The 232,431-nt window shown below is 38.4% G+C and overlaps 6 protein-coding genes and 2 long non-coding RNA genes across 12 annotated transcripts; 4 read left to right on the top strand and 4 right to left on the bottom strand.

Moving 5' to 3' along the window:
* The first annotated feature begins 26,952 nt into the window (after window positions 1-26,952).
* LOC127624325 (transcription regulator protein BACH2-like) lies at window positions 26,953-84,897 on the top strand. Its single transcript, XM_052099105.1, has 5 exons — window positions 26,953-27,096; window positions 47,744-47,998; window positions 65,179-66,672; window positions 77,461-77,667; window positions 79,548-84,897. Exons 2-5 carry the CDS (start codon window positions 47,756-47,758, stop codon window positions 80,013-80,015), a joined length of 2,412 nt encoding a protein of 803 aa, XP_051955065.1. The 5' UTR covers window positions 26,953-27,096; window positions 47,744-47,755; the 3' UTR covers window positions 80,016-84,897.
* Window positions 84,898-97,612: 12,715 nt separating this feature from the next.
* Window positions 97,613-107,222, bottom strand: LOC127623697 (CASP8-associated protein 2-like). Its single transcript, XM_052098151.1, has 10 exons — window positions 107,040-107,222; window positions 106,630-106,708; window positions 106,349-106,429; window positions 105,803-105,906; window positions 104,920-104,994; window positions 104,671-104,786; window positions 101,636-104,556; window positions 98,909-101,426; window positions 98,705-98,804; window positions 97,613-98,625 (listed from the first exon to the last, which is right to left on the bottom strand). The coding sequence occupies exons 2-10, from the start codon at window positions 106,682-106,684 to the stop codon at window positions 98,563-98,565; spliced, it is 6,033 nt and encodes a 2,010-aa protein (XP_051954111.1). The 5' UTR covers window positions 106,685-106,708; window positions 107,040-107,222; the 3' UTR covers window positions 97,613-98,562.
* A 707-nt stretch (window positions 107,223-107,929) lies between these two features.
* Window positions 107,930-114,125, top strand: LOC127624204 (uncharacterized). Of its 4 annotated transcripts, XR_007968129.1 has the most exons (10): window positions 107,930-108,171; window positions 108,533-108,764; window positions 110,229-110,454; window positions 110,740-110,826; window positions 110,944-111,134; window positions 111,266-111,452; window positions 111,643-111,764; window positions 111,936-112,033; window positions 112,146-112,232; window positions 112,370-114,125. It is a non-coding gene; the product is annotated as an uncharacterized LOC127624204 (long non-coding RNA). The 4 variants fall into 4 exon arrangements; XR_007968130.1 differs by having other exon boundaries at window positions 110,229-110,446; window positions 110,944-111,452; XR_007968128.1 differs by having other exon boundaries at window positions 110,944-111,452.
* Window positions 114,126-119,196: 5,071 nt separating this feature from the next.
* On the top strand, window positions 119,197-120,712 carry LOC127623713 (midasin-like). 2 transcript variants are annotated; one of them, XM_052098170.1, is made up of 4 exons: window positions 119,197-119,281; window positions 119,830-119,896; window positions 119,991-120,124; window positions 120,282-120,712. In XM_052098170.1, exons 2-4 carry the CDS (start codon window positions 119,851-119,853, stop codon window positions 120,450-120,452), a joined length of 351 nt encoding a protein of 116 aa, XP_051954130.1. In that variant the 5' UTR covers window positions 119,197-119,281; window positions 119,830-119,850; the 3' UTR covers window positions 120,453-120,712. The 2 variants fall into 2 exon arrangements, with proteins under 2 accessions (XP_051954130.1, XP_051954131.1); XM_052098171.1 differs by lacking the exon at window positions 119,197-119,281 and having other exon boundaries at window positions 119,777-119,896.
* Window positions 120,713-121,954: 1,242 nt separating this feature from the next.
* Window positions 121,955-130,752, top strand: LOC127624181 (katanin p60 ATPase-containing subunit A1-like). Its single transcript, XM_052098888.1, has 11 exons — window positions 121,955-122,151; window positions 122,516-122,678; window positions 122,834-122,976; window positions 125,174-125,360; window positions 126,646-126,761; window positions 126,879-126,984; window positions 128,500-128,658; window positions 128,798-128,924; window positions 129,067-129,198; window positions 129,643-129,769; window positions 130,066-130,752. Exons 2-11 carry the CDS (start codon window positions 122,517-122,519, stop codon window positions 130,262-130,264), a joined length of 1,458 nt encoding a protein of 485 aa, XP_051954848.1. The 5' UTR covers window positions 121,955-122,151; window position 122,516; the 3' UTR covers window positions 130,265-130,752.
* A 6-nt stretch (window positions 130,753-130,758) lies between these two features.
* Window positions 130,759-137,077, bottom strand: LOC127624179 (glycoprotein integral membrane protein 1-like). Its single transcript, XM_052098887.1, has 8 exons — window positions 136,867-137,077; window positions 136,505-136,567; window positions 136,285-136,384; window positions 135,979-136,136; window positions 134,651-134,810; window positions 133,849-134,057; window positions 131,872-132,035; window positions 130,759-131,740 (listed from the first exon to the last, which is right to left on the bottom strand). The coding sequence occupies exons 1-8, from the start codon at window positions 136,990-136,992 to the stop codon at window positions 131,623-131,625; spliced, it is 1,098 nt and encodes a 365-aa protein (XP_051954847.1). The 5' UTR covers window positions 136,993-137,077; the 3' UTR covers window positions 130,759-131,622.
* Window positions 137,078-137,752: 675 nt separating this feature from the next.
* Window positions 137,753-140,029, bottom strand: LOC127624180 (uncharacterized). The gene is made up of 5 exons (XR_007968124.1): window positions 139,644-140,029; window positions 139,314-139,361; window positions 138,931-139,125; window positions 138,661-138,738; window positions 137,753-138,378 (listed from the first exon to the last, which is right to left on the bottom strand). It is a non-coding gene; the product is annotated as an uncharacterized LOC127624180 (long non-coding RNA).
* Window positions 140,030-145,386: 5,357 nt separating this feature from the next.
* On the bottom strand, window positions 145,387-231,146 carry LOC127624434 (E3 ubiquitin-protein ligase SH3RF1-like). Its single transcript, XM_052099255.1, has 12 exons — window positions 230,859-231,146; window positions 225,674-226,233; window positions 183,594-183,869; window positions 183,017-183,112; window positions 178,153-178,464; window positions 159,438-159,548; window positions 156,550-156,680; window positions 155,515-155,685; window positions 151,155-151,438; window positions 150,406-150,734; window positions 148,221-148,573; window positions 145,387-147,842 (listed from the first exon to the last, which is right to left on the bottom strand). Exons 2-12 carry the CDS (start codon window positions 226,097-226,099, stop codon window positions 147,674-147,676), a joined length of 2,658 nt encoding a protein of 885 aa, XP_051955215.1. The 5' UTR covers window positions 226,100-226,233; window positions 230,859-231,146; the 3' UTR covers window positions 145,387-147,673.
* Window positions 231,147-232,431: the final 1,285 nt, after the last annotated feature.

Here is a 232,431-nt window from a genome sequence, read left to right as displayed (position 1 = left end):
CAGATTACGAGGGAGTGTGATCCATTTCAACACAGAGAATTGACAAGTTGAATTTATTGTGCACAAGATAAATGCGGGGTTCTAAGAACAAAATGTTTTTATACATGAGCTGTTTGTCTTCCACCAGCTGAGATCTCTTCTACCGACTTTAAGCAGAAGCTGTACCAAAGACTAGCGACCCGACCTGTAGCGTCAAATTCCACTCAAACCTGAAATCGCTCACTCTCTTTATAATTTCTTCTCCAAGCAAGTAAAATTGTTGCAATATGCAGTTTTTTTTATTTAAACATCGTAGGCAACATTCGTATCAGCATAGTAAGAGTAAACATGTAGTTTTAATAAAGTGTGTTGGCCCCTCAGTGCACCAGAGTAAAAAGGAGAAAAACATTAGCTTACTGTTTGTCAAGCACTGAAACGTTAATGGGTGAAAAACAATCTGGAATCATGTGGAACAGTGTAAAATATGAAGACCTCTTTGCTGCCTTAATTTCTTCAGTATATCAAATCTTTGTGACACAAAAATGTTACAGAAACTAGACGCAGTGCAACCAGTGTACAAAATTCTGGAAAACAGCGAGATGTGGAGCAATAGTTAAAGACTTCTGTCCATTCTCCTAACCTGTCTATTCGTGCCCGTCATTTATAACCCCAAACCCGCAGTTTTGCTTAGAAAAAACGTCAGTTTGTCGGGTTCTGTCAGACTAGAGTCAATTAGAAGACCTTTATCCAGGTCTGCTTCCTTCTGTTTTGTGGTCAGGCGCAACCCACATGCTGGTCTATACACTTCTTTACAAATAAAATGAGAGTTTGAAGCCTTCGCTGTTGGTAAATTCAGATTTGACAAATGATTTAGAATAAATACTGTTGTGTCATTTATAATAATTTCTGATGTTATGGGAAACAGCATATTTGATATTACATTTTGTTACTATGGTTATGCAACGTTTAGGCAGAGCAGGAGCAGGACAAGAACAACGAAAATGAAGTAAGAACCCAAGTGCAGTTTTATTGACAGTGCAATCCAACCGTGAAATACTAAAGTGAAAGTAACAGAAACCAAAACAGAATATAAAAATGGACTACGCTTGACTGAGACTACAATATTACACAAACAATACCTGACAAGGGCAAACATGAGGTTTTAAATGAACAGACATGAGGTAACAACATAACAAGACATCCAATGACAAGAAACAAGATGACAAGACTAATAAACCAAGAACCAATGTCAAATTAGAATCAGGAAAATCACATGACAGTGTGATACAGTGAATGTAGCAAGTTGTCAAATTTCAGTTCATTGTTGCTACTTCGCAAATAAATGCAAAATAAATCTAAATGGATGCAATATTTAGCATTACTCTCTCTAATAAATAAAAGTGCATCATCCACAAAAGCATAATTATTAGTCATAAATAGCACTGTAATTTCACTCCATTTATATCCTTTAGAACCTGGTAGAATAAGAGGTCAGCCTATTGAGACAGTGTTTTGATCAGTAACTAAAGTCCGTGAGAAGGTAACCTGATGTTTTGGCCTTTTGAGTGAGCCATGCAAAAGCATAAATTAATTCCTCTTGCAGACCTCATCGGGTTTCTGGTGACATTAAAGGTGTATCTTGGAGCTTTCTTGTCCCTCTCAGATCGCCTCGGATATGCATCTTATCTGTCTTTTTCCGTTATCAATACACAACGAAATCCTTCCCTTCTACTGTTTTTGGTGCTCCTACGCACGTGAGTCCAAGTGCACACAGGGGCATTTTTAGAAGCATAGATAATGTGTCCTACCTGACGGCAGAGGACCAATTAAACATGTAGTACACCTTCCATTACATGAAAGAGGAGCTAGAGGTGAATGGAGGATATGTGTAGCATGGATAGAGGTGGAAAGGTGAACCTTTGGTCTGGGTGATGTCATCGTATCATCTAAAAGTGGACAATGGAGGGAAAGGTGAATTAAGCCAGCTAAACAAGAGGAAAAGGACTAAAAACAGTTCAAGGAACAAAAACAAAAATGACCAAAAAACTTTCAGAACGGAACCGAAAACCGGAACAAAGGGATTTTCAATTGTTCCGGTGTGAAAATGTTATTTTAAAATGCTGGTAACCGGTTAATTTTGTTCTAATAATTTCTTTATGAAACTACAGTCCAAAGGGTTTATCACAGTACAGTTTTGGAACTACACCTCTTCATCTTGCCTGAAAAAATTCTACGTGCTTTGATCCTGAGGGAAACTGCTGCATCACACATTTCTTTGCCTAATTGCCCATTGTGGATGTCGCATACACTGAATTATGAGCTTTTTAACAACTATATATATATAATAACTACAGACAGTATATATGCACAGCTAATCCAGGTACAAGGAAAACATTATTAGAGGTAAAAAGTACATTACTTTGTTGTTTCAAAGTCTTCACTGATGTCTTCAATCTTCACTACACAGGAAAAAAATTGCTTATTATGCTCATTTTGGTGAGGCAAGTTGCTTATTTTGGGCTTGTTTTTCCAGACAATGTTGCTTGTTTTCTCTTGTGAGATCTGGCAACACTGCAATTAGTATATCACCCACCCCTTAGCACAGAATACTTACATTTTTAAAAGAACGTTATTAATATTTATTTTATTTTGTCTAACCGGTAACCTTTTGGAAAGGAGGCTGCAGAACTCCTGTACTGGAACCAAAAAATACAGTTTTGGCCCTGAACGAACCGAAATGAAAAATATTTAGTTTTTAGTCCCTGCTAGAGGAGCCAAAGGCTGGGCCAGATTCATGCATTTGCATACCTGGGCTTACGCTAGTGGACCAGTGAGCTGTAACAGCATTATTAGCTGTTTAGCTAGCAAAAAAGCCTAGTGGCGACATCCAAAATGCAACATATGCTGGTGACCTGCTTTGCAGTTTTTCAAAAGGGTAAATATTTCCAGGCATTTTATCATCTCTTAACTACTACTGATGATCAGCAAACTAAGACAAAATTAAGCTACAAAGGTGAATTGTGTAATTTATGCACCACTCGCAGCACCTTCCACCGCCATGTTCCATTGTTCAGAGTGTCAGTTAGTCCTGCCTTTAATTCAAGCCATTGATTGAGACAGTTGGCATATCACTGGCTCAGCCGGCTCAAACAAACAGAACAGTGTGGCTTACTTATTGTTGATGCTGCAGATTAAAGTGAGGTAGGAGAAGGTATTTTAACATTACAAAATGAACCACTTCAAGTTTTATTTGCACCCTCTTACCTGCTAGGACTTAACAAGTGATACTTCTATTTAAAACATAACCTGCCTTCGCTGGTGATCATACTTTATTTTTCCTGCATATACATTTCTGAATAACTTTTTTATTGATTCATATGATAACAAAGAAAAGCAAAACAAATAAACACAGAATCAACATTTAACCCCCACTATTATATATATTTATAATCACACACATTTAAAACTAAACTTCTTTCTCCACCGCCCCTCCCAAAAACGACAAATAGCTGACCCATTTCCCATCAAATTAATCCCAGTTCTCCAGCCCATTCTCCACCCTCCCCATCTCTGTGCACCATTCTTGAAATGAGGGTGCTCCAGCCGACTTCCATCCCCTTAAAAAAAAATTCTGCCATAACACTGGTTAGGACCAAATTTTGTATGTGTTTATCCCCTTTATTGATGACCGCCCATTGCCTAAAATGAAATTTGAGTGCCCAATACATCACACATAAATCTCTGAACCTTCAACCAAAATTATTAGATCTTAACACATGACAATAAAACATGGGTTGTGTCTCCATTTTCTGATTGCCATCGCCAGCAGGTGAGTGTGTCTTTAAGACCAAGCCTATACAACCTAGATGGGTCCAATAGAATCGATGCAAAATCTTGAATTGCATAAGGTGCACCCTTGCATCTCTAGATGCAGACTTGACATTTTTTAGAATCCTAGCCCACACTCCCTCCTCCAATACCAAGTATAAATATTTTCCTGAGACTCTGAATTAGCAGTGAGTAATTCTCTGATGCCTCTTGACTTTTTCCAAAAGCAGTAATCACCACTACAGAGTATCTGCCCCTTTAGGGGGGTGTATGCTACTCCCAAAAACAGTACTGAGCAGGTGGGGCAGCTGTAAATACCTAAAGAACTGAGATCTGGGAATCCCAAAATGTTGAACCAAATTTTCAAGGATCTCAACACTCCGTTCTCATATAGGTCACCGAGTGTATTAACCTCCCTAACAATCCACTCATACCAGCAGAAAGGGGACTTGTTAATACATAATTTTGGGGTCAGCCATATGCTAGTGGCAACATTTAAATAAATGTCCGAATTAAACACTCTGGACACTTTGCAAATGCGAGGGGTGTAACTTAACTTCTTCGATTAGTTTGATAGAAAGGCTTTGCAATGCAAAAAAAGGGCAAGAACATGCTGTTCAATACAAAATCAGGGAGGGGCTCTCTCAGGTGGAAGCAACCAATGAGCCAAATGTCTGAGACGAACGCATAATAATAAAACAAAATCTTGGGTAGGCCTAGCCCACTTTTGTCAATCGACCTGTGCAACTTACTGAAATGTTGTCTGGGACGTTTACCATTACAAATTAAGGACTTCGCTATGCTATCAAATTTCTTGAAATAAGAGAGGGGGATGTCTATATGGTGTGACTGTAGCAGGTAGTTTAATTTCTGAATACATTTAATTTTGATAACATTAACCTTCCCAATCATAGACAAAATGTAATGAAGTCCACTTGCCACATCGCTTGAAAATTTTTTTATTAATGGGTCAAAATTAACTCTAAATAAATCACACAAATTTGCAGGGATTAACATGCCCAAATACTTAATGCCTTGTTTGGGCCACTAGAAGGTGACCGACAGGTGCCATTACTGGGCAGTATGCTGTCAGATCCAAAGCTTCGGATTTAGACCAATTAAATCTGTATCCCGAGATCTTATATATAAGTAATAATGGGGAAAAGGGCAAACCTGCCAGGTGCCCCTATCCAGAGTAAAATAATCAGAAATTAATCCAATAGTTTGTACCGTCGCTACCAGGTGTCTGTAGAGTAACTTAATCCAACCAATAAAAGTATTCCCATACATTTCCAAAATCTTAAAAAGATAATCCCATTCTACCATATCAAATGCCTTTTTGGCATCAAGTGAGATGGCAGCGACCGGAGTCTGATCATTCGCCACTGACCACATGGTAATGATGAAAACATAATATTTTCAGAAGAGCTACAAGCCCCAATTAAACCCCACCTGATCTATATGTATAAGAGATGTCATAACTTTACTTAATCTGTTAGCTAAAATGTTTGACAATATTTTAACGTCTAGCTGGATCAGGAAAATTAGACTGTAACTCTTACACTCACTTTGATCTTTGTCCTTTTTAAGAATCAGACTGATTCGGGCTTGCGTCATTGTTGGAGGAAGCTTTAAATTCTTTAATGATTCTGTATAACCTTCTAGCAAAAGTGTAGCCAGTTCTGTAGAATAAGATCAAAAAAATTCAGCGGCAATGCCATCTGAAACTGGCACCTCTAAGTTTATCTCAGAATCAAGGGAATTGTTTTGCTCCGCCATCCATGTAGACAGTTCTAATGGTTCCACAAAGTTTCTAATATCCTTATCAGTAGAAGATGTGGAACAATAGAAATCAAGATTGAATTCTTTAAAAGCATTATTAAAATCAATGGCTGATGTAAATATTTCACCACCAGCATATTTCACTGAGGAAATGGTAGAAAAAGACACTCTCTGTTTTATATATCTAGCCAGAAGTTTTCCTGCCTCGTCCCCCAATTCAATGTATGACTCACTTGCCCTCAATAGCCAAAACTCCACCTTCCGCAACAAAATAGTATTATATCTGTATTTCAATCAGGTCAGTTCACTTCAGCTCTGCCTCAGCACTTTTAATATTCCCTTTCAACTCCAAGAGTTCTTATGCTTTGGATTTTTTGGTGAATCAGACATACTGTAAGATATTTCCTCGGACAGTCAAACGAATGTTCAGTGAGGTGGCCCATTCGGCTGCTACATGAGTGCAACAAAATAACTTACTCCATTGACTTTATGAAGAACATTGCTTGCTGGGGATATGTGAATGTTTTATGGTCATACTTAGCATCTATTCTCAATTTGGCCGGGAACATCAGTGCACAAGCGACCTTCCATTGATGTAAGACTTTCTTGCATTCCTTGAATAGATTCTTCTTGTCGAATTTGCAATGTCTGGGAACAAGAAAATGCTGTGTGTCTTCCAAGAAAGACTTCCTTTACTCCTCGCCTCTCATAACACTAGATCTTTGTCTGATGATCTCAGAAATTTGGCCAGAATTGATCGGGACCTGTCTCGCTCAGCGGATCGCCGAGCTGGATCCATGTGAGCTTGCTGTATTTCCAGCTTATGGCCTGTTATGTCGAGTAGATTCGGAAAGAGCTTGTCCAGGAATTTCACCATATCCTGACCATCTTCGTCTTCTGGAATTCCAACAATATGGATGTTATTCCGACGGCTACAGTTCTCCAAATCCATCTTCTCCCAGACACACTCCAAATCCACCTTAGTCGCTAGCAGATTAGCAGATAATTCCCTCTCCTATGACTCCCGATAATCTATCTGTTTCTTGACATCCCCCACTCTTTTAACAATCTCAGTGAATTTCGTCTCCATGGCAGTGATCAATAGACATATTACAGCAAGACCCTCCAAGTCAGCAACAACCTTTGTCAGCATTGCCGACATGTTCAACATTCCTCTCCGAATATCCCACACTTCCCCGACCAAACCGACTCCCTGGCTCAGGGCCTACTGCTCGGGGGTGTCAGCTTGAACACGTAAGTGCCTTTAATGTCTCCAGAGCCAGACGATTTTGAATTCTTTCCTCCTAGAACAGTTATGGACAGATTGTATCGAATCTCACTGGTTTATGGCATAAATAGTGTTAAAACTAGCAAAGTGCGCAGAGCTCACCGTTCACACGTCCGAACCTCGCATGGTATCCATGTTCCTCCTCCTGCATATATCTTAATGGCTGCATGCTAGATTCAGTTTGAGAAAAATCATCCTCTAGCAGGAAAGCCACTCCAGTCCACTCTAGTTACAGTTATATCTGTGTTTATTGGCTCTCTAATTGACAAGAGAGACAGAAAAAAGAAATACACCACCCAGTCATCAATACAAAATTTTAAACACAGTGAAGTCTAAATTACTCTCATGTTTAATCAGAGATTTTCCAACAAAGTTTTTCAAAGATAAAAGATCAGCAGTTATGAAGTTATGAAGCTTCCCTTCATGGAAACACTGAGGGAGAGACCCAACCCACGTTTCTTTGATATCTCTCCTGTTTTAATTTCATTAAATGTTACAGTGGGCGACTCAGAGTTTCCATAAAGGAGGCCCGCAGTGTATTCAGATAGCTTATACTCTGAGTCATTTTTGAATGCACAGTGGTAAAAAAACGCTTTCTATTGTGTTCATATTGCACATCCTATTATCATAGGAAGAATAGCTTACTGTATTGAGAGTCAATAACATTTTTGGCATCTTTAATATTGGGTGACTAATAGGTTTTTTTTTTAATGGCTGATGCCTATATTGGTATCTAGAGAGCAGGGTAACCATTGGGCAATATTATTCTGATACATGTATTAGACACTAGACAGAATGAACACTTTTGTTAATCATCCAATCAGGCACAGATATTAGCCAATATATTGGTATATCAATAGTTTCTAATTCATTAAGCGCAGTACATGATATTTACATGAACAAGTTGATGTTTTGTGCAGTTGTATATTTTCAGTTGTGTCATGGCCTTACAGTTGTTACCACTCTGCTTGAATTACATTTGCTTGAGTGGTCGAATCTGCACAGTTATTCACCAAGGCAAGTTCTATGGTGATGTAAGTCAAGAGTGATGTAAGTCAAAAGAGAGAGAGAGAGAGAGCGAGAGAGGGCACATGAATACTACACTTCTCTCATAGGCTGAGATCAGACTCCTCAATAGCAGGGATAATGTGGAGATGACACTATGACATCAATATCAGGCGCTGATATCTTGGTGCTCTATTGTGGTGCCAGCACCTTCCTTCCCCTCCTTGTTCAGACACTGAGGAACCCAGGGGACACAGACAGCCATTGATGGGCCCTACAGGCTTCCACGACTCTGTGCATTGTCTATGGGATTGCACACTTGCTGAAATGTGCACTTATTGTGTCAGAAGGGGTCTCCCCCGCCCCTGGCAGCGGTTCTCTCGCTCCAGGCGGTCGGCAGTGAGCCCCTCCCTGCTCGCGGTCGGCGGTCTTAAACCCCGCCGCGTTTTAGCGGCCGGTAGGGAACTCCTCCGCCCCTGGCAGGAGCCCTGACCGCTCCAGGCGGATGGCAGATGGCCGCGGCTGCTCCGTTGGGGTGGACGGTAGTGGCGAGAACTCTACTGCGGCGTATCCCTCCTCCTTCCCAGGCTTCGGCACCAGTGTAAAGGGATCAATGGAAAGGAGGAGGCGAGAACCGGCTTGACGATATAAATAATAGTTTTAATGATAAACTTAAAAGACAATAACACACACATGACGGACATGTCCGTTAACGATCTCTCTCTCCCGCACGATCCCCTGCAGTCGACCTTTATCCCTCACGGAGGCATAATTAGCCTAATACGGGACCGGGTGTGTAGGATCACGACCCGGCCCCGCCCTCCACCCTGCCACAACCTTATTGTCTATACTCCCACCTTTGGTGCACAGGTGGCACTTTTCCACCGACATGAAAAATAAAGACATGAATCTAATTACTAATATGTTCTGGAAGACTTGTTAGATTTAAACAGACAATGATGTGGCATGTTTTTTTGGTGGCAGGTTATGTATTAACTTAGTCAGTCATTACATTTACATGTGCAATTTTAATCAAGCTATAGCAGGTTTTTGCATAGACTTAATCTTTCAAAGTATATGATGCAATGCATAATCAAATATTTAAAGAAGGATTGTCAGCTGAGGAAGTGTTATATACACATTGCACGTCACCTCTGCCTAACGGACGCCGAGGACAATTGTGAGCCGATAAACATGTATACAGTACGTGCTGAACGAAGCCGAACTACACCACATTATGTAGCTCTATTAGTCTGTCTTTGCAAAAAATGGTACAATATCAGTCCGACTACAACGTTTACCTGAGATTTTAAAAAGATGTATGATTGTAATATTCAGACTAAAATTTTACTTTTAAAGGTTGTGTAAACATACTTAAGCCATATTTTGGCTCTCAGGTCAGTGGACCAGTTCGAAAAACCCTCGGCTGAGCACCGACTCTGGCATCAATTCAAAGAAAAAGAGGCAAAGGTGTTTTATAAGTCAGCACATGTTGGCGTATGGGAGGGGAGAGTGATTTGATTGCAGTTAAAGTATGATGATCTCTGAGCCTTTGCACACTGATTGATTGTGAGGCTTTTGATCAGCAATTTATTGAATCATAAAATAAACATTTTGACTTCCGCCTCCCCTAGCTGTTGTATGTGGTGAATTTATTGTAGCTCTTCATGGGTTCATTGACAGCCCCCTTCCTTTGGACATCCGAAAAAGGTGTATACCATCTCTTAGTGACAGTGCAGCATAAAGTCTCAAGTGCTATGACTGTAAATCAGTATTTATCACTGCAACAAGATAGCTTGCTGGAAGACTAGAGGAAAGATGCTGATGGCACCTTGTGCTGCAGGCTAAGCCAATAAAGGAAGCAGTAAATCAGACAGAGTCTGAATCATTCTTCTCCATCACAGAGATTACCACCTATTAATGCTGAAAACGGTACCTGGTCCTTCTCCATATAAGACAGCACTTAAAGGGATACTTCACCCCAAGATGAAAATTCTGTCATCATCAGACAATGACTAAAAAAATGCACTTTGAAGAACACCCCACACACACACACACACACACACACACACTATCTGCCTGTGGAAGAGAAGATCTTAATCTTTTTCCATGTTTTTAGTTTGGACTATTCCAGGAATGTGTTCTCGATTATAAGGTCTGCACAGTGAGCTTTCTCTTTTCAAGACGCTAAGAAAACAACCTCGTACACTGGGAGCACACTCTGTTGACAGAGTGATAATACACCAAACGTGAAAGCAGTCTTTTGTTCAAAGTGAGGAGCGATCCTCCATTTGTTTTGTGTATTATATTTTTTGTGGCTCCACGGTCCTGCAACAACCGAAATGCCTGGCAGAGTTGACCACGCTTCAAACGTCGTCGCATGGGTATTGGCTCTGGAGGTTTGATGAATGGCTCCAATTCCATTGAGGCTCACATGGTAACAATAAATGTGAAGGAAGAAGCACGAGCACGGGAACCCACACTTTGTGTCACAGGGCTTCAAACACTAATCTTTTCTTTTGCATTCTTCTGGCGTCGAGTGGCCCAACCTTTGCAGAGAAACTGTAATAATACCCAGGCAAATCCTCCTGACGCTGGGATGTCTTTGTTGGGGACAAAAGTGGAAGATCTTGATTTACTTTCAGTGCATTATCTGTAATTGAGCACTGTCCTTTTAAGAATAGGGCATGTTGGGCACTGTGATGTTCCTTAAAGACCCCATGAAATCATAATTGGTGTTTTTTGGCTTTTAGGGTACTTTCACACTCCGTTCGAATGCTTAGTCCGAACCAGAGTTCGATTCCACGCCCTCTCCCTACGGGGGAAAAGTAACATCACTGAAACAGGTCACTATAATGCTGCCATTAATTTTGCATTCCATGTGCAAAGATGTGAAGAATGTGAGCTGCTGTCTGAAGGCGAATTATCTGGAAATGAATAGGTATGAGAAATGCATTATACCATAACAGTTGCCAATATGATCATGGAAAAAGGAAACTATATTATGAATACTTTTTACACTTGTGTTCATATCGGCAAACCATACCAGACTCAACATGCACTACACATATTTTTGTCCATTAAAATGCTCTATAGAAACAGAAAATGACAGAATATATATATATATATATATATATATATATATATATATATACACGCTACCAGTCCAAATTTTTGAAACACAACTGAAATGTTTCTCATGATGTTAAAATCTTTTAATCTGAAGGTATATGCTTAAATGTTTGAAATTAGTTTTGTAGACAAATATATAATTGTACCACCATATTCATTTATTTCATTATAAAACAAAAATTTTATAAAAAAAAAAGTTTTTGAAATTGATGACTTGGACCAAATTATAAAGAAAAGCAGCAAATAAGTGCCCAACAGAGATGGGAACTCCTTCAATACTGTATAAAAAGCATCCCAGGGTGATTCCTCAAGAAGCTGGATGAGAAAATGTCAAGACTACATTTCTAGGCTACTTTTAAGATGCTAAAATATAACACAGTTTAGATTTAATTTTTATTTTGTTTAGTCCCAACATAATTCCCATAGTTACATTTATGTTATTCCATAGTTTTGAAGAATTTACTATTATTAAAAAATTAGAAGAAAAATAAATAAACAAATATAATAAAGGATAAGTGTTTCAAAACTTTTGACTGGTAGTGCATGTGTGTGTGTGTGTTTGTGTGTATATGTATATATATAATATAAACATATACAGTATATATATTATATACATATACAGTATTTACAGTATGATAGATAGATAGACCTCTGTGCCCCACTTCACCCAAGCTAAATGAGATCATGTTGTATATTATCAAATGCTTGTGTAACTGTGAGGATGGCTGCGGACTGGGCATATTTATGCACAGCTGTCTGGATTATCCATGCAATGATGTGGGTGCTCCCCCCCTCCCATGACTAGAGCCGTCTAGAAAGAGTACCTGAATACATAATCAGCAGGGACCCCTCTCAGCCACTCCTTTCTCATCAGTTACTCCCAAATATCTGTTACACAAGGGAGGCCCGCTCTAATTGGACTTCCTTTGATGTCATGCATGTTTGCTAAGCCTCCTTATTAAAGACCTAACATTTAACAATACATTTCTCGCTTTCATCTGTAAAGCCAATTAATTTTGTTAAGGGAATTGAATTGCATAGACCGCAGATGGAGGGAAATACAAAACTAATGTTGAATTTCTGCTTGAGCATCACCACATTAAGATCTTTTTTAATGCCAAGACTTGATGCATTGAATCTTGTAATTGTGTAGAGCAGTAAAGATATTTCTTGAGGTGGGAAAGACACACACGCAAGCAAGATCTCTATTGTTTCTCCTAAAAAGCACTGAGATGTAAGTGACTTACAGTTATTACAGGGACAATCCGCCTGGAGCAACCTGGAGTTAAGTGCTTTGCTCAAGGACACAATGGTGGCAGGGGCGAAAATTTCATCGAAATGTTGGGGGGGACAATTAACATAACAATTCTTAAGAGCAATTTTTGAAGGGGACACCAAGGTTTTTTTTGTTGTTGCCCCGTTTGCATTTGTATTATTTTATTTCTTATACAATTATTTTAAGAATATATCATTATATTATTTACAATACACATATTTGAATGATATTTTAGGGGGGACAACCCTCAGATGGGGGGGGGGGGTCCTGACCATACTAATATACACTCACCTAAAGGATTATTAGGAACACCATACTAATACTGTGTTTGACCCCCTTTTGCCTTCAGAACTGCCTTAATTCTACGTGGCATTGATTCAACAAGGTGCTGAAAGCATTCTTTAGAAATGTTGGCCCATATTGATAGGATAGCATCTTGCAGTTGATGGAGATTTGTGGGATGCACATCCAGGGCACGCAGCTCCGTTCCACCACATCCCAAATATGCTCTATTGGGTTGAGATCTGGTGACTGTGGGGGCCATTTTAGTACAGTGAACTCATTGTCATGTTCAAGAAACCAATTTGAAATGATTTGAGCTTTGTGACATGGTGCATTATCCTGCTGGAAGTAGCCATCAGAGGATGGGTACAGGTGGCCATAAAGGGATGGACATGGTCAGAAACAATGCCCAGGTAGGCCGTGGCATTTAAACGATGCCCAATTGGCACTAAGGGGCCTAAAGTGTGCCAAGAAAACATCCCCCACACCATTACACCACCACCACCACCAGCCTGCACAGTGGTAACAAGGCATGATGGATCCATGTTCTCATTCTGTTTACGCCAAATTCTGACTCTACCATCTGAATGTCTCAACAGAAATCGAGACTCATCAGACCAGGCAACATTTTTCCAGTCTTCAACTGTCCAATTTTGGTGAGCTCTTGCAAATTGTAACCTCTTTTTCCTATTTGTAGTGGAGATGAGTGGTACCGGTGGGGTCTTCTGCTGTTGTAGCCCATCCGCCTCAAGGTTGTGCGTGTTGTGGCTTCACAAATGCTTTGCTGCATACCTCGGTTGTAACGAGTGGTTATTTCAGGCAAAGTTGCTCTTCTATCAGCTTGAATCAGTCGGCCCATTCTCCTCTGACCTCTAGCATCAACAAGGCATTTTCAGCCCACAGGACTGCCACATACTGGATGTTTTTCCTTTTCACACCATTCTTTGTAAACCCTAGAAATGGTTGTGCGTGAAAATCCCAGTAACTGAGCAGATTGTGAAATACTCAGACCGGCCCGTCTGGCACCAACAACCATGCCACGCTCAAAATTGCTTAAATCACCTTTCTTTCCCATTCTGACATTCAGTTTGGAGTTCAGGAGATTCTTGACCAGGACCACACCCCTAAATGCACTGAAGCAACTGCCATGTGATTGGTTGATTAGATAATTGCATTAATGAGATATTGAACAGGTGTTCCTAATAATCCTTTAGGTGAGTGTATTTAAAAAATGTTATGTTGTATATTTTCACATACGTAAATGGATAATGAACTACCAATGAACAATTGTATTTTTTTAATATAAATTAACATTATAAAAAGATTTAAAAATGCTGAAATAATACAGTATATTGTTCATGATACCTAATACATTTTCTGTACTAATGTTAACAAATAGAATCTTATTTTAAAGTGTTAGCAAATATTTCAATTATTAATATTATTATTTGATACAACAATATTCTTCTCAGTGTGGATACAAACTATATTTATTTATTTATTTTTGTATATAATTTATTCATATGTAACATAAGTTAAAATTCTCCTGAGCAACGAAAGAGCAAACTCTGAGCAACAAAAAGTGTCACCTTCTGATTTTAGAGACACTTATGATATATCACATACAATGTTTATTTATTCAGTAAATAACAGCAGCATGAAAGTGGTTTGTTTACCAAAATGTGGACAGAATATTAATAGTGTATTTGGAAGTCATTCAGGCATTTTTATCATGTCTGTACTATTGGGCTTGTGGAACATTCTATGACTCATCTCTGGCACCCACTGAAAAATTATGACTCAGAGGAAGTCGCTCACATTTCAGAACATTCTTTGTGTTCTGCGATGTGCGTATGCGTTTAAAAGTGAGAGACTTTTTGTGCATGTGCATTATATGTGTCTTAAAAAAGAATAAATGAATCAGAACATTTATATTAGTGAAGCTGTTTGTTCTGTCTCTCTAGAATTTTAAGATTATGCGCATAAAAAAAAGTTTTTACGCCCCCTACACAAACACGTCAGCTCAGTAATTGTTGTTAGTGTGTCACATGTATTTGTGTGTGTTTTGCATGTGGGTGTGCATGCATGTGCGTATGTGGCATTATTTTTTTATGTACAAACTCTGCAGCATTTTTCCATGCTCACATGAGAGTGTGTTTACGAGACAGACTGTGTCTTTCCCCTCGGTGCAGTGGGTGTGCTTTGAGTTTATGAGGCTCTTTGAACGAGAGCTGTGGTCCCAAATATCTCACAGACCCCTCACCTGCTCTTGCACAATCTCTTTCCTCATCTTGTCTCTAATACTCAGACACTCTTCTACCTTCCATAACCTGTCATTTTCCCCTCTTAAAGGGGACAGCACCTCCCCGAGAGCTTAGGAAGAGGGGATTTCTCAGCATAAAGTTGAAAAGAGGATTATCATCCTGTAGACATTCCCCCTTACATTTAATGTCTTTGCTTGGGGTTTTGGTGCAAACTGCAAAAAACTTGCATATTTTGTTTTTCATGTGTCAAAGAAAGGTGCCTCCTTTCATCTCAGGTATGCACATGGGTTTGTGCAGGGACCACACACTGTACATGATAGCTACTTTAAATATACAGTATATGGACACTGAAGTTACACTTTCAAATTGCATAGAAAACTAAATATCAGACCATGTGGCATCTGAAAATCAAATGACGCTAATGATCTTTTCTGAGAACTAACTTTTTTGTAATTACTTATTAAACAACTGGTCCCAAGGTAGTTTATAGAGAATGAACTATATTAGTCCCCCACAGGTTCATACAGATGTCTTAGCAATGTAACCTCATTTATCACATTAACTACGGACAGGTTTCACTATAGTTTGACAACCAGAAAATGTCCAAATACTTCATTTTGAACAGGATATAGGCATGTATGGTTTAATCATTTAAAATACACAGTAAAAAGCTTATTTTGGTAAATATCTGGCTTAAAAAGTGTGCTATCTGTATTTAAAATAAACTTTCAAGTTATATAAAGAGTAATATTGTGGGTTTTCTTGTCATAATGTATGCCTGGTCCTTGACTAGTTTGCACAATCATTTTATTACTGCATTAAACAAAACTTGTTTAGTCAATCTCAGATATATCTGCATTTTTGGAATCTGTCCTTTTTTTCAACAGGTAATTCCTAAACATGCTACCTAAACCTTGTACCTTGCAAGCACATATGAAGTTATGCTGAGAGCACTTATGTAAACAGGAAACTTTAGGTCTGTGATTGAAGTGGAAAGGGTGGGTTTGGGTGCAAGTTCTACACAGGTGTTTTTAAGGCCAGGGGTTTGTCAGTTCTCTCCTTAAATGACCTGCAAGTATTCTGTAACTGACTCACTCTACAGAGAGGTGATGGGTGCCTGGTGATTCATCACACAAGACTGGCGGCTGTGAAAAGACTTATATCAGGCTCAATGATAACACTATGAAAGGCACAGCTTGAAGCATGGTGATTCATTCAGTGTTTGGTATGTATGTGCTGAGCATTCTTGTTCAGTTTGAGTGGAATCTGTACAAACCCACACATACAAATACTGCCACTCCTGCTGAAAAGACGAGAAAAGCTGGTCACCAGCACATGATGTGATTTGGGTGCTGGTTCCCAACATGGGGAGCTGGTGTTTCCAACAGGTTTAACCAACAATGATTCCACGGTCAACCAGTATCTCCATAAAGATCATGCTGGTCCACCAGCTTCTCCAGATCAAACCAGCATGATTAGAATGGATTCATGTTGTTTTAAAGGTGTGGTTACACTAGGCTTTGAGAATGCAAAATAACGTCAGACACCTCAAAACCATGCAGATTTTAAGTTTGTATTCTTTGTATTGAGCCAAGAGAGGTCAATCTCTGACTTTGAGATTCTGTATTGGTCAAACATCTTTTAGCTATATGAATTCGCAGGTAACTACTTTGCATGAACTTGAGTTTCAGCTCTCCCACGTTTGTATATAGAAAAATGTATGGAAATGGAGTGCATTCAACAGAACACTATTTCTATCAGGAAGACTCGCAGACTTGAGTGAAATTGAAGATGACATTTATTTGATGAATATAATAACATAAAAGTAATGTATCTCTTTGGAGTAGGCCCCATCTAGCGGTCCGAAGTTGTAGTACTCGGAACCGTCATATCCTGCCGGAGATAGGAGGTAGGGTCGAGGAGCCTACCCCCGTGCAGGACGGGAATCAACTGGTGGTGGTGGAGGTTACACACTGAAACAGCAATGTGATATGTGAGCAGACTTATAAAGCAATGGCTTACATGTGATTGGCTGGGAATTACCCAGCTAATGGTGCGATGATGTCATTGTCATTATCAGGTTCTGACCCCAATTGACAGTGTATCTGTAAATCAAACACTTGCTTTTTTCATGTTTTGCATGTAAATCTGTCAGTCTGGAATCATCTGTTTTGACCCTGAACATTTCACATATGGGCCTTTCATTCTGAACATGTTTTTGCATCCGTCAGTGCAGTTTTTCAATTGTTTTTCTATGTAGACATGCGATAGACAGATATCAATGGCCATACATTGCCCATTGCATACCATTGTTGCCCAGGAAGGCTAAAACTAAAAATTACTTTTCAAAACGCATCTCAAGACAAGCATTTTGTTCTGTTTGTGACACTGTTTAGCTTCTTTTTTCTTTTTTTTTTCAGTCTGAACACACCTAAAGAGAATTAGTTGTGTGTGTGTGTGTGTGTGTGTGTGTGTGTGTGTGTGTGTGTGTGTGTGTGTGTGTGTGTGTGTGTGTGTTTGCGTAATTTCATTTGGCAGCCCTGCTGAAAATACCAGTGTTGCTAGTCAGCAGTTTTGGTAATGTTTTAGCTTATTATCTTATTATAAGAAACTATGCTGGTGAACAAGCTTCACCTGCTAGGTTTTCCTGGTGAAAAGCATAGCTATGATGGTCCACCAGCATAAACCAGCGTAGACCATCATGCTCTTTGAAGCAGGGGGTGGCTGTTACGTGAATCACATTATGATTGTAACAGATTTGCCTCGTGCAGCTAATTAGTGTTGATTTCCCATCCCCTCTTTATCGCATGTGAGTCATAGCATGTTATTGCACACATACGACATAGAAAATCAATGACCAGGGTGCAGACGATGTCTGCAGAAGCAAACGTATTGAGCAGAGAGAGTGACACATCTGTTAGAGCTGGGAGAGAATGGAGCTGTGAAATGATTTTATTAGCTGTGTTGTGATGGCTGCAATCAGATGCAATCCTCAAATGAATGGTAAAGATAGACCAACAGTGCGATGACTGCGTATATGACTGTGAAAATTTGTTCAAATCGTTTCTTATTCTGTTATAAAGTTGCTACAGAGTAATGGACAACTGTTTACTCCATGGAGTGGTGGTGGCGTAGTCGGCTAAAGCACATAACTGTTAATCAAAAGGTCGCTGGTTCGATCCACACTGCCACCACCATTGTGTCCTTGAGCAAGGCACTTAACTCCAGGTTGCTCCGGGGGGATTGTCCCTGTAATAAGTGCACTGTATCATATATTTTCTCCTCATCAGGGTGAGCAGCATCCTATCAGAGAGAAACATTAACCAGCCTGCTGTCTGGCTAAGATCCTGTTATTGCTGTCTACTGCTGCTGGCTCAAGTCTAGAGAGAGCAGAGAGTAGCAGTCCACTAAGAGAGGAGACTCATCCATAATACCTCAATACCAGTGGTAATAGAGATAAGCCCTCAATAAAAATCTTCATGTATTTAAAACTTTTAGACTTCTTACAGCATACAGTGAGTGCAGTATACTATATACTGACCAGAGTCAGAAGGAGGGTTCAAGGCAAAAATGCAAATGAAAGTGACAAAAATGCCTCAGAATTTCAAAATATATGGGCAAAAAATACTCACCATTATGAACTCCTCTATTCGATCCTAAATATACATGTTATTGTATAAAGTATGAGTTGATGTTGATTGAGTTTATATGGATAAAAGTTAATAAATCCTCAGTCTAGATATATGTATTAAGAATTTGTTAATTTAATGTTTTTTTTTTATTAGGTATTAGACATCTTATTTTATATATATAAAAAAGAAAATGCCCAATAAAGGTGTAAAATGTCACTGAAAATCAAATCAAGGGGCAAATATCTGCCCCTAATACTGATCACTATTTTTTTTTTTTAAAAGAAAAGAGAGTAGCTCCTTTGCGAGAGGGGGGGTGTTGCCCTTCCGGCTGTGCTTGCCGGCAGGCTATCCACCCTCTGGCGGACGACAGCCACACCTCCCTGGGCGGACCGGAGCGAGTCCTCCGACCCCTGGTGGATGGAACAGCCCTCCGCTCCAGGCGGCCGGCAGTGACTCCTCCATCCCCTGGTGGATGGCCGTGACTGTTCCTTTTGGCATCCCTCCTCCTTCCCGGGCTTCGGCACTAATGTAACACGGTCTAAATTGGCAAGGAGGAGGCGGGAGCCGGCTGAACAGTCAAAGTAATATTTAATGAAACAAAAAGACACAAAACACGGCAGCTGCGTGTGACTCTCTCCCGAACTGGCACTTCTGGCTCGGCCTTATCACACTCCTGTGATAAGGCATTTATGAATCTTTGGCATTTATGAATGAGAAATATGAGTATGAGAAAGATTCCCTCACACAAAAATACAGATTTCATTAATGAAGGACACACCACTAATAATTCCACTAAAATAATTTAATTCAGCAAATTACATCCAGTTATCATCTCTCAAATAACTATTAATTTTGCCATTTTAAACTAAGTTTGTGTAAAGATGTGTTAACTTTTGTCATTCCTGTCAAATAATAAGAAAAATTACATTGAAAATTATGGCTGATTGTTTAAATATTGTTTCTCTCACAGACAGTATATCAATAAGAGAGTGTTCTCTTGCATCATAGAATGTTTGAGCATCATTTGAGAGTTGAGGTGGATTCATTTCCTTTCCTTCATCTAGGAAAAAAAAACTTGTTGATTTCTAGAGTGGGAATTCTTATTCCTGTTTAATAAAGAGAAAGCAGATTAGCCAGCTTTCACAGTCTGCTGTTTGTGTGTGTTCAGAGTAAGACAGGGTCACATGGGGTGGACAGACAGTATGCCACACAGATGGAGAAATTCTGTATTTTATTCTAAGTGGCTTACCATGTTCCCTATGTATGTAGTAATCATCCATTTATGTTAGATAATATAATGACGAATCGAAATATGACACAGTTATTAACCTAAACATGACACTGGAAAATACTGTAAAGCCATGTTTGTGAAAAAAACAGGTGGATATTTTTTGCTTAGAATATAATGAAAGATCAGACAAAAACCTCTTCGCCATTATCTTTATATTTTTCCTCATTCATTTTCCATGCCTGTTCCGTGTTATTTATGCTGTTTGGTCTATGCAGTCTGAGCCATTATAAATCCATTGTAGGATTAAAGCAGCTAAAAATAGCCACTTACGCAGAGCGGGACTTAGTGCGCTGCCTGCTTCATAAACAAACAAGCGTAGATGTGCGCTGCTGGCCTAGGCGGGCCCGTCTGCCCGGGGCTACAGGGAGTCATTTGTGGCCAGTGGGAGGTTGACCTCGGTCAGGCGCTGTTAGATACATGAGTCCCTCTCTCACTCGCAGACGTGGAGATCTGGGTTGGAGGCTGGTGTCCAGCGTGTGGGAGTTATAATGCCACAGACGAGCCAACGCGGATGCTAGACCGCATCCAAGGCTAGTGGCACTCACCAGCCCTCTAAGAACTAAACCAGGACCAGAACAGCCAGACTGGCAGCTCTCAGACGTGTCACTGGCTGTTTCTGTACTGGGTAAATAAGGGGTCTTGCTTTACTCTCTCTTTCTTTTGTGTCTGTCATTCCATGGGTATGTTCCAATCGACCTGATGGTGTCCTATAAAATTTACTTCTTGAAAGGATTTCTTCACTCAAATATAATTTACTTTCCCTCAAGTCATTCCAAACCCACATTACTTTTTTTTCTGTGGAATAGAAAATGAGATGTTAAGCAGCATGACAGCCTCGGTCACCATTCACTTTTATTGTATTAAAAAAAGATGCTATGAAAGTGAATGGTGACTGAGACTAACATATTATCTGATGTCTGCTGTTTCAGCAAAGAAAGTCATATGGGTGTGTTAATGTAATAAAATAATATATGGGTAGATAAAATAATATAAAATTGTATATACTGTAAGTAAGTCTGTGTGTGAATGTAACAAATATGAATGTATCATATACAATTAAATATATGAAAGTAGTTATATTACAGTGTATCTACCAGTGACGTAGCCAAGGGTATTTAGACCCGGTCCTACCCAGAATATTAGAGATTATTCTCTGACTTAAAATATAGATTTATAAAATAGTTTTAAAAATGCATAAATTCTGATTTCTGAAAGTGTGAACAAACTGTTGTAATGCGCCGCTTCTCTGTTGTTAAGGAAAATTTGGTTAAAAAATATAAATTGGGCAAAAATTTGGCCCATACATTTTTATTGAGGCACACCAAAAAGGAATTTCCAGGTTACGCTCTTGATATCAACTCAACTTTTGTCTGTCTGTATTTTATGTTTTTGTATGCCTTCCTAAATAAACACATTTCTTTTAAGTGAAGTGTAACTAATACAGATTTGCTCTGCTCAGTGTTAGGGAGCAGGGAATACTGGGTTTGGAACAGTTTCTCTCCTTCTTTCTTCCTCTAAGATAAAGACAAAGTGATGAGTAAGTATCTTACTGGCATTCTTCATAACACATCACTTGAAGAAGCACATCTTAAAAATGAAAAATGAAGAATGGGAAAGGCCTTTTTCATAATTAATCCTCTAGTCTAAATTTTTTTTTTCTAGTCTGAAAAAGTGAGTCCATGTTTGAGTTGTGGAGCCCAATTATGAACATATAGAGCAAACGGCACTCTATTAAAGGAATAGCTCACCCAAAAATGAAAATTTGCTGGTAATTTACTCACCCTCAGGCCATCCAAGAGTTTCTTTCTTCATTAAAACAGAATTTAAGATTTTTACGATTTAATTTCAGGCCTCCTCCTTTAAACAATGCAAGTGAATGTACTCCATTTTTTGATCTTGGGTGGTCTGAGGGTCAGTAAATTATCAGCAAATTTTCATTTTTGGGTGAACCATTCCTTTAAGTTCTATTTAAATGTTGTCAAACGACAGCTTGTTCTATTTTTTTGAAAGCTTCTCACCTACAGTGGAAAATGTGGCTTCCAAAGGGGTCTCATTTTTACCTGTCCTCACTGTAGCACTGAGTCATTATTAAGATTGACTTAAGACAGTAACAGATCAAGTTCAATCTACTCTAGTACTGAATGTGCCACTGAATGACTAAGCCATGCCTGACTCCTCACACCCGCTGAATAATTCTATTGAAACCATATGCTCTATCATGTGGAAACATGTACGATCACAGCTAATAACATGAGTGTTTTATGAATAAGATTAATTCTTATTTTAATTTCTTATAAATATGGCCCTTTCTTATAAGTCATAAATCTTTCTTCCACGCCAAGATGGTAATTTTCTTTTTGTCACAAAATGTAAATATATGAAGAGAACTTCAACCAAAAATGAAAATGATCTCATCATCTACTCACTCTCATGCCATTCCTGATGTGTTTGACACAGATTTTTAAGAGAATATCTCAGCACTATAGGGCCATTCAATGCAAGTAAATGGTGACCAAAACTTTGAAGCTCCAAAAAACACATCAAGGTAGCATAAAATTAATCCATTGGACTCTAGTGGTTAAATTCATGTCCTCAGATGTGATCTAATTGGTTTTTGGTGAGAACAAACCAAAATGTAACTCCTTTCTCACTGTACATTTTGCCATTGCCGTCTCTAGGCATGATCATGATTTCTAGCTTGATTGCACTTCCTAGTGCTTGACGCATGCACAGAGTGCTAGATAGAACTAGGAAGTGTAATCGAGCTTGAAATCATTATCGCCAAGGAGACTGCTGATGTCAAGGTTTATAGTGAAAAGGGAGTTACATTTGGTCTGTTCTCATCCCAAATTTATTTGATCACTTCAGAAGACATAGATTACATTTGTATTAATCTTTTATTTTTAAGTTGCACCCAGTAATTTTTTTCCCCATTAAAAAGGTTTTTCTCCTAAAGAAATTCATTTACATTTTGAAATGCATGTATACAATTATGAACACTCACATGAGATGAGGACCCTAGTTATATTAGGAACCTTATAAAAAGGGTTTTATTGTACATGGGTCAGGGGGGCTGCCATTTTAGAATCACATGACCTGCTGAATACTACTCGCCTAATCTCAGTAACCGTCTTGTTATTGGACACTGTCACTCTTGGATTAAATGAATCATGGCTGATTGTGAAAAGTGAATTTCTGAAAACTATTGATTTTGAATGATGCTGTATCCACCATTAGGTATCACTGTAAATCCAAGATGACACAAGCAAATATTTAATAAATGCACCTTTAAACTTTTAAAAGTGGATTCATTTTATTCTGCCTGTGCTTTATGGAGCTTCAATGTTCTGGCCATCATTTACTTGCATTGTATGGACCTACAGAGCTGAGATACTCTTCTAAAAATATTTTTTGTGTGTGTTCTGCAGATGAAAGAAAATCTATGATAGCATGAGGGTGAAAATGATGAGAGACTTTTCATTTTGGGGTGACCTATTCCTTTAATTTATTTTAGATAATAGTTTATGTTATTTAAGTGCCTCTAATGACATAAAAAGTTATTTGACTTCAAACACAATAGTCTACAACAGACAGTCTTGATTAAACTGAGCTTGTTACTCATTTAAATGCAGATTAACTTTGGCTTGTCAAATGTTTGTCATGCTAATTAGCATACACATGTCAAGCAACATACAGTATATTAAATGCATGTAAAGTCTATGTGGTGCAACCATAAGTGTCATGCTTAAGACACTTTAAGTCTTCAGATGCCCTTACCTACCTCCAACATTTTTACCAGTTCACCCTCAGAGGAGCCCCAGGGCCCCTCATTCATACAAATGTATGTGAGAACAGACTCTGCATCCCTGGAATGTATCAAAAGTGATGGAATTCAGAAAGATCTGCAGTGTTGTTTTCTTAGGCTACAGGCTGTGTTACAATAAGATTCATTGTTTTAATCATTTACTGAATTTACTGATACAAAACAGGCCTGGGCAAGTTTGTGTACGTATGTGTCATGTTGTTCCAAACCCATATCAATTTCTGGGCAGATGTTGGGCAGAATTGTAATCTCAGTCACCATTCACTTTCATTACATCTTCTTTTTTCAAACATTGAAAGTGAATGGTGACAGGCTGTCATGCTGCCGAACATCTCCTTTCTAATAGAAAGTCATATAAGTTTGTAACAACATGAGACAGATTCTTCATTTTCGGGTGAATTATCCCTTTAATGGTTAATATTTAAATAGGTCAGCAGCCAGTATCCCAAATGTCAGATGGTCGATAAAGGAAACCCTGTCACCAACATAAAGCAACCAGTGGGCAGGAACCTCCCACAGACTGACATCAGTTACACACTCTACGAGTTTAGGCTGATCTGAATATTTCCACCGTGTGTGTGCGTGTGTGTGTGTGTGTGTGTGTGTGTGTGTGTGTGTGTGTGTGTGTGTGTGTGTGTGTGTGTGTGTGTGTGTGTGTAGAGAGAGAGAGAGAGAGAGAGAGAAATATTTGTCCTCTCGTTCTGAGTCAGCTTCATATGTGTTTAACCCCAAACCAACAGCTAGCCTCAGATGCGCACACTTGGGATCATAACCTTTCAAACTACGATTTATCTGAAGAAGCATATACGCACTTGCACGCACACAGGCAAACACACAGATCGTTTAGAATGGAAAAAAATGAAGGTTGTGACTTCTTGTATTAGGGGTGGATGAACATGAATGTTACTTAAAATAATTTGTGTGTAGTATTGGCTGAAAGTGTTGCTTTCAATATGATTTCTCACAATGTCTCAAGACCTTTATTTTTGGGATTTTAGTATTTCTTTTGCTATATTTGTCACATCTCTCATGCAGCTGAGACCCATGAATGGAGAACTGCTGTTGTTTTGGAAACGTATGTGTGCCAATGACACACTCATATGCACCGCTTATATTAGCTCTTAGCATTTTGTCACCAGGGCTGCCAGCTAGTTATCTGATCCTGAGGGAGTCCATTCTCTATTTCTGTCATGTATCCTCTCTAAACCACTCTAAATACAAGCCAAAGACCCCACATTCGGCATTTTAATCAAGGGTAAACAGCTTGTAGTAGTATTTGTAGTAATATCAGAATCATCTTTATTGCCAAGTATGCTTACACATACAAGGAATTTGTCTTGGTGACAGTGGCTTACTATTCTATACTACTCTAATATACTACTCTGCTCTGCTTTAACACCTCAGAACCTCAGTGCAAAGCCATAGTTCCCCTTTTGTATGAATAGTGCTTTGAATGAATGCATAATTTCTTATGAACAGGTTTGCAGAACAGGAACTAGCTACTTTATCAATGAAACGGTCATTGTTGTGACCCCATGGTGATCTGAGAACACTGACCGACACTTGATGTCACCATTTTCATTATACATATAAAAGAGAAATGTATCCGTGACACAAGAGACACACTCTGAATGGACACAAGCACTCTTGCTTTCTATGTGTGCGAGATAAGAACAAGGGATATGAGTTCCCTGAGAGCAGTGCAAATGAGGAGCAACTAGCAGAGTAGACTAATCCCATCCCATTAGTACTATTTAGTACTTTTCGAATTGCATCGATATCAAGGACAAATGAATATATCACACAGTTTGGAGCACACATGCTGTGAGAGTGCAGACGTGGGTGGTGTTAAGTGTCACTTCTTTCTTATGGGGAGATTTTCCATCAGTCTGCATTTCCTTTGTTGGTTTGAGGTTTGTTGTGTGCAAAGTAAAATCCTGGCATCTTTAATATGAATTCTGTATGTGTAATTGAATTCTTCCAGTCATGCAGTGTATCCCACCTTCTGAAATAGTTATCAGTCCTTTAACAGGTCTAACCACCCATCAGTTTTCTGGGATTGGTAATTCAGCTGTGGTTACATCAGTTGTGTTTGATACTTGATCTGGCTGTGAATAGACACTCTGTGTGTGTGTGTGTGTGTGTGCGTGCGTGCGTGTGCGTATGTGTGTGAGCATACATGTATGATGTAAACATGTAAGTCAGAACTATGATGTCTCAAGCAAAAACCTTTTAATTGGTGGTAATTTGTTTGATGATTGGTGCAGACTGAACAGTTTATGAATGCATATGTGAGTGTCTGAAAACTTGAGAAATTTGCTCAAGGTGCTGGAGGATTATTGTTGCAGGATGTATTGATTCTCTTTGTGTTCAAGACATAGCGATATCAGTTTTATCTCTGTGGAAGCAATCACAGCCTGTCTGTCTCTGCTCAGATGTCGCACATGGAATGTCCTGTGAGAGGTTTTACAAGAAAACATTAAATCCTTTAAAGAATCGTTCAGCTAAAACTAAAAATGGACCAAAATGTAAGTAGTTATTTACTGAAAATCCTTGCATCCACCCTAGATCATTCATGAGTTCACGAGGAAATTATCACTGATCTTTCGGAAAGATTTGTTCAGAATCAGGACAATTCAGTTCTTCAGTTCAGTTCTTAATAATAAGATTATTAGTGAATAACAACTTAAATTTTGGTCTGTTCCACGCACATATCTATCAAATGACTTAAGAAGACATCTAATATAGCACAAAATTAATATGAACTATGTGTATAATACTTTTATGGTGATAATTTCATTCTTTCCAAGTCCTCATTCAATTCAAATGGGGGAAAAGTGGCCAGAATTTTCTTTAAAAGTTCATTTTTTATGTTTCACTTACAGTATAGAGAGCCTAACCCTAACAAAAATAAAGTAAAAAGGATAATGAATTAGGGTGAGTAAATTATGTCAGGATTTTCATTTTTGGTTGAACTAATCCTTTAATTGTTTGCATGTCAGTGTTACTTTTGAGCAGGTTGGGTATAAATTCTCTGATACAAAGAATGATGGTTGAAGTAGATTTACAAACATACATGCAACCGTTCAGTCATAACATGGTAAAGCGTGTGTGTGTGTGTGTGTGTGTGTGTGTGTGTGTGGCTGTCCATTGCCCTGTCTGTTACCATATAAGACTTGCTCATGACTCATGCTGCTTTGTAACCTGCAGTGTGGGAAGTCATGATTCATGCATGCTACATTTAATCAACCTCAGCTCAAAATACTCTGGCATGCATGACCCCCTCCCCTGCACACACACTCAGACACACACTTGCAAATGATCAGTTCCCCAGATGCCGACACACTTGTTTCATTGTGCTCTGCAATGGTCTGAGTTCAAAGTTAGGTTATGCAGATTTAAAACAACATGAATCTTTTATATTTCATTGGAATGCTTTTGTTTATCATTGGAATTTCCCGACTATCCCATCATCCTCTGCACTGACATGGTTCTGCTGTGACATCATTTAGAGGTAATGCTGCTTCAGTCAGTTCACGTGTTTGCTGTTGTCAGGGCATTTATGAGAGGAGTGATTGTCTGATTTAATGTCTGAGTGTGGATTTTCTGTTTTTATAGAATATCTATCATGTTCCTGAATGGAATCCTTACTTAAGGATGTAATATTTATTACCAATACCAATAATAATAATACTTTGTGAGTAATAGACTTTCAAGAATAATAGTACTCAAATGAGTTACTTTGCTATTTGTGACCATGAAAACTTTTATCAGAACACCATGACTTCTTATATTTTAGATGTAAATGCAAATACCTGCATATCTTGCCAAAATGAAAATTCTACCGCCATTTACTCACCCTAATGTCTTTGGAAAACTGTCTGACTTTCTGTCTTCCATAGAACACAAAAGAAGGTATATAGTCCAAGCTGCTCTTTTCCATACAATGCAAGTGAATAGTTACTACAGCTGTCAAGCAAGATTTTCAGTAAATAATGGCTTAAATTTCAGTCCCCAAATTAAGCTATCACGTGACATCAGAAGACTTGTAATATAGCGCATAAGTCACATGAACTACTTTTAAAATGCTTCTGTACAGTTTTATTTTTTGTCATTTTTGGAGCCTGACAGCACTTTCCAGTTTCATTTGTATGGAAGAGAGCAGTTTGGACATTCTGCTAAACCTGTCCTTTGCTTTTCCACGGAACAAGAAAAGTCATACAGGTTTGGAACAACATGATGGTGAGTTAATGATAACATAATTACATTTTTTGAGGAAAGTATCCCTTTAATCTAATATCACTAATAAATCTAGCATATGATCTGATCAGTGTTCTGAGTTATACTAGTAACAAGTAAACAATCTCATATTTCTGATATACTCTTAGCCTAAACAAAGTGACCTGCTGACCTATAGTAAAGATGTTGGAATAATAATGTGCTTGAATCAACCATTTACGATCAACACAAATAGTCTCTCAGCGCAATCTGAGTGTTTTACATTATAGTCGAGATAAACACTGCCTATTCAAAGCAGAAGCTGGCGCTGACATTGTGTTTCTTACTAATTGTTTTTCCTGGATGGCTTATCTCATGTGTGTTTAGTATTGATTTATTCAAGGAGGGTTTCAGTCTGTGCTTACCTCAGTGAGTACAGAATTCAAATAAAAATGTGAGCAAAAGAAAAATGTATCTACATGTCTCAGGTGCCATTCAAACTGCAAACACATCTGATGGTCAGTAATGTGTGCTGTTATGTATCTTTTTTTTTTTACTGTGCAATATGTCTGCAACACGCAGATCCTCGGGCAGTAGCAGGTGTCATAGATTGATGATTATGGGATCTCGGCTTCTGCCTAGCCCAGCTGTACAATAACTCAAGCAAAGCTGTGCCCCCTCTACATTTTCCATTATGAATAAGTCACACTCACACACACAGCTGGCAGTCCCAGTCATGAATAATTAACAACAACATCTCAGCGTACTCCAAGAAAGAGAGAGAGAAAGGGATGATGCATTGCTTTTTCTCTCCCTAGGGGGGTAGCACAGGCAGACAATACTATTGATTTCTGCCTGGGCAAGAGGCACTTAGATCCATTTTAGAGATTGAGCCCGGCTTAATGAACACAGACTGGGCTTGGTGCCTCTACCTTGAACTTACCCCACACAACTAAATCTTTGTCTTTATAATTTGTTGTATTCTTCCCATTTACCAAATATTTTAAAATTGCACAAAACGGGACTGTAATGATGGTGAAAGAGGATGATGTGATCTTGGTGTTAAAACCCTGCTGAAAAAAACCTGGTCTTAGCTGGTTTAAGGTGATAAAGCTGGTCTACCATCCTGTATAAGTTGGTCTAGATGGTCTCTCAAGCTCAACCAGCTGAAAAGTGCCTCAAACCTCTCTTAAACCATTAAACAGAGCAGGTTGGGAAACCAGTTAAGACCAGCAAACCAGCTTAGGGTGGTTTAAGATGTTTTTATGTTGGCTTGACTGATCTGACTTTTCTAACTGATTAAAATCATTAAAATCCCATAGACTGACAATGAGGGGATGTTCAAATGGGCGAAGACTATTCAAACTTCAAATGTCAGAAATGTAAAAAATTGCTCTGTCTGTCAGTCTGTATGACCATTTGACTGATTTAGCTAGCTAGCTTGATGTTTGTCTTTCTGTAATTTCTGTATTGCCACCAAACTTCAAAACTAGTTTAAACTTCCAGACAATGCTTTGTCAAGCCAACATCAAAGTCGACAAACTTTACCTATCTAGTTTGTCATTGAAACATAAAAGAAGAAAAAATATTACTTTAATCTGCAGTGAGGTCATATGGTGGCTGTCGTTATCTCTTAATATACAACAGTTAGTTCGGTCCTAGAATCTGATTGGAAGAGAGACGTTCCATGAGTACTGATGTCTCAGAACATCAGCACTCAGACGCTTCACTGTATGTATCACTCTGCTTGTGTTTGTGCCGTTCAAAACTGAAGCGTAAGATCAGTATAGATAAGTCAGCTGAGGTAACATGCTTCTCCAGTCAGTCAGTATTTTCATTCATCTGCACTGTGTGATTTTTGGGATTACTACTACACTACTAAAGCTGGGAAATAGCTTTAAACAGCTTTAAACTAACAACTTCAGTATTAAGGCTCGTCAGATCAGATTAATTACACAAAATCAAGGCGCTTACCTCTTACCGGAGTTTCCACATTGGTGAGGAAATACTGTTCAAAATGGCAGAGAAGATTGCTGTTTCTATACTGAATGACTCTTGCCTTCAGAAAAATGACATTATCTTCAGAAAGCTGACTAACTGTAACCCGGACACACACACACACAAGATGAGACAGTCACAATGTAAGTCAAAAAACTGCTTTTATTGATAACAATAAAAGCAGGCAAAAGTACAAACGGGCAAATCCAGTGAAGAGTTGTCGAGCGAAGCGTAGGGTCAAAAGCAGGGGAATCAAAGAGAGTAAAGGGGGCAAATCCGGGAGAGTAGTCGAGGGGAGCGAGGGTCAAAGCCGGGGTATACAGGATCGAGAGGCGGGTAAACTAACAAAGGGAGTAGACAGGGGTACTAGGGGAACGAGGAGCTGGCAAGCTAAGGGGGTAATCAAGAGGAGTTCAAGAGGAGATCAAAACTAGACGAGACTAGCGGGGGCAAAGACACGGGAAACTAAATACAATAACCAACACCCGTGAAACGGATGTGCTGTGGTATTTATAGGGGAAGGTGCAGGTGTAAACAATGAAAGGTGATGAGACGAGTGCAGGTGAAACGAAGAAAGGGGTGATTGAGACGCGAGTGCAGGTGGTCATAATGTTCCGGGGGATTGGAAACGCGTGAGAAACTCGAGGAAGGGAGATTGCCTACGAGCATGTGAGCGAGTAGGAGCAAAGTGGGCGTGAGGGCTCGAGCGAGCAAAAAGAGCGTGAAAAGCTCGAGGGAGCAAAACGAGCGTGAGCTCGAGGGGGGCGGAACGAGCGTGCGAGCTCGAGGGGGCGGAACGAGCGTGCGAGCTTGAGGAGTGAGTGTGTGTGCGACGAAGCGGGGATGGGGCAGAGGAGCGGGGTTCGTGACACTAACACAATACAGCATCTTTGCTTGGGAGTACTAACATAGACAGGTGAGATAGCACATGCTTCATCTCTCTCTCTCTCTCTCTCTCTCTCTCTCTCTCTCTCTCTCTCACACACACACACACACATACACATCCTTGTTTCTCCAATAACATGTTAGAAACAGCCCTAGCCATGATACTATTTCTAAAGTGACATTTGTGAGAGGCTTGGATGCATAATTTGCAGATTGAATAAAAAAGCAGACTCATTTAATGACATCAATGAGCTCATGTTTTCCATGACAGACTTCAATCCTTAACACAGATTTGAAGATGTTGACATTTACACTCATTTACATTTAGGAGACATTATGTAAAAAACATACTTCTTAGTGCACATACTTCTTTGTCAACACATTCAAGTGTCATGTATCAAGACATACAAAACATATATGATATTAAAATGAATAAATGTCTATTTCTTTAGCCTGTTGTATTAATATTTATTAATTACCCCTTATTCATTTTAGGTAAAGTTCCTGAATATTGTTATTTACATTGGCTAAATATATTATTAATTAAATCTGCTTTATTACGTTATGTATTTCAAAGAGCATATAATTTATTACAGCTGACATTTACGTGAGCAAACAAGGTTTGAACATGAACCATAACAATGTCAAACTGAAATTCACAACTTTTTAACAATTCTGTGTACAAATAAAGGCTGTTTATTGGATCAATGTAGGTAAGCATCATAATATGCAACTACGCATTACTTTATGGAGAGCTTACAACCTACTTGTTAAGTCTTGCTTTAAGAACAGGTGGTACAATCAAATTAAACACTGACTTAGTTACAAACTAATTGGTAGTTACTAAGCAATTAGTGTGAACTTTACATCCCAACTTAAAGGGAAAGTTCCCCCAAAAATGGAAAATTATCTCACCATTTACTCACCCTCATGCCATCCCAGATATGTATGACATTCTTCCTTCTGCTGAACAAACAAAGATTTATAGAAGAATATAATACAATGCAAGTGAATGGGTGCCAAAATTTCGATGCTACAAAAAGCAAATAAAGTCATCATAAAAGTAATCTATGCAACTCCAGTGTTTTAATCAGTTTCTTCACTGGAGTCTTATCGATTACTTTTATGTCATATTTGGAGCTAATTTTGGCACCCATTCACTTGTAATGTATGGATCAATGGAGCTGAGAAATTCTTCTAAAAATGTTCATTTGAGTTCATCAGATGAAAGAAAGTCATACACATCTGGGATGGCATGTGTGTGAGTAAATGATGAGATAATTTTCCTTTATGGGTGAACTATTCCTTTAAGTGAGACCTTACGCGCAGCTGGCGCAACCCTACCCAGGTGGTGCAACCAAATTATGTTCTGACTTAGTTACAAACTAACTAGTAGTTACTAAGATCTTAGTGTGAACTTTACGTCACAAATGAAGTAATGCTGGTGCAATGCTACCCATGTTAGTAAAGCAGGGGGGGGCGGCAATTATTTGATCTCAACTAAATTTTGATAAATAAAGACACAAAAGGACAAGTGTGACAGAATATTACACATCAATATTGATTATTGTAATGTCATTGCAATGTAAGCAAAATATATGCAAATAAATTATATGTAAATTAAATACACACACTAACCCTAGGCCAGGCTTCAAATGCAACCGTCAGCTTTATTCAAAGGTAACCATATGTAATGCTCTATCTCTCTATCTACCAAGGTCACATGAAAAAGTTTGAAGACATTGTCTGATGACATTTTAATTGAGCCTACAAAACTGTTCTTAGATCAATGTACAAGAACAGACAACACACACAGAGGTCACCAGTTCTTTATCTCTGTGTGGCTGAACTGGAAAGCCCCAATGAAAGAACAATGAAAAATCCCTACTTCCTGCACTCTCATACCTTTTTCTCTCTTTTTATCATTTTTCTCATTCTCTAGTCACCGGCTTTCCTCACGCACACAGTGTCTGTCTTTCTTGCTTTCCCTCTCTGTCTCTACTGACTCTCTAGTTGTCTCTCTGTCTGTCAGTACCTGTCATATTCATGTATATCACAGACCACCCGGTTAGTAATACTGAAAGAAGGGTGTTGTGTGGAGCGATATGGTTTCTTATACTTTACAATACGTAGTTCCTCTTGTCAAATGTTTGGGGAGGTGTGACTTTGACCTAAATCTGCACACAGGCCTGTGGTAATGCCACTGTGACCTTAATAGACCTCTTCCATAATGTAAAACATGAGCATCCTGTCCTTCACACTAGAACTCATTCACCTCTGCTTACAGGAGTTGCCCTGTGCTGTACGTGTGATGCTTAAATCCGTGATCATTCATGAAATTTTGTGTCAAGACCCAGCCAAATATAAAGAAGATTTAATTAGATTAGATTTTTTGGGGATGAAAGTCCCCCGTGGTGTCATACAAGGGCACGATAGGAGTTAAGTGTTCTGTGAAAGAGCTGTTAGATGTATAAAGATGAAAAGGGCTAAATAAATGTGGCGCATTGCTACACGTTGAAGACAGTGAGGGAGAACTGTGTGTTTGAACTGCAAAAAAAAGTTATGGATAGTGTTGAAAGCATTCAGGGTAGGCCGAGAAAATAGTGAAAGAGATGGGTCAGGGACAAAACACAGGGGTCTGGAGACATTTTATTTTCTCCAAAGTTTAAATACTTTTAACTTGACACAGTGTTGTAAATATGCATAACAGAGAGACACAATGCAATAGTTAAAGATGTTCATCTGACACATATAAGATTAAGATTCAACTTTTATTGTCATTGTGCAGAGCCAATGAAATGCAGTTGTTTTCACATATCCCAACTAAGCTGGGGTCAGATCGCAGGGCCAGGCATGAAACAGCACCTCTGGAGCAGATAGGGTCAAAGGCCTTGCTCAAAGGGCCAACAGTGGTATATTGCCGGTGCTGGGGCTTGAACCCCCGACCTTTCGGTCAGTAACCCAGAGCCTCAACCGCTGAGCCACCACTTCCCTGTAATAATATGAACAAAGACAAACAATTATTAATTATAAACAATCTTATTATCATTAAAATTGCATAGATGCACAGACAGAGGCAGAAGAACACAGAGCAATATCTTAGATACATGCTCAGACCATCACATATACAAATCTTGGCACCCACTCACTAAACCTTGACTTCAGCTTGTGCATAAATGATGAAATTGAAACAAATTTTGTGGGAAAGTGGAAATCTTCCGCTTTTGTCAGTAGTGTGAAGAGAGTTGGTAAAGTCTCTTGACCTTTAAGAAGGAAAAAGTTTCATTCCTCTTTACTGCGTGGGAGAGGCACATGATAGACTGATTATGTTTGTCAATAATGAAGCATGATTATGAATCATGGATATGCAGTTAGCATTGTAGTTGCTTTCCATTAAGAACATCTCACTGAAAGTATACTTAGGAAGCCAATTCATTCTTATCAAGAGCTTATTACTCATATGCTTGCCCGAGGGTAAGACTCTGCATATACAAATCAATAAAAAAAAAAAGGATCTGAGACTATATAGGAACTCAGTTTTAAATATAATAAGTAAAGGATAATTTACAATCAGTCATTATTGCTAAATGAAAATATAAAGGGGCCTATATTTTATTATGTGAGAAGAAAATAGGAAATGTGTTTCCTGGAACAGCGGTCAATCAGCGATCATTAAACACAAGTTTCTGACTGCAGAATGCTGTGATTGACTAATCAGAATGAAGTCATTACAAGAGCATTAAAGAGTTTTCCAACTTTTACATGAATCAAGCAATAAGTAGGCCCCAGTACCCTCTTTTTTACATCGTGTGTTGCTTTGCAATAATTCCTGGAGCCTACTATTAATAATTTAATTACTTTCACAACATCCCTTATTCAGTATGAGTATGATTAAAAACAGAAAAACAAAAATCCACATTCCACATTCCTTCAAAGCCTAATTAAATTATCCAGCAGAGCCTGAAACTGGTCTCCTGATGATGCATTTGTGAATGTGTTTCATTTTGTGAATGGCTGGCAACCCTACATTCTCATGCCATTTTTGGTTAAGAATTCAGATACAGTGCCTGGGTAGCTCAGCAGCTATTGACACTGACTACCACCCCTGGAGTCACATGTTCAAATCTAGGGTGTGCTGAGTGACTCCAGCCAGGTCTCCTAAGCAACTAAATTGGCCTGGTTGCTAGGGAGAGTGGAGTCACATGGGATAACCTCCTCGTGGTCACGATTAGTGGTTCTTACTCTCAATGGGGTGCGTGGTAAATTCACATTTATGCATTTGGCAGACGCTTTTATCCAAATCGACTTACAGTGCCCTTACTACAGGGACAATCCCCCCCCAGAGCAACCTGGAGTTAAGTGCCTTGCTCAAGGACACAATGGTGGTGGCTGTGGGGATCGAACCAACAACCTTCAGCTTAGCAGTGCAGTGCTTTAGCCCAGTACGCCACCACCACACCGTAGATCTGTGTCATTTGGATCCGTGGAAATTGTGCGTGGATCACAGAGATTAGCATGACCCACCACATGCAGAACCTCCATGGTGTCCTGCGTGACGAGCCATGTGATAAGATGCATGGATTGACGGTCTCAGAAGCGGAGGCAACTGAGACTTGACCTCCACCACCGAGATTGAGGTGAGTAACCGTGCCACCATGAAGACCTACTAAGTAGTGGGAATTGGGCAGTCCAAATTGGTACAAATTTAAAATATAATAAAAAATATATATAAAAAAAAGAATTCGGATAAATGAAAGAAGATATTGATATCTTTTTATTTTGATACCTGCATTGGTGTCAGTCCTTTAGGATATCCAATAATAAATAAATGTCACAAATATTCTTTTGGGACAGTTTAGACAAAACCACTTTAACAGAAGTGTGTTTTTTCCAACCATAATCTTTTATTTTTTCTCTGTGCTGAAATTAGTGCACTTTACTTTACACTGAATAAGCTTATTAGTCTATCATGTTCTCCATGAAGTATGGATGAAGAAGTATGGAAAAAAAGTGCATCAGCATATCCATAATTCACATACTGGGCACTCACATTTTGTGGCCAATGCACTTTTCCATTTTCCAGTCACTGCTGGATAAGGATGTTTTTAAATCATGCAAATTCAGGGGTGGTCTGGTAGCTCAGTGGTAAAAGACACTTGCTTCCACCTCTGGGGAACGCTAGTTTGCTAGCTTGAATCTCAGGGCATGCTGAGTGACTCCAGCCAGGTCTCCTAAGCAACCAAATTGGCCCGGTTGCTAGGGGTAACCTCCTCGTGGGCACTATATTGTGGTCCGTTCTCAGTGGGGCGCGTGGTGAGCTGAGCGTGGATGCAGCGGTGGATGGCGTGAAGCCTCTACATGCGATATGTGTCCGTGGCAACGCGCTCAACAAGCCACGTGATAAGATGCGCTGGTTGATGGTCTCAGATGCGAAGGCAACTGGGATTCTTTTCTCTTCCACCTTTCCCGGATTGAGGCGAATCACTACACGACCACGAGGACTTAAAAGCACATTTCAATGCAAGAAGCTCCAGAGAGGCTTGTTCCCACACTGCTTACTCATGAATCAGAATGAGAAGCTTGAACCTGAGGATAATTGTTCAAACAATGTGAAGGAAGGCATTATATTCATTTCAGGCCCTTGTCTTTACACATTACCCTCTGTAACAAGAGGTACAGTATGCTAAGCTTCCTAACTAAATAATTCAAAGTGGAGCATTTGATGAGTCCAGCATGGTAACAATTGGGTCTGTCCTCAAACACTCCAAAAAAAGTACATTATTGTCAGTCAAACCCACTGAGACAGAACCATTAAAAGGGCTCTGTTAGTTATTGTGCACTCTTGCTTGTGTGTGTGTGTGTGTGTGTGTGTGTGTGTGTGTGTGTGTGTGTGTGTGTGTGTGTGTGTGTGTGTGTGTGTGTGTGTGTGTGTGTGTGTGTGTGTAATGGTAGATTTAGTCATAGAGAGTGATGATTAATACCCAGCAGAGCTGGAATGTAATGACCCATTAAGTCTGTTTCAGTGTCAGAAGGCCAAAGGAAATATACTAGTGCACACTAGACTCAGTCACATCACAACACGCTCAAAAGCCGGTGTACTGTTAATAACCAATAATTACCGTTGGCAAGCAAACCTGTCAAACTGCAGGTTTTTTTTTGAGTGGTGTTATTGCACTCAAAATCATTACATAGTTCATTGTTTAATTTTCTAAAATATTTGAGTTGGATGTAAAGGGGTTTGCTATGTGGATTTAGCATGAGGATTAGCATAAAGCAAATCATTGGCTTTTAGCACTTCAACCGTATGGTAAATCAAGATTTGGTAAACTGGCTGTAATCTGCGATCCCAGTCACAGCCACTGACACTGACTGCAGTAGTGGTCAAAAAGACCAGTTTAAGAAGCCTCTTATCTTGGCATCTGAAATGGAGTGAGGCTGGTTAAGAAACAATATGACTTCCCTTAGATAAATGCACTATGGTAACAACAGCTTTCACTAACATACCATAATTACTACAGTAACTAGTGTAAAAGTGCAATAAATCAACATTGGATCTCCTTAAAACAGTGTAAAACATTTCAGAATATTCCTGGCATTTTCCAAGACTTATTACATCCACTTATTAACAGTGGTTCTCAACCAGGGGGCTGGGTCCCACTAGGGGTCCTCAGCACACATCCAAGGATGCCTCAAGAAGACTTAAAATTAAATCATTTTAATTTAAATAATTAAAATAATCCTAATAATAATAAAAAAACAATTAAAATGCTAAAAATGCTTTAAGATGTATGCCCACAAGTTATAAACAGAGTCTTTCTGAAACTAATTATTTTAATCAGACACTTCTAGTTTTGGGCAAGGGGCCTTCAAATATTACATATACTATACATATATTATATATACCACAGTTTACGTTTACTGTGGTACCAATAATTTTAGAAACTATGGTATTTGGGTGGAAACTTTGTTGCCGTGTGAGGAGGTGGTCACAGATGAGCTTTCAGTTTCTGTTTACGTAGCAACATAAGCGGCTTTGATCTGTCAGAAGTGCTCTCCTCAGCAGCGCAGAGTGTGTTTGTGAAGATGGGGGAGAGTGGACACACATCACAGAGCACATCATATGCTGTCATTAGCTCAGTATGTCCATAAAATGCAAGTGGATGGTGATCAGACCTTTGAAGCTCCAAAGAGAACAGACTGGCAGCATAAATGTCATCGATATATCTCCAGCAGTTAAATGAATCTTCTTTCTGCTTAACACATTTTTTATTGTTATTATTCATACAGATAACAAAGAAAAGAAAAACATATAAACAGAATCAACATTTAACCCCCACTATTACCCCTCCCCAATCCCCAACCCCACCCTCAACAAACATCCCTGGGTTACATATAAGTATATATATATATATATATATATATATATATATATATATATATATATATATATATATATATATATATTTATATATATATATATATATATATAAATCACACACACTTAAAACTATGCTTCTCTCTCCACTGCCCCTCCCCGAGAGCCCTCCAAAAACGCCAAATAGCTGCCCCATTTCCCATCAATCGAATCCCAGATCCCCAGCTTTCTACATGATGCTTCCTCGAAAGCCACCACCCACCACATCTCCATGCACTACTCTTGAAATGAGGGCACTCCAGCTGACTTCCATCCCCTTAAAACAATTTGTCTGCCAATCATAACACTGGTTAGGACCCAATTTTTTGCTGCTCCCTAAAATAGTACAGAGCAGGTGGCGCAGCTGTAAATACCTACTGAGATCTGGGAATCTCAAAGTGCTGAATCAAATTTTAAAAGGATCTCAACACTCCGCTCTCATATAGGTCACAGAGTTTAGTAATCCCCCTCACAATCCACTCTGACCAGCAGAAAGGGGACTTATTTTTACATAATTTTGGGTTCAGCCATATACTTGAGGCAACATTTAAATAAATGTCTGAATTAAACACTCCGGACACTTTTGTCCATACCGAGTGCAAATGCGAGATAACAGGTTGTAACATAACTTCTCCGATTAGTTTGATAGAAAGGCTTTGCAATGTCGAAATAGGGGCAAGAACTTCCTGTTCAATACAGAACCAGGGAGGGGCTCTCTCAGGTGGAAGAGACCAATGAGCCAAATGTCTGAGACCGAATGCATAATAATAAAAAAAATATTGTGTATGCCTAGCCCACGTTTGACAGTCGGCCTAAGCAACTTACTGAAATGTAATCTGGGACACTTACTATTCCAAATGAAGGACTTTGCTATGCTATAAACTTTTTTGAAATAAGAGAGGGGGACATCTATAGGGAGAGACTGTAGGTAGTTGAATTTGGAATTGTATTTTGGAATTAACCTTCCCAATCATATATAAATGTAATTAACCCGACTGCCCACATCGCTCGAATAACGTTTGAATTATACACGTTGAGCTAAGCAGGGTTGCAGGCTAAGCAGGGTTGAGCCTGGCCAGTACCTGGATGGGAGACTTCCTGGGGAAAACCAAGGTTGCTGCTGGAAATGGTATTAGGGAGGCCAGCAGGGGGTGCTCACCCTACGGTCTGTGTGGGTCCTAATGTCCCAGTATAGTGATGGGGACACTATACTGTAAAAAAAGCACCGTCTTTCGGATGGGACGTTAAACCAAGGTCCTGACTCTCTGTGGTCATTAAAAATCCCTAGGGCACTTTCTCGTAAAGAGTAGGGGTTTAACCCCGGTGTCCTGGCCAAATTCCCCCATTGGCCCCTATCTATCATGGCCTCCTAATAATCTCCATCCCTGAATTGGCTACATCACTCTACCATCTCCTGTCCACCAATAGCTGGTGTTTGGTGGGCGTTCTGGCGCACTATGGCTGCTGTCGCATCATCCAGGTGAATGCTGCACACTGGTGGTGGTTGAGGAGATTCCACCCTATACTATGTAAAGCGCTTTGAGTTTGAGAAAAGCGCTATATAAATGTAAGTTGTTGTTGTTGTTGTTAAGTGTCTACCAAGCCATGCCCACAGAGGATACCAAGGACCAATTGGTCTCCATATAAACACTCACCAGGGCATGATTTGAGACTAAAATGTTTCCAATTGAACTATCAACAGATGAAATGAGGCACTTTGATATATAACAAAAAAAATATCTATTCTAGAATACATCTTATGGACGGATGAAAAAATTGTATAGTCCCTACCAGATGGGTTCAAAAGTCTCCAAATATCTGTAAGACCAAAATTTTTACACACCCTGAGAAGTGTCAATGTTGCTCTTGGGAGCTTGCACACGTTTACTTCACTATCATCAAGGATCATCAGTCCATAAAAAGATTAAAGTCTCCTCCTGCAAGCAGCTTGCAACATCCCTTCAAGAGCTATAAAAAAGCCCTTATCATCAACTTTAGGTGTGTACATATTAGCCAAAATAAGACTTTGCCCCTGAATTTCTGCTGAAACAATAATACTCCTAATTTATCTATCTGTTTGAGACATTTGAATTGTAGATGCTTATTGATCAGTGTAATGACTCCCCTGCTCTTACTTGAGCGAGCACTAATGAAAACATGTCCCTTCCAAAGTTTTTCAGCTTCCTGTGGGGAAAGATGCATTTCTTGAAGACACACTATGTCATATTTCTGATGCTTAAGAAGAGAAATAACCTTCTTTTTATGGGATGCCCCAACCCATTCACATTCCATGTGGAGAGAGACAATTCGCTCATATTAACATTTTGACATATGAGAAAAAATATATTGTGTTTCAAAAACAAAATTATAAAGGCCACATTCCAACATTAGTGCAACAATCAAACCCCAAAATTCTCCCAGAACCAAACAAACAGAAAAAAGAAAATCGTGCGCATGAACCCCGCACACGACAGTGCCAACTGGTGTCCATCCATCTAAACTTAAACAGTCCATGTACGCCTACGAGAGCCCCCACGACAACTTTGCTGTCGGATTGCTCAAGTCCGGTGTTTCTGTAAAAAAAATTTGAGACAGAGTTACAAAACAAAAGATACTCTATAAAACACACTACAGCCTATAGGCATAATAAACACAAATAATTTGTAGATTCATCCACATAACTGTCCCGAAGGTGTGTTCTTCCACAAAACAAACTCCAGCCACTAGGCAGAACCAGCACAAAAAAATAAAATAAAATGCTCTCAGTTTCCTCGGTCAAATGAATGTTCAGTGAGCCGGCACATTCGTCTGCCACATGAGTGCAACAAATGACCTAATCACTCCAATGTCTTGCAAAAAATACTCCACAAAACAAACTCCAGCCAATAGGCGGCCCCAGCACAAAGAACATTCATCCACAAAACTGTCCCGAAGGATTGTTACTCCACAAAACAAATTCCAGAACCAGCACAAAAATAAATAAAAAGGTGCTCTGTTTCCTCGAACAGTCAAGTGAATGTTCAGTGAATTGGTCCATTCTGCTACAACGTGAGTACCACAAAATAACTCACTCCATTGACTTTATGAAGGACATCGCTTGCTGGGAACATGTGAATGTTTTATAGCCATGCTTAGCATCTATTCTCAATTTGGCCGGGAACGTAAGTGCGACCTTTCGTTAATGTAAGAGTTTCTTGCATTCCTTGAATCAATCACATTTCTCTCTTGTCGAATTTGCAATGTCTGGGAACAAGAAAATGCTGTGGTTCTTCCAAAAAAGCCTTCCTTTACTCCTCGCCTCGTGTAACAGCAGATATTTATTGGATGATCTCAGAAATTTAGCCAGAATTGATCGGGCCTGTCTCCCTCAGCGGATTGACGAGCCGGAACCCTGTGACCTCGCTCAATTTCCAGATTATGGCCTTTTATGTCAAGTAGATTCGGAAAGAGCCCTTCCTGGAATTTCACCATATCCTGACCCTCTTCGGCTTTGGAAATTCCGATGATTCAGGATTTATTCCACTGGCTACGGTTCTCCAAGTCCTCCAACTTCTCCCAGACACACTCCAAATCCACCTTGGTCACTAGCAGATTAGCGGCTCAGAGAACTTAGTCTCCATGGCAGAGATTGATCAACGTATTACAGCAAGATTTTCCAAGTCAGCAACGACCTTCGTCAGCATTGCCGACATGTTCAACATTACACACCGAATTTCCCTCATTTCTCCGACCAAATCGACTCCCGGGCTTGGGGCCTTCTCAGGGGTATCAGTTTGAGCACATAAGTGTCTTTCAATGTCTCCAGAGCTCGAGGATTTTGAATTTTTTTACATTTTGTCCTCCAAGAACAGTGTTTCGAATCTCACCGGTTTATGTCATTAATAGTGTTAAAACTAGCAAAGAGCACAGAGCTTGTCGTTCACACATCCGAACCTCGCATGGCATCACGTGACTCAATGAATGTCTTCTAAAAGCAATATGATCGCTTTTGCCATGAAAAAGATAAATATTTACTGTAACTATAAAGCATTGCTTCCGTTATCATGTTGCTATTTCAGAGTACATGAATTTTCAGAAGCAATGTTGATTTCCCATGTTGACCTGAATCAGCTCGACACAATGTGTCTGGATGTATGCCCAGTCATAACACTTCTCTATCATTTGATCATTGTTTGATGAAATGCTGCTGCCATGATTGCTAGAAAATGTGCACAGCTTTTCTGAATACGGCACTATGAAAGGCTAATTTACATAGGATGGAGGCGTGTTTACACTGAAAAGGATGACAACGACTTGATTGCAGGTGGTTAGTGAATAAGACGCAGGTTTTTGCGCTGCAATACAGCACCCAAAAGTGGTGCAACTGTTCAGTGAATTCGCCGTAGTGAAAAGGCCACACTGCTTCTTCAAAAATTGCTATTTTAATCCAATTTTCATAATAACCAATGAAGCAAGTCTGCATTGCTCATTAACAGGATAACATTTTAATAAGAAAAGTTGGATTCTGAATTTTTTGTCACACTATTAGGGGGTATTCATCTCTAAAGTGAGGCTCTGGTAGTCTTCCAGTCCCTTGAGCAGGAAAAAGTAGAATGCCAGCGACAAAGACATCACGGAGCTCTGCTTTTGATGTGTGTGGGAGTGTTCCTTACAAAACCAGTTAGCTGCCACGCTTAACAAGATTGAGAAAGGCCTACGGAATAAAAAAAAAGAAAGGAACGGAGAGAAACACATGGAGAAAGAGCAACAATCCATTGCATCCCTCAGTACTTAATCGGTAACGTGAACGAGAGTAGTAATTTGTGGTAAGTTTGTGTGCATATGCATCATACTTTTCTGAAAATCCCAGAATGGAAATAAAGCACATTCCAATTCTGAAATAGTGTGCTTGGATTCTTATGAACCTTGCAACCATATCTGGAAACATTATTCTTGGAAGACAGGTCATTATCCTTTGAAGAAAGCAATGAAAACATATTTAGAGTGAAATCAAAATGAAAAACAACAATTGGAGTGACCAGATCAACTTTTGCTGTGAAGTCTGGAACTGCACGGGACAAATGAGCTCTAACAGGGGAATAAAACTCGAAAGAAAATGCCCCAACAACTGGCTTTGATCACTTTTACTCAGGGACAGTCCAGAGTCATAAATTAACCAGGGCACAGATAAAAAATGCCACCAAAGTGGCATAAATTCCCTAGATATTTAAATTGTGGGGGCAAGAAATGCCCTTTTAATAAATTCCTTTAATAATCTGTTATCTACCATTTCACATTTCGTTGTATTGATCTGTAGCAGTCATGTCTGTATTTGCTCTCTGCACTGGCAAGTGTTGTTGAAAGGGTACTTTAATTGAAAGTACAATTTATGTACTATATTATATAATTACAAAAACTGCAGTAATAACTAGGTACTAATCCTAAACTTAACTCCAATTCAAACCTTAACCCAAATTAAGTACATGTAGTTACCTAATATTACTCAGTATTTTCTTAGATAAGTACACTGTAAGTATACTGAAAGTACACATAAAGTGCAACCCTTAATTGATGAGTTATTTGCCATAAATCGATGAAGTGTGATTTAATTTTTTTATGGTCCAACACCCCCCCCCCCCCCCCCTTCCATCTTCTTTCCATAAAATAAAAAGTAAATTATATAGTTTGATTCTGCCTAACATCTCCTAAAAAAGTAGTCATGAACACTATGACTGCTGTGTCATTCTCTCATTTTGAATCTCATAGCTACTTGTTGATTGATGCTGCAGTTGATCTTCATTATGAATATTGATATTGTCATGTTTAAAAAGAGTAGTGCTTGGCTTGATGAGGATGTGATTGCACCGATGCAATGCAGCCACTATTTACCTGTCTTTGTCTTTGTATTTGTCCTTTTCATGGTAACCACAGTCTCCTTCCACACGCATGCACATATGTGCACACACACTGCAGTGTATGATCTCTGAACCCACATGCCGTGTGGTTTGATTTTCTGATAGTGAGTGAGAGAGATAGAGAGAAAAAATAGAGAGAGGGAGGTGTCTGGCCCACTGCTTCCAGTCTCTTGGTTGAGGAGTTTCCATTTGCACACACAGCCATTTCCAATGACTGAGAATAACTTTCCATTTTCACGTTTTAATTTGGGCCACAATAAACTGTCAGCCTTCAGTCAAGGCTCACAGCTTTTACAGGCTGCTTGTTCTGATTGAAGTTGCCTACCTCAGCAACCACCGCATGCATCCTGCTTCAAATGGAGCTAAGCTGTGCAAGTCTACTGCCTGTCTGCATCGTCTGTACGGAGTACACAAACTACCCATTTTTCCCAGTCAGGAGTTAAATCAAGATGACAAGGGTAAGAAATTTGAGGCCAGTTTCTCTGTGGGTTAGAGTTTGCCTTAGGTGCAGTCGCTGGAGGTTGTGGGAGCAGGGAGGGGTGCTGGCTGCAGAACCCTCACCACAGGGAGGCAGACAGTGGCAGCCCTGGCTTCAAGAGGGATGGAAACAGCAGTGTTGGCTTGGACTGGAGCTCTGTAGGAATTGTTTAGTCATGCACTGATCATTCCGTGAGCAGAAGAGCACAACTTAAATAGCTTAGTGTGTTGTGGAAAAGACTGCTGGCAGAGGCTGAGGGTAGAGATTGTTTCGTTTAAAAAAACAATTGAAATTTGCCTGATTCAGAGCTTAAGAATCCTCTCTCTCTTACTCACACAAGTTCAAGTTCTTTTTTGGCATGAATGTTTTTACATACAATATGCAAGTTATCCAAAGTATCAATATGCATAAAAACAAAACAAACATATATAATATGAAAATAATAATAACTAGATGGGTAAAGTTTGTCAAGATAAACTTGGATGTTGGCTTGACAAAGCCTGACATGTACATCATGTACATTCATTTGCAATTAGTTTTATGCAAATAAATTAATAATATGCCAGATACCATACATAATTAAATCATGTGGGTAGTGTAAAAGTGTTACATGTATACCCTTACAAAAATTGAGAGTTCGTGGCAAATTCGCAACAAACTTGCTGCAAATTCGCAGCTGATAGTTTTCACATGCAAATGAGCTTTGCGGCAAACTTGCTGCAAATTGTCCATTGTTTCCAAAGGTTTTCTGCAAGTTTACCACTACTGTCGAAGAGCTGCAAACTTCTGGCAAACATTTGCAGTGAATCACAAGCTCATTTGCATGTAAAAATAATGAGTGACAAATTTGTGGCAAGGTTGAATGCATGCCATTTTGTTACGTTTACATTTATCCATTTAACTGATGCTTATTTCCAAAGCGACTTACAAATGAGGAGAACAACAGAAGCAAATTGTACTAGTGTGTACTAGTGCTGTAATACAAGTTTCAAAATTGTTTAGAGAAGTACCCCTAGCAGGACTTCATTTAAATAAGAAGACAGTGCACTAAAGGGATTGTGTCAAGTGCTTTTAGATGTGTCAAATGTCTTTAGATGCTTTCTGAATGATGTTAGAGAACCAGCTGCTCGGGTGTAGTTTGGCAGGTCATTCCACCATCGTTATAACAAATGTCCAACTCAGAGATAGGTGCTTCCAATGTGCACTTAAGGCAGCATAAGTGTCAAACTCTCTCTTCCTTCAGAAGCCATAGAAATTTTCTTGCTCTTTCCCTTCCTTCTAAATGAAAGGATTTGCATTGCCTGATAAGTGTTCAGAGAACATATGCGCACTTGTCAATATTGCAAATAAAAATCCTTAAGAGGATCTTAAGGTTGTGCTTTCAAGTCTTTATGCTGAGCTCTACTCCAGACCATCAGTCGTCATCATATTCACTCGGCATTTATTCAAATCATCAGGGATTGAATGCTAATTGAGATTAGTGATATTCAATTGGCAGCCAAAATGCAACCCAGCCATCTTCTTCAAAGAGAATCCCCTCTCCCAGTCAGCCCTTACTGATGAGATTAAACTTGTGTCGTTAAGTCATTGTGAGGTCTGATTGTCAAAGGGTCTTGATAGAGGGCCTGGGGTATGTGGGCAGAACAGGATTGTGTACAAAGAGTTGATTCAGAATTGCAGATGCACTTAAGCTAAGTCTCTAATCACACATGCACCTGGTGTACTGTTTGATGGGTGAAATTAGGGGAGAGAGAAAAGCTATGTCTTTGGAATTATGGTAATCTTTGTGACTGTATGTCTGGAGATCACTTGCTCCAGCATCTCTCCGCATTCCTCCTACATAAGAACCGATAGCAGAATCCCCACTGTTTCGACTGTTTCAACTAAATCACCCTCGCAAGCTTGCATGATGCACAGCTAATCTACCACTGCGTGTTTGCATAGGGTCATTGTTTAAAGTGTGAATCTGCACCTGCTTACGTGGGGGTGTATGTTCAACGAGAGAGTGTGAATGCTGCGACGGAAGCTGATCCCCACGTGGATTGTGTGGGAGGGTTTGGGGCTTTGTTTTTGCTTGTTGCTTTGCGGGAGTGTGGTTGTGTGTTTACTTGCTGTGGCTGAGATCTTTGAGGAGGTGGTCATGGTGAGATTACTGAACCTTGTAGCATAACAGGTTCAGGTGCATTTGTGTGTATGTGTTTTTGTAAACGGATAGATTACCCAAAAATAAAAATTCTGTCTTTTTATTCACCCTCATTTCATTCCGAACCCATGAGTTTATTTCTTCTGTGGAACACCAAAGGAAATCAGGAAATCATGGAAATTGCTCAGAAGAAAGAAAGTGATAGGGATTTGGAACAACATAATGGTGAATAATGAATGACCGAATTTTAAGAAGAAAAAAAACTGTATCAGGATATTTACAATCTCAAAGAATAAATAGCACTGGATACAGAGGATAGTTACCTACAATCAACTGAAACAAAAAGCTGTCTTTTTAAGAGGTAACTTCAGCTAGGGCTGTTCACACCAAAAGTGTTTTTGCATCCACTAGCACTGTTTTTCAATTGTTTTCCATGTTAACATTCACTAAATGGGTTGTTTTTTGACAACTGTGTCACGTTTCACTGTTTTTAGCATCTTTCATGGGAGCACTGCATTTTTAGTCCCTGTATCAATTTAAAAAGAATGAAACGACAAATACTAATCTCGAGACATCTGCATTCTGCTCTATTCGTTGTGATGCATTTAGTTTTTTTAGCGCTAGAACACATTTGTTCTGAACTGTTATGGTAGAAATGCTTTAGCCAATAGTTACATGAACACTACTCAAAAATGCTTCTCTCAGAGTCAACGGAATTTACATTTACATTTATGCATTTGGCAGACGCTTTTATCCAAAGCGACTTACAGAGCCCTTATTACAGGGACAATCCCCCCCGGAGCAACCTGGAGTTAAGTGCCTTGCTCAAGGACACAACGGTGGTGGATGTGGGACTTGAACCAGCGTCCTTCTGATTACCAGATTACCAGTTATGTGCTTAGACCACTACACCACCACCACTCCGGAATTGAATGCTATGTGTTGTTTTTGCAAAAAATGCCTCCCGGTGGAACACGCCACTGGACCCCCCTATGTATAAGGTTGTATTAGGCAGATTTCTGTGCGTACCCCTCTGATGAAATCCTGCAGGCACCCATGAATATAAGTTACATGCTCTTGGCATCTGGATGATGCAAATTGACCATTTGGTTTCTGTCTCTTTCTGTACAGGGTGTGAGCAGTATGTCCGTGGATGAGAAGTCTGAAGCTCCCATGTACGTGTATGAGTCGACAGTGCACTGTGCAAACATCCTGCTGGGTCTGAATGAGCAGCGGAAGCAAGGCCTGCTCTGTGATGTGACCGTGCTGGTGGAGGGAAAGGAGTTTCGCGCGCACAGGGCGGTCTTAGCAGCCTGCAGCGAGTACTTCCTACAGGGCTTCGTCACCCAAAGTGACAATGAACTGGTTCTCAGCATGCCAGAGGAGGTATGGATATGCACCTACACAGAAAACACATACATACTGTATACATGAACAAGACCTTTTTTTCCAAGTAATTTTTCAGTATGCCTGATATCAACATGTGTAGTGATTGATGTACGATTTGTCATCAATGGAATCAGAGACCCTCCCCTCGAAATCCAAACACAACTGGTCAAAAGAGACTACAAGCAGGAGATGTGCATTGCTATCAACTTGTGATCACATGCTGCTGTTCATCACTGATTATGACTCAATAATATAACTCAATGTCTCTGTTTATCTGTTCAAGTTAGACACTTATCTCTGAAAAGTATGTAGTGACAAACATTATGCTAGTTAGCAAACCTGTTAGCCTTAGCAAAACACATCACTGTCCTGACAGCCTTTTAAAAAAACCTAGAGTTGCCGCGAATTTGCCACTCATTATTTTCATATGCAAATGAGCTTTGCGTGAAACTCTTCATTGTCGCCAAAGATTTGCTTTAGGTTCTGGTGACTACTGGTGAAGAGCTGCACGTTTCTAGCAAACATTTGTGGTGAATAGCAAGATTATTTTCATGTGAAAATAATGAGTGGCAAGTTTGTGGCAAGTATGCCCGAACTGTTGATTTTTTGTAAGGATGGTGTGTAAATTTTGCACATTGCTGGTTAATAGCACATGCATATTATGCCTTTAGGTATGTTAAATTCATACAATTGCTGATTTCAATAGTTTTAATGGAATTTAAGTATTAAAACTGGCTTAAGGGTAGGCTGTGATTTTGCCTTTAGCGTACACAAATGCACACACACACACACACACACACACCTCTGCTTTCCAACCTCTGAAGTTTTCTACAGAGGCGTTTATGTCACATATGAACACCTGCAGTCATGTATTCACACCCCCACTCATACATCAAAATCTCATGTGAATGCACATGCTCAAAAGTGGGACACTTTTTACACAAGGGGGCATGTAGTTTTAGGTGGGCTATGACCACAACAGTGTTGAGGAGTACGTACATATGTATTATCTACAATATGCCTGTCAAATATATTAGCATTAAATTGCATTGTTATGATTGAGATATCGAGGAATGTTTGGGGATTGCTGAGGAAGGTTTTGCTGTAAACAAATTAAGTCTTATTTGCCTTAAAAGAGGTAAACAGCTTTAGAGACTTTAAACTACAAAATGGAATAATTATTTCATTCACTTCTTGCCTCCTTCATTAATTATTTATCAGTTTATGTCTCTCTCTGTCCCAAAGTTGTTGCATTTAATTGAAATATATAGTCAAAAAAAGAAATGAATAGATGCATATAAAAAGTTGTAAATTAAAGAGGTATAAAGGTATAAAAATACAACAAATAATAAATAAAATGAGGGTGCAATGTGCATGGAATGAGACAAAAAAATCAGTGCAATATATTAAAGGGGTAGTTTGCTCAAAAATGTTGTCATCATTTATTCACCCTCATGTTCTTTCAAACCAACATGACTTACTTTCTACTGTGGGACACACAAGGAGATGTTAGGCAGAATGTTATAGACTGATAGCCTCAGTCACCATTCACTTTCATTGTATGAAAAAAAAAATGAAAGTAATAGTTCACCCAGAAATTTACATTTACTCACCCTCATGCAATCCCAGATGTGTATGACTTTCTTTTTTCTGCAGAACAGAAATGAACATTATCTTAGCTCTGTAGGTCATTTCACTTTCACATGCATTGGAAGGAACTACAGAGCTGAGATATTCTTCTAAAAATCTTTGGTTGATGGCATGAGTGTGAGTAAATGATAAGAGAATTTTCTTTTTTGGGTGGACTATCCTTTGAATGTGAATGTTCAGTAAGACTAACATTCTGACTAACATCCCTTTTTGTGTCCCACATATGAAAATAGTCATATGAGTTTGAAACAACATGAGGGTGATTAAACGGCAACAGAATCTTTATTTTTGGGTGAATTATCCCTTTAAGATTGCATTTGTTTAGCCACCAAAATCTCGAAAGATTGAGGTAATGTATCTGTGTGTTAGAGACTTTGTGCTCTTTGTTTAGTGTCCACATATGCAGCAGTATCCTTTATGATTGCCTTAGTGATTGCAGCTCGACAGCCAAAGCCTGCCTCACTCCTGCTGAACATCGCCCCCTATATGTCAAATAAGGCAAGTGGAATGGGAAAGAATGGGGGGGTTTAAGCTGGGGTGGGGGTGATACTGGTATGTTGGTTAATTAATAAAAATCCACTGCAGATGAAATGTCAAACAAAGAGCACACCCACCTCCTGTTCTCCTCCGCACCCCCTCCCCACCCCCCCACTCACACCCACATTTACCCCACCACATCCACCCCTCCCAGATGACCTTGTTATTGTTGAGTCGTGGCGACTGCATGGGGTTAGTGACATCATCTGTGTTAGCCAGCGAATATCGAGCACAGAGAGAGAGAGGCCTTTAATCGGCTCTTTGTTGGGAATCATATCATGAAGAGTGACAAAAACAGCGTCCCCCACAGAAATGGAACCCCTGTATTAGACAGCCAGCATTTCGAAACTGAAGAATCTCATAATGAATCACTGTCCATACTTTGGTTTCTGAAATGTACCTTCTTATCCCTCATATTCTGTTGAGACTGATCCAAATTATTTGTGTAAAAAAGTAATATTCATTTCAAAATTATTTTTGCTATTTCATTATGTTCCTCTCGCTTAATTTTAAGTCCATTTGGCAGCTATCATTGAAGCTTTAACCCTTTGGTGTATAACAAAGTGGCCATGCTTTGTGGAAAAATACAATAAAACAAAACTACTCCATTACATTTATTCTCGGAGATGCCAAGCAGAAGTAAGGTAAAAAATTTAATAGAGGATATGTAATGTCATCAACTTTTTTTTTTAGCGCTACTTATAAGATTAGAAAAAGTTGTGAAGTATCACCCTGATTCTTGAATGTTAAAGGGTGTGTGTGTGTGTGTGTGTGTGTGTGTGTGTGTGTGTGTGTGTGTGTGTGTGTGTGTGTGTGTGTGTGTGTGTGTGTGTGTGTGTGTGTGTGAATATGTAGTTTTTTTATATATCTTTGGTGTGATATTAGGTTGATTTGCTTATTCTGTCAGTTGTGATTATTTTTTGACTCTCCCATCAGAGGGTTGGCTTTGATGGTGATTTTGGATCCCCTCCAGCCACAATAATTAGAAGACAACCTTCAAAACACACTATATACCCAGATTAAATGGCCTTATTAACTGTCAGCTCCAAATACTGTATGTATGGCCATTCGTCACATGATGAAACCATGTGTAAATGTTAGGGCTGTCAGCTTATATCTCCTCCCAGGTGTTGCCATTCTCTCTCTCTCTCTCTCTCTCTCTATCTCTATCTCTTTTTCAATTTTAAAGTACTTTATTGGCATGATTGTGTTTACATACAATATTGCCAAAGCATTAATACACAAAACAGATAATGACAAGACAAATAATAATAAGATCTCTCTCTGTCTCTGACACAGTTCAGCACAAACCGCATTGTGTGTGACTGTAATTTTCAAAGGAAGCTGATTCACCAGCTCTCTTGCTCTATTATAATTCCTTAATCACATAAATTGCAGTGCCATTTTAACCTCTGCTGATTTGGGTGATTCTCTTCTCTAATTCTTCTATCAGACCTCATGCTTTCAGACATATTTCTATTTGTAACACATACAAATTTTAATTCTTGTAATCAGATTACATTTACCGACTATCAATTAAATGTATTACTTTACGAATCAAGAAACACATGGTGCTGTAGGTATGACTTGAGTGTGACAATGAAAAAGAAGGAAATATAGACATACATTTTACTTAATTAAACAGATAAACAAAAACTTTTCTGTGAAGTGTTTTTAAAAAATAACTTAAAAGTAATTAGTAATGTGATTCATTTGATGAAGCCAACACTTCCAACACTGGCTGCTAATAAGGGACAATGGACGTGTCATAATTAATTATTCAATAATTATTCCAAACAAAACAATAACTCTGTATCTGGAGGAACAGTGTGTGCCGGGTTTCTGTAGAACATCTTCAGGCAGGAGGCTAATAGGAATCACTTTAACGTGACCTTCACAGATCCTGATTTAATATATTAATTTACTTCTAAAGGCAAAGCAAGTTTACTTATACTGCAAACTGCATATGCAATGGTAATTCAAATAACTTTAAATAGGCATGATAAAAGGAAAAGAAGTAAAGGCATGTAGAAGTCAATTTAAAGTGAAAAAGAAAAGATAAGATGAATTAAAGATATTTAAGGAGAAAGGGAAAAGCATAGATAAAAGAACATGCTTTGAAATTAAGTAAAGCAGTGCATTCAGTAAGGTAACGTACTGCACAGTGCTTAGTCAGAGAATGCATGTGTAAATATTTTCAGTCTAGTCACAATTGTCAAAATCAATTTCCAAATGGCTTACTTATAGTTGTCTGCATATTAAGCTAGGATTGGAGAAAGTATAATAATGATCAAAATGTGTCAATTTCTTTCTCCATTTCATTTCACTGTTATCTAGGACAAACAATTGAGATATTAAAGAAATCAGTAACACTTTAGTTTAGAGAAATTAGATCAGAAATTAGACAGTATTTCATGAATAATATTTCGACTTGTAGTGTAGTGTAAATAGAAACAATAAGCATCTTCATTGCACTAAGTTAAAATAGTGTTAATTAAATAATTAATTAAACACCACCCTACCGTATAGGGGCATCACTGCAGTATGTTTATTGTGTTTATTTAGAGTCCCACAAACACCCTACACTAACTATTACCCCTAAACCTAACCCTAACCTTAACCCTAAGCTTTGTTGAAATACTATATGCATTTTACACGTATTTCACGTGTTACACGTGTTTTTAGCTTTGAAATTCATTGTTATGACAAAAGCAATTATAAAGGTGCAATAAAGAAAGAATACGAAATCAGCCAGTAATGGCTTAATAAATACTTGATAATGCCAAACAAGTCCATAAATAGTGTAATTTTTAGTCATTAATTAGTGTCTAATCTCTGATCCCAAATCTAAAATGGTGCCAAGAAATCTTATTTGTGATCTTTCTTTCCTAGGGCATCTGTGTATGCTTGCTTGATTCCCTTTACAGCTGTGCACCCAGTATGTGTCACTGTGATTCAGCAGCACTTTTGATTGCCAGCATTGGTCTGTGTCTGTAAGTCTGAATATATATTTCTCTGTGAGACTGATTCAGCACTAGTCTGCACAGTGACCTCAAACCACCTCCTGTTATAAAGTGTATAGTCTTCCAAATGGAGACAGTTGTGAACAGCAACCACATGAAATTCAGCACCGTCGCAACACTCTCTCAAACCCCAACGTGCACACACATACAATGAAAAACATGCATTCATCAAAACATAAAAGTCTCAACACCTCCTACAGCGAATTGCAAAATAGTCTAATTTCTCAAAACGCTAAAGCTCTTTGAAACTGTACTTTTGAAAGGCCCGCTGGGAGGGTAGTTCCATTTCAGCTTGGTTTGGGCTGCTGAACGTTAAAGTGATTCCTATTAGCCTCCTGCCTGAAGATGTTCTACAGAAACCCGGCACACACTGTTCCTCCACATACAGAGTTATTGTTTTGTTTGGAATAACAATAAATTGTGAAAGTCCATTGTCCCTTATAAGCAGCCAGTGTTGGAAGTGTTGGCTTCATCAAATGAATCACATTACTAATTACTTTTAAGTTACTTTTTAAAACACTACACAGAAAAGTTTTTGTTTATCTGTTTAATTAATTCAAATTAATGTCTATATTTCCTTCTTTTTCATTATCGCACTCAAGTCATACCTTCAGCACCATGTGTTTCTTGAATTGTTAAGTAAAGTAATTAACTTAACTGATAAGTAAAGTAATTAACTTAACTGATAGTCAGTAACTGTAATCTGATTACAAGAATTTACATTTTAATGTGTTACATTAAATGATGATAAAATGTCTAAAAAAATGTCTAAAAAGTCCAAGAATTCATGCATCAGAAACTGTTTTAAATTAGCATTACTCATTTTGATCCTTTTTCTGACACTTAAGCTCAAAGTATACTTGAACGCATACATTTCAAAGTATACTGCATTTGAATGTGTGCACATACACAAGCTGATTGGCACGTGCACGACTGCTATGAGATACTGGACCATTTCTTTCAGATTCAAGTTATACAAATGCAAGTACAGTATGTCCTGACCTGCTCACACACACATTCTTGATGTGCACATCCACTGTTGTTGTTTCCACTTTTGTCTCCTGTTTTTAGTAGCGATTATGGTAAATGGTATATAGTACCTTTTTTTTTTTTACTTTAGCGGTTACCAAACCACTTTACACTGTGTCCCATTCACACACACATTCACACTCACATTCGCACACCAATGACGGCAGAGCTGCCATGCAAGGCACTAGCCTGCCATTGGAAGCAACTTGGGGTTCGGTGTCTTGCCCAAGGACACTTCGGCATGTGGAGTCATGTGGGCCGGCAATTGAACTGCCAACTTTGCGATTAGTGGCCGACCCGCTCTACCACCTGAGCCACAGCCGCTAATATATTCTTAGCACTTCTTCATGAAAGCAACGGCTCAACTGTGAGTGTTGCCATCTTGTGGACCCACTAATTTGTGCAAATAATTCCAGGCGCATGCGTATAGTGTACGTGCTGTTAGAAAAATACAGCCACACGCATTTAGTGCTCAAGCACTCTGCTGATGACGAAATTTGCCATAGGCGTCCTGTACGCTGGTGCATAGCATTCCCGTATAACCGAAGTATACTTTGGGCTTTAGAATTGAACAGGCTATTTTTGCCACTTTGGTACCTTTAAAGCTTCAGTAAGTAATTTTTCTGCCACCCGTGGAAATTGCTCAAAACATAACTGCAAAAATATTAACTTGTTCAAAACAGGTTGTCCAAAAACTTTCCTGGTCCACCATTGGTTGGATAAACATGTACTGCAGTCGCAATCTCATGCAATTAATGCCTACGAAATCACCCTAGGTTATACCTATCTCTACATATTAGGCTGGGATAGGAGAAAGTTAAAGTCAACACGTCAACTTTAAAACACTTGTGTTAAGAGTTTCATTAAATGGTGGTCTTGGAAAAGAGAATTGTGTTGTGAAAGTTTGAGTATGTTAAGCAGAGTAAGCAAAAGAAAAACCCTGTTTCCATTACATTATCTTTTTTGAAATAATTTATATGTCATCTTGACCACATCTACAGAAAATCTTACAGACTGTCACCTTTGAGGGAAAGGGTCAATGTGTAGCAGGTGTTACAGTTAATAGGTGATATACACAAACACATAGAGAGGCTTTGGAGCAAGTCAGGACCTGGCTGGGTCAGTCGAGGGGTAATCCTGTGGGATACAGCAGGTTAGGGAGGAAGTAACAGCACACTGACGTGCATGCTAACACTCAGAGGAGCACGAGACTATCACACATTATCAGCCTATCATGCAGATGGAGGGAGATCTGTCTTCTATCACAGTGTGGGGGCTGGGTGGAGAGTACGAGAGGGAAAGCCAGTGAGAGAGGAAGTCCCGCTGTTGAATGGAAACCTAAATGAGAAGAGAAATTACTCAAGAAGGGAGTGAAAGAGCGCAGTCCTTGTCCTAAAGGCCCTAAGACTAAGGCAGAATGCCTTAATGTAAGGATGGCGAGGTCATGTCCGCTTCTCTGCCTGGTTGTATACCGTAAACCTCACTTTGAGAGGATTAGCCAGTAGAGTAGCTGATTTAATCCATCGCACTAGGGAGGGTTGACTCTAAATCTGTCAAGTGTTTACACATCTGAGTGTCTGCATGTGTGATTGTGTGTGTACTGTAAGTCTGAGCCAGTGACCCCAAAATGTATTTCGACACACATATTAAACTGTCTGGATCTCATGGCATCAGATAACAACACATTAATTTTGTAGTCAGTTCCCCTCAAGTTCACCCAGGTGCACTAGCAAAGTAAGCACAGTTGTAGTTTATCACAAAAACTATTAACATGTTTCACTATGTTTGGCAACCAAAAAGTGTCCAAACACTTTGAACCATATACAGTAGTGTGCAAAAGTTTTTTTCATAAGATGATAATTTATATCTTCAGCTTTAGAGTGTCAATAGGAAATATAAATGTTAGACTCCCAAACATCACTTTTGCAAATAGAAAAGATTAGAATAGAAGAACAGGGAACCCTGCAACAGATGTCATGGACCCCCCCCCCCAACACACACACACACACACACAAATGGGCCACACCATCTGTTGCAGAACTCCTAGTTCTACTTCTGTTCTATTCTATTTGCAAAACGAATGTTTGAGAATCTAAAATTAATATATCCTATTGGCACTATAAAGCAGAAGATATAAATTAATGATCTTAAGACAAATGTTTTTGTGAAACATCTAATGTGCATAAGACTATTGCACAGTACTGTATATGTAGTGAAATGTTCACACTCTTAGCTATGTTTCCCTTAAAAGTATTAAAATTTTATTTTATTCTTATGCAATATTAAATAATTTAAAAAAAAAGCTTTAATTATCAACTGCCACTTTACCACTTTTATTTGTGATGGTGACAATGCCTTTGTTTCAAAACCTATTGAGCTGCCTTCCTGTAAAGCAATTTGTTGCCGTGTTCGAACATTCAAATTGCATATGATGCTCAAAAATGCTGTCTCAGTAAGTTTTGAAGCACAGCCAGTAAACACCCTTGCCAAATACTCCACATACTCTATATGTACACATACATTCAAAGTGAACTGTGACTTTGTGCTACACCGCAGCTCATTTGTCTTTGTCTGGGTGTGGAGTTTAATGTCAGGTTAGTCAGCAAATTTCATATTGCAGGCATCCTGTCTTCAGTTGAAGTTTTGTATTTTTCAGACACTCTGTAAAGCACTCGCTCCATTGTCATACGGATCTTTGCCTCATTAAAATTCATGACATGCAGGAATTTGCTGGAGCAAATTAACATAAATTAGCTGTCTCTGCTACTAAGAAGGGGAAGGCAGAAGATGAGAGAGAATGAATGAATGAGAGGGCAGGTATGTGGGCTTTATAGCATTCCATGACCTTTTTATGGAAGGAATCGCTTGGCAAAATTCCCAAAATGTCAGGAGTTGTCAAAATGCATGATGTACAATTCATGTAATTTCCTGCTCTGTAACAATATGACCCTTTTGAGGCCCATCGAGTGAGCGAACAGTCTGTAGTCAGAATTAGCATAAATGGCCCAGAACTGTCGTGGAGATAAATTTGTTCCTTTGTCTGCTTCCCACATAATAAACATTGCTAACAGGTCCAGTGCCTCGTATGTCAAAATCTGTCCCCTAATGAGCAGCAACAGTGCTATATTTTCCTTTTCTGTGCACCTTTTATCTTCTCTTTTGTTGTTTGTCTCTGTAGTGCAACATGGTTAAGCCAAGACGTGTATCCCAAACCACACACTTCTGCACTATTTTACGTCATTTTGAAGTGTAAATAGTGCAAGTAGTATGTTTACACTGTAAATGCAACAAAAAGAAGTGTACTAGGAGTACCAAGATGATGCACTTTTTCAACCGTCAAAACGGAATGTGGAATGTTGAACAATTCACGCAGTCAGTGCACGTGGCTTGCCCCAGGGGCGAAGTTACCGGCAGCAAGAGTGATGTGGCAAAACAGTAGTAAAAAATAGAGAATATGACAACTAGCGAAACTTCTGTGAAGACAGCACCTTACAAAAGTGAGTTAAACACTTTATCATCACACCATGCTGTGTAAGTATGTATATTATTGAGATATACGTGTTGAACTGAGGGTAGATATCACGCTATATCTAGCGGCAACACAATGCTTGGGTTTGAAACATAACTTCCTTAAGCTGTTAAACGGTGAATGCTTCCATGTAGTAAAAACAAATTTGGTGTTCCATTTGGGACAATACTACACTTTGAAAATCCATACAATACATATCTGAGTGCATAGTACATGTTGTAAGCGCATAGTGTATAGTGTGTTGTTTAAGACACAGTTTTTCTCTCTCACGCTTTAGCGCTCTAGCTCTATAGCTCTGTTCCAAAACCTAGAGAGCTGCCTCACTGCCTACTTACTGCCTACATAGGCAGTATCCTTACCATCGTGGAATCTGATTCAGAATGCTCTTCTTAGGGAGCAACTTCATACGCCACACAAGTAGCACTCAGAAGACTCGACTCGAAGAGTTTGCCATTAGCATGTTGCTAAGCTAATAGCATCATGCTCAAATAAGCATAAAATAGATAGATTGCACACACAAATATTGGGTAAAATATTTTAATTACACAGAACTACACTATCTCTCGCAACATATTTCCTTTACTGAGGTCGTTGCAATGCATTGTGGGATTTCTTTTAACACAAAAGATACAGGTACATGTGATGCTCCCTTAGAATTTGACTAAAACGAGGTATCTTATTAGTCAGTATAATAAAGACGCAAATATTTAGGAACAGACTTGGCATCTGGAGTGCGCCTTTGATACTTTAAAATGTTGCCTCTTGCTTGCTTTTGAAACAGAGCATGGATTTCCCCCTCTCTCTCCCCCAGTGGCTCTCTTTCTCTCCTCTCTGTTTTTACATTTCCACCTCTCCATCCTCTTTATTCTCTCACTCCTTTTTCTTCTTCCCTTCCTTTCTTCTTGCCTTTTGTCCACAAGGCTTGTCTCTCTGACTGTGTGTGTGTGTGTGTGTGTGTGTGTGTGTGTGTGTGTGTCTGTGTGTGTGTGTCATAGAGTAGTTGCAGTCACAGATGGCGCAAGCATTGATGCTGCCTCTGCAGCCTGTGTCTGCTGATGTCAGTTGAAAAGCACATTTCAGCACCTTTTTACCCAGCAGAGAGAGCTGTTTGTCAGGCATAGCCTCTCCATAAAGTGCCCTGCCTTCCTTCACACCCCTGTCATTACTGTCTCTTTCCAACCTTACGGCACAAGTCGACTTGCTTGGATGAAATCCACTCAGTTAGACTCCAAATGCTTTGGGGGGGTGTCTGTAAAATGTGCAGCAGTGTGGTTGTCTTTAGTATGGACTATGATTTCTTTCAGTGCTCAATCTATTAAGTCATCAGTACAGATGCACAATTATGAAAAATGTACACGTATTTCTGAATGGCAAAAGTGTACATACTTTTTGTTAACCCTGCCACAATGAAAGAGTGCAATCTAAATTTGAAATATTAATTAAATATTTAGTGACTATTTGCACCCAGGTGTAAATAGCAACTGCCATACTGCAGCACTCCAATAGTCTGATCGAAACATAGAAATGTATGCGCTTTAAGTGTTTCTGGAGTGCCGTGGATGTAAGGCTGGTGTAAATGTACTTTTTCATGTGACCCGGATTCAAATTTCCCCCAAATACTACCTATAATAATAAATACAATTGTATATAAAGGTATATCTCGCAGTGACTTGGTCACGGTGAAGGTTGGGGAGTTGTCCGGGACGAGAGGGGTGATGGTTCCCTTAGATCGGCATAGCACCATGTATGTCCAATGACAGACAAGTCACTGCAGTGACCAGGAAGCACCACCTTCCTGATATAAGCCACTGTCACCTGCCTTTATGTCATTTTCAGCATATCTCTTCCCCATGCTGCTCCAAGGAGGGAAGTGTGGTGAGATACCTGGGGTTACATAACCTTAAGTTCTCTTTCAATCATTTGGTATCTTACAATGGGATGTGGACAACTTAGGGATTGCAGATATGCTGTTTGAAGCAGACTGACTCAGAATATTGTATGAAACATATCCAAACTATATTGCCACTAGGGAAAAGTTATGGAATGAGATACTTTAAACCCTTTAAAACTGAGCCTGAATATGTGTGCTTATGCTTCAGTATCAGACCTATTCACGCTAAGGAATGTGTAAGCCAGCGAATGCTCGGTAAAATCCAGTCTGTAAAATCTCACAAATGTGTGAGGTGACCCCCAGCTTCCCCAACACTTTCTCAGCGTCTGTGTCCTTTCTACATACACATGCAAAGCGTGAACTAGGCACAACCAATGAAGCCTTTCTGGTGAGAAAAATGCCAGTGGGTCAAAAGTCAACAAGTCCACCGATTGACCATTAAACAGTGAATCGCTCACCTTTGCCACAAATGCAGGGTTTGCCATGAGGATTACTCTCGAAAACCCCATAGAGAAGAGCATACAAGTTTGATGAACCGACATAGCATGTAGTTCATTCACACACTTTGCATTAGCGAGAGCTAACAATAAAGTAGTATTTAGCGAAAGCTGCTTCATACTAATACTCTCTATGGGTTCAAACGGGGGCTGAGAGAGTGCGTTCAGAACCACGGACAGATCCCACAGCTGAAAAGTGATAGACAACTACGGCACTCACGTCCTGAAAGTGATAGACAACTGCGGCACTCACGTCCTGAAAGTGATAGACAACTGCGGGAACAATCTGATGTGTTCCACAGAAAAGTCTAAGATCCAGATAAATTATTTCCTGAGATGGCACAAGACAGCTCTTTGCCAGGTTTATCTTGAAACCCAAGATTTCCATATGAGACAATAACGTGTTTGTGTCTGTCTCTGCTTGTTTTTTTAATTGTTTTCTTTTGTGTTTATTTTGATAATTTTCTGTGCCCTTGGCTGACTGCCTGGATGCACAGGGAATACATTTATTTTTGCATTCAACACATTCGTGCTTGTGAATTCTCTGCCCCTCAGACTGAATCCCGTGGGTGGAGAGGGTAGGTTTAACACAGGGGGCACTAATTTAACTTGTGCCTCCACACTATTTAAACTGTGAAGTGGATGAATCAAACTCACCACTGAACAGTTCTATCTCAAATGGAGTGACTGCTCCATCCCCCTTCACTTCTTGTTTGGGGGGGGAGTAGTTCGCTTAATCCGTGAGGAGGGGAGGTGTACAGAAAACGCTGGGTTCACCGAGAGGCCCATGCTACGGCCGCATCTCTGAATTAGAGATCTTCACAGGTCTATTTGGATCCAAAAACCTGAGGTCCGACCCAAGACCCACGCGGGTTCGGGTCCGGGTCCAAAATGTTGACGAGTGCCTCGGACACGGGTCATTTTAATTAAATATGAATGTGCTTTTACCAACTGGACCCAAGAAGGCCTAAATTCTTTTAAAATATGCCAACTTTCCATTAATCATTTCTGGCTTTTTACAGTAATGAATTATTTAAAACAATGCATATCAAATAACAAGCGATGATTATACACCCAAAATCTCGCCGCAAGAGATAACAAATGTTTTATCTTTTTCTGCGGGGCCGCGGCAGTTGTGTCAGCTTAACCAATAATCTAAATGTTTTATTTACACAGCCAATCATACTAAATTTAACTGAGCACATAGCAGACTGCTGATAACATGAAAAGGAATTTCCTGAGTTATAATATGCCTAAAAAACCTCGCAGAGGTTTTAAAAAGCCAGCACTTGGGAGCTTGTGAATGCGTGTTAACTAAATACGTATTTTACTAAATACACATGAAATAAAAAATAACAACAAATAGTAAGTGTAAAGGATTGTGTATTGTGTATGTAAATGATGTGCAAAATAATGCATCAGGTTCTCTAGGAAGCAGATCAAAGACAGACCCATATCAACAATAAACACAAATGCCATTTTTACTTTATCTCTTATTTATCTTGTTTTATCTTGTGTTTCATGTTCTCAACTGATTATGACTTAACTACTGGGGCTCCGACATGCCCATCTCCTGCATATTATGTATGTCAAGTTGTCAGAAACCCTTGAAGGGCACCCTGTGTGAAAAGGGTTTATCTCAAAAACTTTTAATCTCTGCCATGCATGCCGGAACTGCAAGAATGGACTGTTTTGCGGGAGCGAGACATGACGGCAGCCTCTTCCCATCATACAAGTCCCTTTCCGTGCCCTGTTCCATCTGTTGAGATGGCCAGTCAATAGACAGGTTGGCTGCCTCCTGATGGCATATCTCGATCAGATCAAAATCCACGGGTGTCGGGGAAGGGGAGTCTCTGCTCTGCCTGCTCGGTGGCCTGGATGGTTGAGGTGGAAAGATCACATCCTCTTTCTCCTCCTCATCATCCTTATCACTCATATTGTCTTTGTCATTCTCCTCTTCTCATCTCTCCTTGGCGGAGACATCGAAAAGAGGATTGAGGTTGGCAAGGCCTCCTCCATAATGTCCCCCCAACTTCTGAAATCAGGTTTTGAGAGAATAAAGATACAAAACTTAATGGGAATCTGCACGTTTTATCCCCAGGCAAGCGATGCACAGGGGGTGCGAGTCCTTGGCCAAAATTATGGCCCTGCAAACACTCATGCTCAAGGTTCCTTCCCTTTTGATCCGCTTTGTTTTGCAGTGTTCCATGGTCCAGTGATTATCCTCCCAACTCATCACGACATGTTAGTTTGAGGCAGAAAATCTCTACCTCACTCTTATTTATCATAACTAAATGCAATAAATAACACCTCAAGAGTGCATCAATAATACCAACTATGACTGTCTGTAATGTGGAGAGAGATGATAAAGAGATTACCCACCATAATGTGTTGTAAATTGTCTGACAATTAAAATAATTGATTCCATGCTGTAAGGTTAGGGTTAGATTTAGAGGTAGGGGTTGGTGTTGGGTGTCTGTGGGACTCTAAATAAACATGCTGTAGTGATGGCCTATTACTGTATGTTAGTATTTAAATAGGAGTGCTAATAGCATTTACCATTATTTGCACCAGGGTGCAAATAGCATCCGCCAGTTACATTTTACCTTTAATGATTTTTCCTAAATGATGGTGCAATGACTGGTCTTGCTTAACAAATCCATTGTAAGATCGAATGTACCTCTCAATAAAATCTCACCCTCTTTTAAAAAGCCATGATTATCCCCTTCACACACATGCACATTCTTCATGCGATTCTCCCCCACTCCTGTACAATGTACACACATATTATGATACACACAAGCACACACACACCATCCCCCACAAAGATTACGAGCTGTTGTTGTATTGCCAGCGGGCAGATGAGCCTCACTCTGTCTCTCTCTCTCTATCTAGCTATCTGTTTCTATACTTAAATGCATCTACTGGACACAGACAGCCCCGGATGACCCAGACTGAGTAGTCATCAGTTTTGTTTGTGTGCATATTTGTGGATGCTATAGAATCTTTGTGTATTACTGGAAAGGAGTCTATGAGATTTCCATCTGAATAAAAATTTCTTTCTTTCTTTGCCAGACTTCACTATAATATAGGCAAAAAGTTTTAATGGTACTTAATAATTCTTTTTACTTTTCCGATAATCAAGGAGACCCCAGCCACAGTAGCTTAATCAGAGTCTTTACTGTATGTTTTTACACTCTTTCACTTTTCCTCACACTACAGCAATCAGCTGTGCTTTGAATCATGGTTACAGAAAAGGTTCATCATTTGACCTCAAGTGGGTTTTTCCTCCGGGCCTTTGCTCTGACTATAAACACAATCCCCATATTTTTTCCAAATGGAAAAATCTACAAAATAAATTCTATGGTTCTGGTGCCTGATTTTATGGTAGGAAAGAGATCCTAGGCAACAAGCAGATTGCATAATGTGAGTGTTGTGAATAGGACTCTGCACTGCTTTCTAACCACAAGAAATGTCTTGATGATGGAAACATTTATGGAGACTTGGATGATTTTGTTCCTTTCAAGAGAAGAAACAAACTCATTGTAAACAGTGAGTTGTCCCCATTTATTGAACATAGTGTTGATCTCATTCTCTCGCATCAATGAGCACATGTTCACTTGTGCTGTTGAGCACTTTACATCATTGAGGACGAAGACGGAGTGCTTTGTGGTCCAAACAATGCGGGCCCAGATCAAAGTCCAGCCATTGTAATGTGTCTGAGAACGAAGAGCACCTATGTACAACAAGGTTTGTTTGTGGCTCCAGCATAACACAAGTATAGTCTGATTCACTGTCAGAGAAAGGGAGATGTTAAAAGTGAGTGGATGTTGGAGGTCGGAATCAGCAGGGACCTGTCAATACTATAGTATATTATATCGATATATGGGTCATGAGACAATAATATTGTGATTATTTATGTTGTGTATTGCCATTCAAAACTGGTAAATTGCAGTCATTTATTCACTTGTTTCATTTGTCAATCAATCAATGGAAAATGAAGTATGAAATAAGTTACTGTATATACTTAAATTATTTGCTTGCACTGATTCAGAATTTTTGTAACTGTTTATTGACCTAATGCCACAGTATGTTTTGTTTTCTCACACACTTGCAGTCTTCTTTTTCCACAAAAATGTTAATGTAAAATATATAAGTAAAAATAAATTTGTGCCGTTAGAATATCAGTACAGTATTGTGAGGTAAAATCTTGTTATTTTTCCCCCCACCTCTAGCAGAAATATAGAGTTGAGCATGTACAAATCTTGAGAGTTGAGGATATTCAGATCTAATGAGGTACTTCACACTTCTTAGGAATTATAAAAAAATAAATAAAAAAATAACTGTGAGCCAGGGTCATTATTTTCTCCCCCCTTTAATGCACTTACTGTACTTACTCACTCTTACACACGCTAACAGCACAAAGGCCACAGTGGGCCAGCCAAGCTTTTGCAGGCATTGACCTCTGTCTCTCTCTCTCTCTGTTTGATCTGCTCGCCTCTCTCTCTCTCTCTCTCTCTCTCTCTCTCTCTCTCTCTCTCTCTCTCTCTCTCTCTCTCTCTCAGCAGGCTAAGGATGGCTGTAGCAGGGATAAGCCACAAGAGACCTAGAGCCCATTAAGATTAAAGATGCCTTACCTGAGGGATAGATGTGACATCACATTTACAAACCTATATGTTTGTACCTGTTTCTGTAATACCATTTGCAACAAACAGGGGCACTAGCTGAGCATTCTTACAGGGCTAACTTGGACAGGGAGTGGAATGTCAGATGGCATTTTGTTACTTAAATTAGGCTGGTCTCTTGACCTGCCGAAATCAGCCACCTTTTCACTTTTTATTTCATGACGAATAGTATGTTTGGTGCTGACCTGATAAAAGATTAAGTGGCACTTTACAGTGTTTGTTTACAGTCATTTGAGCTGTCCAGCTCTCTCAGCATACTCCAAGTGCACTGAACAATGTCAGTGCTGATGGTAACACTGGCAATTTCCCATGTTTTTTCTATGTGTGTGTCCACAGGTCAGTGCCCAGGGATTCGCTCCATTGTTGCAGTTTGCCTACACGGCTAAGCTGCTGCTCAGCAGAGAAAACATCCAGGAGGTCATTCGCTGTGCTGAATTCCTGCGTATGCACAACCTGGAGGACTCCTGCTTTCGCTTCCTGGAGGCCCAACTGCGCAGCGAGGAGGATGGCCTGCTTCTTTGTCGCAAGGTGGCATCTGAGATCAATCATGCAGAGGACGAGAGTATGCAGCCTGAGGTGTTGATGACATCGACAACTGCAGTGACACTGTCTGGTGCTCCACACACCAGTCATCGCACTGAGGCCCTGAACTCATTGCAACAACCAGACCATGAGCAGCTGGCAGCGGTAGAAGATTTTGCTGATGGGCAGATGGACTTTGAACGACATGGCACCTCGGACCTCCCACGATGCCCTAAATACAGGAAGTACCAATGGGCATGCAACAAGCACAATAACAACACCTCCTCACACACCAGTACCTCAGGTATTTCAAGCACATTCAAGGAGATGAGCAGGCCAGCTGTGATGCAAATCAAGCAGGAGCCACGCAGCGAGGAAGAGTTAATCTCGCTTTGCCTGTCAGGGGATGAGCAGGATGAAAGGGAAAAGGATGGTTTGGCTGAGATGGAGCTTGACGGATCTATCACAATGGACCAACCTAAAAGCAGCAGCAAGTCACCCAGCTGCCTACAAAATCTCTTTAAGACGAACCTGCCTAGCTCACCCCAGCAGATATTTGCAAACAGACTCGTCAATGCCCAGGACAAAGGAACTACTCAGGGAGACCACAAAAAAGACTACAGGCCTTTGCTCGGCAGCGAGCTTGGCATGCCTGTGGCATTCCCCAAAGATGCTGATGGTTTCCCGCCAGGGATCTCGCTGAAGTCAGCTTCATGTGATGGCGTTTGCAAACAAGAGGTGGAGCTGGACCGCCGCAGTGTCATCTTCTCCTCAGGGGCCTGTGACCGACTGGGTACACCCACTCACTCTCACCCCAGTGGGAACTCTTTGGAAAAAGATCTCTCAGAAAACATGCCAAAGGGACTGTGGGCTGGTGCTAGCCAGTCCCTCCCTAGCTCCCAGACCTACTCCCCCAGCACCACAGCCAGTGACCCACCCCTGCTCTGCCGCCAAAGACCCAAAACCAGCTGTCCAGTGCCAATCAAGGTATGCCCGCGTTCGCCCCCTTCAGAGACCAGAACCAGGACCTCCAGTTCGTGTTCCTCCTACTCTTATGCTGAAGACGGGAGTGGTGGTTCCCCCTGCAGCCTGCCACAGTTTGAGTTTTCTTCCTCACCGTGCCCCAACGTGACACGATGTCTCACTGCCGATCCACAGGAGTCAGGCGGTGGAACGGAGGCACTATTTGCACGGGTGCGGCCCAAGATAAAGTGTGAGCAGTCCTATGGAACCAATTCTAGTGATGAGTCAGGGTCCTTTTCAGAGGGTGACAGCGAATCATGTTCTGTTCGGGAACAAGGCCCTGAGGTGAGCCTGTTGTTTTTTCACTCTTGTGTTTATCACTTGTCAAACAGTCGCATCTGCAAGCATACTATGCATCTCATACCCCATTGTCCATTCATGGTTAAAGGCTAATAGAGTAGAGTACAGCAGAAAAAGTGGATTTGAAAACAATCAAGTGTGGATAACTGTAGGGTCAAGTACCGCTAAGTTCTGTTGAGTAGAGTGCAACAGAATAGACCAGTGCCTAGTAGCGAAGATTAATATAAAACAGAAAAAAATAGGGCATCTATCTATCTATTTATCTATCTGTCAGTCTGTCTGTCTGTGATGGATTCCTGTAGTGTTGCAGAACAAATTACTAAGGAGTAAAACAGAGTAAGACAGAGAACTAGGCAATAAAATCAACATGAAGATGAATCTTCATTCACATGTTGTCACGTGCCATTTAAGGGGGTGTTGGTGGTGCTCTGTGCTGTGCTTTGATAATACCAAGCTACGATTCACAGCCTCACCCTTAGAATATGGCAGAGTTAAAGAGAGATGGAGAGTAGAACATGTACTATTATTTAGTAATAAATAATGACTACATATTTAGTATCTTTCTAAAGAAACTGTGCCCTTCCTTAGACACTGGGTATTTATATTGTTTGTCAAGTTTGTAAAAAAAAACTTGGCCAGGCTAATGCCAATCAAGATACTTATTGACGTTCAAGCTTGTATATTTCATAAGAGTGAAGGGTGCATGGGTGTTATATCTAATTTATTGTGAAATAAGGTTGTTGAGAAGCCAGTCACATATATTTTATTTGTTCATGTTCATCATCTACTGTACATCTACAAGTGACATTAAGGATATAGGTTGGGTTGTGATACCATTGGCATTCTCTCTCTCTCTCTCTCTCTCTCTCTCTCTCTCTCTCTTTCTCTTTCTCTCAAGACAAATGATACAAGGTCAAATTAAATGTTTTATTCATCTAAAAACTAGAGCAAAGGATGTGTGTGTATCTGTTACAATAAAATATATCAAAGAAAATAAATTGAAACGGCATAACTGAATAGGATGAGATTTAGTATGAAGAGTGAAAAACACTTTTGTGAAGTTTGTTTGAATATGTGTTGTCTGATCTGACTGTGAGTTGAGTGTGATTGTATTAGAGGTGATGAAAAATAAAAAGAGATCTTCATCTTCAGTGACTGAGGATGAGACATTTTGGAACCCATGCAGATGGAGAAACTGGTCCGTTGCCATGGTAACATGAGCACTCAGGAAATTAATTGTCTAGTTTTCAGTAGTTTGCACATTTTCAGTTTCAGTGTTGTTTAGACTTGAGACGCACTGCACAGAACTGTTTCTGCTAGATAAAGCAGCCAGCCACTAATGTGTAATTATTGCCTCTCAAAGCATTTGCCCTCCCCTCAAACACATACACACACACAGCATCTTCTTTTGGCATCTGAATTGAGCCAGTTTACCTTTTTCTCTTCAGTTTTTATTCAGTAACAGACCCAAAATAACTTAAAGACTCCCAGATTCACTAAATAGCATCATTTAATTTTGAACTACAATGTAGTCCAAGACTGGATATGTATATAATGAGTCTTCTGCTGTAATCTCTACATGTTTTAAATCAGAGTCAAGATCTCAGATAGCTGCTGCCACCCTGTCAGTCCTTCTTGCAGATTTTAATTTTGTATTGGCTGGATGTATTAACTTTGCATTGGCTGTTTTTTCTGTTTGGAAGCTCATGACACCCCAGCCTCTCATACACTATCTCACTCTGACACTCATTACGCTCTCTCGATTGCTTTCACAGTGTCGCTCATGTTCTCACCTACCGCTAAACATTAGCAGTTCTGTGTAGCTGAGCTGATGAAAGTCTGATAAAATGATTGAAAGCCCACCTTGTTCCATTCAGACACTTTATCGAGAGAAAATGCTACCACACACTGTCACTTTTTTCTTTCAGTAATTCTCACTCTTAAAATGTAACTCTTCACTCTTGAGGGAAACATAGTATCAAAAATAGCTTCAGCTTGCTGCTGGAAACAATGTATTCAGTGAAGGAAGGAAGTCATTAAACTGTATGCTAATCATAGCACTAGTCTAGTTCTTCTAGGCCAGTCTAGATACTGAAGTCAAATCAGGTCTTTGAATTTCTCAGTCTTCTGCACAAGTCATAGACAGTATCACTTACCCTCCATGACTGGGACATATTCTAACAGGAAGCACTCAGATCCAAGAGCAACTGTATATTCCTGTATCATTTGATTTGGCCTTAATTAACCCATTTCCCACTCAAAACAAACTTTTGAGGCCAGTTCAACACCCCCTTGAACAGACTGGAGGAGTGAAACATTAGCACTGTTAATGCTCTTCATGTTCTGTTTGGGGACTAAGAAACCCAAAGGATGTTTTAATAGCTCAAAAAGCAAACTAAACATTCAAGTATCAGGTTGATACTTCATGCCTAAATACATGAAGGGGTCAGTTGAAGAGGTTTACATGCTAAGAGACCTGTTTACTTTGATTTGTTTTATTTTATTTTACTGTACTGGATGGCAATCACCTTGCCTACTCGAGATACAAGAAAAATATTGAGTGTTTTTGTCTTGATTGCCAGTAAAAATACCTGAACATTATTAAAGCAAGATACATTTACTTGGCAGAGAAATATAAAAACAAATTGTAACATTTATGGTTACAATGGTTATAAGGAAATGCTATTTGCCAATAGGGTTAAATTAAAGACCTTGATTCAAAGAGAAAACATTTTTTTTTTTTTTTACAAATTGGCAAACATTGTTTTCTTGTTTTAAGCATAAAACCCACTAAATTTGGTTATTTAATTTGGTTAATATTTTAAGTTATTCTGCTTTTCAAGGAATATTTTTTGTTGACAAAAATACACTGTAGGGTTTTTTTTATTTATTATTTATTTTTATTTGCAGTTTACTGGGCTTTGATTTAGACAGAGGAACTTATTAAAATATTTAAAGGGAAAGTAAAGGTTCATTTACAAACTGTTATTTTTAGTTGTACATAGCATTGGGGTCTGTGGAACCACAAATGTAAGGACCGTTTATTCAATAAAACCTGAATCAACTCACCCTGACATTTACCTTAACATTTTGCTGTAGACGAAAATCAGATTGACAGAAGGGATTTCATAAAAAGTGTCAAAGAAAAAGTCCTCAGGTGAAAAGCCCTACCGAAGGCCATCATCATAACTTGATATCTTTAAGAAGATTTATCCTCCATTTGCATGCCCTAGTCATTTAGTGACTTTGGATGAAGTATTGATCTCAGGGTGTGTGGGTGTGATTAGAAAAAGCTCTGAGATACAATTTCACTCTCACCACTTCATTTTCACTCTTCAAAATCACGGTGCAACAAACATTAACCCTTTAGAGAAGAAACGTGGGTCTCAGGAAGTCTGAGCCATTTCTGTTCCTCTCGTGCCGTCAGTAAAAGCTAAGCCACTCTCTCAATATGAGCCGACTGTGGTCTAAAAATTATTCGTCAGCCGTCGCATTGGTGAGCTGTAAAACCGCACGCTTGAAATATACACTAAAGTTCATTGTTTGTTTGTCGAAGTAGAGTTGGATATCACATGTTGTTATTTCATGAATGGAGAGCAATTTTTTAGGAAAGTTCAGTGCAATGTAGACTAATAACATCTGAAAGATATTTAATGATTCTCAACATGTTAGGATTCAAATCAAAGTTCTAGTTTTGGATGTAACGTTTTAGAGTGAGAGTGACAAATTGTATCCCAGTGACAAAGTGCTCAGAGGATGCTCTTTCAGAGTTCAACATTGTCTCAGATGTTTCACCTTAAATTAAACAATTGTTGACATACTGGAAGAGTATAGAGCTTTAACATTAGTGTTAGCTCAGATATTTTGGTCTTTGTGGAATTTTATGAGAAATGTTTGAGGGTCTATTTCTCAAGATACATTTTTGAAAAGCATGAGACTCCATTTGCTCGCCATTAATAGCTGTCTATGAGAAACAATTAAGATTTTAAAGAGATCATTTTTGTTATTTCATTTTTCGGGATTGCACATAGCGCTTTTCACTGCAGATATGTTACACTAGAAATTTACCACTGACCCAAAAAGACACCCATGCAGGCAATTTATCTTATCGGCATACATGCACATGAAGACACTTTGGTCCTGATGTGGGCCCCATGGTGACCACAGACAGGTCCATCACTCCATTAGACAGAGTGAGCATGTGTGCCTGTCCTGTTTCTTGGAGTGTGTGTGTGTGTGTGTGTGTGTGTGTGTGTGTGTGTGTGTGTGTGTGTGTGTGTGTGTGTGTGTGTGTGTGTGTGTGTGTGTGTGGCTTACCCCATTACTCAGCCCCTGTGGAGCATTCCAGTAATAGCAACAGGGCTGAGAGAAAAAAAAAGGGAAATAAGGAGAGGATAATCAAAAAAGAGGAATATCTTTGGGCTTGTTTTGAGACTGCTTTCTAATCTGTGTCACATGGAGTCACATTACCATAACATGTGAAACCGAGAGATTCATGGCTGCACAGCAATGTCTATGACAATGTCTGTAGGATGGTAATGACATTTAGCAAATAGATCATCTAATTATGGATAAAACCATCTTTAACTAAAAAGGGTAACTTCCCATCTATTGGCAGTTGTTGTGTACATTCAGTGTGCAAAAGCCAAGAAAACTAAATTCTTAATCATTTTTTTCACTTTGAATAAGAGAGAAAAATAAAAGGTCATAGAAACAGTGTGCCAATAATATAATTAAATCAGTTGTGTAGCAGTAATGGGTAGCAGGTCTGTTCTGAGAGGGTCACATCAAGGAACAACAATGCAAAATGGAAATAATATAATGCAACACATAATTTAGGATAGGAAGTAAATATGTTTATCAACTTTTTAAAAGGAGGATAAAATGGTTACCGTACTTTCTGACCTTAAAGGTTGTTCGTTCAATCAAACTCCACAAATTATAGTGCAGATTCATCTATCATTTTGTAGAAGCCATCTATTTTAGATAAAAGCTCAAATGGACATAAAATTCTTCTTGCAGCAAGAATGAATATGGTTTATGATGACCACAACATGTTTTGTGCGTGGAATTATTGGCTTAATAAATATAATAAGTAAATAATAAAAATACATTTCAATATTTGAATTTTATGGAAATTTTTCTTTTCTTTGCATGATACGATTTTGGAACAGTATTGGGCCACCACTTGATATCTAAATCAAATGTGTAAAATCTGGGGCCCAAAGCAAAACCAGTTGAGAACCACTGCCCTAAACCATATCTGTCTAAGATGTGACCTCAGGCACTCCCCCTCTTTCGGTCCAGTTTTCTCTTTTGTATGTCGCTGTTTCTCAATTCTTTGTTGCAGATGGCCATGCTTAGAGAGAGGGAGAGAAAGAAAGGGAGTGACAAAAATAGTTGGGCCACTTTGCTCCCAGTAACAGATGAGTCCTACTTTTCACTCCAGACCCATTTCAAGGATAATGACCTATAGAGAGAAAAGCACACACACACACACACACACACATACACACCTCTAACCAATATACCAGAGGGGAAGGAGGGAAGGAGGAAACATGAGAAGGTCATGGAGGAAAGGCATCTCCTTTCTCTCTGTCTAGTCCAGCTTATTAGCCTGATCATTAAAGGGATAGTTCAACCAAAAATGAAAAAATTGTCATTACTGACCCTCAAATTGTTCTGAACCTGTATGACTTTCTTTTTTTCTTTCGTGAAACACAAGGTGAGATGTTAGGCAGAATGTTAGCCTCGGTCACCATTCACTTTGATGCAATGAAAAAAAAAAAAGATACAATGAAAGTGAATTATGACTGACACTAACATTCTGCCTAACACCTATTCCATTGGGGGGGATCATACAGGTTTGGAATAATATGAGAGTGAGTAAATGATGACAGAATGTTAATTATTGGGTGAAATATTCCTTTAAGGCAACAAGAAAATCCCATTGAGTTTGTGTGCGTGTATGTGTAGAGCAATTCTCAGCATTGCCTGAGCAGTGAGAGCAGAAAAAGGTCTGTCTATCATTTATTAATGATGCCGTGGAGACAGAGCGGGTCGACCTGCTAGTGCTCCGGGCCCCCTGCTGCTCTGTGCGAGATGGGGTCAAATTTACACTTTCATCTTCTCTCAGTCCCAATCAGAGTCACCATGGGCATTATAGCAGAGTAGCAGACTTCACATGGAACTGTATTGCGGTGGTTCGGCACAGTTTATGCGGTCATAATAACCCTAAGACTAAATGATGAACCATATACACTGTAGAGGCAAAACTTGATATTTAGAAATTTTAAACATTGTTTTCTGTCCATGTGATCATAAATTAAATAACTCGTCAAACATCATAATCTCTCTATTGGTTGAATTTACCCCTACTGCACTTTTTTCTATACTGTTTACAGGGTTCGCACAAGGTCCTTGAAGTGCATAAAGCACTTGAATTTAGCTCTTAATAATTTAAGTACTGGAATACCTGGAAAATCGCCTTGTTCTGTTGAAAAGTGCTTGAGATATAAACAGTCCATTTCTTCTGTGTAATTTGTATCCAGTAAAGATGAGATCCTGCACTCCAGTTAAGTTGAATAATGTGTCTTTTAACAGCCTTTCTGTTCTTTACAGTCAGATAAAAAAGTAAAAATAAATATTAAATTTGATCACAAATAGCATGGATACGCTAAAAAAACAAGACTTCTCTCTCGTTAATAAATGAACCTGAACCGATGTACGAGTCTGTGAGATGCCAGTTAAACTCTTAAAATGACAGTACTATTATAGCGCTTGTTATACAAATGAATGTAAACTCAGTGTTGTTACTTGTAAATAGTACACATTATTTAAAACATTGACAACTCATACAATTATTATATATACAATTTCAAGATATAAAATGAATTAATATAAAGTTAAAGTTGCAGCATGTATTTTTGAAATACATGCTGCACGTCACCTTTTGCTCCGAAAAGGTGACGTATAGCATGTATTTCACACTTCCTCAGCTGACGTCGTTCCTATAAATATTCAATTACACATTGTGTCATGTATACTTGGACAGACAGATGAAGAATGTAGCTCAACTTTGAAAAACCTGCTGTAGCTCAATTATAATTGCAAGAACCAATGACATTTGTCAACATAGCACAAATTTTATTTCTGCTAGAAGCTATTTTTTTTTCCCTTTTCTCCCAATTTGGCATGCCCAATTCCCACTACTTAGTAGGTCCTCATGGTGGCACGGTTAATCACCTCAATCCGGGTGGTGGAGGACAAGTTTCAGTTGCCTCCGCTTCTGAGACCGTCAACCACGCATTTTATTATGTGGCTCATTGAGCATGACACTGCAGAGACTTCACATGTGAAGGCTCATGCTATTCTCCGCGATCCACACACAGCTTGCCATGCGCCCCATTGAGAGCGAGAACCACTTATTGTGACCACAGTGACTCTACCCTCCCTAGCAACCGGGCCAATTTGGTTGCTTAGGAGACCTGGCTGGAGTCACTCAGCACACCCTGGATTTGAACTCGCGACTCCAGGGGTGGTAGTCCGCGTCAATACTCACTGAGCTACCCAGACCCCCAGAAGCAATAGTCTTGGCATGTAAACAATAACAGAACATTATTCTTTGGATGCTGCAAGCAGTTCACCTCCTCGCTAATAAGTTTAAGTTTGAAAACACATTGATTTTGCTACGTTTACATTTCCCATCCACACTAGAACGCTGTTTTCCTCCACTGAAAAAGGAGACTGCCGAAAAATCTCTCCATAACCACAAACTTCGGGAAACAATGACATTAGGGAACTGAAAATAGAGTTTTCAAGTGCTAACGGATTAGTGTGGACGTGGCCGCAGAGTAGCTAGATGTGCAGGTGTCATAGCTGTTACTATATTTTATATTTGAGTGAAGCTTGAACACTGTTATACAATACCGAAATGAACAGTTTTATAAACAAGTTGCCTAGGACTGTAAGCATCATGCTTTATTCTTTATAGAGAAGAAACAGAGGTCACCAGAAAACATCACCTTGAGATCAGTAGTTAGAAAGACACTGAAGAACAGAGAACAAACCCTGAATGACTTTCCACCTCACCAGCTTCACATTCAGAAAACTGAATCCACCCCCTCCCACACTTGCTCCCTCTCTCTTTGTTAACCCGATTTTTCTCCTCATGACATTCATTCCTGTCTTTCTCCCTCGTGATACTTCTCTCAGACAGCAGCAGGGTGTAAGAGTGTGATGAGCCTTGTAGAATGCCCTCCAGAACATAAGAAGAAATAAATGTATAATTTATGTTGTCAAACAATCTGTGTAGCAAACTCATTTGACATAAAGGAGAGCTCATTTTCTACTCTGCTGAGTGTATGTACTGTAAGTGGCAATATGTTCAGGATGTGTTGACAGCTTAGTTTGGTACAGCTGTAATTTGCATACTCATGCCCTCTGGTAATCACCTGACAGGAATGTGAAATAGACCAAAGAAAAGACCAAACCGCCTGTGCTGTCACATTTTGCCATTTTCCACTTTATCTTCTGTTACTCTGACAGACAGAGAAATGTTTCCTCTTTTTTTTTATTATTATCAAACTTTTTGTCTGATGTCTTTTGTGCTTCTTTGATCTCTTTGTGAATAAGTGATGCTGGTAAGTGTCATAAGCTTTTGTTGTTAAACCTCACGAGAAAAGCACTATATCTTTGTGAGGAACTGTGTTCTGCATCCATCTAGTGGTGATAAAAGAAATTGCAAGTTTGCTATTATTACACAATCACAACAAAGTGTGTACTTAGATGTTTAAATTAGTTGTCAAAGATACAATTATTTTCCATATCCCATCGTAATATGCAGAAACAACTAAAGCCATAGTCCTTATTTAGACTAACGCCATCTTTGAATTGTAATGGAAATGACAATGAGGCTGTGAGGGACTAACAGGCTGTGTCTCGTTTGGAAGGATGTGTCTTCCGGAGGTTGCATTTGTTGGCTGCATATGTCATCAAGGCTTCTTCGTTTCAGAAAAGTGAATAGGACACTTGGAATGCAGCCTTCGAATGCGACCTTCCTTCACGGGAATTCGGAGGATGCATGAGGTGTATCCTTCGTGAGCACTCATAACCCACAATTCTTTGCTTCAACGGAAATGTCAAAAAAATAAATAACGCCAATTTGCCCGTAAATATGATGTTCAAATGCAAGGAATGTCAATTCCCAAGTTGAAGTACCTCAATAGATGGGTGCAGAGTATATAATATGTATAATTGTATTAATATATTATTAAAATAAAGTATTAGACTAAAAGTACACCTGTAAAATCAATTTTCTTTTCTCTTTACATCATTATAACTCTCCTAAAATGTTTGCAGCCTTACAAATGAGCCTCAGTTTCTTCCATGGGTTGTACTGCAGTTTAAAGTGTTTTTGGATCATTCCCTGGACAAAACATTTATAAAATATCATCGGCTCTTTGGTGTTATCAAAACATCAAAGCCCTGTTTGGTTCAGTATCCCAAGCAGCTCGACAAAGCAACATTAAGTTGACCAATAGTGTGAGTTTGGGGTGGGACTATGTGTTTTTACAAGCAATGGAAGACTGGAGAGTTTTCTGGAATCTGTTTGAAAACAGTGTTTTTAAAATTCCATTTTGGCGGCACTTATGACAGAAATGTCACACTTCAGCTTTAAAGGAATAGTTCACCCAAAATGTAAATTATCTCATCATTTACTCACCCTTATGCCATACCAGATGTGTGACTGACTTTCATTTGCTGAACTCAAATTAAGATTTGTAGAAGTATTTCTCAGCTCATTAGATCCATACTATGCAAGTGAATGGGTGCCAAAATTTTGAAAAATCACATAAATCAGCATAAAAGCAATCCAATTGGTTTTATCAATGTCTTCAGAAGTGATATGATAGGTGTGTGTGAGAAACAGACTGATATTTATGTCCATTTTTACTATAAATTGTTCTCCCTGCTCATTCAATCTCCACTTCAACTTTCACAATCTTCTTCTTGTGTCTTTAGTGATACACATTCTTCATGTATATCACCCACTAATGGGTAATGAGAAGAATTTCTAGCAAAACAGGAGTTAAATGTTGATCTGTTTCTCATTCACACCTGTCATATCACTTCTGAAGATATGGATTAAAACACTGGAGTTGTATGCGTTTGGCACCCATTCACTTGCATTGTATGGACCTACAGAGCTGAAATATTTTTTTCTAAAAATCACAATTATAGTTCTGCAGAAGGAAGAAAGTCATTCACATCTAGGATGGAATGAGGGTAAGAATTTTTATTTTTTTATGAACTATCCACTTAATAAAGTATAATGCAATCACAAGTTACTACTCTGTACTATTAAATTGCAAAATTTTAGCATTGTAGAAATCCACTATTCACAGTCAGCCATGATTCATTTATCCATGACTGAAAAAGTTCAATAACAGTGTCGTTACTCAGATTAAGCGAGTAGTATTCAGCTAGTCATATGAGCCCAACGTGGCAGCCCCCATAAGGGGACCCTCTCCATGTAGAATAAAACAGCTTTTATAAGGTTACTGAAGTCTTCATCACATGTGGGTGCTCATGATTTTATACACATATTTCAAAAGTACTATTAATTTCTTTATGAGTAAAATTTTTTTTAATGAGGAAAGAAAAATACTGAGTGCACCTTTAACTGCAAAAAACATTATTCATCACCTTTAAGGCCTCAAGCAGAGGCAAAAGGGTCATAGGATAACAATTTGCTTGTGTATGTCTTCACAGGTCAAGCTTCCTTTCCCTGTTGATCAAATCACAAATCTTCCACGCAATGACTTCCAAATGATGGTGAAAATGCACAAGCTGACCTCAGAGCAGCTGGAATTCATCCACGATGTGCGCCGACGCAGTAAAAACCGCATCGCAGCCCAGCGCTGCCGCAAAAGGAAATTGGACTGCATCCTCAACCTCGAGTGTGAAATTCGCAAACTGGTTAGTACACAAACATGCCTCCATGTATCTCTCGTGCCAAAACATTTTGATCGTACAAGTTGGCCTTCAGGCTTTTATGAGCAACTATAAGTGGCATGGGACCCCATCACCACCATAGTCCACCCTCCCATCTGTCACGTTACCATGGCACCACCGATACCTGTCAATCACAGCACCGGTCGCAGTGCTGTTTCCGTGACAGAGCCAGATGTCTTTGATGTGTGTTGTGGTGTATGTGCATGAATCCTGCCCTTTGATGCCACAAGCATCAGCCTGAAATCAGCACGAGATATGCCTCTGCTCCTCTTCTCCTAATCCTCTTCCAGCCACTTATCATCAGAGTTTGATGGCTATATTAAAGCACAACTCAAATGAAATTGTACCATGGATGCGTTTATGAAGGCAGAAGGTCTTTGTGTCAATGGGGATTAAGAGGGGTAACACAGTATTGGTTCTGCAGGGTGACCTACAGTACATATCTGAGCCAATCCCTATAGATCTCTGTACATGCATAACAAAGTGTGTATGCATGTGTGTGTGGGTGTTGATGTAGAGATCTACAGTAGAAGTAGAAGCAATGTGCAAAAGCTATCAATGCTGAACAAGGCTGATCCCACAGGTACAGTGTACGCTCAAAACAGATTTCCACAGTATAATACATGACAAAGTGTGTGGACACCCAAAAATCACACCCATATATGCTTGTTGAACATATTAATTTCCAAAACTATGGGCGTTAATAGGCAGCTGGTCCTCCTGAACAGCTTCCACTATTCTGGGAATACGTTCCACTAAATGTTACAACATGGCTGTGGAGATTTGCTCACATTCAGCTACAGTGAGGTCAGGTACGGGATGTTGCAGGATGGTCCTGCCTTGCAGTTCCAATTTATTCCAAAGGTTTTCAGTTGGTTTCATGTCTGGGCTTTGTTCAGGCCACTCAATTTCTTCCACACCAGACCCAGTAAATAATTTATTTGTGCACCTCACTTTTGTCAAAGTGGCATTGTCATGCTGAAACAGAGAAGGGCCTCTTATCACTGTTGCCACATAATTGGAAGCACACAGCTCTCTAGAATGTCCTTTTTACAGTAATATTAAGATTTGTCTTGAATTAAGAGACCTAGAGATGACATATCATTCTGGCCATTTAATTTGCATCATTGTTTCCCAACCCTGTTCATGAGGCATCTGTGATCAGCATATCTGACTTGGCACAGGTTTTAACTTCCTGATGTAACCCATAGTGGCTGGAAGACTCTCACTCACACCTATGGGGCAATTTAGAGTCTCCAATTCACTTTACCTGCAGGTTTTTAAACCTGCAGGAAACACACACAAACACAGGGAGAACATGAAAACTCCTTTAAGGTTAATGCTCTATTGAGTTTTAAATCAACAAAACTAACCTCCCTATCCTAAACCTTAATTCTAACCGATACGAAACAGCAAATGTGACATGAAAAACTCAATTGCTGAAGCAACCATGTCATTTTGTGGCGTCTCTATGACACCTCGCATGCTCTTCTGGAATCGTACCCTGCTCCTTTGTATTGCAAGTACTACGCTCTATCAGTTGAGATATAGTGCAATTTAATCACACTTGAACAAGATTGAAAACGTATTTGGCTATGTAAATGTCATAAGATAGCATTGAGTGAAGAGCAGAGCGAAAAGCAAGTCATATGATTTAATTATCTGCTAAATCGTTGTTGTAGTGCCTCTAGGTTCAACATGAAACTTCCACAATACAACGATCCATGTAAAACATATTTAGCAAAAATGTAGGTCAAGTAATGTGTTTCCATGAGACCAGGTTGACATTTTCACAAATGCAGGTCTAAAATCTATTGAGTGGCTGTGTTTTTATGTGTGCCCAGGTTTGTGAGAAGGAGAAGCTGTTGACGGAGCGTAATCAGTTGAAGTCATGTATGGGAGAGTTATGGGAGAACTTCTCCTGTCTGTCTGAGGAGGTGTGTCGAGATGTGCAGCTGAGCCCAGAACAGGTACATCACTACTGCCCCATACTGTGTCCCAGCAACGCCACTGGCAACCAGGCCCTGCCAACCGGCAGCATTGACCTCACCACTTGCTCCAACCCCGAACAGAGCTTCCTCAAATCGGCCACCACAACAGACAGGAAAAAGCGACCGGTGTCAGCCAAGTGGAAGACCGGAAACGGGCCAGAAAATGCAGGCAATGATGGGGAGGAGCAAGAAGCTGGCTCCGCCTACCTTGAGGCGGGGCTTTCCCTGGAACAGTCCAATCAGACAGTGACAGTAGACTTCTGTCAAGAGATGACAGATAAATGTACAACCGACGAACAGCCCAGAAAGGACTGTACCTAATGACAGTGGAATCTGTGTTTGTTTGTTTCTTTTATGATTTTTTTATTATTTAATTTAGTTATGTCTTCTGACATACCCTCAAGAGGGCTGTTGAGATGGCCAGCCTCTGCCAGTGTTTTTTATTTTATATATATTTATGTCTTGTATTGTCTTTTTTAAAACAAAGTTTGACACTACAGTTGTCTTAACAGCAGCAATACTGTTTTCCAGGTTCTCGCTCTTTCAGCCAGTGGCTGAGACCTTCTCACAGAACTTCAAATGGTGCTAAACCTTTCCATGATGGTGACTTCTTCTGTGGTCTCACTGTCTGTTTCCTATTACAGTCCATACAAATGGGATGAGGACTGACCACATCTCAAATTCAGACCTCTCCGGACCTAGCAGCAGCTTTTCACTCTACCCCCCTCCCACCCCCACCTCAATTCACTGTTCCTTCCCTCTACCTCCAAATCTCGCTTTCTCTCTTTACTCTCTTTGTGGCCCTTGTCACAGTAACTTCAAACTCAGGAAATATTCTGAATGTTCAGTATAATTCATAAAAAATAAGAATACAGATTCTGTATACTTAAAAGATTTTTTTTTCTACAGCAGCTAGACTGTAAATGTCCATATGCAAATATGTCTTCTGCATCATACGTTTGTAAAGGACTGTGTTACCACAACACTTAATTTGTACAGACAGTGGTATCTAAAAACATTCCTTCTTTGCCTTCCACAGCACTGATATGAAAGTAAGACGGATAGACAGATGAGTAAAGAATGATTCAAATAATGGTTTAGCCACCTTTTGCATCAGCAATACTGTACAATTTGGATGTTTTTGAGAATAATGTACTAAGTGCTTGCTTCGCAGAAAGTGTATTGTAAATACTATGGAGCATGAAGACAGTCTGAGTAATATTGTACAGGTAGAAACTTAGATGGTTTATTTGTTTGAATTTGTTTCTCTCTCTCTCTCTCTCTCTGGGGTTGGATCAAGCACGTTTTGTCACAAAGGGAAAATCGTCGCTGTTTCCTGTCTCATATGAATTCCCCACAACAATGGGCTTGCTTAAACTCAGGAAACGAGCATTGTTACACTCACTTATCCACATGCATGCACAGACACCCACACACTTGCTCACATATGAAAGGAACACAGTCCACACTGCAGTGCATAGAGCCCCATGCATGTAATTTGGATTTTAATGGTGTGGACGATGTCATGTGCGTATAGTGACCTCACCGCCACTGGTGAGCTATTCTTGATTAAATGTGAAAAGACTCCCAGCTTGATGTGCTTTTCCGAGAAAACCCTATTTGTTATCAGTATTTACAGCTGCTGCGCATGGGCTGCTGTGCTCACAGACACCTCTTGGAACAATTTCAGTGTTATGTTAGAAAACGTCTTCATAAAATTACACCCTTTCAGTCTCGGGCCGTCAGAGGTCAGATGAAGGACCCTGCCCTCACCTGCGGCACTTTCTCTCATTCCTCTCTCAGCACTCTTTGACCGTTTAGCACTTCTGAAAGGGTAGATTCATTTTCAGGACCCTGAAAAGTCTGAAATTGAAGCACTTAACACGGATGCTTAAAAGCGTCTCTCCAGGCAGATTATCTGATACGTTTTAGTGTTCATATACAACATTTATATGAATGACATAATGAGCATTTTCAGGAATTTGATTCATTTGCATCATTTAATAAAAATATTTAAAGTTTAATATCGCAATAGGAGGGTGTTCACAACATATATTTATGGAAGACACTAAAAAAGCTGAAAAATCTGACAATTGGATGGAATAAACCCATTCTTTAAAGATGTCCTATATAGTTCCCTTAATTGTACATTTGTTAGACAAGTATATCCATACTAATGAGATTGCATGCTGCCTGTATATTTTAAATAGTTTGTTTAGACTTTCTTTACCTCAAGATGTAGTCCTCATAAAAATGGTTTTAATCCAGACAAGTTTACTTTGGTTTCAGTGAGCAAAAAATGACTTGGAAAACTGAATAAAATGGTTTATTAATGGTTACAAAGACAATCCCAGCTATTTTTTAAAGATCTCCTAATGTGACAAAGTTGGGAATGCCATTTGTCCCCTAAAGCTATATGTGTGTGTGCTTGTGTATTTGTGAGTCTGATGGTTTGATATTGTTTGATATTCAGACGCATTGCAAGTTCTCAGACATACATACCTTACTTTCTCCCTCTCGTATGCAAGGCTCATGTACACACATGCATATATGTATTAACATACACAAGCACACTCACTCATGCTGGATGGGGTGTCCTCTCCTTGGGGTATAGAATCTAGAGGTGTTGTGATGGATAGTTGTGCTATTGTTTTTCTTGTGGATCTGTTCTTTCGCTCTTTATCTCTCACTCTGCCTTTCTCTCTTTTTCTAAAGAAATTTAAACAGTATTTGCCATTTCTAAATTGTAATCAGGTACAAGACTAGGACTAAAGATTTATGGGTCCAGGTGGACATTGGTGTACACATATGCAAATCATCCCTATAATCAGGGCCGTAGCAAGGTAATCTGGGCCCCCTGACTGTATATTGCTCTGGGCCCCTTTCCTATTAAAAAAATACAGTTTAGAATTTGTTTTGGGGGCCCCTGGACCTTTGGGCCCATAGAATCGTTACTACCTTTCACACCACTAGCTACGGCCCTGCCTATAATTATATTTTTGTTGCTAGTCTCATGTTGTATAAATAATGAATAATGAAACGTGGAAAGGATGAATTTCCATTTGACAAGCACACTGTCGTACACTCGAGAATCTACATCAGCCTTTGAGATGAATAAACAGTTTTGACATTTATAGAGGGGGAAAAAGTTTCCGCTCGCAACAACAGGCATTCAAAACATTTCTGGCAATTCTCCCAGATCCGCTCTCTATGATCTTAGCTGTTTGTTTTCCTCAGATAGCAGTGTATTTGTTGTGTATTTGTGGGCTGTACATGATACTGCTGACTCCTCACACTTGCACACTTGGCCTTAAGAGCCTGGGGAACTTTTGGTTCAGGCTGACATTTTGATGCAGATGTGGATGGATAGAAGAGATGGTTAGACTGGGAGTTTGATCACATGACAGTGGAATTCAGACCTCTGTTAGCCTCTGCTCCTAAACGCTGCGTCATGTTTGCCTCCACGGTGACTTCAAGGGTTCAGCTTGGTCACCTGGTTACAGGAAGCCTCACAGGTTTAAGTAAGCTTATTAGCTCTACTCTCAAAAACACTTTTGCTAGTTTTTGTTGTTTTATTGAGGTTTTTATTTTCTCATCAGACTTATGGTTGCTCTTGTGTCTTGTCTCAGGGTGTGTGCCAACAGTTTTTTATTCGGTTTTCAGATCTATTTAAACATTTCTGATGGTAGCTGGTAAGCTCAGCTTTCTTTCTCGTCATATTTTTTTTGTGTCTTGCTTATTTGTGTGTGTCTTTTGATTCTTATAAATCTAATGGGTGATTGGTATGATTTTTTTTTTTCATGTTTCTAAGCTAATAATTGATGCATAGAGAGAAAAAAAAAAAATATCGATTTGCACAAGTCTTTCGGATGAAAACCCAACAAGGGCTATGGGAAATCTCAAAATAAAATCCAGCAATTCGTTTTTGGTTTTAAATTGGCTGCTAGAGCTAATCTGTTTCTAAGCTAAACTTTCAATCTGCAGTTTGCAGTCAGCTAAGCAAATGCATATTCAAAGTATATTTTAAGCTGCAGTAAATGTAATTCAGTATCGATTATCAGTACTGTATAAGAAAATGCCCTCTTCTTCGTAAGCTGTTTTGAATTGAAATTGTTGTTTAAATTGTTCTTTTTGTTTCATTTGTGCTGCTTCTCTGAAATATTAACACTGGCGTTCCAAAGGTTGCTTTTTTGACAAGGATAAAAACTTGCCTTTTTCACAATTAGCTTAACTTTATAAAACATTTTGTATTCCAACTGAACACACAAGCTGAACTCATCCAAACAGCGAAACAAAAAGGCAAAATGTTTACAAAAAAAAAAAGTGTCATGTTTTTATGAGAATTTACCATGTACATAGAAATTGTGAGGATAATTTAAATGGGTAGTTTTAGTGTTCTCTCTTTGTTTTTGTATGTTTTTAAAAGATTAAAGAGAAATGGCATTTTGAGAACTATGCTCCTTTTCCTCAAGTTGTCTTTTCACCCGACGGGGATGCTCAAGTGTACCATGAATACAAAGTGCACCTCCAACTTTGCCTTAGAACTTACAGAGGTCATAGTTCACATTCAAGTGAAGTGTGTATGCAGGGGCAATGAGACCCCATATTTCGGCTAGCAGAGCGGACTCTTTCTCACAATTATCTACCTGTGAAATCCTTCATACCTCTCATAATTGGTCAATGACTGTATCAGCAAACTGCATCAGGTGTTTTTTCTACATACTTTTTACACAGATTATATGGATTATTGTATTGGTAGATTTTGGTGCATCATTTTGAATGGATTAGCTCATTGGCTTGTAGTCACAAACATTGTTTTTTCTCTCACTCTTTATCTGTCTTTCTGACTAATTTTTTTTTTCTAGGAAGAAATATTGTTAATATTTGAGGTAGCTGTTTCTTTGATTATTCTATACTAAGAGTTTTTCCTTTTTTTCATTTTTAAATGCTACATGACCCTAATGAATTTAATGACTTCAAAACCATTGTACATACGGTATTGTGCAGGACTCATTTTCATGCATTTCAATTGCTAGTGTTAAATAAATGACAAATTTTGTCTAGACACCATTTCTGTTTATGAAATAAAGAAACATATCATGTATGTTGTTTTATGGTTGTTTGATTCACCGTTTTGATGACACCATTTGCCAGATAGCAAATTAAAACTGTGGTTTAAGCGTAAGAATATTTGAAGTATTAAATCCAGAGCTTTTCTTATTCATTTTCTGTCTATTTTGTATGCTGATCAACCTAGTTTCTAACCAAACAAGTTCATTTATTTGGAAATAAACACTTGGAGTAAAAGGCTCCCTCGGGTTGAGTAAAAGGCCACTAGGCGATTTAAAGTGATATTGTTTAGATATAGGGGCAATAGCTATTGTGCAAAATTTGTCAATTGATGCAAATATATTTTTGAGACACCAAGATGCTTTTTTTGCTACAGGTACTGTAGGCGATTTTTTTAATGGAAATATATAATAAATATTTCTACTCCCTTAAAGATATTAATGAAATAATTCCCATTCTCTGTGACAGTTGTAGACTTTGTAAACAGCAAGAAAAATGTGTTTTGTGATGCTTTTCACTATGGAGGACGAGGACTGCCATTCCTAAAAATGTATAAATATAGAAATACATTTGAAATTAATGAAAAAGAGTACATATAAATACATACATAAGCATTTATACTTTTATTTCCTTGTGTATGTATAATTGTACTAATTTATTTCCATATTTATTACCTTAATAATTATTTACATATTTATATACTTCCACATTTATTTATTTCTACATTTATTTGTCCATATGGAAATGAGGGGGCGTGCTTTATCCCTGAGGCATAGCAGTTGAACTCAGAGTGATCCAGTGGAGCTTAGATGCCACAGTGACATCTTGTGGTTGACAAATTAAATACAACTGAAACATAGTCAAAGATGGGTATTAATGGGTTTGAAATGGGTACTGCAGTCCAAATTATCATACAATTATTATATTATTTAAAAATATTGGAGAGTTGTCTGCCCTGCCCCAGACTTGAAGCTCATGCGGGTTGCCAGAATGTTGACACACAAATTAGCCAAATGAGCATCTGTTTTAAAAGATTTCTGGGCTTTAAGCTGTCTTCATCTTCTAAAGTCATCTTCAATATTTATCCTTGTTTTACTACGCCTCTGGTCATTGTGGTTTTTAGACGGATGGTGAGGCTATTTAGGTCCGGTGGAATCTGTTATCTCTTATCCAGTTCGTTTGCTGTCTTCCATGGCTGCAGCACTCAGTGTTGTTTGCCTGCAATCTTGTTCAAATCTGGCAACCCAGTAGTGTCAAATACTGTTGGTGAGTGGGCAGTGGGCGGGATCACACAGGCCAAAACATAAACATAAATTCCTGGTGGGAATGGAAACTTCAAAGTAGAATATACTGGCTGTAGCATTGTTTTTGGAGAAGTATTTCAACTTGACATGTTTCTTAGTTCTTTAATTACATAGTATGGTCATTTTATGATTTAGTGCAGTAAAAATATTACATAGAGCACCTTTAAGAGATTGCAAAATGTAGGCTACCTGGCTGTGTGTTGAGCAAGTTTAATGGGAAATGTATATCTGTATTGAATGAATGACTTAGATACACAGTAGTGATTTAAAATTTTGATATAAGACCTTTGTGTCTTCCACTAGTGTGAAAGATAAAGTTCGCTCAATGTCCATGCAAAACTCTACACATCTGCTGCTTTGGGGTGCATCTGTATCATTTACAGCAAGTGTGTATTGTCTACCACATTGCTTCACAAATCATCATGTGCAGTTGAAGTCAGAAGTTTACATACACTTAGGTTCAAGTCATTAAAACACATTTTTTTAACCACTCCACAGATTTAATATTAGCAAACTATAGTTTTGGCAAGTCTTTAGGACATCTACTTTGTGCATGACACAAGTACATTTTCCAAATAAATTGTTTCCAGACAGATTGTTTCCAGAAAATGATGTCAAGCCTTTAGACACTTAGCCAATTAGCTTCTGAAAGGAGGTGTAATTAATTGGAGGTATACCTGTTGATGTATTTAAGGCCTACCTTCAAATTCAGTGCCTCTTTGCTTGACATCATGGGGAAATCAAAAGAAATCAGCCAAGACCTCAGAAAAAAAAAAATTGTGGACCTCCACAAGTCTGGTTCATCCTTGGGAGCAATTTCCAAATGCCTGAAGGTATCACTTTCATCTGTACATATAATAGTACGCAAGTATATACACTATGGTACCACACAGCCATCATACCACTCAGGAAGAAGACACATTCTGTCTCCTAGAGATGAACATAGGTTGGTGTGAAAAGTGCAAATCAATCCCAGAACAACAGCAAAGGACCTTGTGAAGATGCTGGAGGAAACAGGTTGACAAGTATCTATATCCACAGTAAAACGAGTCCTATATCGACATAACCCAAAAGGCTGCTCAGCAAGAAAAGAGCCAATGCTGCAAAACTGCCATTAAAAGCCAGACTACAGTTTGCAAGTGCACAAGGAGACAAAGATCTTACTTTTTGGAGAAATGTCCTCTAGTCTGATGAAACAAAATAGCCATAATGACCATAGTTATGTTTGTAGGAAAAATGGTGAGGCTTGCATGCCAAACAACAGCATGGTTGCTGGTGGAGAGACTGGTGCACTTCACAAAATAGATGGCATCATGAGGAAGGAAATGTATGTGGATATATTGAAGCAACATTTCAAGACATCCGCCAGGAAGTTAAAGCTCGGCCACAAATGGTCTTCCAAATGGACAATGACCCCAAGCATACCCCCAAAGATGTGGCAAAATGGCTTAGGGACAACAAAGTCAAGGTATTGGAGTGGCCATCACAAAGCCCTGACCTAAATCCCATAGAAAATGTGTGGGCAGAACTGTGTGTGAGCAAGGAGGCCTTCAAACCTGACTCAGTTACACCAGTTCTGTCTGGAGGAAAGGGCCAAAATTCCATCAATTATAGTGAGAAGCTTGTGGATACCCAAAATATTTGACCCAAGTTAAACAACATGAAGGCAATGCTACCAAATACTAACAAATTGTATGTCAACTTCTTACCCACTGGGAATGTGATGAAAGAAATAAAAGATGAAAGAAACAATTATTTCTACTATTATCCTATAAAAATAAATTAAAATAAAGTAGTGATACTAAATAACATAAGACAGGCAATGTTTTCTACAATTAAATGTCAAGACTTGTGAATTGTGAGTTTAAATGTATTTGGCTAAGGTGTATGCAATCTTCTGACTTAAACTGTATATGCAAACTTATGGGAAAGAATATCAATACATTTACACGGGAATGACTGGAATTAACGTATCACGCGGTGAAAAGATATTCAACAAAATGCACAATGTGACCGTCAAGGACATGCACCGTTAAGGGCAGAGATGCCCAAAGTTGGCATGGCCTTTGATTTGGCATGACCTTTGATTTGGCATGACCTTTGATTTGGCCCACCTTGAAGTATATGACAAGAATGAAAAAACATGCTATTGATGCAGCTTTTCATTGCATTAATTTAGCAGATTGCAGAGTAATGTTTTTTTTTTTTTTTTAGTATAGTGAAATTATAAAGGAGGGGAACCAGGGCAACATTAATATTTGAATATAAAACAGTTTGCAGAACCTGAAATTCATCGAAGCATTGCGGGAATTGTGCACAATTTTAATAATTCAAGCATAATGAGGGAAATTCCCACACACTTTGATTCACTTTACAGTGCAGCAGCAAATTAGTAAACCAATAGATACAGATGAACAAATCAAATCAATTAACTTGTTTTTGTATCAAATTGTGCAAATAAATCTGCTCTGTCTCACTCTCTCTCTCTCTCTTGGAGCTGTCAGCAGTGTGTATTAAAAATATTGCACACCCGCAACTGTCACTCCTCTGTTCATCGTGATCGCATTACCACCTCAGGTGTGCATTATTTTTTAAACAATTTAACGGGCCTTAACAACCGCTCTGCAATCGGTCGTTTCCATTTTACGACTCTTCACTTTCTGATGCAAATAGCTACAAAAGTTCAACACATAGAAGACTGAAGCCACTCTCATCTTGACCAGTCTAATTTGTAAAAAATGTTCACAGCAGTTTGTTTTCCTGTCAACCCTTTTTAAGTCCATGAGTCCAAACGGAGACAAATAAGTGCTTTTCACTTTTCACGTTCACATTTCCAGCAAACACGCAATCTGGTGTAACGGTGGCAGCTCCCAGAATAAACTATTTAAATCAATAATTAAATAAATTGTTCAGGTGCCAGACAGGAGTAGGCCTAAGCCTGTCAAAATTACAAAAATATACCACAGATAAGCTCTAAAAGCCACCAGTTACACACGTACTTTTTTTTACTTTTTAGTTATCTACACCAACATACCATAAAAATAAAAAGGTTGGTTTCTAGTTCAGTTTCCAGTTATATTTTCACAACAAAAAACATCAAAAACACCAGATTACATGTACCTTTTTATACCTTGAATAAAAAACAATTGAGGAAAGGGGAAAACAAAACAAATATCAATAAAAAAATATTGTGATATGGCCGAGGACCCACTCTAATCCCGCATTTAAAGTTCTCATCGCATAACCATATAAAAATAAATACTATAAAAGTGAAAATACAAACAATGGATGCAAATTTACTTGTTTAGGATAGAGCCTGATTTGTGAAAACTTTCACAATCACATTTGGTCGCGTTTGATCGCGTCTTACTGCTCTACCCCCATTGCCTTTAGTAATAATAGGAAATCATCTTATAATTCTAAAAACTGACCATCTTCACATGTCAAAGTAGGCTCCAAAACATTTGATGATGTGGGAATTTTTTTTACAGATCAGTGTTTGTCTCTTAACCATTATTATGGAGTCAACAGTTTACTTAAATAAATTGTGTTATAGGATTTGAGAGGTCTCATTCTTGAAACTTAATATTTATGGTGGGAAAACTCTAACAGATTGATTTTTGTCATTTTAATGGCTTTGTGCATATTGGCATTGTGAAAAATTAAGGATATATGCCAAATACGTAATAAAAAGGCCTATAAATCTAAAAACTGACAAATTCGATAGGTCATATTAGGCTCAAATTGAACTTCATGATTTGTGATTTTTTTTTTTTTCACAGATCAGTTTTTGTCTCTTAACCCCTTTTTTGAGTTCTAAAGTCTACAGTTTACCTGGAAAACCTGTGCTACAGACTTTGAGATGTCTCATTCTTGAAACACATGATAATTGTGATAGAAAACACTAGTTTCACACAAAACTGGGTTTTAATCATGTTGATGGCTTCATTCACATTGGCATTGTAAAAAAAATCTATTTCCTATGTCATAAAACCAATAAACATCTTATTATTTTACTAAATGAGCACCTAGATGGGTCACACTAGGCTTAAATAGAACATCCTAATTCGGGAATTGTTTTCACAGATCAGTTTTTGTCATTTAACCCTTTTTTGAATCCTTTAGTCAACAGTTTACCTGAAAAATCTGATTTTTAGGCTTAGTTTTATAATTGCTCTGTGTTTTAGTCTTTCCCATTAATTTCCTACGGTGGGTCAAAAATTACCTGGAACACCACAAGTGTTACTTTTTTGTCATGTGGCCTAAACTCATTGAATTTATTCCAGTCCAATTTTTTGGTGTGTTCAGATTGTGAATGTAGGACCAAATGAAGGATACAATTTTTATTAAAGAAACTAAACCAAAATGGGTCAAAAATTACCCAAGCACACCACAAGGGTTAAACAAAATGACTAGCTAGTTGACGTATCATCCATATCAAAATGGAATTTGTCAACAACAAACCAAAGTCATAAAACTGAGTAAAATCACCAGTGAAAGTTTTCACAACTCCAGTTTACTATTTTTTTTCCATCATAATTAAGATGTGTTTCAAGAATGTGACCCCGCCAAAGCCTATAACGCTGATTTTTCAGGAAATTTTTGACCCAAGACCTCAAAAAATTGGTTAATTGCCAAAAACTGATCTGTGTAAAAATTCCCATCATGAAGGTCAGTTTGAGTTTAGAATGGGAGTTGTGTGGTTCCATGAGAGGGTTGGACGTGTGAACGGCTGGCTCGGCGAACTTTGCAAGTTTTATTACTATTTGTGTCATAAACCAGTGAGATTCGATACATCTTGATTCTTAACTGTTCTATGAAGACAATATGTCAAAGAATTCAAAATCCATGGGCTCTGGCAACATTAAAAGACACTTACGTGTTCAAGCTGACACCTCTGACAGGGCCGCAGACCAGGGACTCAGTTTGGACGTTGTGGTGAGAGAAATCTTGCGTCAGCTGTCCAGTATGTCGGTGATGCTGGCGAAGGTTGTGGCAGACTTGGAGGATCTTGCTTTAATACGTTGATCGATTACGGCCATAGAGACGAAATTCACTGAGTTGTTTACAAGAAAAAGGGACGTCGATAAACGGATCGATTATATGGAATCATCGGAGAGGGAATTAGCTGCTAATCCGCTAGTGACCATTTTGGTGGATTTGCAGCGCGTTTAGGAAAAATGTAATCATTAAAACAATGTCCGAATTGTTGGAATTCTTGAGAATGAAGAAGGCCGAGATATGGTGAAATTCCTAGACGAGCTCTTCCTGAGTCTGCTCGACATAACAGGCCATAAACTGGAAATTGAGCGAGCTCACATGGTTCCGGCTCAGAGACCCGTGGAAGGAGAGAGGCCCGATCAATTCTGACCAAATTTATAAGATCATCTGATAAAGATCTTGTGTTACTTGAGGCGAGGATTAAAGTAAAGCTTTCTTGGAAGAACCACAGTATTTCCTTGTTCCCAGACTTTGCGAATTTGACCAGAGAAACGTGATCAAATCACGAAATGCAAGAAACTCTTACATCAACTGAAGGTTGCATTTGCTCTGACGTTTCTGACGTTTCTGAGAGGGGAGGAGGGAAGCGACTCCCCGACCGACTGGAGTGGTAGGGATGCTGTCAGTGGCGGAGGAGTGTCCCCACGGGTCGCCGGAAACATGGAGGGGTGTTCTGTCTGCTGGGGGTCAGAGGTCTGACTCCGGTCCACCTGTGAAGAAGCGGCTACCGTCAGCCTGAGAGGATGGAGGAGTGATCGAGGACCACGCGACAGGACATCAGAGAACCGGTGAGTGAGTTTCATTTTTATCTCTCCTCTCTCACTCCCTCGCCTATTTGTTTTTTTGTTGTTTTTCCCCTCCTGTCTCCTCCCAGGTCAAGGAAGGCAGGGATGACCTGCCGGCAGATGTGGCGCAAGGCACGCCCCCGCCCCCCCCCCCACACACACACACACCCCCCACCCCGGAGAGGAGGGGGGATGTACATCAGGCAATGCAGGGAGGAGTGTAGACCGGAGGAGGGCGGGGCCTGGCTGTAGCGACGTGCGCCCGGTCCCCAATCAGCCTAATGGGATAGGGATAAAGGCGGCCGGTGACGACAGTTCGAGAGAGAGAGAATTACAGGCAACTAACCTGTATGTGTTTATGTTTGGGTGTTTTTGTTTAAGTTTATCAGTAAACTTTATTTATATTGTTCTCACCTTCTCCTTGTCCATCTTAACCCTTTTACAATGAACATACTGGAAATGTGTTTATGACTTGATTTTATTAATGTATGAAGATGATCCAGTTTGCAGTTCTCAAGTCAACAATACACTGAGTCGTTCGCAGAAGTTCTCAAGTCACAAGTACACTGAACTGAGAATCGCCTCTTTTGGACATAATGCTGAGAACTGCTGATCAGTGAGCAGCTGATGGGCATGCATGAACCGAGGACTTGAATGAGGGGGCGAAATGTTTCAGTCGAGAGATGTAGATTTTGTTGAGTATTGTGCATGTAGATTATATCTGAAGTTGTTATGAGCTGGATCATGGTTTCTCTAAAAATGGGTTGATTAAGACTAGTTTAATCACTTTAAAAGCTTTAGATGTGTGGAATATCTGCATTTGTATATCAGTGTCAATATTACTTTATTAAACTTTAATGTAGGATGTGTTATAAGATCACTGAATCACTGCTGACAATAAACATCATTAATATTATAACCTAATTAAATAAAATGTAAAAATCAGCAATTTGTGCTTACATATGGCTTTATTGAATGAGTTTGTGTGTGTAATTTACGACGCTGGCGTAATAGCATAGTGACGTCATTACGTGATGATATAAATTAACTGGTGAATCGTTTTTTTTAACCAGTTCGTGGAAAAGAATCAGACTTCCCATCACTATTAGGCATCAAGTCGGGTGCCTACATTTTCAGATGCAGCCCAGATGTGGTAGATGAGTTGATAGTTGATGAGTGGGGAGAGACACAGAGAAAAGACAAGTTTGTTTGAATGGACTGGAGAAAAAAAGTTGTACTCAGTTGCAGCCTGAATCCGCCATGACAGTTGTTGATTGATAGAAGAAGTGCCACTTGCGGCATTGCTGAGAATGCAGCGCGTACTTGTTATGAATTGAACGCTGACACATTTCACAACGAAACCATGCTTGAAATCGAGTTTGCGTAGCAAGGTGCGTCTGAATTCACATACTTGCGTAGAGTATGTTTGGGCCTTTAGTCCTTCATTTAATACAGATATTAATTTCCCATTTAACTCACTTAACTCACACCCAGGTACATTTTACAATCTCTTAATGCCCATCTTTGACTATGTTTCAATTGTATTTAATTTGTCTACTACATGATGTCACTGTGGCATCTAAGCTCCACTCTGCTCACTCTGAGTTTGACTGCTATGCCTCAGGGATGAAGCACGCCCCCTCATTTACATATGGACAAAGAAATGTTGAAATGAATTAATGTATAAATAAATAAATGTGGAAATATATAAATATGGAAATAAAAAATTCTGGAAATATATACACAAAGAAATAAATAAGTGTAGAAATAAATATGTAAAAATAAACAAATGTTTTTTATATTTATTTATTTATTTTTAATAACGGCAGTCCTCGTCCTCCATATTTCCAGGCCCAGTTCTACGGGGATGCTTGAGGGTGCTTAGAGCTCCCTCAGTTGCAGACCAGGGTGCTACTGCCAGCAGATCGATTTATCATGAACGTTTTTTATTACATCTTTCATTTATCTGGCTTTGGGACCTATCGCGCATACACAAGTGTTTCTCAGGGTTGCCTGAAAATAGATGCAACACCCCAATCCGAGATTTACACTTGCACAAATTGGAAATATGTTCCCTTATGTCATACTTAATTTATGCAATTTGGCAACCATGTATGCAAGTGTGCGCTTTCTCCTCTTCAAAAAAAAATAAATAAATACTTAGCGCTCAATAGTGCAATATTATGCTCAAAGTAAAGTGTGACGTAGCTACTCTGCTTCCATTTGTGATGCTGCGTGTGCTGTTTAGTGACGAGTCTGCGAGCAAAACTTTTCAGTGATGATCTTTAGTAAAATCCCAACAGATCTTTGCATCATTCACACACGGCGTGTACACGCAAGCAAGTAAAAGAGGAAAAGGATTGTTCTTTGTAAAATGTCCCTCATACCTGTATGCGAATGTCTAGCAGTAATCAGAGGCGTTTCCAGCATTGAAGGACATCCGGGGCTTAACCCAGACAATTTTATTTTCACACTAGCAACCATTTCCCTGTAGTCCAAAGCTGGTGAGAAGGTATTCTTTGAGTTTTGCTCTGGCTGGGCCTGTTTCTACAGTTCCTAAATCTTCCACTCTAGTACTATCCTCAACATCCTCTCTCCTCCCTGAATCATCTGTGATGCAAAAGAACAGATACAGCACATAACTTATTGCAAATCAGCTTCAAACAACTAATTCATCAAGTGCTACATATGTCAAATTGTGGACCAATACCATTGAAGAAAATGTATTGGGAAGAGCAGATCAGTGGGATTGCCCTAAGATCTATCATGATTCTTGAATTTTCATGTACATTAACATAAAGTCATCACAAAAGTTATATTATAGTGAGTAAAGTGAAGTAAAAACATTTTTTTAATATAAATAATTTATATTTTTTGACATAAATAGTCAAAATGATGTATAAGATCCTAAGTTAAAGTAATACATGAATGACTTTATTCTAAGTTCATTGACACACCAGGGCATCGAACTGTATATAATTCTCAATGTTCATCTGTCAAAATCCTTTCATTAGGAGCATTGGGATAAACGATGTTTCACTTTTAACTTTCTCTAAAGTAAAGTGACTGATTAAATGTTACCAGTGTCCATGCCTGATTCTGGCACAGCTGCTGCTGCTGCTCCTCAGTCTGTTGCTCATCTTTGCTACACTCTACAAAACCATTTAATCACATCAAAGTGTATTTCCTACAAACTAATATCACAAAACAAGTCACACATACATTTTATGTTAATGCTTATTGGTTATCCTTAGCGAAAACAACACCTGATAAACAAGAAAAGTATACTTCGAAACGGGACTCGAACCGGCGTGAGAGACGGATGCGCTAACAAGGAGGCTAGAGGCTACAACATGTAATGACAGTCGCTAGTGGACCTCTTGAGGTTTAGCCTACTGTGGGTGAAAGCCAGCCAGATGATGATCTTCAGACTTTAAGGACAAAAACAAATGTGAATTCTTACCCACTGACTTATTTCAGAAAAATCCCCAAAGCCTCATTTGCTTCAATTTTGCTGTCTTTCCTACTAACTGCTGTTATCTCGCCACTAAGTAAAGTTAGTTGATGTCAACGACTGTGCAAGCTCCTCCCCTACCTGCTGCATATTCAACAGAGAGGAAGAAACGGAGTCGCCCATAGGCTACCGACAGCAAAGGAACTTATTCTATAGGCTAGATTATGCCTATGTCTATTTTTACAGGCTGTATGCAGTATGTGCAAAGCCAAAGCACAATGAAATAAGGCAACTTATGATTTTGGGGGTTTACATAGGCTATTGTCCGGTTTCATATTTGTCAGTCAACGTTTCAAAATACATTCGGGGCTACACTCAAAACATTCAGGGCTGAAGCCCCGGCAAAATCGGCTGCCGCTGCCTCTGGCAGTAATCCTTTATCAGTGTCATGCAGCCTGTTTTATTCAATTGTGTGCTGAATGGGATGCCAAACCATTGACGAGACCCACATCATGACCCATGAGCATGTAAACAGTGTTTTGAATGAAAAAAAAAAATCAGAATAAAACAACTTTGTCCACTTTACGGCAAACATTAAAATAAGATTTTAGGATCTATAATTTCAGAATATTTTATTTTACTATTAAACCAGACTCCTGATGAAGAGTTAAACTAATACTACATTACCACTGCAGTGAAGTATGGTAAAATAAACAATTAATTATTTTATTCAGCCTTTATTCAGTTTTACTAACATGATAGAAAAGTTGCAGCAAAAACTTCAAGCCATCACAGAATGGTCCCATCAGTACACATCAGAAAACTGTGCATCATTCATTAAGTACATGAGTGTACTTCTACTTCTGGGATTAAAAAATACAAATATGCAGAACTTTTTATCTTCTCTATTCCATGTTCTACTTAACGGCTGATGTGGCCCCTGTCCCAAAATAATCGCACACCTCTGCTCAACTGAATATGTAAGACTGGCAAGCAGATTTCCTTGAATCCCAGCAAACACACAAAATGCTGAATCAAACCTTATAAACGTGTTTGATTGTGCAAATCAGTATGTCAATATCTGCAGGCGCTGCATTTTGCGTCATGTGAAGAAGAAAATAACGAAGCAATAAATGTTTTGTACATAAAAAACAACCTTTCTTTACATTAGTAGCTTAGTATTTAAAAATGATTTAATGTATTAAAATAAATAGTCATTACGATACATAATTACATTTATACAGAGCACCATCATTAATTTCAGAAGCACCCTCAGTGATTTTGATCTGGAACTGTGCCTGCATATTTCACTTGTCATCAGTCATTTTGTTCGTTCTCATTTGATATGGATCATTGAGGCTATGATTCAAATTATATGAGCGCTATTGTGCCACTGTTGAATTTGACAGCCACAGGAACAAATAATGATGCTCTTTTGCTCAGGATTGGTCTCTGTGAATTACTTTGTCAATGTATTTACAGGACACTAACTTGCCCATAATGCACTAGTGTGAAGTAAAAGATCACGCTCTGCTTTGGGACCTCACTAAAGTTTTTCTTAAATGTTTAAAAAAATGATTTAAAAATAAAATATAAGTGATTAAAAACAAAATACTGGCTATTGCTTTCCATTAAATTAGCTGAATTTTGATTGTAATTGTTTTAAACCAAGGAGAGGAAGCCGTCAGCACCAAAACCAGAAACATTAGATGTCTAAAATCCCAGAATCACCAATTTTATATGCATAAAACAAATGTCTTCTATTAAGGAAAATGTAATTGCTGGGTCACAGCAGGACAGTTTAAAGAAAGATGGCACTAGCACACTATTGACAAATAATTTCACAAAATAAGGGTTTGTATAAGAGCACAACAGATCGTTTAAAATTAACCTAAAAAAAGCATTTGGACAATTCCTGGCTGTCAAACTTGGTGGAACATTTTCATTGTCCATGTCCTCACCTACTATTCTGTTTGGACATCTGTGTGGGATTTCACTTGAGGGGCACTGACATCACGCATACATTTCCTTGGGATCCGTTTGTTTAAGGACATTGCAAAACATTTCAATGAAAAAGCAGTTGTGAAAAAAAGTCCTGCTATCATTTGTTTCCAGTTTGACATTTTATATCTTATGCGATACAATTCGTACATTGAAAAAATAGAGACATAATTGAAAATGATTTTGCAAGTAAATGCAATTTAGAAAAATAATAATCAGGCTTACTGCGAAAATGTATCTTAAAAAGAACTTACTGCTTTAAATAAATATGATTTATTTAGAAAAATTGAAAAGTTTGTCAGAACTTACAATATTTACACACATACACAAAAAGAAATTCAAGATATTTTTTCCCACATCAAGGTTTGGGAAACAGTGAAAATGCGCAAAAACAAACAAACAAACATATATATATATAAACGTTGCAATTTGTCAAAACAATATCTTTCAGTTTAATTCAAATTTACACATATATATATATATACACACACACACACACAAGGGAACAATCCCTTCATCTGCTATAAAACAACAAAGCCATGTTACTCATAAGTTACCAATGTGGATATCAAATTGGATCTCTCAGGATGACTGATGGAACAAAGACTGTAAATTCAAATTCTGTCAACTACGAACTAAAGAAAATGGCACTTCCAGATGGTATAGTTTTCTGTCTCAACATCGACCTCATTTACATTACAAATGATTTAAATCCATTTATTTTTTATAACCATTTAGGTCAACATTTTAAAAGATGTTGTATTCTTCAGAGGTAGGTCTTAAAAAAGGCATTATGAACATTGCAAAACTTGTAATACAAGTTAACAATGTTCTTTAAATAAACTTTTTTGTTGATCATTTCATTTAATAAAACTTTTCAGCACCACCAAAAACAGCAACTGCAATCACAAACTTACCAAAATATACTACATGAAAATGGTATGGCATCATAAAAGTTTTTATCCACCTAAAACATTACAATCACTTCATATGCTTTGACTTGTATCTGTTTATATAATTAAGAAATGTAGGACCAAAGCTAATCTATGTCTGCGATGTAGTAATTTATTTGATATATTGATATAGATGTTACCCAAGGCCCCCCCAACATCTATATCAATATATCAGATAAATTACTACATCGCAGACATAGATTGGGGGGGTCCAAATTGTTACTGTCCAAACAAGATACTGTAATGTTTGTTCCTAAGAAGTCTATATCTGCATTAGCAAAAGTGTCCGACTCGGTTTTCTCAATTCTCCATTTTCTCTTTCTTCTTAAACAGCTTCATCAACTGGGTGAATCTCTCCTCAATCTGTCACAGAGCAACAATTATTAAGTTTGTCACAAAGGTGTTCGAGACATTTATGAAAAAACACAATAACAAGGTATACCTGTTCTGTTGACTTCTTTAACCTCTTTGACAGAGCAGCAAAAGTCTTGGGTGAAGCACCTTTCATTTTAAGCTCAATGAGAATGTCCCGGTCTTCATCCCTTCAAAATCATCAGCCAATAGTTGCTTGAAATGTATGCATATTAACTACCAAATTATACACATAGACTAAATGACACAAAGTGCAGACATTAAGTCAACTTACCTGGTCCATGTCACAACCACTTCCCCTTTCCTCTTTATTACATTCTTAGCTGACAGGCTGCTAGGGGACACCAGAGTTACTGCAGTTTTTGAGCCTTTTTCTTTGTGTGATTTTGACCTCTTTTTATGCTTGGACTTGTGATGTTTATCTTGGGATTTCTCAATTCTGCAACGCTTTGCCTTTGACTCCGAATTATGTCCCTTGCGTTTCCTTGACACCCTCTCGGTTTCTGTCTCTTGTGCACTTTGGCTCAGAGTGGTGCTCATTGCATTTCCTGACAACTTCTCTGTTGTTTTGGGCTCTGTTGCACTACTTCCCTCAGGAACACATGATTCTTTTGAAAAATGTTGCATGTTTTTGCTGGATAGACCAAACAAATTGTCATCACAAACCCCTTCGGATGGGGATTTTCGGCTTGAAGTCTGATCTTCTACTCCTTTATCTAAAATGTCACATGACACAGTTGTGGCTGGGCTTTTGTCTGAGGTCTCTCCAGAGGCAGGCCCTACGTCTTCATGAGTAGTAAGACAGAGGTTAGGCTTCAAATATGTTTCTAGATCTTCAGCTAATGCTGGCACTCTTTTGCCTTCATTTTGATTACATTCGCTTGGGCTAGTCGATGTATGTCTTATTCGTACAACGAAATGATCATTTGACCTCTCCATTACCACTGCCTGCATTGGTAAATTGGGTTTGAACTGGAAACCGCATGGATCAGAGCCCTCCCAAGTTCTGCTGGGACTTGACCCACAACTGGAGTTGTCCGTGTCCAAAGAAAGGTGGATGTCCTGCTCTGTGGCATCTTCTCCATCAAGAAGAGCATCTTCACTATAATGGGCACTAAGGACACTATTTGGGGCAGACAGTGGCTGACCAGTTCCAGGGTGCAAGAAACTCAAGTGACTATCTGACTTCAGAGGTGAGGGAATGGTAAGGGACACAGCTAGATCTTCTGCCAAAATAGAGAAGGAACTCTGAGAGATAATGGATGATTGAGAAGGAACCTGGCATAGTTCGGAATTAGATGGGACTTCTAACAAGCAGTTCTCATCGAGAATTGCTGGGTCTACCAACATTTTGCCATTAGAAGCAAACTTGTAGGGGGAAAAGGAAGACCAGGATGTTATGAATTTTGATGGGGTTGTTTTGTTGGGGGTCATAATCCCAATCAAACTCTCTCCTGGAAGTCCTTGCTTTCGGGGTGTACTGACTGGCCAGCTTTGATTGTCCCCTACTGGAACGCTGGGATCAAGCAAATCAGAACCTTGCAACAGACACTTGAATATCTCTCCCATTTGAGAGTCAGAGACCAAGTTAAAGGTTAAGCTTGATGCTTGCTGCTCTGTGAGAATTTCAAAGTCTGACCTTTCCTGTACTGATCCATTATGTGAGAGACGATGGACATAGGAAGAGATTTTATTCTCAGATCCAGAGGTACTTTCAGGGCCAGAATTTTGAGAAGATAAAGTGGGATGTTGGTGTGATGTAATCTTTCCCAGCTGATCGTCTTCCGCCATGCTTGCTTTAATGTTTTTACCCCTGCTACCAAGGCCCCTATGGAGAACATTATTTGGAGGGCCCTCTTTGCCACAATTTCCAGTGTCAACTTTTGCCTTCTTGGCATTGTGAACAGAGGCACTAAACATCTCTTTTTCAACCACCTCACTTTCTACCACTTTTCCCTTAAGAGTTTTACTTTTATTTTCAGATAAGCATGCATTCACAAATGGCTCATATCCACTTTTGATTGCAGTCTTCAATTCCTTGAATAAGAAATCAAACTGCCCATTCACAAATTTCCACAGCTTCTGCTTGAGATCTCCTGCTCTCTGCTCAAAGATACGGTTGACAATGCCATTTTTGGTGACCTTTTTTAAGATAGAAGATATGATCTTATTAAGTCTAACTTTGATGACATTACCCTGGCAACCCAATTTGTCCAAGTCAACAGCATTGATGAATTCTGTAAAAGAGGCATGAGACATATCCACAATACAGCAGAAGTCGGTCTTGGTGACACTTTTGTGAAGCTTCATGTACTTTTTCCTCAACTCAATACGAATTGTTGCTAACATGTCCATAAATTCATCTAAGGTATGGACTGCTGCATTTAATGGTGGGCTCACAGTTTTAAAGCGTCTCTTACTTGAGGTGGAACTGCCATCAGAAGCAGTAGTCTTCGGGCTCTTTGTTTGTGCAGGACATTTTGCAGAGACCTTAGATTGCTTTTGGGACACTCTTTTTCCACCTGCAGATAGCCCAGGACCTGGTTGAGTCACTGAGGTTGATTTGTCTTTTTCTCTTGGAGGAGTCTGGATGAAAAGAGGTCCCTCTTCTTCACTCTCACTCACAATCTCACCATCCTCCAGCTCTTCTTCCACTGTTTCATTAGCAGAGAGGCCATCTTTTGTCCCTTTTTGGGAAGTAGGTGTGACCGAAGAGGCAGGCGACTCATTCTCCTTGTTCATGTCAATATTCACTTCATCTTTATCACTTCCACTTGTTGCAACAGAGAGGTCTTTATAGGAAACATACAAATTAACATTCATAAGCTGTACGTGCATTAACTTGAATAATATTCATTGAACATTCATGTACCCCAGTATTTAAATAAAATGTTCATAAAACAGTGCTATTTTTGGCCTGGGTGCAATATTAAACCCTACTGTGAAATACAATCACTGTCCAAAAACAACAACATAAAACAAACAAACTTATCAAACTTACCTTTGATAAGACTCTTGACATGTGGTTGGTTCTCAGCATGATGAGGCTCTACTTTTTTCACCTGACGGACTGGGCTTGTGAGAGGGCTAATGGGTTTTGGAATAACTCTGATGTTCCTCAGGGTAAGCATCATGGAGTCTTCATCATGGACAAACACAACAGGGCTAGATGGCTTCAAGATCTGCTCGTTGTTTTCTGTTGAATCTGGCTCAGAGGAACCAGCTTGCACAGAAAACGTTGCCTCCTCTCTGACAGTGGTACCATTTGGAGCTGTAGTGTCCCAATCCCGTAACTTTTTTTCAGATGTTTTCAGACTTTCAGATGCCTGGGATATTTCAACACTTTTTAGACTTTCAAATGTATCACCTGCTCTATGATTGTCCTGTGTTGAAGTACCCACTTCAACATCACAAATAACTTTACTTTGGCAATCAAGATTGGCACTATAGGTGCTAGAGGATACTTCCATGGTTACAAAACTTTCAAAATTCCCAGAATTATTTTCAGGAATACCATTACTCTCAGGAATACAATGCTTCTTGCCAGAGGAGGACACATCTTCTTTACAAATCCCATTTTGTTCAGGGAGTAAATCCTGAGCCTTAGGCTGAGGATTCCATTGGATTTTCATCTGAGAAATCTCCTCAGACACAGTGGAGAAAGGATCTTTTTGCTGATGATCATCAACTAGTATTGAATCAGGAGTATTATAAGAAACTGTCAATTCTGATGTTTTAGTGGGCAAAGTATTAGAGACCACAGTATTATCTATAATTCCCAGAGAATCTTCTGTGCTGTTCTGAAAGATGCTACTTTGATATTCTCTTGCAAGGTTTAATTCTGAAAAGGAATCTTTGTCTGAGGCAATGAAGTCTAATGCCTTGTCTATTTCCTTCTCTGAGGTGGTAAAATTGGTTGGTTCTTTATCCACAGCCTGATGACTCTCAAGGGCATTCTCCTCCTGTACCTCCATATTGGTTTCTTCTTCTGATGGCTTTTCAGAGGCCACAGCTGTGAAGAGATAATCAACTTGTCCTGATTGTTTGCAAGAACTGGTAAGGTCATGCTGTTCATCTGCATTTGTCATCTCAGGTTCATTATCCATCTCCTCAACAATATGCTGGCTGTTCTTTAACTCCTCTATAACAAAGAATTCCTCTCCAAGGTCACATAACCTGCTATTATCAGTAGAGCCATCTTCAGATGTTGCTCTAATAGGTTCCATAGGTCCAGATGGTGGTTTCTGCTTTTTAAGAGGTGATAAGGTGAGGTTCAGTGTTTCCATGAAACTCAGTTTTCTGTTTGCACTATTATCCTCAGTTGTTTTGCCCACACCCCTACTGATAGATTTCGGATGTATATCCTGACCATTCTTACTATGTTGACTTTCTCTGACAATACTGTGCAGTTCAGAAAAAGGGTTCTTTCTATCACCTTTGGTAGGAACAACATTGTTTGATTTTCCATCCATAAGCTCCACACGACTGCTTCTCTTTCGTTCTCTGTCCTTGTCTACACCTTTTCCTCTACCATAATCCTTTTCAGTACTTGCATTTTTAACAGGACATACAGTATCTTCCATCTTTCTAGAATTATCATGGCTATGAGACTTTTTGTTGTTTAACAGTGGCTGATCAATACTGCTCGATGCTCTCCCCTTACAAACATCCTTTTTTTGAGAATCACATTTGGTAGAAGAAATAGCTTGCCTGCTGTCTGAGGAATCAACTAGTTTCCTATATCTCCGTTCTCTACATCTTTTATTGTCACTTTTATTTTCTGCCTCCTTTGCACTCCTTCGCTCATAATCTTTGCCGCTGTCTGACCTATTGCTTCTCCTTTCTCTACTGCTGCTGTTACCCTGATGTTTTTTCCTCTCTTTTTGCATCTTTTCCTCATGTTCTCTGCCGCTTTCAGTTCTGGTGCTCCTCCTCTCTGAACTGGAACTCTCCCGTTGGCTTTTCTCCTCTCTCCTTTGCTGGCCACTAGCATCTCTTTTTTCCATTTTGTGTTTTAGGGAAAGACTAGCATCATCCACCACAGAAGAAGCTGTACTCCTCCATCCAGAGTGTCTCCTTCCTCTGCTAGTTCTGTCTGGAACTGGATTGTGCATGTGCTCTTGATCCTGTGTCTCCACATCTGCAGCTGTCTTCACTGAACTTTTGGACAATTGGGAAGAAACATCAGATGGCAAGGATTTGTGCACCTGGGAGGAAGGGCTTTTTGATCGTTCTGAACTTCTAGGAATGACTGTAACCTCAGGTTGCTGATTCTTGTTTTCACTAGACACCGAGCTATCTTTTGTCAGCTGTCTTTCAGTTGATCCCAACTTTCTTGAATTTCCATCCACTATTCTCTGTGATGCATCCATCACCAGTGTGTAACACTCTTTGTCAAGGGTTTTGTGTTTCTGAGGCTCCACTAGCTTGACAACCCGTTTTGAAGAACAGTTCTTATTGACCTCCAATCTACTAAAACCATTGTCAGAATTTTTTTCAGAGTTATATGGTTGGTAAAAGTTTGAAACATCTGTTGCGGTGGACGTGGTGTGATCTTTTATGCTCCCTGATGTTCTGTTGGGATGGACATGTCTGATCTCTTGCTGTGGTTGAATAGTGAGAGTCTCACTGTCAGAGTTTTTATTCTGACAAGGCACAGGACTTTCAAGATCAGTTCTTGGGCACCTCTGGAATACCTCAAAAGGTTGTGGTGCTACAGCTGAAATTGTTGGTGGATAAGCAGATTGACCTGGCACAGTGTTTCTCTTGTGCTGATTTACTTCCTTCATAACCTTGTCTTGACCATAATCTCGAGATTCTGAAGCAGAACTGGTGGCATTGTTCAAACTGTGTCTTGAATTTGTCTGACCACTTTCCATTTGAGATCTGTGAAAATTTTGACCATAACTTCCTCGACTGGTCCTGCGATGACAACAAACAAAAATGGAAAAGTGATTATTTAATTATACAAATAAAACACTGATACCACCCAGGCTTCAGCCAATCTGTTTGCTGTTCTTAGAACCAGAGATGTACCTATTGCTGAGTCTGCTGATCTCCTCATCCTTACGCACAATCTCCATTCTAGCTGTCTTGATAAGAGAACAGATGTTCTTCTTCAGGAGTGTGTTTTCAGTGCTCAAACTTGAATTCTTCAAATAAAAATAAAAAAAGCACAAAAGTACATTCTTAATCTAATCAAAGCACTGTTCAACTAAAATAACATTTTGGGGTATTCATTCAGCTTTAACATAAGACAGGACAACAATTAAAACTTAAGCAAACCTTTGTCTGCAGCAGTTGTAACTTTGAGAGCAGTTCTTTAACCTGGTTTTGTGCAGCATCAAATTTTTGCTTCAACTGTAATGAAAGGCAGACATTACAATGAAAAATTTAAGTGGTGGTGGACAAAAAATTATTTGTTACAAATCATGATTTTTGAGAAAAACTATTTTAAAATAGTCTCCCGCGTGAAAATTGTATTATTCTTTTTTTTTAAATAACAAGATTAGCTTAATGTACTAATACAATGATAGATTGATACTATATATGAAGCTATGTTTGTGCAGAGTTTTGCAAGAACAGGTTTTCTCTAAAGTTTAATTCTTTGTTTAGTCCTTTAATGCACCACTGATACAGCCATCAAACCAAAGCTTGTTCACCACTGAAGTCAAGTCATTTGATATGGGTAATGTTCATATGCATAATCCACAGGTTTATTTGTGAGGTGTTGTGAAGAGTATTTTTCAGGAGTCATTCTGCAGATTCTTTCTGGCACTGCTTTAATAAATAATTTAGCAGTAAAAAGGCTCGTCAAACTGTTATCTTCCATGAACTACACAAACTAGATTTTTAATCGAACAGTTCTGCACTTTTGAATGTGGAGCAAGGATTGTTCTATATCCCTATGAAACATGTCTGATTGGGTCACATGGACAATGCAGCCACTGTCTTATGTCACATCAGACAAAACTGTTCTTCAATAGACCTTTCTTTCTTTAAAAACATCAAATCGCAATACATATAGAAATGTCAACTAAATATTTTTGTAATATCGAATCCGAAGGTCTGTGGCAATTCCCAGCCCAGGTACCTACTATGGTTATTTCTTAATCTGTAAGGCATTTTCTTTTTTTTACCACAAACCAACAGCATTTTAACTACAGACCTCATTGTGTGTTGCCTCCTTTTCTTCTTGTTCTTCCCTAATGATTTCTTCATAAATATCCATTGATTCCTTTGTCCGTGGAGAAAGAAAACGGTTGACTTTACCTAATATAAACAAATATTAATACAATAGTTATTACAATCTAAAGAGTATAATTCGCCTATTTTTCAGATATTTATACATTACACAGATTCTACCTGAATATATTTAAAGCACATCACTTCAGCTGTACATAGTATACATATACTCAACAAATATGGAAGCCAAAGAATTGGTGAAACTGGTGTTAATGTAAACACAATAAATAAATGCTCATAATTATGAGCAATAAGCACTAGAACAAGGCCAAGCAGGTAGAAACACAACAAAACCCTTGTCTAAACATTTGGTTTTGGGCTTTTGTTAAAATACAACTGGAAACGTGAATGTATCTTATAATATAAATAAGTGCTTATCAGCAAATACATAAAGTCTATATGAAATGTGATATATATTTATCTTCAGAGTACTGGGTCATCATTGCCATAATACATTAATGAAACTCACCTCTGTGTCCATTACCCTTAGGGCTGTTCTCCAGCCCAGAGTATATGTCCATTGAGTCCTCATCATGATGTTGAGACATACCTGTATCAAACAAAATCACTGATACAGAAAAAAACAATTCCAACATCCAAAACTGACCTTTGCATGTACATTATGTTTTCAGAGGTGAGGCTATGGCCCTGACAAACTCATTTACATTTTGGAAAAGAACTGAGAATGTATAATAAAAATGGTAAACATTGTCAGGATCAAATCATACATGAATTAAGAACGTATCTTACCAGATGGTTCGTCATCAAGATCACCATAGAGTTCATCCAATAAACTATCCTCCATTTTTCAATCAGCTTTTAAAATGACCTGAAACACAGGCATTAACAGCAACAGTGAGAGCAAAAGTGTCAGTTCATCTACATCCCTTCCTATGTCATATACTGAAGAAACAGTCCACGAAAATCATCTCAATGGAACATTATACTAAAGAACAAAAGACCTCACTAGCACCCTATTGAGCAAAAAAATAAAATAAAAACAAAACCACCCTTCAATTCCTATTATAATTTCTGCACTAACTACACATGCAATTTTAAAATGACAAACGCCGACGAAGTAAACGGAGCAAAAACACCTCTTATTTTAAGCGCACAAAGTAAAATATATTGAAAACAACTATATTGCTACTAAACAATACCTGTTTTTCTGGTAGCAAGCTAATGACAACAGGCGGTATAAAACTGTTAGATGAGCCAACACTGTAAAGCGAAGTTTAGGATACGACACCCATGCTGTCAGGCACGTACAATGACATTTGAAACCAAATGTGAAAATTCTATTTGTTTGTAGACAACGATTTAAACATTTCTTGAAGCATATTTCCACCAGCTCGGCGCCATCCTCAAAACTACGCAAAACAGGAAGTGACATCATTTTCCCGCGGTCTCTCTTCTTCTATTTAGAATGTCATTTGGGTTTAATGGGAGAAACAATACACACCACTGTTTACCTATGTAATAGGTATTATGAAATCAAATATTATATAGGCCCAGTCATTTATTTGACTAATAAACGCTTTGAGAAGCATGTCTCAATCTTTTATGATCACAGATATTGTCAGTTTATTAATTTTATATAACGTATAGTAGATAAACATTTATACAGATTGCTACACTATATTTATTTAAGCTAGCACCTTGTAATGTACTTTCCCATATTTTAAACTACAGTTAAGTAACAGACACATTTGCAATCGTATGCCTAAAATAAATGAATGCGACTAAAATATAACTACACAGCACTATATTGAAATTATGTTGAATTCTATGGTAAATATGGTGAAATTCGACTACTTTTTAACGTCGAAATTACAATTAAAGACAACTGAAGGAGTTACATAGACTGGGTAGCGCAGCTCCCAATAAAACTAACGCATATAAATAAAACAGGATAAAAGAGTCGACCATATTTTTTTTACTGTATTCTGAAAATCCCTTTATTAAAACAATCAAATATGTGTTTGCAACACAGGGACACAGTCAAACGACCCGGAAGTGCTCTTTATTTACTCACATGTGGACAGGGATTTTAACACTGACGGGAACGTGCTCGCTGTGTCGTGATACAACCTGGACAGCCAAGCGAGTGATGTGTCCTATGGTTCCCACCACGTAGAAACGTTTACCAGCAGCAGAGACAACGTCGAAAATCCCAAAATTCACGACAAATGATAGAATGGAAAATCTGGAGTTGAGCCTGACATCTCTGGGTGCAATCTCGAGACATATCGATAAAACCAAAACGAACTCCGCAAATATATGGCAAAACAGGTGAGACTAGTGAGCTTCTATTGACTTGGGCACTTTACAAGACCGTTATAAGAGGCATTCATATGTTATAGACATGAAGACTACCAGTCCAGACTACATAGACAAGCCGCATAGTCTCACGTTCCTGTAGTTAACATATTATTAATTTGATGTTTCTAAAGCTTGGAATGGATCATTTCGTTTCAGCTGCTGAAGCATTTTGCCTCCGAAATAAGTGTTCTGTTTATTATTTCGAGATATATGATATTATTACCTGTCTATTTATTGTTTCTATATTCCTGTTTATTGTTTATCTTCAAGAGACATTGGTTAGTTGACATCAGAATCTTGGCCATTTAGACTGGTGTTTCTCTGCTTGTAGATATGTAGTCATCAGGACAGGGGTCAGGACAGCCAATCTTCTTTTTGCACGCCACTTAAGGCCACTGGTCCTGGACCTGTTGGAGAGGAACGCAGAGAGGATCAAAGTAGACGCCAGGTTGAATCATGACCTCCACGAGCGATTGTGTGTGGCTCAAAGCAAAGTTCTCAACATCAGTCAAGATGCTCCAACTAAGTAACCTGACAGGCCCACATGTGTCATGACCATATAGGTAAAAAATATTAACGGTGTTAGGTCTGTGGCTGTTTTTGCCATCACCGCAACAAAAAAATATTTATCGTACAAAAGTAACAAACATTTTCTTATCCCTTAAATGCATACAGTGGGTCTTTAGTGACCCGGGACCTCATTCAACTCCCTGTACCTCATTCATGTACCTCATCCATTTTTTGGAGTTATGCCCACACCCACCTCTTAAGTATTCCTCAACCTTTCTCTTATAAATAGTGTAACACACAAAGGCAAAATTGCAAATATTACATTGTAACGGGTTCAGGATGGGCAAGGAGGGGACGGGAACTGGCAGAACAGTCACTGTCATTTTAATGACATAAATCAACTTAAAACACATAGACACACACACAAATATAATTTCTTAAGCATCAAAAGTGTATTTTGCGTCACAGGATATATACTGTATTTCTTTGTTTATTACAAGACAAATGAGTACAATATTCATGTAAATAAATGCTTTGTTATGGCAATTGTCTGTGCAACATTGGTGAATTATCAGAATCTCTTATATACATATTATACGTGGTTTTCTCACTGAAGGTGGTTCTGATGTTTCAGTGATTGACTTGATTTGCATTTGACACTTGGTATTTGATGAAGAAAAAACATAGAACTAAACTATAGCAAATTGCATCTATTTAGACTCAATGAGTAACTGAGAAAATACTTATGTGTATCTTATGTGTTATGTGCCACTCAACATCTGTTTGATTGCCAGTTGCAACTCATGAAAGTTCAGTGTGAAGGTAATGAATCCTGTTTGAGATTTTTGCATAATCTTTTTGAGATATATATATATAATTTAAACTTCAAAATATATCAGAATATATTCTATTCCATAATTTTCTAATTGTGTTGAAAATGCTTTGAAAATTGGACACCATCTGTGCATATTGTAGATCAGTTTGTGGTAGATATACTGTACATGCCAGGTCTCTAAAGACCAGAGTATGTAGTAATGTTTGGTGAAGTACCCATGCATTTAAGAGTTAAATTAATATATTGAAAGGTATTAATATGAACTGCTTAAACACACCAATATGCTAAATTAATAACATGACGTAGGCTAAAAAGTATCATTTACGATTTAGTATGGCCAAAAGTTCACTGTACATGTCAAGTGTTGGGCCGGACAAACCACATTGATTCCTTAGTCAAAGTGAACCAGTATTTATTGTGGTTTTGTTAGATGAGGGCATGTGAAGTAACCTGTTGGTATAGCCTAATTTGGCAAGCTTCTACCAAGCGATGAATGAATTTGCCCCAACATTCCTCCCTTGTAAATATAGATACAAATTTTGCTGTTGTTAAATCTTTTTATTATTATTTTCATTTAGCATTTTGTTCCTGCTGCCCCATCAGTTGTATGCAGATCCACAAGTTACCACCTCAGAACAAATGCTCTGAACCTCACAACCAAGTTTGGATTTTTCTCCCACAGGTTCATGACGAGGTATTTCAGCAGTGCTCCACCTGTATTTCCGAACCTCTTCTTCACCAGTGAAGAGGCTGCCTCCATCCAGGATGGACCCATGACGGATGAAGCTACAGGACCTGATGGGGGCTACCCTCCGCTTCCTTCAAAGTGACTGTGAGAAGTTCCATGTCCTGTGGGTCTGGAGTGCCTGTGTTTCACAGCTTCTCACCAGTGACATTGTGGTAAGAAGGTATGATGATGGGGTATTGCTAAAAAATGTATCAGATCAGACTCTGTGGTGTTGGTATACAAAATACACAATACACTTTGCATTTTTCCAGAAGTCCAGAATATTGCCAGATGTTTTGATAATACCTTAAGTCAACAGGATCATTTACACAGATTTGCTACTACTATGCATCTGTAGTCTAATGATAGATCCAGTTTTTACAGAATTTCTTTCTAGCTTTTGAGCAAGGTCCAAGTTTACATTGATTGTTTTGTTTGTGTGTATTTGTGTGGATGCTTTTTTTAGTTATACTGCCCATTGACTTAAACCCAAAAAAACAATATTTCTGAGGAAGGTTCTTTCGAGTGAAGAGATTTTACATCTGAAAATGAAGTAAGTTTGCTGAACTTTAGAATACCTGTTTGAGGAAAAACAGTGATGTACAATATAATTCTGTGGCTAATTTGAAAGTGGAATCTAATATAAAATTACATGATCATTTCATTTTAGATCACTTGAGGAAAGACTGCAACTGGAGGTAGAAAAGGCTTTAGTTTTGGCCAATCAGGGCTCGGTAATGTGGTGGAAAGAGAGGGAAAATAAGATCACCAATGGTCAGGTGGTGATGGAGGACTTGGCTTGAGTGTTACTGCAGTGTGTTTGGTGATTCTACTCAAACTGTCCCCTAGACATGAGGAACAGTTAAGATAATCATCCATAAACATACAAACTCTTTTTGTCTGAATCTGATGCTTTTAACTATTTTGACTCCTCGTTTAGTGTATTTTGGGTCAGTGTTTATGATGGCAACATCCTCTTCTGTTATTCTCAGACATGTTTAAGGACTTGTGATGGTGGATTCAACCTGTCAAAATCTATGACGGCTTGCCATGGCTGTGGCGTCCCAGAAACATGTTCTTTTGGAAAGGCGAATTGGATGTGGAAAAACTGCTCTCGTTGAATATCTAGCTGCTGTGACTGGACAGGTTAAAGCCCCTGACATCCTCAAAGTTCAACAAGTGAGATGAACATAAGTTTGTAATGTGCCAAGATGATTAGCATTGTTTTCACTTTGTAGCTTTTATTTTTTACTATTTTACCCATACCTTTCAACAAATAATGCATTTAAAAAATATTCTTCATGAATTATTGCAGATGAATGACATGCTCTTTTCTAAAGATAGCAATATTTTCTGTTGATGCTGCTAGGTATGTACCACTGCACAGATATTCCTGGAAAGTTTGTGTGGAAACCAGAATCCCTGACTCAGTCAGTCTCGAAAGGATACTGGATTCTGCTAGAAGACATTGATCATGCTCCTTTGGATGTGGTGGGTGTCAAATACACAAAACAAATCTCTCCTGTGTTTTGTTTTTCTTTTAATAGGAAAGCCCTCTAGCTATTTAATAAAACTTCTAACTTTTTGCATGGTTTAAATTTTCCATGATTATGAGATAAAGCTAGATATCAATAGTGTTGTTGAATTTTTTTTTCTCTATAGATATCTGTTCTACTCCCCCTTATGAAGAACAAAATGTTCCAGGATGCGAGAACTGCATTCAGATGGCCCCAGGATTCCAGTTCCTTGCAAAAATGAAGGTGTTTACATTAGAAATGGAATCCATCAGAATCCATTTAATCCTTTCTGTGCTATCAGATGTATTACATAAATAGGTTATTATTATTGTTAAGTTATTATCATTATTTTTAGAATGTTTTACACTGGACAAGCCTGGAATCGACCTCAGTGTACCCATGCAGCACGTTTAGATAAAATACTGGATCAAACTGCAGAAAGGTAACATGAGCAGAGAGGAACTCAAACAGGCAAGCTTCATTATCTTCGTCAGCTTCATTCATTTCACTTGAAGACTTTTTTTCTTTCCCATTGACATTAAATTTCACATTTTTGTGTCTCTCCCTCTCTCCATTCAGGTCCTGACAAAAAAGCACCCCAACCTGGCAGTGGTGGTGGAGCGTCTTTTGGACATATACTGCCAGCTAACAGGAGACAGACACCAGGTCAACTCTGGTCTGCAATGTTATATTGCAGGTCAAAGCATATTGGATGAACACATGCAAACACTGGAGGGCAGAGACTTTTATTTAGTGAAAACACTTTTTCAAAAGTGTTTTTCAAACTTTTTATTCACTAAATAAAAATCAATATTGTTTTAAATGAATTGAATTGTTCATTAGAGTTTTGTAGAATAGTTTTAGGATTCTTTCTTGTGCCTTTATTCTATATAAAGTCCACAGATTTTCTTTTAAGAATTGTAAAGCTAGAATTACAATTGCATAGTTTAGAAAAATAACAAAATACAACAAATAATGTATATCATAATGATATTTGTATCAGTATGTTAAATAATTAAGGGCAATGCTTTATCATAATTTTTGAATAGTTAATATTATCCGTGCTTTAGGGTCCCAAAACAAATCCCTTGTTAAACATCTGGGCAGAATTGTAGTTGTACATGTGATCTGAATGTTTAATGATGCACGTGGGCATTTACACATATCTCTGCATTGGAAAATGACACCATAGATTCATCAATAAATAATGAGTGTCAGCGCTCAACTTAAAACCGAACAGTTGCTTTCAGTTAAACAAGTGAGGCACAATGGTACTACAGTCAGACCCTTAATGTCCAGTGTTGCATTAGGGCAGATTTAAGATGTTTCAGTCCATGTCCACTCATCCATTGAGCAGTTGAGCCTGTGGCTGTTCATCAGCTTTCCGCTGGACCCTGCTGCAGTTGATGACACATCGATCTCTCTGTCTCCACTGTGTAAACCCAGCCAGAAATGCCGTTTGAGATTTGGGCCAGGGCTAATCATTTACGTAACTAGCTTTGTGCAATAGAGACCCTGCACTACTAATTTATATATAGTAACATACCTGCCATGTGGAGAGTTGAAAGCTTTTTTTTTTTTTTTCATTTGTTCGTTATTTTTGTAATGTTTGTATGCATTCAGAACATCGTACGGAATGAATTGTTGTTTGTTTTTGTGTTTTCCGCTGTGGTTTCAGATTTGTTGTTTTGTTTTGCACTTAAGGGGGCCTCTATAGTAATTACTTGTATAATAGGCGCAGCATTTATTAGTTGATTAAATTACATTTAGAGAAGCCAGGAATATGCCCCTATAGGCTTTTGAAGGTGTCGGGTAAGGTAGCTGTTGGATGGTGTGGAGACCCAACTGTTTCCAAAATAATCAATACACTTCCTCCCTCACACCCCTGCTGACATGAGGGCATTTGTAGAAACCCAGTCCAAAAACTGTTGAAGCCATCTACATATTTATTCAATTATCTATTCAGCCAATCGTGTGGTAGCAGTTTAATGTATATAATCATGCAAATATTGTAGCAAAAGTAGTGCAAATTACAGTTTGTTCCACCTAGCGGCATTTAGTCCCCACTGAGGTGGAAGGTCATGCCACTGAAACGGCACCCCAACCCACATCTGAACCAAACGTTCACTGTTTCTGATACTTATGAACACTTATGAATTATGAATTAAGTGATTATTGAAAGAGACCTTACCTGAGAGATGCACAGTATGAAGGATTTTTTTTTTATTATTATTTCTCTGCATTGTAAATGTTTTTGGAGCCATGGTTTACCACTATGTAACATTACCATTGCCTCTAATAAAGCTTATTAAACATTTGGACTCTAAAGACACAAGTTTGTTAAGTTTCAGTTTCAAACATTCAGAAGTGGTTTTCCAGTGGTGTAACACCAAACCAGATGCTGCTCAGATTACAAGTACAGGTTCATGGCTGCATAAGCAGAGAGTGCTGGTGCTAGATTGCTGGTGTCTCCCTGCACTCCAGACTTGTCTCCAGTTAGGAATGTGTGGTGCATTATGAAGAACAATATACGGCAACAAAGGCCCCATACAATTGTTCAGCTGAAGACCTGTATAAATGATGAATGGGGGAAATTCCGCTTGCTAAACTAATTTGTGTCTTCAGTGACCAAATGCTTAATTAGTGTCATTAGAAGAAATGGTGATGTTTGACAGTGGTAAACACTTCACTGTTCCAACCTTTTTAAAGCGTGTTGCAATCATCCGATTTGAAAAAAGTGTATATTTAAGTACATACTATATTAAGATGCAAGGGGATGTAAAGTTTTATACAGGAACATTTGTGTAAATTCAGTTATTATTTTGTATTGTGGAATATATATAAATATCTGTTATGTCAAAGAGTATAATCAACAGTGCTAAACAAAAATATAAATTAATTTCTGAAAATGGAAGGAATTCCCCCCTTATACAGCTCATATGGGGGTCATTTTTTTTACCTGTACAGAGATAATTTTTTCTAACCTTATAATATGACTATCATCGTTTTATGTCTTAACACTTTAATTTAAACAATTAATTCAATTTTAAAATGCCATGTCTCAATAATAACAAAACTGATTTTTTTTTCTCATTCACATATTTCCAAATATTTTGGCTATTAAATTAGCATTGCACTGACACAAAAGAGTAGATCAGGGCCGACCCAAGCCTTTATGGGGCCCTAAACAGAATTTGAGTTGGGGGGGCCCCTCGGTGTCACCAATACGATTGACTATAGTCAATGCTTGATTATTTGCACACTATACATCTAACACACCCATTATCAATTTTATTAGTTGTAGCTGTGTTGCTTACATCATATCAATGTCTGCCTGGCATGATTTTACCCATCTGTAGTTTTTAATTGCAACAGTAGCAAACCCACAAGAGTGGTCCGGTTTTAATTTGCACTTTAATATTCAAAGTCTTACAGTACTAAGTGGCATACTTAATGTGGTGTACTGAAAAGTAGCAAAATAAACTAGCAGACAATGCATTTACTGAAACAAGTTAACCACTTTAATTGCTTTTGGTAAAAAAAAAAAATTTGCAATGTGCAAATGTGCAAAACAATCAACTACAAATAAAATAACTTAAGATAAACAGCATTACATTAATAGAAATATTAATCTGAGGATATTCTACAGTAAATGGCAAATACAAAGTCTGCTGTTCTATTATTTTACCTGCCACATCCGCTGAGGTTCAAACAAGGACAGTAGGAACAGTAGTATCAGTGGATGCAGGTGCTGGTAAGAGCTCATTGCCTCCAGAGGATGGACCTGATGAAAGATTAAAATAATAATTCTTCTTATTATTATAAAAGCTAGCCATGTTAGATGTCATATTAGAAGGTAATGCAACTGTCGGTCAAAAACAAAAAAAGATTTCACAAAAGGTATGATTTATCAATACAATATTGATCTGTGATTGTTGAAAACGCACCTGCTGTATCTTCATCAGCTGTAGTACTGGCACTTGGGGCAGGTGGCATCAGTTATGCCCCACCTCCAAAATATTTCAACAGTGCTCCTATGGAAGTTTCATAAGAGTACATAATTGACGGAACAGAATGTTATTTTAACAACATACATTTTTATACACAGCAGCAAGCCATCTGTACACCTAAAACAACAACTCTTAATCTATAACTAGCTAACTGAGGCATATAAATAATGGTAAACGGTTATCAGTACCAATGGAACATCAGCTTATTTTTATTACAGAAATATATATACCCAGGAACAAGTTATTTTTACACAGAAGACAAAAACTTGAATCTAAAACTAGCTAAGTAATATGTTGTATTATAGTATATTAAGATACCAAGGCTATTTACGGATGTTTAATCAAACGTGATCTTTCCTAAAACTATGTTAACTAACTAGCCAGCTAACGTTAGCTCGCAACATAGCCTAGCTACTTCGCATACCTTTATCTTGCTGTTTTTTCTCGTCCTCGGTTTTTTTCTTTTTCTCTGCACCAGAGGGATATATCTTTTTTTTTGTGTCATTGCTGTTTTGCTGCAATGCTGCTGCCGCTTCAATCAACCAACTGTCTGAATGTGCTTGCATCCTGCAGCCCGTTAACATAATATTGCATTTATTGTTGCGTTTTTGTATAATTACCATTGTCCATTGACGTAATAAAAAACATGCTGCCATTTCATGTGCTCTTGGGGGCCCCCTGGTGGCCACGGGGGCCCTAAGCAGCCGCTTAGTTCGCTAAAGCCTGCACGCGCACAGTACCGCTGTGCTTCCATTAGATGGCAGTAAAATGTGGGAAATTCGTCTTCACCCAAGCCATCAGAAATTTCAGTTAGGATGCTAAGTTATACATTTTCCAGTAGATGCAGCACAGACTCTGAAATTGAATTCAAAGGATTTCAAATGTCATTGCCCTACATCCTTATGGAAACAGTTATCTGTGTTTCTACACAACTCGTGTAACAAGTCGATTCAAGGTCTCTTTTGTCTGCAATTTCAATGTTAAATCACTAGCCTACTGGTAGATTTTACACTAAGGTGTCACATGCTTTACAAAATAAAATTAGTTTGTCAATCTGACACACTCAACTCGTGTAATGTTACAATATTGTACAATTCAATTTATATTAAATATATTTGCATGATAATTAATAATGTTACGGGTATTATATCTAAAACACTTGTTAAAATTGTACATGTAGTACTAGTAGATGTAGTAAAGTTCTGTAATTGGCTCTTGGTGGAAATAAATATTATAGCCCAGCTTTATTTCTACTGCACCTTTCATAATTTAAGCAAAAGGTTTTTTTTTACAAATTAATATATATACTGTGTACTGACAAAAGCAACACTGTCCCATAACATATTCTATTTACTTAAACAGTTTTTCTTATTGGTTGTTTTGAAAATGTTTTAGCATACAGTAAGTGCACACACACAAACCATGCCAACCCACATCATAATGGCATTTCTTTGTTTGCCATAGAAACAAAACAAAAGGAAAAGAGAGCATTAAACATGCACAATTAGAAAACAAACATGACAGTAAAAAACATATATATACAGTGAGGAAAATAAGTATTTGAACGCCCTGCTATTTTGCAAGTTCTCCCACTTAGAAATCATGGAGGGGTCTGAAATTGTCATCGTAGGTGCATGTCCACTGTGAGAGACATAATCTAAAAAAAAAAATCCAGAAATCACAATGTATGATTTTTTAACTATTTATTTGTATGATACAGCTGCAAATAAGTATTTGAACACCTGAGAAAAGCAATGTTAATATTTGGTACAGTAGCCTTTGTTTGCAATTACAGAGGTCAAACGTTTGCACACACTGCAGGAGGGATTTTGGCCCACTCCTCCACACAGATCTTCTCTAGATCAGTCAGGTTTCTGGGCTGTCGCTGAGAAACACGGAGTTTGAGCTCCCTCCAAAGATTCTCTATTGGGTTTAGGTCTGGAGACTGGCTAGGCCACGCCAGAACCTTGATATGCTTCTTACAGAGCCACTCCTTGGTTATCCTGGCTGTGTGCTTCGGGTCATTGTCATGTTGGAAGACCCAGCCTCGACCCATCTTCAATGCTCTAACTGAGGGAAGGAGGTTGTTCCCCAAAATCTCGCAATACATGGCCCCGGTCATCCTCTCCTTAATACAGTGCAGTCGCCCTGTCCCATGTGCAGAAAAACACCCCCAAAGCATGATGCTACCACCCCTATGCTTAACAGTAGGGATGGTGTTCTTGGGATGTACTCATCATTCTTCTTCCTCCAAACACGGTTAGTGGAATTATGACCAAAAAGTTCTATTTTGGTCTCATCTGACCACATGACTTTCTCCCATGACTCCTCTGGATCATCCAAATGGTCATTGGCAAACTTAAGACGGGCCTTGACATGTGCTGGTTTAAGCAGGGGAACCTTCCGTGCCATGCATGATTTCAAACCATGATGTCTTAGTGTATTACCAACAGTAACCTTGGAAACGGTGGTCCCAGCTCTTTTCAGGTCATTGACCAGCTCCTCCCGTGTAGTTCTGGGCTGATTTCTCACCTTTCTTAGGATCATTGAGACCCCACGAGGTGAGATCTTGCATGGAGCCCCAGTCCAAGGGAGATTGACAGTCATGTTTAGCTTCTTCCATTTTCTAATGATTGCTCCAACAGTGGACCTTTTTTCACCAAGCTGCTTGGCAATTTCCCGTAGCCCTTTCCAGCCTTGTGGAGGTGTACAATTTTGTCTCTAGTGTCTTTGGACAGCTCTTTGGTCTTGGCCATGTTAGTAGTTGGATTCTTACTGATTGTATGGGGTGGACAGGTGTCTTTATGCAGCTATCGACCTCAAACAGGTGCATCTAATTTAGGATAATAAATGGAGTGGAGGTGGACATTTTAAAGGCAGACTAACAGGTCTTTGAGGGTCAGAATTCTAGCTGATAGACAGGTGTTCAAATACTTATTTGCAGCTGTATCATACAAATAAATAGTTAAAAAATCATACATTGTGATTTCTGGATTTTTTTTTTTAGATTATGTCTCTCACAGTGGACATGCACCTACGATGACAATTTCAGACCCCTCCATGATTTCTAAGTGGGAGAACTTGCAAAATAGCAGGGTGTTCAAATACTTATTTTCCTCACTGTATATATATATTAAGCCCCGCCTGGATTCCACCTCCCTCATTATTCTGCATGGATGGCCAAAAAGTCATACAAATAGGATTGTTGCATTGTCACAAGAAGCACTCTGTCTCATAACACTTTTGGTTGTACTGACTTAAACACTTATATTATTCAGGGGGATATTATCTAGGCTCTGGTTGTGAAAAGAGCTATACAAATAAAAATGACTTGACACTGTAGATGAACATCTACATCTTTTCCCATTCGCTGTTTTGCTTTCTGTGTTATAAAGTGTCCCATTACTGAGTGACAAACCAGTTATATAACCTGTTGAAATAATCACGCAAGTGGAAAGAGAACCAGTCCTGAGCCAAACAGGTGAGAAGCTATAGAACCTACCCTTTCCTTTTCGACTGAATTTCTGTTGTGTTTTCTAACTTGTTGTTTTGTTTCTAGATTTGGTGTTGTGTTTTTTTATTTGTTCTTTTGGTATCTGATTTGCTATTGTGTTTTTAGATTATTTTTTTGGTTTTGAACTTCACGGCCACCATAGATTTCTGCATTGTGGATGTTTTATAATATCATCAATAATTTATGTGTGGTTGTGTTCTGCATTGGTATTTTACAAATAAAACCAAACATTTTTATTTGTATTTTAGTATTTCCCATTCAGTTTCTATGATGACCGAATACAACAAGTGATGCTTTTTTTACGACACTTATCGAATCAAGTCCAGACATATATGTGTGTTCAGATAGCAAGTGGAGGAAAAGTCACTTTACCACTCATATAAAGGATACCATTTTTATTAAAGAAACAAAATTAAAATGGGTGTGTATATAAATATAAATTAAACTGATGTGGAATGTGATGACTGTCATGGTATATCCCACAGTAATTTAAAGTAACCTTTTTTATTTTTCAGTTTTTAGAGACTTCAACGAATATGTTTGTGGCAGCCAAACAGCACAACCCTGTCTCGACTAACACTGGTGAAAGCAAAGCAACCTAATTTCTGTACCTTATGAGTCTCATTTTCTTGGATCATAGTCTGGTCTAATATACTCTTTCTCCATTTCTGAACAGAGACATCTGATGGTAGGGGCTTGTTCTTGGAGGGGAAAGAGAGGGTCGCAGCTGCTGTTCAGGCTGCTCGCAGTGCAAACATCTTTGTCATATTTGTAGTTCTGGACAACCCCAACTCAAGGGTGAGGAATCAGGTAGATTCTCAAGGATCTATGTTTTTGAGTGCAGTTTTGCTGAAATGTATACTTTTTACATTATTAAAACCTATGCAATTACTAAAATAAGTAAATATATGTCTATATTTATATCTGTAGCACTTATAATATTATTTCATTAATCTCTCCTTGCCAGAACTCTATATTGGATATCAAAGTTCCCGGTGAGCTGCCAGATATTCGGTCCTACATGGAGGAATTCCCCTTCCCTTTCTACGTTAACTTGCGAAATGTGAATGCCCTCCCAGAGACACTGAGTGATGCATTGAGACGGTGGTTTGAGCTTGTCACCACCTCAGACCAATAGTGGACCACATCAAAGCCATTTTGTATGGGCCAGAAGACACAACTGTATGACAGAAGTTCCACTGCTGCTCATCCTCCCAAACATGGATGAACACACAAACACACACATATCAGACAGGCTGCTGTACATGTGCCTTTTTTTCTTAATCTTTGTATTATTTTATTGAATTTGTAGATTCAATCGATTTCTCTTTTTGATCGCCTCGATGAGTAGGAATTGTTTCTCTCTTTGCCATCAGTCAACTTTGCATGTCTTTTTATTTTTTGTTGGTTTTCTTCAAAACTGCAAGATAATGTGATGCCCTCACATGGATAAACGTGAACAGCTGAACAGTCAATGTTGCCCTGCAATATTGTCTGCTTTCTCTCTCTTGTCCTGTACAGATTTAGTTTCTAAATGTGAATAAGGTTAATTGAGTGTGAAAAGCACTGCCAGTATTCTTTGATCATAATATGTGCAAAAAGACATTCAACTGCATGACAATATTTACCTCCACACACATTCATGGTTATCCAGAAATATGTGCCTTTACAAAACCTACTTGTCATTGAATTCTGACTACTGTTGTGCCACTGGTCATCTCATCACACACCCAGGAGCACAATTGCTGCCAGTGAAGTAAACTTCTGAAAGATCTTCTGAACATTCTGCGATTTCAGTCAACACTGTTTTATATCCTTGAAACAGACTTGAGATATTTAAACTCACTGACAATATGTGCATATCTTGCCAGACATATCTAGTTTTAAACATTTCAATTAGGAGTGCTTTGATTCCGTTACAATTTGCACACAGCCTTTCTGCTCAGTCTCTATATTCTGTCCAAGAAGGCTGCATCAAAAAGAAGACAATTTCACCATTGTCTACATCCAGCATTTACATTTATGCATTTGGCAGACGCTTTTATCCAAGCGACTTACAGTGTACTTATTACAGGGACAATTCCCTGGAGCAACCTGGAGTTAAGTGCCTTGCTCAAGGACACAATGGTAGTGGCTGTGGGGATCGAACCAGCGACCTTCTGATTAACAGTTATGTGCATTAGCCCACTACGCCACCATCACTCCTAGCCCACTATGCCTCCTACGCCTACCAGCAGTATCCTGGTATACGTATTTGGTCTCATGTCAAATTCTTCATCTTGGTTGAGGAAATTATATTTGTTTATATCCATGGAAAAACAATTAAAAAAATTGGACATGTTTTGATTATGGTCTGAATGAATGGCAAACTGTGGTTTGGGACAAGGACACAGACAACTATTAATTTGCAAAGAGAGTGTAGTTTTTAGGACTTTTATTTTGAAAATAAAGATCTTAGATCACTGTGGGATTAAGGTCTAAAAATTGTATATGCTTTCTTATTTTATTGAACATTTCTTTAATGTGATTGATTGATTTTGTTTTTGTCAGTTTTAGATATTTGAAAAAGTTGTCCCTCGATAACGACTTTTATGTTGAAAAGCTGTAGCGCGGGTAATTTTCATATTGGTTTCCGCCTTCACAATCACTTCACAGGTGCCGTTCCCAAACGAGTGAACTGTAATGTGAAGTTATGAGCGTGAGTGTTGCGCTGAAGTAGTTGCAAATAAAATGATCCTCGTCTACAACAGCACACACGCGCACGCGAGTTCTTGTCGCCAGTAGTTGCTGAATGGTGTGCCTCTCCTTCCAAAGCCTCAAACCTCATTACTGTACAGGTTTGTAATTTAAACTCTTCCGATGCCTTACTCGATTAGTACACAACCCGTTACAACTGTAATAATGACCTGTGCTTGTTTTGTTTTGCTGTAAACTAATGTCAAATATTTGTCATAGTATCTTGACAATGCCTGTTGATGCATCTGTATAAAGATACATAAAGATGTGCCTCGTTAATTTTTTCCAGGTTTATGTGGTTTGTTATTCATTGGTATTGCTATTAACTGATATTAGTTGCTCTTTCTAAATAGATACTATTTCGATTAACACAAGTATAATTTTTTTTGTCTCCGTGTCCTTAATAATGCCATCTAAACATCCAAAAGGTCTTCAGGTGTCACTCGTGTGTTTGTACTGTTGCAGAATGAGTTTGGGGGAGATCAATGAGAATGTGAAGCTGGCCAGGGAATATGCCCTGCTGGGAAACTACAACTCTGCAGTGGTCTGTTATCAGGGGGTCCTGGAGCAGATCAGAAAATACATGTACTCCTTGAGAGACTCCTCTCTACAGCAGAAATGGCAACAGGTTAGAGTTTCTCCTTCTGGATACTGTACACTACCTGACACTACTGTGCTAATGTATGATTCAGACCATTTCAAGTTTTTACTTGTAATAATCATCCAGCATTGCAAAATAGCTGGCACATAATGGTACATGTGTGTTTTGGCTGTCTCATCCAGGTTTGGCAGGAGATAAATGAGGAAACGAAGCAAGTTCGGGAAATCATGGCAACACTTGAGAGCTTCCAGCTGGGGTCGACCCCATCCAAACCCAGCAGTTTTGGCCAGGAGAATGATATTATGCCTGTTCATGTGGAACACCGGTGTGTAGTTCATGTGCAGTCATCTTTGTTCTTGCACTTTTATTCCTTCCCAAGGATAACATGGATCTCACAAGCTCTTTTACGGTACTGTGCAAAAGTCTTGGGCACATGATGTTTCCCAAAAACAATTGCCTTTTAAATGGTTATTTTTGTCTTGTGTGTCAGTAGGAAATATCAATTTTAGATTCCCAAACATTCCTTTTGCGAATAGAATAGAAGTAGTTGAACAAGGAGTCCTGCAACAGATGGTATGTCCCTCACTGAACCTGGATCTGTACATCGTTGAGTCTGTCTGAGATTTCATGAAGAGTCAGAAGCAATTTTGACAGCCTAAATACATAGAAATGTGGCAAGTTCACCAAGATGCTTCAAACAAAAGATCTCCCCAACAACCTTGAGAAACTATTTTTTTGAAATATTTTTTTTTTTTGTTTATGTTTACTGCACTTTGGATGAAGTTAATTGACATAAAAAAATAACCCATGCCATTATATTTGAAAACATCCTCATTTTACTAAATAGTCTAAAACTTTTGCACAGTACTGTGTATGTGCCCATATTTTAATAGTTTTTAACAGTTTTTTTAAATGGTGTATATATGCATAAGCATGTTTCACAGAAAACAGACTGGTGTTTGTGTATATTTGTCCAAATCATTTGGGAGTTGTTTAATTTTACATGGTTAATATCAGAGAATTTTGTGATTTTGTTTAATTTTTGTATTTATCTTATTATTTAAGGCCTGGAAAAGTCATTAGAATCAACCTTCTATGACCCCCGTGTGACCGCTGTGTGCATTTTCCATTCCCTTTTTTGATTTAACTAGTAGCACCTAATAAACAAGCAAGACAAACAAAAACAGTCTAGAGCAAATAGTTTTCCTTAAAATTGATGACTGGTTGGGACTAAGTTGTGAAATTTTAAGTAATACCAAGTTTAGAAAGTCAGATTTTGTTTCTTCATCAAATAGTTTATGCATCCAGAAGTGTTGGGTATTCATGCTTTACAGACATTACAGCATATTTTCTATAAAGCTGAATAAATAATTGTAAATAAAAGTAATGGCCAGCATCATCAAATCACTGCTAACCATGTTGTATCTGTACTGATCACCATTGTCAGATGTCTGCCAAACATGTTGAGTGGTCCAAACATCATCTGCATCTTGAAACTGAACTTTTAGTCTGATTTTAGGAGTGAACATACTTTGCTGCATAGAAAGCTCTAGGATGTCCCCTTGTTCCCTATTTAGAGAATGACTTAACATCCAGTGTGCTGTCTGTCTGGACTGGTCTCAGAACAGCTCCAACTGTACCTTATTTTCATCCTAACTCCATTTAAAACCTCTGAATGCATTTATTAATGTAAAGTAATAGAACCGTATTGTACAGTGATAACAAAATAAAATATAACAATTTATATTAAAATGAAGTTAAATGACCCACAGATATGTTAACGTTGATAATTATTCAAAATAACACTTTTATTTTTTTTTTACTTTTGAGGGAACGTGGTCCTAATTTCCACATATGTGGACTTCAACTTTATCAGCGCATGGGGTCGCGTTTTGAAAAAGTAAAAGAAATGCCTTTACTAATAATATTTTTGTATAATTATGTGCTTCTCTAATTGAATATTACTCATATTCAGGAAATGTTTTTTGTCTTATTGGAGACAACTGTACAGCAATATAATAAAACATTTAATTACTGATTTTTTGCTATAATTTAAATCTCTTCATTTTGAATGATACCTGTCAAAAAAAAAGGAAATCCACCTCATCAATCAATAAAAAAAAATATTAAAAAAATTCCTTAGCCAGTAATATCAAATAACTATATAAGTCATGGAAATTAATTGGCCAAATTGTGTGGGAACCCTGTCTTCAGCTGTTGTTGCGGAGTTTAAATCCCCCATCAGAGCTCTTGTCATGTGAGTTAGATTAAGATCTGAATGGCTTGAGTGGGCTTACTCTCCCTCTTGCTCTGTCACACTCCCTTTTATGCTTCCCTTAAAGCTATTAAAAGTCTGTTTAGCCAGTTATATAAACTATAATCTGATTACTAATTAACATTTGAATGTGAGATTACAGCTAATTTCATTGGGAAGCAAGATCAATGAAATTCTTAAAGGGCCTCTCCAAAGTCAACTTAACCACACTATATGTCCTGTTACTATTGTGTGTCTGTCTGAACAGGTCTTCTCCATGTGTAGTGCGGAAATCCTCTGGGCCATATAAAGACAGCAAAAGCCATGGTAATCGGATAAGTGGTGGCCTTCGTGGTCAGCAGCGGCCTTCACCACGTGTCGTCAACAGTGACAAGGGAAGATCTCAAAAAGGCAAAGAAAAGAAAGAAAACCCATCAAAACCTAAAGATGACAAGGTAAGGACAGGTTGCTGGTAAAGGTGACCTGTGATTCATAACCCCTTTCTGTCTGTTGTTTGTACAATCCCAATTGTCTCGTAATCTCAGTGCAATGGACAACATATCTACTCAAAGGAGATGTCTTTTGTTGTATTAACATTACAAACCTGTGATACCGGTTTCTTACATCAAGGTAAGCGTTAAAGGTACTATATGTAATTTGTTTACTGTACTAAATCATAAAATGATCATAATGTCATTAGAGAATTAGGAAACATGAAATACTGGCTTCTCTGAAAACAATGCTACAGCCAGTATATTATACAGTATATTCCATCTGGAATTTCTGTTTATGTTTTGGCCTGTGTGATCCCACCCACTCACCAACAGTATTTCGACACTGCCGGGTTGCCAGATTTGAAAAAGTTGAAGGCAAACAACACTGCATGGGTCGTCTGTGGCTCAGGTGGTAGAGTGGGTTGGCCACTAATCACAGGGTTGGCAGTTCGATTCCCGGCCTACATGACTCCACATGCCAAAGTGTCCTTGGGCAAGACACTGAACCCCAAGTTGCTCTCAGTGGCAGGCTAGCACCTTGCATGGCCGCTCTGCCATCATTGGTGTGTGTGTGTGTGTGTGTGTGTGTGTGTGTGTGTGTGAATGGGTGAATGAGTCACAGTGTAAAGTGCTTTGAAAACTGCTAAGGTTAAAAAAACGCTATATAAGTGCAGATCATTTACGGCGTGCATTTACTTCAGCCACGGAAGACAGCAAACGAACTGGATCAGAGATCACAGATTCCACCTGACCTAATAAGCCTCACCATCTGTCTAAATACCACCATGACCAGAGGCGTAGTAAAACAAGGATACATTTTGGAGATGCCTTTGGAAGATGGAGACAGTTTAAAGCCCAGAAATCCTTTAAAACGAATGCTCAGTTGGCTAATTTGCATGTCAACATTCTGGCAACCCGCATGAGCTTCGGGCCTGCAGTCCAGACAACGCTCCAGTATTTTCAATTTGGACTGCAGTACACATTCTTGTTGTCAATCTTACATATAGCACCTTTAAGTAAAACACGGCATGTGTTGGATTTCACTTTGTACTTTTGACTGGAAAAGCTACATCAAGGTCTTTGGTTGAAGCTTGCTCAATCTGCTGTCTATGATTTTGGACTGTTTTTGCAAAGATGCATTTTATATAAGGTTAATCTCGCTGACGAATAATTCACAGAAACGTTTAGCAAAGAAATAATAAAAAAAGATTTGACAAAGGACTCTGCCCCCACACATTTCCTATAGAACAAAGCAGAGGGGGTTGAGACAGAGGTGAAGAGGTTTGACCGAGGAGGAGAGGACAAAGACCTGATTGACACTCTGGAGAGAGACATCATCTCCCAAAACCCTAACGTGACGTGGTGTGTTCTTCCACATTCCTTCCAAAGTGTTTCCTGTTCTAAGATATTTTACTTCATCAAATGTCCTCTGATAAATCTAATGCATGATAAGATGCTAATTAATCATTTTAAATACAGGGATGCCATTGCTGACCTGGTGGAAGCTAAAAAGCTGTTGAAAGAGGCAGTGGTTCTGCCCATGTGGATGCCCGAGTTCTTTAAAGGAATAAGGCGACCATGGAAGGTATGAATGCCTATAAAAAGCCCACCAAAAATCAGATGTGCTTGTATGTATTATGGGGCATTGTTGACAGCATGTTTTGCAGTAAACCCATCCCAAACTGTTCAGACATCACTGGTGGACAATGTGAATTAGATTAACTGATAGACCTACAGTAAATATTGAATGTCTTTTGTTTTAGATCTTGGAAATGCAAATGTAGTATTGTAGCCGTTTTAACCAGGGTTATGTTATGTAATTTATCTTCGACAAATTATGCTCTGGAAACTTAAAGGGATAGTTCACCCAAAAATGTGATTTCTCTCATCATTTACTCACCCTCATGACATCCCAGATTAGTGGTCGACCGATATATCACAGAGGCCGATAAATCAGCTGATATTCCAAATTATTTTATTATCGCATTGGCCGATGAATTTTCCCGTTTGGCCGATTGGTTGATTGGTTTCATAAGGCCACAAGGGTGCAGAGAATTGCCTGCTTACATCTGAGGCATGTAAATGACCAATCACAGTTCGTTTTGTTGTTGCGTGCCATCATGTTACTACAATAATAGACCAGTGTGCAACAAAGTCTCATTTAAACGGTCCGCATTACAGAGCCATGATGTGTAAAAATGCTCACCTGTTACCTTCATCTCCTCAACAGTTCCCTGTATCTCTTGGCTTTCTTGTCTAATGATAAAAAGGCAAATATCAATATAAACTCTATCATATATAGATGCTGCATTTATGTGCTTTTTGGACCTTCTGAGTACTGGTCACCATTCACATGCATTGTAAGGACCAACAGAGCTGAGATATTCTTCTAAAAATCTTTGTGTTCTGCAAACACATGCATCTGGGATGGTATGAGGGTGTGTAAATGATGAGAGAATTTTCTTTTTTGGGTGAACTATCCCTTTAAAGAAATAATTTACCTAAATATGAACATTTTGTCATTAGTCAGCCTAATGTCACTTCAGACCTGTTTGACTTTCTTTTCTCTGTGGAACACAAAAGGCAAATTTTCAAAAGTCTTTACAGGGTGACTTTGTGAGTCCGGTCTGTCAAGCTTAAAAATTGTTAACAGAACACAATAAAATCACATTAAAAGTAATCAATATGCCTTATGCACTATATTCCAAGTCACATTGTGCGACAAACTGACCGAAATCAAAGTCCTTATTCACTCACAAATCAAAACATTAAAATGGTGCTAGTGTTGAATATGTCGATAACGTTAAACATAGTTGGTTCTTATGACATCATGTTTGGTCACAAGCATTAGCGATGAGATCCAATGAGATTATCGATGTAGCCGGCTTATTTGATTTAGTCACTTTATAATTTATTTTTTTTAAATATTTCTTTAAAAATAATTCTGCTGAATGCACTTTTTTTTTTTACACATGTTTATGTTACACACAATTATTTAAATGCAGTGTAACAAAATTAACTTTCATTTGTTCCATCTGTTCTGGACTGATGTATTCTGTACATGTCTTATACACACAAAAACAACAAATGTGTTTTTCAGGGAGTCTTGATGGTCGGGCCGCCAGGCACAGGAAAGACATTGCTGGCCAAAGCTGTTGCCACTGAGTGCAGAACTACCTTCTTTAACGTCTCCTCCTCCACCCTCACCTCTAAATACAGAGGAGAGTCTGAAAAACTTGTACGGCTGCTGTTTGAAATGGTAAAATCACACATGGTTCCTGAAGATATTAATACTTGGCCTTCATTATTACGTGAAATATTTATCATGATAGCCAAATGTGTGTTCTATTGTAGTATTTTAAATACATTTGCATCTTTTTCTTTGTATGAACATGCAGGCCCGATTTTATGCCCCCACCACTATCTTCATTGATGAGATAGACTCCATATGTGGCCGTAGAGGAACCTCAGAAGAACATGAAGCCAGCAGACGTGTCAAAGCTGAACTTCTCGTCCAAATGGATGGTACTGCTGTGTATCTTTACACAAATGCACACACCATGTTTGGGAACTGATTTGACTAGTGGTTATTACAGGCACCCTCTCATTGGTTGGAAAAAGAATTCATACATTGTACATAGAGACATGCTTCTCTTGTCTTATCCAGGTGTTGGTGGGACGTCTGAAAATGACCCTTCAAAAATGGTGATGGTTCTGGCAGCCACCAACTTCCCTTGGGACATTGACGAAGCTCTGAGACGTCGACTAGAGAAAAGAATTTATATCCCTCTGCCCTCAGGTACTCTGAATCCATCACAACATACTGTTAAATTTCAAGTTGTCCATGTAGTGATGGGCAATAATATTGATTATTCATGATATATTGGCAGTGATCAAAAATTATGCAACATTGTGATTATTGCATGTGCCGTTAAAGGGGTAGTTCTGCTAAGAAGAATCAGCATGGCACTCTTCGTATATTTTATTAAAAAAAATATGTAGGTAAATATTGCTTTGTTTTACTGTGTTTGTAGTCAAAATGATGGTTCCTCTAATAAAATAAAAAAAACACATTTTAAGTAAATGCATAACATTTTTAGATATCTAATATTTTCAAAAGGCTAAAATATCAGGATCAACATCACAACGTAATACATACATAATAGATGCATTTTTTTAATTTTTTTTATAAAAATCTCTGTACGAGTGCTCAGGGATGTGTTTTATGCTGATTTTATTGTAGCTAATGGCAGAGTGGAGTTGTTGAAGATCAATCTGAAAGAGCTGGACCTGGCTAATGATGTTGACATGGACAAGATTGCTGAGAAAATGGAGGGATACTCTGGTGCTGACATTACCAACGTTTGCAGGTACAGCTGTCAACTTGACCCATGATGCCATTCTCCCATTCTCTATGGCTACCCTTATACCACAAACTTGATCACATTATTAGAATGCTATTAAAAAAAAAAAAAACGTTTGTAGGGATTATTATCGCCTTTTTTAATACACTTCAAATGCCTCAACTTAGAAAGCTGTAGTGTGTATTTATTTCTTCTGTCTCAGCTTATTGTGCAGAGACAAACCAGTTGTATGTTGATTTCCCTGAAAATGTTAAAAACTCTAGTGCTATCAAAACATTGCTGTTTTTGTAATTGAATCACAGAGACGCATCTCTGATGGCAATGAGAAGGCGGATTGAGGGTTTGACCCCAGAGGAGATTCGAAATTTACCAAAAGATGAGATGCACATGCCCACTACGATGGAGGATTTCAAGACTGCACTGACGAAAGTATCCAAGTCTGTATCTGCTGCTGACCTAGAGAAATATGAGAAGTGGATAGCAGAGTTTGGCTCCTGCTGATGGTGCCGGACACATACTCGGGTTGAACAATCTCCTTTGCTCCTGCTTACAATCGACATCAGTACTTTGAATAGTTGAGGGCCTGTTTCAGGGGTCAGATCCCTGTGCCCAGATAGGTCTTGCCTTAAGGTTATATGTAAAATATTTATTAGTTTGTAGTACTAGTATACCACACTGACCAAAGACTAGCAACTATTCACTGTTTAGTCACCAACTGCTACCTTATTTTTGCTAAGAGCTATGCACGTTACCAAGTTTACTGTTCCTTCTGTGCCATTGTGTGGTTGACTTAAAGGCCAAAGTTACCAGCGTTGCACAATTCTTCTGAGTCGTGATGATTAACAGACCAGAGTGTCTTAAAAGTATGTTCGGCGCTTGAATTTTATAAACACTATTGACTAGTTCTGGTTTTCTCTTAATAAGTGACATTCCTTTGCTATGATCAATTTGTAAAATTATATATTTTGCTGAATAAACATTTTAAAACAACAGGATTATTTCATTTAAGGAAACTCCTTTATTGTGATGAATTTACTGATGTAACAAACTGAAAAAAGTAATGTTTACAAGTGACATGCACAACTGATTTCATTCAAATCCAATGACAGCAGGTCTGCCATTCAGGGCTAAAATGACATTTAGGAGTCCAGTTAAATTGGACATTTTAAATCAGCTCTTAGTGGGACTAAAATTGCGCTACAGTGCATTTTTGAAATGTCTCTTGAATTATCAGTCTTATATGAAACATAATACAGATAGTGCAACCCGAAATGTCAATGTCATTCATCCAATGCAGTTCAAACCTGAATCATTGCTAGTATGCATGCTTAATGTTACATCATTAGCTGAATCTGAAGCAAAATGCATATTACATGATGCGTTATTTATCTTGCAAACAATATAGGACATTTCATACATGCCACTTTTTTTTTTAAAAAACAAATCCACAGTTGAGAAATAAAAAAAACATCCTTTTAAATAGTCAAAACAGGACTTATCTTTTTGATTAATTTTTCCACAACTATTAACTAACCTAATTCAATAAAAACAATTTCGTGCCCATTTTTACTGTAAGAATTCAAGTAGGGGCATTTTGTCACGTTACTCTGCTTATTTCAACTTTATAAGTCTTAAATTCCACCACGTATGTGTGCATTTGTCTCAAAGGATTGTAAATACAAAACAAAATAAACAAAATAATCAGCTGAGACTGCTTTTATACAGAGCATGTGAAAATAGAATTCTGTTTCATTGGGAAATGTTTCGATTTTGTTTTTTAAAGTGCTAAACTGAAGTCATTGGTATCCTTTACCCAATAAAGCCACGTGACAAAACTGATGAGAACACATCCATGAACATCACTTTTCTATCAAAATGCATTTTTCTGTTATCTCCCCCTCATTCTCTGCGTTATCTATTAGACTCTGTTTCTCGTCATCTGGCATTAGTGTCTCAGGGTTCAGATGAATGAATCCCCTACAAAAGACAAACCAAAAATCTGTGATTATCAATTCAGTGCTTGAAAACATTCAAATATCTGCTATATGACTGTAAACTTATGATAGGGTCTACTGAAAGGTCCAGTAATAGGTCGGGGCAGCTTGTACCTGTATTCACAGGTTGGGAACAGAATATCCAGAATCTTAATAATGACAGCTGAGCCTGCAACACCAACCACCACCACCCACATGACTAAGAAGAAGAGTGGGACTGAATCAGACCAGAACCTCCTCAGTTTGTCCCTCAGCTCTTCAACCCACTGGCACACCACCTGTCCAAACACACAAATAACAGGAGATGCAATCGACAGCAATACTTCCATGGATTATTTACTACTCTTAATTAAGGTTCAATTGATTTATTTACAATATTTTTTTTCTTTTTAATTTAAACCTTGTCCCCTTTATTCCTCCCTTCATCACCTTATTTTCTGAATTGTCTATTTTGCTACAGGTACTGTACAGTGCTGTGAAAATGTATTTGCCCCCTTCAGATCTCTCGTATTTTTCATACTAAATGGTTTAGATCATCAAATGAGATATAACATGAAACAAAGGCAACCACAACATACAGTTTTCAACAACAATATCATCCATGTGAAAAACGAACTGCCCCCTTAAACTTAATAGCTGGTTGTGCCACCTTTAGCAGCAACAACTGCAACCAAACACTTCTGATAACTGGAGATCAGTCTTTCACAACACTGTGGAATTTTGGCCCATTCGGTGTGGCAGAACTGCTTTAGTTCAGCCACACTGGAGGGTTTTCGAACATGACCTGCCCATTTAAGGTCCTGCCACAGCATCTCAATTGTGTTCAAGTCAGGACTTTGACTAGGCCACTGCAAAACTTTAATTTTTTTGAGCCATTCAGAGGTGGACTTACTCCTATGCTTTGTCTCATTGTCTTACTGCATAATCCAGTTGTGCTTCAGCTTCAACTCACGGGCTGATTACCGGACATTCTCCTTTAGAATTTTCTGCTAGAGTGCAGAATTCATGTTTCTCTCAATTACTGCAAGTCGCCCTGAAGCAGCAAAGCATCCCCACACCATCACACTACCACCACCATGCTCGACCGTAGGTATGATGTTCTTAATGTGGAATTCTGTGTTTGATTTATGCCAGATGTAACGGGACCACTGTCTTCCAAACAGTTCCACTTTCGACTCATCAGTCCACAAAATCCAAAATCATCCCAAAAGGTTAGAGGATCATCAAGGTGTGTTTTGGCAAAATTCAGACAAGCCTTAATGTTCCCCTAGGTTAGCAATGGTTTTCACCTTGCCACTCTTCAATGGATGGCATTTTTGGCCAGTGTCTTTCTGATAGTGGAGTCATGAACAGTGACCTTTATTGATGCAAGAGAGGCCTAGAGTTCCTAGGTTGTTCTTGGCTTTTTTGTGACTTTCTGGATGAGTCGTCGCAGTGCTCTTGGAGGAATTTTGGAAGGTCGGCCACTTCTGGGAAGGTTCAGTACTGTGCCAAGTTTTCAGCTTTTTCCTCATCATTTATGGAATTTCTTTTGACCTTGGCATAGTGTGATACTGGGTAAGACCTTTTAGCAAACTTCATGCTGCTGAAAAAGTAATATTTAGGTGTTTATTTGATTAAACAGGGCTGGCAGTAATCAGGCCTGGGTGTGTCTAGTCCAGCTAAACCCCATTGTGAATGCAGTTTTGTAGATTTGAGGATTTACGAAGGGGCAAATACTTTTTCCACAAAGACCCAGTAGGTTTTAGATATTTATTTTGCTTCAATAAATAACATTATCATTTAAAATCTGTATTTTGTGTTTTCTCAGATTGCCTTTGATTTATGATAAGATTTTTTTAGAGTTTAGTATGAGATATACGAAAACAGATAAAATCAGGATGGGGGCAAATACTTTTTCACATCACTGTATACTGCAAAGAGACTAAAAAATATAATTATTATAAAGTAAAATAAAGTACAAAGTAATTATTACCGCTCTGTGCAAGACTATAGCAAAACTTTAAATTAACCAAATTTAAATATTTGTCCTATAATATCTAAATGAATTATTTGTATTAGCGTAAATGCTGCCGTAACACAAGCACTCACACTGTAAGAGGACATTGACTCTCTGAGAGGAACCTCAGGAAGTAAGTATTCTGAACTCTTTTCCTCTTCCTCTCTGGACTCATACAGGATATCAGGGTCCATGCGCAAGGGTGTTTCAGGAAGCTTCCCTGGAGCTGCGATCTCCTCCCTAGTGGTCTCTGCATGTTTTAGTAGATAGTGGCTGGTGGTGTTGAGCACTTGGTCTCCACCTGTGAAACATCAGAAAAAAACATTTCTGCTTGAATAATTAACAAATGTGTTACCTCCCCTTAAGGTCAGTAACACGTCACATCAATTGATAATAAACCATTTATAAAAAAATTGTTAGTGAAATGAATATTTCAGTAATATAATTGTAAACTTAAATTGTAAATATAATTCATTAAATATATTTGATTATAATATTTCATATTATTTTATATTATAATATATTTATATTATTATAAGCATTATATTGGTCATTGATCACCCTGCTCTCTAGATATCTCGAAATTTTGATCGCTTGAGCAAAACACATTTTAGCGAGAAGGTTACCCCATGTGACTCTACCCTCCCTAGCAACCAGGCCAATTTGGTTGCTTAGGAGACCTGGCTGGAGTCACTCAGCACACCCTGGATTCAAACTCATGACTCAAGGTGTGGTAGCTCAGCGAGTAAAGACACTGACTACCACCCTTTGAGTCATGAGTTTGAATCCAGGGCGTGCTGAGTGACTCCTCAGACCCCTGAGATTTCAATTCTTGCATCTATTCCATTTTAAACCTAGAGCACACAATATAGCACTTTATGCCACGTAAGCTACCTTTATTGTCTACTGATGCATCAGTCACTAAGACATCATTCTCTGGTGGGATGGTGGAGAGCTTGCTTCTTGATGAAGGGTAAACGTTGGTAACCTGTTTGACCTCTTCAGAGTTCAAGTTCCAAAGGATTTCCACCTCACAGATGTCAGGCTGCTGGACCTAAAAAATGTAAAGCAGTGGAGCCGTTATGACATCCATTGCTTGATCATATTTATCTTCAAAGACTCAATCTAGTTTTCAATGGCATTAAAGCTGTAATAAAAAAAGAAAAGAAAAACTCAACTATCCACGTTTTGATTAAATTACTCTGTGAAAGAGATGTAATTATATGATTCCCACACCTTTATATAATGTTAGTTCCATGATTTTTTTCCAGTCATTCACGATTTCTAAATAATTATTTATATATTTAATACCTTTATAGACACTGTCCTCTATATACTGTGTTTTAAAACTGGGGTCACCTTGGGGTGTAAAATATAAAAAAGAAAGAAAAAAAAAAGAAAAGATGTTTCTCTATTAGGTAACATTACTGTTTCTTTTTGCTGTGCTGTCTAAAGACTCATTGGAAATTATGAGATTAATCATGATTATTTTATTGCATTGACACACTTGGTTTTTTAATAATAGAAATAAAAAAAAACGAATCTGCATATAGCTTTGTGATAAAACACACACAAACAATCACACGCACACATTTCAAGAACCTTTAAGACATCACAATGGCCAGCTTGCTCACTGTGGATCATAAAGCCATATTCTTTGTCAAGCCACTTTGGAACAATATTTACACCTTACAGTTAAAATAACATAAGAAAAAAGTACATTGTAAACTTATAACAAAGTAAATAATGTTTTTACACATCATGTTTTAATTTAATTTTGGCTTTATTGCAATACAAATATAAAAGCCAATCATTTAATTTTGCTAACACGTGGTTCTTTGTCTATAATATTACACTTAATATTTTCTGAAACTTTATAGAAGGGGGTTTATACAAAAAACATATAAACCTGCCATTATATTTTAGGAAGGGGGTCCCTTGCAAGAGGACCATCATACTTTAGGGCCCTTGCCATCAAAAAGTTTGAAAACCCTGAGCAGAGCATAACTAAAAAAAATATATATTAACTATAGACATTTCCATGACTTTTTCAGGCATTGAAATAACAATTTTAAAATCCCCTGATATTTCCAGGTTTTCCATGACCGTCTAAACCCTGTGTATAACACAATATACAGTAAATCAGTTGATTTTTTATTTTTGTTTAGAGGGGAACCACTGTTGACTGGTTGCAATGGATAAGACTAACACACGTGACTAACCTTTTCATCCGCCAGCTGGATTATCTCCTGACTCAGGAAGAGTAACACAACCTGCTCTCCTTCATCACTCTGAATAAACGACTGATTCAACATCAGTCTCAGTTCACTGCTGACCAACACACCAGCTGTCCTACCTGAGCTCACATTATAGCCACCCACTGCAAAGACAGAGAATGAGAATAATCATCTTGATTATAATATGTGTTCTAATAACTACACTAATAGAGTTACTCTGGAATGTAAATACAAGGAATAAGCCTGATTAGCAATTTAAAAAGAAGGAAGGCCTGGTACAAGGATGCTTACAGAGCAGAGCAGGACATGTCAGCCTTGTGACTCCTGGAGATTTGAGAGGAGCTCCATTAATAAATGTTTCATTATCCCAGAGACCTACATTCAAATTAATCTGAAAGACAGAAATAGATATGAGCCTGTTTCAAATTATCACTCCTTCATAAAACATAACATATGACGTCACACTGCTCCCAAATGTGACACCTGTGAAATTATTACATTTTAACCTTACCTGTACATTGTACTTATTCTGGTGAATTTCACTAACCGCTGTCACATTCAACACGACAGTCTCCTGACAACACAAACAAACAAACACAAAATCAAGACTCGTTTGTTTACATGATTCTGACTAGACGGCAACCTTATTTTGAAGATATCGGTGCTGATGGCCACTGGTTTGGTTAACATCAGCATAAACGGGTCAATGGTAATCAAAATTGAGTGTACACTTCTTTAGAAACGAAAATAATGCCAAATAACGTGTTAGTTATCTATCTAGTCAGCTTATGTTCTAGCTAAACACGTAAATGCATGTAACCTAAACGTGAAAATAAATTAGACTACGACAGAAAAAAACGAAAAATCACGCACCGTGGATATTTGTCTTGATTGCGTTTTAGTGAGGACACACAAGGCGATAAAATGCGCAACAGTTAAATATATTTTCCTTGTAGACGCCATTTTAACTAGACAGCCGAGACTAGGGGTGCGTTCCATTCAGATGTGATCATCCCTATGCCCTATTCCCTTCGAAGACTTTACCATCCACTGTGAGACTTTTGAAGAGCTAAAATGTGTGGATCGTTAATTATAACTTCCGGAATAATATAAGCCAGCTCAAAAACTTCCGGTGAAACGTCACTTGCTGTAGGCGGCATATTCAATTTTCTGCTAGACAGTGTAAATGGCCTGTAAGGTGATATCAATCTTTTTTTTTTTTTAGATATATATTTAGAACTATGAAACAGTTGTTTAAATAGATTATAAAAATAAGTGAACGAAATGAAAAAGACGTTTAAATTTCAGCGCTGTGAGTGGACGACAGCTGAGCACCGTAAGTGATAAGATCTTTGCAGAGTCAGAAATACTTACATTACTTAGGCAGGATATGGCAATAATGGTGGACAGATGCTTTCTTGTGGAAGACTGTGTGCCCTGTAAAGTGTACAGGCCTGCATTTCTTTCTGGGAGACCTCAGATGCCAGCACACGAGGTCAGGGAGACGCAAGCTATTGCACATCTGAGAGTGCATGTTGAGCCGGCGCCTTATTCACGGTTTAAAGGAACACAAATTCTTTGACACGGTTATCCCCCTAAATATGTTTGGTAACATTAACCAGATCTATGTAGTAGCATGCCTTCTGTTAAATTACCAGAGTGGCCTACTTGTAAAAGCTTTGTTTAAATAGATGCATCAAGACCAGTGCGCAGTTCTGTTTAGTATTTAAACAATTTTATTGTTGTTAGCTACTGCTTATGATAATGATAAAGAATGGATTTACACCTCTACAACTTCATACAGGGATCTGTATTTTCCCCTCATTTTAGTTTAATGCTTCCAGTGAATAAACCTACATTTCTTTGTAACTGCCTTTTTTAATTGGCTCCCATTGTGACCATTACAAACAGCATTTAAACAATACTATTTTTAGGTACTAATACGTTATAACCTCAAACACTCACATGAATAACATTTATTGGAAAATATGTAATTTTAATAAATAAATGATGACCTGTTCAACTACATAACATAATTTGTATACTAGAATTATATTGTATTACAATATATTTGTGGCAGATGACAATAGTGAACACATGAAAACTGCTCAGAAATGTAATGAAAACCAAACTATTTGAACTTTGTAAAAAACGGATTGAAAGTTAACCATGGAAATTTTCAAGCCAAAAGCATAGGTAGGGAAAAAGTAATCAACCTTTTGTTTGATTGTTTTTATGACTCTCTCAATATTCTTTGAATAAACAATTCAATAAATGCTATTCCCATTGTTGTTGTGGGTGGAGCAGTAAATGTCATTCACACGCAGAACTGACATGTCTGGAAGGTCACAGGTCCAGTCACAGGCCCCTTTGTACAAGTTACTCCTGAAAATATACACAACAGAACCGTTAGACAAGCGTCTATGTACTGTTTGTTATCATCATTAAGTAATGCTTTTCATGTCAAATTCTACTTCAGTGTCTACTCTACGCTACAGGGATGTTGTGTGTGTGTGTACGTGTGTGTCTGTGTACGGACATTCAGTTCAATTAGAGGTTCATCTTAAGTCTAATAAAGACTAGTCTAAAAATACAAAGTACAATTTTACATTTCAAGTACATATTTTAATTCATGTAGCAGACATACTGCCCATTTCTACAGATTACCTGATCCATTCAGCCAATCCTCTCCTTGGGAATAGCTGACAAAACCACAATCTCATTTGTAGGACCAGGCTTAAAGCCCTGTCAAGAAATGTTGAAAAAGAACTTATTTACTTTGTGTAAAAATGTTTTAGCTCATATGATCACATTTTCATAAGGAAGGATGCTGCATGGAGCCATGAAAGTTGATGTGATTTACATAACATAACCAGGAAGAAGTGAGACACTTAATGTAACATAACATGTTAATTGTGGTAGTGTTGAAAACATCACCTGGGTTCTAGGTTTGTGCCACTGCAGCTCAGACCCTGTGCAGCTGTGAGTAGGGGGGACAGACGTTACTCCCTCCTGGCTGTAATGTGAGGTCTGTAAGAGCAAAGCTGCAACATAATTCCATAGTGCAAGCCCTGACACACATGAGCAATGACAGGCCAACAGCTCAACAGGTTAAGAGTCTTTGAGAACAACCTGTAAAGAAATAATAATAATTATCAATTGATACTGTAGCTTATGTGTTTTGAGGTTCAGGTATATCATTTTATTGAGAGTGGCTGAGATTACTGAAATACATATTTAATAACAGAACTACATGGAGTCAGTGTAAATAGTGTTTTAAACATGCTTACTGTGTACAATGTCAAATGCTGGCAACCTACCTGCCTCTACTCTCACAGACACCTCTCCTGCCTCATTTTTATCAGAAACTGAGAAACAGAGGCAATGAATTAAGCAAGGACCACATAGCAAGACAAAATGTTATCCTAGTGCCAAGCCTGGTTATGTCAAGGAGAGTAGCGGGAGACAAATCTACATATCTAAATGCTGCCAATTTAGCGGTTATATTCTGTTTACCAATGCTAACGTTAAGCTATCGTTGGTCTTTTAACTTAACAGTAGATAACTTACGTTCAACAACGTTAGCTAAGTTAGCTGTCTATAGCTAGCTTACAGAACGAAAGAATTATAGCGTACTTTTGCTAACTTACCTTCGTAGTCATGGATATAGCTGGATATGTACAGCTTAAAACCCTTTTCATGTTTGCTCGATGAAGTCTTTGAATTTGACTGAATCAGGCGGTGTACATCATTTATGTTGACTCGAGGTAGATCCTGCAGGCAGCGAGTATAGAACATCTTTGATATATTTTTTTCAGGAATGACAGTTGACCGGAAATGTCCGAGCTTGCTTATCTAAACCAGGAAGTAACCGTGCATATAGCCAATTCGGAGTTCATTTTCTAAGTCTTTTTATTAAAAAATTCCGTTTGAAGCGATCTTACTGCATGGGTATCACGGTTGTTCACCCTACAAAGTGCCTTTCGGAGGGTGATTTATCCCTTTTGGTATGCAGGGTGGTTATCAACATACACTCGTGTCGTACTCTGCGTCATGTCGTAAATACGACATGACGTGCCCACAGATTATTATTGAGAACTATTTTGCTACCTATTGGTCTGTAGAGGAACTACATGAGGATTCACAAAATAATCTTTCAGAATCAGAATAAGAATGAGCTTTATTGCCTGCACTTAACCCCACACAGACAGAACACTACAGACCAGTCTCTCTCATCACATTCATGGCAAAAACACTTGAAAGGGCAGTTTATCAATCAGATCTCTGCCCATCTCTCACAGAACAAGCTGCTGGATGACAATCAGTCAGGCTTCAAAAGTGGACACTCCACCGAGACTGCCCTGCTGTCTGTCACAGAGTCGCTGAGACAGGCGAAAGCTGAATCCAAATCATCTGTTCTGATTCTGCTGCACCCTTCTGCAGCCTTTGACACAGTCAACCATCAGATCCTTCTCTCCACCCTCTCTACTCTGGGCATCAGAGGAACTGTGCTGGACTGGTTGACCTCCTATCTCTCAGATAGTTCCTTCAAGGTAGCCTGGAGAGGTGAGGTATCCAAGCCACATCAGTTACATACTGGGGTACCTCAGGGATCAGTGCTTGGGCCACTTCTCTTCTCCATATACACAACGTCATTAGGACCCCTCATCCAATCACATGGTTTCTCTTACCACTGCTACGCTGACGACACGCAACCCTACTTGTCTTTTCAGCCCAACGACACCACAGTGACTGCTCGAATCGCTGGCAGACATCTCAGCCTGGATGAAGGAACACCACCTGCAACTCAACCCAGCCAAGACCGAACTCCTTGTCTTTCCAGCCAACCCTGCTGTTGAACACAACATCACCGTGCAGCTGGGTTCAATTACAGTATCGCCTTCCAAAACGGTCAGAAATCTAGGGGTCAACAAGGGTCTAGGGGTAACCATCGATAACAAGCTAAATTTCACATACCACATCTGAAAGACTGCAAGATCATGTAGATTTACACACTACAATATCAGGAAAATAAGACCCTTCCTCTCTGAACATGCCACACAACTGCTTGTTCAGTCACTTGTCATAACTAGACTGGACTACTGTAACGCTCTCATTGCAGGCTTTCCTGCATGTGCAATTAGACCCTTGCAAATGATCCAGAATGCAACAGCACGTCTGGTCTTTAATGAACCAAAGAGAGCGCATGTTACACCAGTCTTTGTCTCTCTCCACCGGCTGCCGGTTGATGCAAGTATTATATTCAAGGCTCTGATGCTGACATACAGAACAGTTACTGGGTCTGCTCCAGCATACCTAAAATCATTTCTGCAGATCTACACTCTTGCCAGAAGCCTGCGCTCGGCTAAGGAACATCGCCTTGTTGTACCAACACAAAGAGGAACCAAAACACTTTCTCAGTTTCATCATACCACGTTGGTGGAATGACCTTCCCAACTCCATCTGTGAAGCTAATTCACTCTCTGTCTTCAAAAAACAGCTAAAAACACATTTTCCAAGAGCACTTAACCAGTAAAAAAAAAAAAAAATTCTTGTTGCAATTAAATCTGTTTTGAATGCTACTCTGATGTTAGTAAAACTTTGTAGCATGGCACTTTTCGTACAAATGTCTCCTTAACAATTCGCTTATGATTTCCTCTTTTGTAAGTCGCTTTGGATAAAAGCGTTTGCCAAATGAATAAATGTAAATTAAGGCTCATGCTGAGAGACACAACAGACTGATTTATTACAGAACTCAAGTGCTTAACTTTTATCGGCGTTTCCACATTGGATACATACCGTTTAAAATGGCAGGAGACGTCGCTGTTTCTATAGTCAATGACTCTTGCGGACTACCATGAAATAGAGAGGAATACCCCCTCTTGGACGTCTGTTTTCCAATGTTAAAGCTGACAGCATCTCTGATTGGGTGTGGCAACAAATGCTCGCTCGCTCTCTCTCTCTCATATCCAGCCGGCTATCCTTGTTTATCCAATAACTTGTTAGAAACAGCACAAGCCATGATACTATTTCTGAAGTGAACTTTTTGAATTACTAACAAAGAATTGGATGCATCATTTGTTTTGAACCAGCAACGGCAGATTCAGATTTGTCACGTAAGAAAGTAGTTCAATGCACAAATGCATTTTATGACCGTATTCAGTTTATCCTATTTTTTTTTTTTTTAAATGTACTTGTTCATTGAACTGTTGTAAGCAATATCATACTCACAATCATGATATCAGTGCTGATGTAGGGCCATATACCACTCTTGCTCATGTGATATTGCTTAAATATATATATGTCACACCGGAATGTGAGGTTCTTAATTATACCAGCATTTAATTTATCCACTGACAGGAAAAGGACAACGACCACTTCTAGAATGTATCCAATTCATTTAATAACAATTTGCTCACAATGTTAAAATTTGCAACATGCCTTTCTTTACTAAAAAAGTAAAGAAAGGCAACTCACTGGTCAGTTAATGCAACGGCCCAATTCATCAGCTTAGATTTAAAATCCAAATCCTATTCTATATCAGTATATAAAAATCAACAAAGCATAAAAATCAAATGCATTGACAGAAAAGTTCGGCAGTCTTCAGTCACATCCCAAACCAGATTCTAGGTCCGTTGACCTTATATGGAAGTCCGGTAGGCAAGCGGGGAGCGGAAGGGGATGCCGGTTCAGATGAGGCAGCCTTGGTAGTTCGTCCCTTCACGCAGCTCCGTGATCCAATATATACAGCGGCAGCACTGAGAAGGAGTATACAAGCAAACCTTAGTCTCACGCAAAACACTAGCCCAGCTCTCACGCACACACATAAATTGATAGGCAGGACAACTTTCCTTTACTTAGCTCAAATCAGGCGTTGAATCCACTGCACGAACATCTACGTTCCTCTTCTGTTCCGCTTGACGGATTATAATCAGATCCGTGCCCACTGCTCGTCCGGCTATAGCTTTCTATCATCAAGTTTACACAGCGATCAATGTTCCTGTCCGTATAGGTTCGGTTCGGTTCAGTTCAGAGAGAGAGTGTGAGTGCGAGTGTGAGTGCGAGTGCGAGTGCGTGTGCGCGTGCGTGTGTGCGCGCGCTTTTTCCTCCACACTCGCGCTTGTCGCTTCTTATCAAGCAACTGCCGCACCTGTCATTAATCAACCATCCATTAGTTCAAACAGCACTACCAATGTCAGAGAGGGAGGGTGGGGTCTCAATCATAACTGTTCGTGAGTATTTAAGCCCACAATTAAAAAACCAGTGAAACAGCAATCAGTGATCAAATACACAAATCAAAGTATGTGAGTGAAATAAATAACACACAGGGGGTTCAATACTACAGACAGATGTTCCACATTTGACATATACACACTGATCAGCCACAACATTAAAATCACCTTCCTAATATTGTGTAGACCCACTTGTGCCACCAAATCAGCGACAACCCACATCTGAGAATAGCATTCTGAGATTATATTCTTCTCACCACAATTGTACAGAGCAGTTATCAGAGTTACCGTAGACTTTATCAGTTCGAACCAGTCTGGCCATTCTCTGTTGACCTCTCTCATCAAAAAGGAATTTCAGTCTGCAGAACAGCCAATTCAAGTAAATTCTAGAGACTGTTGTGTGTGAAAATCCCAGCAGATTAGTTGTTACAGAAATACTCTAATCAGCCCTTCTGGCACTAACAATCATGTTATGGTCAAAATAATAATTTTTCCCCATTCTGATGGTTGATGTGAACATTAACTGAAGCTCCTGACCCATATCTGCTTGATTTTATGCACTGCACTGCTGCCACACGATTGGCTGATTAAATAATCGCATGGATGATTGACTTAGAACACTTCTGCATTTTACTGAAGTGAATAGATATGCAATGGTAAATGGTCTACACTTATATAGCTCCTTTTTAACCTTAGCGGTATTCAAAGCACTTTACATTGCATCTCATTCACCTTTTCATACACCAATGGTGGCAGAGCTGCCATGCAAGGCTCTAGCCTGCCATGTAGACATACTTTTTTACACCCGAAAACATAAGGACATTATTGAAACTCAGGAAACACACCAGCTGTCCTACCTGAGCTCACATTATAGCCATCCACTGCAAAGACAGAGAATGAGAATAATCATCTTGATTATAATATGTGTTCTAATAACTACACTAATAGAGTTACTCTGGAATGTAAATACAAGGAATAAGCCTGATTAGCAATTTAAAAAGAAGGAAGGCCTGGTACAAGGATGCTTACAGAGCAGAGCAGGACATGTCAGCCTTGTGACTCCTGGAGATTTGAGAGGAGCTCCATTAATAAATGTTTCATTATCCCAGAGACCATGAAAACATATGGATGTTATTGAAACTCATAATTATTATAAAACTATTATAGTTTTATTTTGATAAAATCAAGCTCAGCAGCTCATAAACTGTCGGGAAATTATAGATTTGCTTTGTTCTTATAATGCTTAAAACCTTTAAGTCTGTTTTTTAGGTCTGTTGAAACACATTTTAAAAGATTACAATTTTCTTTTGATCGTTGATTCAGTGACTAACTCATTTCACACAAGACACTCATTAGTCAAAACACTCGAGCCACTTGGATACATTTACATCTCACAATGCACAAGCACAGACCAAAATATATATTGTCATTATTGCAATTAATTAAATAATTTATTCAGGACCAGCTTGTGCTCAGTCTTTATTTGTCATGTGTGAAACGGAAGCAAGTGCTCCAAAAGATGCTCTTTAGTTTTGCAATTAATTTGCAATACTTGAATCTTTAAAAGACTACAAATACCATAAGTATATAATACTTATATATTAATATAATACTAATATCATACTTGTATATAAATATATATTGTAATGTATTAATACTGCACTATAAGTGTTGGTTCTGTGGTGCATTATGAAGCACAAAACACAGCAACACAGTACAACTGCGCAGCTGGAGACCTGCATAATGGTTGAGTGGGGGACAATTCTGCTTGTTAAACTTAAACTTGTGTCGTCAGTGTCCAAACGTTTCAAAGCGTTATTAAAAGAAATGTTGATAACACAATGGTCAACTTTTTTGGAGCATGTTGCTGATTTGTATCCCCCAGATGTAATGGTCTTAAATGTGAATTGAAACAAAACATTATTTTCACAAGGTAAAACTAATAAAACGGTGTTGTTGTAATGCTTTCAATATAGCACAAGTTAATTCAATTTACAAATCACTACTTGTGTTTTTATTAGAGGTCGACCGATAGTGGATTTTGCCACTACTGATAACTAAGGTGGTGGGAAAGCTTGATGACCCATTAATCAGCCGATAGTTTTTAAATTAGATTTAAAGAATGTAAAAAAAGATTTTTATTCCTGTACTATGTTGGGAAGATGCAGTTTATTGTTCAACCAAAATAATGTATGACTGGGTGTATAACACGGGACTTAAGTACATACAAGCCCGAAACATACTGGGGTCTCTTATTTTGAAATGACAAAAAAAAAATAAAATAAATAGATTTTTGCAGATAACAATAGTTCTAAAAAGCATACTGATATATCGTCTACCTATAGTTTTGATTAGCATTTTCCATACTGTACCGACCTTTTCATAAGTGGGTTTGTAGATCTCAAACATATTTGAAAAAACAAAACACAAACCGGTATCTCAAAAAGTATTTTATAAAAGTTATTACTTTATTTCCCTCACAACTAGCAAGCTGTTTAATGAGTTAATGAAATAAACAGTGATCAGATTTTGTTCTGCTCTGAGAGATCTGGTCTGAAATGACTCATTTTAATATATGACTGCTGTTCAAACTCTAAACATGCTTGACTCAAGCAGTGAAAGGCTTGTTTAGTGTGAATCAATCTATTGATGGATCAAATAATTCAGAAATGGAGCATCAGTCCTGTTACAAGGTTTCAATGATTAGAGATGGAAACCAAAGATCAAAATCTAAATCTTAAGTGATTTGGTCCATTTCATTAATACAACCAATGAAGGCCATTGTGTTAGTTGCAAAGGCATCAAGATCAATGAAAAGTAAAGTGAATTGAATTTCAGAAAAGAACTGAAATTTGCAACAGGGCAAATTTTGGAAATATAAATCTATCAATTCTAAAAAATAAAACAACAACGACCATCAAACATCAAATTTGTGCTTTCAAAATAATAATAAAATAATAAAACATTTCTACCGTATGAAGCATAGGAATACACAAACACCATCATTTTCAAGTATATAAAACACGATATAACATACAATACTAAAGTACAGCAGACATTACCAGAACAGCCAATGTATATAAAGTCATTTCTATATGCCACCATTATTGTGTGGAAGATGGGGTAAAACATTGTTATAATTGTTTTCATGAAATGAAGGCTAACAGCCATTTTAATGTGAATAACCTTTAGAAACATCATCCCTATAAAGAATTTCAGAAGCTAAAACATGAGGGGTCGACAGGTCACTTGTCTCTATGTAAGGGATGATACAGAATTCAGAAGGAAACTATAAAGCAGCTTTAAATACTGGAGGAGAAACTCATTTACACAAAATAGTCAAATACGTGTGCACAAAGGCATAACAGCATCATCACTGTAATGTACTGGGGGTCTTTGTGCTTTTTGTATAGGTGACTGTTTCTGTTGTTTAGCTTGTTACACAGGTCTTCTCTATTACCCCCCCCCCCCCCAACACACACACACACACCCCCAACAAATCACTTGGAACCAATTTGTTTTCACAAAAAAAGATTATTAGTAGGATTTGATTTAAAATGTCTGGAGTGTAATCTTGTTCTTTTTTAAAATAATATGCTATATTTTATTCCCTCACCCAGTATAATGTACTGCGACTACAGTAAACATTTCAAAATCCCATATCGTCTTTCTTTTTACATCTAGTGATGTAAAGCCATAAACCCCACAACCAATCAGAATGTGAGACAAAAGGCCATAAAATCCTTGAATATTCTCAGACAGTCAATGATTTCGACAATGAATAGCATGTTATGAAGCAATTGGTAACTGGCTGGCAATAAGCCAACCATCTTGTTTCATTTGACTCCACTGATTTCATGTTAAAAGTTTCTACATGCATTTGACCATTCAGCTCACATAACAAACCTTCCCTCCAAAGCGCAATTCCTTCTAAACAAAAATAAGTTAAATTAGATGCAATTTCATTTGTAGAAAATTCATATTGTTCTCATCATGACTCAGATCAGCTTTTTTTTGCTTTTATACAGTAAAGTGAGACAGTACAAGGCACACATTAAAAGTCTTCGAAATGTTACAGATGCATAAATTAACAAATCCTATCACGACTTAAATCTACTGTGCTAGAACAAGGTCATCTGGTGCGAACTGCTAAAACAAACTTCACTGAATCCATGTGTTTCAGGAAATATTTTTGTTTCAGGACCTGTCTAGGTGGTTAAGGTATATTCTTAAGACTGGTCCATGCAACTGATGACCCTCAAAATGTACAACCTCCAGCAGCTGGATCACATGTGTTTGGTCAAACTACACAAGCAGTACACATCCACTGAACTTGTTTACTGCGGCACATAAAACGGAGCATTTGGCAAGGCTGAAATTCAGTGTTGCTGTTTTCTGTGATGGAGAAGTTTAATATTTAAGAGTTAGGTTTTTAGACACAAAGTGAGTTAGATACTATCAACAAAGCTGCCAGGGAAAAGGCCTGTTCGTCCGTTCCTCTGTAGTGTTCCTTTAAACCAGCCATCCTCTCGCTTTCTGTGCACAAACACAATGTCTCCCTCTTTAAGTTCGAGCTCTGCTTCGCTTTGGGGAGGGTAGGACACCATTACGCGGTACCTGGAGACACAAAGCAAATAACAAAGCCATAAAAGTGAATGCTAATTAAACAATAAATGTTTACAATAATATGTGGTTTAAAATACAAATACAATTTAATTAATTGGATTTATTGAGTCTGAATGGTCAGATTGGACTTCAAGTATTTTTTCTTCCTATCATTCGGGCCACAATGCGTGCTGCATTTAACATTATACAATGTGTACAATATTGTATGGAGTGCAAGTACACTCATTTCCAGATAATCGTGAATCAATATATGTATTTGAATGATTGCAACATGAAAAGTGTGGACAGTCTGTCCTATAAATCAAATAAAAAATAAAAAATAATCGGATTTATATGGTGTCAATCAGCTTTTGGCAGGCATTACTGTACCTTTCACACACGATTGGCCGTCCGTCATGCTGCATGGAGAGGAGTGAGGAGCATGGTTGACGTGGAGGTGGGGCTATCGGAGCAGTGTTGTCCTGGGAGTTGCTCCTATGTGATGCTGCCTCTGTGTTTGATGATGTCGATGAGAGTTCATAGTCCATCGGACAGGCTCCTGCATGTCCATTGTTTCCCACCACAATGACCGCGGAGTTGGGCAGGGCCATTTCAGTTCCAAAAGCCCCCTGTGGCATGTCAATGGCAACAGTTTGTTCCACCTCCAATGTTGGAGAGGATGGGGGAGACGGGCGGAGCTTCTTTTTATTAGACAGCAGTTTCAACAGGCCTTTCTTTTCCCTCTGAAAAGACAGATTTCATTCTAAATAAATGAAGCATCTGAAAGCACTGTCTATTTTGACTCCAACATACAGTATGGGTAATAATAACCCTACAATATCACATGATCTTTGCAGATTATCAGATATCAGAAAGAGTGCCATTGACAAATGAAATTAAATGTTATGTCATGACACAATTTTATTTTAAGTTTTTTTATATACTTATTGTTCATCCTTCCCTTTAGGATCTTTTAAGGATCGAAGAGTTTCTTAAAAGCTCAGTTCATTTCCTTTTCTGGCTAGACAAACTCAGCCGCAACTAAGGGTATACAATGAGCCCGCATTATAAAAGAAATTATGATTTAAGCTCTATATCAGCAGGATTAGTCATCCAGCTCAGCAAAAGAGTAGAAATTAAGTGAATTGACAATTACAAAATGCATATTAAGTGCACATAAATTAATTGGTGAACAGGTGGGGGAGCCATTAAAAGTGATGCATAACATTGCAAACAATTATAATTAGTCAGAAACATATTCAGTCTTTTACAAAATGGTCCCTTTAAAAAGCCCTGCAACTGAACAAGAGGGACTCTTGACACCTAGTAAACAGACTCTCCCATTTGTTTGTGAGGTGGATTTCTGTTTGTACCAATTCATGGAATTAAAAGATTTAAAGGGACAGTTCACCCAAAAATGAAAATGTTCTCATCACTTACTCACCTTCATGCCATGTCAGATGTATATGACCTTCTATCATCTGCAGAATACCAATAAAGAAAACGAATATTTCATCTGTAGTTCCTCACAATGCAAGTGAATGGTGATCAGAACCAGACATTAATGCAGAATAAAAGTAATCCATAGGAATCCAGTGGTTAAATCCATATGTTTAGAAGCGATAAGTGTGTGTTAGAAACCCGCATTTATTTGGGTTGGAGTGGTGGTGTAGTGGGCTAAAGAACATAACTGTAAATCAGAAGATCACTGGTTCGAACCCCTAGGACACCACCATTGTGTCCTTGAGCAAGACACTTAAACTCCAGGTTGCTTCGGGGGGATTGTCCCTGTAATATGTGCTCTGTAAGTCGCTTTGGATAAAAGCGTCTGCCAAATGCATAAATGTAAATGAAACCCATCAACATTTAAGTCCTTTTTTCAACTGGTTGGGGCTGGTCAAAGGTGGATATTCATAGTAAAAATGTACTATTGATCTGTTTCTCATCCTCACCTATCATATTGTTCAGAAGACATGGATTTAAACACTGGAGTCATATAGATTACTTTTATGCTGCCTTTATGTCCCTTTTGGACCTTCTCAGTTCTGGTCACCATTTACATGCATTGTGAGGACCTACAGAGTTGAAATATTCTTCTAAAAATCTTAATTTGTGATCAGCACAAGACAGAAAGTCATACACATCTGGGATGGCATGAGTAAATTAGAGAATACAATTTTTGGTTGAACTATGCTTTTAAATAATTACTTAATTATTGGTGTACAAATGTCTCAAGATAAAACAAAATATGTTGTGACATTTGCATGTGGTTCAATGGACGATTTGGCTATCTGAGCTGTTCCCCCTTGAGGAAGACCACATTGTGCCCAACAAGAAACAATTATTAGCTACTAACACAAGCACACACAAACAGCGATATCTACCTGATGACATTTTTTAGAGCAGAGCAAATCTAGTTTATAAATTGCATAGGCAATTAATTTTCCCTTTTTGCTAAATTTTATGTTATAAATTCCATGACTGCCCCAGGTCTGTAAATCATCCATTTTTTAAATTCTCTGAAATATCTAGGCCCACAACTGAAGGAACCTTGCAATAAAGACTTCAGCCTCACCTTGCAGTCTTTATCCAGTCTACAAGCAACACCGTGATTTGACACGGCACCAAAAGACTTTGTGCTCCCGTGGGCCACAGGAAGAGCAACTACAGTGACAGGTCTCATTGCATCACTGTCTAAAGAAGCAGCACTGACATTAGGTGGGGTCAAGGAGGCAGCCGCACAGCCCATAGCCACACCCAATCTGGATGAGGAGGATCCAGGGCTGGAGCTGAGGACAGGTGATGGCTGAAGACACACTGCTGAGTTAGAAAAGTAGGCCACAGGATTGTGGGACTGGATGGGCATCACTGCTGCTGTAGGCCGATCCTGACTATGACACACAGCTAGCGGGGAAAAAGGTGGAGTAATTTGTAATTAAGGAAGTTTTATATTGCTGGCATAACAATGAGTAAAAATTTGAATGAATAAATGTCTTTCTTATTTGGTATGTGCCACTTTTTTGTTGTAATGACAGCATGTACTCGAGCTGGCATTGACCCCTTAAGTTTATGTAAAACCTGATTATCCAAGTTATTCAGAAGATTGAGACTGTTCCAAAGAGCATATTTTGTGCTTTAAAGGAAGCAAATCTATATCTGACCTTTTGTGCAAATTAGTTTATATAATCAATGCCACAAATTAGCTTATTTATTAAACAGAATTTTAAATTTTACATCTTAACATTTCTGTGTTAAATTTTTCTAAATCCTTCAACTAAATCTTTTGTTTACTTGTAGGTTTAAATTATATTGAATTATATCTACCTGTCCTGACTGCACTGCGTGCCTGATTGACGGTCATCTGTGAAGTAACATGCATAAGCATGTTGGGGTGCTGTCCAGAGGGTATATGTGCAGCTGTTACTAGAGCAGCAGGCAGTGGGCAAGATGGGGTGGCATTTGGGCAGACTGGGAGAGGTTTATTGGGGTCAGCACTCCCTACAGCGGCCCCGAGATGAGCAGAGGAGGGGCTAACAATGGTGACACCACGTCCAGCCTGGGAGCACAGACTCAGGGGAACCTTTGGCTGACTGCTGCCAGAAACAGTCCTACAGTAGAAAAGAGAGGAGGAAAAGTTCAGGACCCTTTAAACTCACTTCTCATTTCAAATCTTTTTGTCTTTTTCATTAAATGTTTTCTGATATAACGGTTGCAAAACATAAGCAGTAGTCCATATGACTCATGTGCTGTGTTCAATGTTTTCTTCAGTCACACAATAGATTTATGTGAGGAACTGACCAAAATTGCATATGGGTCATTCTCAAGAATGTTGGACTTTCCAACTAACAAAATATTGAACTTTTCTATTTAGTTCAGTTTTTGCCTATAAACGCTGAGGATAAACATTTTGTAAAATGTTGACATTAATTTTTATTCATAAAGGACAACTTGACTGTTGTTCTTTTATTATTTAATTTTGTTTCACAAATTAAGCAAGTTAACACTAACGAGGGTTAAATGGGTTACAACACCACATTTTGAGGGTTCAATGGGGTACAACACCAAATAATTTTGTGTGAACATATTAGTTAAAATGTAAAATACATTTTTAACATGCTGAGAAAAATCACTATATGCATATTTAAGCAGCATCTGAACTTAAACCTTAAAAATTATTTTCAACAACTTTTTGTATAAAAAAAAAAAAGTTTTAACATTGATAAAACCAATAACATGAAATCAAAGGACAAACATGCTTTTTAAATGATTACAATTATTAATGATATTGTTTTGCTTTTTTGCACACTTGTTCAGCCTTGCACTAATGCTTTTATTAAAAATAAGCACAAAATAAATACACAAATAACGTTTAATGTCATAGAAGTGGTGTACCAGAAGAAGGAAAAAGGATTTTTTTCAGGCAATTAACATTTTCAAATATATTTTCTGAAAAATTAGCAAAACAGAGTTTAGTCATTTAATATCATTAAAGGTTAGGTTATATTATATAAATTCTTAAAAAAAAAAAATAAAGACTAAAAAGTCAAGAAAACATGTTTGTCAACATATTTTGATACTGACACAAATGTTTTCAGAAATCACCTATTTTGTGAGACACAAAGCTTTCTTTACAGAAGGGGGCGCTAGACGGATCACAAAAATGCAAACTCTACATTCAAATCATTCAAAACATTTTACATCTTATATAATTTTTTCACACAGGAGAGTAAATTTGAATTAAAATGGATAGTTGCAAGGAAAAATACTTGTTAAATGCGCAACAGCAGTATCTACAAAAAATATATATATTTTTAAATCCTCCAGTAACACTTGATTGTGATTGGCCCATTCTGAGCAGCGCTGCTAAAAGTAACAGGTGCCACGTGACAGCGCAGTCTATGCGCTGCCAGCTTATCTCGTTTTTCAGAAAATAAATAAATATATTTAATTTATTAAATGATTTAAGCAATATATTTTAAGATTTTCTATAATTCAAGAACATTTTAAGCCCCTCTTGGTAAAAATTGCTATTTTCAAGTGTTTTCCAGGACTTAAATTTGAAATAGCCAAATTCAAGTACTTCAAGCATCTTGTTCGAACCCTGATTTAAACACTTAAATGCCCCTATTCAATTATATATCTAGCTATTCCGTTATGTCTTGAAGTCTTTTTGGAGGAAGAAAATAAATTTTTACAGTTAAAGGAATATTTCGTGTTCACTACAATTTAAGCTAAATCAACAGCAATTGTAGCATAATGTTGATTACCACAAAACACATTTAATCGTGTCCCACCTTTTCTTAAAAAAAGCAAAAATCGAGGTTACACTGAGGCACTTACAACTGAAGTGAATGGGGCCAATTTTCGGAGAGTTTAATAACAGAAATGTGAAGCTTATAATCTTATAAAAGCACTTACATTAATTATTCTGTTAAAACATAAAATGTATTAGTTGAGCTGTAAAGTTGTTTAAATCATAATTTTTATAGTCATTTTAGGGTTTGTTGTCATAACATTGTCATGATAACGAAGTTGTAAAATTGGCTATAACTTTACACATAAATGGTTAGTAAGTGTTTTTATCACACTAAAATCATACATTCATACAACAACACTCAACATATTTATAAACAATAAACATAATGTTTATGTCTTGTGGGTATACTGGACTGTAAATGAGATTCTCATGTTGAATGCACATGCATCAGACAAGCTTTAATCTGAACTTGAACACTTAAACATGATTCTATACACTATGTGTTCATGTTTTATGGGAAGGATTTTTTGATTCCAGAAAATAAGATTGTATGGATAATTGTACGAGTCTGTAATTCTCATACCTGCCACAAGGAAACGTCTAGTTTCAAGAAACGTTACAGATTCAAACTAAATTAAGCTCAATTGACAGAATAAAAAATAAAAACACCTACAGGAAATACATCACTAACACACCTATAATTGCATCAAGAAAAGTAGTTCCACCACAAAAACTGTGATTTAGGAACTTCACAACTAAAATAATTTACATGTTTTGAACAAAAAATAAGATTCACATTTCTGCTTCAGAACCTTATAGACTTCCAATGAATTTTATCCAGTCAAAGATATTTTCTGTGGTAATCAATATTATGCCACAAATGCTTCTGAATGAGCTTAACTCGTTTTGAACCCGGAACAATCCTTTAAAAATTCAGTATTATGTGTAAACATGACTAGCTCAAGTTTATCTTCAAGTGGAGACTTTGTGTGTGATGCATGTGCAGTTGAAGTCAGAAGTTTACATACACTAAGGTTTAAGCCATTAAAACTCGTTTTTTAACCACTGTAGAGATTTCGTATTAGCAAACTATAGTTTTGGCAAGTTGTTTAGGACACCTAATTTGTGCATGGCATGTGCATGTGTAATTTTTCCAACAATTGCTTACATACAGATGGTCTCACTTTTAATTGGCTATATAACAATTTCAGTGGGTCTGAAGTTTACATACACCAAGTTAACTGTGCATTTAAGCAGCTTGGAAAATTATAGAAAATGATGTAAAGAATTTAGACAATTAGCTTCTGATTGGTTAGTTGGCTAATTGGAGTCAATTGGAGGTGTACCTGTGGACGTATTTTAAGACTCGTCTTCAAATTCAGTGTCTCTTTGCTTGACATCATGGGAAAATCAAAAGAAATCAGCTAAGACTTGTGGACCTCCATAAATCTGGTTCATCCTTGGGAGCAATTTCCAAATGCCTGAAGGTACCACATTCATCTGTACAAACAATTGTACGCATAGTATATATATATATATATATATATATATATATATATATATACACACACACACACACACACATACACACTATGGGACCACACAGCCGTAATACTGCTCAGGAAGGAGACACATTCTGTCTCATAGAGATGAACCATAGTTTGGTGCAAAAAGTGCAAATCAATAACAGAATAACAGCAAATGACCTTGTGAAGATGCTGGAGGAAACGGTAGTATCTATATCCACAGTTAAAGGTCGGTCGCAAATGGTCTTCCAAATGGACAATGACCCCAAGCATTCCTCCAAAGTTGTGGCAAAATGGCTTAAGGACATCAAAGTTAAGGTATTGGAGTGGCCATCACAATAGCCCTGACCTCAATCCGATTTTCAGCAGAACTGAAAAAGTGTGTGCGAGCAAGGAGGCCAACAAACCTGACTCCGTTACACCAGTTCTGTCTGGAGCAAAGGGACAAAATTCCAGCAACTTATTGTGAGAATCTTGTGGATACCCAAAATATTTGAACCAAACAATTTAAAGGCAATTCTACCAAATACTAACAAAGTGTATGTGAACTTCTGACCCACTTGGAATGTGATGAAAGAAATAAAAGCTGAAATAAATAATTCTCCCTATTATTATTCTAACATTTTACATTCTTAAAATAAAGTACTGATCCTAACTGACCTAAGACCTAACGTTTTTACGATTAAATGTCAGGACAAGTGAAAATCTGAGTTTGAATGTATTTGGCCAAGGTGTATGTAAACTTCTGACTTCAACTGTATGTCTGAAGGATATATTCTCGATGGAAAGCCAGAAGACAATCTTATCTTTCCTCAGCTTACTGGGTGTACATGTCTGAGTGCTAACATGTGGAATTGAGTGTGTGTGTGTGTGTGTGTGTGTGTGTGTGTGTGTATCGTACCTGCTGACAGGACTCATGTAGTTACCAGGAAACACTCCAATCTTGCCGGTGTGCATGGATGTTCCTTTAAACCAGCCGTCCTGACAGCGCTCCAACACCAGAAACATTTCCCCTTTCCGTAATTCCAACTCATCTTCCTTACGGGGTGTATACGTAAACATTGCAACATACCTGAGAAAGAATCACACAAAACATTCAATAAAAAATAATAATAATATAACTCTCTTCTTATGAAGTTTAATACTACCATTTCATGTATTCATGTAAGTTGACCTTAGATGCAATACCACAATTCAAACAGGGGTGTGCACTGTTTCCACACTGTTGCCTTGCCTCACAACAAAAACTCTCTACACTGGACTGAAGAAATTCTAAAGAGCTCCTCTTGAGACATGTCAATTGTTATTTTTAAACAAGCATTTGTTATTTTAAGAGGTTTGAACATAACGTGATAATTATATGTATAATGTAATATTACCTTTATTTTTTCATTACCACAACACACACACCTAAATTAAATTTCTAAGGACACCAAAACTACATGCTTTCTTTAAAAACTTGAATTGAGGAACATTAATGATAACAGGCATAAATACACTCCACTTAGTGGACTAAAAATGAATCCATTAGAAATCAAGTGTTTAGTGCAATTTTGAGTTTTAATGTAAATAAAGGTGAAAGGTGAGGGGTCAGGCCTCAAGTTAGGGCCCCGGTGATGGCCCTACTCCTCTTGAAATTGTGGCCCCTCACCTGTGTTCAGTCACGCTCAGCTGGCATTGGGTTACAACAGAGAGGTGAGTTAAGAGTTGAAAGTGGTATCTCAAAAATTATTGTTTAAGCTGTGTGTGTGTGTGTGTGTGTGTGAGATACTTAATGACAGAAGATGCAAACAAGACCATGGAACTGTAAATATTAAATGCTTCAGATAACATACCTCTCCAGCATTACATAGCTTCACATATTTTTTAAAAGCAAACTGAAAGTAACAAATATGAAGTGTGTGTATGTGTTTTGCATTACAGTTGCATTACTCACACTGTGGGTCTTTGACGCCCACTCTGGTCACTTGCAGTGAGTGATGGTCTTTGACCAGCAGTCAAGGCAGCAGCACCCACAGCTGAAGGCTGTGACTGAGGTGGAGGGGGTGGAGGAGGGGGAAGAGCTTCCTAAAAAAAAAAATCAAACACTCCTGATTTAGTATTATGACACTAACAAAATGAAGCATATGATGTCCATACACAAAATAAACACTATTATTAAAGCATGTTCCTTAAAGTAATAGTTTACCCAAAAATTATAAATCCCTCTCGCTTTTGGGTGAACTATTCATTTAAGGTGTTGCAATGAATTGTTCAAATTACTAAAACCAGGTCCTTTTTTTTTAAAACGCTACATATAACCAACATAAAAATATCCAAAAATGTATCCAAAAGATTACACACTCGCATTTTCTTCTTTTGAGACATTTTACTGTATTACTCTAGGTTAATTGATATTTTGCGATGTGTTGTGTATTCACATACAGTATCTGTAACTGTATATTAGCAGCATGATATGAGGACAAAAAGATCTCTACAAGTTTGGACTGATGATTGAGCCATAAAGCTGCTAATCTCCTCTGCTAATTTCCAGCTTGCATGTTGGTTGCTGAAAAACTGGGTAGTTTGGCTGTGGCAGGTGATTGGTGGATATCCAGCCTGGTCTAAACTTCTGGCTGAGAAAAGATAAATTGGTTCCATATGACCTAACGCACACATCTGCAAACAAACTTTATGAGCCCAATGGCACCACTATGAAAACAACTCCCACTCTGTAATGAAAATTTAGCTAGTTTTGCTGTTGGCTACATGGACTACATGGATGTTCAACAAGAGGGAGAAGGAAGACCTGTGTAACAAGCTAAACAACAAAAACAGTCATGGACTTTTTTTTTTTTTTTTTTGCAGTTTTTTGGCAGGTAAGATGTGCCAAAAAAGTTAATTTACAATTCTCCTATAACACTTTCTCTCATCTAATCTGTTTGATCCAGTTTGGTTTAGTGTTATTTGCTTAATACAAATGAATTGCAAAAAGTAAACTTCTATACTAACCTCTGTTGTTTTTAAATTCAACATGAGTTGCTTTGATGCTTTTAAATGTGATCAGAAATTGGCTGGATTGTGAAAACTGGCCGATACATACCAGGATGAAGGCAGACTGAAAGTAAGTTTTCAAAAACAAAATATAAATAGGTATTTGGCAATTGGTTGACATGATCCAATAGCCCATGCACCCCAATTGAGGACAGTGGAAAAGTAAAAACATTTCAGAGGAAGATCAAGTTGTTACATTTTATTTAAAAGTTACAAATTACGAAGACCAGGAATTTGCATTAAGAAAGTAAATGGGGTCTGTTTTGATCTGGTTCATGTTGAGGGTCTGTTTCATGTTGAGTTTAAAATCACCCCACATACAGATAACTGAGGCAACCAAAACACAAGTCCACTATTACAAAAACAATACATTGAAAACAAAAGGAAAACCACACATACACCACCGCACACATATCGATCTATAAGTGAGCCATTAGTGTCCAGCCTGAGGCCCACACCAGTCCCAGAAAATACTGTGTGTTTGTGTTAAGGGAGATTAAGGGCTATCAGATGGCAAATCGTCCTGATTCAGTGTTACTGTTTGAGCTGGAATGAGTATCTGGTTGCATGCATATGTATATGAGAAAAGGAGGGAGAATTTTTTCTGTTGTAATGTGTTTGTGTTTGACACAGTAATAGTGCTTAAATGCTTGAGGTAATGTGCTTGCCCAAGGAGAAGTTCCTTGTGTAAGATTCTCAAATAAGCAGTCAGGGCCAAGCTTTTGTATTTGCATGCAAAACAGCAAGAACACACATGTAATGTGTGAGGTTGCAGTCGACCAATATGAGTTTTTCAATGGCTGATGCTGATATCTAGAGAGCAGGACAACTGTGCCTCTAATTATTACTTTGAATGAAGTAAATAGTAAAAAGAAAACTTACCACCATTTAGCTTAACTTGAAAGTTATAAGTCTTTATATTTTTTAAGGGGGAGCTAACAATTCTGTTCAATAAATATTTTTCCTCAGATTTCGGAAAAATTTGAACAGGCATGATTCACAAAGTACTACACACAGATCCCCACCCCTTACATGTATTAAATAAATTAGCTAATTTGATTTTGATTACAGTTAACAATAAGAGTGCAGTACTGTCGGTTCTCTTTAATCCAATTTACATTTAAATCCATTCTGCAGATTATCCCTCAAAATCGAGCACAAAAAAAGCTAAAATCAAACTAGCGGTCACTTATTCAGCCAAGCTGATGTATTAATTGGCTAGTAGTATCAAGTACTAGGGTTGTGCCTAAGCATTTATATACAGACATGCTATCTTTATACAGCTTTATACATATAACTCATATGTCAAAACACAGAGTAGTGCTGAACAGCTAATCGCAATAAAATCTAAATCACGATATGCGAGTGCAATTATTAAACCGCAAGGGCTGGTTTTTAATTAAATAAATAGTCTGCAGGTGCTGTTCACTGTGTGTGCGCAGCTGCTTGATTATGAGCAGAGCGCATTATATTTTCAGCACTCTCTATTCACTAATTGCACATTTGCATATTTCCAAACATGCATGGCCACCAAAATGTACTGTCCAAATAGTGTCTTCCTGCAGTGCTCTGCCAAAATGAAAGCTTTCATCAAAATAAAGGCTTAAGTGTTTTACCAAAATGCAAAAGCAATGCTGCATGCAAGTTAAGAAATTATAAAATAAATATGGTACTGTTTTATAACCATAATATTTATAATAATAATTATTATTATTACTATTAAACAAAAATATATTTCCGTAATAAATTCATTACTTAATATTGTAACTTTAAAGGCATTTTCAGACTCACCACTGGAATTGATGCATAGCTGGTTTCTGGTGGAAAGGTGAAAACTGTCGCTGTGGTGACAGGACTACTAGGTGGAGGAGTAACAATGAGTCCTGTTGTGAAAATGTGAACCTAAGAGAGACAAATAACAAGGATTGACCTGTTATTTACAAATTCCTGATTGATACTGTTGCATCATCTGGCAAATGAAAGCATATTTAAGACACTGTAAGATTCTGTTCTGCTAAAGACATGACACAGAAAGGAATGTAACCAAGCAAAATGTGGGCAGATAACCACACGCATATGTGCACATGACAATTGCTATTAAGACAAACCAACTTTAATGTAAAGAGACATCTTTGTAACTACATGTCAGCCTGACTGTACACGCAAACACAGTCACTTTGATCCAATTCACATTAGTTCTTCATGCCTGAAATCCATCCACGCAAGACCAACATTTGTGGCCTAAAAATGTCATTACCAATGATAACATATCCTTGGTGACTTAGTGATATGTCAAACTAACATTTACTCTGGTCTCTGATGCATCCCCAGATGATCAATCAAAGCGATTCATGATCAGCTGACAGAGACCATGTGAGGCCCTATGTTTGTATAAACCAACAAGCAGTCACAAATCAAGAATAAAAATGTTTTATGCCCAGACGTTTTCTGAAAATGTTTAGCACACTCCAAAACCATGACAGGCATAGAACACCTAGAGCAGCTAACAAGTATGGGTGTGCACCCATACATGTTAGCTGCTCTAGGTGTTCTATGTTTGTGTATTTTATATTAAGTTCTCAGATGTTGGGTTCACAGGGCTTCACACAGATCCTACAGAAATAAACATACAATTTTAGAATAAACAGAACCTTTGAGAAACACTACAAACAAGTCTGAATCAAATAGATTTGTAGGTTCAATGGGAGGTGTTCCAGAACTTCAACAAAGACATTTGTACTGTGACATATTCAATAACTGGAATGAGTCAACTACCTGAGCGAATGATATACTAGCATCATTTCAAAAGGGAAGTCTGTGCTTCAGTTCATCACATTTGCTCAGAACATCTTCAGACTAGAGTTGCCAACTTCAGCAGAAGACATTCTCAGTTTGTTTTAGAAAAGCAACGGAAACTACCTATTTCTTAATATCATAAATGTCATTTGAAATGTAAGGAATCCATTGGTAACAGGTTAAAACTGACCATATTGTAAATGTCACAGTGTATGCCTGTAGCAATGAATTTGTAAAAAAAGTAACTGCAACCACCTTTACTTATACATCATACTCTGAAATTATTAACATTGTCACTTATATGCCTAACTCTTTCAAATACAATAAATACTGAAGAATTATCATACAATAAGGAACATGAGATTGTAAAAGTCATGTACATAACTATGCAAGAGCCAAAGAGGCCAAAAATAGTCCTTATCATAAAACCGAAGTAGATATAATTATACAGAATGATAACATCCACAATTCACTTTCAAGCTTGATTCAATTTCCCATTCTTTCCTTTTCTCAGTGCCTGCAGGAAATGTAACACTTGAACCTTTCTGCATATTGTATGACTGTCCTGTGGTGCCATTTGTCATTAATGACCTTTTTTTCTCTTTCCACCTCAGATACCGATTTAGCTTTATATGTCTCACTTTATAACCCAAAGCCAATAAGCCCAAACACCAGGTTTCACCAATTAAGCCTCTACTAAACTCTTAAAAGCTAATGAAATGGGCATGAGAAAAGGGCACATTTTATAAAATCTGTAAGAACTAACAATGGTTGTGTGTGCACATACAGTGGTCTCAGAGAGGATTAAAACTGACTAGAATTACTGTAAAAATGTATGAATGTTATTACATTAGATCCTTGATTCTCAACTGGTTTTTCCTCAGGACCCAGATTTTACATTGATCATAAAATATTGACCCAACAGAGTACTGTTTATCTTAGTAAACAATAAAGTAAATACAAATGTCTTTAAAATCCAACATGGAACATGAAACATGTCTACCGGTTTATATCGATGTAGATGTGTTCATGATTTTTGAAGATGGGGGCTCAACCAACCTTTCAGTGTTGGCACCTACCTAATTTGGCTAGGTTTACCAGATGGCACGTACCGGTAATTTAAAGTTACCATACCAAAGAGTTTGAATGAACGGACAGCATATGAGGTCAACAACAAAAGATATGGGAATTCCTCTCGTGTTTAATATAAAAAATGAATTACATGTTCAGGGTATTTAAATGTGCAGTGTAATTAAAAGTACAGGGCTGTGTTTTTACAACAAAGGGCAGACTTTAAAAGCTACTTTGTTAAATGTTTTTTTAATTCTACTTTGTGGTATCAATGAACTCAAGTATTTATATTTCATTTAAGGTTTAAAACCGGAGCAAAACATCTCAGGTTCGAGGAAATCTCTCTGTCTCATTCGCTGAAAGTATATGGACACCCCTTTCTAAATATCATGTTTGGCTATTTCAGCTAAACCTAAGCCATGCAATATTCATTGACAAAGACTTTTTGTCACTGTCATAGGATGCCACCTTTTGAAGTTCTGCTCTCCTAGACCTTACTAGGAAATGTTTAGGTGCAACAACATCTCAACAAAAAGAGGTAAGCCACACAAGCACACAAAATGAGGCTGCTAAGTGCTGATTAAACACATTACAAATATGCACATTCAAATCACCCATCTTAAATTGACACACTATCTATTAAGTCCAAACTGCCAATGAAAGCATCTTTAGTACAGGAACTCTTCGTTGTAAGTTTCATAAACTGAGTTTCAATGGCCCAGCAGCTGCATGAACCCCTCACATCAACAAGCACAAAGGCAGAAGGTAGGAGTTGTGTAAAGAACACAGCCATTTAACTATGGAACAGTGGAAATGTTTTCTCTGGAGTTATGAATCACACTTCACCATCTGGCAGTCTGATTAAAGAATATGGGTTTAGTGGATGCTAGGAGAATGCTACCAGCATGAATGCATAATGCCAACAGTAAAGTTTGGTGGTGGAGGAATAATGGACTGGGGCTGTTTTTCATGAATTAGGCTAGGCCCCTTAAAACCAGTGAAGACAAATCTTAATGCTTTGTCATACAAAAGTATTCTACAGACATATGTGCTTCAAACGTTGTAGCAACAGTTTGGGGAGGGCCATTTACTGTTCCAGCAAGACAATGCCCTTAAGGACAAAGCGAGGTCTGAAAAAAATATACACCGAGTCTGGAGTGGAACCAGTGGTGACTGACTGGCAAAGCCCAGACCTGAACCCCTTGGAACCCCTTTGAAATGCGTTGGAACATTGACTGTGAGCCAGGACCATGACAACATGCGTATCGAACACAGTGTATGTTTTACTTCTCTATTTATAAATTATATTCACTAAATCAACTATATTGCTAGCTCCTGCACCCTACTCTCATCTCTTTATCAATCTCATTCTTCCAAAAGGCCTCTTCCTCCATTTCCCCATTATACCAGGAGAATATGGGAGTCACAAGTGTCACAAAAAATTTGTAAATCGAACCATTATTCTAATAAGAGAGCGTAACTGCAGCCACACAGGAGGGAATCACTTTACAGGCACGGACAGACTTTTATGAGATCTGGAGCGTCTGGTTAATTAGTTATTAGCACTAAAAAGCCCAGACAGGAATGTTAAAAAGAGCTTGAGGGAGATAACGTGAGCATGCAAGACAGGTACAAAAATGGAGAGAACGATTGACAGGCAGAGAAAAAGAAGAATGGGAACAGCATATTACTTTAGCTGTAGTATATAGTATGTATACAGTGCGTAGTATCAGGGGCGTCGCTCAGACTTTAGCCTAGCCCTGAATTTTTCAGAACTGCCCAGATGTTAAGTTGAACTGAGGTGAGAGTTACATTATTAAGAACATGTTGGTTATTGTGAGCTTTTCCCTGCATTTCAAAGTAAATTATATTTGTCTTGTGTTCTGCGCTTTATACGCACTAAATATGCTTCTCAACCTAAACGCACATTTGTGCAGAGCAAATGAAGCCTGGTTTTCACGTGCGAGCCACCAGAACCACCGCTCTGCTCTGTCCTACTGTATCTGGAGTGTGTGCATGTGTCAACCGGGCTTCTCTCGATATGCGAGCTCCAGAGATAAGATATTGTAGCTCAGAGCGAATCACTTGAGCAAGTCCACATACCACAAAACTTAAGCGATTCATCTGAATTCTACTAAGAATTCTCTTCTGAGAGTATAATGCAGAAGTCAAACCTCTCCAACAGCTAGACAGACCAGACATTATTAACAGCACTGACGAGGTCTTACCTGTGCTTATGGCATTGCACTGTAGATATAGGGGCAAGTACATAAACAGCTTTAAAGTCTGGACCTCTAAGACTAATTGATACATTATTCCTTCTGTATAATACATTTTCTGCTTTAATGTTTTGTTTGTTTGTTTTTTATTGCGTTTTTACCCTTTAGATATTCCTAAATATTACTCAAATCATTAAACCTGATGAAATGAAAATAATATATCTTATGGTGTATGAATCAAAAATTTCACTTGCACAGTCCAAACCAATAAAAGTGGTCTACAGACACAATGTTATAAATGGTTCTATAGAAATGAGGTGTTTATAATAGTAAATCACATAGAATATAGCTTAACGTAAAAGAAATAAATATATATATACATACATACATATATATATATATATATATATATATATATATATATATATATATATATATATATATATATATATAAATAATTTTTTTTTTTTTTTTTTAATCTGTCACATTCAAAAGGTTGCAGATACTTAGATGAAATAAAAATAAATCTGAGTACGGTTTTACATGCTTTAAATCAGGTACTTATGTAAATACAAAGGTATAAATCAAAATATCATCATATTACCATCGCTATACTATGGTACAATCACAGCTGGCTACATTTTTTAAAGGTCATTCAGAGAAACTGTGAGAAACAACTAGTGATGTCAAGTAAAACTTTGGGGATGCACTGAATCCCATATTTACATTAATGCTACAGTACACAAGATAATTTTAAAATGCTGCTTCCAGACACTAGAATCACATGCTTTGGTGCTGTTCTTGTGGGGGAAGAAAAACTATTTTTATCCTGGGGGAGCCCCTGATGTTGTGACTTCAGCCCCTGATATTTTCAAATCCTAGAAATGCCCCTGCATAGCATGTCAATTTTCTGTATGCATAGAATACCTAGAGGACCAACTACACTGGCCAAAATGTGCAGAATACAATAGTTTTATTTTTTTACGTCTTATTTGATCAGAGTACCAAATGTTGAGACATTTTAACACTAAATTGGATTTAAAAATGAAAATATGCCACTTTGTGCATTAATTATGCAATGTGAGGAGTTCATGTGACAAAAATGAGCATTCTAGTGTTTTAGATGTTTAGATGTTTTAGATGAAAATGGCCAACTTGTTCATTTGTGCAAAATAGCTCTATCCTATTCTGAACATAGCCCAATTATCTACATTTACATTAATGAACATGACAGGTGTCAGTCATATGAAATCAAAAAGAGACACTGAAACTTCTTCAAACAGAATTGCAGTCTGAAGTCAGAAAGGCTTTGAGCAGAATTTACAGAGAATATTATAGTGGAAGGAGAAGACAATTGTGATGGATGAAAAAATACAACAGATGAAAGAATCTGCTGCAGTGCACTAAAGGTAAATGAAAAAACTGGGACTAAAAGAAGAGGATAATTATAGACTCATAAAACAGAGTACATATTATAAACATTCTGGTTATGCATACATATAATAGTCTGTGTCTTGTGTAAATACACTTGGTAGTGCTACAAAACGTTAAAACACAGTTTAAACACAGTCCTGGTTTCATATTAACACACATGATGACAAATTCTGTTGCTTGAGAAATGGTCTCAAGTATTAACACTTGTTTACAAAAGCCACCACACATGCTTCCTCATTCCATTGGCACCAAGAATTCACTCTCATAAAACACTCAATCAGGGTCAGCTTTCATTACACCCTGTCTAAGCTTCTCCTTTATTAACTTGAAAAAAGATCCAAGAGCATAAAGATACGACCGAAACTATGACATAGGTATAATAAGTCTCCAGGTGTTTTCAATGTTTTGTGCCACAGAAGTGTGGAATGAGGACTTTGCAGAACTGCAGAGAGATTAGGAAGGTGACGGCATTAGTCGGAGGCAATCATGGAGAAGTCATGCAGTCATTGATGGACATTTTCTGATTTTTTTAATATATGTTTTAGGAGTGGGAAACAGCAAGGACCCGACGATAAGATTCTATATATCAATATCTTGGTCCTGCAAAATGATAATACTGCGATTTAAATCTGTGATGTGATCTTTTACTCGTTTCTCGATCATCTTTATTAGACTTTGGTGTTTTGCGCAACAAGTACTGAACTTCATGCTTTAACAATACAGGCATGCCAGTGTTATTAAAAAAACGGCACAAGGGAATAGCATACTTTGGTTCACTGTGTTTATATCGTTACACAAAAACCCTTGCAGATCAGCTGTACAAACTAACTGTATGGACATCCTTACAAAAGAACCAATTATAGACATACATTTTTAGCTTGTTCAGAGTAGGGAAGCTCCAATACCATTTTATTTATTTTTTTGTCTCCAGATCCGATTCTGATTCTTAACTCTTAGTAACGGCTGCTACCGATTCTATACCAGTGTTTTTTTTACTTAATCAATTTAGAATGTCTAAACCTCACTGTGTGAAACTGATTAGGGGTTCTTTTTTATTTGTAAAGAAACAAAAACATCTAACTGCACATTATTTTGTTATAAAACATATATATGAGAGAGAGAGAGAGAGAGAGAGAGAGAGAGAGAGAGAGAGAGAGAGACAATTACATAAAAAAATGTGTAGCCTATTAAGAAAACCTTAATTTTTTAAATATCTATTGGATACAGAATTCAGCAGCAAAATTACCAGTAATTCCGGTAAAAATCTTCAGTAGGAAAGAAGCCAGTTCCCTTTACACAATTTTTCATGTATCTGGATTTAGACCATTTTTTTGTTCACTCCAGTTGTAATATGTATGATATTAGTCCACTTGACAAACAGACAGTTATTTTTTGGAACCCAGTCAAGTTAAATATTATTGCAATTTAATATAAATAATAATAATAAAAGAATAATAATAATTATTATCATTATTAATGATAATAATAAATACTGAAATTGTATTATACAATAGTAATGTATTTAATTTGCCATTTCTTAAAGGGGTCATGACACAAGGACAAAAACATTGTGATGTCACAATGACATACAGTATGCATCTGACCACCTCCGCAACAACACATCAACGCCTTCTTTGCCTTATTACTTCCATAACCCCTGTCCAGTGATATGCAATGAGAGAGCAGGTCACTCAAGAGCAGAGAGCCAATCATAACATTGGGCGTTTATTGTCAAGTCTTAAAGGAGAAGCAGCACCAAAACCAAGTGTTTCTAAAAGAGAGTCATAATGAGGGTGGAAAATTATCATGTTTTACAAATATTTGAGTTTTTTTGTGTGCAAAAACCTTGAATAATATTATAAGTGAACGTCAAGGAACATTTAAAAAAAAAAAGCATGACCCCTGTAACTTTAAAACGCTGGGGATTTTATTTTGCTGGAACATTCCAAGAAGATGGTGACCTTAGAATGTTTCTAGGTGTGGGCTAGTTCACAGCAGTTTACAATGCTTTTCATTCAAAATCTGGCAAATTGCTCCTTGGGTTAATACCCGATCTGATTAATAATATTAGTATCGGAGCCGATATCGATCCATGTATAGGATCGGTGCATCCCTAGTTCTGAGTTAGCATTTTGGTCAAACAGAAATAATTGATCGTGCCACCTAGAAATTAATTGGTAAGATCTTGTCATCTTGCAAGATACTGGCCATCTTGCCATTGCAGTTTTTAGGCACGATCATGATTTCAAGTTGATTACATTTCCTAGTGCTTGACAATGTGCAGAGCATGGCACTAGGAAGTGTTTGTGCCCAAGTAATCAAGCTTTAAATCATTATTGCTAAGGTGACTGCTGAAGTCAAGATTTATAGTAAAAAAGGAGTTACATATTGGTTTGTTTTCACCCAAAAATGATCAGATCACTTCATAAGACATAGATTTAACCACTGGAGTCATATGGATTACTTTTATACTGCCTCTATATGCTTTTGGAGCTTTAATGTTTTGGTTACCATTCATTGCATTGTGAGGACCTACAGAGCTGAGATATTCTTCTCAACATTTTCATTTGTGTTCAGCAATGAGAGACTTCTCATTTTTTGGGTGAACTCTTCCTATAATTCCTGGCATATTAATACCAATACAGTATTATAATCCCTTATTGTGTACAGTTTAATGTCACTTAATACTTAAATATACCAATTGTTTCTTGCACTTCTAGATTGTATACACTTGAATATTTTTCTATTTTCTAGGGCTTTTTGCCATTTTTTTTTTTTTTATAAATAAAAAGAACAAATAACGGATGGTAAATGGGATCATGACATTAAGTAGGTCAGACTCAACCCTACATCTCCAACACAAGCATCAAAGCCAAATATGTCTGGAACCCATGCTAACCACAAGGCTATCTTTAAGTGGTCTTCTTATTTATTCCTAAAATAAACAACCAAGGACTCTTTTCTAATAGTTTAAATGAATATGTAATAGAAAAATGAAACAAGCGAAATAAAGCAAGTGCAAATTAGAGGGGAAAGCCGCATTCCTTTAGAACTTGCCAAAAGCCCCCCCACCCCAGAACATCACATAAAATGACATGTCTGTCTGCCATTTCCTTGGAGACCACATTGCTCGGCAACCAGTGGAACAGCTGTGAGTGACTGTCATTTCAGGGTTGCTGCAGTAACCTCTGCGAGTAAGTGGTGGGGGGAGTGTTTGATGTGGTGGAGTGCCGTCACGCATCAGTGATCTCAAACGCTTGGACAGCATGTCGGACTGTGTGGAATGAGGGTAGAGGGGTAGAGAGAGAGAGAGAGAGACACAGAAGTGCTGACAGAACAGGAGAGAACAGTAAGCTGGTGTGGAAAAGCATCAGAGCTCTTGAGTATAGGCAGGATGTTCAAAACAATGCTCTTTCCTTTCCTCTTAAGCTATCATTTGCAGTTGTTTCACAAATTTCACCGTTTAGCATTTACCTACTTCTGTGTGTTCCCTCTATTTCTCAGTCAACCAATAATCATTTTCAGCAGAAGCTTTTTTGCCAAAGCTATCCACAATAAAGTGCACATACCGCCTTTTTGAAGTGCACAATAAATTTCTTTCTCAAAGTGTTCCATAATCACACAATATTTTCCCGTTTCAACATTCAACAGGCTACAGGCTATGTTCAGAAAAACAGACAACCATACTATTTTTACTGTTGCTGTATGGCATGTACACTACGCACTAGGAGTGTAACGGTTCTCTGTAAAAAAAGAACTGTATGGTTCGCCACCCACGGTTCGGGAAGCATTGGCACCACTGTCGGTTCATCTCAAGTTTAATGACGCATCTGGAGCACAAGTTTTGGTCAAGAAACCAAAGCGTCAAACAGACAAGCACAGTTACAACCTCCACCTGTGTTTCACGTGGGCCAACTTAATGATATCACAGTTCTGCACGCGTTATGTCTAGTTGAATATGGCAAGTGGAGAAAACGAGCCACTGATAGAGAAGCCCCCTGCGTTTCTCCTTTCATGGAACATTTCAAAAGACATTTACAAAACAGGCACTGGTTCCATACATCGCTCAACATGAGTGCTGAATACTGGTAACATATGTCAATAATGCGTGTGAGGGTTTATTTAATACGCGCACGCAAGTTCTTCCCGTTTCCTCTCGTGGCTTTAATCTATCGCGAGCATCAAAAATATGCTTCGACTAATGGCATTAAGATGCCGTTATAGTAATACATTGATACATGATTAATCTTTATGCCAACATCACCCAAGGAAAGAGCTGCATGTGAGCACACACTCCCTTCCATTTTTAAGTAGGCTCTCAGTGCTAATTCGGACCAACATAAAACAATAACTAAAGCGCTTGGCGTGTTCATGTGGGATCTCCACGTATGATTAAAATACTCGAGCAGCATTATCACAACATCCCTACTTGTATGCATTTTAATAACATGGTTATTCCTATTATAGTGATGTGCAGCTTCCGAATATATTAGGTTGAGATTAATTTGAAGTGCACTTTATGTTGATGCATGTAATGTGTTAGTGCAAGTTTCAAGTTAAATTGTTGATTTAGAAATTAGAGATTTTTCTTAGATTAGGACCCTGACAAACATTAACCATGGTTTTATTATAGTAATATTGTAGTAACCATGACTGCTGTCACCATGGTTTTCTAAACAGATATCACATATCACATATCAGATATAACAAATACCGAACTGTACCAAAACCATGACCCTAAAACCATGATACAAACCAAACCGTGAGAAATTCAAACCATTACACCCCTATTATGAACAGTATGTGAATTTTCTGTATGAATGGAATACCCGGATGACCTGCTACATTTCACAAAATGCGCAATACACAACAGAGCATAGAGCAGCAACTGAGAGCTAAATCCTACAATGCAATGCACATGACTTGACTTTCTGTTTACAGTGTGATGAAGAAAAAAGAAATTACAGCTGTGGTTTGTACTTTTTAGTTTTTTTTTGTTTTGACAAATTATTTGATCAGACTGCCAAAAGTTTAATTAAAAGCATGAAATAACAGTTTTATTTCCAGGATGACAACTCATACAGGCAACATGATAAGGTGATGTCACAACAATTAAGCATACTACTATTTTTTTCTATCAAGTAATAATGCATACAGTTCCGCTTCTTTTTTTTTAAGAACAGTTTGCAGTATATGACGCATCATGCACAGAATAGACCTTATTTATGTAGGTTCCCATAATTTTTAATGGGAATGACAACGAGGCTGTGAGGGATAGACTTACCTCTTATGTCTTCAAAGGCACAAATGGCATAAAGCTGTAAAAAGCTCCCAGATCACTTCTAATTTTCCACTCATGTTGTCTGGAGTTCTTTGTATACTGAATGTTCTTGGACAGATTGTGTATCAATGTTTTGTCAGTGGAACAATCCAAAAACACTTTAAACTTCAGTACAGCCCATTGAAGAGACCGTAAGTCTATCCCTCACTGTCTTGTTTTCATTCCCATTAAAAATCAAAGATGGCAGTAGCGTGAATAAGATCAATTCAGAAAATAGGTTGGTGTTCCATTCTGAACATAGCCAATGTCTCTGTTTATGTGCCTCTCCTTGAGAGAAATTTATTTGAATGAGCATCAAGGTCAACTACGATAATCACACTCTATTAATTACTTTTGATGATCTAAATTGTAACAACTGTACCAAAAACAAACATAACAACAACCATAGCTCTAATGAAGAATGGCTTAATGACAAAGTCTGTCAACAGCATTCACATCTTGCTGACCATCAGCACAAATGAGTAACTTCTCCCAGAAAATGAGGAAGCCTGTTTTTTTTAGTTCTTTTTTGGTTCATGTCACATATGCTTTTGAGACTAGACTCCAAAATGTCTTTGAGGCAGATTAAGGTATTAGTGGAAGTCAGATTCAAGACCCTCATTCCTTGAGCTTATCTTTCAAAACATCTGTGCAGATTCTGCTGTACTGTGTGTATGTGTGTGTGTGTACACATGTTTATACTACACTGTGGGGACCAAATGTCCCCATAAGGATAGTAAAACCTGAGATCACCTACCTTGTGGAGCCCAGCCAGCGGTCCCCATGAGGGAAATCGCTTATTAAACATACTATACAATGTTGTTGTTTTTTTTTAAATAAAAAAAACGCAAAACGGTTTCTGTGAGGGTTAGGTTTAGGGGTAGGGTTAGGGTATAGAAATTATCGTTGATCTGTTTAAAATTCATAAAATTAATAGAAGTCTACGGAGAGTCCCCACAATTATATAAAATCAAGTTTGAGTGTGTGTGTGTGTCTTCTCCGGGGATTGTCACCTTGTCGTGGTGGAGAGGCTTGTGTGGTCCTGAGATCCCGAGAGCAATGCTGCCTGGAGCTGTGCTTCTTTTAGGGCCAATCATGGTGGTAAGGTCGAGGGGGGGGTCCCTGACAAAGAGCAATCCAACCAAGACCTCAAGGGTGGAACAGGCGGAAATATGGCTGGCTTTAGGGAAGCATCACAATGGCTGGGAAGGTGGATAAAGGCTGCAGCAGAAAAGGGCCACTGGATCCTGTCCCAGATCTGTCAAGGACCATGCGGTGGCTGTACATGCACCAGTCTCCCCACATTAAAAAAAAATCACAACCAGGCGCCCTCTTTAAAGGGAATCCACCCTAACATCCCAGTTTAAGTCCTATGGTGACCAGCAAGTGGTGACATGGGTAGGATTGTGAGATCTGAAAGCCCCTAGTCATGAACCGGCACATTTGGCGGTGGGTGCTAGACTCAGTCACTGGGCTCTTTGAACGAGTCAGAAAGAGCCCTTTGGCAGCTGCACCCACGACTGAGCAGCCCTCTTTAGGATCCACTCTGCTCACCCCACCTGGGGAAGGGGCTAGAAAAGGTGCCCTAAAAAAAGCCTGCCTAAAACCTCCCGACAGGATTATCGCATCCAGAGGGATCCCCATTTGCGGTCAGGAACACAGAACTATGAAATTGGAGTCTGGAATGTGCGCACACTGCTGCAACCAGTGACAGACCGGAGAGGAGAACCGCGATCATCGCTAGAGAACTGAGGAGATACCGGATTGACCTAGCTAACCTTTCTGGCAGATGAAGGACAACTGAAGGGTGGCTACACTTTCTTCTGGAAAGGAAAAGCTGCTGATCATCGCCTAAGTTGCGCCAGTGGAGCCTACGCCAGAGTCTTCGAAGACCGAGACCTAACAGCCCAAACAAAACTCCTGGTCTACAGAGCTGTTGTCCTCCCTACCCTGCTGTATGGAGCAGAGTTATGGACCACCTACAGCGGGCAATTGTGAGCCCTGGAACACCACCGCCAAAGATCCTTACGAAAGATGCTGAGGATCAGACATCATTATCTTGGAGGAAGCCAACATGACAAGCATCACCACCACAATAATGCAGCAACAACTCCGATGGGCAGGCCATGTCATCCGCATGTCCAACACATGTCTCCACAAACGGATCCTGTACTCCCAGCTGAAGAAAGGTCAGCGAGCCACTGGCGGGCAAAAGAAACATTACAAGGACAATATCAAGACCATTCTGAAGAAATTCCACATCACATCGACCAACTGGGAACATATTGCGCTCCTGGAAGAAATCCGTGCAGGAAGGAGCTGCACGTCATGAAATAGAACCCTGCCGTGCCGCAGAGACAAAGCGACAGCTTCGCAAGGAGAAAGAAATTAAGGCTCAACCACCACCACTCTCCCCTGCCCACACTGCACCAATGTATGTGGATCGCGGCTCGGCCTATACAGCTATCTGAAAACAAGTAGATGACCCAATGGAAAGGACAGTCATACTCACCTCAATTGACCGCCGATGATGATGATGATGATGGTGTGTGTGTGTATTTAGTCTGTGTAACCATGGCCACAGCTAGAGGCTCTCATTCTCAGTGAGATGATGTCCGTACCTGTGATCTGTATCAGTGCTAATCTATATCTATATATCTATATCTATATATCTATATATATATCTATATATATATATCTATATATATATATATATATAGATATATATATATATATATATATATATATATATATCACATACAAAGAGGAATAGTGGATGGAGAACAGGACATTTAGGAGGTCAGCTACTGTGTAGCTAGAATAATAACAATAAAGAGAGATATTGGTTTCTCACCATCTTCCACTTTTCCTATCTTCACTGCCAGTCAAAGGTTTTGGACACACTTGACTGAATGTATGAACCTCATAAAAAACACTTTTGATCAAAAGGCTTATGTTTAAATGCTAGTTTTGGAGACAAAAACATGGAGTCTACATACAGTATGTATTTCTTTACAAATCTAAAATTTGACTGATTTTTTATTTTTTTTTTACATGTATGAGTTGGACTGTATAGTAAAGTAAAAGCAGCCAACAATCGTCCAGCATTCATGGGAAGTCCTCCAATACTGTTTAAAAAGCCCCCCAGGTGGACATCTCATGAAGCTGGTTGAGAGAAAGTCCAAAGTGTGAAGAGCTGTAATCTGGGAAAAGGATGATGACATTTAAGTTGGAGTATAGAGAAGTTTTTTTTTTTTTCGTTTTTTTTTTTGGTCACTGCATAATTCCAGGGGTGTAAAGTAACAAATTACAAATACACACATTACTCTAATTAACTACTTTTTCCCAAGAACTGTACTTTTTTAAATAGTTTAAAAATGTTATACTTTTCCTTGAGTACATTTTAAATGCAGTAACTACTTCTACAGCACTATTTTCCTACAGTCTGTTTTCCCTACTACCCTGTCCTGATTTTATTTGTATCTATAAACATGATTGGCTAGGGAGTGTCTCGTGACTCCAGTCAAATCAAATCACATGTAAAAACTTGAATGGCAGCTGCAGATCTGGCACCAACTGTGGAAAATGCCTCAAGCACAGATTACAGCTGAACATAACCGGCCACACCTGAAAGGGCTTTTCGCCGGGAAAAAGGCCAATTGCTTGATCGTGTCATGTGAGTTTAACTTGCTCAAACCATATATCAGCATTAATCCTGCCTCTAATTTGAACATATCGAAGTAAATTTCATATTTCTGCTTACTGGATTCCGTGTGTCTTTAACGTAGCCTGTAATTTAACAATCTATCACTGAGATTATTTGGCTGCTGTAAGAGATTAATGCAATGTTATAAATAGGGCTGGGCAATAAAATGATCTAGATGTCAAAGTGAGATGTCCTCAATCAAAATTTTGAGTAGTTTTCTATATTTAACCTATGTTCTAAATCTAGAACAGGGGTGTTCATTACATCAGTCGTGATAGCAAGAAAACCACTGGTTGGTTGATCTAGATGAAATATAATAGATTGACTTTTTATTTCCTGGTGTCTGCAGCTGCATGCTGTTGATTGACAGGTGGCTGATGTTTGAGCGCTAATGCTAAATGATCAAATACACTTTATAATTCTGCCAATGCCCATCTTGGTGAGGATTTATGCAGTAATGCAGTCATTTATGTCTAATGTGAACTTACACAGAAGGACAAAAAGCATATTTGCATCAAAATGTCAGACTTGAAGTGTACACATAACCGAATTGAACACTGTCTAGTAGACTATGTCATATAAAGGCTATTAATCAAACCACAATAACAAGGAAATGAGAAAAATTACTCACTACTGTTGGCTGAATAACATAAAAGATTCAAGAACTAAATCAATGTTGAACATTGTATCTCAAAAGGAGGACAATGTGGCCCCCATGTGCTGCTCAAAAATGAAAATTCTCTTAATCATTTACTCACCCTAATGCCATCTGTGTATGACCTTCTTTCTTCAGAACACAAATTAAGATTTTTAGAAGAATATTTCAGCTATGTAGGTCCATTCAAATGTAAGTGAAGGGGTACCAACATTTGGACTCTACAAAAAGCACATAAAAGCAGCATAAAAGTAATACATACAACTCCAGTTTAATCCATGAATTTAGAATTGATTTGACAGGTGTGAGTGAGAAACATATCAATATTTAAGTGAATTTTTGCTAGAAATTCTTCTCTCTGCCCACTAGGTGGCAATTTGCATGAAGAATGTGAATCACCAAAAACACAAGAAGAAAATGAAAGTTAAAGTGGATATTGACTGAGCAGGGATGAAAATTAATAGTAAAAAAAGGAATTAAATATTGATCTGTTTCTCACCACATATATCATATCGCTTCTGAAGACATGAATTAAACCACTGGAGGCACATGAATTATACTACTTTTATGCTGATATATGGAGCTTCAATATTTTAGCACTGATTCACTTTCATTGTATGGACCAACAGAGCTGAGATATTCTTCTAAAAATCTTAATTTGTGTTCTGCAGAAGAAAGTAAGTCATACACATCCAGGATGGCATGAGGGTGACTAAATTATGAAAGAATTTTCCTTTTTGGGTGAATTATTCCTTTTTCAGCATGATGTGCTGCTCTACCTCCTCTATTGTGCAGGACATTACGTACACAGTGATCCTGCTTATTTAACTTTTACTTTTGCATTCCTTGCATTGTTTGAACATGTTTTATGCACAACAATAATGCTCTGTCGACATTAAGGGAAATTTAGACCCTACACATAAACAGATTTTAATGTAATTGTTTCATACATTACGATTTAAAATGGTGATCAGTGTATTGAATATAAATGTTTAATCTTTTAATTTCTGTTATCATGTCTCCCTTTTATTTTTTGGAATCAGATTCATGTAGTGTTTATCATAGATAAGTGATGTATTTTAAAATGTGACATACAGTGTTTATTATAATGGGGCATAGGTTTTGCAACTCGGAACTCAATACTCACTACTCATGAGCACTTTTAAATGAGCTACTCTTTTATTCTTACTTGAATAGTTTTTAGGACAGCTACTTTTACTCTACTCATGCTACATTTTTTGAGAAGTAACAGTACTTCTACTTAACCCTCTGGTGTCTGAGGGTGTTTTGGGCCCTGGAGAAGTTGACATGCCTTGACATTTGTGCTTTTTTCAGTTGCTTAAAAACATATTAATGGCTAAATTCTGATTACACTGTATTCAGCACAAACTGGGCTACAATAATATGTGAGCAACATGTGTGTACATGTTTGTATTTTTGAGAAAATAATGTTTATGCGTGGTTTTGAAAAAAACTAAAAAATTAAGTAATTGAAATAAGGCCATATAACACATACTAAACATTTGTCCTCAAGACTTTTGAGAACTGGATCTTGTAGCCTAGAGTTTTTGCTACAAAATGATGTGAAAACCATCCTGATCACTCATTCATACAAAACAATATAGTAATTTAACTTTTGTAAGACACTTTTGGTGTTAGAAAGGTCATATGCGAGGAGGCGTGAACTATCATGTTGATCTAACAATCTAACATATTGATTGTAATTCACACCTGAGGAGACAAAAGACCCCTCCCCTGGGCCTATCACTGAGGAATGTGACAGAAAGAGAATGAATGTGAGGAGACTTAATGATCAAAATCAAGTTTTAACTTAAAAAGTAATATGACTATACATTTTCTTTACATAAAGACTTTACGTAATTTTAGATCTACAATACCATTTAAAGCAGTCTCTTCTGCTCACCAAGACTATATTTATTTGATCCAAAATACAGTAATATTCTGAACTCTTTTTACAATTTAAAAGAACAGTTTTCTATTTGAATATGTTGTAAAATGCAATTTGTGATCAAAGCTGAATTTTCAGCATCATTACTGCAGTCTTCATTGTCACATGATCCTTCAGAAATCATTATAATATGCTGATTTTTTTATATGGGCATATTTAAAGAGCATTTTTCTCATTTACACCTGAACAGATATTTGCAAGCACAAGCTTTGTTGATGATGATGAGGCAGCATAAACACTAGTTAAATATAATCTAAACATTCATATTATTTTTATATCATATTACATATCATATTTATATCATACAGCATACAATATAAATACCTGCTTTAGCCAAAACTGTATTTAAAATGTAACTAAAACTTGCTTATTAGGACATATTTAAAATTTCAATACTCTGAATCCTGGCTGGCAAGTCTGGGAACAGTCCCACTAGTAAAATATGTACATGTTTATAAAATAGCATGTCAACTAATGAAAACTAAATGACTCACTCGTCCGAAATTGTATCCTCGGCTGGATCAAGTCACTCAAAATGTGAACTCTTCATCACTATACAAGAGTTTCCTCGCCTGTGTATCTTGCGATCTTTCAAATGCACAGGGAAGTGAATGAACAAGATGCATTTTACGGCACAGTCAGGGGCGTTTACCATTTGCATTGATCGTCTCAGCACATTAGGGTATGAATAGTGCCCTCTGCCCGTGGGTGTGATCACATTAGGGATAATTAGCTGAGCCAGGAGAAACTGTACATCGCCTTGTTTCGACTACATTGCAGAAGAATATTAGTTTTAAATTTGAATTGTTTTATTTAAAAGTAGACAGCAGAGTTTCAGTTCATATTTGTGACGTGTTTCAGAAATATGCTCGTGAACACAGAGACGTCTGATAGCTCACCCTTTTTATTTTCTTTATTTTACAAAAGCACAAGGTTTTGTTGTATCGTGAGTGTACACAAATAAAAGTAGACCCTTTATATTCTATAATGATTTCTTACACCTATCTGTATTTTATGTTGTTTCCGCTGTAATGCCGAACAAATCCAGCAGGACGTGCCGGTGCGTCCGTCAACCCCAGAGGGTTAAGTATGATTTTCAGTACTCTTTTCCCCCCCTGCATAATTCCCATACTTTTATTTTTGTTATTTCATTGTTTTGATGGCTTTATCATTATTGTGGAAAATAGTAATAATAAAGAGTGAGTACAAGTGTCCAAACTTTTGACTAGGACTGTAGTGTACCCCAAGTTTTCCCATCACAAGTTTTCCCATCTCCATCCATCACATTGCTGTCTTATGTGCTACACAAACATCTATCCATCCATCACTCTCTCACCTGTGAAGGTGCACTGGAGGACAGGCCTCCGCTGAGCTCTCCAATTCGGGCCGCTGCTGTGGGGTTGGAGGAGCTGATCAGAACCGGGCCGCTTATCTCCATGGAGTGTCTCTGGGGAGGAGGGGCAAGACAGGGCTTATGGGACATAGTCAGGGAGGTGAAGGAGTGCCGCTTTTTACTGTACTTTTTCTCTCCAGCGGCCTTCTGGGAGCCGTTGGCCTGGGGGCCCGAGGAACAGGGCACATCACTGGAGTCTCCTCCACCTTCTGATTGCTTGTCCAGTTCTATGAGTTGACGTGCTGCACTGTTGAACTGAGAGAGAAAGGGAGAGAATAAACAGTTTTATTTGATAACACTCCTCTTTTACACCATAAAGTAACATTAAAATTAAAATGTTTTATTTTATATATGGAGGTGGGCACATCCTCACAGGGGTGGCCATGCTAAGATCACATGACCAGCTGAATACTACCTATTCCCTCAGTGATCCCGCTGGTATCTGACCTAACATTTGATTGAAAAATAAATACATGATGCACAAATATGCCTGCAAATAGGGTATTCCTACAAAGGCAATGAAAATCTAACTTTTGGGAGTTCCACGCCTATAGGTGTCAGTGCAAAGTCAAAGACCTACATCATATCATCCAGCGAGATGAAATTAGACATTCAAAAATGGTAGATAAACTCACAGAGCACTTTATTAGGAACACAATGATCTTAATAAAGTGCCCAACATGGTCTTCTGCTGTTGATCAGCAGTTACAGAAATACTCAAATCAGCCCACTTGGCACCAACAATCATGCCACGGTTGAAATTACTGAGATCATATTTTTCCCCATTCTGGTGGTTGATGTGAATATTAACTGAAGCTCCTGACCCTTATCTGCATGATTATATGCACTGCTGCCATATGATTGGCTTATTAGATAATCACATGAATAAGTAGGTGCACAGGGGAACCTTATAAAGTTCTCGGTGAGAGTATATAAATTTATGGTGGCAGAACGATGACATGGGGAAAGAAAAACGTTCCCTTTTGCGCTCTCTTTCAAGTACCTGAGTGTCACTTTTGATGTCCCTGGTATCAGAGATTACCTTCTCAAAAGCATTCCCTCTGAAAAAAAAGTCTGGTTTGGGGAAAATTGCAGTGGCTTTTGTGTAAGCTCAAAGCCTCCTCCCCTCTCCTCCCCTCTTTCTCTCACTCTGTGTGAGAGAGATGCAATTCAAGCAACACCATTCTGAGAGAAGATATTTTTGAATGTCTTTTGATGCTTATTTTTTCCCACAGGTTAGACATGTGGCTGGTGGAGACTGGCTCTGCCAATGTTCAGAATGGTTTGGGTGTACATTTTAAGGGAGAATATTTTGTGCTCTTGAAAGAAGAGACATGAGCAGTTGTGTCTTTGATGAGCGGCACATGAAATTGCCCATAAAAAATTGAGGTTGTGTATATCTGAGAAATGAGAAACATGAGTTCATGAGCATTTAAGAATGATGAATTTGATGATGAGGGTTGAACACAGATGAAATCTGGACTGCACAAATATGTCAAAAATCATTGTCAATTATTTCCCTTGATATTGTAATAGCAATTCATTTCTAACAATTAATTAACAAAATGTAGTACAAAATGTAATACTTATTTTTTGTGAGGGCATCTGTATGACATTTTTATTTAGGCTACACTTAAAAAAACAAGCTGATAACTGTTTTACTGTGTCATTGCGGTCTCATACTTGACTAAATCAAGACAAAGCTTTTTCTACATTTTGAATAATTTATACACAGTAGAGCTGCACAATTAATTGAAAAACGAACTGTGATTACAATTACGTCTGCCACAATTATTTAATCGTGAAAACTGACGATTACAGGATTCAATTTGTGTGCTCCTGTTGTTTATGGTTTCTATTTACAATGTGTTTTGCAGCGGTTGAGTATTCTAACCAATCCAAGACCTTTGCATTGAGCAATGAACAAACGTCAATAACCAATCAGTGATGCTTAAATTTGTCCTATAATTAATGACAACTGATCCTACTGTGCAAGTTTTAAACGGTCTAATGCCCAAATGATTGCTTTGTTTCACCTCTATTCAAGGTTGCACATGAAAATGAATAATATTATTAAATTAATAAAAATGAATAATAATAATACTGGCACTTGAAAAGAAGCTGTAGAACAAAAGCAAAAAGAACTTTGGAATTATTTTGAATTGATGAATTTGATTTATTGCATGTTGTGCCGCTCACTTGCAACGTACATTGCTGTGAAAAAGTATTTGCCCCTTACTGATTTCTTCCAATGGTTTTAGATCATCAAATGAGATATAAAACAAAGTCAACCCGAGTGTAAACAAAATACAGTTTTTAAATATTGTTTTTTTAATGAAGCAAAAAATTATCCAAAACCTATATTGCCCATGTGAAAAACGAACTGCCCCTTTAAACTTAATAGCTGGTTGTGCCATCTTAAGCAGCAACAAATGCAACCAAACACTTCTGATAACTGGAGATCAGTCTTTCACAACACTGTGGTGAAATTTTGGCCCAATCCTCTTTGCAGAACTGCTTTAGTTCAGCCACACTGGAGGGTTATAAAAGGGGCCAGACATCAGAGTGTGCAGTGAGAGCCCAGCTGAGAAGCTGTTTATGTGTTGGCCGCTGCCATTATATTGAAGCTTCACTGTTGCACTCTGGTCCCTTGCCAGCATCCACTAGGCCCTCGTGGACAAGCAACAACGTTTTGCAGCACTCCTTCGGGCCCAGGAGGATGAACGGCTGGTGCTGCAAAGCTTATTGCCCAAGAGGGGGTGGCTGCCGGCTGTAGCGAACCCTCATATGTTGCTCATGAAGATGGGGCCTCAAGACGACCCGGAGTCCTACCTCGAGGTCTTTCAGCACACCGCCAAAGCCCAGAGATGGCCAAAGGAGAAATGGGTTGTACATCTGCTGCTGCTGCTGACCGGGGAAGCCCAGATCACGGCACAACAACTTCCTGTCACCAACCTCCTGGACTATGTGATGTTGAAGTAGTACATCCTGCAATGGGTCGACCGCATCCCAGAAAAACACCACCAGCACTTCCGCTCCTTGATGCTGAGCAAGGTCGACCGCCCATTTGCGTGCTGGCCAAGGAGGACAGTGACGCCGATGACATCATCAACTTGGTGGTGCCAGAGCAGTTAGGGTCTAGTGCCACCGGCAGGCATTGCTGGACGAAGCGGGACAGCTGGTGGAAGACCATCTGGTGGCTTATCCGGGGCCGGCGAGCCCCACGCCCTTTCTGCCTTGTTTTCTCTTTACCAGCTCTCTCTCCCCTTCATTCCTTTTGTTCCTTCGGAAATTAGTGAAAATTTCCCAGAAACCAGCTCCCCGGTCTTGGGTATTTTCCCTGTGCCAACAAACCCATCTCTCCCCTCTCTTCATCCCAGGAGAGGGAACCCACTGTCACAGGTGTGGGCGGGAAGCTTGGGCTGGTCTGCTGGAGTTGTGGGGAGCCGGGTCAGGTCCAAGATCAGTGCCCAGTAATGGAGGTGAGGGCCTTGATCTGGGTCCCCGACAATCCACAGACCACCCCGATCGTGCAGGGACATACCAGATACCGGTGAGTGTCAAGGGGGGTACATACCAAGCCTTTGTGGATTCAGAATGTAATTAAACCTCCATTCATCAATGCTTGGTTCAAAACGGGGCATTGGATACAAATAATCTGGTGAGGGTAAGGTGGGTGCACAGGGATATTCATGATTATCCTGTAGTGACTGTCACGATAATGTTCCGGGCCCAAAAGCATAATGTCGAGGTGGTGGTTATTCATCGCCTCACCTATCCACTAATTTTGGGAACTAATTGGCCTGGAATTTGGATTATTATTGAAGGGGTTGTATGTGGATGGGTCCTGTGAGAAAGCGAGTCGTTGTTGGATGTGCAAAGCGCTGGCTGGGGAGACGTGGCCAGGGCTATCTGCGTCTGCTCCGTGTCAGGCTGGCGCCGGGGAAGGGGAGGTGTCATCCTCCCCCACCCTTTGGGAATTCCCGGTAGCCATGAGACAAAATTCTGAAGCACACGGTAGACCAAGTGATGGTGATTGATGGTCAACGTCTTCAGCCAGACAACCGCACTCACATATCCATGTTTTTCAATTATAAAAGATCAGTTGTATAGAGTGAAAAAGGATGCTCTGACAAAGGAAAATACAACCCAGCTGTTGGTACCAAAGAGCCATCGGGAAATGTTATTCCAGGTCACTTGGGACAGGGAAAACCATGAAGCCATCTCATGGCCCATTTCTATTGGTTGGGCATTCACAGGGATGTTCGCCGGTGGTGTGCAACATGCCGTGAATGTCAGCTGGTGAATCTCTTTCAAATAATCGACAACTATGATTTTTGCTCAACTGCTGCTGCAAAATAAAAAAAACTTTATAAACAAAATTTTTGACACAATGGAAGTTGAGCTAAATGGAAGGCTGCAACTGACACTTTTCATGATTAGGTAATTATAGCAGCTGTAACTAATCTCGACTATTTATTCAATAAATTGTGCACCCCTAGCTCAAATAATATGCAACAATTTTAGAGCACTAGGAGATCTGCATGTTCCAAGAGGTTTGTGTTATTTCAACAAGAGTAAAAACAATGAGATAGTGGAGGTGGACAGACTGTCAAAATGAAACAAATATGACAACAACAAACCAGGAATACTTCTGAGCCATATCTTTAAAGAGATGAAATAATCGGAAAGTTTCCCAGACAAAAGATCTGCAGAAGCGTACATTTGCACAACTAAATATAAAACATGAAATGTGAAGACTTAAGGGAACAATGACAGGCTTAAATGCAAATACAGTTTGACTCACCTCTACGTAAGAGATGGGGAAGATTCCAATCTTATCTGCTAGCATCCCTTCAGCCCAGTTCTCATCCACACGACGAATCACAGTGAGAATATCATCCTGAGGGCAGATTTTTTTTTTTTTTGCTTGTTATTCAGCCAGAAGCTTTTAAAACAAAATGTTAAAAAAGTTAATATGAGGCACTTTATAAAATACATTGTTCAGCTCAAGGCATCAATAAAAAGCAAAACATTTAGTTTTCTTTATGAAAATGTTCAAAACAAATATGGTTGGAAGGGAATTTATTTGATGAATTCAAGGGAATGTTTAAGCAGCAGAACTTTTTTCCTTTTGCCTTTTACAACATAAGCATGAATGAGTTAATTAAGATAGCTGTACGATATCTGGTAAAACTGCTAAAAAAAACACAGTGGTGTGAGACTGCTGAGGTTTGGGAAAAGGTAAAGGACACTTATCCATGCTGAGGACTACTAGAGTGAAATAAACATAATTTTTTAATAAACTTATGGATGTGTGAAGATGTGTGTGAATGGAAAGTAAAGATGAAAGCTAGTCTTCAGAACTTTTCACCAGGTTTCACCTTTGAAAATGGCAAGCAGTCTTTGTCAGCCTCCTTGTCTTTGAGTTCAAAGTCGTACAGTGCCTTGCACTGTGGTGGCGGCTGTGGCAGCGGTTTGATGACCTGGACAAAGTTAGTGGGGAAGAATCCATGGACTCCATCCATCTCTCCATGGTACCAGTTTTCATCCACCTGTCGGCGAAGGATGATGATGTCACCCTTGCTGAACTTGAGGTCTCCAGGTTCCTTTCCATCATAGTTATATAAGGCCTTGGCACAGGGTAGCTGAGGCACTCCCTGCAGTAAAAAGCAAGAGAGAGAGAGAGAGAGAGAGAGAGAGAGAGAGAGAGAGAGAGAGAGAGAGAGAGAGAGAGAAGGTTACTAAAAGTGAGAATTCACTTTCTCCAAAGTAACTTGGATACTGCAAGATCAGCACTCAAAAGCACATTATTTTTTCAAACTCACAGATCAGGTGAGGGATGACCATGATAACCACAGCCAAATTTCAGAGCACGTGAACGTGTGAGGAGCAGAGGGTGTAAAGTGAAGGTAGCGGTTCTATAATAAACTCTACATTACAACGTTTTTAAAAGTCAATACACTGCTATCTTTGGACCCTTTCACACACTATCCTTAAAATGATAGTTCATCCAAAAATGAATCTCATGACATTCCAAGCCTGTATGGCTTGCTTTCTTCCGTGCAACTCAAAAGGAGATGTTAGGCAAAATGAAAGCCTCAATCACCATTTAGATTTGCATCTTGTTTCCCCTTCTACAATGAAACTGAATAGTGACTGAGGCTAACATTCTGCCTAATGAACCACAGAAGAAAAAGACCTATATTTGGAACAGAGCTTGGGTAAATGATGACAGAATTAAAATTTTAAAGGATTGAATAGAAATAAAGACCCACATATACAGTCTTCTCACAGCTATACAGTCAGAACACCATCTCAAAGGCTCAATGCTAGCTTTTGTGCTGCATGTGTGTGCAATGACCAGTTTGTCTGTCTGCTGGCTTGTCATTTAGACTGACCTTCTTGGTTTGCCTCTCTGTTTGACAGAGCTGGGTTGTTTTTTCTGTCTGTTTTGCACCATCTGTGTTGCAGCAACTCACTGACAGTGTTCCAGAATGCCCAGGGATTTACCAGTGACACAGAATGCCATGTGGAAAGTCCATTTATCAATATATGTGGAGTTTTATGGTGCAGAACCAGTCGTTTGGAACCGGTCAAAGCTCCTTTCAGGCCTGACAATGATCCACGGCAAGGGAGAGGGAGGTGGCTGCAGACGCAGTCCGGCCCGACTGAATGGGTCCTTTTTGGGCAGGCGTTCAAGAGAGGGGCCCCTCTGTCCATAATTCCCCCACCCCACTCTGCATAAAGCATGATGGGCTTCCTCCACTGAAGCAAATACCCTTAATGCATAGTGAGGGGAATTATAATCACAACACCAGTGAGAAAGAGTCTAAGAGATACATTTTGAGAGATAGGAACCTCAAAAAATTGCAAACAAGAATTGATCTTCCTGTAATTAGAAGACATGTACGCAAGTAGCTAGGTAGGCAAGTATGTACATAGACAAATAGTTAGGTAGTTAGATAGTATACGTAAACAGAAAGGTAGGCAAGCAAGTATGCAAGTAGGTAAGAAGGGAAAAGGCTAGTAAATTGGGATAAAAGAGAGGAAGAAAGAAAAGGCAAAAAAGCAAAAGAGTTTTAGCTGAAAAATGAAGGAGTGAAAAAGTGGAAGTTGAAGTTAAAAAGTAGAATAAAACAATTGTTCAAGAAAGCACAAACACAATAGTAAAGAAAATCACAAAAAGCCGAAAGACAGAAAGCTCGAAAGAGCGAAAGCCTGAAAAAGGAAAGAGCAAAAGAAAGAGCCAAGGAGAGAAAGAAAACATGGGTGGAGAAGAATAAAAGAAAAAGACAGTGAGAAAGGCAGATGAAGTACTGTTTGGCTCAAAGGAGGTTCAGACAGTGGAACGGACTCTGACTAAGCAGCACTTACCGCAGAGAGGACAGACGGCTAGCTAGACACCAAGACAACTAATTAGCGGTCAAACTGACCTTTTTAAAAGTCACATAACTTCTTCGAACTTAAAACAAACCAAACAGGAAATAGACAAAGGATTTTTTTTTGCCCACAATTCTATTTCCATTAGGCAAATGTAATTTGGGCCAAGAGCTTCATTTGATGTAATGGCTGTTCCAGAGTCCATTGACTTTAACAACCCACAAATCAAAGCTCCACTCGTTTGTGCACCTTTATTTTTTCACTCACTGCTCTTCCCCCTCTCTGTGGGCCTTTCTCAAAGGCAGCTGTCAGCAGATCTGCACATTTACCCACTTTGCTCAGCTTGGAGCATGAGAGAAAGAGTGAGCCAGAAGAGACGAAAGAACAAGGGATCAGATGGAGGGATAAGAAAGACAAAAATGGTGAGATGGCTAGAAAGAAAAGGTGAAGGGAGAGAAAAAGATTGATCAAATGAATGTTTGAGGGTGGTCGGTGTGAGTGTTTTTCCGGTCTAAGGCTTGCGTGTGGAAACGAAGGGTGCTAGAGATTGCTTGAACTGGACCGACATGAAAGCACCACATTCAGGCTTTTATCCAGCCCAAACAGAGCATTGAAGGTGTGCGTTTGTAACCATTCGTTCAGGTTACATGAACCTTAATAGTTCTATTCAAAGAAAGTGAGGCCATTTGTGGCCTTTGAGGCTTTCTGATCTTGATACTCATCCTAGTACAAAAACTCTTCTATGAGATAAGGATTAACACCTCGCTCAGCTGAATCAGTCTGGCCAAATCAGTCTCATTGAAGAACTGAAGAACAGTACTGGTTAAACCTGGATCAAACTACAGGATATTGCATACTAATATAAGACAGCTCTGAGAGTCCACAGGCCTGAAATTACTCACCACATTTATGATGTTAAAACTCTCCCCAATGCTAGAAAGAATCTGATTATAATGCAAACAAGATCCCTACAAATATCTAGTAAAAGCATACTATAATCCATATTTGGTTAAACGCATGCTCAGAAGGGTGTATGACACAGGCAAACCCATCCATCCTTTCTAATTGCCAAATAGCTACTACTTTGTCATTTACCTGGCGCTTTTTCCAAAAGCTTTTTTACACAAAATGTTACAATGAGCCACATTCAATTGCCAAAGATTTACAGAATTAAGCTGTTGCTAAAGAACGGAGATGCATCAAGAACTGGAATCAGATTGTGACTTCCTGAATCGAAATCAGATTGAATTGTGATGTGCTTAAAGATTCCTCTCCCATCTTATTACAGGTACAGTCCCCCTGGAGCAACCTGGAGTGAAGTGCCTTGCACAATGATGACCATTACCAAATCAGCCTATATGAGGTTTGATTTAATAACCTCAAGGATGACAAGCACAGGTCTTTAACCACACTACATATAACTATAACGGCTCATTCACATGAAACTGATGGTAGTGGTACATTTAATAAAAACATTGAACAATAAACAAAATGAATGGAGTGCTGTCTTTAGACTCCATCACACGATGGCAATGTTTGACGTTTCGTAGCAGAGTGGAATCTGACTGAAATTTGTCACTGTGTGACAGCTAGATGCGCCTAATACACCACTAATGACAAATGTGTAATCCAACACTAATGAGCTCTTCCAGTCATGGGACATCAATCACTATTAAGCTTGAGTATAAACAAACATCCCCAACCATATCTATATCACTACCTTCCTATTCTTTTAGCACCCATCTAATGTCACACCACACAGAGTTTCCCCCTCACTTAATCATGACCCTTTCACATATTTTCATGTGTTCCCATGTCTCCTTTTCTTTTTATAATTCACAAAACTCATCTCATCTTCAAGCCATCACTGTTTAGGTCATGTTTTAGAGAGAATGGTATATTATAGTCAGCTAAGTGTCAATGCTCATGACAAATTAACATCCGTTTCTTCAGCTATGTCGTTAAAAAAGCTTAAACCAGCTGGGCTGCAATAACAAACAAAAACTCCACACATTTACTGAATCAATCATTAAGAGTAGCGAGTAACAAAGGTTGTATTACAACACTACTCTCAAGTGTGTGCCGTGCACTGCAAAGATTTATTTTGAAAAGTAGTTCAGACAAGAGACAGTCTGACCCCCTCTAGAAAAATTCAGCCTGAGAAATCCCCCAACACACACACAGTTTTTTTGCTCAAAACTAAGGAGCTGTTCACACAAAGCATTTTACATCCATTTACACCATTTATTTTTGCTTGTCTGTGTAAAAATGCAATAGATGGACATCTATGACAGTTGTGATGCACTTTGTGCCATGAGTTCTACATTCTTGAGACGCTGTATCATGGCTGGGTCAAAAGGCCGTCAAACTAGGCCCCCTAGTTGGATGGTAAAACGACCAAGGGGAACTTCCCAGGGGAGATGAAGAGAAAACCCATTGCCCATCCTAAAGGTCAAAATGTCCCCTCAAAGATCACCTCCTAGTGCCGGCCCTGCACCATATCACGTTACAAACATTAAAAAAAAAGAAAACGTGTCTTGTAACACCAACATTTTGTTCCATTCCATTGGGCTCCATCTAGCTATTTTCAAACGAAAGAAATCCCTTGTGCTCCAAACACTCTTTCCGGATCTCAAAACCAAATGGAGATGACACGGAAGTTTATGAGTGGGCCGGCCATATTGTTTTCATTATGGCTACATTAGCTGAAATGGGCTGCTAATAGCTCTGTTTATGACCACTGGGAAATGACCTGACCTGTCCCTCTTCTGAGCCCTCTGCTAAAAACAGACTCCACCTACAGCTCCTGCTTAAACCCTGTACTTCTCACCTCCAGAATAACAGGACTCCCTGTTGAAGTTTTAGTGGATAATTACTTTGTAAAGGATGATAGATCAGGTGTGGAGGATGCTGAGTGGGTGTTTATAGCCCAGAGAATGAGTGAAGTGATGTGAAGGTGTAGGGCTGAGGTCTGAATAGCAAAACACCACTGAGATTCAGAGGTTTCATATACAATGTAGAGCTTTTACAGTATTTGAGATGGAAAAAAATAACAGAGGCTCAAATGAAACCATATAGTAAAAAATTATATCTTGAAGATGAAAATCTGAATAGTACAAGTTACTTAATATGCTACTAATCTCTCTATGACTGAGGTTCTCATCTGCTTGTGCATAAGCATATGTGTTTGGGTGTGCAGTGTGTTTGACTGGCTGAAATGAATTACAATATACACGTTGCTTTGGACTATACAGTTGAAGTCCGAAGTTTACATACACCTTACATTTACACTCAGTTTTTCACAATTCCTGACATTTAATCATAGAAAACTTTCCCTGTCTTAGGTCAGTTAGGATCACTACTTTATTTTATGAAGGTGAAATATCGGGGGCCTGGGTAGCTCAGCGAGTATTGACGCCGACTACCACCCATGGAGTCGCGAGTTCGAATCCAGGGTGTGCTGAGTGACTCCAGCCAGGTCTCCTAAGCAACCAAATTGGCCTGGTTTGACATCTTAAGTAATAAATGACGTCATCATGTGATTTAGCTACTTTTAGCGACATTTTAGTAAGCCTTTAGCGACTTCCCATGAGAAATTGTTGGCAACACTGATCCGGTTTCTCGAGTTTTCGATTCATTCAATCATCATCAATTTAGTTATAAAAAACAACAACAGGAGTCTGATAAACTGCAGTTTAACAAAACACACATTAATAATCAGTTCAGGTTCTCCTTTTCATCAAAATAATCTCTGAATCTTCCTGTGTTTCTCGTAGTGATCTCTCTTCTGTTAAACTCCTTTGCTGACTGATTATATTCAAAATCTAACAGTCAGTCATCAACAGAAAAATATTGAAATTAACTGTTCTAGGTGCATGCGCACTAAAGCAAAAGCTATTATAAATACAGTAGATTGGAGAGAGGTGCAGCTCTGTAATCCAATACTGTAATTCATATTTATATTATTGACACTATTCATACAGGATTAACAAGGGTTACATTCTCCCCTCCTAAATCTACATGCTTCTCTGCATGTAAAAAATGTATCAGCATTGAGTGAACTAATCTCTAGTTGTAAAGGTGTGCTCAGAATTAAGGGCCTGAGTGAAGGCTCTGTCAATTCCAATAAAAATATACTGCATAACTAGAACTAAAGGGTTTCCTAGGGTTTGGTAAGTCAGTCTGTTTGGAGCATTTCTTTGCCTTGTTGATTTTCTAACCTCCCTTTCTTCTCTAGCAGATCCTGTAGTCAAAGTTTCATATCCGTGACTTTCCACATATTCACCTTCAATGTCTTCAGCTTCGTCTGCATTACTTTGGATACCTTGGTTTCTTTTTAGGTTCTCGATATCTATGGCTTCAGTTTGGTTCATATGTGAAAGGTAAGTATTAGTCAACAGTAGATCCAGGGAAGTGTGGTATCTCTTCCTCATTGGGTGTGTACACTTTACATGTTGATGGTAAACATGGATTGACTACACATTCAGGTAAGTATGGGATTCATATGTGAAAAAGCTGTGGTGCAAAGCTGAAGATGCAACTCTGCAACTTCTTTTCTCCGCTGTTCCGTTTCTATTTTGAATACCTGAAGTTCATCTGTGATCTGATCAGACATGACTGGTGCTTCATATATGTTCATCATTGGCTTTTGTTTTGAACCTCCAAAATGCTGATGCATTCTATCCAACTTTGAGTCTCTTCGGACTTCTTCGGTTCGGAGTAAAAGGAGCAGATTGTCAAGCTTGGCTTCCAACCGAAGACCAAGAATGAGTGTTTGATCCCAGCATCTACGAGTGTATGGAGCTAATGTGACTTCTTGCCACCATCTCGTGACACTGCAGTACTGAGGAGTGACTGTAGTCTTTGAAGATATACTGAAGTTATATCTTCAATATACCTTATATATAAGGTATAGGGTAAACGTACCTATTAAGCTCAAGTACCCATTAAGCACACTGCCATCTTTGAGCTCAGATTATAAAAAGAAAAAGCAATGTATTTTCCTATTTGATGTTTTAACCAATTGATGTGTTTGTTACTACATACCTCCTGTAATTTTAAACCAATCAGACTATTGCACACTGAGATATGTGTATCTATGTGTTCACACTGTCTGGCGGCCATTTTGAAAGCTGTCTGAAAACTTTCACCAGAAGAGGAGCCCCTCAAATGTGCATTTTTTATATGTTTAAGCCTTTATTTTGGGTAAGTACATCTACTTATTGCAAAATTTAGAGATTAATGTTTAGACTTTTACATATTTTAACCTGGAACCTGGATGTGGAAAATAATTACAGTTAGATCTAAAAGATAGTTTTAGCAACATAGCGCAGATGCTACAGAACATAGCCAGCTTACTAGCTGTATAAGATTGTGTGCTACACTAATATATTTCTTTACAGGCACTAACGGCTTGTACTTTTATATCCATAATATTATAATTGTACATTTTATTGATAGTCTGTGGTTTTAAACTGCTGTAATTTGTAAAGAATTAATATTATTGTTAGGTGAGCTTAAAGGGTGCACTACTATGAAATCACACAACTTCAGTGTGACATCAATTAGAAAAAGCATAATTTCATAGATATTGTCAATAATAGTTGTTCATATTCAAATTGGTATAAACTAAATACATGACCTAGATTATTTATTTAGCTAAATATTTTCTTTTAAATTTCATGTAATATTTATTAATTAACAAATAGTTTTTGCTCCAATTAAGCACAGTGTGCTCCCTTTAAGCTCATCCACATTGAACGTCTATATAAATACTTCATAAAACTTATAATAACTAATATTATACTAGACTAATATTAACTGATGGTTGTCACCAAGTTAATCTTCATAAAAAGATTAATAAACTTATTTTCACAGTCTTAAGTTGACAAAAGCCAGACGAAACTATAGTGTATGCCCAAAGATGAAAGAGGCATGTCATCCATACAAAGGAGCAGCCATTGGTCATATCTGTCCAAGAAGTTTGGACAAAAAGAAAGCACCAAAAAACAGAGAATAAATACACTAAAGTATGGCGAATCTTTAACATCTCCAGAAGCCATGACCAGGCTAGCTGAGAAGGAAAAAAACAACAACAACACACAACTCGAAAGATGGAAAGAAGGGAAAAAAGACAAAGAAACCACAATCAAAGAAAAAACAGACAGCACAGAATAAGAAAACAGAGGCAGGCACAGAAAAGGCTCAAACCTCAACTGATCCACCCTTAACAATACAAACAGATGTATACTATGCAGTCATGTTCACCTCACCTCCAGCCTATTATATAGGAAGACCCCTTAATGTGTCCAGACCCCCTGACGGAGAACACTACGTGATGAAATTTCTGAGCAGAGGTCCCGCTAACACATATGCCCTGCCAGTGCTAGACAAAACTGAGGATGTTGAGAAAAAATTCATTCTGTGTAAGGCACAACTAGAGGGTGCAGGACCCTTCTACTTGAAGAACCACCAAGAGATAGACGATCTCTACAAAAAGAAGAGAATATAAATAAGTTGACATTATGAAGAGGCTTCATAATGTGGCTAGTTTCTGTGTTCATCCCCATGAATTAAATGTTTTATTGGTTTGTTTTGTTATTTAATTGTTCAATATGTGTTACTTTGCTGAACGTGGACTAGTCTAGATGTTGCAATGAGTTTGAATGACACGTCACTATGAATAGGATCAAATTGAACCTGATCAAATTGAATGCCTTGTTGCTTGATTTTAGTGTTCTGTTTTTTTGTGATTGACTCTGTACCTTCAAAAAAAACTTTTTTCAATCATTCCTTAAAAAGGTTGTTTAAAATAAACAAGATTTTATAATAAAACTTGTTGTGAGCTTATTGGGAACAGGAGTGTGCTTAAAGGGTACACAAACGTACCCATTAAGCCCAGTCAGACTTTTTGCATTTAATGATGTACATTTTAATTTTATTGCTTTTGTAATTTAAAATAAATAAAATATTGTTGTTTAAGAGATTAATATTTTATTTTAACATAACTTTTTTTTTACTAAAACCAATATCCTGTGCCCTAAAAATGTCTCAATGTAGATTTTGGTGAGCTTAATAGGTACGTTTACCCTATAGGGCGCACACACACACTCATTTTATTTCCTGTGGCTAATAAAATTATTATTTTATTCGCATAACATGAAATTTCTTCATATGCAAGTATAGCCCGCTATGTAGTGGGCTGTATAATGGTATTTTTCGGCTGTGTTATCGTAAATTTGTTTAAATCCCTAACCCAAATTTTGAGCAATAGTAATAGTGACTCAGGAAGAATCAATAACAGTATGTGTAACACTTCCTTTTAACCCTTTACACACACACACGACACATTAATGCAATCATGTTAACAATCATGTTATTTTGTTTTATATGAAAGTGGAAAAAAGTTGCTTGTTTAAATCACTTCGTCTTATTTTCTTAGCTTACCACATAGAGCATGCATAATAAAACACACAGAAATCATACTTTATCCATGACAGATGACACAATATATTATCCCAGCGTAAATTTAAAGCCCCAAAAAACACACACACATGCAAACACATGGCAAGCTTTCTGGACTCCAGGTGTGCATCTGGACCAAGATCACACATGAACCGGAGCAGAATGGCTTCTCCTCTTCTTAACAATGTTTTCTTTTCATCCTTCTCTTCTTCGACCCTGATCACTCTTTCACAGCCTTCTCCATTTACATTTTACTTAGTACTTTCATTAGCCATCTTTTTGACAAACACCAGAAAGGAGTGTTACCACACAATTGTGTCCCTGTAACTATCCCACTCCACATCCAACTCATTACAAAACGCACCTGTTCCACAGCAACTGACCTTTATAAACCCTCTGTTTTTGACCTTACCATGGGGAAATGGACTACACTTTAGGGGCTCATGGGAACTACGGCCATTACAGCTTGATTGAGTCAAGCTGCTTCAGACATGAGTCTCATGAGAGTTGGAATCCTTTCATGTGATCAAAGCCACCCGGCACAAATGTGTGGACAAATGAACCATGACGTAGCCATGTGTAAAGCTAAATGCCAAACAAAAATTTTCTATTTTCAATCCACTTTTTATTTATTCAAAATTTTATTTTATTATTTTCTATGTCTGGTTGTTGTATTGTTTGTGCACTGGAGGCTTCTGTCACCCAGACAAATTCCTAGTATGTGCAAGCATACTTGGCAATAAAGTTGAATCTGATTCTGAAAAGCAGAGCCCTAGTTAAGAGAAGAGGAAAAGGATTTTTCATTGAATAAAACACTAAACATATGGGAGTACAGCAGAGACATTGCTGAGGCAGGCAGTGTTCTGCAAGCTACAGATTAGTAATCAAAAAGACACTGTTTTATCAGCAAGGGGTCTAGGCTTTATAGAAGAATTATGGGAGGAACAGTATGTGGTTTTCATGAAGGGTGCATAGTTTTCAAAACAAATTTGTGCTGCTTTTTGTGTGTTGAGCCATATTTTGCGATGTGATTACATTTAAATGTGATCTCTCATGGAATATTTTTCTCTTACATTTTGTGTGTGTGTGTGTGTGTGTGTGTGTGTGTGTGTGTGTGTGTGTGTACACCTGCCCGACCTCATTCCTATGGTCATAGGAATGAGTGCTTCATGTGTGCTGAAATACTGCACGAGTAGAACAACATAACCCTCAATCTCCAGCACTGGAGAAACATGCAACACAGACAGGCAAAAAAGTTGATAATCTCTTTAAAGGGATAGTAAATCTAAAAAAGAAATTTCTGCCATCATTAACTCATATTCCAAACTTGAATGAGTTTCTTACCTCAGAAAGATATCTGAGGTATCGTTATAGTTTCTCCAAAATTATTTTAAGATCTATGCATTATAAATTGTATTTGGACTGGATTTAACATTTTACCAGAAGCCATAACATTTTTAAATCACAGAAGAGGCAGAGAAAAAGTCTATCTGGGCCTGGTCATGAGCCACACGTATTCTTGGTGTTTTTGCAGTAGAGTAAAAAGAGTGCCACCGTACACTCTGAAACACATAATCGCACAAGGCCATACCACGATTCCATTTTAAACAACATCTTCTCCTGTCTCTGTGCATTCTGTATCATGTAATAATTGCTTATTTCTGCAACTCTTTCAGTGGCGAAAAGTTTTGGACAAAAATATTTTAGTTTTGGGATGAAAGAGGAAAAAAGGCAGAAAATCTTAGCTGAAAATGTGAACAGAAAAAGCTACTTTAAAATCTGGTAACAGAAACAAACACTCACATGGAGAAAAAGCATTGTCTATGTTGCACATTAAAGTCCACATCCTAAGAATCGAAGTGATTGCTCATATATTCAGTTTTAGTCTCTTGAAGCCATTCAATAGTTTTGTAAACCACAAAAGATGTGTTTAATAAGTCAATCAGTCCCTCCAGGAGAATTCTTGCTAATTCAACTAATCTCTGCATTATTTTCGGTAGCTTGAAATTTGTTATTATTTCCGCAAATTGTACGCAAAAAAACACATCTGTAATCCCGTCGCTTTGTTTGTCAGGGGCAAAATAAATGCTTGAAAAGCTTGAAGCAGTAGCAACATATCCAAATGCACAGCTGCCATTGTATCAGCTCCATAGTAACAATGTGATCATCTCATCCACGTTGTGCGTTCACTATCAAATTCCTTAAATCCTTCCTCTAAACTTCCATGGGACTGCAGACAGCACACATACATCACAGCTAGCGTTTAATCTTCACCCTGAGTGCTGCGAATGAGACACAAAAACTCAAGTTTATACAAAGAAACCCTAACATTCACTTAAAATCCCTATTATTTGTGTAGTAAAATGTGATTAGAATTTGAAGAGCTTAATACAGTAGCCTACGAATCTGTATATATTGCATATATGTATTTGCAATATATGCAGAACTCTTATATGCTGAAAATTATTGTTCATCAATATTTTTTACTGATATAAAAAAGGTCACATATTATACATTATATGCAACATATTATACATTATATGCAACATATATTTCAAAATGTCAAAAATTGCCATTACCAAAAAAAGTTGCATACTCTAATTTTTCATTGGACCACCTTCATCTTTGATCACGGCATGAATTTGTCGTGGCATTGTTTTGACAACCTTATGCAACATTTATTTCCATCCAGAGTTGCATTAATTTTTGGCAGAGATCTTGTATTAATGATGGGAGAGTCGAACCACTCCGTAAAGTCTTACCCAGCACATCCCAAAGACTTTCAATGGGGATAAGCACAGGACTCTGTGGTGGCCAATTCATGTGTGAAATTGATTCCTCATGCTCCCCGAACCACTCTTTCACAATCTGAGCTTGATGAATCCTGGCAATGTTGTCCTGGAATATGCCCATGCCATCAGGGAAGAAAAAATCCATTGTCATTCAGTACATTCAGGTAGTCAGTTAAACTTTTATTGCCGCATAACGTTGCTGAGCCTAGACCGGACCAATCGAAGCAACCCCAGATCATAACACTGCCTCCAGAGGTCTGTACAGTGGGCACTATGCATGACGGGTGCATCACTTCATGAGCTTCCCTTCTTACCCTGATGTGCCCATCGCTTTGGAATAGGGTAAATTTGGACTCATCAGACCACATGACCTTTATCCATTTGCTCCACAGTCCAATCTTTATGCTCCCTAAATTTGAAGTGATTTTTTCAGATTAGCCTCACAAACAAGTGGAATTCTTTTGGCCACACAGCTGTTTAGTCCCAATCCTGTTTTCGTTGCTTTGCGCGTATGGACGCAGTGAAAGTAGTGGAGTTCTACTGTTGATTTTTTATGATGTGACTTCAAGTGTTTTAGTGATCTTCAAATCACGATCATTCAAGATTTTTTTCTGACCACGATTCTTCCGCAAAGCTGACGGTTCACCACTATCCTTCCAGATTTGAATAATGTGTTGGACACACACTGGTTTTACCCAAGACTCGATGGGGAGGGTATTGACATTGAAAGTAGACACATAAAGAGTTGGGTCTTAATCAGTGTCATGATCGTCAGGCAGATAATTTTAAGTGGCTGGAGATCGGCTGGAGCACCCTGTTTTCAGGAGTGGTGCTCGGAGATGGGAAGGGTGGCGGCCTTTGAGGAAGGGGCATTTAGAAAAATGGGGAGGTACATGTTTGTGGAGAAATGGGTTGGGTATATGTAATTTATGGATCTGTGATTATTATTATTATTATTATTATATTTTTTATTTGTTTATTTATCTATTTATTTTTTATTTTTTCTTTTATTTAAATTTTTTTTGTGTGTGTCAATATCATTTGAGAGCACTGTGCTGTTGTTGGGGTCAGTGTGGGATAAGATTGATTCTATGTATATATGTTTTGTTTTACAGTGTTCATTTATGTGAATAAATGTAAAAAAAATAGTATCTGAAAAAAATAAAATAAATAAATAATGTGTTGGACAGTTCTTAACCCAATTCCAGTTATTTCCTTAGTCGTTTTCTTTGCTTGATGCAGGTCAGTATTTTGCCCCTTCTGAAACACTGTATACGTCATCCGAAATGGTTGTTCATGAAATGAGAAGCTACACACTGCACGTGTTAGGGTTAAAATAATTGTTGCCAGCTGAAACATTAACCACTCCAATCATAGGCTTTTGTATCTAATTGTATTTGTTCGTATATGGCCATATATTAGATTTCAATATCAGACAATGTAATAATTGCAACAGGCCAAATTATTGATATTACCCTCATTTTTGTTTTTTGTCTTCCAATACACACAGGTTTCATCTAAATGTATGATATTTTTGTGTGTTATTTATTAAATGTTTTGCTTGCTAACTGCATATTCCGTTATTGTGCACTAAAATATTTACATGTAACTGCATTTACAATGTAATTAACACAATTACAGAGATGTATAATGATGAGTTTTCACTGCAAACCAACCCCAAAAAATGCTGCATATTGCATCATAAAATCAGAAACGAATTTTATGAAATCAGAATGTTTGGTTTCAGACAAGAATTTACATTTCGGTGCATCACTACTGTTTCTGTCCATTTCCCCACACTCTAGCTCTCGCACTTCTTTTCTGCCTACTTAGCTGACATCACTTTTTGCACTCCATATTTCACCGCAACACAGAGCTGTTGTTACAAATGTAGAATTAATGACAGAGGAAGTAGTGTGCTTGTGCTTTTTGAGAAACATAAAGGGATGTTGTGTGTATGTGTTTGTACGCATTTGTGTGTGCACATTTGTGACAATACAGACTAAGCAAAAGAAAGGATGCAAGTGAGAGCGAGGCAATTAGCATCAGCACTGACACAGAGATTGACAGACAGTGCACTCCTCTCTCACTCTACTGACTTTCCATATCATTGAAATGTTTTTCTACCAGTGCACCCGGTCTCTTCATATATTCCTCCCATCTCTACAGATCCATACATTTAATCTCTCCTTCTTACATAGCCTTCCCTTAGAGACCCCCACCTCCTCACTGTCACACACACATCAAATCTCAAACCTAATTGTCATTGGCCAGTGTATAGATGCACACTGGTTCCAGAATGCAATGCTGAGTGCAAAGCTCAGATTTAAGATATAAACAAACTCAGATACATGTGGATAATGGAGCATCCAGCTAAACGTGCACTACACGCATAGGTAGCTCAGACTGAAAAATTGCCCAAAACTCTTTCATGACCAAGAATACCCCAAGTAGAGCAGTTACTTGGTTATACTAACATGAGAATCTTCCATACTCACCTCAGAATTGAGCTATCAGAGGGAGTAAACAAGAAAAAAACAAGGAAAAACAGTGGGATGGTTGCCATGGTGACAGATAATGGCCTAATGTCATTTGGGATGGTTAGAGGGGGAGGAGCCTGACAGAACAAGGCTAATGATGTTAGCGTAACAAGCTTTATTAGAGTGTTAAACACACACACTTGCACACAAACAACAGTCAGGCAGTTCCCAACTGAGTTTCCCGGGTCTGATTAGCAGGACATTTCAGAGCTGACTCCTGCAGTTTCATGCCCACCCACAGTTCTGACTCTCTAATCTACATCAGTGTTACAGTTACAGAACCATCAACACTCAATCACATTCACACTGATAACGAGAAAAAAGAAAGAGCGAAAGAAAAAGAAACAGACTGATAGAAAGAAAGGAGCAAAAGAAAGAGAAAAAGAAAGTAACAGCAAAATAAAGAGAGCAGGGGTTTTCCTGCATTGAAAATTTTTCGAAGCTAATCTTATTATATTCATCTATACACTGGACAACAGGAAACACTTAAGAATAGTTAAAAAAAATTGAATCATTACTTTCATAAGATGATTTGCTTATGTATTCCTCTTTTGTATGTTGCTTTGGATAAAAACGCCTGCCAAATTAATAAATTTCAATGTATTCAACAAATCCATGTTACCTAGCCTTCTATACAACATTCCTTCAAATGCCGCCACCCTGCCCATTTCTGTGTGCCACTCTTGAAATGAGGGCGCTCCATCCGACTTCCATCCTCTAAGAATGATTTGTCTTGCCAATCATAACACTGGATAGGACCCAATTTTTTATGTATTTATCCCCTACCACCCCATCACCTAAAATAGAGAGTCTGGGGCAAAACGAAATTTTAGTGCCCAATACGTCACACATAAAACTTGGAACCATCTACCAAAATTCTTGGAACTTATCACACCACCAAAAAAAAGAGTTGTGTCCCAAGGCGCACCCTTGCATCTCTAGATGTAGAATCTTAGCCCACACTCACTCCTCCTATACCAAAAAGTTTAAATCTTTCTTCCATAATCTCTTGAGAGAAGTTGAAGCTCCGTCCCCAGACTCTGAATTAGCAGGGAGTAATACACTGATGCACTGATTCAAGATCTATAAAAAAAAAGCCCTGATCATCAATGTTAGTTGCATAAATACAGTTTTAGCCAAAATAAGACTGTCCCTAAATTTCAGATAAAACAATGACTCTTCCCAATTTATCTTTACTCAGTTTGAGACATTTGAATTGTAGATGTTTACTTTTCAGCAGGGTTGGGAGGGTTACTTTTGAACTGTAGTCCACTACAGATAACAGAATACATGCTGTAAAATGTAATTTTTTAGTTATTTCGTTAGATTACACAAGGTCAGTAACTTATTCGAAATAATTTGGATTACTTCAGTACTGGTAGATTTTTTTTCTTTTGACTATAAAAACTATAAGGAGTTTGACAATAAGAAAGTGTTTCACCACTGTTCAAATGCAATTTGGATCGCATCATTTATATGGATACATTTTTCCATCTGAAAGGACTATATATTAAATCAGAATCAGAAAAAGCTTGATTGTCAAGTAAGTTTACTTGCCAGAGGGGAGTGTCTCAAAGAGATTGTGGCCGGGGTGAAACAAATGACAATAAAATGCAAAGTAATCTCTTCAGAAATCAAAATACTATTCTAATTACCAATGATTTCAATTGAAACTATAGTGGAATACAGTTACTTATATTTTGTTTTTTAAATACGTAATCCCGTTACATGTATTCTGTTACTCCCCAACCCTGCTTATCAGTGTAATGACTCCCTTGCTCTTACTTGTGCCAGCACTATAAAAAAAAAAATGCCCATCCCTCATCAATCCAAATTTTTCAGCATCCTGCAGAGAAAGGTGCATTTCTTGAAGAAACACTATATCATATTTCTTACACTTAAGAAGAGAAATAACATTCCTTCTTTTTATGGGGTGTCCCAACCCATTCACATTCCACATGGAGAGAGAAAATTGACTCATAATAACAACTAACATTTTGACATAATAGAAAAAATAGATTGTGTGTGTCAAAGACAAGATTATAAACACCACATTCCAACATTAGTGCAACAATCAAACTCAAACAATCCATGCCCGCATACAAGAGCCCCCGTGACAACATTGCTGTCAGAATTCCGGTGTTTCTATACACATTTTGTGAAACAGAATTACACAGCAAAAGATAATCTATAAAACAAACTCAAGCCACTAGGCAGAATACACACAAAGAGCATGTAGCTTCATCCATAAAACTGACCTGAAGGTGTGTTCCTTTACTAAATAAACTCCAGCCACTAGGCGGAACCAGCGCAAAAAGAATGTGCAGATTCTTCAAACGATCAAACGAATGTTCATTGAGCCGGATCACTTGGCAGAAATTTGTCCAGAACTGATCGGGGCCTGTCTCCTCCAGTGGATCGCTGAGCCGGAACCCTGTGAGCTCGCTCGATTTCCAGCTTATGGCCTGCTATGTTGAGCAGACACGGAAAGAGCCCATCCAGGAATTCCACCATAACCTATCCCTCTACTCCTTCTGGGACTCCCACGATACGGACGTTATTCTGCCGGCTACGGTTATCCATGTCCTCCAATTTCTCCCAGACATGCTCCAAATCCACTTTGGTCACTAGCAGATTAGCAGATAATTCCTTCTCTAATGACTCCAGATAATCGCTCGTTTCTTGACATCCCTGACTCTTGTGACCACATCAGTAATCTTCACCTCCATTGCAGTGAGCGATCGACGTATCACAGCAAGATCCTCCAAGTCAGCAACAACCTTCATCAGCATTGCCGTCAAGATCAGCATCTCTCGACGCATTTCCTGCATATCTCAGTTCAAATTGATTTCCTGGCCCGTGGACTGCTCGGGGGTGTCAGCTTGAGTATATAAGTGTCTTTTAATGTCTCCAGAGCTCGATGATTTTGAATTGTTTGATATATTGAACAATTATGGAACAGTATGTATCGAATCTCACCGGTTTATGTCATAAAAGGAAATAAAATTAGCAAAGTGCACAGAGCTTTCCGTTCACACGTCCGATCCTTGCATAGCATCACGTGACTCTCACGAGGGACAGGCTTCAATGGTACGCACTCTATAAAGCTCCTAGATCCCATCTGATTTTCCACAACTCATGCTGTCTGGAGTTTTTGGTCTACTAAATGATCTTGAAAATAATTTTTTTCAAATGTTTTGTCCAAGAACTATCCAAAAACACTTTATGTAGAATTTTAAAATAGTGAATTTAATCTATTTTGGAATAAGGCTGTAACATAACAAAATGTGAAAAATTGAAGCGCTGTGAATACTTTCCAGATGAACTGTAAATAATTACATAATTATTAAATAAATACATTTTGAAGCAGAAATAATTAAAAACCTTGAGGACTTTTTGTATTCAAATAAATTAAATCATTTTGTTTGTAAATGCCCCGTATCCCTTTATTAATGAAAAACACATTATTTGATACATATTCATTGCGACACAAAAGTTCTTTATGCGCTCCTAAATTTTTCAACTTAGGAGTACATGTTCTCCTTGGGAAAAAAGTAAGCATCCAGCCCTGCAGAGGAGCATAGATATTAATACATAGATGCCTCATTGGGCTGGTTTAGATATGTCAACTGTGGCACCATCTTGGAACATTCAACAAATAGAGCTGTTTGAATCGGTTTGAATGCAAGTGAATGGAGGAGATGACTCAAACTGAGCTCATTGCTTATAAACTACTTTTGTGTGGAAACACAGTCCATAGGACAGCTGCTAATAATGTATCTACGTATGAATATCTAGGCAAAGGAGGCTTTTGCGCTTAGGACATGCGAGAGGCAGTTTGAACTCCACCCTCGTCAACGGCAATATTGCTCGATATTGAATATTGACCTAGTGTTTAGCTTCAGAAGACATTAATTAATCCACTGGAGTCATATGGATTACTTTTATTGCAGTATATGTGCTTTTTGGAGCTTCAAACATTTGGGACCTGTTCACTCGCATTGTATGGACCTAAAGAGCTGAAATATTTTTCTAAAAAGAAAGAAAGAAAGAAAAGTAAGTGGGAACGGAATAAAGGTAAGGAAAAAAAAAGACAGGATAAATGAAGCAGGAGTTAAAGAAATGTCACTCAGGGGACAATTGCAGATTAAGTGAGATCAAGAACCCCCTGAGGACCAAAGAAAAACTTTTCAGGCACACGCCACAGAACAGCTATAGACTTGGACAGCAGAAAGGGGTGTGTGACACAAAGCAGAGCAAAAGAAGATATTTGAAGGAAAGAGTCCTTAAAACACAAAAATGATATCACTGGAGCTACCTTAGCATGCCTATGAATCTCCTCCTACTACATTCTGATGACACACTGGCATATTTCAACTAAACACTACAAAATATTGCCAACCCACAACCACAAAAAGAAAGGTGAAACAATCTGTATACGTCACACATAAAAAAATAGTACAATCCTATGCCATGAGTAGGGATGTCATAGTTTCACGGTACACCACTGTTTTAGAGACGGTAATCAAACCATTGCATTTATAATTCAAGGTATTACTTGAAAAAAATGTATTCTAAAATCCAAGTAAATTAATGAAAGTTTCCATTGTAAATATCAGTTAATTTAAGAGAGAATTGGCTACATTTGCACAGCATCATATATACTTGATAAAAAAAAATCTCTAAATTGCGTCATACGTCTCCTGTTGTACTTAACAGACAATTAATTTTAAAAGCCACACGCACTAACTGCATGGCAGAGAGAGCATAGCGCACTGAAATCCAGCATGAGCAGCGATCTCCTGACAGTTTAAACCATAGACTGTAAAAAAAAAAGATGGATGACGTACCTTCGCTCTTTTTCCATTGGTGAGAACTGAAGCCGCCAGTGTCCCTATATGGCGCTGACATCTTGGGACTTGAGTCTGCGCAGTTGCGATTTCGGGACCAGACCTGCGCAGTAGTGAGCAGGAAGTAAAGCCGCAAAACCAAGGCTCCGCCGTCACTCTCGCTGAATCAATCGCAAGGACATGCCCCTGCACTTTTGAATTTTGACTTATGACGGTGTGAAATACGTAATTATAGAAATTTAGATATTAAATTTAAAGCTTCAATCTCCTCAGTCCTCCGAAGATCCCGAAAAAAAGTCAGTTGGTGCTTCAGTGACTACTTCGCTCAGAGAACCTGTCAATCACAGCTGTCAATCATGATGTCACAGCACCGTTTTTATAGCATCAAATAACTAACTAAAAACAAACTTATTTTGAAAACAAACACTTGAAATTACATCAACGTGATAGAAACTACAGTAAATGACAGAAACTATCTTTGGAAAAAACATATGTGAAGTGTAATTTAATTGTTTAGTTGGTCTCACGTCCTGTTGAATAACATGGGGAGGCCAAATGTGAAAATGTATCGTCCTCTGCGATATATCGGTCCACCACTACTGCATCTAAACAGTTTAAAGTTTTTAGAAACTTCTCAGTCAGAAACAAGTCAGCCACACTTGTGGATGTGCAAAACAAACAGTGTATACCGAAATTGATAGAAATTCTGTTTTTATCTTGAATGAAAAGCAGTATATTGTGTGAAAATGTGCAAAGAGCATAAACAATTGGTTTTAATATTATCATGAAGGGGGAAAACAAGATAACGGTGATTTCTTCCTATCTTACAATTATTATTATATTAAATGTAATTTCAATATAAACAAAATGCCATTTTAATATAGGCCTATATAATATCATTTATAATGTTGCCTGCATTTCAAAAATCAGTTAGGGATAGGGACAGCATCAATGAACTCTTTCACTGATTTTTTTATTGATCCAGAAAAATGCCCCAACATCACATCCAGGGCCATCATCCAGTCAGACAACTTGTTACAATGTTTTTTCTTTGCACTGTCAAACAAACAAGTGACAGCCAGTGCTGAAGCATTTTGCCAATCAGAAATTAGCATAAATAATTCTGATTCAAAGTAATGGCCAGCTTCATCAAATCACTGCCAACCATGTTAAAAGGAAATTTAGCATTATAAATTCTGTATCTGTGTACTGAATAACATTGTCCCAAATCTGTCAAACATGTTGAGTGGTTCATCCATCATCTGCAGCCTGAAACTGAACTTTTGGTCAGATTTTAGGAGTGAATGCACTTAAAGATATAGGATGCTCCCTTGATCCCTATTTAGTGAATGACTTCCAGTGTGCTGTCCATCTGCACTGGTCTCAAAACAGTTCATCCAACTCCATAACTCTTAAGGCAATTTTTCAGCTTTTGGATGAACCCATTGATTCTCAATGTAATAATGCACACTAATTATAGGATAAATATAGGAAAAGTGCTAACGTACACATTAGTGTGCATGGTGTTAAGCAGCGTGTGTTTCAGGATAAATCCTGAATTTCGGATGAAACTAGAGACTCTAATCTTATGACTCAAATAGGTTTAAATGTCAAAAGATTTCTTACCAGATATAGTTTTTTTGCTGTTTCTCCCAAAGACAAACTCCGCTGTGATCGGCGCCAAGTTATTTTGTCACATGACTCGAAAAGTTTAACTGAGTTTAAAGTTTAACCCTTTACTGACAGCCTGTGTTTTCTGAACTGAGATCAGTCGGTTTAAATTAATTTCAATGATGTGTTGCGTATTAGGGCTGTGTCGATACAAACAAATATCAATATGTTCAAAGACTAGATCCAGGCAAACCATTTGTTGTTTAATAAGGTCTCTTTTAATATCCTTTTTGTTCTCTACAGTCAGTTATTTATAAAAAAAAAACAACAAAAGAAACAAATAATTCTAATCACACACAGTATGAATTCTGTTAAGATCAGGCATGCACCAGTATACTAGTTAACAATAAAGTGTTTCTTAATAAGCTATACATTTTTATTGAAATAATGTGTAGTTAGAGGTTTGTGTTTCTTTACATATTAAAGAGTACACCCAATTATTTCCACACAATAAAGAAAAGATATTCTAAACTGATTATGCAAAAAACAACACTGGTATCGGTATCGCCCGGTACTGAGATTTCCGATATCGGAAGAGAAAAAGTAGTATTGGTGCATCCCTAGTTAAGAAGCCATTCGGCCAAACAAACTCTACTGTCAAAGTCCCTGCCACAGGTCTTAGAGATGGTACCATTTTAGCACTTGTACTACATATCTAAGTAAATTCTTGTAAATAGCAAATATTAGGAATGTAAACAACAAACATAACAATATACTGTATTTATGCAATATAATATATGCAATTTCATGACATCATATTTATTGATTTATTGTCGAGCTGTCACAAACTGTACGATAAAGCAAATAAATGGTTTCTGCTGAAAGTATCTACCGATAACAGCCATAAGACCACACATAGACTACACAGCAAGGTGGAGGTGTGTGTGGTTCAGTCCAGCTGGGCCATCACAGGTGTGATGCATTTACAACAAAACAGCACCAAAAGGAAAACATTATAGACACACAAACACAGCTGTCACGAGCAGCTCAGGTGTCAGAGGAATACAAAATGACACACACACACACACACACACACACACACACACACACACACACACACACACACACACACACACAGTGGTGTGATGATATATGGACTGGTTAGCACTTATTGATTGGCGAATAATGACCAGATGTGTCTCTACTGGGTAACATGCAGATGGTGCCAATTTAGGCATGCAAACGTGTATAGCAGATGTTAATATTATTAAATTAAATATTAAATCTAATACGCGTCTCACACACACACCACACAATTTTGAGATTATTTTGAGATTGGCATATTAACAGAAGGGTTCCTTCCCCCTTGTGTCAAGATCTACCTACAACCTAGACAATAATTAAAGGTTTTCAATTGTAAGGATTGTTTAAGTGCATGCTTTTTCTGTCATTCAATTTTATAAGTATGCAGCTGTATCTCCCACCCAACATTCTAGGACTCTGTCCCAAATGGAGCACTTTAGTACTTGCTCTCTTGCAGATTTGCGATGGTCAAAGATGTGGTCAAGGCAAAGAGGAGGACATCAACGGCTTAGGGCATTTGAGACAGAGTTTAGATACCAGCACCAGTGATTGAAAACGATGGTTGACCAGTATACCCAAATGAAAAAAGATAAGTAACACACACACAAACACTCCAGAAATGTGTCTGAACTGAAACTGCAATTTGTCCGTTTCAGACTAAATGCATACACTGACAGGGAAACCTACACACACACCCTTCCCCAAGGGCCCACCAGCGTTCTCGGCTAAACAGCAAGTCGGTCTCCATGGTTAAGCTTTTAACACCTGATTAGGTCTTTTGATCCCTGTCCTGAAATTATGTAACCTCGGGGCAAAGTAATTGTCAGTCACGCTCTATAAAGTCCAAGCATACACAAACACATCGAAAACACCAGCTTGTGCCAGCATGCAAAAACACACTGTGCATCAGGGAATATAGCATGTCTGAGGCAAAAATAGCCACTTGTAAGTGGATATAAACATACTAAGGCCTAGGACTGGGCAATATTGGCAAAAATATAATCACATTTTGTTTCTTCATATTGTTCAATATCGATATTTATTACAATATATATTTCATATCATTAATGGGGAGGAAATGGATTCCACGTGATTGTTAGACCTCAAGAATTAAACATAACTTGTTTGTTTACAAGTAAACTCCACTAGGTAAGCTACATTTTAATTTAAAGTTCAAGCAGTATACTCAGTCAAAGTCTTTCTAGCAAGTCAGTGCACTGTCGGCCATCTTTGGAATGCTCCCAGGAGGCTATTTCCAGTCATGCCAGTGCAGCTCCTACATATCTTACACAAGTACCCGAACGTAGACCTTAACTTTTTGCCAACACACTGCCAACGTGGGGTTTTGTTGAACTTAACATACGTACTTGTTACTGTGGCGGTAACAAACCTCAGTAACTCAAGGGGGCGAGAACAGTCAACTTCATATGCCTGTGCTATTAAACCGGATGTGTTCTATTCTGATAAGTAGCTATTAACAGTCTGACTTTCACCAAGTTGCTCAATAAGATTTTCAAAAAAAATCTATGCCAGCCATGACAGTAGTTGACCTGAAAACTGAATAGAAGACAGTTTACGCTAATGCCCGTTATAACGGCAACACTGAGATTACAACACGTACGTGCATTGCATTATGAACTACAATCTGACACATTTCAGAATAAAACCTAGCGTGTGTAGCTAGAAGCATCTGTGTTCATGTACTTGCATAGAGTATGTTTTAGCCTTAAGACACTTGCACAACAGGACATTTTACAAATAGTGGACAAAAGTGAGCAATAAAACTCATAGGGCAGATCAGCTTCATTTATCGCATTAATACACATTGAGACACACAAATACAAACCATCTGGAAGCCTGTAGGAAACATTATGCTGTTGAAAATGACATCTGAAAAAGATGAAAAGGCAGAGAACAAGAAAATGGAAGCAGGGGAGTAATGGGTAATAAATAGAATGATGGGATGGATGATGGGAGAAATCAGATGAAACTCAAACAGAGAACACAGCAGGATAGCAGAAAGAAAAGTTGGAGACATGACTGGGAAAGAGAGAGCGGGGATCTGTGTGCACTGAGATCTGCAAGTACAGGCTTGCCTACAGGGCACTGGCCTTAATGAAGGGTTTATGTGACATAGGCATGGGTCAGCCAGAGGTTTCCGTGGCATTCATGATATCATCAAAAAGGGCAGTCAACATGGCCCTTTCGGAGGGGCGGGGTCAAAGGAATTTCACAAAAACCTTTTATATGTGCCAGAACACAATAAACAGCGTTCCTTGTTCCTTGCATAAAAACACCACGTACTGCCAAAGAGACACAAAAAGTGAACACAAGCAAACAGACTGCTGAGAGGAACCAGGGAGAGAGGAAAAGCTTCACACATCAAACAAGCGGCCTGGGGAGTTTAGATTTTAAGGCTTTTGGGGTTTGGGGAAGTTTCCGCTAAGGAGGTCAGTCTCACGAAACACTGTCACTAATGGACAAACTCTTGGGCTTTTGAGTTAAATGGAACCAGGCGGTGTGTGTGTGGGGGTGTGTGACTGGGTGAGAAGTTTTCTCTTGTAAGCTGTAAGGGATGTGGGGAAAAGAGAGATGATGCAGTGAGGGAGGAAGCGAGTGAAAAAGAGAGAGAGAGATGGGGGGAAAGACAGCAAAAGTGAGAAAAAAATCTGACAAAAGTATACTTTGGTTTTACGCATGCTGTTATAGCTTGTGCACAGAGCACATGATTCAAATTTCATCTTCAGCAAAGTATAATCTGTTTCCAGCCCAGTTTTTCTAATGCATCTGTACATGCCCATAGGGTTGACTGTACTCTGAGACTCTTAAGCAACGATGGGTCACGTCTATTAAAATAAATGGGAGAAATTGGAATGCCCAATGGTCAATGGATGTAGAAAGGAAGTCCTGCTCTACAGGTAAAAGTGCCAATTATATTTTCGATACAGACATCACCTGTCAATCATATCAAAAACGTGCACATGCATTAGCTATACAAGCCTCGAAAATGTGGTTTCTTAGTATAATCCGAGGTAAAGCACAATTTATGATACCAGTGTTGTCAGATTTTACTGCTGATTTGAAATATGTTCTTTGATCGTAATCTTGACCAACTATTTTGGAGATTTCAGTAGAAAACCCCATTCAAGTAGATAGGAGCTGTACTTGTATGTCCCTTCTTTACATAAAAATGTCAGTGAATTTAGTTGTTCCGCACATCTATAAAAAGTATAGATGTCAGCAAATGTTAACGCATGTAGACTTGTCTAGTAGTCAGAGATTTGATTATCGACATTAAGTCTACATTATAGCTGATCCTGGCAAGAAACTACCTACTTAGGAAGAGACTTTCTGACAAACATGTAAAATTATCAACCACAGTTTGTTTGTTTTAAAGTTACATTTTGTGTCAAGAAAATCTGAAGAGTGTAAAGCTGAAAATGCAGTTTGTCGATTAGGGCTGCAACTAATGATTATATAGAATGACTATTCTGCGATTATTGCAATGATTAATCATTAGCTCTTAACCGATTATTCAGCTTGTCCCTGACTTAAAAGGTTAAACATGCTTACTAAGGGTGTACTTTTAAGTTTAATTCAGTAAAGAAATTCACTGCAAAAAAACTCTTATTGTTATCAGGTGTTTTTGTCTTTAAAATTATTTAGAAATCCTTAAAACAAGATACATTTACCTGAGAAGCAGCACATAAGATATTTTGCTGCTAATTCAGAGTCTGGGGGACGGATGGAGCTTTTTTTCATCTATCAAGAGATTATGGGTGGAAGATTAAACTTGGTATTGGAGGAGGGCGTGTGGGCTAGGATTCTAAAAAATTTCAAGTCTGTATCTAGAGATGCAAGGGTGTGCTTTATGCAATTCAAGATTTTACATAGATTCTATTGGACCCCCTCCAGATTGTATAGGCTTAATCTTAAAGACACTCCCACCTCCTGGTGATGCCAATCAGAAGATGGAGACACACCCATGTTTTTGGTGGTGGGTTAAGATCAAAGAATTTTGGTTGAGGGTTTTGTGTGTGACGTATTGGGCACTCAAATTTCATTTTGCCCCAGACTCTGTATTTTGGGTGACGGGGCGGTCGCAATGCCCCGGACCATAATAAGGAAGATTCCTGAGAAATGCAAGCTTGCAGTACCACCGGTTTACTCCAGAGGGAATAATAAATATACATTTAATTCTAATCAAACATAGCACGGCTGGTGTAAAAAAGCTATTCCTTGAATTGGAATTGAAAGTTTATGAATCAGATTTCAATCATAACATCATAATACATAAAATCGTGACATGCATTGCAATATTTATTGTAACGTGAGGTTTCATGAACGGTTAATAATTTTTTCATCTGGTGTAAGTACGCAGGAATAAAGAATGTTTATTGTAATGGAATTTCCTTAAACACTACTTAAAACAGCAGCAAATAAAGGGCAGTGAGCTACGAGTCTAAATAGCACAATGCATCCATCTTCAAATGATAAAATCTTGCATTAAAGTTAAACAAAAATAATAAATCTGTCACTACCTTTATATGCAATCTGCATGGGCAGGTTTCACACACCAGTGAGGCAACGAACCCAAATATAATCATGTGCGTGGAGTCACACTACTGCGGTTAAATAGCCTCTTCAAGGTGCTTTGATTTTTAAATGGTTTAAAATCACATGACACTGAACTTATTCTAATTAGTTCAGTGTATATTTTAATTATTGCACTAAATATGCTCTGCCAGATTTGAAGATCATTACATCACTCCCACATCCAAAATGTGTGTGCTAGGGCGAGCAAAGTGTAGCTCTGAATTACATTACTGCTTGCTCTTCCTCCTGCTCTACTGATGACCTCAGTGTCTCATGACCTCTCACACCTGACCTACGACCTAGGCGCTGTTCCTTTTCTTTTTGTCTTTGACTGCCCACTGGCAAGAGAAAGCAGTCAAGTCACCTCAGAACAGGAGGAGAAAGTGATAGGGTTAAACCATCATAATGCTGGTATGCAGTTCCCTGCTTCTCATTGAGGGGATGAAGACACATAGAACTGCATCTAATAAGCAGTCCTATAAACACTCTCGCTCCTACACACAGTAGAAATGTGTTGTGCCAGTTTGCTGAACACAAGCCTAATCTAAATGTAAGACACAGCAATTGACAGTTGTCACTAATATGCAAGTTTAGACAGCTAAATAATCCCACTATCATAAAGGACAAAAATATATTTTCTTAATTTAAATGACTACAGTCTCATGACAAATAAGAAATATGGACTGTACATTTTCTCAATTCACCCGCCAATGGCAGTTGTGGTAAATGGTTCATTTTGGACGCTGACTGTGATGTTTTACATCTCTTCTCTTGCTTTCTCACAAATTTGTCTCTTATTTAAATGTAAAAGTTTGTACACCCCCACCCAGACACACAGTGTATTTGCTTGCCCCTTCACTGCCCTGAGTCGGTCAGATCAGAGGTGATCGCAAACAATAAGCTGTTGTGCATCTGTCTGTTCGACCAAATCTCCTACTATTCTACATCGCCGATAGAAATCAGGAGAAAGGCAGAGAGACTGAGTCAGAGGAGAGAGGGAGTTGAACACTTTACCATCTGGACCTCATGGGTGTCAGCACATTCTTTGATCTTTCAGCTTTTCAGTGGCCACTCACTGAATCCACCTGCATGTCCCCACATCCCACCTTTTCCTTACTTCTTCCTATCGGAAACACTAGAACCCCCTGGATGAGATCCAGGAATAATTTCAGCTTCAGATGGCACACCAACGGACCAATCACAAACCATCTGTTGCATATAGAGCACAAAAATGGTAAGAGCGGGCTGCCAGCAGTCATATTACCCTGTAGGTCAAGACCGGGTACCCACTGAAGCTAAGCCACGATTAAAATGGTCATGGTTAAAAAAAACGGAAAAAACAACCATGTTGTCTATTTTAAGAAAATGTACTAAAAATGTGTCTTTCAGTGTGGGTCTAACTACTTGCGCCACGCGAGTGCCCTGCCCCCTGCCTGGCTGGTCTGTGAGGCTGTTACTATGGTAACGGAGTTCACAAGGTGATTGTCTAGGTAAGGCTAGACACTCTCAAAATGAAAACATGGCAGAACAATGTGATCTCCCGGAGTTGTATCCGCCAAAGAAGCAAATTAAATCAGCTATTTAGGAGCATTTTGGCTTTCTAAAAAATGACACAGGAATTGTTGAAGACGGGTATCCAATATGCAAAACATGCATGCGAAAAGTGCCAGCAAAAGCGGTGAACACATCTAATATGTTCCAGGAGACAGGAAGCGTGTCATTGTTTACGAGAGAAACTTGAACAGACAACAGACCAAGCGCTGTTCACAAATCAATACAGTCAAAAAATGTTTCAAAACAATGAAATAATTATTTCCAAATAATAAAAAAAACATTACTGCAGTAAATAACCATCCTTTATTTCAGAGCCATCCAGTTGCATTATGCTTTTCTTTAGCAGAAATATATAGGCTAATTGACTAAGGAATTAAAGCCACACAAGTTGTAGTTAGTGAAACGAAGCACGAGAGCGTTTACTGAGATTCACAGGATTTACAGGGTTTACACAGTGAGATCAATGGTACAGGTGATATTACACAGAAGAGAAGCTTCATAAACTGAAGAAGAAGTAACAGGCAAACCGGCAGAGTAAGCACAAACAGATATCGATGAAGATCAAGAGCAAATACAGACTGGTAAATAAACACTGCTTATCCTTTGTGTGAGACTTGACAGTGAAGTTATTTATGCAGGCAGTGATGAGCGAGTGAATTGAGTGCATGTGCGGTGAATCTGAAATTGAGTGATGAGCGGAGCGCTGAGGGAGGCGTGACAATGACAAAGTTTTCACAAATACTCGAGTTCACTGGAAAAACAGCACTGGCACAGCCGATGAATTCAGATATCGACCCTTTGTTTCTTTTGATGAACTGAAATCCTCAGGGGTAAAATGTTCACTGCACACCCTACAATATTTGAGAGAATGTAGGGGTGTACTGATATCCAGATTGAGCGTGATAAGCCAGAGCTTCAAATCACTCATCACGTATAAGCAAACAATGACAAGTTTATATTTTTCCTGGCATGCATTTTCTTTGGGTTTCTAAAGGTAGAAGCATCCAGGATACACACACCAAATGACCATTTTGAACAATACACTTATACAAATACAAATCTAGAGCAAAGACAATTAAAAGTTTGTACAGCTCTCTTTCTCTTGTAAACCATGACGCGCTTCCTGCCTCCTCCACGTGACGCGAGACCTTACCAATAAGCTTACGTCATCACTCTCATGAGCGCGCATCACAGAGATGTACGGAAACGAACATTTGTAGTTAAAAAGTATACAAGTTTTGTTTTGTTTCTAAAAATAATCAGTCGTTTGAGTTCAGAAGAACTTTATTTGTCTACTCGAGTCCTGTGGATTATTTTGATGCACCCTAAATATGCATTTTGGGCCATCAAAAAATGGAGTACATTCACTTGGATTGTTTAAAGGAGGAGGTCTGAAATGAAATCCTTTAAATCTTAAATTCTGTTTTGATGAAGAAAGAAACTCTGATATATCTTGGATGGCCTGAGGGTGAGTAAATTATCAGCAAATTTACATTTTTGGGTGAACTATCTTTAACTTTTTTTTTACTAATAACTAAAACATTTTAAATTAATACCTGCATTAATATGATACAAAAATCAACATAAAGGTCACAACTCAAAATACGCTCAACAGTCGGAAGCTGTAGCCTACATCACTATAGAAGGAACAACTATTATTTGCTATTAAAATGGATACGAGAAGGGATGTCATAACATGGCTCGAGTGTTTAAATTATAAGCAGACATTCCAAATCTTCATCAACAGAGTGGGGCAACTAATCTTTTGGCAATGAACACGCCAAACACTTAAGTTGTTGTTGTTTTAGGTGTCCCTGAATTAGCACAGAGTGCCTGCTTAAATCAGAAGTGGGCTCACCTGCACGGCTTGCACTATTTATATAACGGTTAATCATATATCGATATAAAAACAACATCCCATTACCAGTATACAGCACTTGCACGTTTTTGACCATCGGTGTTGGAAATGACGGAAAATCAAAAATGTTAGATTTGAGACTATCTCTGCGGCTTGTTTTTTCTGCTTGCCATTTTAAACTACACACCAACATGTGCAGAACTGTGATGTATCAACTGATCATACTTAGTTAACTGGACAGCTACTCTCTTAAGAAATTTGACCCAAGTGAGACACAGGTGGAGACTGGAGAACCATACAGGAGCATTAGCGGAGGTTGTAACTGTGCCTATTTGACGCTTTGTTTTCTTCGATGAACCTTGTGCTCCAGATCCGTCATTAGACTTGAGATGAACTGCAGTCCAAATGCTTGTTTTTTTTTATTGAGAACTGTTACACCCTACATGGCAAAACATGTAGTGCTACTTTCCAAAAACTGTACTCTTATCTGCCAGTTCCTTTTAGTGAATGAAAAACGTACTGAACCGTCAGTGATTCATTGTCATGTCCGACTCTAAATGAATCAAGAACGGTTACTTGTTTTTGTGTACTTAAGGCTTGTGAGACTTAAATCAGATTAATTACTGGATGTTTGCTGACATTACCATGTGAAGATACACACTGATTGTAATTTGAGGCATTTTATAGAATGTTTTTTATTAAAAACACTTATTTAAAACATCTCTTCAAACACACCTTTTGCAAGAATCTGTTTAGTGAAAATATGAAATCATCTCATCAATTGGCAACAGGATGCTAAGGGCAGTAATTCAAATAAGAATTGCTTATTTCCAAATATTTCCTCCTCAAAAGTACTAAAAGAAATGTTAATGGAACCGGTAAGGAGCCAGAATGGTTATGTTCCTTACAATTTCCATTTCAATTTATTATTAATCCATAAGGAAGCAAAGAAGTATTTACAAGTTCCAAGGCTGCAACAATGAGCTCTTCTGATGATGAACTAATAACCATTTTTGGCAAATTTGCAGAGCTTGTGGCATTGAATCTTTGACAGCTATTCAAGAATTCTGTATGAGACACAGTGTAGCATGTAAAGCTGTATATTCTCTTGCTAGCAAAGTTTCTGATTTCAGATTAACCCTTCCCTAAAAGTCAAGTAAATAATCTGTGGTAAATTGGGTTACATGTTGGTCCAATTGAGCGAACTTTGGCCAGACTAAGCTGCAATGTTGAGCACAATTCATGTCTAAAGTCAAAAGTCTGTTTACAAGAGACTAGGTAAGATACCATTCAGACAGGAAAGTGCTGTTTAACATCTGACAACCAAGATCTCAGGTGTGAATGCCTTAACTGAGGAATTCTATCCTTAGCACTAGTTTGCCTCCCAACACGAGTTTGTTTTATGCATCTCTAAAGCAGTGCATATCATGTGTCAGACTTAACAAAAGCACTCTGAAGACCGAAATAACAGACCTGCCACTCAAACAGCTCTGTTATCATGCATTCTCAGATGCATTCCTGGTCCTTACACCATCTCTGAATCAAAAGATTCTGTTTGAACTTACAACAACTGAAACAACCCTTTCCACTAGCAGCCAGGCTGTTTACAGCACCTCAGATACACCCTTAAATAGGATGGCATGTGAAAACACAGCGGGTACACAAAGAGAGAGTAGTTACTGTAAGTGATCATTGCTAAGTTTCCTGATGTGAGTGGAGTAGAGTATTTTTTAGTAGTAGAGTTTTAAATCTTGGAGTAGGGTTGTGCCGATGGTCGATATCATCGTCCATCGTGATGGCTGACCAACATCACGATGTAGAGCCACCATCGTGATGCCACGCCCCCTTTTGCGAGTCTTGCTAGTGTGACTCACTAATCCTAGTCTCTTCTATAGTTAACCTAAAAACTTTGCAGGGATTGCTCTGTAAATTAAATTGAGAATATAACTAATGCATATATGCTATTTTAAATACTGTGGTATATGCCAGAGACGTGACGTGTTAGTCTGTGAAAATACCGTGTCAGGCAGGCTACACAAATATTGATCTTGACATTGTTAGCTTCTTGTCTTTTTTACATGTCTTACACTGTACATTTAGATTAAAATATGTTATGTTGTAGGCTACAAGAAAATAGCCTTTATTAATTAATTATTAGTAGTTGTAGTGTCTCAGAAAATCTTGCTCATTGTCACATAGCTCTTGTATACACTGAAGCGGCAGTTTAAGATAAACCCAGACCAGCGAACGTCAAATCACTTTTGTCTGGTTAATACTTTTAAAGAAAAATTTCCTTGGCCATAAATCCATAATGTCAAATCAAATGAAAGAAACAAGATGAATATGAATAACACACATTTATTAAAACATAGAAGAACAACAAATAAAACAAGAAAACGGGAACAACACTCAGACCGAAACTCGGCATTAACATTTCACTTATAATTAGCAGCACAATTAACTTCAGCACAGGCTACAAAATAAATTATGTTATTGAAATATTGTAAAGTGGTCATATGAACTACACAAATGAACGTTTAAAAAATAATATGCAAAATCGAATAGCTCCGCAACGGAGGGAGAAAAATGCGTAAAGAAGTCTAATATCTTTCACCATAGACCATGTTTAAATTTCGATGTTTCTGGCCAGAAATACCAACATATTCACTTTATCTGGTTTTAATAAGCTGCGGATTGGAGTAACTACACTACCCGCTGTGCCGAAGACCCGCTCTGATGGAGTACTGGTAGCACATATGCACAGATATTTCCGTGCTAATCTTGCCATGAATGGAAACCTTTTGTCGTTCGTTTTCCACCAAGTCAGTGGGTCCTCTTCCCCATCAATGGCCATTTCCTGCAGGTACATGGTCATTTCTGCCTCGAACTTTTGCTCATCAGTGAGCGTGGCTGTGGCTGCTCTCTTCGCAAAAAGGCTGCCCAAAGACGACTTTTTTCCTTAGGCGCAATGTATTAAAAAGCCCGGATGAGTAGGCTACTAATTAGTTGGGCTAGTAAAATAACGAAATTATAGTTTTTCAGTAGAAACAAAATATCTATGTAAAGAGATATATTAAAATAAAAAGTGCTTAAAAGTGCACAACTCTTCTTAAGTGGAAGAAATATTTTTCCCCCTTACGTGCAACCTATTGGAAAGCGCGGATGAGTCAGTTGGGATAGTAAAATAACGAAATTATAGTTTTAAAGTGGAAAATAGTATTTATGTAAAGAGATATATTAAAATAAAAAGTGCACAACTCTTCTTAAGTGAAAGCTAAAAAAAAATGCTTCACGTGTCGTGCAACCTACTGATAAAGCGCCGACGAGTCATTAGTTGGGTTAGTAAAATAACGAAATTATAATTTGTCATATAATTTTTGAAAATTATATGAAATTATATAACCCCGCCCCGCCCCACCGACGATATCATCGTCCATCGCGATGTTTTACTGTCAACATCGTCAACTGCCAATTTAGGGGACATCGCCCAACCCTATCTTGGAGTGCTGGTCAACTTTACCTTACATTACATTACTTCACTTACCTGGATTCTGGCAAACAGCCTAATAATAATAATAATCACTATGTTCTTAAATCATGGTATTTACACTGATAAACGAACTAGAAGAGTGGAGGTCAGGAAAGTCCATAAGATTCTTACTTACGGTTAGGAATACAAACCAATCCTTAACCCTAAAGTATTTAATTTCGGCACCTAACTTGTCCTGCACCATATTTGCTACGAACGTGAATAACACCTCAAACTAAGCAACATTTTAGGGGAGAGATGTGCTATTACTTTTCCAAGCAATCAGCCTTAACAATTTTAGCCTGGTGGACCAAAAAATAAATAAAAACAACTGAAAGAAATCCCATAGATTTACATAAGGAGGGACCCTAGCCATATTTATGGACCAGAACACACACACACACACACACACACACACACACACACACACACACACACACACACACACACAAAAAATCCCTATCATCAGTTTTACTCAATCATTCAGTGTTCATATTACTAAAGAAAATACATGAAAGAGTCATCTACGTAGCAGGTAAATAATTTGCATATGCAACCAAATATGAATTTTATTAGCCATTGGAGAGTAAAAATTCAGATTTTACTCGCCAGAGCTTGAATTACGTAGCGTTGAAGACGAACTTGAGCGCTACAATCCTTTTCCTGAAAAAGAAACTTGCGATTAGGAAGCTGGATTCAGCCTAATCTTTTACAGCAAGTCTACCAGTAACGCACCTGTTGGACTTCTGTTAGAAGGTAAAAATTTTGCAAAACTTGAGCAAGTAGATTTGAATATGAGACATTGTACAATAACTATTTCTTCAAGCAAGACAATACACATCAGTGTTTTCCATTAATTACCAAAAATATTTTTACTCTTCTCATAATAACATAAAATATCTCTAACGTTGTGTTTTGCGCTGTTGCTTTGCCAGTCAGCCCCTTCCCACTGGAAGCATGCATGCTCACACGTGCACAAACACACACACAGGAATCACCTGACTACACTAAGGCAATGTGAGGACACAACATCGTTTGATGTAAGTAACGTTAACTAATGTTACAGTATCCACTACTCCAAACACAATTTTATCATCATCAATGTATGGCAGCAAAAAGATAACGTTTCTAACGTTATAGTTGTCATTGATGATTAATGTTAATCTAACATTAGCTAAGATATGTAACTTTAACGTTAACTAACGACATTAGCCGTCAGTCTCCTTGCTTATGTTGACTAAAATATCTGGCTGCTTGTTGTGAAAAATGTTTACCGTTTGTAACGTTATATCTAGCTAGCTAACGTTAGCTACCTATCTAACGTTAATGGTATTACCAGCGGCTCTGACAACGTAACTTTTTTCAGCATATGAGAAGCAAGTTGGCTCATCATGTAACTAGGGCTGCCCCCTGATATTCGACCAAATGTTAGTTGATGAGAAGAGTCTTAGTCGACCAAGTTTTGATTGGTCAGTTGGTTGCAGAAAAAAAAAAAACACAAGAAACCGACGAACACCAGTATTACCTCTGGTTGGATGCTAGGTGGTACTATGGGGTGATTTTTGTTAAGCAGGGTCAGGGTTAACTTTACATAATAAAGCACCTTGACATCAAACTTTGAACAAATAATTTTAACAAAAAATTTAAATGAAACTGGAAAATAATTAATAGCAATTAAAATGTGTGTTGTTCAACTTTTTGAAAGATTGCTTTACAACAGTTGTGAAGGGCAACATCTCTTTGGCAAAGAACCTACTTCATCTGTGCATTCTCTACCAGTCGGGTATTTAGTTGTTTGGGAAAATACTTTGTGTGCGATTCATTTTGTTCCCTCCTTCAGGAAATATATTTAGCAAAAAAAGAAACGTCCTCTCACTTTCAGCTGCTTTTATTTTCAGTAAACTTAACATGTGTAAATATTTGTATGAACATAAAAAGATTCAACCACTAAGACATAATCTAAACAAATTTCACAGACATGTGACTAACAGAAATGGAATAATGTGTTACACGTGGGCTGCCACTGCGAGGATGATCAGCTGTCCTTCCTGTCTCCCTGTAATGCACAGCATTGAGTTTGCCTGCAATGACAACAAGCTCAGTCCGATGATGCTGTGACACACCACCTCAGACCATGAGCTGTCTTAGGCATCTCACTTTACAGACATTGCAATTTATTGCCCTGGCCACATCTGCAGTCCTCATGCCTCCATGCAGAATGCCTAAGGCACGTTCACACAGATGAGCAGGGGCCCTGGGCAGTAGAAAGCTCTCTTTAGTGCCCTAAGTTTTTATAACTGTGACCTTAATTGCATACCATCTGTAAGCTGTTAGTGTCTTAAATAACGTTCCAGAGGTGCATGTTCATTAAATGTTTTTGGTTCATTGAACAAGCATGGAAAACATTGTTTAAACCATTTACAATAAAGATCTGTAAAGTTATTTAGATTTTTACAAAATTACCTTTAAAATACAGTGTCCTGAAAAAGGGACATTTCTTTTTTTTGCTGAGTTTATATATATATATATATATATATATATATATATATATATATATATATAATATTCACAATAGCCAATTACTCCTGATCCCTGGGCTGAGGGATCGTGAATTAGCGATTTTGCATTGACAATTCTAATTAAAAAGAAAAACTTATATCAAAAACATTTAAAAATGTAATTAGCACTCCAAACGAAACGAAAATCAATTAAAATAAAGAAGTGATCAAAAAAATTATATGCAAGTAACCACCTTTCAATTTACTGTAAGGCAAGTATCCGTCTAAACATACAAGTGGAAAATTACTTAAAAAAATGAAAGCATAAAAACATTTATAAATGTAAAAATAATAATTATAATGATGAGAATAATCACTGAAATATAAATCATCGTTCGTGGTGAACGTGTTTTTGTATTATATTTTTGTATAGGCTTCAGAGTTGTGGTCAAAATTAACTGCTCTGTGGAAATAAAGCAAACTGAACTCAAAGCACCTCCTGAGCTGAGATGTCAGAGGTCATTTGCAGCACTCACAGATTATACTGTTCTTGCAAAAAAAATCTGACACAAAGAAAGCGTGAGAAACTTTTACATAGTTATCGCATAGCACTTTGCATAGCACTCGCAGTTCGTGCCCTCAATGCAATGTCCCTCCTGACACTTATCAGGATTTTGGAGGAGATGGGACGACAGCTCGACTTCGGATCTCCCAACTCAGCTCTCTGGGAGGAGATCTGTATCATCGCAGATTTAAACTTGCGCATGTCCCACGGCACGGTTCAAAGCTGCGGAAGGAGTATGTGGTTGGCTGTGGTAGGCAAAAGAGCGCTATGGCTGAATTGTCAGGGCTCTCTGACAAGGCGAAAGTGCCATTTTTGGATGCTACCATAGACCCGAAAGTCATGTTCAGCACCACCGTTACAGCTATGTGCCAACAACGTGACCTAAGGAAGAAGGAAGGAGAGGTGTTCAAAGAATGTCTCCCAATAAAAACTGCTGGCTCGTCCTTATCAGTTGAGTCAGATTGGCTTCAGGCCCCCTGGAAAGAGAGGACAGCCTGATTTAATGCCCTCCGCACCACACTGCACCAGCAACAGGGAAACGCGACACCGCATCCTAAACCAGGCCATTTAAAGTCAATACTGTCTTTTGCGGTGGCTGCCGTGAGACACTGTCCCCCTAATCCCCAGGGATCCCACAGGTTTCTCTGTCTGGGTGGGGTGATAGCACATTTCCCCAAGTGTCCCCCGAGAATGTTTTTTCTTCTCCACCAACGGGGTTTGCTCTGAGGGCAAAGGAAACAGTTCACACAAGCACTCATGGTGTTTTTCCAATTAAAGATTCTCTGATGCATCCAGGCAGAGTGACAAGGGCACAGAGTTGTGTAAAAAGAGAATTCAACATGAAAATAAAACAAAGATGCTCACACTCAGAACTTTGTCTCGGAGACTGGTTCACATCAATAGATCTCCAGGTTCTCTTATCAAGACAAAGCGTACGAGTATGTGAAATTCCTTTCCTTTCCTTTCTGTCTTTCTCTGGTATCTTGGGTACTTACCAAATGTGCGGAGGCGGATCTGACACCACTAAGGAATGCGGGTATCAGCTTATCTAGATGATCTACTTGTTTGCGCGCCATCTCAGTGGCAAGCGGAGAGAGATACAAACACGTTAATGATGCATATGGAGGCTTGAGATTCTCAATAAATCCATTAAAACTCCATTCAGCTTCAAGCATTTATTTCGGAGGAGCACATCGAGGTGTTACGCACCAGCATCTCCCTTTTTCAATAAGGAAGATCGGTCTCTCTCAGGACTCGTCTACGGCTGTTGGGTTTGATGGCCTCAACAGTGGTCGTCATTCCCCTGGGGTTGTTGCGAATGAGGGAGATTCAGAACTGGACAGCGCCGTGGCACTCAGGCCCCCAGCGGAGTCTAAGTCACAGAGTGACCGTTTCGTCAGAATGCATGAGCGCTCTCAGGACAGGTTGTCCATTAGGCCCTATTCTAATGAGAAAAGTGATGACGACAGACACTTCCCTTACAGGCTGGGGAGCCGTATTCGAGGGCAGGACAGTTAGTGGTGTTTGGACTCCCTCAATGAAAGAGAAACACATACATATTCTGAAGCTGCAAACAGTATTCCTGGCTCTAAGACATTTTATGAGTTTTCTCAGGAATCATCACGTGTTGATCAGGATGGACAGCACAATGGTGAAAACCTACATAAACTGACAAGGGGGAACTTGTTTACACCGGTTTCACAACCTGGCAGAGAAACTGATTGTGTGGAGCAACGCGAACCTATTGTCGCTACGCGCAACATGTTCCAGGAGTAATGGACTCCAGGGGAGTGGACTTACTGTCCACAGGGAATCCACTGTATAGGGATTGGCACCTTCACCCTCAAGTGTTGAATTTTGTATGGCAGAGATTTGGACAGGCAGTTGTAGATCTCTTTGCATCGCATGAAGACGTGCAATGTCCTCTGCTCTTCTCCCTTGTGGGCAACGATGCACCATTGATGTGGATGCGTTAGCCCATCTGTGGCCTCACACGCTACTATACCCATTTCCCCCACTGAGCCAAATCGGACCGACGCTGAGGAGAGTGAGGGAGTTTGGTCACACTCTTATTCTGATAGCTCTGAACAGGCCAGGGAAGTTGTGGATGACAGAGATAGCTCAGCTGCTTTACGACCACCCCTGGCCTCTGCCTAGGGATCTTCTCTCTCAGGCGCGCACATGACTGCGAAACAAGCAAGTGAATTACATGCTTTATCAGTTCATTTTCGCACAAGGGGGTTTAAAAGTAACTCTTAGACCGAACCCAGCTTTTGTGCATAAAGTATGTGACTTTTTGGGCATGTGCCAATCAGTTGACTTGGTGGCATTCCACCCACCTCCTTTTTCCTCTATAGAGTAAGAGCGGTTGCATTCTCTGTGTCCAGCATGTGCTTTAAGGGCATACAAAGGACAAAAGCCCGAAGTGAGAGTACTCAGCTATTTATTTCTGATTCTCACAAGGGTAAACCTATTCCTTGCCAGCACCTCACTCATTGGCTGATTGATGTGATTGTGTTTTGTTACAATAGCTCTAATCAGCAGTATCTGGAAGTGTTACGAGCCCACTCCACAAGGGGTATGGCTACATCTTGGTTGCTGTTCAAGGGCATTTCAATTCAAGAGATTTGTGCTGTGGCGAGTTGGTCATCTCCCCACACATTTCTTTGGTTTTACAGACTGGATATCACAGAGTCTTCAGTGGCTCATTCTGTCCTTGAGGCGGGAATGCAGCATACTGTACAATAAGCATATACACACACAGACACCGAACGAGTGTTAAAAAGAGAACTTTAGGTTACTTGGTAATCCCGGTTGTCTGATAACTTCAAATGAGGTATCTCACAGCATCGCCATCCATGAAGCTCGCAGAGAAGGGATATGAGGAGAATGAGGCAGAAGCAGGTAGCTGTGGTTTATATTAGGGAGGTGGGACTCCCTAAGAGCTGCAGCGAATGGTCTGTCAGTCATGACAGACATGGTATCATTGGTGCTTCCACAATCATTCACACCTGAGGCGATCTCATAGTGAGTTACCTCACTTCATGTTATCAGATAACCGGGGTTACGCAAGTAACCTAAAGATTCCCTCTAGTACATCTACTTTTCAAACTGGCCAAATACATCCACATTATTCTTAAATCAGTATCCTGTAAAGTCCATAAACTATGTGAATTACACTCATCCTAAACTAAATCTAGATTTACACAGTTCGTTAGCCAGGATAATGACAGATAAGAGAGAGAAAACCTGACTGAAGAGATTTACAGCAAGTTTAGGATGTGTTCACATTTCAAATTCCCATTAAACATAAATTAATTAAAACTGAAATCAGAGGTAAAGCTTCTTTTCATTTCATGCCTTGGCTTTGCTGGAAGTCCCCAATTTCTGATACACACACATTGAGCAGTACCTCCCTTGACCAGAAGGGATTAGGTCAGACAATCAGTTCTTTGTCTTCATGATAAAAATAGAACCATTAAAGGCCATCAAATCAAAATTTGAGGTTTTTGGCTTGATTTGAAAGTTGATTTGAAGTCAACTACATGCTTGACTCCTATACTCAGGGAAGGGCAATATGACCAAAATCTTATATCACGATGAGTAATTGTTAACACTTTACAATAAGGTTCCATTGGTTAACATTAGTTAACAACATTAGTTAACATGAACTAACAAAAAAACTAAACTTATTAAGCATGAATTAATGTTAATTTCAAATTAAAACATACAATACATTTTTTAAATCAAAAGTTGCATTAGTTATGAACAACTGTATTTTTATTAACTAACATTAATAAAGATTGATAAATGCTGTAAAGAATATATACAACCTAATGTATTATCTAATGTTAACTAATGGAACCTTTTTCTAAAGTGTTACGGTGTCATTTTAAATCATGATACGGTATACATTTTTTTGTTTTAGTTTTACACTGCAATTGATTTCACAATTAGTTAATTCAATGTGGGACTTCTATTTTGAAAAATGTTCTACAGGAGCACTTGCCATGGATATTTGTGTTCATTTAGCATACCTGCTCTCAGTCCACGCTAAACTTTAGACTGAGAGGAATGATTCACAGAACAAATTAATTGAAAACCATCCTGCAATATATCCACAGCGGCCAATAAACAAGCATTAAGTCTCATTAATATCTGCAAAGGTACATATATATATATATATAGCTACAGCTGTATATATGCACAAATATGACATGCTCCATTTTTTAAGTCAGAAGTAGTTTTTAGAGAAACACAATTTTAGTCTCGGCTTTCAAATAGTCACTTTTATCATGAAATTCAAACTATAAATGTTGTATTCATGCTCTTTAATGGTGCACGTAACAGATTACGGTAGCTGCCCATTCAAACGGAGCGGGGCACAACGCTCACTCTCTCTCTCTCACTTATGGCATGAAAAAAACAAACATGAACAAACATCTGTGGGTATGTTGAAAGATACAGTACAACTTACTGAAATGTGTCTTCTCTCATGTAATCGCCCCATCTGTTAATGTTGGAATGACAGTGAAGAAGAAAAACGGAGGTAAATCTCAAGCCCCAGAGCACACACAAGATTGGCGCATATGCACACTGCACGCACCAAGTGATAATCGCACACCCGGGTTCACCTTAAATGCTACTATTAACATATTAAAATGACTCTGTTATCACAAGCACTTGCAACAAGCATATCGCGATATGTACATTTGTGATATTTCGATAAATTCTATATATTGTGCAGCCCTACCAAGCATGATATTGCTGTCTCGCAATATGTTAAATTGTGACATATGTATGGCCATTCCCAGCCCTATCATATCATGGTTCTTGGCTGTGACGAATCTTAAGCCTTTTGGCTATTTAAAAATATTCAGCTCTTCGATACATCCCTCCCAATCTTCCCGTTTCATTTGAAAATACAGCAACACAGGGCAGAAAATGCTCAACAAGCAATGTCATAGGGTATTTAAGCTATTAATTGAACGCAATCTATTCAATCACTGCAATATATTCAAAAACTGTTTAAAATGTTTTGCAAGTACAAACCCATGTTAGCTGTAAGGGTCAGTAGTCAAAAGTCAGTATTTATCTGATGGGGACCAAATGAATCCAGCTCAACAGCTCTCTAAACTCACCCTCACTGGAGTGCTCTTGGCCTGGACTCTCTGAGATTGTGCCCCAGGGAGCCCTGGTTGTCTCGGGCCTCCTCCTGCACCCTGTGCCCGGACTCCCGCCCCTGCTGATCCATTAGTGTTTGCGCCATGCCCATTTCCCGTCCTTCTGGGCCTCTGCTTGATCCCGTCCAGCAGCCGTACTAGGAGGATGTTGCTAGGCAACTCATCCACGCCACTCTCCACTAGCGTGCGGCACTCTGGGCAACGGAGTTCTCCACGTGACCCCACAATCCCAAGCAGGCATCTTCGGCAAAATGTGTGTTGGCACGGTAACACCTTCGCTGTGGCATCCAAACGCTCCAGACAAACCGCGCACTCCAACAAGTCCAGGAGTGCAGATTCATCCATTTTCACACTCGCACAATCTTTCTCAGTGTGGTCGTTCATTCACTCTGTTGTAGCTCTCTGAAGAGAGTAGGGCATGGTGTGGGTGCGTGGATATTTTGTTGTTTGGAGGGAAAGTCGAAAGAGGGTGTCACGTCACTCCCATGCCGCAGTCATGGTCATGTCTCTACCATTCACTGTGGAGAGGCAAATAAATCATCTCATTATAATAACTAGGGATGTGCACAAGTAATTGAGTACTCATTCTGCACCAGTTACTCAAGTATTACAAACACTACTTGAATATCACAAATTAAATTTCCTATCCACATTTCCCTGCCGTGAGCAGCGCTGAACTACATTGTTTTCCCTCTGAATCTCTCACCAAATCTCGCAGTTACAATCGAGGGGCACCCTGGATACGTGACGTTGAGGTGTTGGATGAGAGAAGACGACCTGTAATGGCATCAGTGCTTCTAAAGCAAAGCCAAGTTATATTACAAGGCAATACTTTGATCCTTATTAAATCTACTCTTTCTTTTTGGAAGTCATGCAATCCAACAGACGCGGATCTGCTTTTATGGTGGAAAAAAATGCAAAGTGAACTCGGAAGCCTATCAGATCAGTATGTGTATATATATGTGTGTGAATTATCTTAACACAGGCAGAGCGTATTTTATAAAAAATAAAATGTCATCACTTGTTATCCTGTATAATAACATGTGAAATTATAAAAAAGGGACAGCCTTTATGTAGACTCTGAGTTTAAGTATGTGCATTACCCTCATGCTGTCAGCATTGGTTTCTATGTAAGCTCCAGGTAAGTACAAATGTTTTATACAGTAATTTAAATAAATAAAATCATGAGTATTGTTCATTAATTAATGGAAGGAGATCAAAAGTGCTTGTTGTCATGTACTTTAATATTTTTTGCACACACTGTGATGGTGTATTAATGTTAATTTTAAGTGAAACGCTCCAACACTGTTTACACTGAGCCCGCTTCATCGCGAATCTGTACGTGTTCATCTGTTATCTGGATAATGACATGCAGCCAACAAGTGCCCTCTAGTGGCGGATGACTAGAAGAACAGCCTTATCAACATCTGCTGGCTTGATTTTAGAACACATCCTGCAATTAATTAATCAATGATCGATAAGCTTAATTGATCAAATTATTAATGACAATTCGATCAATCATTAACATCCCTATTTTTTTCACGTTTCACACTCTTTGTGCATATCGCCACCACTTGGTCAGTGCTGGTCAAAGGTGGAGATTTATTGTACTGACCCACAACCATCATATTGCTTCTGAAGATATGGAATAAACCACTTTTATATAGGGCTGGAATGATTAGCCGATGTTATCAGCAACTTAATAAAAAAATGTATAGCCGTTTGATCTCATTAACATAACATGTGATCACATTAAACTCTAATGAGGATGTGCGAGAGCAGCACTGCAGTTCGCGCCAGACTGAGGAGAGGAAGAAAAGAGCTCACAGTCCAGACGCACTATTAAAATTTCCAAACAGCTTCAGGTGAGGTAGATCTCAAAGTATGAGGAAATTATAATGCAAAAATACAAAATAAGTTAATACAGAAGCACTCTCGTTGTGGAATAAGTGGAGCCGGAGCTCTTTAAAGGAAACACCCCGGTGTAACATCTTAAATGCAGTTATATTTAATGTGTCATAGCTTTATTAATGTTTAAATAACACAGAAGCAGATCATGTAAATAACTACAAACTCTGAAACTGGCATTTCTAAGTGTGGTCAGCGCCTCTTCTATGAGTTGCGTGAATGTCCCGATCTAAGGGGGAGAAATTGAAACTGCATCCTGCTGATGTACATAGGGACGCTTGTCCCTCGAGTGTACATGCTTAATAATCAGCTAGATTATAACGTGATGGCTTGTGACTTATTGAATCATAATATATGTGCATTTCTTATTGTGAAGAAAATTGGTAATACGCAGCTTTATTAATAAGAGAAGTTCGTTTTTTGTGAGTTAAAGATGGATTGAAGTGAACAGAAAGGAGAGAGAGAGGGTAGTCTTCGTCCCATTATACACTGCAACAATTACGTTTTTGATTTGTTTGTGTTTTGGCTTGTTCTCCAACAACAATATCTAAAGCTCATTTAAAAAAAATTACATTTACTTTAGCAGCTATACAGCAGAAGATAAAATTGTTATCTGAGAATGTTGAATATAATATTAAAAATACAATTATTTAAAAATATCTAAAAATCCTTTATAAAAAGATGCATTCACTTTCAATATAAGTTTATTTTGACTTCACTCGCAGAAGTATAACAAGGTGAAAAAATACACTTATATACAAAATACATTTGTATTTAAGATACATTCTCTGAAAGCAAGTCTAAATATTTTATATGTTGCTTCTCAAGTAAATGTATCTTATTTTAAGGATTTTTAGACATTTTTAAATGGAAAACAAGACAAAAACACTTAATAACAATTTGATTTTTTGCAGTGAATTTCTTTACTGAATTAAACTTAATACAAATTATATTTTTCCCATTAATTCAGTGAATGTCATATAGAGGTATTTTTAAAAGATGATTTAGTCCTCTTTATTATTAGTAAGTATGTTTAATACTAGGGATGGGCATTTTGGTAATTTTGTCTATTCAAGTACTCAAGGGGCAATTACATGTTCATAACAGTATATCTAATAGCATGTCTGACAAATGTCTTCATTGTGTCTTGTTGTTCCAGTGTATCATCTATTCATTATTATAGGCTGAAATAAAACAATCTGTTACAAAATGTACAAAAGATTGCCTAATCAAAATATAATGCATCATGTTTTGTCATTATGTAAAGATTCGCTGCCCAACTCTGAACAACGCACAACGCGCGTCTGTCTGTTCTTCCGTCAGGTTACTGTAGTAATCTTAGTAAGTGCGCACCAGTTTTTTTAGTGACTGTCTTAACCATTTTCAAATAACAGGAGATGCCATAACTATTGTGTTTTAATATGCGTGTTAAGCTGAAGTTCAGTTTTGAAGATGCTGCATTGTGTTCCATTTAACTGCGCTCTGTTTTACTGTTTGAAAAACTCGCCTGCTGTACACCGCTACATGCGCCTGGTGTGTCTGTATAAGTATCTGTGTAAGTGTGTGTGTCCAAATGTTCGCTCTTGTGAGGAAAGCCACGATGCTCTGTATTGTTGTTGCTGTGATTCATGAAACGTTCCATTCAACTCGGAGAGTCTGAATTTCCACCTTTCAACTGAGGAAAATGCAACGGAATGACCCTTTATATCGGATACCAAACTTGGAAACTCGAACGGAAATCTTCATCAATTTCCTCGAGATGCAGGTGTGTTATGTCATGCAGGGCAGGGTGGTTTAGTCAATCACAATCATTAACTTTTATTAAATAATATCCATTAACGAGTCAAAGTCCTTACATTAAATGATAACGAAGCGTGTTTAGCAAATGTTTTGCAGAGACAGGTGTTCAAAATACAGATAATTACACTCTTTGTTTTGATTATTGCAACGATAGCATTGCAGCATCGTATCAGTTTGTTTGCCATGAGAAGTGTCTGACAACCAATGTACCCCTCAAAATGTGATCAATGTCAAAATTAAAAATAAGCTCCCTATTTGACACGTTTGTGTTTATCAGGTAATTGTAACTGGATTTCAAATTAAGTGAAAAGTCACATCATGCATGATCACTCATCGTTTTCATGATTGATCATTGCTCCCACGTTCTGGAGTACTAGTGCCCATCCCAATTTAATACAACGTTTTAAGTTGGGGCACAAGCTTAATAATAGATTAAGAGCTAATGAATAATAGTTGCAATAATTTCAGAATTGTCAAATAATCGTTCTATAATAGTTAGAGTCATCGTTTATCAAAATATAATTAGTTGCAGCCGTACTTTTATGCAGCATTTATGTGCTTTTTGGAGCTTCAAAAGTCTGCCAGCATTCAATTGTTCATGAGGACCAATAGAGCTAAGATATTCTTCTAAATATCTTAATTTGTGTTCAGCACAAGAAAGAAAGTCATACACACCTGTAATGGCATGAGGGTGAGTAAATGATGAGATAATTTACATTAAGGGGTGAACTATCCCTTTAACTGTAATCGAGGCTGTGTTGCTCGCGCCCATCCCGTGCCTCCTCAAACCTCATCCACTATCCAAGACGAGCAAAAATTCACAAATGGACACTTTTGACAAATGAAAGGACACTTGTATTGAATAATTATATACATCGCAGAATTCACGTTTAACTACAGGAACAGTTGGAGTTGTGTTGTTTTACTCGTTTTACTTATTTTTACACTACAAACTTATATGTCTAGGTTGCGTAGTGTATGTACATCGAATAAACAATAAGCCTTCAATACAAACACTCAGTCAGCCTTGCCCTTTTTATCGTAACGTCCTGAAAAAAATTACCTTTCAATAACAACAAAGCCAACATGGTTGCGAGCAGCGTTGCAAATATATCGACCTAACATTGTTGCCACAGCGAGTGTTTACATTACTCCTGAAACTAACCCATCTTAACCGTGAATTGAAAAGTAACCACGACACTGCAAATAGCGCTTATAAAGTGTAGTACTAGTATGTGATGTGATTTGGCCTCGGTGACACAGCGAACAGTGCACGACAGAGGTTTACATCGACACGTTTGTCTAACTCAAGAATAGATCGGTTACATTTGATTTTTTTACAAACCGTGTTCCTTAACAAACTTTGATCTGAGGTGCCTATTTAATTAAATGTCTTATTACGGCGAAGCTTCTGACAGCACAAAAATACCGCTACCTTAAATAAGGGCCCCTTCTCACTCCTCCTCTTCTTCCAGAAGTGTTTCTGTCCCGAGTTCCCCAAACTAGTGAATTCGTTTTGGAAAAGGGATCCTGAAATCTTGATCGTCCAGTTGGACACAAGTTTACATGTGCAGACCGGCGTATCAAAGCAAGGAATGGGTCGTCGCTTTTAAGTCGTTCAGTTGAAAGAGCAAAAAATCAGAGTCCGGTTGATTCAGGTTGATTAATTTTTGAAGAAAGCAAAGAAAATCAGGAGAAGCGAGTTCCTGCGTCCGAGCGCCATGACGAGCTCCATTGATTCTGTGGGACACTGCAGCGGATGATCATTAGAAGTCGGGAGGGAGGATTTTCGAAACGCACAACTGAGAGAAAATAGCAAGCCGTTTTGAGTTACGATAGTCTAGGTTTTGGAATGTCCTTGCGAAATGAATAATATAAACAATTAAAACAGTGAATGAGCCTTTAAGCACTTTTGATCATAATTATGTAAGGAAATTAATTTCGAAAAAACGGCGAAGTGGGCAACATTTTTTCTTAATTAATAGTTTGTTTATAATCACCGCCTGCCTCATATGGGCCCCCAAACAACAAAAGTCAGATCATTGCAGGGAGATGTTTTCGTTGCTCTCGCAAATTAATTGTAGCAGCTATCTAGGTAAACCTAAGCTATGTTTGGAATAACATACTACTATACCATTCTTACTATTTATTCAGTTGCTTATGTAGACCTCTGTATGCCTATTTTCTGTGTGCACAATAGCCAAACACATTTCTGCATTCATCCTTGCTGTTTTTCATTTGTCGAGTGCCACGTTTTTTAGACGCAGTGTCAAATTTAATATGAGATTCATCTTTCGAATCACGTCTCAAGAAACCTGTGCCCCGCTTTATTCTTTGAGCAACGTGTAGCTTTTTTTTTTTTTAACTGGACAGGTTTAACGGACACGTTCTGTGTGAGCAATCAAATTATTACATTTAATGTTAACCTAGAGCTCGGCACTGCTAAATATGCTTCTCTTCTGCAATGCAATGTTTTTGCCATGCAATTGAAGCCTGGTTTTCATTTGTGTCAATGATCTGCTCTGTTCTGCTGTATTTCTGGAGCGTGCACATTGGGCATGGAGGCCTCCCTCGATTTCGCGGCGACCATTTGAAATCGAAGGAGAATTTTAGGCAGCCTGACATGCTAATTAGCACTACAAAGGAAAAGAGCAACACTGTGCTGTGTGGCAAAATAAAGGTTTTTCAAATTACACAACATCATCCTTACTAAAATTGTATCATGATTTTACACAAGTAACAGTAATTGTTAATTTGACAAATTTTTATCGTATCATATTAGAAAGTCTATTAGGTAGAATCTAGACCTTATTTTTATACAACTGTGGCCTGATGCGCAAAGTTACGGTGCTTGGGCCCCGAAGGAAATCCAGTTAAGAACCACTGCTCTATCCAACAATGCAATGTGTTCAACTTGACCCCCCATTTCCTTCCAGTGTGATGTATTAACCAAATCTCTTTCCTGACTCATTATTAGATCAGTCTTCCAAGAGTTAATACATGTCCTA

Source organism: Xyrauchen texanus, chromosome 30 (assembly GCF_025860055.1).
Source record: "Xyrauchen texanus isolate HMW12.3.18 chromosome 30, RBS_HiC_50CHRs, whole genome shotgun sequence".
NCBI classification, from domain to species: Eukaryota; Metazoa; Chordata; class Actinopteri; order Cypriniformes; family Catostomidae; genus Xyrauchen; species Xyrauchen texanus.
This window is presented reverse-complemented; position numbering and strand designations above follow the sequence as displayed.

Excerpts from the sequence above, each read along its gene's own strand:
- LOC127624325 (XM_052099105.1), top strand. The coding sequence starts at position 47,756 with ATGTCCGTGGATGAGAAGTCTGAAGCTCCCATGTACGTGTATGAGTCG. Across the intron at positions 47,999-65,178 it reads TTCTCAGCATGCCAGAGGAG|GTCAGTGCCCAGGGATTCGC; the intron begins GTATGGATATGC and ends GTGTGTCCACAG. Across the intron at positions 77,668-79,547 it reads AGTGTGAAATTCGCAAACTG|GTTTGTGAGAAGGAGAAGCT; the intron begins GTTAGTACACAA and ends ATGTGTGCCCAG.
- LOC127623697 (XM_052098151.1), bottom strand. The coding sequence starts at position 106,684 with ATGGAGGATAGTTTATTGGATGAACTCTATGGTGATCTTGATGACGAA. Across the intron at positions 104,557-104,670 it reads ATCAGCAGACTCAGCAATAG|GACCAGTCGAGGAAGTTATG; the intron begins GTACATCTCTGG and ends TTGTCATCGCAG. Across the intron at positions 98,626-98,704 it reads TAAAGAAGTCAACAGAACAG|ATTGAGGAGAGATTCACCCA; the intron begins GTATACCTTGTT and ends GCTCTGTGACAG.
- LOC127623713 (XM_052098170.1), top strand. The coding sequence starts at position 119,851 with ATGTTTGTGGCAGCCAAACAGCACAACCCTGTCTCGACTAACACTG. Across the intron at positions 119,897-119,990 it reads CCCTGTCTCGACTAACACTG|AGACATCTGATGGTAGGGGC; the intron begins GTGAAAGCAAAG and ends ATTTCTGAACAG. Across the intron at positions 120,125-120,281 it reads ACTCAAGGGTGAGGAATCAG|AACTCTATATTGGATATCAA; the intron begins GTAGATTCTCAA and ends TCTCCTTGCCAG.
- LOC127624181 (XM_052098888.1), top strand. The coding sequence starts at position 122,517 with ATGAGTTTGGGGGAGATCAATGAGAATGTGAAGCTGGCCAGGGAATAT. Across the intron at positions 125,361-126,645 it reads CAAAACCTAAAGATGACAAG|AACAAAGCAGAGGGGGTTGA; the intron begins GTAAGGACAGGT and ends CATTTCCTATAG. Across the intron at positions 128,925-129,066 it reads ACTTCTCGTCCAAATGGATG|GTGTTGGTGGGACGTCTGAA; the intron begins GTACTGCTGTGT and ends TGTCTTATCCAG.
- LOC127624179 (XM_052098887.1), bottom strand. The coding sequence starts at position 136,992 with ATGGAACGCACCCCTAGTCTCGGCTGTCTAGTTAAAATGGCGTCTACA. Across the intron at positions 136,137-136,284 it reads GACATGTCCTGCTCTGCTCT|TGGGTGGCTATAATGTGAGC; the intron begins GTAAGCATCCTT and ends CTGTCTTTGCAG. Across the intron at positions 134,811-135,978 it reads TCCAGCTGGCGGATGAAAAG|GTCCAGCAGCCTGACATCTG; the intron begins GTTAGTCACGTG and ends TACATTTTTTAG.
- LOC127624434 (XM_052099255.1), bottom strand. The coding sequence starts at position 226,099 with ATGAACGACCACACTGAGAAAGATTGTGCGAGTGTGAAAATGGATGAA. Across the intron at positions 159,549-178,152 it reads CCTCCAGTGCACCTTCACAG|GTTCACATTTTCACAACAGG; the intron begins GTGAGAGAGTGA and ends TGTCTCTCTTAG. Across the intron at positions 155,686-156,549 it reads GGGCGTCAAAGACCCACAGT|GTATGTTGCAATGTTTACGT; the intron begins GTGAGTAATGCA and ends ATTCTTTCTCAG.